Source organism: Typopeltis vanoorti, chromosome 12 (assembly GCF_054136105.1).
Source record: "Typopeltis vanoorti isolate ZY-2024b chromosome 12, IOZ_Tvanoo_1.0, whole genome shotgun sequence".
Lineage (NCBI taxonomy): Eukaryota > Metazoa > Arthropoda > Arachnida > Uropygi > Thelyphonidae > Typopeltis > Typopeltis vanoorti.
This window is the reverse complement of record NC_143560.1, coordinates 47,260,362-47,530,062: the sequence shown is the minus strand read 5'-3', so window position 1 is coordinate 47,530,062 and position 269,701 is coordinate 47,260,362. Positions and strand designations below refer to the sequence as shown.

Sequence of the window (269,701 nt, the reverse complement as noted above, 5' to 3'; positions counted from 1 at the left end):
GAATTCTGCTGTACGAATGCAATCAGATCGTCTGCTAGGGATCTTTCTTCTTGCTACATCCTCGTAGTCACCATTGCAAGTCTCTAGTTCATGCCTGATTGTTTTTACTGTATTCAGGGAGCATTGGGCAGCAGTCGTAATATCCTTATTTTGATGGCGGGCACGAATCATCATGATACAAGTTATTCTCTTCCATGATTCAGGTGGGTTCCAGCTATCCATCCTTTCTGACATCTTGTATATGAATGAAGAAGGGTCCAAACTTTTAAATGAAGAGAAGTGTGTGTTAATACATGTAACTTACGGAAAAATATAATTAATTATAAATATATGTCAAATTTATCCCGAACACCCTGTAAGTATAAAAATAAATCAGTTCAAATTTAAATAAATAAATTAATAAGTAAAAGTTTTTTTTTTTCTGGCTTTGGTTTTAGCAAATATATCTATAATATCATCATAATTGATCGAGTCCATTACATCTGATTCAATGCATAATAACGACGGATCACGTGTTTTTTTTTTTTTTTTTTTTTTTTTTTTTTTTTTTTTTTTTTTTTTTGTGCAAGTTGCTTCTTAAATAATTTTTTATTCATTTCAACACTGAAAATGAGCGTTCAGCACTTGCATTTGAAATAGGCATCGTCAAAAATATTTTTAAAATTGTTTCTACGTTCGGAAAAGAAGACCTAAACCCATCGTTTATAATTTTGTACATATTTTTAATTGAAGAATTTTCTTCCTTTATCATTATTAAAAATTGCTTGACTTCATCAGTAAATTTTTCTCGATCAATATCAGTCCCATAAATTTGTAAAATTTTATCAATACTAGTCTTGTACTTGTCTTGATCTATATCTTTCTTCAAAAATTGTCAAACATATCTAATATGTCGAAATAGCTTTTCGTTCTTTCATTAATTTCCAAAATTAGCTTTTCGCAAATGACATTAAAAGTGTTCACAGCGAAACTTTCTTTCCCATGTAATATAATCTCATTGTTAGATTGTGAAACTTCGTCACTCATTTTTTTCCGTTTTTTAACTCTTTCCTTTTCATCTTTAAATTTTGTCTCATCTGTTAATAAATTCGCTTCTTCATTTACAGCAGCAAAACTATTTCTTATATCTAAAATCAAACCAACTAAAGAGTGTAACAAATTATTAGCTAAAAACAAATCCATAGCGGGATCTTGTAGAGATTTACTAGTAGAATTTATTCGTTGTAAAATTGCTGTTTGTGGTTTGTCAAAATGTTCAGCCAATGATGAGTTCTAATTTAGAAATACGTTTTTCATGGGGAGAAATGGACAGTTCAAGTAATGCTTCTTTAATTTGTTTATATCCACGTTTCAAAGCCAATATAGCGTCAGCTCTTGCGGACCACCTCGTTTCACTTAGTCTTTTAACTGTTAAAGATTTTGTTTCTAAATGTTTAAGGAGTATACCGCCATCTTCTTGTTGAAGATAAGTAATTATATACATTTTGAATAAAACAAAAATATTTCACTGCTTCCGTAGAAGATTCCGCGGCATAGTTGTCAATTAAATTTATCATCATCATCATCAAATTCCTGCCATGTACCATCAAGGGGTGTACAGGATATGATAGTACTACATGAAAAAAATTACATCATTACTAATTTCCTATCTACAATTTTCCTCCAAATCAGTCTATTACTTGTCAAGACCGCAACATTATCAGATCTTATATTTCTATCGTCTAAGGCACTTTGAACCGTATCAATCCACCGATATCTTGGTCTTCCTCTGGGCCGTTTTGCTGCCAACTTGGCAGAGAACATTTGTTTTGCTAATCTCTCTTCGCCCTGTTTAAGTGACCATACCACCTGAGCTTAGCTCTGCTAACGCATTCCTGGATGTTGACAATTTGTGGGTTGCAGAAACTAGTTGATAGGCGGAAAAGGGGAGACATGATTGAGACATTCAAATTGCTAAAAGGATTCTATAGGATTAATTCAGATGATATTTTTGAGATCAGGACTGGTGGTGGGAGAACTAGGGGACACCCATGGAAGCTGGGCAAGAGCGTGGTTAGCAGGGGTGTTAGAGCTGGGTTCTTTACTTTTAGATGGAATAAGCTGCCAGAGTCTGTTGTGGGTGCTATGACAGTGAGCGAGTTCAAGGCAAGGTATGATAGATACTGTGAGAATGTTGAACAGCTGCGTGAACATGATGTTTAGGGCCTCCCTCGATGAGTCTAAGGACTCCTGGAGTAGCCCGTGGTAATAATAATAATAATAATAATAATAATGTCAAGTTCTTTCCTAATATCCTCGTTTTTAATATGATATTGCCATTGATGCCATCTGTTCACGCCTTTAATCTTTCTCAGGATTCTCATATCTGCTGTCTCTAGGCTTTGGTCAAGTGTTTTAATTCTGAACCAGCTCTCAGATCCATAAGTTAAAACTGGTTTGAACACTGTCTTGTATACAACTAATTTAGTGTTCCGACTAATTTCTCTCTTATTCCATATGAATTTATTCAATTGACTTGCTACCATACTGGCTTTGTCGATTCTGTTGTCTATTTCCATATTTAAGTTACCATCTTCACTAAAAATCGTGCCTAAGTAGCTGAAATGTTCCACAGGTTTTCCATTCACAACACAGTTGACATTTTCAATGATTCTGCCTATTTTCATTGTCTTTGTCTTTTTATTGCTGACCTTTATACCATATCTATTACAACAGCTGTTCAATTTAGTCAGAGAATCATGCAGACTTGTAGCGGATTTATTCAGAAGTATAACATCATCCGCATAAAGCAAACAACTGACATTAACATCTCCAATTTTGATATCATGTTTAATACCACTTTCCTTCATAATGTGATCCATATAGATAATGAATAACAGAGGGGATAATGAACATCCCTGTCTCACACCAGATTTAACATTAAACCATCTTCCTGTACTTCCTTTAATTCTAACTGCTGACTTACAACTCAAATAAAGACTAAGTATTGCTTGATATAATGCCCCATTGACATCATATAACTGTAGCGTATTGAATAGCTTCTCTCTTGGCACCTTGTCATATGCCTTTTCCAAATCGACAAAACTTAAATACAGTCTTTGTTATATTCCCATGCTTTCACGACTATTTGTCGTATAGTGAAGATCTGATCCTGACAGCCTCTATTTGGCCTGAATCCAGCTTGTTCTTCAACAAGCTTTTCTTCCACAATTCTTCTCAACCGTTTCTCAAGTAGATTTGCATAGATCTTGCCAAGAAAACACTTAGTAGGGAAATACCTCTGTAATTTTCACATTCAGTTTTATTTCCCTTTGTATGTATGGGTACTATGAGAGCTGTACTCCAATCATCGGGAATTCATCCCTCTGTCCAGGCTTTCTGAACTATGCAGTGCAGCCACTGTAAGACTCTTATATCACCAATCTTCACCATTTTTGGTCGAACATCATCTACCCCTGCTGCCTTGCCACATTTCAAGCCTTTGATGACTTTTTCTACTTCAAGTATGGATATGTGTTCCTGACTGCATGCCTGGTCAGTGTTTTTTACCACTGTGCTGTCATCACTGCTTGTTTCATTTAGCAGTTTTTCAAAGTAATTACTTCATACTTCAGGGATATCTTTTTCTCCCGTTTTCATGTCACCTTTATCATCTCTAACTCCTTTTACAGCACTCTTTCCTCTATTGCTAAGCTTCTTCAACAACCTCCAGAATATTTTGCCACCTTCTTGATATTTATTTTCTATATTCTTACCAAAGTCAACCCATGACATTTGTTTAGCTAGTTTTACACGGTGTTTAGCATTCTTGCATTTGTCTCTGTATTCTCTAAGAGCACAAGCTGACTTTTTTGACAGTAACTTTTGATATGCTTTCTTCTTTTCCTTCACTGGCTCTTTAACTTCCTGTGTCCACCAGGGAGTTCTGATTTTTTTATCCTTTCAGACAACCTCACCACATGCCTCTCTGGCAGAATCAATCAATGTTTTCTTCAAGGCTTGCCACTGAATCTCCAAGGTTTGATTCCTGTTCTCAAACTCTTTCATTTTCTTTTCAATAATCTTTGTGTATTTTACTCTACCGTTCACATCTGAGAGCTGCTCAACTTTTATTCGCTTTAAAACTTTCTTAAATGTTATTCTTTTCAATATGAAATTCAATTTTATCCTGCTCAAGACTAAATAGTGATCGCTTCCAATTTCAAATCCTCTGTACACTCTGGTGTCCTGCACCAGGGAGAAAACATCACTATCAATAATAGCATAGTCAATGGGACTTTAAGGAATGACTAAAGCACGGTATATAATGTGCAGAGGGACTACGTTTTTTCATTCTAGCTTGTAAACCTGTATAGACACCTTTCATATTGGTAGCGTTATCATAGCTTTGCCCTCTCCACATTTTTATATCCAAAGATAATTCTTCTAATTTTTTTTAATACTTCCTCTTCTAAATATAAGGAATTATGTTGTGTAATTCTGATGAGCCTGATAAATGTTTTTTCTCTAATGTCAGAATTTGCGGCAACATACCTAAATATCATAGCTAGTTGGTCAATATGGGCAATGTCTGGCGTTGATTCGAGTATTATTGCAAAATAAGCAGTTTTCTTAATTTCTGATATCAATATTTCTCTTGTTTTTTTAGCTATTAACGCTATGAATTCATCACAAGTATGGTAAGAAAGATAATTTGATCTGCCAGAACCACAGTTGACATGCATTTTCATGTGATGTTTTAAAAAATCATCAAATTCACTTAAATAATGAAAACACGATAAATAATTTCCGCAAGAATCAGAAAAAATATTTGTATTTCCTCTAAATGCTAGCCCTAGTTTAGTCAGTAACTTAATGGTAGCTATTATTCTTTTTAAAACCTCTCTCCAATAATTTTCTTCAGATTGTGTTTGTTTGATCAATTCGACTATTTACAGAACTTGATTTTCTTTTGCGATATGTGCACATCGCTCGTCTATTCTCAGTAGAATCCTCGTTATCACATAAGGTTCGTGTTATATTTCCCCGTCATTAAAACCCTTCATTAAGCTATTATTTGACTTAGAAAACAATTTACAAACAAAACAGTAAATTGCTTTGGTGGTTTCTGAAAACATTAGCTACTCTCGTTTCTCCTTTGTTCCATTCGCTATTTTATAGTAAAAATGTGATATATTTACATTTCTGACGTATATTCTATTGCATTCTGTGTATTCTTTTTTTAAATTTTCGATTTTACCAGCATTCTGGGGCACATTTATTAAAATATGCTCAATAAACTGTTCATCAATAGTAAGTGGCCACACTGCTATATCGGTAGGATAAGAGATAACTTGCTTGCTGGTAAGTACAGACTCCGATTGAAAGTTTTCTTCAGAATCCTCTTAATTTGTTTCATTTACTTCTTTCTCTCCTTCTATGTTTTCTAAATCATTTTGATGTCCTTCATTTTCACTTTCATCTCCTCCTGCTAATGATACCAATGTTTCGTTTTCATTCCTCAGTAACTTGCTCAAGTTTTATAACACAGTGACGGCTGAACTGGATAAGGGTAATTGGTTTACATTGATACTGGTGAACCTGGCTATGGCATTTGACCGAATACCACATGGAATTCTAATCCGTAAACCACAACATATGGGAATGGATATAGGGTTGGTGAGATGGATAGGTGGGTGGTTTATTCAGGATTAGAGTCCAAAAGACGGCCTGTGACTAGTGGTGTGCCGCAGGGTTCTGTTCTTGGACCACTGCTGTTTAATTTGTTCATTAACGATATAGGGAAGGATCTAAGAGGAACAGTTCATTTGTTCGCTGATGATGCAAAGTTGGGTAGGGCAATAGTAAATGCAGACGATGTCCAAATCTTGCAGGACGACTTGGATAGATTGGAGTTCTGGGCTAAGGAAAATGGATGTCAATTTAATGTGACAAAATGTACGGTTGTGCATTTTGGGGTGGAAAGATTAGCAGCAGTATACCACATTGGTGGAACTGTATTCCAGGAGATTGATGAAGCCAGGGACTTGGGAGTGTTGGTGGATAGGGAGATGAAGTTTAGGGGGAACATTGCAAAAGTGGCTAAATCAGCTCATCAACTCACTTGGTTGTTGAAAAATACCTTGACGAGCAGAGACAAGCAAGTTATTGTACCTCTGTACCGAGCCCTGATAAGACTTCATTCCGACTACTGTGCCCAAATTTGGTCACCTAGGTTTCTTCTTGATGGGGAGGAGGTGGAGAAGATCCAGAGGCGAGTGACTAAGATGATAGCAGGTCTATGGAATGAACCATATGAAAACAGGTTGAAGATATGTGGGTTGCAAAAATTAGTTGAGAGGCAGAAAAGGGGAGATATGATTGAGACATTCAAATTGCTAAAGGGTTTCTATAGGATTAATTCAGAGGATATTTTTGAAATCAGGACTGGTGGTGGGAGAACTAGGGGACACGTATGGAAGCTGGGCAAGAGTGTAGTTAGCAAGGGTGTTAGAGCTGGGGTCTTTACTTTTAGAGTGGTAAATGAGTGGAATAAGCTGCCAGAGTCTGTTGTGGGTGCTACGACGGTGAGTGAGTTCAAGGCAAGGTATGATAGATACTGCGAGAATGTCGTATAGTTATATGGACATGATGATTAGGGCCTCCCTCGATGAGTCTACGGACTCCCTGGAGTCACCCGTAATAATAATAATAATAATAATAATAATAATAATAATAATAATAATAATAATTCCGAGAACTGTGACGTACAACTTCAATTCTACGAAATTCTTCATTTTTGGAATGCAAGAAAGACAAAATTGCCCCCTTTTGACTATTTAGCTGTTTTTCATTTTATCTAAGTCATTTTCTTTTACTAGCTCCGGATTCAAATTTTTTTGGCATCATTATGTGAATTAATCTATGAAAAGCGAAATAAATATTTATTAAATCCAAAATAAACATATAAATAAAATAAACAATTACGTTAAAAGCTTAAAAAATACAAAAATAGAAACAGTAGTATCTTGGTTTTGTTAAAATAAAAGTGCCAGGAAAATAAGAATAATAATTAATTGAATAATATATTCTTACCGACTGCGACAACTATTTTAACCATATAATTAGGTATATACACTTGTATACAGTGTACTGCTTTACAAGTACTAATAACGGTAACTAAACTTTAGTTACCAAATAACGGTAACTAAACTATCAGTTTAATTACCGCGCAAGATGCAAGACGTTGCTGACTAAAAGGGTGAAGCAAAATGCTTTTATAATCCATGCTATCTGATAAGGATTGCTGTGTGAGGAAACATTTATGAGCTAAGTGCTCTGCCTGAGTGGGTGCGATTTAAAGATCTTCATTTGGAAGTAGGATGGCCTTGGGTCTCTTGTATTTTGAGAAGTCTGTTTCATCATAATTTGCTGTTTGTTGCACTAATTCATTTGGATGTGAAGAGGATGCTGAGAAGAACTTTACTGCTGAAGACTGCAGGAAAGAGTAGATGTAGGGGATATTTGTATCCCGGCGGAGTTGGACATTTCTGACATACCATGGTGCGTTTAGGATCACGCAGAGACATTTGTTTTGCACTCTCTGTAGTTTGAGGATATTTGTACTTGAGGTGTGGCTCCAGGCTGGGGACGCATAAGTAATAATGGGTCAAATCATCAACTGATAAAGGAGCAGTTTTATTTTGGTATCCAGCTTGCTATTCCTATTGATAAAGGGTAAAGCTGTGCAATGACTCTTGATGCTTTTGTACATGAGGCTTTTATATGTGAACTGAAGGCTAGTTTTCTGTCCAGCAGTACACCCAGATATTTGGCTTCTGCTTTCCATGGAATCTTGGTATTAAATAGGAAGATGTCTTCTTTGGGAGATATTGAGTTTTTAGTGAAGAGCATGGCGATACTCTTCTGAGGGTTTACTTGCAATCTCCATTCCGAGAACCAGTGCTCTAATCTCTGCAGGTTTTCTTGCAGTTTCTTGGTGACAAGGTGCGGTTTAAGAGATCTGGCTAGTATAGCTGTGTCGTCTGCGTATAGGGTAATGATAGATGACATTGGATTGTGCGGAATGTCCACCATGTAAATCGTGAAAAGTATCGGTGCCAGTAGGGACCCTTGAGGAACTCCTGCCAAGATGCGTCGCTGGGTAGATAATATATCATTTACTTTGACTTGCATTCGTCTGTCACTAAGAAATGACTTTATAATTTGGACTAGATCTAATGGAATGCCAGCTAAAATCAACTCGTATAGCAATCTAAAGTGCCGTAATTTGTCGAACGCCTTTTCTAAGTCAGGAAAAACTGCTCCGGTGTATTGGTGCCAATTGTAACTTGTGATAATAAATTCTATTAGTCTATGAATTTGTTGGGTGATACTGTGAAATTGGAAAAAACCAAACTGTTCTGAAGGAAGGATGTTTAATTTTTTTACTGAAAGTTGAATTCTGGAAAGGATAGCTTTTTCTGCTATTTGGCCCAAATTAGAATTCAGACTTATGGGACGATAACTTTGAGGCTGCTGAGGATCCTTGCCAGGCTTGTATATAGGAACTACGTCTGCCAACTTTCATGCACAGGGGAAGTACTTAAACCTGAACATAGCATTTATTATTGTTGTAAGATATACGATGGCCTTTCGGGGTAGCAGTTTAATAACTTTGTTGGAAATGCCGTCAGGCCCTGGAGCTTTTTTATTCTTTAAGTTCTTTATAATGTCATAAATTGCAGCTGGGGAAGTAGGTGTGAGTTGGCTGGTACAGGTATCAGGCCGTTTTAACACGTGTCTGACGTGGCGGTGGACTTTGTAAATATGATTGAAATTTAGATTATTGTATGAAGGGCGACACTATTTTTCTAAATTTTTAGCTATAGTTTCGGCTTTTTCTGCATCTGTGTAAACAATGTTCAGGTCAGATTTGAGAGGTGGAAGAGATTTGTTTTTGTTTTTGATGTTTCTCAGGAACTTCCAAACGGATTGATCACCAGGTGATATGGAGGCTAATTTGTCTTCCCATAGTTTGTTTCTATGGACTTTAAGTGCATCTCTCACTGCACTGTTCATTTTGTTGAGATATTTTTTGTCTTGGGGTGCTCTGGTGTTGTGGTATCTTTTTCTTGCTTTATTTTTTTCCCTGATTAAGTTCATTATGTCATCTGGTAGTCGTTTAGGCTTGAAAGCAATTGAATTTGAGGTGATAGATGCTATGGCTGTGTTGATTTGATCAGTAAGTTTATTGACTGCAGAATCAATTTCTTCCTTGGAATTAATATGAGGGATGAGATCAATGTAGTTTGGAAGCATTTTGGATAGTTTTCCCCAGGGAATGAAGGTGTGAGGCGAAGGGGAAAGTCCCTTCTGATAACCCAGTTGGAGCAGAATAGGATTGTGGTCTGATGATAATTCATTCAATGATTCCAGGGTGTACTGTAAGTTGACATTCTGAAGGACAGCTATATCCAAGACGTCGGACGAGCCAGTAGGACTGTGGTGAGTTGGCACTGAGGGGCCAGCCACAGTTGCGCAATTTGAGCTTGTGTAGTTAAAGAGGATGCGGCCATTCCTATTTATAGACCTACTGCTCCAGGCGTGATGTTTTGCGTTAAAATCTCCGGCAATAATAACCGGCAGTTTAACGCCGAGGATAGCATCCAGATCAGTGGTGAGCAATGTTTTTGATGGTGGGTTATAAACAGCATAGATTTTTATGTTTCCGACAGAGTTTGTGATGACATTGATACCTGTGACTTCGAGATTAGTGGTTGTAGGAATGGCTACAGCATGATTGTTGATGTGATTTTTGATGAGGATGGCTGTGCCACCACCTCTGTAATCCAGTCTGTCATTCCTGTAGAGTTGATATCCTTTGAATTTAGGATTGTCAGCAGGTCTAAGGTGAGTCTCATTAATTAATAATATATCCGGATTATATCTGTCATTGAATTCCTGCACTTTTAGTATTTTATTTTTAAGGCCGTTGGCATTCCATTAGATAATCATTAGATAATCTGGGGTAAATATTTTCCTAGGCATTGGAGAGTGCAGATAAAATGAACTGTGTTTGCTGCAAGAAACTTTTTGTAGTGATTATTGATGGATTTGCGTTACCGAAATCCTGTAACATATTTACAAGAGAAGAGGTGATGATGGCTGTTATATTTGAATGTGGATTTGGCATATTCTGGTCATGGATTGCTTTTTTGGAGCGGGCCACGTCAGCATATGTTCTTGTTTGGTGTTGAAGATTTATTTTCTTAGGGGGGCTCAGTTGATGGTGGGTGAACACCTGTCATCTTGTTCAAACTAATAGGAGCCTGATGAACTTGAGCTTCTGGGGCTCTCGTTTCTGATAGTGAAGTAGATTGACTGATTAACTCAGTTTGCCTGTTTTTTGGGTGGCAAATTCACCCTCTGTAATTTGCAGGATGGGGGGGCCACCACAATTAGCACACTTAGCCGGGGTGGTTTTTGGCTTGGAGCAGGTATGTGTGGGGTGGGTGTCACCACATTTTAAACATCTGTATTGAGCTTTGCACAACTTCTGGGCATGACCAAATTTTTGGCATCTATGGCACTGCCCAGAAAAGGGCCTCTTTCTAAGTGGCTCCGGTGAGACCTTAAACCCACAGATTGTCTTCAAGTTATAAATATCTTTATAGATATTGTGTATTTCCACCAATACCAGAGGCATAGGGGTCTTGTTAGATCTGTACATTCTACTGACCTTTATGGGAGGCAGATCTTGCATGTTGAGGTCAGCAGCTATTTCAGCTGTTTCAATTTCTTCAAATACTCCTCGGAGTACCATTTTAAAATTTTTCTCCGAGGTAAGTGTGAAGGTATGGTATTGTATACCTCGTATCCAACTCCTTGGTTAAATTTCTATAGTCAGTCACTGTAGTGGGCTGAATTTTGATGTCCTCCTCTGTGTTCGTGGCAGTGGAGTAATTTATCTGCAGGTTGGCCATGGTGGTTCTTAAGGCTGTCCATCTCTACTTTTCCCTAAGAATGACTGGAGGCACCTTTTCATTGGTGGAGGCAGAGGAATCTGTGTTGGGGGCATCTCCATCCATGCCATTTTCGTTTGCTGACTCCGAGGCGAGAATTTTGCGGTTTTTGCGCGCGTGCCTCTCTCCTTGATCTGAATGAGTAGAGTCAGAGATTACTAAATTTCATTTTTCCTCCATTTGAGGAGCGGAGCGTCTTCATTTTGATCTTCATCAGTCTCGGGTAAAGAGTCAAGATTTAGGAAGCCGGGCAATTCAAGATCGAACTTCTTAAGGAGTTTCTTTATGAAGCTGAAAGCCAGTCCTTTATCTAGAGAGTCAATAATGATATCAGGATCTATCATGTTTGATGGATCCTGATATGAAAAAGTTTTTTTGTAATCCCTGAAGATGTCTCTGTGACGGTTACGAAATATTGGAAGTATTAAAATTGGTTTTAATCCTTTCTCAGTGCAGATAATCTAATCTAGTTCATTTGAAGCATGGTCTAATACTGCATTGAATAATTTGAGCGAAGTAATGTCTCCTTACCACACTCCTTTATTTATTTTAAATAGACTGCTTTGATCAGATGAAAGGATTCCAGCAATTGATTTTTTTTATCAGCTCTTATGTAATTTTGTCTTACTCTGTGTTTCTTCATTACTATTAAGACTGCTTGCTATTCAAGAGAACTTAAAAGCTTTATTTTATAATTTATAAAACCTAAATACAACGGTTGATTGTATTTCTTTGAATTTTTCTTTCTTAGTTGAGTCGATGCTTGCAGATGGACAATTGTGCAAAATCCCATTATGAATGCAGTTTGTTGATTAGACAGAGTTGCATCTAATAATCTAGTGATTTAGTTTCTGGTTGTTATTGTTTTCATAAATAGTTTATAGGTGTGTGACAGCAGGCCTGCAATTCTCTTATTACCTGTTTTAAACAGACGTACCCAGAAAGTATTGTTCCAGTTGTTTGTTATTATTATTATTATTATTATTATTATTATTATTATTATTATTATTATTATTATTATTATTATTATTATTATTAAGAGACCTCCAGGGAGTCAGGGACTCATTGAGGGAGGCCACATACTACACACACCAACTATCATACTTGGTTTTGCATTCATTAACACGCAACATCCAATGGCAATCGATTCCAGTGGCACCACTCTATGAGAGAAAAATCTAGTCCTCACCCCCTTCTTAGTAACATTCATTCTCAGCTTTCAAGGATGCCTTCTAGTTCTTTCCCCGCCCTCCATAAAACGAAAAATTCCATCAACAGAAATCCTGTATGACCCTTTCAGAAGTTTGTAAGTCTTAATCATATCACCTCTCCCCCCTCTTTATCCTGCTAGTGTCTACAGTCTACAAATTCTCAGTCTCTCTTCGTAGTATTCCACAAGTCTGATATAATTTTTAATACTCTCTATTGCACTTTCTACACTCTATCAAAATCACAACAGAAACCATGAGACAAGATTTGCACATAATAGCCAAGTGAGGTCTAATTAAAGCCTTGAGATGTCTTTTTGCCTTAAAGAGGCAAAAGGACATCGTTATTTTTATATGTGAAAGTTCGTTTCAGCATTGCAGTTATCTTTTGAGTTGTATTTGCAGTCTTTGCTACATGGTCCCTGAACTTCAACTTCTTATCTATTAACACTCCAAGCCTAGCCTGATCAGTTTCTTCTAGCATAATCCCACCAAGGATTACGACATAGAATATGACATTGGATATCTAATCACGCCAAAGCGCATGACTTTACATTTACTTACATCCATTTTCCCATGGCAACAATTCCAGTCTAATCAAATCATTCTGCAAGTACTACATAGCAGCATTCCTGATTACTCTATTTATCTTTGCATCATCAACAAATAGCCAATGTCATTAATGTACGAATTGACAATTCCATTGTTTTGACTGTTTGAATTCTAATGTGTAATGGTGAATCCAAGTCTCATCCATAGTAATAAACTGATGCACGAAATCAGTTTTATTCTTGTTAAAACGCTCCAAGCACTGTTCAAAGATTTTCATGCGAGTACGTTTTGATTTGCTGTGAGCAAGTGCGGCACCCATCTAGAGCCAATCATTTTCATTTGCAATTCTTCATGCAAAATATTTCCTACACGTTCTTTTTAAATGCTTATAGTCTCAGCAATTCACGCACTTTAACTCGCTGGTCATCCAGTACCATTTCGTGCATTTGATCAATGATTTCTGGTGTTACACTTGTTTGGACGTCCTTCACGTGGATCATCTTCAAGGCTGGTACGGCCACGTTTAAACTCGGAAGCCCATTTCTTAATTGTCGAAAACGAAGGAGAAGAGTACCCATAAACGTTTATGAACTTCGAATGAATTTCTTGAAGAATTTTATAACCGCACGATACTCAATTTTATCCATTTCAAGGGATACAGACAACACTTTTGCTTCAGACAGCTGTATAAAACAAACCCTTTGATGGAATGACTTTCAATTTCACATGGATGCTTGACAGATGTACTAATGTTGAAAAAAAAAATCTTGTCGATAATGTTGCCATCTATAGTCGAGGCCAAGAACTTTTCGTATATTTCCCTTATTCTGTTTTTTTTTTTTTTACTATATACGTACTTTCATTTTTATTTGTTTCCATGTGCATTTATTTTATTTTATTTATTTATATTTGCTGCCACTCTATGATAGAGGCGAACTGAGAATGAGAGCAAAGCTAGCTAGTGAATTAATATCCAGGTTGTGCAAAAAAGAATGATGTAAAACTTGTGTATCTGTGGTGGTCTGTGTTTGATGGACGGAAAGATTTGTACAATGCTGATGGACTGCATTGAAATGGATTCAGAATTAGATGTCCAGAAAGAGCTTTATTCACTTAGAGTGGGAAGTGCAAAGTCAAGAAAACTAAATCAATGAGGGCGAATGCCGAAGGGACAAAAAATGTGGAATCTAGTCACTTAGACAATAAGACAATATCGAATGATGTGGTCAATTTAGAATGTAAAGCTAGTTGAAGGCCTAACAGAATGCTACAGTTCCTTTATACTTATGCTAGAAGCATCAGGAATAAGAGGGAAGTTTTTGGCATTGGTTAGTGCAACTTTGCAAAAACGTTGTAGGTGTTAGTGAGACTTGGCTAATAGCAGATGACATAGGTGCATGGATAGCATGTGATGGATTTAGTATTTTTAGAGAATATAGCATAGACAGAACACGGGGATGTACTGCTAATGATAACAGATGAATTTCAGCCACAAGATTAGGAGTCAGGCAGCTAGCCGTATTTTTGAGTCAGTGTAGGGCAGTGGCAACCCGTATATAAGCACTGCGACACTGCAGCAACCCCAAGGAAAAAATGAAAAATTTAAATTGTGTTTGTGTTTATAAATAATAACAATGCTTACAACATTATATAGAGGTAGTGATTATGGTTTTAAAAATGATGGAGGGAGTTTCTTAAGTATAAAGAGCTAATAAGCTTCATTTCGGCAATGAAAACATTACTTAAATTAAGGGGATATTAAATCCCGCATAGTTTTAAAACCGAATAAGAAACTCAAAGATCGGAAGTGATCCTAGTACGTAGTACTAGGATCACTTGCATTGGCTAACGCTAGTGTCGCCGATACTTTATAGTTTACTATATTCGGCAAGAAACTCTCTGATTCCGATCTTTGAGTTTCTTATTCGGTTTTAAAACTATGCGGGATTTAATATCCCCTTAATTTAAGTAATGGAGGGAGTGTTTGCTGTCGTTGTGATCGGACGTATTCCTTTAGACTCTGCCTAGTTGAATTTTATATGCGGTTTTTCGCGAGGCTCGCATTGCACTGGAACTAGCAGTTCGAGACCTACTACCTCCCCCTCTGTATGAAATATGCAGAGGTCTGATGGCCGGCAGGCCCCACCTGCAATGAGGACTAGTGGTGGATGAATGGTATTTTAGGGAGGTAGGTCTCTGCACTGTGTCCAAGTAATTCCCGAAACTCCTTTTTCCTTGTTTCTAGGATAGTCACCAATAACAAACTAACTTTTTACTGGTAGAAGCTTACTCTAAGCTGTCTACGGGATTAGCTAATGGACTCTCAAAGTCTACAGGATCACTCGCAAACTACTCGGCCTAAGAGAAAATAGCGTGCAACCGCTATTTTCTCTTAGGCCAAATTATGGACTCTCCATATGATGAGCTCGACTTCAAGCAATCTTCTATTGGCAATCTTCTAACATGTAGGAGGCCTGCTGCAAAGGAAATGACAAGGAAAAGGAAAGGTAGCAATCTACCAAATAGAAGAGGTTGAATCAGAGGACTACCAATCCCCTGATCCTCTTCCTAGCACCTCACAAGATTCCAGCAAAGAAAATACCACATCAGCTGATATTCACACACTAGAGGATAATGACGACTTTCAAGTAGTCAGTAGGAAGAAGTGAAAGAGTAATAGAAATGGATACAGTAACACAGCCTAAAGAGAGAATTCCACCAGTGATCATCAATCACTGAGTTGATGAAAAACAACAATATCAAATTCAATTTAGCAAAGAACACCGATGAAGGAGTCCGGATTCAGCCTGAAGGTGCATCGGACTACCGTCTGCTCACCAGACATTTAGATGAATTGAAAGTCCCATATCACACTTTTCAGCTTAAAAGCGAAAAAAAACTCAAGGTGGTCATCAGAGGTTTGATAGAAACCATACCATCTGAAGAAATAGCCAGTGATCTCAAATCGCAAGGATTAACACGAATAAAAAATATGCATGTACAGAGCGGATAAGCGGCCCGTGCCTCTGGTCTTGGTGGAGATCAGTAAAGACCACCGAGAGATTTATGATCTTAAGACTGTCTGTAACTTGGTTATCAGCACTGAACTCCTCAGAAGGAAGACATCCGCTGGACAATGCCACCGCTCTCAAAAGTATGGTCATGCACCAAAGCTTTGTAGGGCGGAATAGAAATGTGTCAAGTGCGGAAATAATCATCCCTCACATAGATGTGCAAAGTCAAGAACCACTCCTGCTTAGTGTGCCAATTGTGGCGGCCCACATCCAGCTAATTGCAAGGGCTGTTCACTCTACCCATTTAACCTGACAAGGACTAGGGAGGCAGTAGCCCCGTCCACTCAGAAGCGAGTCACATAACCTAAATCGGAAATTAAAGTGCGGGCTATTACACCTGATAAATCGTATGCCTCTGTAGTTTCCTCACGCAACAAATCGGCAGAAACCATACCAAGCAGCCAAAACTTTGCTGCGATGCTTGATGCCACTCTGGGAGAAATGCTATCAGCTTTTAGCAAATCAAATCCAAACCGGACTGACACCAACAGATTTCTTAAAAATACCCAAGTCATATTCTCATTGATTAGTGGATAATCCAGCCATAACAATAAATTCTATACAGGTCGCATTCTGGAATGCTAATGGACTCAGCAACAACATTCTAGAACATCAAGAATTTGCTACTCACTATAAAATTGATATCCTATTGGTTAACGAGACCCATCTGCTGTCTTGTGATTATCCCAAGCTAAGAAATTACTCTTTAATTAGAAATGATAGACTTAATGCCAGGGGTGGAGGTACTGCAATCTTTATCAAGAAAAACATCCATTACAATGAGATAAAAAAGATTCCTACAACTAATCTGGAAAAAACTGGCATAGAAATTTACACCATTAATGCAGGCATCTTAAAAATACATTCCGTTTATAACCCTCCAGGCAGAACTCTGCTATCCTATGATCTTTCTCAGCTGCTTGACACTATGGAAGCAACAATAGTAGCAGGAGATCTAAATTTAGAGCATCCCTTATGGAATAGCAGGTGTGCCAATTACAACGGAAAATCCTTCACAATTTTGCTAAGCTGAGAAATATTATCATCGCAGGTCCGATTGAACCAACACACGGAAGGCCCACTGTATTAGATATGGCCATATTCAAAAACACGTGTCATCAATTCCAGCTGCAAGTGGTCAATGACCTCAGTTCGGACCACAACCTAGTATTTCTAAAACTGGAAGAGGATCTGGAACTTATTCAGTCAGTCATTTACTAATTTCACAAAATTCAAGGCTACAATCAACACTATCATGGATTCAGTGTCGAATACCTCCTCCCGTGAAGAAATTGACGTGGCAGTCAACAACGGAAAGCAAAATTCAAACTGGCTTAACTGCAGATTCTTCTATTTCCACTCCAGATCAAGTAAACCTACTTCCAGAAGAAACCCTTGCTCTAATCAGAAACAAAAATAAAATCAGACGTCGCTTTCATAACACACTATCTCCTCAAGACTTCCAAGAACTGAACAGAGCATCAAACTTACTTCGCTATGCACTAAAAGATCACAGAAATCAACAGTGGGAAAGAAAACTTTGTTCTCTGAAAACTGAAGATAACTCCTTATGGAAATTGGCAAAAACTCTCAGTACAGACCGTTCCAATATCCAGTCCATTCACGGAGAAAGAGGAATAGTTTATAGAGACGATGAAAAGGCAGAAGCTCTCGCTGAAGCTTTTCAACTTCAGTGCAGTCCTAACTATGCGCATGCGGATTTGGTCTTCATAGAGAAAATTCACCGTCGATTCCGTACTGCGCTCCGGCAGCCTAGCAGCCGTGAAAATATCTGTCCCACCTCACTTAAAGAGGTCTACTCAATCATTAGGAAGCTTAACAACAAAAAAGTCCCGGACCCAGATGAAATTAACACCAAAACAATCAAGGTCCTTCCGCACAAAGCTGTCATGCATTTGGTAGCAATTATAAATGCAATACTCAGACTAAATTATTTTCCAACCAGATGGAAACAAGCAGATATAATCCTCATCCATAAGCTGGGAAAAGCGCCTCAGTTACCACAAAGTTACAGACCCATCAATCTCCTTTCATGGTTGGGAAAAATTGCAGAAAAAATCATCCTCAATCGACGTAAAGATGTGGTGAACAAAAACAACACAATACCGAAAGAGCAGTTTGGGTTTCAAACCGGGCACAGTACTACAAAACAAGTTCACAGACTGTTCGAATTCATCACTACTGGATTCAATTGGCGACAACATACAGGAGCTGTTTTTCTAGATTTAGCAAAAGTCTTTGATAAGGTTTGGCACAAAGGCCTCATCTATAAATTATTTATGGCCAACGTTCTGCTCTACCTTACCAAACTTATCGACTCCTTTCTAAAAAACCGGAAATTTCAGGTCAAGTTGAGAGGACTCAAATCCTCTTTGAAAAGAATCACTGCAGGTGTTCCTCAAGGCTCGTTGCTCTTTTCTTTTGGGATTCCCTCAATTTGAAGTTCTTTTTTTCTTTCTTTTTGTAGCATGTGCTCCATTTGACACTTGAGTGTGTTTACCTCTTTCCGCAATTCTTCGTTTTCACGCTTGAGTGTTTCTTGTGTTTCTATCGCTAGTGTCAATTTTATCTTTATTTCTCGCACGGTTCCTAACATTTCTTCAACCGTCATGTTATTGTATTGTACGTACTTTTTACACTCCTCGAATGTTTTGTTAATTTGTTCCATGTGTGTGTATTTAGCAAATCTTTAACCATAAGTTTGAAAGAGTCTAAGTTGTCTGTAATTTTAGAATCAGGAAGGGACTTACTTTGATGTGCGTCGTTTTTTTTTTCTTTGGTGTCTGTTCTTCATTTTCTCACGTAGACGTAGGCATTGTAGACAGTGCCATTTGGTCCGTTTTGCGGCTTCTTTTGCTTTCCACGTGCTTTCTGAGATCCCAGAACATAGAAAGTGTTGCCTTCGGTCACATCCTGAACAATGCGGCCCGTCCCCTTCGTCGCTTAATGGCTTATTGCACTTGTTACTGCTCATTGTGCTTGACCTTCGCTGTCTCAGTGACCTTTGGACTTTCTCCCCTTTAGCGACTTTTAAAATGGTGAGGTCCTATGATCTTTGTTGGTTGGTGACAGCAGTTCACGCTATGATTTTCAACTCACAAAATTTGGGTATTACTTAGCCTATTTTGATGATTTAAACGTCCCTGTCTTCATCATGACTAGTGGAATTAAATAGCAGCACTTTCAAATTAGAAACATGAATTAAAACCCTTTCACACCTACATAAACGGGAGCAGCGATATTCGTGCATGCATCGATCTGCCTACACAGCGCCCTCTCTGATAATAATAATAATAATAATAATAATAATAATAATAATAATAATAATAATAATAATAATAATAATAATAATAGACAAACTCGCTAGAAGAAACCATGCAATTTACAGTCATAATATACTGGCGTCAATGCCTTTGGTGCGTCTGTCATAATTCCAAAACAACCACAAACTTGAGTCTTTTCTCAATATATAATGTGGATGTTCTCGTGGTTACACAAACCATAACATATTGCAAATTTCCTTTTTCTGCAGGATGCTCTTCACCCAGCAATCTCCGTCGTGTTCTTTTGTGTTATAATGTTGCCAATTTAGATAACCTCTAGGATTTCCACTACTCTCTTTGGACTAATTACTGTTTTCACTCTTCTGATCCAAACACATGTTCCAACCGATAACTGAAATATTTCTTTCTCTCTGGAAAGAAGGCATTCATCTTCTTGTACACTGAAAACTCAACTCACTCAAATCTTGATTTTTTTTCATTAAGGATACCAATAAAGTCCAGGATCAAAATTTTACATATCTCAAGTGGATCGAGTTAAATAACATAGCTTCGCACTCAGGCTGTTCTGCAGTCCTCAATGTTTGTTAATAAGTCGCCCGACAAATCCAAATCTAACTTTCAGAGGAACAAACATAGAAACTTCTTTCCTTCTGCACACAGCTTTATTTCCCCATTTGCTACGATTATTCAGTATAATTTCTACTTTTTTATTCTTCTATTTCTTTCATATTCATATGATTCTATTGAAGCAAACCACGCTACTGGCCAAGACGTCTATAAACGTCAAGGTCATCATGGATGCGAAGTGCATATTAAAATTGTAATACTATTGATATTACAATGAAATATATGATGGATAAAAGCGTATGAGGATGCGTATTTTATCCATAATGGCCGGTTAGTGGTTAACCAAGATGTTGATCTCCTGACATCAGTCGCCTTCTTCTACAGATGACCAGTGAAAATAATTTCTCACTAAATAATCCCCTCCTCTGATCTTCCATTAGATCTGATCTTCCATGAAAGATATAAGCAATATCCGTAATATATATTGAATACCAATATGTCTTCTGGTGCAGATGTATGTCCCAAACTCTTTCAAAATTTACATTCTAGGATCACCATTCAGTATCATCGATAGAAACTCTCGTTCTCGTTAAGCATCTACCAGATAGTACAGAAACAAACCTATATTTATTCCGCCAAAATAAAAGGAGATAAAAGTCAGCCATTAAAGTGTATTCCATCGCCTTCATGCCATTTCTCTCAGAAACTATGGTGAAGGTAATTAACAAACTTCTTTAATACCTACCGTTTAATTAGCGATGGATTCAGCCAATCTCGCTCCACAACATATCGCTTGGTTAACATTATCTAGTTTGGGGCAAAAATCATAGAAAGGTTTGGAGGAACTTGTGTGGTCATTCTTGAATTTCCTGGGATTTTGATCGGTCAGAAATAGAACTCTCTTTATCACAATACCATCCTGTCTGTCTTCTTCTTTTTGCAACTGGGTTGCCACTATCCTCTTTTCAGAACCTTCTCTCCCAATGCCAGAGTACTCCAGAGTTCTATAATTTATCCAAGGCTTTTTATACATCTGAATGACATTGTCTCGGTGACTTTAAATCCTGTCCACGGTTCTTCTGATGGCAGTGCATTTTATTCTACATCTGCATTTAAAACCTCACAGTACTCAGTTGATCCAATTGCAACAACTCATAAACAAAGCAGCGTGCCCTAAATAAGTGGGATGAGGAAAACCTAGTAAAGCTCATTCCACAACATCCTGTCTTTCTCATAAGAGAGGTCTCACTTTACTTCCTTTTTAGTTTTGATAATATTCTTCACTCAATATGAAATTTCTATTTTTTGGTCTTACTTGCCACATCTGCCCTCTCCCAGGACAAATACAATATACCCATATCTTTCTCTTTCTCCCAAATATCCTCAATCTTCTCACTTGGCTAACATTCGTGGTATCAACGCCAATCTAAATGTTGTGCATCACAGTGGCGCACCCAGGATTTAATCTTGGGGTGGGGCAAGCACTCAGCATTTTAATCTTGCAAAGGGCCGAGCACACAAGATTTAATCTTTGGGGGAAGGGGGGAGCGAGTTAAGTAGACGATTTGAGAATCCACACTACACATTGCATACGACCTATGCCTGAGCATCTGCAGTGATCGCCAATACATGATACCTGTGATCTACTCTGAGACAGCTCGGGCAAACGCAGTTGCGCTCTGTCAGCGCTACTTCGTTCGCCTTGCGTCATGATTCCCGAGAGCTGTAGGGTATTTCCACCTTATGTAACCGCTAATTCATAAGTAGGATAGAAATAGAAGACACGACACAACATACATAAAAAAATTAATTTTAATTAGGAAAAGATTTTTGAAAAATTTTCCAGTGTTTTTTCCTTTTTCTTTTTTTAAGGAAAGGACCCCCCCCTGCACCCAGGGGGTGCGCCACTGGTGCATTATTACCTGCAGACGCTGAAACCTGATCTATTTTTGACTGAACCTCTAACCCTTGCCACAATAACCCATCTTAAATGCTCAAACTACACTCCACATGATTCCTTCCACCACAAGAGTGATACTTGTACTTTTGTGCGATCCCATATTCCTTGCTAGAGTATATCTAATCTTGAATCTTCCATTTTTTGACCTTCTGTGACTTAAGATTTCTCTACCTCATTCGTACCGTTCCACCGATTCTGATAATCACTTTAACTTCTTAACTATGAAGCTTAATTTCGTACAACCCAATTCTCCTAACAATAGGGCCATCTTCCTTGATGATGTTAATGTCCACAATTCTAGCTTGCTCTCCTTTTCGAATTTCATGACCAAGCTGGAAGAGAAACAGAAATATTTGCTGTAAGTAACGATTTAAAACAAATCTTTCATCTTCCAACCAGGATCTCTGACAGTCCTCTCCACACACCCAATACTCTAGATCTTTTCTTAGGTTCTCTTTCCACATACACTGCAGAGTTGACTTCTTTCGGTAATTCAGTTCATGATCTCATCCAACTTTCATCTTTTGCAGAACGTTTCTCTCAGCCATTCACAACTTCGTAAAGTGTGGCATTACAATCATGCCAAGTGGGATGATCTTTGTGACTTTTATAACTTCTTTGCATGGTCAGGCTACTATTGTTTCCCTTCTGCAGATCCAGATATCAAAATACTTGCAAATCATCACTAAAGAAAGATAAATCTGATTTTGATAGGGCTAAATATAAAAAACTCCCCACCTGTGGCAATGGAGACATGCTTTCTGATGCCCCTCAAAAGTCTTTGGTGTAACTTTGGTCCATCTGTGCTTCCCTTTATTTCTCCGACAAAAGGTAGCATTGTCATCACCCAAAGATAAGGCTGACATCCTGGCATCATTCCTCTCATCCAACTCCTACATAGATGAAAAAGGCAAATAACGTTATCTACCTGGAACATTGCATATTGTGTCTTCTGCCAAAAAGATAGAAGAATGTTGAGCAATCTAGACACAAAAAAGGGGCTTCCAGTCCTCATGGAATTCCACTAACTGTGCTCAAAAATGTGCTCCTGAGGTAACATCTCTTTCTTATCATCTCTACACTATATTATGCTCAGCTGACATCTGTCCTACAGCTTGGAGCAAGTCCACATACAATCACTTCCAAAAAAGATGATAATTGTCTACCATCCAACTATCGACCTATTACTCTTACCTCGGCGCTGTCCATCATCATCAACTTCTTCGATCAACTTCTTCAACGACTCTTTTGATTAATCATCTCCGATATCTGGAGAACTGACATCGATTCAACGGCCACCAATATGGACTTCGCCAATCCAAAGGGTCTCCTGCCCTCTGTCACCCGCCTCTGAACTCATGCCAAGGAAACGTTCAGAGAACCTGTGCTGTTGCATTTGATATTTCCAAGGCAAGAATAGGATTTGGCATCAAGGGAGTCTCAGTAAATTGCCATCTTATGGTCTATCTTCCTCTCTTTGCAACTGGATTGCCAGTTTTCTCTTTGTTGTTCACTACGTATAAGAGAGGAAGGTATTCACTCTTCCTATTTTCCTGTTAATGCAGGTGTTCCTCAGAGTTATTTCACTAATCCTCCTCCTCCTCCTCACATATATAAACGATCTGTTCACATTGTCCTCAAACCCTATTGACGGTTTTGCTAATGAGAGCACTCTCCAAGTACTCAAAGATCTCAGACTTCCAGATCAGCTATGATAAGCACTTTAAACGCTGATCTTTATACCATCCTGCAATCAGCAACAACAACAACGACAACGTGTTCGCACAATCCATTGCGGAGAAAATTCATCGCGGGAAATATTCCTCACAAGAAAATTCGAACTCCTATGGTCATGTCATTCGCATATATGTAAACAAAGAAATATTTTATGTATTATTTATTATTTCGATTATATTTAGCGTTCTGAAATTTTTTATTCCGTATAAAGTTACTAATATTCTTTCTTACTACAGGCTCTGTAGATGGAATATTAATTGTTACAAAACTGGGATAGGATGGTTAGGGAGAAAGGGCACCATATTTAAGAATACGTAGGGATAATTGTTATTTCCAACTACAATTCATAGGTAACTATTTACATATTCCTATTATTCCTATTAACGTTTCTAACTATTAATAGATAGAATAGTTATTAGGGAGAATAAAATATTTAAGAATATTTAGGAAGGAAGGGCACAAAATTTAAGAATATTTATTCTTCTAACTGTTCACTGTTTTTCCGTTCTGCGCATTTAGACATCCATCTAGGTGTGATATATTTTTTATCTGAACTAATTTAGAAGGTGACGTATTTCAGTTATTGAATACATGTGTATTTTGAAAATCTCTGTACTTTTCCTGCATACTGGTACGCTTGTATCGTTTGTAGAGTTAGTTTAAGATCATAGATGCACTTCTGAATAATTATATTAAAGAAAATGATAAATACATAATTTACATAAATGCTATCATCATTATGTAAATCAGCATAAGCTAAATTGCCATCTGCGGCTGCAATACTAGTCTTTACCTTTTCCTCCAATACTAGTATTTTATAACACCAAGAAATTGGTGTTATTATATATATATATATATATATTTATTTTTTTTTTTTTTTATTTTCTCCTGAAAGCTATTCAGGAATAGATTACGATAGTCCATAGAAGACTTTTTTTTTATTTTTAATATAATGAAATACAATGTCTTCAGATGTTTGTTTTCTTTTATTTGAATAAGGTAGGCTTTAAATAAAACTTAAAGTGGACTAACAAATAATAGTGAATAAAACTTAACAATTAGTGTAGATTGTAGTTTTTTCTATACAAGTTGTAATAAAACAGAAAATGGCATCATTAAAAATAAATAAACGAAACCGAAATGAACATAAATCATTCGGATCTTACTGCTAAATCCCTAAAGCAAATATTAAAAATAGTAAATGAAAACTCATCAGGCACAACATCAACGATTGTCGAAATAAAATTAAAAAAAAAAGAATTAAAAAGATAAAGAGAGTGATCATTGAAAAAATATTTTATTTTTACAAGCAGTCTCGACGTTTCTGAGAATATCATAAAATGTTAAAGTAAACTGCGTAGCTTGTCTGTTAGTTTTACTTGTTGGAACTTCGATACAAGATAAAATAAATGTACTTCCAGTATAAACTGAAAAATAACAAACATTTATCTGAATAAATAAATAGCGAAATTTTAGCTGATGTTTTTGAAAAAAAAAAACATATCTGAAGCGATGGTGTTCTGTAGTGCCTCTGAAATTTTGTTGATTATCACAGTAAGGAATCTTTTGTTAATTTTATCCATCGCAAAAATCAAGATGGCTTCGATTTTTGAAGCCATTAATTTAAGACGTACGTAATTTCACTTGTTTAGCAAATACACTTGAGTTGCGCCACCTTTGGTCGAGAAACCGCTTGCCTGCCCGTCTTGCCATCGACTCATCTGGAACATGGAAGATGTCCAGAGATATTGCCGATCAACTAGATAGATTAACGTTCCTGAGGTCGTTAATGGAGCGAGGTTCAGACGCGTTCAACATCATCATGATTGCACAATGCGAACCTTGTGATCAGGGACGTTGTCTTGTTGAAAGAGTCCAGATCCATCGCGTCACATTTTACCACGTAGGACAATACCTGGTCCAAAACAATCCTCAGGTAAGAATTAACGGTCTATATACTGCAAGTTCATTGGGATTGAGAGAATCCAGTGATGTCCATGAGAACAATCCCCCACAGAGAATGCCGCTCGTTTCCGATCAGCCCTACAGTTCAGTCGCAGAGTAGTCATAATGTTTTGGTTCATGAGTGCATATAAACTCAGAAAATAGACTTCACTTAAATATTCAAGAATTCAATGAAACTTAATTAACGCACAAGAAGAAAGTAAGCTATCGATAATGAATTATTATATTTAATATTAAAACTATTATCTTACATTTTCATCTTTTCATTTATAGAAAGCGATCCAGACTGTGCTTGATTTCTTTTCATTTATTATTTCAATTATATTGCAATCATTGCATTTTTTATTACTGCAGCATTTTATTATTATTATTATTATTAAAAAAGTATTATTATTATTATTCACATAATTGATACCCAGTCAAAACAAGATTTAAACAACATTATTTAAACAACAAATTGACTGATGATACAGAACAATTCAGATTCGCCTCAAGAATCTAAGAATAGTCTGTCAAGTAGCATCGTAAAATATGAACTGTTCCAAGTAATGCTGTTTTTTGTAGGTTATATGGGGGTCACTTCGTTGACACTTAATTGCTGTAAATATTTGGATTGCTTCTTTGAAATTGCGCCAAGTGCACCAATAACTATTGGGATAACTTTGGTGTGTTTAAGCCATGGCCGGCCAACTTCGATTGCCAGATCTCGATATTTAGTAATTTTTTCCAGTTCTTTGTTGTTAATGTTGTTATCACTGGGTACTGCGATATCGATAATCCAAACCTGTCGATGTTCAATAATTGTGATGTCAGGTCTATTGTGTTCCAAACGCCCGATCAGTTTGTATTCGAAAGTCCCAGAGAATTTTTGCTGTTTCGTTTTCCAATACAGTCTCTATTTTATGCTGCCGCCAGTTATCAGATGTAGGAAAGCCATATTTTTTGCATACATGCCAATGAATTATTTTAGCCACTTGATCATGGCGGATTTATAATCAGTTTGAGTTATCTTGCTGAGGTACTGATTAGATGTTCTGCAGTCCCATCTTTCTGATCGCATAATCTGCAGTTGCTGTTATTACTGATGTTCATAATTTTTGCTTTGATTGCATTAGTTTGTAATGCCTGTTCTTGAGCTGCTAGAATAAATCCTTCTGTTTCTTTTTTAATATATCCATATTATAGCCATTGCCATGTGTTGTTCACGTCAATTTTGTCCTCCTTATCTCTAAGAAATTGGCTATGCAAAGGCTTATTTTTCCCTCCCACATATCGGTTATTTTGCTGTTCCTTTTTCTAATTGGATTTGTTTCCTGTTGCTTTCAGAAGACCCTCTTGTGTAACTGCATGAACATTTTCTCAGAGCTATTGTCGATGTAACTTTTTAAGCTAATTTCTTCTTCTTTCAAAGTCTATCTCACTTACCCCGTCCACCTATTTTCCTTGGTAGGTACAACCGGTCAACATCACTTCATGGATGCAATGTATGATGCATAGTCATTAGTTTTCTAGTTTTGCGGTTTAGTTTGTCCAGGTCTTCTTTTGTCCAATTTATTATGCCAGCTGTGTATCGGATCACTGGTATAGCCCAAGAATTCATTGCTCTAATTGTGTTTAATCCATTTACTTTTGTTTTCAGAATATTTCTAACTTTCTTGATGTATTCTGCTGCTGCCTGTTGTTTAACTTTCGAGTGGAGAATATCGTTGGCTTCTAATATTCCTAGGTATTTATAGTGTTCGTGAGCTGAAAATGCTTTTATATATTTCTCTTGATCAAAATTAAAATTGCTAGTGTCAATAATAATAATAATATTTTTTATTGATCTCTAAAATATTTACATATATACAATTATCATCTTGAGTAACACTCAGTATATTATTTTACAAGGTTCAGCACTAAATGCTACAAATAATGAAATTTCAATAACAATGATGATAACATAGTTTTTTTTTTGCTATCTTTTAAAATAACAATCACAGTAATAACTTACAACTATACAAGTCAGAGTTACACAAGTTATATAATATTACGTGTAGTTTACTATATTTTTTCAAAGTTTGAGAAAGAGTGATTACACAACAGTATTTACACATATGCAATTAAAATATTATATTTCCTATTTCTCACAAATGTACAATTATTTACATTTTTTTTTAATAGTAAGAATAATTTATTACATTATTTTTTCATGTTACATAGTAATATTATGTTAATGATATTGTCACGTAATAATCACTATCTTCAGTATCTTCTTTATTGTTATGTAATTTACGGACTGTTTTGTTACATTTCTGCATTTGATTATAAGGATTACGTGTAGATAGATAAGGCAAGTTAATCCTGCCTACTTCGAAGCTTGGGTTAGCTTTTGTGAAGAGACTGGGATTTGGCCTTCACTACTTATGTTGTTGTTACTGTTTATGCATGGGCTGTAGGCATTGGATGTTGGTGATTTGTGATGTGTATATTAGTGTTAATGGTGTATTAACTTTGTTGGTATATTTTCCAGAGTTCGTTTTTTAATGTTCTGTAGTTATCTACGTGTTTTAAATTTCTTGGTAGGTTGTTGAGTTGCGTTGGTATTTGGTGTGATCTCACAGAAGAACCGTACGAGTTGTTGAAGGGTGTAGGGATGTAGAGGGTTGTTGTGGGTCGTGTTATACGATGTGTGTCTCCGTTGTTTCGATAGGTGATGTTGAAGTAATTCCTTGTTAATGTCATGTAGTGTTTCAGGTTTTTAATGCTCAGGATTCTATGTATCGCCATGTGGTGGTGGTTGTTGCGTGTAAGGTGTCCAAATTACTGTTGACACAATTTTCCTGTGTAATGTTTCTAATTTTGTTAGGTGGCTGTTTGATGTTTCTAAGTGTTTGCATAGACTGTTATACTGTATCTGAGTAGGGATTCGCAGATATGATATGGGAGTTTTTTTATGTTGGATGGAATAATGTCTTTTACTTGGAAGAGTTTTGCTGCGATGATCCGGAGTTTTGTGTGTAGGTATTCTATATGTTTTGTCCATTTAAGGTGGCAATCTATATAGACACCAAGATATTTTTCATGTGTTACAGATTTGATTTCGGGACATTTACAGGTATTTTTGTTGTTAATGCAGCCGTATGTGTGACAGTGTTTCGATAGTGGTGCGGTGCGCATGATTCTTGGGTTGTGTATTATCAACATCTGTGTTTTGGTGCCGTTCATTAGAATTGTGTATTGGTGGAAGTATGTTGTGATTTCATTTAGGTCTTGTTGTGCTTTGCACCGTGTTGATGTCTGTGGATTGCTAGTAGTGCGGTGTCATCTGCGTACTGAAATATTTGACTTCTTATGGATATGTTATGAACATTATTAAGGTATATGTTGAATAGTGTGGGTGATAATATAGCGCCTTGAGGAACACCGTGTTTTTTTTTTTTTTTTGCATATCCCGGCTGTGACATGTACCTATTTTTGTTACCTGTGTTCTGTTTGAGAGGTACTTCCTGAACCATGTATGCAGTGTTCCTCTTATACCTACTGATTATAGTTTGGTGAGTAGTATGTCATGTTCAAGTGTAAAGTGATGGTGCTTTTTGTTTTCTGAAAGCCGTACTGGTTTTGTGAGATGATGTTGTACTTCTGTAAATAGTTCTGTAGTCTGGTGTGCGTTATTATTTCCAGAATTTTTGAGATGACTGGTAGGGTAGCTATTGGTCTGTAGTTCTGAGTATCGTTTCTTTTACCATGTTTGTATATTGGAGTAATTATTGCAGTTTTTAGTTGTTGTGGAATAATGCCTGTGTCGAATATTATGTTCACAAGTCTCAACAGTATTGGATTTATTTGTTCAAAGTGTATTATAAGGTCTGTGAGTCTTATTTTGTCTCTTCCTGGAGTGGTCTTTGGTTTTAGTTGTAGGAGTGCTTCTTTCAGTTTCAGTTTTGTTACGCGTAGAAAATACACAGTTTGTTGTTGACTTTGTGTCGGTAGTTTCTTGTTGACCGTTGGTAGTTTGTCATTTTTGTGTTGTGTGATATTGTTTGTGAAGGCATGGTTGAATGAGTTTGCTAGTTCCTCTTGGTTTGTGTCCTGACCGAAACGTTTTGTAATAAAATCTTGTGGTGAAGTTTTCTTTTTTCGACTTACTAATTCGTTGAGTGTAGCCCATGTTTGCTTCATGTTATCGTTGTATTCCATGAATTTTTGCAAGTAGTAGTCTTTTTTCCCTACGAATTTTTGTTGTTAGTTGATTTCTTGTGTTTTTGTATAAGGTTTGTGTTACTGGGCGACTTTTTGAATTTTTTCCATAGATTTTCTTTTACAGTAATACTATTTAGTATGTTCGTCATTTATTCATGGATTGTTGTCTGTTTGTCGCCTCGTTTGTGTAGGCTTTGTTGCTTTTTTGTATATTTCTGTGAACTTTAGTTGTAAATTCTCGTATAATGTTACAGGTTCGTTTATTTTAAGTAAGCAATTCCAGTCTGTATTTTTTACTTGGTTATCGACAATGCTCTTTAGTATGATCGAGTTTTGTCGACTTTTGTGGTGGTGGGAAGGGGGGGGGGTAGGTAACGTAATAAAACGAAGTTGAGACAAAATAGTGATCGGCAATTTTGACATTAATTACCGATGATGTATATGTATGGATGGGAGCCCGTATATTGATATGATCAATGCATGATTGTGCTAGTGAGTTATTCAGTATTTCTTCTCTTGTTGGGGAGGGGGTTATGACAGGGTTTATATTGTACTGACTTAGTATATCAAGATATGCATTAGTGGTTGAAGAAGCGCGGTCAAAAGTATTTATGTTAATGTCTCCTATTAGGATGAGCCCATGTGTTGTACGGAGTTCGATGCCGCTTAGCCATGCTTCTAACTCATGCAGAGTTAGATGTGCTAGTAACATTATTATTATACGGGCACCTCCATGGAGTCCGAAGACTCATCGCGGGAGACCCAATTCATCCATTGGGTCTGTCGTACCTCTCCTTGAACCCATTAACAGGAAAAGCACTCACAACCGACTGGCAACCCATTCTACTCATTCACCACTCTCCAAGCAAAAAATCTAGTCCTGTTGACCATACCATTATTCAACGTCCAGGAATGACCGCTTGTAATGGCCCTTCTAACCAAGTGCTGAAATATATTCCCCTACATTAATCCTATAAAACTCTTTAAGCAACTTAAATGTTTCTATCATATCCCCTCTTTTTCCCTTATCAACCAGCTTCTGCAATCCACACGCCTTCAATCTTTTCTCATAGGGAACATTCCACAGGCCACTCTCCATCTTGGTCACTCGCCTCAATTTATATACAATTCACAATTATAGCGCTTAGATATGTGTTCTTTTATAAAGTTTAACTTCGTCAAATAGCATTACGATAACCAAGTTTCCTACAATGCACGATCAGCTTAACAGTATTCAGCACATTTATTTACGCGCTTATAGGTTGTATCTGAGCTTCTTTATAAGCTTTTTTTTTTAAATAAGCAAATAAACAAAGTAATCGATTTCCTTGATTTGTCTTTAATGTACTCAAGAAAAATACTGCGTTCATGAATTTTTAATTCAAAATCGATTTCGATCTTCATTGTTTGCATTCGGTAGTTTATATACCACTCTTTCCAACAGCTTTTCAAATCGAGTCATTCCTTGATATAATAATAATAAACAGAGCCTCCGTAGCCTAGTCGGTTCCGCCAATGCTCTTTGGTTGAAAAGTACCGGTTCGAATTTCGTCTGGGACGCGAGTCTTCAGAGTGTTTTTTTAACTAAAGCTGAGTTAGCTGGTCTCATACGGAGGCGGAGATTTTCTTCCTTGAAACTCAGGTTTCTCATTCCGTAAACCAGGCAAACCGCCCTGAGGAACACGCGCAGTTGACAGTCGCAGTACTCTATGCAAGTAGGACTAACTACCCTATCAAATCACTAATCTTAATTAGTCACCTGAAAAAGTAGTTAATTCTATCTGCGTATCAATGACCAGTCACTACCAAGCAACTTGGAAGTGATAGCCCATTGAGTCTAGCAAGCAAGGGAAAATGGAATGATAATAATAATAATAATAATAAATTTATCGATGTGTAAACAACAGTCGTTAATGTATCTTGCTGTTTTTTATGTGAATCCTACCCACACGAAAGGGGAAAAATTACCATTAGTGCTATAAGTCAGCTAGCGACTACATAATCGGAATCCTGTTCTGGCGATCGATCATGATACTTTGTCAAAACCACCACATTGTTTATCAGTCTCTGAGTGGGACTGAGCACTCTCAGCTTTAAGTTGGAGCGGAGATACTATCTGTTTGGCCAACAAAGCCGTTAGCAATAAATTAAAACTGTAATTATAATTTATTGATTGATTTGACTAAAGAAGACTATATTAAAATAATCATGTTGTGCAATAACATGCAAATAGTAATCCCAACAAATACTTAATCTATTGGGCCAGCTCTTTCGATCAGATAATCAATGCAGCAAATGAAGGGGAAATTAAGGACAGCTTTTTTTTTTTTTTTTTAAATGTAAGTATAATTAGGAGCGCGAATTTTTCTTAGCATGATGCAAAAAACGCAAGTGATAAATGCATGTGTCCAAGTCTATAAAAACTGAAATGAAAAAACGTATACAAACCGTATTCAAATGAGTTTAATGAGCCCAGTGATTTTTCTAAAGTAGGAAAGACGTGTGATGCATGGATAATGTAACAGACATGTATGATGCTATTTTGTTAATAAAAGGAACATCTACTCGATCTGCAGTTATTATTATTATTATTATTTGCGATTAGGAATTTTATTTCTATATTAAATAAATAAAAATAAATCTGCTAACACCTCTTTATTTTCTTATAGGCGGTGTCACGTAATAATAATAATAATAATAATAATAATAATATTTTTTTTATTGATCTTGGATGAGATGTAATTTCTCAGCTTTCGTCCTTGAAGCTTATTTGTTAAGCTTATCTGAGGATGACACCAGTTAGTTATTATTTATTGGTTTGTTTGCTGTGTTGGGAAGTAGGCTGATGTTTAATAGGTTCGATTAATAATAGGTTCCACTACAGCCGTTGATTGAGAAATTCGCGCACGCACTCGCACACAATAACTTGGAATGTCTTGATACATTGCTGAACTGGAAGCCTGAACGAATATATTGTATTTCATTAGGTTTGTATGGTATTCAGGGTGAGTGTTTTTTGTTCATAGTATGTCCTTAGGCTCTTTTCAGGCTATTGTAGTTTGTAAGGTTCTCGTATTCAAAAGGTAATTTGTTTATCTGGGATGTCTGGGATGTAGAAGTTTCGTGTGGCCTTTCCGTAGTGAATATTGTATTTATATGTGATATAATTAGTAGTCTGAGGTCTTGTTATACGGTATGTATTTCTGACTGTCCTGTAGTTGGCATCGAAATAATGTTTTAGCAAAGCTGAATAGTGACATAAATGTTTTGCTGTCAGTATTTTGTGTTCTGACATTGCAGTGTATATAAAGTCGATATTGTCTCTTTGTTTGCAAAAGATCAGTTTTATCATTTTTGTACTGTAACGAACATTAATCTATTTAGTTTGTAGCACAGAAAGCATACGTTGTTATAGCGTATCTTAGTATATTTTGGCATAGTGCTTTGTCTATTAGGGTTTTTAGGCGTGTGGGAACTATGTCTTTTAACCTGTAGAGTTTGCCACTTATTGTTTGGAGTTTTTTGTGTAGATAGTTTATGTGGCTATTCCAGTTCATATCTGCATCGAAGTAAATTCCAAGGTATCGTATTGTTTCAACCTGAGTGATTGTAGTGGTTTTACTGTTCTGTGTGTTTTTTATGTTGGAGAGTGGATGTTGGATAGTTATACAGGGTGGTTCAAAATTCCACGTACAAACTTTGAGGGGAGGTAGCGAATATCAAAATCAACCATATTCACATAGAAAAGCATGACCGGTAACACCACCCGAAAGTGATAGGTGGCGATGTTCGCCACCGCTACAGGGGAGCAGGTATTTTCGAAAATGTACGGCAATCAATGTGTCGTCGGTGTCAGGCATGCATCACTGCTAATGGTCGTAATTTTGACCACCTGATGTGAAACCATATTATGTCTCAAACTACTATTGAACTGTTCAGTTACGCCTAATAAAGTTTTTTTTTACACTACTTACTGCCTTGTGTTATTTCTGCATCTTTGTGTCCATGTTAGTACCTTCCTATGGCGTTTCCAGTTATGCTTTCCTTGTGAATATGGTTGATTTTGATGTTCTCTACCTCCCCTCAAAGTTTGTACGTGGAATTTTGAACCACCCTGTATATTTATATATTTGGATGGTTATATATCAACTGAACCTTTCACAGTCTCCGTTGGCCTCCGCCAAGAGTGTGTTCTGTCACCCCTCCTTTTCATAATATTTGTGGACTGGATTGATTAGGCACAGTCGAGGCAGTGATTGTGTCAGAATTGGAAGATGTAGCATTGGACGTCTGCTTTTTGCAGATGACCTAGTTCTGCTTAGCTCTTCCACAGATGACGTCCCGCGGATCCTGGATAAGTTTGTGGCTGTTTGTGCAGAAGCCGGAATGAAGATTAGTGTGGCCAAAACTAAAACATTTGTTTGTATTTTCAAAGCAACCATCCCAGTGCACTCTACATGTGAGTGGAGTCCCACTGAGGCAGGTGGAGAAGTTTAAATATCTTGGGTCCATATTCACGAGTGATGGAAAGTGGGACGTAGAGCTAGATACTCGGATTGGCTCAGCAAGCGTAATATTGCGGGAGCTTGGCTGTTCGGTAGTATTGCAGCGGGAGTTAAGCCAGAAGGCAAAGCTGGCTGTCTTCAATACAGTCTATGTCCCCATCCTTACCTATGGTCATGAGAGTTGGGTAATGACCAAAAGAATGGGGACAAGAATCCAAGCAGCTGAAATGAGGTTCCTTCGAGGGGTTGTAGGGCTGACAAAACTCGACAGAGGCAGAAGCTCTGCAATTCGGGAAATCCTCAATACTCGACCGTTGCTTCTCCGTGATGAGAGATCACAGTTACGTTGGTACGGGCACCTGGTCAGAATGCCACAACAAGGCTCCCCCAGCAGGCCCTCTTTGCCAAGCCAGAGGCTGGGAGGCCACGTGGAAGGCCAAGGACTCGCTGGATAGTTTATATCCAAAACCTTGGGTGGACACGTTTGGGAATCCCGCCAGAACACATGAGCTTGGTGGCGGAGGATCGTGACCATTGGAAGTTCCTCTTGCAACTGTTGCCCCCCACAACCCAATTAGGAAAGGTGGGCCTTGAAGATGAATGAAATGAATGAATGAATATATCAACTGGTCGAGTCAGTGAATTTATGAATATCATTAATTTTGTCTTATCTGAGTTTAGGTGTATGGAGTGTTTGGTGAGCCAGTCTATGAACACATTTATGTCATGTTGCATATTTGTTTGGGCTATGCTTGCGTTATTATGGACGGATATTATTGCTGTATCGTCTGCGTATTGGAAGAGCTTGCTTTGAGAGGTAGCTGATTAATATCGTGCATATAAATGTTGAATAGAGTTTGGGAGAGTATAGCTCCCCGTGACACTCCACAGATAACTGTAGCTCTCTACTTCGGTTTGATCCGATACGTGTGATATGCTTTGTATTTTGAAGGTAGTTTGTAAACCACCTGTGTAGAGGCCCGTCTATTCCAACATGCCTCAGCTTTTCTAACAAGGTTTGATGTGTGAGTGTATTAAATGCTTTAGTTAGATCAATAAAGAGTACCATGGCAATTTTGTTTTTATCTAAGGCGGTATTAATTACGTCCGAAAGTCTTCCAAGAGAAATATTGTTCCCTTATTTTTCTGAAAACCGTGTTGTGTTTTGGGGATAATATGAAAGTTCTCTGTATATGCTGTGAGTTTTTTAGTACGATCCGCTCCATAATTTGATTGATAATTGGTAATGTTACTATGGGTTTGTAATTGCTGATTAAATTTCTTTTTTTTTCGTGTTTGTATATGGGTGTGATTGTGGCAGTCTTTAGCATACTTGATATTTGTTCTCTTTTAAATATTTAAATATTTTATTTATTAAGTTTAGTAGGACAGGCCTAAACTAGTTGCGTGTTGCTTGATATCCTTAGGTCTCACACCATTAATTCCTGGGTCTTTGTTTGGTTTGATTTGATGTATTTCAGAGGTAATAATAATAATAGTTTTTTTTTTATAAACATTTTATTGTCTCAGTATAAATTACATACAATAATAATATTTACAATATTTACAATAAGGTTTATACAGAATTTTTGAATTTAGAATATAATAATAATAATAATTTTTTTTTTTTTTTTTATAAACGACTTATTTGTTTTTACAATGAAAATGATAAGGTTTACTATCACACAGAGTATCTGCACACACACAATGAAAAACATTATCTTTTCTGTACAGTACGAAATTTCGATATACAAAATGCAGAGTACATTTTATAAATATGAATATACATTTTTTTAAACTAGCTAAATATGGATTGGCACCAATGTGCACACAATTCACGATACAATGCAGTAATGCAGCATACACACACAATTCAATAATAATAATAATAATAATTTTTTTTTTTTTACATTTTATTGTCTCAGTATAAGTTACATACAATAATAATATTTACAGTATTTACAATAAGGATTATACAGAATTTTTTTTTTTTTATGTCTCAGATGAATTGCATACATAGTTGCTGTAGTAATTATATGTATATAATATTTATAACGCATTACAAGTGTGTATAACAGATACTTGCAAGTTAGTAATTTTCTTCCTCGAAGCTTAGCAGAGCTTATCTGAGGAGGATAATAGATGACAGAGGGTAGTGGTTTCATGGTTGTGTTCCTATAGTGGTCACAAGCCAGGTGTTGATTTTACTGTTTGTTGGTACGTGCTTGAAAGACTTCGACTGCTATTACAGTTTAACGTTTTTTTTTTTTTTTGTGCAAATAGGGTTGGATTTAGACATGGTGTGTTTGTTTCTTTGTGTTCTTGTAGTGGTAGTTTTTTGAGAGGGGAGATTGTCGTGGTTTGTGTGTGTGTGTATGTGTGGTGGGGGAGAGAGAAACAGGAATTGCTCTAATTTTCATTCTCGCTATAATATTTATATAGTGCCTGTTTCAGCTCTCTGTATGTTCCTAGGTTTCTGTTGTCGAACGGCAGTTTGTTTATCATGTCAGGTACGTAGAAGTTTCGGGTGGCTTTGCCGTAGTGATTGTTGTACTTATATGTTATGTAGTTTGTTGACTGTGGTCTTGTTATTTGATATGTTGTTCTGGTTACTCTATATGTTGGGCTGTAGTAGTGTTTTAACATGACTGTGTAGTGGCGTAAGTGTTTCACCTTAAATATTTTGTGTTTTGTCCATGCTACCTGCATAAGAGTGGGTTGTTCCCAGAATATCAGTTTTATCATTTTATCTTGCAACCATTGTAGCCTGTTAAGTCTGTAGTCTGCACAGAATGCGTATGATGTGATTGCATATCTTAAAATGTTTTCACATAATGCTTTATAGATTAGTATTTTTATGTGGGTTGGGGCAATGTCTTTTAATCTGTATAGTTTGCTTGCGATTATCCTAAGCTTGGTATGTAGGTAGTTTGTATGGCTATTCCAACTTTGATCTGCATCGAAGTGAAGTCCAAGGTAGCGTGTTGTTTTCACCTGTGTGATGGTTGTGATTTTAGGTTCTGCACTTTGTGTATAGGAGGATGAATGTTTGATAGTGAGATATTTAGTTTCTATGGGCAGGGTTTGGGGGTTTTTGAATATCATTTGCTTTGTTTTTCCAGGGTTTATATATATGCCGTTTTCGGTTAACCAGTTAGTGATTTGATTGATGTCGTGTTGCATATTTTTGTAAGCGATTTTTGCAGTGTTGTGAATGGATACTATGGCAGTGTCATCTGCATACTGGAAGATTTTACTTTTTAGGGGGAGTTGGCTTATGTCGTGTGTGTATATGTTAAATAGAATGGGAGATAGGACAGCTCCTTGCGGTACTCCACAGGTTACATGTACCTCTTTGCTGTGTGCTGATCCTATACGTGTGATGTGCTTTCTGTTTTTCGTGTATGCTTTAAACCACTGGAGTAGACGACCACCAATTCCGATATGGGTAAGTTTCGTTAACAAGGTTTTATGTGTTATTGTGTCAAATGCTTTTATTAGGTCAATGAATACCACTAATGTTATTCTGTTTTTATCCAATGCAGCGTTTATTAGATCTGTGAAATCTTCCAGGAGTGTTGCTGTTCCTTTATTTTTTTGAAAGCCATATTGTGTTTTGGGTATGATTTGAAATTTTTCAACGTATGTGGAGAGTTTCTGATGTACAATGCGCTCCATGATTTGGTTGATTACAGGCAGCGTGGCGATAGGTCTGTAATTACTTATTATGTTTCTTTTTCCCTGTTTGTGTATGGGTGTGATTAATGCAGTCTTCAGTGTTTCAGGTATGTGTCCCGTTTCGAAGATTTTATTTAACAGTTTTTGTATAACTGGAAGTAGGTCGGTTGAGTGTTTCTTGATGTCTTTTGGTCCTATAGTGGACCAAATTCCGTCTATCCCCGGTCCTTTGTTAGGATTAATTTGTTGAATTGCCAGTGATAGTTCTTCTTTTGTTACTGTGGGGAACCACATCGACTGGGTTGCTCGTGGACCTAGTGGAGAATGTTCGTATGTGTGAGGAAAGGTTGTTTCTTGTAGCTTTTTGACAGAGTTCACGAAGTGCTGATTAAAGTTGTTTGCCAACTGTTTAAGGGATTTGGTGTCGCAGGCAAAGCTGTGTTTTATTGTTTCTGTGGCAGTGGTTCTGTGTATATTGTCCAGCATTTCATTAATCAGGTGCCAGGTTTCCTTTATGTCATTCTGTGCTGTTGTTAATTTGTTGCTGTAATAGTTTCTTTTTGCCGTTCGAATCTGGGTTGTTAGGAGATTCCGTTTTCTTTTGTATTCAGCTTTTAAAGCGATATTGTTTGGTGACTTCTTAAGTTGTTTCCATAGGGCATCTTTTCTTTGTATGTCTGTTAATATGTTGTCTGTTATCCATGGATTTTGTTTCGTTTGGGGGCGTATTTTTATTTTTGTTAATGCTTTGTTGTATATTTTGTTAAATGCAAGTTTAAGATTATTATATACAGCTTCAGCAGAGTCTAAAGATGCTATCTGCATCCAGTCTGTTTTTCTGATTTCATCGTTCACTATTGCTTCGTTTACAATGCTATGATACTGTTTTGTAGTCTCAGTGATTTTTATGGGTTCTGGTTCAGTGTGTAACTGCAATGCTGTGAAATAATGGTCTGCTAGTTTGCATGTTATGACGGCTACTGTGTGCCTGTTTGGAGGGGCCCTTATATTTATATGATCAATGCAGGTTGAGGTTGTTGTGTTTCCGACTATCTCTTCTCGTGTATACGACTGTATGGATGGGGTTATGTTATATGCCGATAATAGGTCTAGGTATTGTTCTGTGTTGTTATTTATGTTCCTAATGTTTATATTAATGTCGCCTATTATTATCAAGTATTTTGAGGTGCCTACTTTCGTGGCTGAAAGCCATCTGTTTAGTTCTTCTAGGAATTTTGTGGTGCTTAAGTTGGGTGGTCTGTATATTGCGTTTAATGTCAGGAAGTTTTCTTGTTTGATGTTTTTAATTTCGATGCATATGTTTTCTGCGTATTCTAATTTATAGTTTATTTCTGTTACTTCTAGTTTATGTTTGGTAAATATTATTATACCACCGCCTCGTTTTGTTTGTCTGCAGTGTTTGTGTTGTTGGAAGTGTCGCATTTGGTAGGAGGATGCCTCTTCGTTTGTCGTAGATACTTCAGTGAGTATTAAAATGTCTATTTCGTCTATATCTTCCTTCAGATAAGCTTGCAGGGTCAGCCAGTATTTTTGAATGCTTCTGATGTTGATGTGGAGAATAGATAGTCCTTTTTTGGGGATTGTCAGTTGTTTCCATTCTTATATTGATTTCAGAATGTGGCAATTATCATGTTCCGGGGTGATTACGTCTGCTTGATGGTGTGCATTCATGTTGGTTGGGGTTCTGGTCCTTCTTTATGAGTTGTCAATATTCCTTTCAATGTGACAGCCTGTTGAGGTCATCTACGGATTTTATTTCGATTGGTTATGAGTCGTGTGTCTTTCTAAGGAATATTTTGCTGTCTCTTATCCATATAAACTGGTAATTGTTTTCTGTTTTTATTTTCCTTGCTTGGTAGAATATTTTCTGATAGTGTGGAGTAAGGTGTAAGGTATTCTGACAAGTATATTGGGGTGTTGTCGTGGTCTCCTTTCAGATCCTTTACTACTGGATTTTTAATCCTGCTAGCTTTTATAAGTGTAGTTTTTGTTAGGCTGTTGGTGAGTCTCACTACGACGGGAGAAGGACGGGTATTATTTTCTCTTTTCCTTTTTTGTGGTAACCGATGCACTGACTGGATGTCTCTTGGTTCAATGGGGGAGCCGATTTTTTGGCTTAGCTGTATTACAGTGTCTCTTAGAGGTTCCGTAGCTATTTCTGGGAGACCATTTATGAGGAGGTAATTTTTGTGCTGCTGTTGATTTGAGAGCTCGTACTGTTGCTTTAGAGAGTTTAGTTCTTGCCGTAGGTCCGTTGTCTCTTTAATTAAATTATGCTGTCTTTCAGTTAGCTCTTTGACGCAGTTTTTAATTTCTCTAACGGTCTGTAACATATCTTCTATCGAGTTATTATTAAATTTAATAAATGCCTCGTATTGGTTAAATTTTTCTGTAATTTGTGCGGTATGTTTTTTAAATAGTTCTCCAACAAAATCGATTAAACAGTCTTTTAGGTTTTGTAATCTATTTTCAAGTAATGCATTTAAAGATGGCTCACCTGGGTTTCCGTTGTTGTTTTCTTTGTTTTTAATTCCCTCTGTTGTTGATAGCTGTTTACTGCCTGCGGTTGTTTTCTGCGTTGGCTGTTTTCCGTCTGCGGTCGATGGCGACGTTCCTTTGTTATCTCTGCAATGGGGACACTTCCACTCGTCACGATTCTTGTTTGATTTTCGCTGCCAGGTAGTCTCGGACAATCCTGAACATACAAAATGCATGTTTCTTTGGCAGTTCCTACATGTTACATGGTTTTCTTCCCCCGTTAGGTCTTCTTGGCATTTGTAGCACTTCATACTTCTTGTTTGACGATCTTGCTGTATTTTCTAATATGGCGTGCTCCTTTGTTCTCTTCTCGCGTAGTTGACCAACGTATACTTCGAACTTTGAATACTTATATTTTACTTATTACTTAACAGATACTTACAGTTTTTACATCTATATGTTCGTCTTGAAGAACGGAGTTCAATGATGTACTTTAAATTTTAATTCACAAGAAAAGATCTACTTTGCAACTTAAAATATGGGAGCATCGAAATAGCGTGCTTGCGACTGCTAAAGCGCCCTCTAATAATAATAATAATAATAATAATAATAATAATAATAATAATAATAATAATAATAATAATAATAATAGGTAGTAAGAGAAGCGGTTTCAACGCTATCTAACTTTGGGAGACTGATGGAGCAGTTCAATTTCTACCGTTAGCCAATTAACGATAGCTGCCAAGACCATCACTAATTTTAAACGGCCACCCTTCACCGGATGCCGTTTAAAATTAGTGATAGTCTTGAGTGTCGCCATCTCCTGATCTGTAATCCTAACGCAAGGTTCTATGGTCGATTTTCTTGAGTCTAATCTGCAAATATACGCTTTCAGTATTGGTCTTACAATCTGGCAGCTACCTGAGAATTGGGCCTTGGAAGAACCAGGAAAAGATCTATTACAAGAATTTTAAAGCTCTTTCAAATTACATATTAATCATGCATAATATGAATAATTGACTAAAAATGTATATATATATATATACTGTATATATATATACATATACAATATAGGTACATATATTAGGTAACATATAAAAGATCTATTACAAGATCTAATATATAATATATATATATATATATATATATATATATATATATATATATATATATATATATATATATATATATATATATATATATATATATATATATATATATATATATATATATATATATATATATATATATATATATATATTTCTGCTTTTATAGAGGAAAAAATCTTATTACCTTCACTTGAGATCGACAAATTCATCTTCAGTTACAAAGTCATTAAAATGTGTTTTTGCATCCTAGACAGTTACTGATTTGTCCTATTTCTTCTCTAATTGATTACATTATTTAAAATTTGCACTCATAAATAATTTTATACCATAATATCACACACATATTTTGCAATAAATTATCTTACTTGCTTCATAAAAGAATAATGCAGCTTTATATTTAGTCTTCATTTATGCACTGCTTTTCCTCCTCCCTGCATGTTTCGGTTTTGTTACTATAACTTAATGATCAGATTATTTCCAAGTTTTCTATCATATTAGGATTAAAAATAGGCTAAACATTGATGATCTAATATATTGTTAGATGAGGTAGATAACATGCAAACAAGAACTTCTCTTGAGGTGAACCGCATAACAGAAAACTTATTTGTTGGATAGCGTATCCGATATTCCTCCAGTAAGTAGTGGTTCGAATTCCATGGTGAGAATGAACGTTCTTTAGGTGGTGGATGAATTTCTCCACCAGGTGTAAGACCATCTCACTGCTTTTTGGATGCCTTAAGTGGTTTGAAAAAGCACCATGTTTGGTCTATAGAGCAGGATTTCTGGATTAGGTAACATATATTGTTTGGAAAGAAGTCAACGGACACCATAGTGTCAGGAATAAACGGCCATGTCGCCCACCTTAATAAGATCTATATTAATAATCAAGTGAGCATTATGCACACACATACACACACGCGCGTGACACTTGTATTCAGTAACTTTAAGTGATTTTCTCTCAGCTTTTTTTCCATTTAGGAACTTTTTGAGTGTGTGTCTAACAGCAGTGTATAGTTAGTACACTATTTACGATGATGTCTATTTATTTAACATCGTATTAATTATTTAATAATTAGCGTTTGATGGCACTACAGCTGTAAGTCCCATACGGGTAGTATGGCACCCTCTTATAAAACCCGTTGGATATAATGTGTTTTTGTTTGTCAATTGTACGAATTCTTCCGACCCGTTTGTTTGGTTGCAGAACGAAAAACATGAGTTTCCAGGAGGAAATACTCTGCCGCCTCAGTATAAGACCGGCTAATTCACCTTCGATTAAAAAGCCTTACTAATAGTTTTTCACATCCTAGACGGGATTCGAACCCAGGGCTTTCATTGCATCGGCACTAAGGAAGTGACACGTGACACCTGACGAGCGAACTAAGAGGGATGTCATTGCAGATTTTGGCAGGTTCTTATTCTTGCTTTCTATTTTTAAAAGCGAAAAAATACTTTGGAGAAATAATCAAAATTAGGTAGCTTATCGGATACATAAGAGTACGTGACTATACATTGTAAGCTTCTAGCACAGTAGAAGGGTAAGCGATGAACGTTAAATATTTTAATGTTTTGAAAATAATGATTTACGGACCATCAGTGCATCATTGTTTTCAACACTTAAAAAAAAACATTTTTTTTTTTTTTTTTAAATTCAGATATTTAGCACGTCTTCTGTTTACACATCACATGTCATCAAGTTTGTTTTATCTTTTTCCCGTCCCAAGTGGCGGTTACTTTCTTTCGATTAGTGCTTGGAACTTAGCAGGAACTGGTGGATTTTCATTACCACAAATGATATTCAAATTCCCTCGTTGTCCCCGATAACAAGCAATGAAATGGTTTAAGCCATTCAACGTGATATTTTAGGGCAACTGAATTTTTCATCCTTCATTCTGTTATCAGAAAGGATTATAAAAAGGAAATGTTTTTATTTATTTAAGAATTAAAATAAAACTATTCAGATAAACAATGGTAGACCAGTTTTCAAACTAACGGTTGCATGCAAATTGACTTAAGTAAAAGTATTATTTCGAATAACAAATTTCTGGAGAAATTAGTAGAGGCGTGATTATTTTCAGTATTTCGCTAACTTTAAAATCCATTTTTTATGAAATCATGATCGAGAATTAATCAGTTTTTCCTTTTTTTCCCCCGAATATATCAACTTTAAACTTTTTCGTTTTATTGCTAATAAACATCAATTTTATCATTTGAACTTCACCGTTTGAATATAATCTTAAACTTAGCATCCACGATGTTAATTATAATTCCTGAAATATTCTTCCCCCAGAAACTGGACAAAAGTATTGCTGGTAAGAGAATGAGAAGACTAAATTTTGCATGGAGCGTATTTATAGGGCATGTTGTGATTTGCTTCTGGTTGGAATTACGACCAAAGCAACTATAAGGCTACGAGGCAAATGTGTATATCATGTTTGTTAAATGCGTTTGCTTTCCGGTTGGTTTGGCTTTCTTGCTCGATTTAAATGGTTCTATTTCCAGGAGGAAAATCAATGCCAGTTCCCTATGAGACAAGTTCCAAATATTTGGTTATTTAAGTGAGACCAACAATAACTAGTCTGATGTCGAAAAAGTCTGTGAATAATAATAATAATAATAATAATTTTATATAGTCACTAAAGTTTTAGTTCCTCGACATCAGACTATATAAAATAGAAAACGAGATCTTCTTGAGAGATACTTCGGAAAACTGAACATAAGCGAAGATTATAAAATTCCTAGAGTTGCATGCAATCCTTTCGGGAATATCCACAACGTATTGATTACAAAAAAAAGGAAGTGGGAAGTTTTATCATTTCTAATCCATCATTTACTGAAGAAATAGTCCGTTTAAGAAATATCAGCTTCGTATTTGGTTTCCTCCCTTATTTTTTATTTATTTATTTTTTTAACAAATATGAATATTTCGTGCACTGCATGTAAAGAGGTCCACTGACATCCCCAAGAGTAAGTAACCATGCAACGTGCCATGTAACAAGTCACGTGTTTATAACCGGTATGAATTAGAGGATGCTCTCATGTCAGTGCAGCTCTGTCTGGGTGAAGTGGCTGCGAGAAGGGAACTGACGGAGTTTGAAAGACGAACTTTGATAGGATGCCATGTTGCAGGCTTAATCTGTTCGAGAAATTGGGCCATCCAAGGTCATCACCAGTGATACCATACTGAGATGGAAGCACAGGGAGTCAACTACAAGTGCTACCCGTAGTGAACGCCTTACCATACTCAACGAAGGTGACCATAGGGTGCTACGAAGATCATCATCATGCGTGTTAAAGATTTAGGCCTAGCATGGCCTGTTCCGGCCTTAGAAGTCATCGTTGAATCGTTCTGCCATTCGTGGGCAATACATTGAACTGCGGAGTTCCGTGCATGAATTGGAACACGAATATTCAGAACCGAGACTCACAACATGGTTTCCATGGTAGCACCGCAATATGCAAGCCCCACAATACACGAACCAACAAACCAATGAGCGTCGCCTTCAATGGTGCAAAGAGCGTGTACAGTGAGACGTGGTATCTTGGAAAGCTATGTTGCGGAGTGACGAATCAAGCTAAACTCTCTGCCAGGCAGATAGATGGTGTCTGTGTGGGGAATGCTGGTGATCATCTCTTACCAGAGTGCGTAATCCCAACTATGAAATTCGGAGGTGCTCTGTGATAGTATGGTTTGTTTTTCCTTCTTTGGCCACGGATCTCTGTTTGTGGTGGCAAAAATTAAACTTCGAGAGGTATCTAAGCATTCCGGATAATGAAATGCTTCTTAATTTGTGGCATTTTACAGAATTAACCTTTGTCTCTTTCAGAAAAACAATGCACCGTGTCATAAGGCTACCGCTGTAACTGCGTGGTTTGTGGATATGAACATCGTCACACTTGATTGGCCTCCACAAAGCCCTGGTCTCAACCCGATTGAACATCTAATGGGATGAATTGCGGTTGAAGTCAAGAGACGTCTGCCTTTCAACACTCCAGGACCTCATTACATGCCAACAGGGAGAATGGCCCAGAAGATTCCCATTGATCGCTATCTTTTGCTATGGAAAATATATGCCCCGTAGGATTGCTGCAGTCATCTCGGCGAAAGGAGGTCCTACATCTTGTTAAGGTGAACGCCATGGCTGTTTGTTCCTCACACAATGGTGTTCGGCGACTTCTTTCCAAGCGGTATATTTGGGAATCTCATTAATGGTCATTTTAGTCTCCTAATCCACTTTGTTCGATCGAAACTCAGTCAGCGGTTTTTTGAGCCATCACTAATCCCAATTTTCGTAATAATTTGCTCATACTTTCTCTCTGATATCCCATGACAGTGAATGTCTAACATACAATCTCTTTTTTAAAACTAATTCAAAATTACTTTGCTACAGTCGGCCATATTCATTTGTTGTTCAGGCTTGACTCATTCAATATCTACGATATCCTTTTGTTGGTAAGATGTTTGGTTCGAATTCCTCGAAAAACCTTTATTAAAGGCATTTCACGTGAAGGTGAATTTTCCGATCTCATACCGAGGCGGACTTCTCCCAGAATCTTACGGTTTTCATTCCACAAAACAGGAAAACCAGATCTAAGAACATGCGCAATTAACAATCACACTACACTGGCTTCATAGCTTTAGCTGTCTCGGTCATAAATCGAAAGAAGCCTAGTCATTTGATATCTATGTATCGTTAAAAGTGAATGTATCTTTTAATCATTTTGACTATTTCTTTAGATAATAATCTGTTTTTAATATAACTTTCTTAAACATGCCTACCGTTTTCGACAATTTTATGGCTCATAACTGCAACTTTTGTTTTCAGAGGTAAAAATACAATGGAATTTTCTCTCGATGATCAACTTGCTCAAATGTTTATCTAACTACTAGAAGACAATAATTCTACAAAAGTTTCAATCATCTTCAGCAATCTAATTATGAATGTTAGTTGTGTTTTAAGCACTTTGGATCGCAACTTGGTGTTTTCTCCTGAGTACGCGCCAGAATAAAATCTTCATTTCATGTTTGGCATTATAGAAATACCAAATGGTATGGGATGGGATAATGACGAAATTATAGTAATAAGATGATTTTAATAACTTCTTTCTTAGATTCCTTAATGGCGCTTTTCACATCTACGAGAATCACATCAAAAGTTGCACATGTCGCACATGCGTGACCAATGGGATTATGTAATAATGTCTACCTTCATGAACTCGTAAATCAGACTCTGAGTATAACGTCTTCTGTACGTTTTTGTTTTTGGTGTTCGTGGTTTGAGAAATACGATTTGAAAATGGAGGAAGAATTTGATTCAAGTCAGATAGCGCTTCATTTTGGCAAATGCCTCCTCTCACCCCCCCACCCCCAGGGGCGGCTCGTTCATAGGCACTGCGGAACTGCAGCATCCCCAATTTGTCTCGATACAAAAATAGATTTATTAATTTATTTATATTTGCTTGTAATTAATTTTATCAACAATCCTATACAATTCTCTTATTTTGTATCAAAAATAATAAAAATCCATCTTGTAGGAGGGCGAAAGACGCTAGCACCACTGTGTTTACCACAGTGTCATATTGCTACGCTCGCAAGCATACGCACGTCATAGTGAGAGCGAGATATTTGGGTAATGCGGCACTGTCCGTTGCGCAGTTCCACTGTTGTTTATATGAAGTTTGCGCCAGTAGTAGAGTGTTCGTAGTGCTTATCGCGTTTACTCCGTCTCTTTAAATATTTGGAGATTACAATTAAAGGATTTAATTGTAATCTCGAAAAATTGTAAATCCATTCCTTTAATTACAATTAAAGGAATGGATTTTATTTTTAAGTAATTTTGAATTATACCAAACTATTCTTTTATCGATAATAAACGACATTTTTTCATGATGCCAACTATAGCACGTTCCTAAATAACAAGTGAGATCATGCACGCTCTATGCATGTATTGTACGCGCTCTGTTCTTTGTTTAATATAATTGGAATCGGTTGATTATAGTTTGTAACAGTGTTTTACTTTTTAGTGCCTTACATCAGTTATGTACCCTGAAGATGCCAACAGCCTTAGTTAGTGAAACTAGTTGGTATAACATAGTTGTTTATTATATGCACTTGATCAATATAATCCATTAAAAGTCATTCCAGCGCTTTTTGGTCAAGAAAATCAAACGTTATTTTAACATTTTTTCATATTTCAGATCCGTTCTCTAAGTTGAAAGAGCCACTCCATTGGAAGCGCTCGTTTTACTACCACTGACAATATTTTGGCTGAAGAGACTCCTGAAGAAACTTTCTTTGACGCGAATAAGCTTTGTTGTGAAAAATACATGATTTACTCAAAAGTTCAGTAGTATTAATAAAGCGAGATTATATTGAAGACAATCTGTAGAACTTTTGGAATGATCCGCGGACATACACCCCAAGGGTTTCTTAAAAATAACTGACTTTGAGCAAAATATAGTAACTGAAATTATGTTGGTTAAATTAATGATTCCTGTGTTATCTACTCTACTCTATTCTTTATATTATCACTCAGAGGTTCACTTTTTACTTACACGTTTCCTACTGATATCTAAATACCATTCTTCATCGGAATTGGCTTAAATAAATTCTCTGCGCCTAATGTTTTTCCTTCCCAGGTTCTTTTGGGAAACTTTTTTTCATATATCTTTCCTACAACATCGACCAAGAGATACTCAATTAACGGAAAATAATGCAAGCAGTTTTCATAATTTCCCAAATCTACGATACTATTTTGATATAAGATGAGAAACCTTTCGAAAAATATGGCGTATAAGATTCTCTTAAAAATGCTGACGCGCAGTTAAGAACGCTATTTTTCTAACACGGTTTGGACAACAGCAAAAATTCAATCATCTGCTTCGATGACTCAAACTACTCCATTCACGAGAGACAAATCTTGGAGTATATATACGTTTTCTGCAATTCTGCAAAGAAAAAATAGCATAGTTCAAAAAGGTTACGCTTGTCACGCTAATAATATTAACGTCAATATTTGTGTACGAATTTGCTTTTGTTTGGCTTTCTCATGTGTTTACATAAATTCGTTAATATATGACCCCCAGTTGATTGGCTAATTCGATAAGCTGAGGAAGACGCTGAAGAAGAAACGACAGTAATCCGTATTATTTGTGTTGGAACAGACAGCAGAGACGTGTAGTGTAGCACCATAACACTGGTGTGGATACTTTATTAAGTAACAGAAAATGGCACACGTCAAATCGTACATTGCCTCTACACAAGCTAGATCCTGACCTAGCTGAAGTAAGGGAAAATACCTGACCTGAGCAGTAGCTAACGCGGAAGCAGACAGTGAAGTACCATGGGCTGGTGCTGTTCTAACGAAGGGGGTCATCGACTCTCTGCAACTGAACAAAAAAGTTACTTTTGTAATTAATATGGCACCAAGTCAACAAGATGATTCCGGAAGGGGACGCTGTCCCATCCACGTTAGTGATTTCTTTAGGGGAGTCCCTCTTACTGGAATTCTTTCTTCAGGATTATCATTACTGCTTGATCCACTGTTGCTGACCACACGAACAACTGCAAAGTAAACAAAAATAAATGGTATATTCATTTTTTTTCCTTTGCAACGTGATTGCTCGCATTCTCCCTACAGCTAACACGCAAATAGCATTCGTTAGAACTTCAATTACGTTATGTATTACTTGCAATACGTTTATGTCACTAAAAATTAAATTTGTCCATAATAATAATTCGTTGATGCAGTGATTTTGTAGCTTCTGTTAGCCACGTTCACATGACCGAATGTAGGCCTGTGAATGTAAATTGTTCCTAGTTTACACATTAAGAGATAATAAATAGTAATAATAATATAGCTAGTCAGGCATTTCTAACAAGTCACAACAATATAAAGAGGAGATCGGTTTTCTCAAGCCTAGATTGCTGCAAACAAAGGAAGAGATCTTTGCTAGGAGAGAAGTAAACTACTGAAATTTCAGGCATTTTTATCTTTACTTTTCCACACTTTATGACATGAATTTGAGAGCAGAAGTGCCTAGGGAAATGAGCAAACATCGTATGTTTGAGGCCCAAATGAACACCTTGGTACACATCACTATACATACAACTGTGGATGGTTTAAGGTTTAAAAAACCACTGTATTAAATATTATTATTATTATTTGACACCTCCAGGGAGTCCAAAGTCTCATCGAGGGAGAGTGTACCAACAGCATCGAACGATTGGTCCCCTTCCAACTACTAACCGCGCTCAAACTTACTTAACTGAGCCATTATTAGCAGAGGCTCTACCAATCGACCAACCTTTGCCGGCAATCTTTATGAATGCCAGCTAGTTTAAGATAACTGGAACATAAGATCTAGAGTTGCACTCAATTTGTTGCATTCTATCTGAAACGATTCCTCTCTTTCGCGTGCGAGCGCGCGTGTGTCACTCGTCCATTTTTTTTTTTTTTTTTTTTTTTTTTTTTCATGGTTCTTCGCCATACGTCTTGACATTTCACAAGGTTCAAAAGAGTTTTTATCTGATTTTATATAAACTATCTTGATAAGAAATCGCGAATGCACGTGAGAACAACCTTTAAAAAAGACATTGGTCAAAGATATCGCATTTGACTATTAATGAGCCTTCTCCACCAGCACTCACAGCTAGAGTTAAACTAAATGTAAAACCAGTAGCTATCTAGTAGTCAGTTTTCGATAGATCTGGTAGATTCAATAGATTTTAATACGAAAGAATTTTTAAAAAAAAATCTTTTATTTAAATCTGCTTTCCCTTTCATTAAATAATACGACTCACAATAGACACATTAAAATAATAAATTCTTTACAAATTTACACATTTAAAAAAAAATAAAACGAACAATAGAACAGTTGCTTTCTTTCTTATTCTTTTTGTTTACTTGCGATAGAATTGTCGCGTGTGCAAGTGTTGTGCTCTGATGGTGCTGATTTGAAATTCAGCGAAATATAAGCAGTTAATTAAACATCTTTTGATTAAATTGTTTGGTGTTGTTAATAACGTTAAAAACGTAAGTCCCGGATTTCTTCAATCTGATATGACTAACTTTTCTTTAAATTATATAGCGCTAACCATGCTGTAAAATCAACGTGTACCTTTTGGCCTAATCAAAAAAGTTATAATTCCGAGAATGATAGTTTTATAAATACAATTGTGTATTCACATTTTAAAATATGAAATATAGGTCATATTTAAAATAAATATGACCTATCTTACCTCTTTTGGTTGGCCATATTTCTAGTAGATACTTGAACACTTCAATCGGTTTCCGTAATTCGGCAACAGGAGCTCCAGTTTCTGTATGGCACATAACAACTGGTCCAAAGCAGACAGCGAGGCTGTGGAAGGTCATTTTGTTCCGGTCGCTGTGACTAGTTATCAGCTTCAGATGTTCCATCAGAAACAAAACTGTAAACTAGAAGGGGTAAACTTAGCATTAGTCTCGATATTTGCTTTTAAGTTGTTAGGCAAATATTTGATCATTGGCAATTATTGGATATTTATTAAGCCTACTTACCATACTACTTAATCGCATTATACTTATAAATTTCATATTAATTGAATGAAAACTCATTATATTTATTTGGGATACCGAATTAGACGTAACGAGAATAAAAATCATCATCTATTGAATAAAGGATTACAGCGTATCGCCAAATCAGTAACAACTTACATAATAGTACTGTACTTATATATTTTCTATAAATGTTACGCAAGCGATTTTGATTCTGAAACACAGATAGGTGACGCCACTTGTTTTCTTTATTTTTAACATTGGTAAATTCTAATAGCAGTTAACAAATAAAAATACGCTCATTAAGTGTTATTATTATTATTATTATTATTATTATTATTATATAAGTACAACAATCACTACGGCAAAGTCACCCGAAACTTCTACGTACCTGACATGATAAACAAACTGCCGTTCGACAACAGAAACCTAGGAACATACAGAGAGCTGAAACAGGCACTACATAAATATTATAGCGAGAATGAAAATTAGAGCAATTCCTGTCTCTCTCTCCCCCACCACACACACACACACACACACACACACACACACACACACACACACACACACACACACACACACACACACACACACACACACACACACACACAAACCTATGACAATCCCCCCTCTCAAAAACTATCACTACAAGAACACAAAGAAACAAACACACCACGTCTAAATCCAACCCTATTTGCACAAAAAATAAAAAAAATAAATAAATAAATAAAAGTTAAACTGTAATAGCAGTCGAAGTCTTTCAAGCATGTACCAACAAACAGTAAAATCAACACCTGGCTTGTGACTAGTATAGGAACACAACCATGAAACCACCACCCTCTGTCATCTATTATCTTCCTCAGATAAGCTCTGCTAAGAGGAAGAAAATTACTAACTTGCAAGAATCTGTTATACACACTTGTAATGCGTTATAAATATTATATATATATAATTACTACAGCAACTATGTATGCAATTCATCTGAGACATTAAAAAAAAAAAAAAAAATTATTACTATTACACTCAAGATAACTATTGTATATATGTATGTGTAAATATTTTAGCAGTGAACAAAAATATTATTTATTTAAAAAAAATTATTATAATTTAAAAATATTAATAACTCGCCAGTATTTGTTATTCACAATTGTAATGTACTATAAATATTATGTATATACAGTATATATATATATACGTGTAAATAAAACTATTGTTGTATCTATGTATGTAATTTATCTGAGACAATAAAATGTTTAAAAAAAATTATTATTATTATTATTATTATTATTAAACAAGACCTCATGGAGTCAAAGACTCATCTGGGAGGTCCTTTTATCACACACACACATCTCATCATACGTGTCTTAAACACACTCAAACTCCTTGCAGACACCACACTCTCAGGCAAGGCATTCCAATCATTCACAACTCTGCACGAAAAAAACCTGCCTCTCACTCCCCTACTCACACTCTCTTTATACAGTTTCCAGGGATGACCTCTGGCTCTCCCCTGATCTCCCACTATTCTCTGTAGAACTTCTCCACCATTGATCTTATAGCAACCCCTTACCAACTTGTAGGTCTCTATCATATCTCCCCTCTTCCTTCTCTCCACCAGACTCTGCAAATTACATCTTCTCAATCTTTCCTCATACTCAACATTCCAGAGGTCAGAAACTACCTTATTAAGTCGCCTTTGGACCCATTCCAACATCGCTTCATTCTTCTGAAAACCAGGTGACCAAATCTGGGCACAATAGTCCATGTGTGGCCTAATCAAAGCCTTATACAATGGAACAAGAATCTCCCTACTTCTACACGTCAGTGTCCTCCGCATCATTCCCAGAAGTCTTTGTGTTGTCTTCACAATTTTGGTGATGTGTCCCCTAAATTTTAGATCCTTATCCACTATCACCCCCAGATCTCTTATTTCCTCTACCTCCAACAATATATTCTCACCAAGCATAAATTCTGCATCCCATCTTTGTTTTCCAAATTTTAAAACCTTACATTTTGCAACATTGAACTCACATCCCCATTTGCTTGCCCAATCACTCAATTTATTCAAGTCTTCTTGCAAGGCCACAACATCTTCACTACTATTTATGGTTCGTCCCAACTTTGCATCATCTGCAAACAAGTGAATATCTCCATCCAAATCTTCACCAATGTCATTAATATACAAGTTAAATAGTAATGGCCCTAAAACAGACCCCTGAGGCACTCCACTAGTGACTTTCCTTTTCCTGGATATCGCACCCCCATACACAACTTGTTGATACCTATCAGATAGCCAGTCTCCAATTCAATGCACTAATCTAATATCCAACCCCATCTGCTCTAGTTTGACCGTCAACTTATCATGAGGTACTCTATCAAAAGCTTTTGCGAAATCCAAGTATATTACTGTGTATCCTTCTCCTCTGTCCAAGGAAGCAGTCACTTTATTGTAATAAGTAAGTAGATTACTAAAACATGACCCCCTCCCTTTAGCAAATCCATGCTGTCCATCAAAGATTATACCACTGTTGTCAACCCAACTCTGGATCCTAGTTCTCACAAGCTTCTCCAACAACTTAACCACAACTCCTGACACAGAGATAGGCCTATAGTTTGATGCTTGAGTTCGATCACCTCCTTTATGAAGTGGCACAATCTTGCCCTCCTTCCACTCTTTAGGAACTTGACCAAGTGCAAGACTCGTATTAAAAAAATATGTCAAGGCAGGTGTCAACTCTCTAGCACACTCCTTCAGAATACGTGGTGATATATTATCAAGTCCCGCAGCCTTATTTATATCTAGTTTACTCAACTCCCCAAACACCTCTTGCTTACTTACAGTCAGTCTCTCCTCCCCATCATCAACTGCTCTCAATCTCTCCATGAAGTCACATTCACAAGATTGAAAGATCTTTATGAACTGCTCATTAAGTATCTCCACCACACATTCTGCAACAGCTGTCTTTATACCATTTCCTCCAATCAATGTCATCCTTCCATAATCATTCTTTCTTTTGCTGGCTACATAACGAAAGAACTCCCTAGGATTCTTTTTGGCTTCATTAGCTAACTGCTGTTCATACCTCTCTTTAGCTACTCTCACCAACCAAGTCACCCTCCTTGCCTGGTCTTTGTAGACCTCATGAAATTGGTTACTTCCACTTCTCTTATGCTGCCTTCACAATGCCCTTTTTCTCTGTATCGCATACTTAATCTCTTTATTCATTCATCTCACACCTACCTTATTTAACCTTCTCACCCACGGAATACATTTAGACATTGCATCTACTAAATAGTTTTTGAAAATCCCCCAAGCTGCATTGATCTCTTTTCCAGCTAACTCCTCATTCCATGCTACACCTGCAAGCTGTCTCCTGAGCTCTTCATAATCACCCCCCTTGTAGTTCCACATATACCCTTTTTTCACAGGGGTCCTTGCACTGCTGGCAACCACCCGGGTAATCACCTCATGGTCACTCTCACCAATTGGTGGATGATTTGACACCTCATTTATAATTACATCCTCTGATGAGATGACCAAATCCAAGACCCTTAATCCTCGATTAAGGGTCTTGGATTTCTTTCTAATTTTTTAAACCTTTAAAGCATTAAGGCAAAGTTAAAAATGGTTTAACTTTGCCTTAACGCCACGTTTCATCCCAAAAATTGACAATGGCTCAAACAGAAAAAGGAATAAGAAATTTACCGGGTAATACATCAGATCTCATCCGCATACAAACCACAGCATTACTATTGCAAAGTAAATTACCTCAAAGGAATCTTCCGTACACGGAATACACTTCCCTCAAAGAATTAAAATCAGACAAAAATATCGTTATAATTAAAGCAGATAAAGGAAATGCAACAGTAGTTTTGAATTCTGAAGATTATAATAATAAAACAAAAACTCTTCTTGAAGATTCTAATACCTATAAACCTTTAGACAGAGATCCCACTTGGTGCGCTCACAATAAAACCAATGATATAATCAAAAAGATACCTAATTGGACTGAAGAACTCAAAAGAACTCTACATTCAAAACACCCATTAGTTCCAAGAATTTATGGTGTACCAAAAATTCATAAGATAGGTATTCCCTTAAGACCAATAGTAGATGGTAGAGACTCTCTGACCTCTAATTTAGCAAAACATCTCACCAAAATGATTTTACCTCATATAGGAAAAACATCTTCTTTCATCAAGAACAGTACACATTTTATTGAAAAAGTAAAAGATATTTATATTGGACCTTCAGACATATTAGCAAGTTTGGATGTTATCAGCCTATTTACAAATGTTCCAAGAAACGAAACTGTGAATCTCCTAGAAGACCTTTTTCCTCCGGACATCGTAGATCTTTATAAACATTGTATAAATAATACTTTTTTCGTGTTTCAAGACAAATTTTGGGAACAAAAAGAAGGACTGGCTATGGGCTCTTCCCTCTCTCCGGCTTTAGCTAACCTATTTATGGAAAACTTTGAAAATAATGCTTTAAACAATTATCATCAAAAACCAAAAATATGGCTAAGCTATGTCGATGATCTATTCATCATATGTCCAGGAACAACAGATGAACTCATAGCTTTAAAAGATTACCTAAATAATTTGCATAATAATATAAAATTTACTTTAGAACAAGAAGAACTTAGAAAACTGCCTTTTCTAGACATTCTATTAGAAGTCAATGAAAAGGATAATAAACTTTCTTTCTCAATATATAGAAACCCCACCAACACAGGAAGATTTCTTAATGCGGCCTCACACCACCACCCTTCACAAAAAATAGGTATAATAAAAACCCTAAGGGACAGAGCGTATAACATTTCCAGCACAGAAAAACAGAGAAACGAAGAATTAGAATATCTAACACAGTTATCGCTTTTCATACAAAAAAAAGTGATTTTATTACAGTAAAAATGTGGATGTAAATTTCATGTTGTTTGGTATTTGAGGCTTTAAATTTAGAATTAAATTACTAACTATAAAATAAAATTTCTCATTTTTAAAAGGATAATTACGAATGTTGTACAAATGTACAACATTTGTAATTACATTAGTAGTACAAATGTTTTTTTTGGTGTTTCGTTGTTAGATTCTGATTCTCATTTAGTACTGCCTAATCCAAATCTAGTAATAATACCACATCTTTCAAAGGTTAGTTTCTCTAAGTACATTCAAAGGAGCTGTTGATTTAAAAGTAATAAACAAACCTTTGTCTAAAAAGAACCAAAAAGCGTAGTTACTTGTTGAGTTTTGTGAATTGTGATTTTGTCTTAAGCACAAAGTAATCTCTCTGAAATGTAGTTCATTGTATTTCACGTAAACTGAAATCCAGTTTCATTTATACGAAAATCTATTTATTTAGAAGCGAGTGCTAGTTTCATTTTGCTACGTAATATAGTCAATTAAATGCTGCCCTCAATGCATGCTTCGATGTTAAAAATGGTTAAAATAACGGGAAACGGGCGTTAACCGGATACATATGATGACTTCTTAAATTAAATCGCTTTTATGCGGTACAGATTCAAATAATGGGAAAGCAGAGTCCTCATTTGCAATCCCTGATTAGGATGGAACAGACATCCTAAGGAAGTTGTACCAATAACTGCAGGAAGAGATGGAAACAAACGGTCGTATTTCATGTTGCTTCTAAAACTTTACGAGGCATACGTCAGGACTCATTAATGAGGAGTTTTACGGTGCACGAGACTGTAGTAAGTGCTAGTCTGTGCTGAGATGAAATAAAAATGGGCACGGGAAGTAATTGTTAGTGAGATCATTGATCGCAAGGTATGCAAAGACCTGCTATTATAGCTCCAGGAAATAATGACTACTTTCCATAGCGTCTGTGCACAACGCGAAAAGAACCAACCATTTGCCTTAATTGCTAACCGTATTTATCGACTCGGTACCACTTTAAAAATTGCATCTGTTAAACACATAAGTATAGGGGATGTGGTGGCCAATGAAGTTGGTGGGTGGGTGGCATTAGAGGAAGAAATGAACGTATCCTGTACGCTTGACGTGCCAAGAATATTAACGCTAGCTGCTACACTGTCACCTGCTGAACTAGAAATTGATATCACTTTAATTAATATCGCTTCCCTTTTCAAGATTAAGGTAATAATGGAAACAAAATGTTCAATGTTTTCCAGACAAACTCTAAAGTAATATTCATACTTCGGTGGTTAGGGAAAATGGCTTCTTTCGCAATTTTCGTGAATTTTAATAACCGTTTAGCCAATGAACTCAGACTTGGTTCGGTCATTAGATAGACTCGGGATTATAATGGTGTATCATAATGCAGACTGTACAAACACATTTTTATCCAAAACATATTTAATGTCGTGATTACAAACAACAAGAAACAGTGTTGAATCCGAATCTGTCTTTATATATATATATAAATTTACATTCACCCATCTATAATAGCACAGACCGTAGCGACCGCCATTTGATTGGAAAAATGCGTTAAAATCTTCTCCCAGAAAGTTTGGATTTTATTTTTGCGATACAGACAAAGCTGAAGAATACCAGCAGTAACAGACATATTCAGGATTCGCCAAATACGGCCCACTCGCCACTGTATACAGCTACTACCCGTGGCGAGTAGCTGTATACCGGACAAAATACAATATTGTTTTTATTTAAAATACTTTTTTATAATTTTTTTTAACTTTAAAACCACAGATGTAGCACCACCGATCAGTTTATGGAACTACTATTGACTTACTGAAGTCAGAAGAACATATCAATAAATAAAAGGTGTTCTTGGGCGAGTACATGTTTTGTGTAGAGGGTGGAATTTTACGTAATTTGTCGACCCCTGGGCATACTGATTACTTAAATAAGACTAATTCCCCATTACCATTAAGACGCACACGCACACGCACACACACACACACACAAACACAAACACACACACACACACACACACAAATATTTCCATAGATATTTAATAATAATGTAATTAGTATGCATTACACTATTTTCAATATCGATTAAATCTTTTTTCTTGTTTTTAGCTCTTAAATATTTCGTGAAATGAGATCAATATTTTAATAAATCATTCCAAAATTTTGCAGCTGTCCTGCTATGATTAGACCCTACGTCAATTTTCATGTGATTGAGCATTATATCGCATACTTTAATAATTAATATTGCTCTACTTTTAATAACGTTACTCGTAAATAATTCAAGCACTTTTTGCAAACATAGAATGAAATGTTTAATTTTCAAAAACCTGCTAAAGTTTAATAATAAAAAGTGGTTGGATTTCTGCTGTCGTTAATCATTGCAATAATTACAAATAGCAATATATATATATTGCTATTTGTAATTATTGCAATGATTAACGACAATGATTAACTATATATATATATATATATATTTTGCAGTGTAAGAGTTCAAATTCAGAATAAGAAAACAGCAGCACTTTCAGCATTTAAAGATAGTTGAAATTACCACAGCATAATTAACAAATGGTTATTATTGGTGATTTTTGTTTATATATTACAGGGTGAATACGTGTATAAACACGTAGATGCTGTCAAAATCACAAGTTTTTTCGTGTTTATTGCAAACAAATGACCGTTATTTAATTCGAAAAGGTGTCAGTTCTCGAATATCCAAGGAATTTCTTTTCGTTTATTTTTTTTCCTTAGAAAAAAAAGAAGATTTTTGAGGTAAAATTTTATTATGAATAGCCTTACGACACCTACACAGATTCCTTGGACTCATTATGGGAGGCCAATCTTACAGGACGAAATCTGTCTGCTACACTACAATACACCACACTACACTATCTACTTTTTGTACTAACTATACCTTCTATACAGTATTTCTTTCTGGTAATTGAGTGGTGTGTGTTCTCTTGATTGTTTGCCTGTTCTGCGGGAGAGAGACCTCTGTATAAGATCAGCTAACTCACTTTCAACTGTAAAAATCCATATAAAGAGTCCTCGCATTACGACCAGTATTGAACCTGTTTTTTTTTGTTTTGTTTTGTTTGTGTTTTTTCCTGATCAAATAACACATGTCCGTGGTCCTTACAAATGCGTAGGTACGAGGTATTTAAAAAACTGCCGAAGATTAAATAAAATTCCCCAGTGGCGCAACTGGTTAGCGCGCGGTACTTATAAGACAGTACTTTGAGTAATGCCGAGGTTGTGAGTTCGAACCTCACCTGGGGAAGTAACATTTTTTATGGATTTGGTGTGCGGAGGCTGGAAAAAGTGTTGCTGAATAAAGTGTAAATGGATGTGCAGAACCAGGGAATCTAGAACTACCAAGCAGGGGGGGGGGGTGGATATGCAGACATCAGTGAGACAGTTGAGTGTAAGAATGCATATAATGTACCCGAGCCAGTACTAATGATAAGAAATCGGAATGGGATAGTTAGATAATGCATCAAGATAGGGGTGGGACAAAGGGACCTCTGCATTTCATGTAGACTAATGCCAGGACTATTAGGAACAACAAGGAAGAATTGTTGGCCTTGATTGGCTCTTCCTGGCTACAGGTTATTGGCATTAGTGAAACAAGGCTGACGGAAGATGATATAGTTAGTGGGATAGAATGTGTAGGTTATAGTGTGTTTAGGAGGGACAGAGAGAATAAAATGGGGGGAGGAGGGTTATTGATGATAGCTGATGAACTGCAGCCAAGGAGAATTGAAGTTTTATTGCAGGATAGTGAAAAGAGCTCATTTGAGGCTATTTGGTGTGAGATTGAAACTGGAAGAACAAAATAAACAGTTGGGTGCTGCTATAGGCCAGGTGATGGAATAGATGGTGGAGATAGTATGCATAAGCAAATAGAAGCAATGAGTAGAAGGAGGGTAATTATTACGGGGGATTTCAACTATGGTAACATTGATTGGAAGGAGGAGAGGACACATGTGAAGAAGGAACTGGATTTTATTCAATTAATAAGAGATAACTATCTGAGACAGCATGTAATTGAAAATACTAGGGGTTTGAGAGTGCTTGACCTGGTAATAGCATCTGAGAATTTGTAATGAATATGACTATTAGTTGCCACCTATTGGTGAGAGTGATCATAAGGTCTTGACCTGGGAGGCTAAAGGTGTGGAATTTTCGATTAAGACAGGGTATATGTGGAATTACCGTGTTGGCAAGTATGACCCTTAGGAGATTGCTTGGTTCAGTCCCATGGCATGTAAAACTGCAAGGGCTGGATGTCGATAGAGCATGGGAAGTGGTCAAGGAGCATTTACAGGGGCTGATTGTATACCTAGGGTCCGAATAGTAAACCAAGTAGGGGTTAAATGGATGAATAACACCATTAAGCTTGAGCTGCAAAAAAGAAACAACTGTGGAGGGAATTTAAAGAGAAAGGTGACCTGCAGGCACATGAACGTTATAAAGCGCAGGCCAGAGGGGTAACGAGTGTGGTAAAAAAAGCAAAAGCGGTTTATGAAAGGAAACTAGCTATGCAAGCTAAAGAGAATTACTGAGCGAGCACTTTGCAAGAGTATATCATCCAGGTGGTGACATTGAAAAAATGAAGGAACCATTAGTTTATACGGGAATTGTGATGAATGAAGTGGAGGTGAATAGTCTATTACAGAACCTTAATGTGAATACATTTGTGGGATTGGATGGTATACCTGCACGCGTCTTACGTGAAGCGGCTAAAGAATTATCAGTGCCCTTTACCATATTGTTTAATCTGAGTCTCGGGTCTGGTTTAGTCCCGAAGGTGTGGAAAGAGGGGAAAATAGTTTCACTGCATAAAGGAGGATCCAAGACTACGGTTGCAAATTACCGACCGATCAGCATATCAGGAGTCGTTGTCAAGGTCTTTGAGAAAGTAGTTCAAGAGAAAAATACAGGAATGGATTGATGAAAATGAGATACTGTACGGGGGACAGCATGGCTTTATGAAGGGTAGATCATGCTTCAATAACTTGCTCAAGTTTTATAACACAGCGACGGCTGAACTGGATAAGGGTAATGGGTTTACAGTGATACTGCTGGACCTGGCTAAGGCATTTGACAGGATACCACATGGAATTCTAATCCGTAAACTACAGCATATGGGAATGGATATAGGGTTGGTCAGATGGATAGGTGGGTGGTTGATAGAGAGATATCAAAGAGTAGTTTATTCAGGAGTAGAGTCCAAAAGACGGCCTGTGACTAGTGGTGTGCCGCAGGGTTCTGTTCTTGGACCACTGCTGTTTAATTTGTTCATTAACGATATAGGGAATGATCTAAGAGGAACAGTTCATTTGTTCGCTGATGATGCAAAGTTGGGTAGGGCGATAGTGAATGCAGAAGATGTCCAAATCTTGCAGGACGATTTGGATAGATTGGAATTCTGGGCTAAAGAGAATGGATGTCAATTTAATGTGACAAAATGTAAGGTTATGCATTTTGGGTGTAACTATACTCCAGGAGATTGATGAGGCCAGGAACTTCGGAGTGTTGGTGGATAGGGAGATCAAGTTTAGGGGGAACATTGCAAAAGTGGCTAAATCAGCTCATCAACTCACTTGGTTGTTGAAAAATACTTTGACGAGCAGAGACAAGCAAGTTACTTTAACCTCCGTACCGAGCCTTGATAAGACCTCATTCGATTACTGTGCTCAGATTTGGTCACCTAGGTTTCTTCTTGATGCGAAGTAGGTGGAGAGGATCCAGAGGCGAGTGACCAAGATGATAGCAGGTCTATGGAATGAACCTTATGAGAACAGGTTGAAGATTTGTGGGTTGCAGAAAGTAGTTGATAGGCGGAAAAGGGGAGATATGATTGAGACATTCAAATTGCTAAAGGGTTTCTATAGGATTAATTCAGAGGATATTTTTGAGATCAGGACTGGTGGTGGGAGAACTATGGGACACCTATGGAAGCTGGGCAAGAGTGTGGTTAGCAAGGGTGTTAGAGCTGGGGTCTTTACTTTTTAAGTGGTAAATGAGTGGAATAAGCTGCCAGAGTCTGTTGTGGGTGCTATGACAGTGAGTGAGTTCAAGGCAAGGTATGATAGATACTGCGAGAATGTCGTATAGTTGTGTGGACATGATGTTTAAGGCCTCCCTCGATGAGTCTAAGGACTCCGTGGAGTCGCCCGTAATAATAATAATAATAATAATAATAATAATAATAATAATAATAATAATAATAATCTTTCAAAGAGAAAAGAAACAATCATGTGTTCAATGAAAATGTTTCTTTTTCGACATTTATTATTGTTGTTGTTGTTTTCGTTAGGATTACTATTAGTTTTAATATTAATTATAATATTACATTGTCCTAATCATAATAATTTTAATAATATGTAACAAAATGCACTCTTGCATTTTGTTACAATATTATAACTAATATAGTTACAATATTATATTAGTTATAATATAATAGTTTAACTATATTATTTATTATTAAACCTCCGTATCTCAGTCCGTATAGACGAAGCCCTTTGGTCAGAAAGACCTAGGTTCGATTCCCGTTTGACGCCCTCACATCATAGATCATAAGGAGCAAACCGGCTCTGTGAACACACACGGATCTACAGTCATAAAAATATATTTACTTAATCCCTCATTAGGAGAGATCAACCCCCAAAGATACAGGAGGAAACCCCATACTAATAGTATTGTCATTCGTTTTATTTATATTCAATTAACAGAGTTCACAGTCAAAAAGAGAAACATGAAACAGCACAATGAAATTTTAACTGATAAATTAATCTAATTCAGACTTTATTCAAAGGCCTAGGAATCGACTAAATATTGTCATAAATTGTGAGATGTCACTAAAATGCCGTTTTCTGGAGTTGAGATGGAATTGCTGTTGTTTTCTTGCTCCAAAGGCGTTGAATTTCAATTTCCGGATCCTTATACTTGGCCAGATTTTCATGCACTTTTTATTCTATTCTACCATCGCCTGGTATTGCCGCATCAATAAACCACACGTATTTTTGTTATTATTGTTTTATTTTTTTACACCAGGTGGCAATTCAAATTGGTCTTTGTTAATGTGTGTTAGCATAAGAACGAAAACAAACAAACAAAAAAAACAGCTCTGTGAATAGGATAATAATAATAATAATAATAATAATAATAATAATAATAATAATAATAATAATAATAATTGTGCGTGTATGTGTGTGTGAATCCCACGAAAGATTCTACTAATACTAATTTACCTATAATAAATTAGTATTAGTACAGTTGGTGGGCTACAGTTAAATAATTCGAAAACTGCTCTGACTAAAAAAAATTGAGTTATAGTAGAACAAAAAAGTGTTTGTTGTGAACTTTTTCAAGCCACTTCAGGCCTTCTACGAGCAGACAGTGGTCTCACATCAGAAGATGAAATTCATCTACCACCTGAAGACATTCACAAACATCCATGACCTCCACGAATCTACAGCCTGCTGACTGGAACATATTGTATGCATATTCTCTTATAATACATAGAATTTGTAACGCTCTGTTTAGTTGCACGTGGGTGTGCTCAGAACAGACCATTTATAAAACTGTTTACCAAATTTCTACAAATACAAGCAGGAACCATTCCAAAATTGCAACATTCTGCTATTATTTCACCATTTCCCGCTATACGCTTCGAATAGGCGAGGCCTTACGGTATCGTTTATATTTAAATTCATAAATGTGTATTACGTGACGCCTAACCTGGTGTAAGATTTTGTTTTCTAATTTAGTGCTGTTTCCTCAAAAATTGCGCTGTTCATCCGAACGAGGACCTATGGTTTCTTTTGTCAGCGAATTCGCACATCAGTTGATGATACTTCTCCACAGTAATTTTTTTTTCCCCATTTCAAAATGCTAATTACAAAAGATAATTAAAACGACTGCTTATGACATATGTATTAAACTGATACGTCAGCTTAATGGTTTATCTTAGAATTAATTACGAAATTAGACTTATTATTGCAAAAATTATTATTATAAAAATCTCTGAAAATTTGTTAACGCCGAAGGATTATTTATGTATGAATTTTACTTTATAACTCATAATGCAACGTTTGAGGTAAGTTACGATTTACGTTCGCGAAAATTTTTGTGAAAATGAAATCGTAGAAAATGTGTCAACAAAAGGTAGAAATGCGACAGTCTTTCCAAAAGAATTGCCTACTTTGTGATAGTTCCCTACCACCTTTCTTCTCTGCCTACCCAAAAGAGATGTGTCAGCGAAATAAAATCTAAAGATGGTTGGAAGTCTTCTCTTTTTTCATATTCACTCAACACATTTTCTCTTTTCAATTCATCGCTCCACTCTGTGACAAATTTTTCAAAGCTGTCGCAGATCTTCGGGTTGTTTTCGGAACTTTGAACTGTTCGTCTTCTCTTAACGTGTATTTTCAGTTTAGGAAATAAGTTCGATGAAGCAAAAAAAAAAAAAAAAAATAGGGTGTGGGTAGAGGCGGTCCCACAACTTTAAATTTGATCTCTTTGATAGCTGTTAAAGAGAACGAAGTTCTAGAACAACCTCATCGCAGCCTTAACTTAGCTCCATCGGTGAGAAAATAGTTTTAATCAAGCTGAGGAAATTTGATACGAGGCTTTGGAAAAGTTATTACGCAGTCGAGAAAATGTATTTATAGTGACAGAGATTGTTTAAATAGTGTATGAAAATAAGTAGAGATGTAAAACTATCTTTTTGTTTTATTTCATTAAGACATTTTTTTGCGTACTCTGTTGTAATCGAGGCATTATTTTCGGAAAGTGTCCCTTTGTATTAAATTTTATCAAAATCGGTTTATCCATTCTTTAGCCTGTTTTATGTAGACGAATAGACAGATACAAAACGAATTTAATAGCTGACGCCTGAACAGTAGAACTGATTTTATCAGTTATAAGGTCCTATCACTTTTAGCTATATGATAACAGTAACACCCATTTAGAATTATTGACTTAATTTAGTCCTAATACTGGACTACAATACAGGTTATTTCATCAGAGAACTATTTTAGTGCATTGTCATTTCTATCTCTCTCCCTCAGATAGTCATTAAACCATCATTATTGTAATTGTAATTGCGAATTAAATGGCTTTTATAGCATGTAAAGAACTCGTCTTCGATCAGGTGATTAAGCCAGTTAAAACTTGCACAATGATCATTCAAAAAAGATGCATGCAATTTGTGAGAAGGCATTCTAGCTCTGGAAATATAGCGCTGCTATTGTGTGCTATCCCTCGTAATACAAATCACATTGACTAAGTTCAAAGACTTTCCCTCTAACATGGAAAACTCAACGATTGTGACATTTCATTTATGACCCAAACTAAAGGTGAGTTCATGACTGAGATGTGCAAGAATAATGAAAACTAATTCTTTTCCAGTGCACAAAAAAAAGTCAAAATAGGAAAGGACTTCAAGCTTATAACAACATGTTTAATTTATATATATATATATATATATTTATTTTATTTTATTTTTTTTTTTTTGAGCCTGTGTAGCTCAATAAATGTGGCGTTTGCCAACCACGGCGCTTGGCCGCACGAAGGAAGACTTGGTTTCGAGTCTAGTCTGCGACTAGAGGAAATTTTTCTAAGCCTTTTTTCGACCGGTTCCCGAGTTAGTCGATCTCTGGCACGGGTAAGCAGGTTTTTCCTCCCGGAAACTCGGGTTTTTCGTCCTGTAAACTCAAGAAAATCGACCGTAGAACCCACATTATTTCAGACATTAAATATATTGTGTTAGGGTTAGGGACCACGAGATGGCGGCACATTCGAGCCGTCTCTCTTCACTGAGTACCGCTTAATTAGTGATAGCTTTGGGCCATCCATCTCTGATTGGTACCAGTGGAGATTGAACTGCCCACTCAGTCTCCAAAAGTTAGATAGGGCTAAATGGCCTCGCCTACTCCCCGTATACGGGAATAAAAAGGCGTTAGCTGATTTTTTTTTTAATTTTTTTTTTTTTTGCTTTCCAGTTCAAACGAATCTTTTCGTTTGACTGAAAACAAACTGATGCGTTTCTTTAAATCACCAATTCACATTATATTTAAAGGAGTTTCGTATACTCACCCGATTAATCTTGGGGAGACATTCTAAAATGCTGAACATTAGTTTGGCGTTTCCCTCTGGATCGTCAGGTAAGCAAACGCTGAGCCCATCAACCAGCATATCGAATAACCCTTTTGTGAACAAAGGCTCTGGAAGTTCTCTGAGGTAGTCCTTCAGAACACCTGTCAGAAACATACCAAAATATAGTCAGAATGATCAAATTATTTAACTGGTCTATGATAATTAAACCATTTAAGCGTTTTGATTGATAAAACGGTGTTAAAATTGATAAAAAGCGAAGAAAATATAACCAAATTTGATTGAGTGTAGTTCAAGGTCCTAACAAGACTCTTTTAGGGCGGGCTGAATCTTTGATATTGGATCACTAATAGATGTCCTTCACATAACACGTCTCTTGATTATTTCCGACATGCTCGGCCAAAAATAAAAAAGTTTTTAGTTTTTCGTTGAAATATACAGCAAAAATTTATTCGAACACGAGACGTGCAATTTTTTCTCCCCCAATGAACACGTGTAATTGCGATCTTAACTAATAGTAGCTCGATCTGAATTTGGCATCATATTTAAAAGGTGTTGATTTATAACAGTTTAAACAATTTAAATAAGTTTTCTAAGTTTAATATTTCATTTTACACGAAAGGTGATTTTTATTGCATGGTATGAGTCCGCCATCCTTCTTATTGTGGAAGGAGGGGACTGAAATGGTTTGAACAAACTACATGTGTGGTTTCTAGAGCAGGGTTCCCAAATTATCGAACCTTAGCCCACCCACGGTACTGTGATATGCTATTGGTTTAAAACGTAACATGGATGAGATTGTCATAAAAAGATTGTCAATTCGTGTTGAAGGGAAGAAATGAATAAGGCGATGTATATATTCGTCACCAACATGCGAAATCACGTGCTTTATACGTAAAATTTTCCATCTATTATACAAGCAAAATAGTTACCACTTTAAAACCTACAATGTTCATAAAAGAAAAGCTAATTTTCCGATGTGTATTAATAAATAACTCATCCCACAAGATGTATTGATTACCCTATCATCGGAATGGATTCTCCTTCTTCGGCCATGCACAGAAGTGTCGAGTTGTCTCGCATCTGTGGTCGAACAGTAATTATCTTTTAAATTGAACTTTATGATTTCAGAATTATTATTACGTAACACCTTATAAGTGTGTAAGAACTCATCGCAGGAGGGCACGCCTCTTAACACAATCCAGCTTCTACAATACTCGGCACTCCATCAATACACATCGCTACTATACATCATCTACTCGCAGCGCCATCTCTCAAGATTGAAAAATCTGATTGTCTATGAAGACATACTCTACGAAGGCACCACTATAACAAGCATAGTAAATAGGTGATGTCAATACTTGGAGCCCTACTATTTCCAGTTTTATTGCTATCTCATATTTTAGAGAAGACGTTTATGCTTGATATTAATAATATCTTCGCAGCAATGAAAAAGATGGTGACAAGCAAATATGCAAACTATGCTATTTCAAGTGGAACAGATCCAATAACTTCATTTCGAATGTTTCATCAGATAGCAGGATGAAACCTCCAGCATAGCACGTAAAGATATGAAAAAAATGCGGATTTTAATAAAAGTTAAAGGGTTTTTTAATAAATGGAAAAGTCATACGCTTCCTGATAATGCTTCAAATAGATACGCATCTCTATGGGTCACTGCCGCTGCTTTCAATGAAATTCTACTACGATCGTATACAGGCACATTTTATTATGTTCGTTTCATTAATTTGTTTTATTATTTTGAGATCCGTCAATATAGTAAAAATGCAGCCACACTGAATATTTATTACTATTTTTGCGTAACACCTCCAAGGAATGCAAGGACTCATCGTGAGAGGGCACTACATCTCACAGTGTCCCTTACTTAATCCTCCATCTGCACGACAATGCTACCATCAACACACAGCGCCATCTACCGTCCACCACCACTAGTATATAGTGCTGTAAATTGTGTGTTCTCATGACCGATTTGCCTGTAAGACGAAACTTGGATAGTCGCAATCGTAATTATCACAAAAAACCCTCAAGAGAACCTCACTGATTTTTTCAAACCTTCTAAATCAAGTCTTACCATTTACGATTTATAAACATGTAATCATCGAAGAGGAAAAGATGAATACAGTTCAGATTTTGTCCAGATTTGATTTTTAGAGTGCTGAGACACATTTTTAGTAATTAAATTAGTTCTAAATTTATTTAATCAAAATATTTTATAAAAATGATAATATTTAATCCTCTGGTGCATTCCAATAGAACTGTTAGCTGGTGAAAGAAAAATCCTGGAAGACGTATTGAATCATGGATTGTAATAATTAATATTACTTATACTTTTAAACTTGATCAGACGATGAATTATGTGCAATGATTTGAATATAATTAATTATTATTACAGAATATCTCAAGTAATGGTTGGCTTTCAGGAAACTCATCATTCAGATACATGTAATAATTGGGCGCTTACGAATCTAAAGCATGTGTTGAATCAACGAAGTGAGAAATGTAGTGGTGAAAATTATTAGCAGTAAGTACGCTGTTTAAATACGTAAACACATAGCACTTTCGTCCTAACTGTCCGATTAAAGGTCCGATCATTAATCTTCGTTGAATATGTCGGCATTCTGGTGTAACAGTGCCAAATGTTTGTATTTGGAGTAAACAATATGGATAGTAGCACATGACCTAGTTATCCTAGCTGGAAACATTAAGCTAGATCAAAATGAGCGATTGGCTCAAGGATTGTGCGCAGTTTAGTTGGTCATTTCGAAACAATATATTTTTAACGTTCATTGACAGTTTAATCCATACAGGATTTATTCCTATTTTTAATGGTTGAAATAACAAATGCTTATTATTAGATATATTAAATAAATTATATTTAAATAGTTCAGCTAGTAAATTATTCATAAGAAACTAAATATTATAATTAGTCGATAGTCAAGTCAATCAATTTTTTTAATCCACAAAAATTGGTCTTCGGTTTATCCTCACAAAGCATTCGATAGTCTTCCCACCTATCGAATTTAAATTTAGATATTTCTATTTGGTAATATTAAGAAATACTAATACTGAAACGTTATACTTTTTAATAAGCGATGTATTTTTAAATAAGATTTACGAATGTAACATTTATGTTATTTAGATGTAATTTTCAGTGCAATTTATTGTTTCCAAGTTTCAAAATTTTATATCTAAAAGCATAGAAGATACTTAACTGCTCGATTTCAGACCTGAAGTTAAAATACGAGACTAAACAATGTCACGTGAGTTCAGAGAACGGGAAATTGACTCGCAAAAGTCGTGATGACTTCGTCGTAATTCAATATCAATAAATCTTTTCGATTGCAAAAGTTGAAAGACTTTAATCGCTGAATAACTACAGTTTCGCTAAAATATCTTTTAGTTAATTTCTACGAGGAAAGTAGTTTTTTTATGCTTTTCATCTGGTATCCAGTCCCCATACATAAAACATTCATGCTGTTTTACGTCAGATTTTGAACTAAATATAGATAGACTGAACGCTTTTTTTTTTCTCAGAATAAGTTGCACAAGGTCAGATGTAAAGTAGTACTAGTATTATAGCTACTGACTAAAAGATTGCTAGCTAAGTAATCCCGAAAATGAAGGCATTCTGTTGCAAATGTATCTTTTCGAGAGTCTAACTGGTAGCAGTTTCAGAAATGTCGTGCCTGTTCTGAAATCACGGAGAGTTCACGATATCTATTTTAGGAAGAAATGATAATAGATTTATGAATGATTTATACGCTTAATTCGGATTTCAGGCTTTTTATTATAAGGTAAAATGTGTTTACTCCCAAAGTTGCCTTCCTAGTCATTTCAGATTTATTTCCTTATATTTCATCAAAAATTAATTTTCCCCTTTACGCTTTCCCCGTTTTTTTCTAACTGTTAATAGGATGGAAAGGTTAGCGCGCGCACGCACACACACACACACACACACACACACACACACACACACACACACACACACACACACACACACACACACACACACACACACACACACACACACACACACACACACACACACACACACAAAAGCACTGATCGAATAAAAATGATGATTCATAGTTCGTTGTCGATTCATGGACTGGATTCGTAGATTTAGTTAGCTCGCTGTGAATTGTACTCAATAAATTTTTATAATTGCATATATTAACCGGCCAGTTGGTATGTTTTGTTTGAAGGATAAAAACTTCTCCGCCTCTACCCTGAGACCTGCTAACTCATCTTTGACCTCCGTTTGAAAATGGCGTCTCGCCCATGAGATTTGAATCCGGGTCTTTATATTCTTCGATATCTGTTTATTTTCATACTTAATAATTTGAAATGATCATTAAATAAAATATTTTTTCGCGAAACGTTTAAAATTTTATAAATAACTTTTGTAGTTTCATGGCATTGTATTCTAGTAGTAAGAATTAAATGATAGTTTATTTTATTTTATTTTGTTATTATTTTTTTCATTATAATGCAATACATTTTGCTTCCATGAACGTGATGTCGTGCCGAGAATCAGTCAAAATGATTGAATACCATCGAAAAGAAAAAACGGCTCCACATGAAGCGAGATCATTCACAATGTGTATGTACCCTATTTGAATTCAGAACCAATCTTTTTGTTGTCAAATTCCTAAACTTGACAATGTAGGCAGTTGCTATGCATATATACGTTCAACAAAACTTTTTTTAAAATTGCTGTATATATTTTTATCCTATAGCTTTTAATTCCGATTTAATATCAACTGAATCAGTGCTAGAATCTTTCACCTTTCTTGAATGCAAAAAAAAAACAAAAAAAAAACTGTTTTTTTTAAGTTAACTATCTCTTCTATATAATATCGCATCTTTCAGAGAGTAAGGTGAATGCTTCCCTAATTAATAGAGCTACTCACTGGAAACATACAAACACCGCTATAGAAACGGGGAAACTAAGAAAGCTTTAGTCGTAACCAATGATTGCTACTTTCTTACATGGCTGCTTCAACCTTTTATGTTCTCTATCACATTGAAGTAAGGAATGAAATTTTGTATAAGATAGAATTTTCTGTTCTCCAAATGATAAGCAATGGCTGCATTAAAGAGGTGTTTCAACATGTTCTCATTCTCACTCTAAAACACACACACACACACACACACACACACACACACACACACACACACACACACACACATTAAAATATTCTACCCACTCTTATGATTTTTAGCAGCCTCTTTTTTATAATTCCAAACATTCCAACCCACATTTGGATCCTGACCAAATTCTTAAGAAGACGATTATTTTCTTTAGATATAATTCACAAAAGAAATATGAAAATGGAAAAACCAGTCGCCCGATCGCACTTGGATAGTCCGACGAATATAAACAAAAAAGTAAGAGGTTTTTTTTTTTTTTTTTTTTTTTTTTTTCAACTTCGGTTGTATCTGAGTATTTTACAGCTTAAATCATGAAACCATTAGCATACAAAACACGTTTGCCCTACTTACCAACAAATTAAGCAGCTCGATGGCGAGGGGAAAAAAAGATCACATGAATGGAAATTTAAATGCATTTTTAGTTATGGATAAAAGTTAAAGAAAACAAGAAGTTAGAACGTTAGACAGTGAAGGCTTTTACAATTGAAAATATACACTTTTTCTTTTTATTTTTCTTAATAAATCTCCTTTAGTGCGTTGAGTGTTAATACTCGAAATTGTTTTCTGTCCGTTCTCTTCTCTTATTAATTTATTCTCTAAAAACTATTTCTCTTACACTTTACATTACTAATATGAAATGAAACAAATAACATGATTCATTTTAAGTTGCTTCTAACATTAGCAAAGAGACGGAACTCAAATTAACTCATAACGACGTATATATGAGGAACAATCTTTTATAATCTTTTCAGTATTTTAAGCGACCAGTGAAAGACTTTTGAAACTTTAAGGACAACTTTTTATTAGGGGAAAAAACAAAACAAAACAAAAAAAAACAGATATAATAATGCAGTTCAATATCCTACATAACACTTTATTAAAAAGAAATATTCACATGAAAATTAATAAAATTAGCTTTATAGCTAGGTTTCTAGCGAATTAAATAGCATGAAGAATTTTTTATTTATTTATTATTTTTTTAAGTCATTATAAAGGAAAATGTAAATGAAATAACCATTAATAGGCGATTACAGTTCTTCATTTGATCAAACAAAGGTTTTGTGTGACTGAATTTTCACGTAAATGCCTGATAAATTATGTAGTTTCTATAAACGTCCACAAATCATTTTCTTTTTTTTTTATTTTTATTTTAAACCATTAAACCAATCCTCGGATAGATTTACCATAAGTGCCACAATCACTATAAGATTTTAGGGATCGTTGTTTGTATTTCACCGTTTTTCAGTAAACTAGATTTAAGTTCGTTTCAAATATTACAATTCTAATTTATACGTGTTCGTTTTTTCTTAATTGCCTTCGTAGCCAAACCAGACATGCTGGCATAATTCCAAGCAACCCAACCAAACCTTTCCAACCGAAATGCAAACGTCAAGTCGTTTTTCCGAATGTGTTTTGAGGTTCCCTCTAAAAAAATCAACAACTCGAATTAGGAACAATAAATAAGTGATCTAGGTAACCAGTCAGATCACCTTTAGGACTACTTCCGGTTCGGACTATTATACCACTCGTATACAATGACTAACTAACCCTCCTGTATTACGTAATCCTGGCTGAGTTGAAATAAATTTATTTTCTAAAAATAATACCAAGTGCTGTAGCAAGCCGATTTGAATTTACAGCATATCATTGCTCCTAAAATTTAGAATAAAAACATTTCGATTTTTATTCTTTCTCATGGAACGGTCTCATGTTTTTGAATCCATTAATAACTGAAGAATATTACAAAAGTTATCTTTAACTTCTTACCTGAGGTTTCCTTGCAAGAAGATATCATCTGTCTTATGATTTTTACTGTCAATATACGAACTGCAGATAACTTTTGCGACATTTTTCAATATATCTTTCTTTCCCTTAGGTGGTAGTGTGCAAGATACCAGACCTGATATGAGATCTGAGGAAAAGTACTCCACCACAGCCATAAATTTAACATCACGAACATTGAACCGGAGATGCACACCAAGCCTTGAGGGTTTTACAGTCATCTCTGTTCACTTACACCGTATAATTATATAAATATCCAACCTTCTTGCTTAAGTTATTCATTGTCAAGATTGAAAGTAAGGGGAAAAAAAAGAAAAAGAATCTGGAAAAACAAATTTTTTGAAACTCTACAATAGTCAAAAAATATTCGGGAAAAAATGAATTTTAATAGGATCTAGTAATGACATATTTTAAAATTGATTAATTTTTTTTTAAATTCCGAGCAAAGTCTTCATTTTATTGTACCTACTTACGGATCAATTTTGATTGATAGTTACAACTTTGCTATTAGCTACTAAAGAGACATATTTCAATGACCCTTTCAATTTTCTAAAGCCAACTGAGTTTTTGCACATAACTCCCCTCTTAAAACTGTCAACGACTCTTATTGTGCTCGTTATATGTTCAGCTCCTGGCAGTGTTGACATTTTAGGTGTCCTTCAGGGGTGAAAGCGCAATTCTAATTAATCACAAGTGGAAGGCAGCAAAATGATCTTTCTCCAGGACGACATGTCTTGGAAACGAGGCCCAATCACTTTAAAAACAGTGACAAAACTAGAAACATTTGTTTAAAGCACGATGAAAACCGCATAAAAGTCTGAAAACATTCTTTAATAAACATTTAAAATACGTTCTACTATTTGGCTGACTACGCATAAAATTCGGATGGCATAAATTTAGAAAAACTATGAGATACTGCTACGACAATCTAAAGTAACAAAATGATGTGAATAAAATAATTAATTATGTACCAAATGTATATGAAATATATATTAACTTACTGACTACATGAGAGGTTGATTTACAGAATCTTCAAGAAGATAGCATGGACCAAACGCAGTACTTAATTTAGATTTTATGTTAGATGAGATAACCTTTTTAAATGAATCGTACCCATGGGTAGGCTAAGGATTTCATAATCTGGAATCCTGCTATAAATATCAAACATTGAACTATTTTTTTCAATCCATGTTAGGCTTCCAATATCAGACTGATGATTCCACCGCTTCGTTGACACCCATCTAAAGAAAATCTTACATTCAAGCAAGTAGCAATTGTAATTCCTGATTTTTATAATTTTTATATACTTATTTTTTCTTGGGTGGAAAACAAAATGTCCTTTGGAGCTTTCTGTTGTTATGCCTGTGTGATCATGTGGCAACGGTTTTGGTATCATAACGCTAGGCCACCATAAGAATAAACCTTGTAGGTTCGATTCTAATCCAGCGAGTCAACCATTGGCGCGCAGAATAGGATATTTTGCCTCCATCTCAGAAAAATCGACTATATGAATCACACTATTCAGACAATAATGCGAGTGTTAGGATTTAAGGCCACGAGATGGCGGCAATTTCCAAAAGTTCTTTAGAATTAAAAGAGTTCTGTTCCACTTGATGAATAAAACGAGATTTATTTTTAAATAGCTAATTTTGGCCTGAATCCTCACGGAATTGTCGTAATCAGTTTAGTCGTATGATTACGAAACGTTCCCCAAAATTAGTTCACTTTAGGTGAACAGATATCACTCAACCTGCTACATAACAGGCCTACAACTATTCTGTAAACTTGACATTAAGAAGTGCATTAGTGCATTTAGAAGAACATCCAATTCTTTTGGTTAATAAAAAAAGTAGAAATCCGCCTAGGACGCATGGAACCTTCATGAAGGGCTTTTCAGCTCAACTTACGCTAGCCAATCTCAGAGAAGTTGAAGTGTTTTTCCCTCTGTAAAACAGATAAACAGATCGAAGAACATTAGACAACTTAGAAAAGGTCAACTGTGCATATGAGATACTATGCAACTGTCACTGGAGACAATGATCAAAATCAAGCAGCTGTCATTTGTTCACCAATGAGCAACTAAACCAAAGTCGAAAAAGTCACTTTAAACGCATGTCATTGATTAATAGAAAACAGTTTCTAACTTACACGGACAAAAATAGAGGAAGTGCACTGTAAGCAGAACAGTGGTGGTCGTATATAATGGTCTTTCTTCGGGATGCCTAGCGCATTGGAGGCAAACGTCATTTTCACAGAGCTACAAAAGCACCAGATAAATTAAAGTATTGGATAGAAAATAAATTCCGCTGTTAATTAGCATGCAGGTTACTAATACTGTTGTTGTAGTAAACTTGTACGCAGTGCTATTCATTAAAACTGAATTAAGTTGTAGTAGACCTACAGTCCTTGAAATTTACATGAAAACAACGAGGTGAACATTACAGCACGTTAGAGCTATATGTTCATATTGATGTAGTCAATACTCATCTAGGGATGAGACCACTCCGTCAAGAGGTGACAACTGAGAAAAAAAAATCATTTGGTCGGATTATGATAATTAAAAGAATCGATCGACCATATTAAAAGGTAATAGTGCCACTTTGCGAAAATTAAAATTGAATTACAATTGCTGGTATATTAATTTTCTTGCTACCTTTATTCACATTAAATAGCAGTGTTGTAAATAAATATGTGAAAAAGAATATTCGGTGTGTTTTCGATTAAAAAGGGATATAGTACAACATGATGTAATTTCATGCGTCTAAAATGAATCCTCTACTGCACTTTAATTCCCTGAAAGAGAAAATGGTAATACTTTCTATCCCAACGTTTTGGCATGTCTGCGATCGACTGCACACAAACCCGGATTTATTATTTTTTTAAAAGGTGCCAATGCTTGATTAATTCAAAAACCACTTAGAAAAGTAAAAAGGCTTAGAAAAAATCTACCAGTCTGCCTTTCTTCTGTTCATCTAGCTTTCGACATAACTACCAGCAATAGTTTCTTATATATGTTTAATTTGGATGGCGTTAACGGTTTCCGCCAAAGATACAGAGTTTTATGCGAATTATTTAAACGAAACTGTAGTCTGAACAAATAGACGATGGCGTTAATGAATTGAGAAATTTCAACTTTCACGATAAGATTGACGTGCAGGATAGGATGCCGTAAAAAACTTTTTATACCTTTCTTAATACGATGTCGTTGCCTCAGTGGAAGTTTTTTTTTTTTTTTGAGTCACACACACAGACCAGAAACCAAGGAAATGTTTCTCTTCTATTTATTAATCCATCCAGCATATGGTGTGCTTTTAAATGGCCATGGCATCATTCAGAGCAATTTATATGACGGACACAGCGAGTTACCGTCATATGACTAGATATCTCCTACCTATTAATAAAAATGCTCTCGCATCAGATTGGTTCCCTTTTGTAAAAAAAAAATAAAGAATGGATGTCTGACTGATATCGAGCAATAGCATATGGAGAAGGCATTCATTATTGTTTAGTGAGTGTAGACTAAATAAAAAAGATAAAAATAGTAAGTTGATTTTATGAGAGTTATACTTCGTTGACTACTGTTGAATATTTTATTTTAACGATATCACGAATGGTTTGAAGGGGGATGCAAAGTTAGGAAAGAGAAAAAATGCGTCTGATATGTTATCGGGTTTGGATGATATGAACATATTAGTACTGCGGGGGGGGGGGTAAGACGAGAATGGAAGGCAGTTTAATTTTGGCATGTATAGTTTTGCGTTGTGGACGGAAAAGACTTCAGACTATGTATTATATTGGCGGCATTGCAATTGGTTGGTATTACTGGAGCCACTGTATTGTGTTTATTATGTTCCTTTGCCGGTTTTTCTGATTTATGAGATGCTCTTCAGGAGATCGAAGGCCTCCTCATTAGTCATAAATTAGAAATCTTGGTATGATGCCGGACGGGGAATTCAAGTGTTAGAATAAGGACAATGCATTGAATTGCTATGTTGAGAAGAACACTGCCGAGTAGGAACAAGGAAGTTGAGTGTTCCTTTTTAATCCTGTGTTCCTTTGTAATCGAGTCTAGTCACCTGGGTTTCAAGATGTACAAAATGAGAGACGGTGAACTAAGATAAAGGAATCTACAATCCCCGAAGTGAATAGGGAGTGTGGATTCCAGAATTTGAACAATAGGCAAAGAAAGATGGTTATAGAATTAGGAATAAAAGTTGATGTCGTGATTTTATAGAATAAATACTATTCTATAATGACGAGAAGTGAATGAGCGAGGGAAATATGTCTTCTGAGAAAGCGGGACTTCATGGAGGTACGAGCTTAACAATGTAAAAATAAAAAATTATTAAATCTTTTTCAAAAATCTACCTTTTTTTATTCCAAAAAAGATTTTTATTTTTCTCGTTTTATTCTTCTGCAAGAAATAAAAAGAAAACTCCTTTTTTACAAATCTGGTGCAACAATTTTTAATGAATGACCTTGCGTTCTGTTGTTTCCTTGTTACTGCGAAAATTGATCGCAACAAGGAACTGTCCACTTACCTAAATCCAAACAGATAATCTGCTCACAGAAAGTGAATATCTGTCTTCAAGGGCTAAACGTAATCCTTCCACTGCTTTATAGTTATAGTAAGAGAAAGTCGCAAACCAAATTTGGTAGACCTAAGGCTTATCACGAGCACTCCCCCCCCCCACCAAGTGAAGGTTCCCAGAGCTCGAATGGTCCTGTCAAAGAAATGTCTTGAAAGAGAACACCGTACTTCGAATTCGATGATTCTGACTCCTGTCGTTTAAGAGGAACTCTAGCTCAAACAAACAAAAAATCCCTCCAATATATATTTGATGTATACTTCAAAAGGCGAAGGGAATAAAAATATTTACATAAGCATTCATGCTTTTTAACCACCTACTAAATTACATTAAAACATACAGCGTTGACATGAAACAAAATGTTCTTCTTACTCAAAAGTCTTGAACACTTCTACTTTATTTCTTTTACTGAACGTCCCAAGGTTTCCCAACATTGCTTTAAGTCGATATTGTCGTTACGGTTCAGAGATGAGATACAATCAACAGCGTACCCGACAGTAAAATCAAAATCAGCACACGCTGGGATCATTTGAAGTATGAATGCATAATAGTACATGAACAGCGGGAAGTCGTGAAAGTATGTCTATTCAGAAGAAGACAAAAATACTCCAAAATTTATCTAACAAACCCGAACATCTTTCCAATCTAATTTCACTTTAATTGTTTAATAAAATAAAACATATTTAAAAAATATATATATTAGCATATTTCTGCAAGGAATGCTGTTAATTAAGAATTATTTATTATTCATTATCTATTTATTAATATATATTTTATATATTTATTAATATTTATTAATTATAAATATTTCTTCATATTTATACATTTATTATTCAGTTCTTTTTTTTTTAATTATTTTCCAGTATTTTTCTACTTTATAATGATGAAGATCGTATGCTAGTATTTGTATATCAGCATTATGATATATTTAGTTTAGAAATTAGCGTGCTCTCTTTTTATATAAAAATTCTGACTGCTTAAAATAAACAGCAAACATATTTGATTGTTTTTAAAAACTCCGAAGAATTTATTAGTTGTTAAGGAACCGCTTCATAGGTATGTACCCAAATCTTTGAATTTAAATTTGGTAAAGTTCAAAAACGGTAGTTTGGAAAAAACTAATGCTATCGAAACATAATGTTTCAAAGATTGAAATTTTTCGAAGGCAATAAAAACGTACGTATATTGAAGCACGTTATTTGGCAAGGTCCTTCTCAGCAGAAGTTAAATGGATGTTAATTTAATAGCCGCATAAACAAACCGACATATTACAATAGTTCTATTCATCATGACATTTCCATTATTATTCCAATTAACAGTTACGCTTTTCATTTGTAGTTTCAGTAGCTATAATCTAAATCTCTGAAAAGCATACTATTAAATTCACTCCCCGAAGTGGATTATTGCTTATTTGAAAAGTCAGTAAAGAAAAAATACCTAAATTTCAGATATAATGGAATTCCCTATTGATTTTGATTTAATTCCCAGAATTGTAATTAAATTTATGCAGATCATGCACTTAATTTGCATCAGGACTGTTCAGCTAGCAACTCACAAAGAACAAAATTTAGATACTGTACGTGTTTCTGCCCGCAAATGTTTTGCAGTTGATGTTGAGTTATCTGGTCTCATATGAAAGTGCAGTGTTTTTCTGCAAAACAGAGAAATCGACCGAAGCACACACGCAATTCTATCCTAACCGCCTTAGTTACTTCGGCTATAATTCAAACATCAGTACCAATGTCTATGCCTCTACCTGATGTTAATATGAATAAAGACCATCACGAACAGGGAACACTTTGCTGTTCATTGAATTTATTACTGAGGGCTTAGATATGCATGAAAATCAAAATTGACGCAAAAAAACTATGAATGTTGAAAGCTAACGAGAAACAATGTCTCTCTCTCTTTGAGTTGACTACAGCAATTTGTGTGCATATTGCAAAAATACTCCAAAGCACCTAAAGACTTATTTTTCTCATTCCTTGAATATATTTTTGATGTTGTGCTTGTGGAGAACGGTATTCATGTAAACACAATTTCATTTATCTATTTGTTTTGAGCTTGGGGGATATTATATAACAGTAACGCTTTTCAATATGTAATTTTATTATTCATTAATTCAACTCCCATTAATATTCAGATATTGAGAAGAAGAAAAGCATAATTTAAAAAAAAAAACTTTACATTTTCTGATGGGATATAACCTTAAAGATTTTCAGTTATTTTTATCACTGAATTTTCAGGGCATAGTAAAACTGAAACATCTGTCGATTCTTTCTTTTTTCTATAAATTGTGATCGAGCTCAGAGAGATCTTAAAGTAACTGAGAACTGTGAGGATTTTAATTAAAAAAAAATTTAAAAAAAAAAAATTCATCCAATTCACAATTCAAGCAATTTCGATTCACATCTACTAGTTTTGCTATTGGGTCCAGGAAACATTTTGGAATTTTTTGCTTTCTCTTTTACCTTCAGAACCAATTCAGTTTCGATTCCTCTTACGGGGTTCAGATACTCAGATCTGTTTTAAACGCTAGAAACAAAATTTAAATACATAAGTTTTAGATGTTGTTCCTTTGTATTGCTATTAATATGCTTTCCTCGTATTTTAATGAAAATACCGTCATTAACTGTAAGATTATGGAAGAATAGAAGAATAAAGTAAATTAAATTTATAATTTAATTATTTGAACTTCGAATTTAAATCGCTTAGTTGATAAAAGTTAATTAATAAAAAAATAAAAGGAAAGCGAATAAAAAAAAAACGGAATGAAAAGCAGAATTGAAAACCAGTCGCAATTGTAATTAAAACAGTAACACTCGCTGTAACGGACAAGTGCTCTAATTAATATGAAACGTTGTAATTCGTAAAGGTTAAAAGGCTAAACCATCTAGAGATCTCATGACGGTGTGTAGGTCCGTTTGCGAACAGGAAGTGAGCAGCTCTTTTCTCACGTCCTCCTCACACTTTAACATCTGATGGCGACAAACATTGGAACCGTTTCACAAACCGTCATGGGATCCCCAGATGGTTTAACCTTTTAACCTTTACAAATTACAACGCGTTTCGTATTAATTACGGCATTGTTGTCCGTTAAAGAGGGTGTTGCAATTTCAATTCCAATTTTAACTGCTCTTTTCGTTCTTTTCTCTTCTTTCGCTTCCCTTTTTTTTTTAATCAACTTTTTATCAACTATACAATTTCAATTGTAATTTAAGTTCAAATTAATATATATTAATAATATATATATATATATATATATATATATATATATATATATATATATATATATATATATATATATATATATATATATATATATATATATATATATATATATATATTGTTTTTAGTTGGATTTTGTTCTTGAAACTAACGTGTTGGACTCATACTATTTGTTGCTTGTGTTGTTTTCAACTGAATTTGACTGTTAACACGTTTAAATTATGAATTATTAAACAGACCTTTCTGTTCTGCTCAAAATACTGGAATTTAAAATATTACAAGAAGTTGGCTAACTCTAATGAAATGTGATGTAGCATTTTTTTATTCTTTGTGTTCAGTATCTTCAGTTATGGTGTGCATTTGTTTGCAGGATAGAAGCACAGCTTTGCTAGCTTCGTGAATTCTGCAGAGATTAAACATATCCACAAGAATGACTCTATAAATTATTGTTTGCCTTTAAAAGCTTTAAAGTGTTCTAATCCACAAATTGATTTTATTGTGAAGGAATACGACAACTCGAATCTAATCCGTGATAAAATAAATGATGTGCCATTTAAAAAATCTGCCGCATTTCTCGTGATCTTTTTTTTTCTTACAAAAGACCGACCGTTTACGAAGCATTACTTTTTTTAAAGGGTTTACGTGAATTGGGATGTTTGTTTATTTAACGAGAGGGAACACTCTTGAGTACTTTATCTTTGTTTTTCAGGCACTTCAAACCACCTTCATAAGGCGAGATTTTTTATATCTATACGCCCAATGGCGAGGGAGGGGGGGGTGTTAGCTTGTGGCTAATATAGTATGATGTAGTTTGCTAGAATTATTTTATTCTTTGTGTGTTTAGTATCTTCAGCTATGGTGTGCATTTGTTTGCAGGATAGACGCACACTTCGCTTTGCTGGCCTGGTTGGCCGAGTGGTTAGCGTATCCGCTTTCCAACCAACAGGCTGCAGGTTCTAAATCCAGTCTTGCGCATGAATGTTTGTGACTGTTTAGGTGGGAGACGAATGTCATCGCCCGATATTGAGACTTATTGGAGGCCTAAAGTGGCAAAAAAAAGTTGTAGCTGTGTAACTTGCACAAACAAATGGGGCTTCCTCTGGTTATGAGGTGATTCACTGTGATGTTTTAGAGCAGGGGTCTCCAAACTACGGCGTAGTTCGGAGACCCCTCAATAATCTGATCGCGATAATCATATCGCGGGTCAGATGCGGCCCGCGATATGATTTTATCCGGCCCGCCAATTGGACTAATTTTTCGATAATAATCCGCAAAAAAAAAAAAAAAAAAAAACACGGGGTGTTGATAGATTTCAAATGCATTAATTAAAATTGTGTTCAAAATATATTCCCAAAAAGTAACCGTAATCCAAGTTACGGTCTTTCTGACTGTAAAATGTCGGTTAAAATGGACTAACGAAGAAAAAAAACTTAAAAGAATTCAAAACGAAATAAAAAGTTACATCCGAAAAAAGTTTTTTATCAACAAAAAAAAAAATGTATGTCGCACGAAATAAGAACACGTAAAAACACGGTTGAAATGAACTAACGAGCAAAAAACGAAATAAAAACAAAATTTCCCGATCTGTATTCATTGACAAAAAACTCGAAGTTATACGAAATTAAAAAAAAAAGTTGCATGTAAATTGTCGGTGTATATTCGGTTGAAAAACTAAAGACTAGCAAAAATTTAAACAAATTGTTTCTCGAACGGAAAAAAATGAATTCGGCTATTTCAAAAAAAAAAAAAAAAAAGTATAAGTTCGCGCGTAGAAATTGTCGTGATAAGATTTTTTTGGTAATTTTTACAAAAAATTTTTTTGAAATAAATAAAAAAAATTATAATTATTTATAAATTTATTCTCTTTTATAGGGTTAACATGAATGGGAAAAAGAAAAGAAAAGTTGATCATGAATGTCGTGTGTTTAATGAAGAATGGGGCGTAAAATACTTCTTCATACAATCGAACTCAAAGGATAAAGCTGTATGTCTCATTTGTAAAGACACTGTGTTGAAAGAATACAATATACGCCGCCACTATGAAACAAATGGGAATGAAAAAGTATTAATTTCCAAGTAGCACTACACTGTGATTACATATCTTCTTGATAAACGCTGATAATTTTTTGCAAGTGATCGGTGCATTTTTGTTCCACAAAAATATTGCAACCAATCACGTTATTTGGTAAGCGTATCTGTCAACAGCTGTAGTTTTAACATCGGTCAGTTTAAGTTAACTAGCATCATCAAAGTAGATGGAGATCGTCACTGAATTTAAAGTGATCTATATCAACTACCGAATGGGAGAAAAACCTCCAAGAATTAGAACCAAGAACAATACGGAATTATTAAACTTTAGTGAACACGACAGAGCTAAACTTATGTTAACATAACTTTTGAAAAAGAACGGTATTGTAATACCTTTTCACAATATAAACAAAATTATGATAAAATGTAAATCATTCCCTTTAACTAGAAACTAAAACTTTCGTTTTATGCGCATGAGCTAATTTAATTTAATAAGTTTACTCATTAATTTAAACAAACGAAAGCGACCTTCCAAAACATTCGTGGACATTAAATGGCACCTGAATAACAACACCTAAAGTTGGCTACTTTCGATCGATGTACAGCTTTTACACCGTGAATATCAAAACTTCCGTTGAGGAAAAGTGACTTAATCAGCTGCAGTTACAAACCTGCGATATTGGATTACGGTTTCAGAAGGTTAGCAATTTTCCATTTAGGTAAATTACGATAGTTCTTTTCACTCGTGTTATGTTCTTCGAACCAAGGTTTCAGAAATTTTTCTTCCGGTGAATTCCTACGGAAACGGAGACGTATTAAAATATATGAATCATTTTCATGTTGCTAGTTTTGCATGGATAAATATTTGCAGCCTTAAAACAAACAGAAATCTTAATGAGTGAAATGCATACACTGTAATGTGGTGAATTATTTGTACGACACCTTCCTGGAATCAAAGAGAGAGGACATTTGCCAATAAACGTTGCCAATATTACACGTTAAACAATTTCCGAAAGAGAAAAGTTCCCATTATCATACAGACCCACAAGGTTCCACGCATTTATCATACAACAAACAAAGTTTAAGAGATGTTTTGCAGTTTTCAAAATACCTGCCTGGTTATTCTCGTAATGTGATCTTTGCAATACTTCATTTGCAGGAAAGCAAAGAATACATTACTCTTTTACCAAAGACTACATAATTCTAACAGAAATTATGCGCTGCATTTTCTAACCAAACTACCAAAGTGCTGTCTAAGCTTTATTTTCTTTATTGTTTTTTTTTCTTCAGCATTTCAGTTTTTGACCTCTAGGAAAGCTTCAAGCGAGAGACTGTATTAAAAACGGCAAAAGGAATGAACAAGTCTTATCGCCAGTTTTGTTTCGCATGTCAAAATGGAAATTTTCATTGCAGAACTCTTTGCATAGTTTTCCATTATAATAGAAAGCCAAGTATATGCATTTTTATCAGTTTTTAACGGTTTTATTTGTTATCTCTTTTCCAAAGACGTCTTTGAATGGGGGGAAGGGGGAATCACTAAAACTTTATGAGCCCATTAGTAATAATTTAGTACGAAAAATATACCGAATTTTTTATATAATCTAACTGTAAGCGTCATCCGCTGTATGAGGCTTTTACTTGATCATGCGTTCTTCCTAAACAGAATCGAGACCGCACAGTTTAGCAGTTTCTTCTTATCACAACTTAAATATATAAGGAGAGTGATCAAAACAGATTTTGTTTTTGTTTCGTGAAAAATAACTTTGTAATTTTCTGACTTTAAAAAGCACTGATGAAGCACCACTGATCCGTTTACAGAATTGCCATTGACTTATTGGGACATATTAAAAATGGCCTCGGGAGATCTTGGTGAGTACTTTTTTTTGAGTTGCGAGTAGGATTTTTGCACAATTTGTTCAGTCCTGTTTATGATTTATAACACGTAACCTTATCACCTAGATTTATCATAGTGTATCCGAATTCGGGTCATATCAAAAGGCCTACAAATTGACCAGATATCGTCATAATATGTGAGATGTTCCTGATTAGGCTATTTTCTGGAGTTAAGATGATCTTATATCCGTGAGGCTCGGCATTTCCAGATGTTTCATGAATTTTCTCGGTAATGCTCCTAGCACGTCAGTGACAATTGGAACCATTGCCGCTATTTTATTAAAAAATTGCGTTCAATTTCAAATCTCCAGATGTCTATACTCTGTCAACTTTTCACGAACTTTTGCCTCTACTCTACTCCCTACTGATGCTGCTATGTCAGTAACCACACGTCTTTTTTTCAACTACAGTGATGGTTGGCATATTGTGTTGCAGATGTGTACCTGTAAGAATTTTATTGTTATTATTATTATTATTCTGATTTCTTCAAGCGCGATAATCGCCGCTCTCAACTGAACCTTGAATCTGACACTGTTCAGAATTACAGATTCAAAATTCAGTCCACAAATAAGATGTAGCTCATTAGTATCTGATAATTTTACATTAATTTCAAGAATCCAACCTGAAGTTTACAGATGGAAATGGGATTATCATCCAAAAATATCCTAAACAAACTGCACGATTTACGCGACGGAAACTTTTCATTATGGGCGTGCTTGTGGGGGAAGTCTGGAAACGTTCTTTGCTTCCATAGCACCAAGTCACTCGACGAAAGATCATAAGAAAAGGTTCGATTCTGATGAAGTTTTTCTACGCCACTCTTTGATGGGTTTCTGAGTTGGTTAATCTTTGGCTCAGGCAAACAGGAATTTTTTTCTCATAAACTCATGTTTTTAGCATTGCAACTCGTAAAATAGATTGCAGAACTCACAGTTTCAGACAATAATACTCATATATACCCGTTTTAAGAATATGAAAATGACTTAAGTTGTCTGCCATATTCTCTCTCTCTCTCTCTCTGTCTTTCTCATAAAAACCACGGTTCATTGGTTCGTTGATATTTTGTACTTACTGTCGGTGAAGACTTGAAATCTGGCTGCTTATGTATTAAAATTTTATTTGGTTAGGGTTAAAGGAGAGTTCCACGCACTCCCATCCTATTAAACATTTAACTGAATTGGTTTAACTGAATTCCATCAATTTCATTGAATTGTTGTGTCGTGAATTTAAGTTTATGTTACGATGATGTTGATCTTAGATCTTAGATTCAGATAATGTAAATATTCTTAGTGCATACTGTTATATAACAGTGTGCACTATATATGAATAAAAAGTAAATGCGCCTGTAATAAAGAAAAAGTACGAAATCTGTAACCTATCCGGCTTCGAGAAGACGTTCCAAGAACTGCTCTAATATTGCAGTATGCGCGCGCGCTCACACACATACACGATTCCATCTTAGCATAGTAGTAATGTTTATTAAACTATCGGTACACTTACATTTTACAATAATTAAATTTTATTTTCTTAAACAAAATTTTTATTCACCAAATCGTCGCATCGTTCTAACTTCGTCACATTTTACGTAGTAGCAAACTCGCATACAGGGTCTAAAGTACAACCAGCACCACGACAGAGTTACAAGTATTTCTTAATCATTTTGTTGTTCAAGGCCGCATTTACCATTTACTTTGGGTTATTTTTTCATACGGAGAAGAAAAAAAAATAAGGCCTAAGTCAATGTGCCAGCACGAACCATGACGATATTACCTGCACCTAAAAAAGTACTCGCGTGCATTCATTACTGATGACAGTATTTCTAATAATAAAAAAGAAGGATAAAAATATAGATGGTGAAACATGATAGTAAATGTTCAAGTATTCTCCAGATACAACCAACAGCAAGAAGAGAAAGCACAATTTGAATAAACGAAGAAGAAAATAATCTATAAAGTAAGTGTAGCATTGTGAAACTTAGATCACGACTGACGAGACCTCAATAAAGGTCGAAACTGGTCTTGGTAGTGGCCCTTGCCTTTAATGCATAGCATCACACATCTCCGCAAGGGATGTGCTTTGCATTAGGGGGAACTACTAAGGAAAGTGATTAGTTCTTAATCCACCTTTACAACGAGTTGCTTCAGACTTGCAGTATGTGCAGGCGCAAACTTGACTTACTTTGTCTGTTTACTTACTTGGGAAAAAAGGATTAAAACCAAGTTTAAAAAATTACTTGGTATCTTAAACATATATATATATATATATATATACTTCGGTTATGTTCAACAACATTTTAAACAGGCTTAACCTACTAATGATATTATTATCAAATCAATACAAAATAATGTGTGGAGGTAAATCTCCTACTACTAAGAATGGCCGACAGTTATATGCTGGGTCGCTACTGAGGCCTTCACAACGAATCTAAAACTCGCTTCTAGCAAGAAAATCCAAAGAATTTTAACTGCCAAAAAAGAGTAATTGATTGTTTCAAGAATACTCGTTTCAGTATTTCAGTAAGGCCACTGGAACTATCCAAAATGAATTAGTGTTCAGTGAACGCCCTTGATTAATGATCTAATGATGTCAAATAGTAATTAACAGTAGGCCAATGGTGATTACGCTTTGCTAGAAAAAACCCCCATGAAACTGCGTGGAGAAAACATGTAAACAGTTATGTCAGCAGTAAGCTATAATTAAAGGTACAAACAGTAGTTGGAATCTTAATACTCCTAAGACAGTGTATATTCGAAATGCTAATTTTTCAAAGCCCCCTCCCCATAGGGTCTCCATCTTACAATGCATATTTATCGTGTCGATCTCTCAAATTTGCTGAAATTTGAGAGATCGACAATATATAATATTTCCTGGGCGGGAGACACATAAAAAATAAGATAATAAGTTTGGATATTGAATCCATTAAACTTAAAAATTTCATGCTTTTTTTTCCCCTAGAAATGTTACACTGACGATGGCTTTGCAGCCTTAGCTTCATTGGGCAATAATGCTAAACAGTCTCAACCAGATAAGTGCTACAAGCAAGTACAAGGATATTCCGACGGAAGATATCGTGAACAAAATATTTTCTAGGGAAACTATTACTGTTATCAAAGTTATGACCAAGCAGAATACTTCGTGAAATATCCCGACACCATCCAAGGGGAAAAAACATCACAATGATATTTGTTTTGCGACATAATTCTTTGAGAAGTGGCCCAGCCACATGTTCAAGGAAGTGTTGATGCATTTCTTCGGTATGGAAGATGTTTTACATCGGGAATTTCATTTTCAAGATAAACCATGAATTTCAGTGTATAGGACCCTGCTCCAACTTCTTGAAAATCCATTTAGTCAAAATCGGTACAGAAATGGTCCTTCAATGTTTGGTTTCTTCACGGCGACAATGCACAATGTGACGCAGTGTTTAGCGTTTAAGAATTCTTAACAACGATAACCATCCTAATGGTTCTTTTACTCTTTTTTCTTATTTACAGCAACTGCAGGCCATTTCTTAACATGTTTTTCAGAGATGAGTTTGTTAGGGAAGAAGCATCTTCAAACTATTTTGACTTTTTCTTTCAGATACTGATAAGCAGCAGTTTCAACGATCCATCATCCTTCTATTGTTCAGGATTTAATTTCCATATAAAAGTTTGTCCCGAAGTTATTTTTATTTTCAAATGCAGATCTTTATCACAAGTATACGTGTTATCATCTCCAATCCATCGCTCATATCTATTTTCAGAATTCCAAAACAGCATTTGCAGTTTCTCCATTAAATCAATTAGTTTGTGATTAACTGCATTTCCCAATTGCATTGCCGATATGTTTCGTTTTATAATTAGTAGCTTTTGTGAGGTAACAGACAAATGTCAGTAATAATTAATACATTCAAGTGCACTGTATGAGCCTTGATAATGGAGCAATTGAATAATTTCTTCGGTATGGACGAATCTGATCTCGTGTTACGTGAATTGTATCATCTATCCGCTGTATCTGAGTCTGTTATTTATTTTCGGTAATTGTTGAAAGAGCTGAAATCTGAGTTACTGCAAGATGAGATTCGGGATCTCCTTCACATTACAGAATTAAACTTCGACCCTTAGTAGAGTTTCGTTTGGGAAGAACCTCACTTGATTCTTAGAAGCGAGGTGCCAAAATATTTTCTTCTGAAGAGAGCACTGTAGCCTTCTCCTGATACCATTTCTTAATTTCCTCCATCTAAATTGTTTCAATCAAATGATTTTACATCAAAAAGTCGTTTTGAAAAAAGGCTCAAAATGAGAAATTGTAACTTTTATTCAACTTTTCTTCTACCATTTTTTAAATTCAAATGATGTTTAACTACAACATTATATTACACAGAAACCACCTTTCTGGCTTTATCTTTCAATTCTTCTGAGATCTCCGTAAATATTCTCCTACAATAGTAAGAACAAACGGCACTTGGGGCCTCCTCTGAGTTTTCTTCCAAACGAAATTCGAAGAATTATGATCGTTCTAAACACCAAAGAAGTTTTTTTCTCCTTATAGCATTTCTCCAACTCTTCCAAAAGCTCCGGAAGCTCCACTGGTTATTTAGTAGCTTGAAAATCAGCCCGCATTCGACTTACGTTTAAGAAATGAGGCAAATCTTTACAATTAAGCTGTCTTGTTGCTCTTATTTATCTTTCTAAACTAATGGAGAAATCCATTAATTAAAGTTAGCTTCTTCACTACTTAGTGCCCTATAAATGGATAAATGATCGCCTTGGATTACGCCATTATCGATTACAGGAGAAACCACACTTATGTCGCCTATTTTGGACAAATGCCATGAAAAAGTATAGAGAAATTCAATCGGTTGTTCTTGGTATCTTTAAGGCATTTAATTAGTTTTGGAGTAAAGGCATCTTCTGTAAGCTCACGTCTTGAAACATCTTCAGCTTACTAGAAAGGGATTTTGTCAGTTTTTCGTTTTTCGCTGGACAGATTTTTACTCTTTGTGGACGGATTCTTTCCCATTTTTTTTAATTTCCAAACTTCGTAAATAATGCTGGATTACCCAAAGTCTCCATTTGTTTTGCCTAAGACATTATATTCTACTATTTCGTATTATTTGAGAAATCTTTCGATGCACAAATGAAAACACTTCTCGAATATGTATCTGCATAACCTTAAATAAAATTCTACAGTGATTTTAAGAAACAAATCAGAATTTAAAAGCTGATTTAGTGGATTTGACAATAAGTATTCAAATTTCTGCCTTACGTGCAATCATGTGTACGACTAATCATAATGCTTGCTATTAAAATCACTTATAATTTATACATTTTGAATTCATATAATTCCCATTCACAGAATTCATAATATTGTTTTCAATTATATACACGCAAAAATAAGGTTTAGAAGTACGAACGACAGTAATTAAAATCACAAATTACAAATTTATATAATGAACTGAGCAGCATGTATATTGTATCTCGATCTTTCACAGTTTTTTTTTAAGAAAATGTGCTCCTGTAATTTTGACGTAGATACTCCAGTTCGCCCTGCGGATTTTTTCTCCGTATCACTTGATTATCAGTCCGTGCACACTTCACGCTCAATCACAAAAATACATAATGCTCCGATGAATACAACAAATATATAATAACAAAATGGCTTATTTCAGAGGCAGAGACTGGTTTCTTTCGACTTATGAAAGAAGCCAGTTACTTCTTTCGTAATTTTCGTAATTGCCTCAAGAAACAAAATTCCCAACATAATGAGAAGGAATGCATTTTGTAGAATAAAATTAACGCAGTCATTTGAATGGTCGCTTTGTAATGAAAAGTTATTTTTAAATCTATTAACGTTTCTCGGGAGATGTGCATTGAGGTTACCTCTGTTGTCTTCTTTATATGATTTTTTCTTATTTTCACCTGCAGTGAATTCCTGTGGAATAATTTCTTCGTCATTTGCTCCTCCGAAATCACAATTTTACAATTACAGACTGAGATCTGAAGTACAAGCTAAGACCAAATTTCGTTGGCATTATTTTGAGTCAAGTCTAGACGTATTTCTGATAGCTACATCAACATGTCCGCAAGGCATTCACTTTGTTTATTTGTGGGATAAGACCTTATTATTTATTCTTTGGAATGTTGATAAATTTGAAAGGTGATTTTCTCTCAACATCCAATAAGGAATTCCACCCTTTAGAGCATTTTATTACATTTTTAAAAGAACTATCTTTCAAATTATCAAACATTTTAATTGTGCCACAAAACTGGTTTCTACTGGAATATGTTGTAATCTGATCATTAGCAACATAAGACTACAATTACGACTGTTAGATTTTTTTGGCTTATTTACGTAACAGACGCAGCCTTTCTTCTATATTCGTTATCATTTTAGCTACGGTTGTTTGCGAAAGGCAGTCAAGAAATGAAGACAATTCTTCTTTTTTGTCACATATTTTATTTCTATTTGTACTTGACGATGTTCTTTCTTTCTTTTATAGATGAACTTAGCGGAAAATAACATTTAACTATTCTTTCTTTCTTTAGTGCTCGGCCTAAAATTCGTTTACTAATCTCGTCGTGGTAATCGAAATTGTAAAAAAAGAAGAAAATATAAGTAACCAAACAGAATATTCTACAATACCAGCAATAATCCTATGCTTACAGTTGTTCGGACTGGTGTCATCTTTCCAAGTGAGCCTCCAAAATATAATGAAGTCTAGAGGATGATGAACCCTCACGCGCAGATGGCATTCTTCCTGGAAACGCGAAATTTTCATCCCACAAGACAGATAAGCCGGTCAGAGAAAGCATACATGGAAGACATAACAGACAGGATTTAAAGGATTTAAACACCCTATTATAGCTTAATTAGGTTTTTACGAAACGAAGCTGTTCGTTTCGCAAAAACGAAACGGGGGGGGGGAAGCAATGGTGAACTACCCTATAAAAATCTCACCAGGAATACTTTGTGGGCAATGCCTACGAAGTCACTTACGGTCGGAAACGACTGAAAGGGAAAATCAGATCATATATATGTATACATATATTATTTTTCTGCTACTTTATCAGCTAAATAACCAATAAAGTTCTTTATTTATAATAGTAGTTTACTCTTATTTACACTACAGTACTTTATATACAATTTTCTCCACATACAAGGCAAACTGCTATATGTGGGAAAAATAAATATAGTTATATGTCCTGAAACATTAATTGTTGAAAAATCCGAAATGGGCTCGCTAATTATGTGGCAGAGTTGTCTTGGTAAACTGGGTTATTTTAATGTCAGTAAGTGTTGCATTCTAAATGGCGCGCCAACAAAGCAAGGCCTTCAAGACCTTGATTTGATGAGGCACTATTTATACCAATTAGGAACTGTAATAATAAATTACAGTTACATTCTTCTACTCCTTTTCAGAACCTGAAAAGGAGTAGAAGAATGCCTACAAGTGATTATTTGAAAATTTTAGGGATTTGCAATGTTTTTAGAAACGTTGAATCCAAAGGAGAAACTGTATAGTGAATAGAAAATATGACTAGAACTAAACTGAAGATCTGGGAAAGTAACTCCTCGTATACATATAAATTATGGTAACTGTTAGAGGATAACAGTGTCGTAAACTGGGTAGTATTTTATTGTTGAAGTTGGAATGTATTGTCTTTGACATATTCTATGTTTCCTTCTTCAGGAATTCGAGAGAAAAAAAATAACATCGAACATTATTATTCAACTCTACACCATTCTATCCAACGACGCTAACCTAAATCTGCAACTACTGCCTTATTGCAGCAGAACACTCAATTGAACAATTCATTTCCTGTTATCCCCTGATAACACTCAAATTACTTCTGTCAGCAAGTTGCTTTGAAGTCACTCGTAATGGTACACTGGAATTTCTATCTTGAAAGAGATAATGTGTTCTGATTTGGTATGTATACAAGGAATTTCAAGAAGTACAATAGTAGTTATTCCTTAGTAGGAAACGATAGAATGAATGAGTTTATTTCTCCTGTGGCTTCTTTTTTATCATGTGTAGGTCATTCCATGAAGGTTTATCGTGAACAAGATTTCAAAAGACAATTTATAGGAAAACCAGTCCATCCAGAATTTCAAACGAAAAGTAATAAAAAAATAATAAATAAATAAATACAAGAAAATACAACTCTACTTGAAGAAAATTCAACGTAATCATGTCAATTGTTTTCAATGCTTAAAATAATAATTAAACTGAAAGCCGTATTAAAAAAAGGCTTAAATACCATTTTCAAATATTGAAAATACCTGAAGTTATCCGAATAAGATGTTATTTGGAATTCAACCCTTTCGAGAGGTAAAAAGGAGTTTGGTATTATTTATAGAAAATATTTATTTTTTTCTGTATTTCCTTTTAGCTTGTAACTCTTGAGGTGGATAATAACAGAAAACGCTACACTGAATACACCTTTAATATGAATCCAACAGTTATGAAAGAGCCTCGAGCCTTGCTCAAATATAAACTAAATATTTCTATCCACATCGCCCTGCATTTCTTTCATTACAGTAACTTTATCCTCATATAATAAATAAGTGCCTAATAAAAAAAACTCCATGCAACTGATCTGTTTTACGGCAAACTGTCATCAGTTGTTAAAAATTAACTTTTCGATAAGTTGCTGAGTATTAATCTACTTATATTGTAGTAGGAACGTGGCGTGAACTCTCAGAAGAGAAGAATAGAACACATCTTCAGTTGTGGCTGTACAGACAAGCATTACTTCGTCGTACATCTAACATAAACCTTGCTTCGCACAGCCATCTAAGCACAGTAATCTAGTTTATAGTTTCTTGACCCATTTCTGAATTCTATAGAGAAAACATTCGCATCGATTCTGTTCTAGTCGACGTCGATATTAGAGATCTGAAAGATTAGTTCGCGTGTTACATAACATAAAATATCAGCGATGAGGAAAATATTGTAAACCAAAAAGGCGAAAGAAGTGAAATAGACGAGTGTGTTGCTCTGTCAGCCGGAGAAGCATTCACCAAATGCAAGCCACGGTTCAATGATCCACAACTTCGAGTTGGTGAACATCTTGGCAAACGTTCTGTTTAACTTATGCCGTCATAAACACTGAAGTCTGAGTGAAACACACGATCCAGTTTCGAGAAATGTCTGCGTTGTGCTTCCGTACTTACTGACAAGACAAGTTACAGCAATAGAATGCTGCTGTAGGTCGATATTTGAAGTATAAATTGTTAGAAGTCCTTCTGTGAAATTAGTTGTGTGTAGGTGTAGAAAGGAGAGGAAAGGGGGCGGGTGTATTGATGAAAGCGAACAGATATGAGTGGAGGGGAAATAGGTCACAAGTCAGCAGTAAAATATTAAGACACAAAAAAGAAAAGGCAACTCCTTTCATCTTAACCAAGAAAATACGAAATGTCCTTTTTCATTTTTTTTGTCAGTAACAGAAACGTAGGAAACAGAACACTCTTCAAGTATAACAAAACCAATCAGGCCATCCCCCAAGTTATACATAGAACTTTATGATTACTGATATTGGCAACAGCTCTTCAGATGCATTAAGTAATATGTAGCTCGGAAATAGAATATCTGTTGTTCTTGATTACCTACTTATTTCACTATCATGAGCTGTTCGAACGCTGTCTTATTTCCTTGGATTGCGAAGTATCATGCGAAGTTCAAATAACCTTTCAGTTCCATATTTTTACCAAAGAATGACTAAGCGTAGGATGGAAAATCAATAAGCCACCTAGCGAATTTTTAAGCAACAAAAGTCTGTAAAACTGCGCACGTAATGTGTATCTGTCAAGATAGTGTTTGAAAGTTTGCCTAAGCTATAATCCATCGTTTTTTAATGTGAAAACGCCTTTAGAATATCAATTATACCAACTTGTTTCTACCAAAGACTTCTTTTTTGCTATTCGTTTAGTTATTTCATTTATATTTATCATGGCAGAATGTTTGACCGAGTGCGATAAAAATAAAAGTTAGGAACATGAACGGACTTTAAAAAGTTATGACGCTTGCTTAACACTTGAAACAAATCCATTAAGTACGATATTGCGTTCATATGATGAGATGATTTATAATTTAAGCATTGTGTAATGATTTTTTCCCAGTTCCAGATCATCAAACAGTTCGTTCTTACTGTCTAGGCACGTTTTGTTTGATTTATGATTTTGTAGCAATAGTCTAGGGCGGCGATTTTCAACCGGTGTGCCGCGAGGTTTGTGAAAACAAATTAATTGAAAGAAATAATGTCGTAATTTGCGCATTTATTTATTAGTGTCTGGTCTTCCATCCGCGCCTGAAACTCCCTTATATTTTACGAAACTTACGGTTGGTGAATCGGTTTAAAATTGTGTGTTAATTAGCTTTAATCTTTTGATAAGTGTGCTCACAAATAACTTAATTTAATTCTCTTATTTTTAAGGTAACTGGTAAGAGTTCCTTTAATTTTCCCCCCATTCAGTTAATTATTCAATAGTATTCCTTTAACATGGATATTATATATTCATTTGAAAAAAAAAATCAATAAAAAGTTTTTAAAATAATTTTGAGTATTGTTTTTCTTACTCAAAATGTCAAAAACATAGTTTACATTTTTTTGGAGCAAAAAGGATAAGTAATTATTATTAATATCTTGTCTGTGTCAATCAATCAAAATTATGCATATTTTTTGCCAGATCGTCAAAAAAATTAAAAGAATATATTTTTAGTGTGCCGCAAAATTTTAATAATTAGCCTAGGTGTGCCATATTATGAAAAAGGTTGAAAATCACTGGTCTAGGAGATTATCCGAAAGTAATCCCCTATTACTTTATTATATAAAGATTATCCGCTACACCTACTCGGACCGACTTAGTGATTCCGCTTGGATGGACGGGAGAGGAAGTTTGTTATTTGATTCTTAATGAAGTAGGAAACGCCAGTTTTGCTATGCTGTTTCACTCGTAGTGTAGTATAGTATAGAGGAAGACGTATGTTCGTATCCAGAAAGAAATATCTGTCAAATCGTTCATGGACACAAGGAATCTTTATAATGGCTTTTGAACGGAAGGTGAAAACTGGTCTCATACGAAGTGGAAGGGTTCAGGAGACGCGGGATTTTCGTCACGCGAAAAAGGCAACCTGCTGAAGAGCATCTTTAATTAATAGGCACAATACACTGGCTAAAACCAATGTATAATGTCTCTTCAATAATTAACTAAGTCATTTAGTTGCCTCACTTGTGATTCCAACCAGTGCAATTCATTCTTAAATCTTTCCCTATGTCAGTGATATACAAATCAAAGAGTAGTGGCCCTGGTACCGAACCCTGAGGTACTCCAGTAGTTACCATCATTTTCCTAGATTCTAGTCGACCATATACTACTGTCTGGTGTCTATCTGTCAGCCGATTCCTATCCATGCTACTAGCTTCATATCCATTCCCATTTGCTCCAACTTTTGTAATAGTTTTCCAAGTGATATTCTCTCAAATGCCTTTGCAAACTCCAGCAATATCATGGTGTAGCCATTTCCTTTATCAATTCTGATATTATAAAATCGATGTTAAAATCAAAAATCTATTGCACTAAAATTAAATATTGCCTTAAAATAAATCATATTATAAATAGCAACCAAATCGCAAGTTGCAGGTTTTGAATCTTCCGAAAAGATCAGAAGTGATCATAAATTCATGAATTCATGTCATGATACCGTTGTTGTTGGACCCCACTGTTGCTATGATTTTGGATGAAGATTAAAAAATGACACCGAGAGAAGTCGTTGCTGAAGCCGGTCCATCCAGAATTATCATTTAATCGTCCTGGACATTTTGGAGGCAGATATGCTCATTTTCTCGTCACCATGGCGACTCTAAGCAGCACAACAGATAGCTACCCATACAACAGATAGGTTGATCAAAAACAATTGAGAAATCCTCCTACCATATGCTTATAGTAAAGACAAGTTCTCAATTTTGATATGTTTCGAACCGTAAGAATATCATCTGAGCAATTCCGGTTTCATCTGTTAAACTACTTTTTTTTTTTACATTTAATTCCTTAGCTTTGATTTGTCTACATGTTTTCAAATGTAAAATTTGCTTAATGTTACTTGGAATTAGATGAGAATCAGCTTTGGTATGGATATTTAAAGGCATGTACAAAAATATGAAATCTCGAGACGTATCTTGTCTGGAAGAAAGAAACCTTCGACTCACGTTAGTGACCCTGGTCTGCTATACTTCCGATACGCAGCACGCTGCCACTGTGCAATAGTTGTAACATTCTTTGAAGTAGTACAGATCACATTTGCCGTATTCTGCTCGTAGTAATAAAATTACTTTTTCGTGCTATCTCGTAGGACTTTTCAGTAAGCAGGGTAATTAAAAAGAGGACGAAATGTCTTTTATAGGGGCCACTCCTTGAACGTAATTAGCAGATAACATCATAGAAATACATGTCTAGGAAACTTGATATTTTTCTATTAATATTATGATAGTCCAAGAATAGGCACACGAAGCAGATCGTGTTATTCCGTAACTTAAAGCCGACATGCTTCGAATTATATTGGACTCCAGTCACATTATCAATTCCCATACACCTTTGTTGCTTTTTTTTTGTCTTAGGAATATCTTAATTGACACATACGCAAGGATCCAAATTGCAGTTGCAGTTGACTTCTTAACAAATACTGTATACGTTCTTTTTACTCAGATGAACAATTGTAAAAACACTCGAATCATTTGGATAAGAACGCAGATAGTACGTTTAATTGTGTAACACTTGAAAAACGAATTAACACGAAGCGAACGCTTATATATGTGTGTGTGTGTGTGTGTGTGTGTGAGAGAGAGAGAGAGAGAGAGAGAGAGAGAGAGGAGGGGAATAATTGGCAGAAAACACCATGATGTAACTAAAATATCTCAATAAATAATAATATTAGTAAGTTTTACAAAATATGTTCTCCCATTCCAACCAGGGGCATTTCTGAAGGGTGTATATGGTTGTCTTGCGTTTATATTTGAGTGTGTACTCAAAGTTGCCTCTGTATTCAATAAACGGTAACTCAGTGGATAATAATGTCTTTTGATTGGAAAGACAAGATTCTTCCCATCTAGGAGCGAAGAACCTTTATAAGGGTTTTTATCACGTGAAGGTGAGTAAGCGTATGTCATACAGGGATGGCTCGGATTTCCCTCCCGAAACTGGGGTTGTTCATTCCTCCCCACCCAATAAATAAATAGGCTAACCGGCCAGGAAAACGCACCCAGTTAACAGACATAATGCACCGTCTCATACTCAGTTGCCTCTGCCGTAATTCAGCTTACAGCTTGAAATTTCTTTACTGAGTACATGGCGAGGTATTATTATGTTGGGAAAATAAATAAAAAAACCCGATCTTGTTGCAGTATCAGTTCTGAAAGTAATTCGGTCCGTTCTTATAGCTCCCTACAGAAAAGAGATTTGTCAATAAAAGGGCACCCTCGGGATGTGCCCTTTTGTTTAGAAGATAAGCAATAGAGATAGGTCCGGGCCATAGGGAAGATGTTCCACAATTTCAAATCGAATCCTTGCGATTAATGTTGAAACTACTGTATGGTTTCCTGTTGTCATGTTGCAAAAGAAAGGCTGTTCCTTGGAATGAACACGATTCATTCAACTTTCTCAGGATCTTTACATTGTTTTGAGAATTTCTTTTAGTCCCTTTCATCACACAGTTGGTGAATGACAAATTTTTTTCTTTTTTTTTTTTTTGGATCCTTGTTATGTCAGGATAGCAATTCCACAATTTGAATTTTCATTTCAAAATCATAATAACAGACCACTATTCCTCTTTGTCACGAATTTTTGAAGAAAAACATTGCCCCCCCCCCTTCTGTAACGTTGAGCATTTCGGAGACAAACCTTCAGTAATTAAACACGTCATTTAAGTCGCTCACAAGTAAACCGACTTTGAACCCAACACGAGCATACTTAATAAAGTATGCTCGTGTAATAAAGTCATACTTAATAAAGTATGACTTATTTTTCGATTTTCTCCGATTGTTCTTCGTTCTTAACAACAGTACTCGCACCTACAGTTGTTTCACCATTAAAAAAAAAAAAAGTCGTAACGGCGGTTAGTTTGTACAACAATCGCATTTTGTGCATCAAAAATTCGATTGCTTTGAGTGCAGCTTTACACCCTTCAACAAAGAAAGGAGTAAAAGTTTTCAACGTGTTTAATGTCATTGGTGTTGCATCATAATCAGTTGCACTTCTCGCTTCAATAAAGTTGGTAAGGAAGGCGTTGCTCAACAACATTATTAGATCTCGCATTACCAGCGTTCATTTATGGAGAACTTTCATAAATTACGAAACTCCAAGTGAAAACTGATAGCTTTATTGATATTTGGAACAGGATTAATGCTCATTTCTTGTGCATTAAGTCACGTGCTACTATACTTTTCATTTTCTACAGCAAGTGGCGTATAATAGAACGAAAATAGCAGCTTAGTTCCAGGCGATAGTTCATTTAATTAAAAATGAACCCATTTCGCACAAAATTATTACTTAAAAGATTTGCTTATCTTTTCTTTTTTTTCGCTTCTCTCTCTCTTATTCATGAAAATTACCGCATACGAGATATGGGAAAACAAGACTCGCCTGTAGAGTTATTGTGATTATTTTTTCAAGCTTAAAAAGGAAGACAACATCACTAAAGCGTCAAAATGATTTTTACTTAAGCTGTAAACGAATCAAATTAGCCAAAATTTCTTGCACCATCACATCTGGTTTCTTGAGTGCTGCTCTATGTGTGAATGGTGACGATATTGTAACAATATATTACGCATGCGTAAATAAGAACATGGCGTCACGCTCTTTGTGATCTCAAAATATCTGCTGACATCTGGTGATCAGAAAATATTTTGTGATTTTTAGCAATAAAACTTGTTGAAACATCGCTAGTCGACTCGTTCGTTAAAAGACAATTCTTTAAACACGAGTGTGTTCTGAAAGGTTATCGACCTAACAATGAAAAAACTAATACATAATTTCAAAAAAAAAATTTTTTTTCAACATAATCTCCATTAAGACTAATACATTTCGTCCAGCGATGCTCCAGCGCCATTATCCCGTGCCTATAATATTTCTCGGTAAGATCTGCAAAATACCCCTCTATCAGTTGCAATCATCTCTTGATTCAAAGAAAAACACTGACCAGCGAAGAAAAGTTTTAGTTTTGGGAAGAGATAGAAGTCAGAGAGGGCCAAATCTGGGGAATAGGGTGGATGTTCCAACAATTTATAGTGCAGATCCTGTAATTTTCCCATTGTCAAAACACCTTTGTGGGCAGGTGCATTGTCCTGACGAAAGATTTTTTTCTTCTGCAAACCAGGGCTTTTCTCACGAATGTTTTCGTCTAGTCATGTTAAAAGATTGGAATAATATTCCCCGATTATTGTTTTATCCTTTTCAAGATAATTAATAAACAAAATGCCTTTAACATCCCAAAACACCGCCATGACCTTTTTGCTGATGGAACCGACTTTGTCTTCTTTGGCACTGAATAACCGGCTTCTGTCCACTGTTTCGACTGCTGTTTGGATTCTGGTGTGTAATGGTGAATCCAGGTCTCAACCATAGTAATAAATCGACGCATGAAATCAGTTTTATCCTTGTTAAAACGCTGCAAGCACTGTTCAGAGATTTTCATGAGAGTGCATTTTTGATCTATTGTGAGCAAGCGCGGCGCCCATCTTGCGCAAAGCTTTTTCATTTGCAATTCTTCATCCAAAATATATCCTACACGTTCTTTTGAAATGCCCATAGTCTCAGCAATTTCGCGCACATTGACTCGCCGGTCATCCAATACCATATCGTGCACTTGATCAATGATTTCTGGTGTTGTTACACTTTTTGGACGTCCTTCACGTGGATCATCTTCAAGGCTAGTACGGCCGCTTTAAACTCGGCAGCCCATTTCTTAATTGTCGAAAATGAAGGAGAAGAGTGCCCATAAACTTTTATGAACTTGGAAGGAATTTCTTTTGGCTTTACACCTTCTTTTACAAAGAATTTTATAACCGCATGATACTTAATGCTATCCATTACAAGGGGACAACACTTTTGCTTCAGACTTTTAGTTTTTTTCTAAGTTGATACGTCTGTCATAGACTTATGACAGATGTACCAACTTAGAAAAAAAATCTTGCCGATAGTGTTGCCACCTGTGGTCGAGACCAAGAACTTTTCAGACCGCCCTCGTAGTAATAATAATTCATTTAAAAATAATCATAAATAGCCTAGAACCTATACTAAAACTGGACGATAAATACGATCAACGTTAATCAATGTCCATATAATCATTAATAACGTTGATATTAAGAAATCACGTGATATAAATATAAATCACGTTTTAATTGAAAAACAGCTTTGCCCAAAGCTTGCTACTGACCACATAATACATCACTTCGCGTTGACAGCTTCTACAACGTTTTTTTTTTTTTTCTGCACGACCCTTCTTTTTACCACGGATAAATCCTGGGTAGAAACTTCTTACCTTGCAAAAACTGCCATTTTGTAAGCTAAAGCTACGCTTGTAAGTTTCTCTTGGTCAAATGGCAATTGTAGGAAAAAGATCTTAAAAATAAAATACTTTCGTCTCATCTCTAAGCCTTGAGGAGGAATGGCTAAGAGCGATGATAATGTTATGGGAGTATTTGTTTCGATGAATTATGAATCAGAAAATGGACGAAACACACAAAGAACTTTACGTGGATAACTACTTATGTTCCTTCTAACTGGATATTTAAATTAATATTTCTTTGCGCCCTACAGAAATTCTGAAATAGCCTGGACTGAGTCAACACTTCCAAACTATTCGCTCTTCACAATCTTCAGTAGTTGTCGAAGTGATTTTCCTCATTGCTACAGAAAATACTAAAGGACTGCATTCACTAGATGTGACCCACTTTTCTACTCGGTTTCTCCTACTTGAAGAGCAACTCTCTTCGAAATATTTGCTATTCTTGTGTCGCTACGAGAAGAAATACAATTAATCCAACAAAATATCTTTTGAGTTTCACATATACCAACCATGGTTGTTCCTCTTAGTTTTATAAAACAGAAATTGACAAAAGAACGTTGAGGTTACGACCTCCTTAATTTTTTACGACAAACAAAGTAAGTTACTTCAATACTAAGCATGGCATTCGTGCTGAACATTTTTTTTTTTTGGGAGGGGGGAGATTGATACACTTACCAAAGCTTTAAGAAAGGAATAGCACTAAAGTGCGCCATTCCGGAAGTTACTTACTCGTAATGACGTTGATGTCTGGTACGTGATCGGCCGAGAGGTCAACCATGTGAGCACTTCTTTCGAAGGCTTCCCTTAGTGTTTTCTTCCTGACGGCAGATCCACAGAGTCGGTAAATGCCAACAATAGCAAGTCCTCGTCTCTCCACTTCTTCAGCACATCTTTTGATGATTAAAGGCAAACTAAATCCCGAATTTTCCCTCAACACCACAGTCTCTAAGTCAACCCCAAAGAGACCGACATTGCCCGGTGCAGGAAGACGTTGAAACGTCTGTCTGGGGTCTTTGTAGCGTATTTTCAAATAAAGAGTCCCACGAGGCTCGAGTTTCAGGGCCAGACTGTGAGAGGGAGACTCGCGGAGCACAGTTAGAAGATGCACAGTTCCCTTATAGCAGAGTTTATGTCGGAGCTGCGGGTCCCAACTGTATAGGAGGAAAGCCACTTCCGTGTTGTCGACCAGATCGAGTTCGAACACTTCGTCCCAGTCGAAACTATGTTCGCCTGTTCGGACCACCGTTCGGGCTTTATGAACACGATCACACTCAATTACACAATAAATATCACGGAAATGGTCGCTGTGACTTGTTGATCGCAATCCCCTTCCCGCTAACAGATGAACCCAAAGAAGGCCACTGAATCCATCCCCTTGTAGTACCGTCTCCGAATCTTTCTCTGGTCTGTATTTAAGAAACTCTCTGGGATTAAGAGTGAGAAGTTGGAGACGCTCCTCTGAAGGCTTTACTGGGGTGGGATTGGGGATTTGCCGTAAATATTCTAACACGTAAGGATTGGAGAGGATAGAAGGTTGGCTTACGGCTTCCCCTGGCCCTCTTGTTAAAACTTTTCTGGGATAGAAAGTTGAGCTGGGAAGTCCCCTTTGTTCCTCCTAGAAAACAAAACAAAACTTTAAATTGCAAGCAACAGTAATACGGTGAAAAATAATTATTGTGGAAGATCAAATACCGGCATGCACCTACAATGTGGGACACATTAACAAAGGCGAACATTTATACTTTTTTTTTTTTTGAAAATATACTTTAATAGATTTATCATGATCATATTATGAAATATAATCCAGACAATATCGGCGGAATAGTATTGCTTGTTTGCTCACTAAGACAAGTGTGGTATCGTGCTTCTATGTTACCATAGCAACAGTAAACGGGAAGGAAGTGGGTTCACTTCCTTCCTGCCTCAAAAATTAGTGATTTCAGTCTTAAGTATTTTGACATGACTATTTCCTTCAAAATAGGCGATAGCCAATGAAATATTCGTAAGATTTTGGTTGCCATTGTCGACGTACTTGCATATTAATGAGCTAACTCGCACTGAAAGTCTAGTATAAACTCAGTTGAAAACGATAAGCCTTTTAAATAAGAATATGTTTTGAAAACATCAGATATTAACATAAATGAAAATTGATGAGCTCTATACTGAAAAACAGTAATTCACAGAAGTATCCATCATTTTGAATTCTGTTATTAGAATCCAAACTCCATCGTCACGGAGAAATATTATTTCTAAAAATGATTCTAGTTATGAAAGATTTTAGTAAGAAATTTCAGCGTGTGCACTTTAAACTAATATTCGAAATAATTTTGCAAAATCATTAATATTTTATTTGCTATACTTTCAACGCTTTAACCCTGAAATGAATTCAACATTGGTAGGCTATTTTCAACTGAATGAACTCTATGCCTGAAAAATAAATACGGATTCAAATCTGACAAATCTGGAAGTTAATATTTAGCCGCTCGTATGCCGAAACTATTAGCTATTTGGTGGAAATTAGTTTAAACACAATTATTTTTATTGTTGTGTTTAAAATTTTTGTTCGCAAGAACATAAGTTTCTTAATATTATTTTTAGTGAGCAATGTGGTATTCAAGTTATATATATTGTGTATGTTCAAATATTCAGCGGTTTCTTTTTTTTCACATACAGAAGAACGTAATTGAGGAATTCAATACATTTACTCACTTGATGACCTTAGCTGCCTCGATGCTTTAATTTTAAATGGCTAATTAAAACCATTTTCTTGTGTGTGGAATTCAACGTGAGATAAATAGAAGACCTTTTTTTTTTAACTTCTAGCTTCTCTCAAATACCACAGAGCTCAAGGTTCTATTCTTTCACATACTCAGTTCTTCTTGCTGTATAGAAATGTCATCTAAAAGTCAACTTCAAGGTCAATAGAAAGTTAACGTTCCCTATTTCTCTGAGAAAATCATCCAGGCTACTCATTGTTACATTGGATATTACTTACCTCTCTCTCTATCTTATGAAGAACAGATTTTTGTTAATGACTTCTCCAGGTTACTTCTGGGCCTAAACATATCATCTCTGGTTACCTCCTATTTCTTTTCTTTTCATCCATTTACTGCTTACAAATCTCTGAGATCCATCTTATTTAAAATGCCGTTCCCAGGCAGACAGCGTTTAATCCTTCTTAAAAATCGTTTATTGTTCAGAATAAAGCAGGTAAGTTGATTAATAACTTTTACTCTATTCCCTGTAGACACACACTCAATTCCTGCTGCAATTAGGCTGTCGATGTTTTTTTCTTTAGACGCTTCCATGGACATTGTTCACATGAAATGATGTCTAAAATTTAATTTCTTCCCTCTGAAATTTAAAACAGGAGCCTTAAGAAGCCAACTAATCCCAAACTCAAAAAATTAACTGTCGTTTTTCTTCTTAGTTAATCCTCCCACTTCTCATATTTAGAAACCCTTCTTCTGTCTTTGCCTAAAAAAGTATAACCCGCATACATTAAAACGTCAGTCATTAATTTTTTGTTCTGCAAACAGGGCAGACTGGCCAAAACAAAACACGCGATTTACACACAGAAATACTAGACATATGACCACCGACGTGATCCTAAAAATTACTGTTCCAAAAGCCAAGGATACCTGGAAGATCGTGGGTCTTAAAGGCCTGTATATACTATCGGTCATTATTATTATTATATGCGTGAAATGAACTACTGCGTAATATACAACAATATTGAAACTGCAGGTATTGCACTGAGGTTTGGTAAGGTGGGAAGGAGTTACCAAGACTAGTCGCACAACTCGATTTTTTTTTTGTATTTATAATGTGTAATATAATGTGTAATCATAATTAGGTTTTGTACCCAAATATTTACTATATTCATGTGGGAAATTATCTTTTTTGGCTATATATTATTAATGTTTTGAAATTAAAAAAAAACTGAAAACAAAAAATAATAGATGTATTTATATTTATTTTTGATAAACCACTATAGCTTGGTCAGTAGCGATGATGCCTTTTGGTCAAGGAGGCTGGTAAGATTCCCGTTGCAATGAGAGAAGGAACTTCTGTATTCGACAAAAAGTGAATCACCTGTCTCTATACTCACGTAGCTCTGTTTTACCTCTTGAAATACGGTGTGCTTCGCTGTACAACAAATAAACGGGCCAGAAAACGCATGCAATTTTCAGACAAAGTGCACATACTTTTTTCTAGCTAAATTACACTTGCGAGGACAAAGATATTAGGAGGGTCACAGGTCTCGAAGGACAGAAAAAGAAGAATATTTATTATTTTATAACGAATCATTTTAATAAAAACATCAAAACTACACTAGTGTCCAAAAGTTAAGGACGAACTACCTTTTTTTACCTGTAGATGAAGAAATGTTCACGAATAGCCAAATGTGGAGATAAATTTATTGCCGACATACTAATAAATTTATTACATAAAACATTTGTTATAATTTTCTGACAAATTAAATTCCAATACGTTTTTGGCAAAAGTTACAAATTTCCTAAGGAAGTAGTTAAGGAATTAATGTACTTCGTTTATAGAAAACTATGCGGAGAGACATTTCAGTATGGAATATGTCCGCCTCAAACTGCGACGCAGCGCTCACAACATTGTACCATGCTTAGCACCTAGTGATGCAGGAGTTCTTGAGGCAAACTGGCCCACTCCTTCAGAGCAAGAATAATGCCTTCTTTGTTTTCCGGAGGGGAATTTCGAACAGCAGTGCCTCTCCCTATTGAGTCCCAGACATGTTCTGTGTGGTTGAAATCTGTGGAGTGTGCTGGTCACTCGACTCGATTAATATCCTTGATCTCCCAAAGTATCTCCTCTACTCGTGTACAATGTTGCGTGGTAATGTCATCCATAAAAATGAATTTTCTTCGCTTAAAGCATCACGGAACAACCGATCATGACGTTGAAGAACTTCATTGTAATATCGTTCACCAGTCATAGCCCCTTTCTCCAACACTTGTAGCTCGATGCTTCATTAAGCATAATGCCTCCCCACAACTATGACTCCAGCACCGCCTATCCCTTTCAAGAACATTCTATCGATGGTAAGTAGTACCACTTTCGCGCCAGACCTATTGTCGTCTAGAATCGGAGTAAAAACGAAAACGGTTTTCATCTGTAAAGATTACATCTGCCCATTCTGTTTTTTTTTTCCTTCCAATTTTTCCACGATGAGCTGTGGATTACGAAATACAGGCCTTCGGGCGTATAGGCCTATTTGTTGCAGACGTCTTGCCAAAGTTTGTCGAGATATCTGCGAACCTGTGCTTCAATGGAGCCGACTTGCCATAGTGCCTCGATTACGTTTTGCTGTTAATACCAAAAATCTGTCTTCATGCTTCGTGCTAGAGCGAGGACGATCAGTAATCTGCGGCCTTCTTCAAGGTTTCCAATAATTCTTTCCCGCTTGAAATCATCTTGATGATATCTTTGAGACATTACAAGACATCCAAGTTTGCAACTTTATTCCTTCATGAAAAGCACTTCTTTCAAATACATTTAGCTTAGCGTAGCCATTTGTTTTCCATCTACCACGTGATCCCTTTGTGCGCGATTCGAAAATTCGAATGCGTACCCACTTGCTACTCGAAATCATCAGTCATACAAATTGCCACAAGCTGATTCGTCTGAGTTTGCATTGTAATCTCGAAAATGATGTTCGTCCTTAGGCTTTGGACACCAGTGTAAAATCGAAGTTATTAATAGATTACCTTCATAGATAATTAACAGATGACCTGTAATGGAATAATAAACAGATGTTCGCTTTCTGTTTTTTTTTTTTTTTTGATAATGGTATTTTTATTGGAGCCGCTCCACCAAACTGTCTAGGCTCAGCTCTTCCTCCACTTTCCTCTAAATATGCAAACACATGAGCAGCTGCCATCGATATCCATATATAGTTCGACTTAGAGACACTCAACTAACTTCTAATTCCACATGCACTATTACGTTATAGATTTTGCAAACTCTCGTGTTTGGAGTTCATATAAATAAATTTAATGATGTTTGTTTTTCACTCAGAGCTCACTTTTAATCTTCATAAGTTGACATATTTCTATAAAATAGCGGAAAAGGATTTCTCATCCCTCAAAACAGGTAAACTGATCCAAAGAACATACGCATTAAAAGTAATACATTCACTTTATATCGACAATAATTATAAACAATCCAATTCAACCCATGTAATGGTGGAGTATGCAGGCAACTTTTTACCATACTCCTTTTTTTGATAATTTAATTCACCTTAGAAGTCTCTCGCTCTTGAATGAGCTTATTATTAAATAAATTATATTTTTGGACAAATATTATTAATGTAATGACAGGTACTATATTTCTAATGTGGTTTATTGTTCGTCTCTTTCGTTTCTTTTGTTTTTGGTGTACCAGATGAAGTCCGCGAGAATAGGACATTGGCTAATGTCCCTAGCAATATAAGTAAAGAACAGGTTGACTGCATGCACAGGTTAGCGAGTACAGCCAAATGGTGAACTATTAGTGCTCATTCCTCAATGATGTGAAATTAATAAGGGTACATTAAAAAAAAAGGAATTGACTGTATTATAATTCCTTGTCTCTTCATTATTCCACCGTATTGTGTACACAACCCTGAGAAAAACTGTCCTTAAGCGAAGACGCTTCTCCTGTTCTGAGTTCTTGCCATTCATGTTGTTCTTATCATTTTTCTTACTTCGTCTGTTTAGCCTTTCTGAGCTTTTCCTCTTGAATTTTTCTCTTAGTCCCTCTTGGCGTATAATGATGATGATATCATCAATATAAATTGGATTACTTGGTCCTTTATGCTAACAGTAAATGTATATGTGCGAATATTTTCTCGTATTCCGCAACAAACTGAAGCATTCGTAATCAGCTCGCACTTGAGGAATGATGAAGAGTAGATACATTGACGAAGATGAAGTTTACAGTAATATACTGCCTTCGAAATCAGGGAGCACGCCTATTTTCAGCACTTAAATCACCGCTAGTTCAGGTCAATTAGGAGAGGCGGGGGAAAAAAAGATCACGGTTAGTGGCTTGGTGAATCTGAGCGCAGCATAAATGAAAATGATACAAGAGGGGGAAGATAGGGTAACAATATAACTAAAATGATGGTCGAGTTATACAAGAATGGAGCCAAACGGACGAAATTACTACCGCCAACGAAATTTTGAAAAAACAATGAATGTTCGTGGCGAAAGAAAGGCGTCTTGTACTGGCTAATCGTCTTGTACTGTCGATTAGCCAGTGCAAGACGCCAGTACAAGGCGTCTTGCACTGGCTAATCGACCAGTAACATTACCCAATGACGTCACATTAGAAGTTCAGCTATGGGATGTACGAGAAAGTGCTGTGAGGCATAAAGATCTCTCTCCCACACATTCTGTGATAGCGACGCGCAGACCTCATGACTACAAATCCGCACTGATGTCATTAAATATCCTGTGGAAGTAATGTACGGCGGGTAGAGACAGGCTGTTATCTGTGATAAAGACAATCCAATCCAATATTAGTCAGCTGGTCGTAATTCAATGGATGTCTACACAGAATAAAATGGTACAATTTATATATATATATTTTTTAAACTCAGTTAGTGATCTATGTTACATTTTATCTGAAAAATGTTATCGGACATGTTTTTTTTTATTTGCATTGTCAGTTATTCTATAATGCAAACTCGTAGAATACGCATCTCATGGAGAATTTGGTACGATCCTCGTCGCGACGGGAGGAATCTTGATCTGGACGATTTCAATCGAAGGTGAGTTAGCCGATCTCATACGGAGGTAGTAGGGTTTTCCCTCCCGGAAACTTGGGTTTTTCATCCCGCATACAGACAAATCGGCCCTTCAGAACACACGCAATTTACAGACAAATAATACTAGTTGTTGTGGTAGTGGAGGTGGGCGGTAGATGGCGTTGATGGAGATGATTCGTAGTAGAGGTTCGGTGTAGTGGTTGAGACAATTGTAGGTGTCCTCCCGCGATGAGTCTTCGGATTCCTTGGAGGTGTCAGGAATAATAATAATAATAATAATAATTCCCTTCTAAACAAACATCCAGTATCAGTCCAAATTGACGTTATACTATAATTTAGATTCTTAGTCCATTTGTCACAGATACAGCCCCGAACAATTTCGATCCTCTGCAGATATCTGCAGAGGATATCGAAGTCGTGTTTAAAATATTTTTCTACTAAATAAAAAATAAAATCCACACTAAATTATTAATAGATGATATCGAATTTTTCTTTAACGCCTTAAAGCATATTATCGAAGTAAACAGCACCATCTAGTATACTTGAAACAGCTGCATGCAGTATTTAAAATGTTTAGGAACATTTATTTGCATTAAATGAAATCGCGTATTTAATAAAAATTATTTGCTATTTCAAACATTTGTTAATTTTTGTGACTTCAATAGAGGGAAAATATTTCATTGGAGAACGTGTAAATTAAGATTCTTATGCTTTAGAATGGGTAAATACGTGTAAAAACTGATTTATAAGCATTTGATTTCTGGTATTTTAATGTGCTATATAATTAATCAGACACCATTACTAAATTATATTTATCGCTTCCCATAAAAAGAATTTGTGAATAAACTTAGTCTAATGTAATGTTAATTATGCAGCACGATGAGTTTCTTAAATAGCAACTCTTAATGGTGTATATAATCCTGATTAGGAAAAATCTATCTGAAAATCTTTTCCCCTTTTAGATATAATAGTTCTTTGTGACTGCTTGCAGAAAACGTCCTCACTTCTACATTCTTTCTTGAACTATTCAATTTAGAACTCCTGCAAAGGAAAAATAAAAGAAAACACTTGGCCAGTGTCCCCAAATTTTTTCAGTTTTGTTTTTAAAACAGTAAGATGATCGCATTTTTTAAAACTCCTCTGCGATCGGTAGACGTATGGTCATAAATATTAGTCCTAAAGCGAAACGGGTCTAAATTAAGATTTTTGTTTTGTGGATAAATAATGTTGAATAAACCGAACTAATTCTTTTCTAATAAGACATTTGGATGACAATGAAACTATGCTTAATGATATTTACCAACACAAATTTAGTATCGATTAACAGATACATCAGTTAACCATACTTTGTTTTGCCAAGAAAAAACCACTTAAATATGATTTATTAGGTTGTAACTAAGAGTATGAGGCCAGTATATTAGTATATCAATGGGGTGGGTTTTTGTGGCCTGTTTGATTATTTTGGGGAATGAAAAAGTTATTATAAAATTATTGAAATTTTGTAGCTAAGAATGCGTACATAATTTAGTAAAATAAAATTTAGGACTACATATGTTCCTAATGGATTATATAGAGATTACGTTTATACCTTAGTTGTTTTTGTTCCAGAGAGAACAGACTTGTTCTCGTATTCTCAAGTCGCCCACCCACAATATTAAAAGTTCGATAGGTTTACAAAGTTTCATGGGTGGAAAATTGAAATGATAAAAAATATATCTCATCTTGACTATGGTGAGAGTGAATCAATTTCACTCAGATTATACATAACGTAAATTCTACTTTTTCTTCACCATCTCCAGCGTAAGCGGCTTCTCCATAGCACTTCGAATTGTTTCCAGGCTTCGTAAATTGAACAGTCTCGATAACGACCATTTCTATATCACTTTTGATGAGAATACCTTAAGTTTTCTCTCTCTCATATTTTAAAATAGTTTCCACTAATTATTGATTAATCGAAATTAATTAGAATATATTTATTAATTCTACAAATTTCTTTCAGTCGAATCCTTGGATGTGGGACTCTAATGAATATATCAAATCTATAACAAAACATTTTATGCATTAATTTGATGTGTTTAAATCTATTTCGACTAACGTCCACATGCAGCAATCAGTCCAATGGATATCCATGATCAAAACTATCAGTTAGCTTTATGAATAAGATGACAATCAAAAGAATTAGATGGATTTACACAATAATAGCTGATGATGCTACATTTTTATTCACTAGTGTACATGAAATGTATTTTTTTAATTATGATTCGTATAGGCTTAAATCAATAATTTAAGGTTATTCTAGTTTAGATAACATTTTGCAGTTCTAAACAAGCTACAATATGCACAACAGCAGAAACATATCTTTGGATAATAACGACATAGCTCCTTGGCAAAACATAACCAGATTTTCGGCTAATAATGGCATGTTCGTTAGACAACACACCAAATTTTAAGCATAACTAAAGAAGTAATACCTAACATGTAAGTGACTACATAATACGGTGCTGGTAATTTGCATTTATAATTTTAAGCAACAAACTTCTAAAGCTGCCTATGAAAAAAACTACCAGAATTGTAAGATTTCTCAGTTTTGTCTAATCTTGCTTAAGTGCAGATATGCCAGAAATTCACTGGAATAATTCTTTATAATTTTAAGCGCCAAGCCAAATGCGAAAAGCACAACTGGAAGGAAAAATAAAAGAGAACTGTCTAGACTAAGCAAAAAAAACTTACATCAGACCTTCTTTGTGAAGTTTTAATTCAGAATGTTCTGAGTGGTTTTATTTGTTTTGTGTGTAACTTCTATTGCAAACATAAAAACCATTGAATCTAATGTCTAGCGCAAAATTTCATTTATTTAATTTTGTAGATATTTATATGCAGTCTTCTATGCAATGAATACTAAATTAGCTCAGGGGATGGTGCTGGTCATGGCTGCCGAAACAAAACCGGCTCATTGTGTTGTTAAAGGAGATAAACCGCCAAGCCACTGGCTAGACCGATTCGAGTTTTCTTCCTTTAATTCAGAATCAGTAATAGGAAGCGCAGCCAATCAATTAGGCTAGTCTACGCTTTGTATAGAGGCCCAAAGCAAGCTGGGCGTGTTCACTTTCGCTAAGAATGGATAATACATCTTGATGCGTGGTGCAAGCAAATAACTTGTAAGGTACACGCTCCAGTGAAGAAATAATTCCAATGGTTAAAAAAAAAAGCAGATTATTCACCATTACTCAATAATCAATAGCGTATTATTATTATTATTATTATTATTATTAAATATTTCGATAATTAGAATTAACCAGATTGGATGAAATGAGCTCATAACTTCCAGCAAAAACAAATGTTCCAATAATAAATGAGCAGTTTATTTTTACTGAAATTTATGGAGTTTAGTTTTAATGAAATCATTATTCGTTAGAACAGTTTAATGCCTAAAACTGCAATATGAAAAGAATTGGACGCAAAGCATAAACTATTTTAAATTAACTTTTATTTGTGTATTCATTCTTACTGTTATTGTTATCTTCCTGGAATTCTTTGTTGGTTTTCTCTTTTTTTCGAAATCTAGAAGCTACTTGGTGGTATCGACGTCGGTCCTGGCTGAGCTGGAACCGTGGTAGAATTTGGTGTAGAATTTGGTAGAATTCCGTTAAATGGAGTTGTAGATGTAATATTTTTCTTATTATTGCTAAGATTCGAAATACTTGACTTAACTCTCGAAAATTAAAATGCTGATAAAACCGCTGGTCAGGCAACTACAGTCTAGGTGTATGCCAACTTCTGTGAAGCCAGCCGGTTTACAATAATCATGTCATTATCAATGGTAGATCTCATATTAGCAATCTAAATATTCTCTCTCCTCGGACAACAAAAGTAAACCATGAAAGCACTTGGAGTGAACCAACGAAGGCAAGAGTGGAAGTGGCATGTGCATCCCTCAGAGGAAAAGTCACTCTTCTGTGGCACATGAATCTGGTTTACTACTTTACTAAATGGAGGCTTGAAGCCAACAAAAACCATTGTTAGACTTCAGAGCAAAGTATTGTCAAATCATTCATATCGCTTCAAGCAAACGGTATGAATGATGTTTTTCAATTTACGTCACATAACATGGAGAGATCCTTTGCACATCGAGGGGCGGCTTTAAAATGGTTGTTCAGTGAAATATTATCCAGTTAGCATACTGGACTGGAATCGAATTTAATTTAGGAGGTTTCCAGATCAGGTAGTAAATAATATGGCTGCCACTGTTCTGCCAAGTGTGCATGGAAAGCGTCCGATAGTGGAATGTGCAGAGCATACTGTGGAAGAGTTGATTAAAATTCTCTATGCGTTTGGATTATCAAAGAGTACATTGTTTATACAGTCTATTTTTCTCCGAATTTTAACTTTTAGCAACAATTAGGAAGAATCAAACAAACCTATCTATGTAGATTACATAAAGTAAACTTTCATTCTTCCTAAATATACAGCAGCATAATTCTATTCAACGATTTTAATTTCCTATCTGTCAAGCCGTACATACCTTTCTTAACAAAAACTGAACTGTCAGCCAGCTACATCAGTTGCTACTCATCTTAACTTTATCGTCTCCAAAATGTCATTATTCATATCTTTTCATTAATATTCCATACCGGAAACTTCCCGACTTAAAATATCCTTTTCTTTATCTTTTTTTTTTTTTTTGGACAAAATCGCTTTGTCTTTATCTATTGAATGATTTCTTTTTCTCTATCGCGCTTCTAAATTTCACTTGTCATCCTGAATTTTAAAAACATTTTCTTTCATAAAATATTTATTTTCCCATACAGTTTTTCTAATTCACGTTGGCAAGCAGGTGGAGAGAAGAGATGCATGGATTGCATCTCTACTCTCCAACTCTAGGCATAAGTTCGATTCCCACCGATGGATGTTCCGGAATGTTTTTAAGTAGTAGATGATTTTATCCTAGTATGAGCCATCATCCTGTTTATTGGAGGCCATAAAATGGCTTGAAAAAGTTTCGTGTTTGGTCTCCAGAACAGACATCCTACATGGCTTTACCCCTCGCAATCCAATGATATCGATCTACTATGAATAGGGCGAGACTGACAAAAAAGTATCCTATCTCTTTTTTAAACCATGATCTTCTTCTCCCATGGAACAACATGCGTAGAGTCACTCTCTACACGTGTTGTCTGGCACGGAGATCATTCCAGTTGACATAAAAAATACCGACTGGAATCACCTTCATTCCTTCTTTGAATTATGAGTTTAAGAGGTCTCATTCAAACATCAAACATTTGCAACTTAAAGAACTGTTAGAGGCATGAAAACATTTATTCTCCATTCCAATTTAAATTTCCTTACATAAGTCTTGTTTCTCCCTAGAAAGTACACTTGTTTGGTCAGGAGTCACTGCCTTTTCATCAAAGTCTGTTTTCCTTTCTTGTCTGTATCAAAACTCGAAATAGCTCGAAGAAAATTATCAACATATCCAAACTAATTTTGAAAGTTTCAAAAAGGCAGGAAATTTTGCATTTTCTTTGTCAAGCACTGCTTCCAAATCTTTGGCAACCATGTGGTTTTCTCTTGCATGATCGCCTACAGTAAAATAATATTTGGCAACTTTTCTCACATTCTTGCACTGATGAGCACCGTAAATGTCTTTCTAGCATTCCACTACAACATCAATGTCTACTGCTGTCTACTACTTTTTCGTCTTCAGAAAGAGATAAGAATCTTGTTCCAGCCCGGATACCAATGGTCTTCAGGTCCTGTTAGCATAATCCTTATATTTATAAGGATTATCAATCTTTATTATCAAATTACCTTCTGCTCACGTTTCATTTCTTTCTTTCTGGAGTATTAGAGAAATCTCTTAACATTCGACTTCTATACTACCTAGAAACCTCTCAGCTAATCTTCTTGCTTATGAAGTCTCCGTAAAGTAGCCTCTAGGACGAGGTACCTCTAACCTCCCGTTCAAACTACATAATTTCAAATACCTTCTGAGACGTGAGGTGCTATTATCGAGGCCTTTCAAGTCGAGGTGAGTTATCTGGTCTCAAATGAAGGTGGAGGGGTACTTTTTACCAGAAACTGGCATTTTGCTTCTTGCAAAACAAACAAACTGACCCGAGGCAAAACACAAATAGCGGAACTAATACCGTCCGCATAACTTTAGTTGTTTAGGCTGTAATTCTAACGGACATCCCAATACCTCTTTGCCAGTCAATTACATTTTGACAAAAACCATAAAAAAGTTTGAGGAAACTCAAATGGTTGTCAAGCAGGCATGGCATCCTCATGCGATGATCGTATATGGATTAGAGTAGCCTCCTTCCAAGAAGCTGACCAGGATTCGGTTCTTAGCCATCGCAGAAATGTTTTTGTCAGCGACCAAATCGCTTTGACAGCACCGGTTCTCGTCTGTTCATTGAAGTTAAGCAAATCTAATAAGTACTGTTATTAATTGGAAGGATTTCTATCTGGGAACTTTGAATGCTGCTGACATGACAATTTCTCTATTCATATGGTATTGATGTACTATAGGTTGATCAACCAACCTCTCGTGTATGAGCTCGATATAAAAAAAAATTAAACTCTATCTCATGGTTTATCCTCTGACAACTTGGTCACAAGATCTCTTTCTCTCTAGTCGCATGTCATGTTTGATGGTAAGAGAATTTTTACTTCCCACCCCCTCAATGTCGCAGCTAATGATGGAATACCATAGGGTTCCGTTCTTTTTCCTGCTCTCTACGTTTTACACATCAGTAACCTCCAGCTGTCTGTGAATGCAATCCAGTCTCCACGATGAGAGTAAAATACCCCTTTTCCTATTCTTCACATCGGACAGACCTTGCATTACAGAAACCAATTTTTAAATGTCTACTCTGCATCTGTAAATTCTATCCTAGCATTCCTCAAAAACTAACCATATTCCTTCCAGTCTTATTATTGCCGATACTAAAATTACTTGATAAGACGAAATTTTTCTTCTTGGGATAAATCTAACCTCTAATCTTTTTTTGCATATCTATATCACAAATATCACATCCTCAGCATCCGAAAAAAAAATATTAAGTTTACCTCTTTTATTCTGGGCATTTATTTTACTCTGAATAACTAAATGACCAATCCGTCTGACTATTGCGACCCGGATTGCAACCTCCTATCCGAATTGAATCAGAGAAGACACATCTTCCCCCACCTATCAAGTGATAGCCTGTATTTTGTAGCGAATAGTGAAGTGAATTAGTTCTTAGACCTTTTTAATCGAATTTCTTTCCTTCTTTATTTTTTACTATGTATTTTATCGTATCTGAATTGTCTGCACAATGCTGTCCTTCTATAATTTGACATCTTGGAACTTGACTGATACAGAGATCAACAATGCGATTATACCCGAAAATCGTCCATCTAATGAAAGTCCCAATTAATAAAGAAAGTGCACGCATTAATTTTCTACTAACCTGTCTCTACTAACCTGTTTCGTCTTACCTGTCTCAGTCTATCCAGGAGACTCTCTACACTGTGAGCGCTGCGAGGAATTTGTGCTGGTGCGCCTTGACCACGTCTTACCCTGTCGTATATTGCCGAGGTAGAGGGCGCTCGAGTCAACCACTGACTATATTCTGCAGATGTAAAGATAGGTGAAGTCAAACGACGAGCTATAAAAGACAGGAATCAGTAAACTGTATGAGAAGCCATGATTAAGTAGATACAGTATTTATGCAGAGGCGGATTGGGCAATCAAAGAATCCTGGCAAATAGAAATCGTCCCATAGACGTTGAAATTGTCTTATATTAGACTGAAATATATGCTAGAACGAGCTTATCTGTCATTTGCCAGGATACTTTTATGGCCAGTCAACCTTCTGATATGGTAGATCAAAGAAAAATTGTTAGAATCAATATGTAAAGTAGTCAGTCGCATGGCTAAATTAAAATTAAAATGAGAGAAGTCGTTTTAAAAAACAAGTATGGAATCGTTGTCTCTTGTAGACTTGACAGAGTGAAACAATTATTGGAATCAGAGGTCATTTTTGATAATTTCCTTAGATAAGACTGAAAGCTTGGAGAAGACTGATTTCTGGAACGCACCTCCGTAGAACAATGAAACTTTTGTTCTTCGGTTGGAAAAGACCCAAATTCGATTCTCCTCGTGACGAGAGGAATCTTTACATGGGTTTTTCTTTCAACTTAAGGTGAGTTGGAGGACCTCATATGGAGGTAGCAGGAGTATCCCGGAAACTCGGTTTTTAATTCACCATACAGGCAAATCGGCCTTAAGAACACACGCAGTTTACAGACAAAACATATCAGTGGTGGTAGTGGGCAGTAGATGGCGTTGTATGTAGATGATGATGATAGTAACGGTTCTGTGTAGTTGGTGGACGGAGAGCTCTCCCTCAATGAGTCCATGAGGTGTAACGTAATAATAATAATAAAGATGTTAAATTACAAAAGGTGCTTAACTCTTTGCAGAATCAGATTTTCTATAAGATTAGCATAGCGATTAAAAGTGTAGTGTGTTATTAAAGCATTCTTCTCGGGGCCCCTACTAAAACCACTTTTAAATTGGTGTTGTCTTGATCTGCAGGATAATGATCTGATTTTCCCTTTCAGTCGTTTCTGACCCTAGGTGACTTTCACTTTATAGGCATTGCCCACAAAGTATTCCTGGTGAGATTTTTACAGGGTAATTCACCATTGATTTCCCCAACCCCTCCGCAAAGTTTATCCCAGCTTGGGACCGGCATATGGCTGGGACGTATTCATGACTGTAATCCATGTGTGTTCACGGGACCGGTTTTCCTGTTCTGGAGAACGAAAAACCCGAGTTTTTGGGTGAAAAAACGCTCTACCTCCGTATGAGACCGGCGAACTCACCTTTAGTCGAAAGAGACCAGATAAAGGTTCCTCACGTCACAGACGTGATTCGAACCCAGGTCTTTCCGATCAAAGGGCTTCGTCTATATTAACTGAGCTACGAAGGCTTGCAGGATAATATGTGAATTTCATTTTATTTCATGATGCTGCATTTTCTCCTGAATTGCAAAAGAAGCGCAACATAATGGAACAGATCTGGTTGGAAAGAAATTCATCATCAACAGAACGAGTTACCCACATGAACAATAAGATTAAAAAACAAACAAACAATTGGACACCATTATTGGATTTGTCTTCACTCTGATCCACTGAACTATTAACTTTTAATGGGTAGCTTTCATCGATTTCCCATATTTTCGAAAATCTCTACAAAAAGGGAGAACTTGTAAGGACAGATTCGTTGGCCATCGTCTTGTCCACTTTCCAAGGACAAACAGAAAAGCACTTTTAGTGGTAAGAAACTGGAACGTGCTTTTGAGGTACGATTCTCAACAACACGTAACACCTATTTAGGGCAGAGTTCCATCTCTCCATTTCATATGTACATTACAGCATTAATCTGGCTGAATGAATTTTGATAAACTTTAATGCATGGATTTTTATTAAACCTCCATACACAAAATCATTGTGAAAACTTGATGTTTTTTTCCTAAAGCTATCTAATAATTTTAATTTTAATTTATATTAGACACATTTTAATACCAAATTATAGAAAATAATACGAAATTATATTCTGTAGTGCTTTAACATAACTCAACATAATATCGACATAACTTGAGATAATATCCAGTGTACAGTTACTATGATGCTGAGTGATAAATTCATTTGCACTGTTTTTCTACTGAGCTCAAAATCAGATTAATGTAGAACTTCATAAATGTTATAGCAGGCTATAAACTAACGGAATGTGGGTGATAGCATTAGTAGAGCTCCCAACGTGCTATGCTTGTTTACATGTTTATTCCGTCCTGTTGAGACAATGTAGACCTTGCTTAGGCTTTGAAACGTTTACTGAATGCATTGTTTCTCAGTTTCTTTTGAATGATTGCCATACCATCCTATTCCGATTGGATAGAAGACATTGTTCGTCTGTCAAACTTGGAATATAAGCGGATTAGGCTTAATTCATCTCTATCTACTGTGCATTATGACAGAAGATCATAATTTAGTTTTATAAAACAATTCGAACAATAATAAAAAACAAACAAACAAGCAGTTTCATTATCAGTTAAAGAATATTTTAAAACATGATCTCTACACGCAATTAGTTGTGAAAAAAATACGCAAACTCAAGTATTGCCACGAAATAGTGTTTATAGATTTATCTTAGCAACTGGCTATAATTGGGCGCATTATTACACAGGTATACTATCTTCAAAAAGCGAGTTAATCTCGGGTAAGTTTAGTGCGCTGAGTTCGTTGAACAGTTATTGGTTGCTACTGAAATTAACATTCATTCACGTTAATTGATGAAATAATTATCAAAAAATATATCGCTTGTTACGCAAAGTTTTAGATCGTTGCTCTGCATAACCAAAATACGCTGCCACTTGTAAACTATTAGCACTGTTGCCGCTAGCTTAATTCACTTGTGTGTATAGCGAATGGCTACTTTCCATAATTCTTTTGCAGCGTTACTTGTTTTCTTTTTTTTTTTCAAAGTCAAGCGAGCGAAGGAATTTACTTAGTTAGCAGCTGTATTTTAAAAAATAGCGTGCGGTTTGATCCGTCGGCAAATTTGTTCAAAATTAAATTTTTCTAAAAATTGCACATTAAAAAGGGTTTTTGCATAATATTTTCTTTACTAGCGTTTTTTTTTTTTTCATTTTTTCAACAACTGTTCAGAATCGAGTTTTCTAAGGTTGGTAATAAATGGCATTTTAAAAAATATATTTTTTTACTAGTTTCTAGTTCATTCTAACTTCTTTTCCATTGGTTAAACGAAAATTCCCGACCACAATTCTGAAGTGCTTTCAATGCTGTTTTTAGAGTAAAAAAATGCACGATGTGAGTAGATTACCAAGCACTTACAGAAAATTTTCTAATTTTCTTGATAAGCATTTAAGATAAACTTGATAAGCATTTCGACTAATTTCGAAAGATCTTATAAATGCAAATTTAATGTGAATTGCTTGCATACGACATTTGTCCGAATTTAAGAAACGGTTCCAGCTGTTTTTTTTTTTTTAATCAAAGAGCTAAAACGAAAAAAACATTACCTCACCATATATTAGACATTTAATTTTTCCCAATTATGGTTCTACAATCGTCTGGGTGGTTTCTAATTATCAACTAGCAAGAAACCAACATGTCTAAATAGACACATTAGCAAAAATATTTTTTTAAAAAAAAGCTTGAATTTATAGTTTAAGGAATTCTAAATAACTTCTAAATATTGCTTCCAAGAGATTCATGTGAAAGTAAAGAAAACATTAAAACTTTGACAACTGATAGTGCTCAAGTTCATCTAAGATAGAAATGGTTTTTCACTGTAATTTTTTAATTTGTGATTTTAATATTTATCGCTTTGAAACCGAAAATCTTTTAAGCTTTTAGAAGTTGTACGCCTTTAAGCAAAAGTGTTCAGCTTTTAAAAGTCAATAACTGACGTTTTACTCGTCTTTAATTGCCTTAACACTTTTCGCGTAAGACATTTGCACGACATTCAAATAAGCAAACTTCTTGTGATTCTTCTTTGGTGTTTCCATTTTTTTTTTTTAATACTTGCGGTTTGATGCTATTTCTGACTATTCGTGTTGAAGGATATAATACTACGTGATATTAGTCGGTTAGAGAAATGTCATCATACCGGAACTTTAAAGACACAGCAAGTGAAATTAAGAAGTGTCGATCTACAGATCAAGAAGATTCAGATTTTGACATTTCCTTCTCTAAAAATTTCCGATTATCGGCATCCACTGACTATAGTCTGAAGCCCGTAGTACTAACAAGAAATGAACTATTACATTTATAACATGCACCATCTAACTGAAAGTATGCTCGATATGAATGCCACATGTAGAATACTCTCAAAACAGTAGTAATGTGGATTACTTGAAATGAATGGCATGATAATAAGATAGCAAGGTCACCATCCCTCATGCAACAACATCCAATCATAGCACTGCATTTTAAGTGAATGTAGCGTGTTTTAAACTGAACCAAATTTAGAAATATGCAGTGGACTTTGTTACACGATATTATCCATATTCTGATTCATATTATACTTGAAGAGAAGACCAAAATTCTTCTCTTCCTGCTCTGGAATGTTCTTTTATTCCATGCACTGTACGGTAGAATCACCTTATCGTCCTATTTGTGACAAAGATGAACGACATTAACAAAAGATGGCAAAATTCTCTTATTGGACTTTTCACATATTACAACAGAATCAGAACTGTTCCTATAATGTACGAATATAAGTATCAGCCACAGATTCGTATCTTTTTTAAAAAAAAATATGCATTTTTTTTCGAATTTCATATTAACCAAAGTTTAAAATATTAAATAATGCTTGATAAAAAAAGTAAAAGATTTAAACAAACGTTTACATTTTTTTTTTGTATCTCATCCATGTAGGAGATTGCCCGGAGATTTATATTTCATGCGTGTCATTTGATATCTCGAATTATAATTTACGTTTTCTGCGTTGTATTATCAAACAGAGGATCAGTTTCTCGTCTTGCTTTCTGGAATCCCCCCATTGGTTGATTTAGGTGTACGTGTACATATTTCTACACAATAATGCACGCACTTCCTATCCAGCGCCAAGTGCACTATCAAAATAATGACAATCAAGGCTAGATAAGATCTTTAATTTCCACTAATCACAACCGGAGACAATGATATGTAAGATATAATCTTGCAATGGGCACTGGGAATTAGGATGTCAAAAGACAGCTGAAATGTAGAAAGAGCGATAGCTGCTCCAAAATAGATTGCAGAAGTGGAGAAGCGAAATCCTTCATATTTAATGTCGAATATATTAGCCCATTACATGTCATCAGCATTAAGCCTATCTTATAGACGAAAGACATTATTTCTCCAAATAGTAATTAAGATTATTACTGAAGAAAGAGATAGACAAAATTCACAGTTCCTAGCAGCTTCAGAAGATACTTGCGTTATTGCTCAATAAATATGTGTGCACTCCAAGCAACAATAGTTCAAATTATAACGAGAACTAATATATGTATACATATGAAAATAGATTAGGTAAGATCCCGTATCAACACAATAGATTAGGTATTTGCCGACTAGTTTAATCCTTTATCTTTCAAATGATTTTATGACAAATATATATCTCAAAGCGGTGATTTCGTCAGTTGAAAAGCTTTATAATTCTGTAGCCATCAATTGATTATAACGTAAAATCACGCTGACAGTAAGTTTTCTTGTCAACTTTACATGTGATGAGACGTTTCTCTTTCCCTTTTCATTATTTCCACTCAACGTTACTTCAGTTTTATCTGAACACAACAGTGAAGTAACTGCAAGATGTATGCCGTTAGAGTTTCGCACTGCTGGATGATTGGTGTGTGCGTATGTGCATGCGTGTGTTAATGTATCATTCGGAAAATTTATTTCAGAATCTCGTCGCATCTTAACTTCTCCTTGCATATTAGTCTCAGTCATCTGTCACGGCCAAAGTAACGTGACTTCATAGAAACGTAATTAATACTATGATAGAATCGATTAATGCAGTTCTGCATGGTTTCCCGTATCATGTGTGTGTATTCCTGGATCGTTGTCTTTGAAAGATCCCTTGTTTCCCCTAGACGAAATCGGTTAAATCACTTTTAGTTGAAAAAAAAAAAAAAAACTTATAAAGGTTTCTTCCGAATTAGACTGGATTCGAATTTAGGATTACTCAACTAATATACATCAACGTAACCGACGGGAGGTACAGAGGTTTATACGTTTAAACATAAATAACCACATTTTGAAAGAAAAAAAAAACGCAAAAGAATACGAATCTAGAAATTTGAGTCACCTTGGAAACAAGATTTGCGTTGGTGCGCACTACGCTGAAGTAGTGATTATTATTGCCTTTACACAAAAATAAAATATAGCCTTCATAGTAACTACGGGAAGTGACAAGTGCCTTCTCTGTTTAATGTTTTCCCCTTGATCAAGCACTTTTTATCGTCTTGTTTTTTTCTCAAACGGAGGAAAACACTTCGCAGTTGTTATCTATACAAAAGATTTAAAATATAGTAGGCTAATATATTCGGATAATCTACAAATCTTGAATAATGCTGGTAAAATGAATTTCTAATCAAAAAAAGCTACCGAATGCTAAAAGCTAATCAATGAATTCTAAAGACAGGACGATCAAATGGAATAAAGTTGCATTTAACCTAATACGTTTATGAGAAATACGATGCATTTAAATGTAATTTACTTACACGCGTTGTTATTCATACAATGAACCGGCACAATGCATCGATGACGTGTAATTGGAATTTCTTGGATTATGAATATGGTGTTGTAAGCATACTTCAAGAAAACTTCTATGAAGCAATTTGCGAAAAGAAGAAACAAAGAGATTGGGGGGGGGGCATTAAAACGCCTAAAGAACTAATTTTGGAGAATGAATAAATATGAGAGAAGGAGAGAGAGAGCAGTACAGAGGAAAAAGGAAATCAATCAAATTGACAAAAAAAAAGAAAAATAATCATAATAACATTGGAAAAAATACAAGGATGGCGATAGAACTACACTATTAAGATTGTGTCTCGGGATGATGATGTAAAATGAAAAAGAGAAAGAAAAAGAAAGAGAGAGAGAGAGAGAGTAGTGAACGTTAATTAACTTTCTTGAATATTTGAGTGTAAGAGCGGTCAACAATTTGACGTTTATTTGTCGTTAACGTTATTAGAAATTTAAGTACAGGCAGTACGATTTCCTAGAGAAGCTCAAAATTATTTCCAAGAATTCGTAGTTTTATAAAATGCAGCAACTGCATCGAACTGGTGAGAAACAAACAAATAGTCTTCTACCAGAAGTCGTTCAAGGCCTTCTGATTTTTATTTTGCATCTAACCTACTTTCTCGCGGCGCCTGAACTGGGTGGCCAATGCAAGAAAAAAAAATAATAAATAAATAAAAGAAGAATAGCTTAGCCCATAAAATGCATTAAGAATTTTTCTGCATTCATAAAAACAGGATTTCTCACATTTTTCAACGTAATAAAAAACAATGAATTTTTTTTCATTTTGAATGATGGCTGGCTTAATATAAATCATAATAAGTTTATCAATAGCTGTCATATATGATTATAAATATGTATTTAATGCTTTGAATTCTTATGATAATTTCACAATCCATATTGTTCGGTTATTTCGGTGTAAATATAGATCACTTTTAGATTCAAATAAACATGTGGTTTTAATACTTTATATTTCTTGAATTATAGATTAAATATAACGGAATTTTGCATTACGATAATATCGTGATAATACTTCGTTCAGAGTTTTCAAATCAGCAGCAAATGGTTTGTTTCTGTGATCACTATGAAAACGCATCGGGAATCATTTCAGATCAGATATGAAATCCCCTCTTAGACGAACAGGGACTTAAATAAACGGTAAGATAGCAACGATATATGCTTTGAATGCGAAATTTCAATACATTATCCTTAAAAACAGCCTTTTATACTAAATCAAGTGATACAGATAATCATCCATTGAGAGATCATAGATGTGAATTACATCACAAAGTTCCATGTTTGGTCTCAACATGGAGAGCAGGATTTTCCTGATTTTCCTACTGCTAAGCTTAATCATGATACTAAGTACATTATTAAATTTTATAAAATGAAAGTAATCGGTAACATCATAAAATGGTGCGTCTTGTCTAGTAACTTCATTCCTGGTTACAGCAATTGATCTGCAGTTATTTCGGATCATTTGGCCCACAGTTTACTACTAAAATATTCCGATTTAATCCAAATTCAAATTCCATTTGGCCAACAACTGAGTCAACATTATTTTTGTAACGTTTCGAAACGTAAGGCTAAATTTTTTTGTAAGGCTAAAAATAATTTTGTAATTTTTTTAATTACAAAATTATTTTCCTAATTTTGTAATTAAAAAAAAAAATCTGATTTATATCAAATTGCGATTGCTGAACTAGTTATAGTACAGATCCCAAAATTATATTTCCATAAAATCCGTTTAGCCAGAATGGAATTATGTGCCTACAGATACACAAAACGAATCTAAAAAAAAAAAAAAAAAACCCGCACTCTGTTAACATGCATCTATTAAAATTGATGGAATGTATTCATTCTATAGTATTAGTACGATCCAGAAACGGCTTTCTTTTTATTATTGTTTCCGACCATTTCCATACGATTTTTTAATCCATTGCGTTTGTGTTTTATTAAATTTGCCACACTTGATGTTCTTATGTTATGTTCACATTCAAAAACTTAATTATTCCGAAGTCATCTATTTTTGTTTTTTTTTCCTTTTTAAAAAAGAATTACAGGACAAAGACATATTTCGTGTTAATAAAAATTAACTTGCTGAATAAAATAAATATTTAAAATATTATATTTAAAATAAATTATAAATATTATAAAAATTATAAATAAATATTTAAAATATTATTTTAACCTTATGATATTAATACGTGATACACAACAGTAATCTCAATAATAATATTATTAAGTTAAAACATTCATAATGCCGCAAATTTGTATTAGAATGATTTCCTCACGTATACCTTGCCATTTTTGGGGCTCGATTAACTCAAGGCGTTTTATTCAGCTATGCAACTTTTGTGTATTAAATTCAAAATGATTTTTATTCATTTATGGAGCAAAATTAAACTAATCTTACCATACGGATTAGATGTGCATCTTTATTTAGTAATTTTCTGAAATCTCTTAAGATGGTAGATGTCGAAGAAAATACAACAAGAGCTGGAAGTATTCTCTAGATGGGAAACCATTAGTTTTGTCCTCGTTTTACATTTGACAAATTTCACTCTCAAATGCTTCCAAGCATTCTCTTTCGAGCGAGAGCCGTAAGTTATGAATGCCTGTCGTGTGAGAAATATATCTTAGAAAGGCCATCTAGTAAAGCATCCTTGACTTTTATCTATTGAGCACTGCGTCCTTTTGCAGTTCAATAAGTTTCTACTGTAAATGTGGAGCTTGTTCTACATAAATATCAAATAGAAAATGGAGGATTTTAAAGGGAATTTCTTTCTGAACATCATGAAATTAATCGTTGAGATGAGGTCGTTTAAATGTTTCGACTCTCAAAATAAACTAAACTGCCAGAGTAGTTTAAAAACGATGAGACGATCAGAATTAAAACTGGATGGATGGGTATTCGTAGTTTTGTTTTTCTAATTCTGTTCTTGCTTTCAGATAAATTTGCAAATTTATATGAAGTCTAATCTTTTCGAATTTTTAGAACTAACTTCGAATTTTTTTTTCCTCAAAACAGACAAAACTCGCCAGAGAACATATGCACTGACAAACACAGCAGATCCTATCATTAAATTATTTTATAAAACTCAAGTTTAACTAAAAAAAATTAACAATTTTTTTCCCTATTAAACAGGTTCGGATCGCTTCTTTTTCTTGCTTCATGTTTGACACATCTCGAAACCAAACTTTATTTTATCAGAATTGTGTCTACACGTACCATCTAATGTCTGAATATAAATTGAAAATATTTATTGTATGAGTTTTTCAAATTTTGCTGAAGAATATGAAGGGCTTCTCTTAGAACACGATGTTGAAAACGACAAAAGATATTTGCCTTGTAGTAAATGATGTTTTTTTTTTCCTAGCGTGCTATTTCTAAACACACAATGAAGGAATGGAAGAGTGGAAGAGTAAAAAAGAAGCCGAAGGAGGCGAAAAAATATCCCTCATAACTCTACCACAAACAGTTATAAGAGCAAAAACTCTCATACGAGGAATATGCTATGAACATGTTAACACAAGGCATTCTAAATGCCAAAAATATGTTACTCGTGTCCTTTAGAGGTGTGGTGTGTGTTCGGTAAGCAATTCATATTTCTTTTAGTGGCGTAAAAATTTCATTTGTCCTAACAGAAGCGCATCTATAAATTTATGGATGATTCCTTTAGATAAGCCATTTATGTTTTCCTTTTTCATTCTTTTCAAAAGCGTTTCATTTTCCAGAATGGCCACATAGTTTAGAATTTGGAGCACATCGCTTTAATTTTCACAAGTTAAATCTCCGCTATTTTAATTCACTTCTTTTCGTACTGGAAAGAAAGAACGATAGAAATACCGAGCAACGTTTACTACCTTTTGGCTATTCCTAAATACTACTCTTTTGAAGCTCAAGTTTCCGTTTACAATGTTTGGAACGCGAATAACCCGGCTGTGGAGTGTCAGGAAAAAGCCATTTCATCAGTGCAGAGGTCTTCAGCAAAAATTCGGAGCGACAAGGTTGCAGGTACTTGAGATTAACTATCGTGCATGCTAACATTCCAAACATTCATTGCTTTTGAAGAACTAATGCTAATTTCTCTGGCGATGATTTTTGTTAAATGTTCGTATGACGCATCAAATAGTCTAAATGTTTATAATTAAAGTTATTCAGATTTTAGACTTAACGTTCTTGGTATGTGAGGGATATTTACAGATTGGTTTAAGAATTTTTTTTTCCTGTTAAGATTACCTCGACAGTGACATTAATTACAAATTAAATACCGTGTAGTTTCTAAAATTTTCGGATGTTTATATTCGAGCAAATTCATCGTTTGAATTTGCATATGTTTAAAATGGTAAAGAGAGCTTGACCGAGTTGGTTCGCTTCACCGTTTAAAACGAATCGAACCAAAAGGTTTATTTAGATATTGAAGAAAATCATTAATATCTAAATAAAGTATGGTTTATTGAGATTATCGTGTCATATGGGTTTGACGATTTTCATATGTACAAACTGATTTAATACGTCGGATCTCCACATAGATTATGGATTGCTTGAGTGAGTGTACAAAAAATAAAAAATCTTCACAAAGATCAAACAGGTTGTCCGCATATGTGTGTTGGAAGAGAGGGATACTTTCAGAGAAATGGTAATTTTCTTTTCCAGAACTACAGTCTCATTCTGCATCAAATATCTGATGCAGATATTTGATGTTCTTTCAGAGAGAGCAATACCGCCCGTGGGACAAAATATGCATTTTGGGTTCCAAATACTTTACCAGAGAGCTATAGCATTCTCTTTTCCAACACAAGATCTTCTAATGCGTGATGTAAGAAGGAGGAGGGCTTGAGTGATTCAGTCTTGCACACAGAGTTCAATGTGCATTCTTTCACAAGATGCTTACGAGAATCATACCATCTGATTCGACAGTTCTTTACATAGATCGTGAACTTTCTTCCGAAGTCAAAATTTCAAATGGTAGATCCTGATCACTTCTTTTAATACAATTACTAGGTAACATAGTTGCTTTCTGTACTTTTAAATCAACGCATGAAAGGAATAATGAAAATTTCTATATCATAGGGTATTATGAAATACTTAACGCTATATTTCGAATTTACAGAGATATTCCTGAGATGGCATAATAATAATAATACAACGAATCACCGGCCTACTGTAGTAAGAATGACCTCACCAAAGCTTTATGCGTTATATAATTTATGACTATGTCTCAGCTCTCTCTCTCTCTCGAACCGGATTACTAAAATGCATCTTCATTTTCAGTTAGAACAGTGAAACATAGAAAATAGGGCATAATAGGGTGGAGCCTTACCATGTAATTACGAACATATATAGCGGAGAACTTAGTTTATGACACCTTGAATTACAAAGTCGATACAAAGGAGCAAAACCTTAGCAACTAAGTTCCCTATTTATTATTCACCCCCGCCCCCTAGTTAAAATGACACCAATTCACTTTCGTAGGAACATAGTTAAGAATTCTGCATTCTGGTATTTTATAGGAATATTCTCAAAGCAAAGGAATACACACCATGTGGGTATGTACTGGTTAATGCACATTTTGACAACATTTGCGTGCCGTAATATACCACAAGAGACTAGCTTTTCTGTCAACAATTCTAATAGTCGTTTAGCCAATCGCGTGTCTTCTGGGATGTTAACCTACTGCTTAAGATGCTGATCAGTCACAAAGGACTGGAAAGGGACTCACTCGGTGATTATTTGTTTGCTCTAAAACTAGCTTCGTATGAGTCCCTTGATGCGCGATTGCCGGCCAGTTTCAATGATTAACGGAAGTGGGAAAGAGGTTGAGTATAAAATGCATTTAGCTTGGATTTCGTGTTGGTTCAGTTATTCACTTAATCGGATTTAGATTTTTTTTTATCAGAATAAGCGCTTTCCCACTCACACTAATCCATTAAAATAGTTTTATTCCAGTCTTGAAGTACATTTTATTATGATTCGCTTTTTCTCGCTGTCTAAGCGGTTATAAATTACTAACAATTTTAAAGTTCTGTAACATGATTACTACATTATTAAAATATTAGTGTTAAAATCACATTTTTTTTACCGAACAAGAACAAAAACAAAAACGCTAATGACCAAATTGGTAGACACTAACAAAACTATTCTATTAATTTCAATTTCGACTAAAGGATCAGAGAATGCAGTTGAATTAAATCAGAGCTGGATGTAATTGTAGCAATAACTGACAATGGTATAGAATCGAACACTGTATAGGATAAGCAATTCAAATTTGCTGATTAAAAAAAATAATAAATCTCCAAAGTTTCTTAAACTCTTAGTCAAAAAACAGATTCTTCTCCCTCCGACCATCAACTCTTAATCAGTGCCAGCCACAAAGTTGACGGAACTGTAGTAAAACACTTAGCACGAGGTCTCTTGAGAGAAGGGTAGTTGAATAATCAATGTTATATTTTGAGTAATTATCTCGATGAGAGTGCGAAGCTTGTTAAGGAGCAAAATATGGGCGTAGGCCAAGATCACTCATGCATTAGGCTGCACACGCACTCTCTACGCTTAAGATGCCAATTCACGGAAATGGGTGCTTTAACACAAGATAATCGGATTGGGTACGATGCAATGCACAGGTCTTTCAACTTTTGGAAACGATTCTCATTTAAAAAAAATCCTGTTTCGTTCTTCGCTAAAGTGAATAAGGGATTTAAGTGCACCTTGAAAATTCTTCGTCTTATGAATATCTAAAGCAGAAATCTAATTTATTAGAAATAATTTCTGCCACACTTACACGAATGTATTTACACCGAGTAGCGAATTATGTTATGCAGCATAACCATGATGAATATGTACATGTTTAGCGTTACGTTTGAATAGTTAATAAAGATTACCATAGTCTTGATTACCATAGCAATCTTCATGATTGCTTTATGAGAATAATAGCGTTTTCGTGTCGAAAACAAGTTTGTAATAATTCATCTTTTAACGGCGGTTCATCCTTAAACTTACCGAACTAACTTTACTTCGTTTTAATTTTAATTTCATTTTGTTTATGGCTATTATTTCGAACTACTTCACTTTCTATGTATTTTAAGGATCTTAGAAATATTCAAACTGTGATTGACATTGTTAAGTTTCTTCTTTCTTTCTTACCTTTTACTCATTCACGGTATTAGTCTTCTATCATAAAACGTGCTTGAACGGTAAAGGGAAAAATCAGTTGGCTTCCGGCAGAACAACAATTGGATGGTTTGAACATTTCAGTATATAAAAATGAAAGATGTATCCTTCATGTATTTTTCGTACATTCTTCCACCAGATGGCGACACCGAACTGGCTGTAACAACATTCCAAGCATGGCATCTTTTATACTCATGTTCATTTAAGACGAACAATGAGGTATTAAGCGATCTCTGTAGTTCCAGAATACCATCTCAAATGACCACTGTTGCAGGAACGATATGCTTGTCACGCCGAACGATAAATTGGTGGTGCCAGCACTTCCAGCAATCTTCTGCAGCGGTAGATGACACACAGAACGTTTTTGAACATCTCTTTACATTCTATACGTTTTTGAACATCTCTTTACATTCTAAAAATGGCAAGTAGTAAAAACTAGTAGAAAGATAAGGTAAATGTCGTTACACGTTTCGAGGTTATGAAGGAAAGCAGTTTATGGATTCTGCTCTCATTGTATATTCTGACAAGTTCATATAGAACCACATATCAATTTTTAAAAAATGGCAAAGATTTTTCAATTTATCCTCTTAAGGCTGTAAATGAATTTCATTTGGAGGCCAGAAGTAGCATTCCAAAATTTCCATTTTGGTTTCTATAGTAGGGTTGCTCGATTACCTGACCCTTAGCTAGCTCACTGTACTAATGATGAATAGGATTATAAACTTTCGTGGATGGAATTCAAATATGAGTCTTCATATTATATTACAAGAACATATACAGGGTGTTCGGGATAAATTTGACATATTTATAATTAATTATATTTTTCCGTAAGTTACATGTATTAACACACACTTCTCTTCATTTAAAAGTTTGGACCCTTCTTCGTTCATATACAAGATGTCAGAAAGGATGGATAGCTGGAACCCACCTGAATCATGGAAGAGAATAACTTGTATCATGATGATTCGTGCCCGCCATCAAAATAAGGATATTACGACTGCTGCCCAATGCTCCCTGAATACAGTAAAAACAATCAGGCATGAACTAGAGACTTGCAATGGTGACTACGAGGATGTAGCAAGAAGAAAGATCCCTAGCAGACGATCTGATTGCGTTCGTACAGCAGAATTCCTCGCAAATCTGCAGGAACAGGTGTTGAAGAACCCTGGCATTGGAATTCGGGCTTTGTTCGTGGAGTTGCTAACTGTAGTCAAGCCCTGGATAACAAGGGTAGCCAATGGTAGGCCGTATGTATGGCAGCAGGATTCGGCCCCTTGCCACACCTCTGGGAAAAGTCAAAAATGGTTGTCTGAAAATTTCTACGACTTCACCAGTCCAAATGTTTGGCCTCCAAACTCCCCAGACCTTAACCCCATGGATTATTTTGTATGGGGCGCAGTTGAAAAAGACACCAATCGCACTTCCAGTAATACAAAAGCCCAGTTAATGGATAAAATTAAAACAGTTTTTGCGGCCCTTCCCAGGGAGACTGTAGCATCAGCTTGTTCGAGGTTCCGAAGCAGAATTGAAGCTGTGATCGATGCTAATGGTGGTTATTTTGAGTAAATCTTGTTGATAGTATTGTAATTAACTCTGCCTGTAATGTTTTTTTGTCAATTCATTAAATTTAATAGATACAAAGAAGATTTTCTTTTTCCTTACGAAACTGTCAAATTTATCCCGAACACCCTGTAAATGTTTGGGACAGGGATTAGAAAACAAATCGCAGAAAGAGGTTTTAATTTTTAAAAAAAACCTTCTTTTTGCGATTTGTTTTCCAATCTTTGTCTCAAATATGGCGTCCTTCGCCTCTCATTATTTAACATATATTAAATTCAGTATATAAATATAAACAACTAAAACTCCCCAAGATACTTCTAGAAAATTGAATCCGTTCATTCTACCGAAACATGCCTATGATGCAAAATCTAAGAGTGCCATTAAAGAGGTCTAGAGAATATGCAGGACACTTTTGGAACAGCGATCATCAAATAAGAACAAAAAAGATACTTCACCAGTTTGAATATAATGGCTGGATGCTTCTTGCTGGCCCAGGTTATGTCTCACTAATTTCATATGAAAATTATCATAACTGCGCAAAGAATAAAAGAAATGACTCAGAGTAATGTAATGTTTGTATCTGATGGACACGTGGATATGATGTATACCAAGGGATTCCAACGAAGACTGTTTGGTGTGCACTGAACATTGTTGAGAGCAGATTATATGGCTGAAGCTATTTTAACGAGATGAGTTTCATTTATTGTGTGGTATGTGGAACATCAAAAATCAGACGACTATCATGACATTATAGAGAGGTCTGTTTCATTTGACTTTCAGAAGAGATGTCAGTCCCGGAATTTCTTAACAAAAATAAGCTTTGGTCTATCATGTATTTGCTGGAGAGCCTGTGTAGTTCAGTAGAAATGGCGTTTGCACTCTACAGCGCTTGACTGCAGAAGAAAGGATTTGGTGGTTCAAATCTAGTCGCCGACCACAGGAAATTTTTCTAAGCCTTTTTACGGCCGGTTCCTGAGTTGGTCGATCTCTGGCACGGGCTAGCGGGTTTTTTCTCCCGAAACTCGGATTTTTCATCCCGTAAACACAAGAAAATCGATCGTAGAACCCACACTATTTTCAGACATTAAAAATATTGTGCTAGGTTAGAGACCACGAGATGGCGGCACTAGCTTGCCGTCTTCTTCACTGCGTACCGATGAATCAGTGATAGCCTTGGGCCAGCTATCTCTCTGATTGGCTACCAGTGGAGATTGAACTGCCCACTCAGTCTCCAAAAGTTAGATAGGGTAAACGGCCCCGTCTACTCCATACACGGGAACAACATAGGCGTTAGTTGATTTCTTTTTAATGTATTTGCTGTCCCAAACAATAATTAACATGAATTTAGTAAGTGTTAAACCTTCAGAACCGAGGCTCAGAATATGGCTTTATGGCAGGACTGCAATATGCAAGCCCCACATTACCTATATCAACATGCATTCTTCAGTAGTACAAACGGCTTGTACAGTGTGATGTGGAACTTGGAAAGCTGTTTTATGGAGCGACTAATCACGGTACACTCTCTACCGAGCAAATGGACGGGTGTGGTGGATGCCCGGTGATTGTCTCTTACCAGAGTCTGTAACTCCAACTATGACATTTGGAGGTGGTGGTGTGATGGTACGGTCCTGTTTTTCCTGGTTGGACCTCTGTTTGTGGTGCCGTACACACTGAATTCCGAGAGGTATCTGGACAATGCAATGCTTCCTACTTTGCTACGTTTCTAAACTAACCATTGTCTCTTTCAGCAAAACTATGCACCATATCATAAGGCTATTGCTGTAATTGCGTGATTTGTGGACATGAACATCACCATATTTGACTGGCATCCACAGAGCCCTAATATTAACCTTATTGAACATCCGTGGGATGAACTGAAGCATTGGGGAAGGTCGAGGGACGTCCGTCCCACAAACAGTCCAGGACCTCATTACACGTTTACAGGAAGGATGGCCCAAAATTCCCATTGATCGCTATCGTGCGCTTGTGGAAAGTATGCACCATGGGATTACAGTCATCAATCATCGCAGCTAAAGGAAGTCCGACATCTTATTAAGGTGGACGCCATGACTGTTTGTCTCTCTCATTATGGAGTCCGTTAATTTCTTTCCAAGAAGTGTATAAATGATCGACAGAGCTTTTATACATCGCTGTTTTGTTCTTTTCTTATGGGACAAATACTGTGACTCCATTGTCAATATACTTCTAACCATTACAACAAACCTCTTGACTGTTTTCACATACCTTGCAATATGTTCTCTGAACTTCAACTTCTTTCTTGACCATCGTCACTCTCACAGATGCTAATGTGCTTCATTTCTCGCAACAAACTCAAAAACGTAGATAAGGGAACTTCTAATTTTTGGCATAATAATGTTAATAAATAAAATATATGCATTTAATAGCATCGGCCTGGTAATCCCTGCTCCTCTCTTTACACGTCACTATATAAATCCTCCTGTACTGTTATTGCATCAGCGTCATTCTTTATTATCCTTAGTTCTGCAATGGGTTGCAAAAATTATACAGAGTATTTATAATCTTTGCTTTATCATCTTCGGCTCAAATAGTTTCAGGGCCACAAGAAATTTGGCTCCATAGAAATCTAATTAATGCCGTGAGAGGTGAGTGGGTAGGGGATCAATGACATGTACACATTCTGCTGTGCGGGTTAATTGTATGTACTCTGTGAATAATTTGTTTGTTAGGGAGATGAAAAACCTTAGTTTCTGGAAGAAAAATTCTGCCATCTTCATGTGAAACCAGTTAATTCTTCATCGGTAACTTTTTAACTGAAAATGATTTAGCTTCGAATCCTAACGGGATTCTAACCCAGGTCTAGCTAACCAAAGAGCATCGTCAATACTGACTACCCGAGTACAGTAATCCCTCGATTAGTGCGTTTTCGATTAGTGCGTCACTTTTTTTCGATACCCAAATTAGATTAGTGCGCCCATATACATCTTAAAAATAAATGTTACAGATTTTAAAAATTTTCTAACTATACATTTTTGTGGTTAACTATTGTTTTAAAAAATCACTCACCAGAATGAAATAAAACTAAATTTTTAATGGCATACTACACTACTTCCATGTACACTATGTTCCAAATTTTTACCGCCAAATACAACTTCTCTCATACAACCTATGGACCAGGGGATTATCGCAACCTTTAAGGCATACTACCTGAGAAGAACATTTAAACAGGCAATAGAAGCAACATCTGGCGAGAATTATATGACATTAGTAGAATTCTGGAAGAAATTTAATGTTAAATCTGCTATTGAAAATATTCATCAATATTGGAATGAAATTACTGCTAGCAATATGCGAGCCGTTTGGAAGCACATTCTTCCACATTGTGCAAAAGATTTTGGAAGCTTTCCAAATGAAATGGATAATGTTGTTGAGGAAATTGCCAACATCGGGTATGAACTGGGTTTTGATAAGATTGAAAATGATAACGTCCAAGAGTTAATTAAATCTCATTCTAAAGAATTGAGTGATTCCGATCTGCTAAATTTAGATGCACACAGCGGGAAGATCCCGACGAATATGAAGAAAATTTAACCACTGATAGTCAGCCAAAAGAGGTTTCAGAGAAACAATTTGAAAATAAATTTCGTACAATCAAAGTTTTTAAGCAGCAATGCTTAGAGGCTGACCCTGATGAAGAGAGCAGTACAATTTGCAGAAGAGTAGAAGAGACAATAGGGCCATAACGTCGGTTGTATGAAAAAAAGAAACAAAATGCCCGCCAAACTACCTTAGCTCAATTCTTTGTTAAGAAGTAGAATAATAAATTTATATTCTGAATATGTTTTATTGTCTTTCAGCTTCATGGTTTTCCTTTAACTAGCCCTGAGACATACCTTAATTCTTTTATTAAAAAAATTAACGTTCTGAAAAGAAATTTGAGGAATAAATTATACTTTTTCCCATAGGTTATTATATTCGATTAGTGCGTTTTCGATTAATGCGCCTGTTTTAAGGAACGCATTAGGCGCACTAACGAGGGATTGCTGTGTTTCACAAAGTGCACTAAATCATTGGTCCACCTATGGAAATAATTTTGGAAGAGCGTATTTTGGCTCATTTCTCCAGAAAAGTTGGTATCGTCTTCAATCGATATTCTCACAAACTTTATACTACCCAGATCAGAACCTTCCGCTTTGGTCAGTTTCTTTCCATTCCCAATTCTTCAATCTATCTCCTGAGCTATTGCTGTATGACGTGAAGTATTATCACATAGCGATACTCAACCGGAGAGTCGAAGCATTATCGTGGTTCAATGAACCATGATAATACTTCACGGAATCGCCACAGAATAGGCAACTTCGAATTTCTTCATTTCAGAAACCAGAACAAAGAGATTCAGTCCAATCCAGGAGAAGAATTCCCCACCATAAAACCGTACTTACGAGTGTGGTCTGAAAAGTTCTCGGCCTAACAATGAAAAAACGAATTTAGAATTTCAAAATTATTTTTATTTTTCAACATTAGTCTTAATCTCCCTTAAGACTAATGCATTTATTCCAGCGCCATTATCCCGTCCATGTAGTGGTTCTCAGTAAGATCTGCAAAATACCCCTCAACAGCTGCAATCACCTCTTGATTCGAAGAAAAACGCTGACCAGCGAGGAAGAGTTTTTAGTTCTGGGAGGAGATACAAGTCACAGGGAGCCAAATCTGGGGAACAGGTTGATGTTCTAACAATTCATAGTGCAGATCCCTTAATTTTCCCATTGCCAACACCTTTGTGGGCAGGTGCATTGTCCTGATGAAAGATGATTTTTTTCTTCTGCAAACTGGGTCTTTTCTTAAGCATTTTTTCGTCTAGTCTGGTTAAAAGATCGGAATAATATTCCATGGTTATTGTTTCACCCTTTTCAAGATAATTAATAAACAAAAATGCCTTTAGCATCCCAAAACATTGATGCCGTGACCTTTCTTGCTGATGGAACCGACTTTGTCTTCTTTGGCGCTGAATAACCGGCTTCTATCCACTGTTTTGACTGCTGTTTGGATTCTGGTGTGTAATGGTGAATCCAAGTCTCATCCATAGTAATAAATCGACGCACAAAATTAGTTTTATTCTTGTAAAAATGCTCCAAGCACTGTTCAGAGATTTTCATGCGAGTGCGTTTTTGATCTGCTGTCAGCAAATGCAGCACCCCCATCTTGCGCAAATCTTTTTCATTTGCAATTCTTCTTGCAAAATATATCCTACACGTCCTTTTGAAATGCTCATAGTCTCAGCAATTTCACGCACTTTGACTCGCCCGTTATCCAATACCATATCGTGCACTTGATCAATGATTTCTGGTGTTGTTACACTTTTTGGATGTCCTTCACGTGGATCATCTTCAAAGCTGGTACGGACACGTTTAAACTCAGCAGCCCATTACTTGATAGAAGGACTTGCAATTTCACATGGATGCTTATGACTGATGTACCAACTTAGAAAAAGAAATCTCTTGCCGATAGTGTTGCCATCTATGGTCGAGAACGTTTCAGACCACCCTCGTAATACATGAAATGATGCATTCCAGCCAATAACGTGCTCCTGATGGCAGTCATATTCAAACACGCCCATTTGACCTGAAGAGTGTCAGTATATCGCGCGGTATATACGTCAATTTTGCAATAGTATACTCCAATCTGATAGGTTGAACCAGAACATTATTTTATGTTTGGCCTGTATACAGCCTCACTCTCTTGGAAATCACTTATACGAAATTCAATGCTTAATGACACAAACCTGTGGCAGTACACTTGTATAGTTATTGACATTTACTAAGAGCAATTTAATGAAGATAGATGACGCAGCTTAAAAGTACATAATTCATTTCATCCTTTAGATGACTCTGCTTAACTCCTATATCAGTAAATTCAACTTAACTTCTTCACTCAATTATTATCAAACGTCAGCAACATTACTAATCAGCCAAACCTTCTTTGATGGTTTGCAGAAATCCATTACACTTTCTGAACATTGTTCCGGAGTCCTCCCATTCTTGAATACATTCATCGTGCTCTATACCCTGTTTCCAAAAGTATTGTGACACTGCCTGAAACAGATATAACTGAACGATATTCAAGCATGTTTTCAAACATGTGTGAATTTCTTTATGTAGATCTACAGGCCAACACACACACACACACACACACACACACACACACACACACACACACACACACACACACACACACACACACACACACACACACACATTCTATGAAGACATTGCATTGATTCAAGAGGCCGTATCAGAAGCTGAACTGTGAGAGATTTCAGGAATTTCTTTCACTCATTATTCTAATTTGGTTGAAGAGTCTGGCCACAGTCCATTCAAGTAATGCTGATGGAAAAAGGTATTTTTCATGGTAAACTTAAGTATCGTACTGAGGTATATCATATTGTGACATTCTGGACCAGCTCTATCTGCGATGATGTAATCCTATTGCGAAGGGCTTTACAAATTTCATCATGACGTGCCCTTCCAAAATCCAGATGTGTAAGGATTTACAAAGACTTTTTGATGAGATCTTAGTGTCGATAAAGCGAACAACTGGAAACTGACTTCAATTTAAATGAATCTTTGTGGGATAAGGTGCAACCTTGAGTCAAGGGAAAAAAATGTGAGAAAAGAATCTTCACTGGCCTCAGTTATGTGTGCGGGATGTTTATTTAAAAAATCCAACTACTGTTCATATACGGTAGTTGAAATGTTAGAAAATATTTTTTTGTTGTGATTTCAAAATTCGATGCCAATGTAACAGCAGACCTTAGTCAAAATGGAGATGCTTTTCCTTATAATTTTTCACTTTCACATATTTTCACTTAATATAATCTAATGACGAATTTTTTGAAAATGCCAGCATAACGTCATTAATCTTATTAGCTTGTCACGTACACTACTCGTCTTCAGATTTTATTATTTTAAATTTTAGTTGTTAACCTTTATTTTGCTGCACTGTACTGAATTCTGGTTATTTCATGGTTCTATGCAAATTTATCGGTTCTTGGCTTTCCACGTTATTTTCAATCTTATACTATTTTCTGCGGTGTTCATTGCTCATAAAAAATAATCTAAATATTCTTGAGGTAACTAAATTTGAAGTACTAGAAATCATCTTTTCCTTCAAGAATATTCAGGCATGTTTGTTTGGTCTGTATTCTTTCTAAAATAAAATTTAATCAATAATCTTAAACATTTGATCACTTGTCTTATGGGTTGTTTACAAAGGGGAATCTTCTTTTTCACTAAGATTTGTTGTTTCCTTACGTACTGAGACAACTTAATTACTCCAAGCAGTACAGTACAAATTGTGTAAACATACCATATTATTTTACCAGCAGATAGCGCAGTTGGAAGGATGATAGGATAGGCACCATTTATCTGGAAAGCTGTGATACGTGTTCGTCATGACTAGAGGAATCTTTGTATGCGTATGTAATTGAAGGTGAAGTAACGGATCTCATACAAAAATAACTGGGTTTCCCTCTAAGAAACTCAGGTCTTTCTTCCCCAAACAGAAAAATCAGCCAGAGAAGAGACAATTAACGGACAATACTACTACTACTACTGGGCATAATGTGGATGGTGGATTAAGTGGTGTTGACTTCGATCGCGTCATGTAAGGTGGTTTTCCGCAATGGGTCTTCGGATTACATGACGGAGTCATGTCCGTCTTCACCAACCGCAACTACCTTCATCATCTACCGCCGACCACCACCACTAGTATTTTCACAGACATCCATGCCCACGGCGGGATTCGAACCCGCAGACTTTTGGCTGGAAAACGTATACGCTAACCACTCGGCCAACCAGGCCAATAATAATACTAATAATATACTTATTTAGAATAATAGAATTCGAGATAACTTTATAAACGTGAAATAACTGAGTACGGTATATAAATTGTGTACACGTAAGTTTTCAGTATTGCTGAAGGTTCAGGTGTTTTTATTTTGTCCGGAAAATTCCCTAATTTGGTCTGGTCTGGTTCCAGGTTTGTCATATTATGAGAGTCTGCACATCAAGGAACTGAAAGAAATATTCACTAGCATTAACTTTTATAGATATACAAAAATATCGCCATAAAATAATCCACGGAAATTTGAACGGAGTAATAATAAATAAACAAATATAGTGTAATAAACTGAGAATAAACAAAACACTTCGGGTTTTAATCTAAGGGCTTCCATGGAAAATTGACTAATCATTAACTGAATGCTTTGTAAAATTAAAGGAAGGATGTGGGATAAGGAAGGAAATTTTAAAAAAATGATGAATTAAAAGAATTCCATTAACAAGACTCTGAAAAATATAAAGCAATCAGAGGGCCATTGTTGAATCGTGAGCATCTCTAATAGAGTTTATAAGAATGCCTAATACAATTGGACAGCGGTCAGACAAAACAAAGCAAATGCCAGACAGTAATTACACTAGCTAATGATCCGCAATCTACAAATATTACAAAAATCAGAAGATACTCCTTCTCTTTTCGAAAATGGAACAAGTTACTAAGAAGAGGTAAAAGAAAGCATAATACAAGAGACAGAAAAATAAAAAGTGTTTTTTTTGTGAGGCATACAACTATTATTTAACCAAATACGGCTTGTGAATTTTCTATAATGCCCACGTAACAGAAATAAGAAAATGGAAATAAAAACTAGAAATTCCTATATTCAAACTTTTAACGGTATTTTTATTTATGTCATATATATACAATTTTATATTAATTACACACACCGAACAGAATATTAAACCTATAACATATTAGTGTGCTGCATATGGACAAATCGTTAAGAAAAATCTATTAGTGTACATATTCCTTTTTCTAAGCAGCATGAAGAATTTTAGAGAGAGTAGGGGATTGGACATATTTGGGATTCATATAGATTTAGTAGCTGGATTGGTGAGTAGCACAGCATAGCGGAAAAGGATATCATGTTTTTGGAGACTAAGCAATTTATGCATGTGATGTGTCTATGATACGAAAGGCTAGAGGTGTAAGTCAGCCCTAGAGAGAAGTGAAATGAGATCTTTCTTATGAGAAATAAGACAAGACTGTGTTTTGGCATCATCGAAGTTGATAGGACTGTCATTATTTCACTAAAGAATAGCAAGGAGGATTCGCTAAGCATTCGTTATAGAAGAGATGTTGAAGCTTAGAAAGTTTGGGCACCGTAAGATGCGTGGATTCATCTTAGACGTGTACCAAAAATGATAAGAGTGGAAAGGAAGAAATCAGAAATTTTAAACAATTGAAATACCTTTCAAGGTACTCAGTAGTGTAATAAAAAATACTTTAAAGGCAGTTCAGTATACCATTATATGTGACTTGTATGAACTTATATGTTATGTATGAATACATGGGATAATGGAGTTGGAGGAAGGAAGTGTTTATACATAAGATCTTACGGACAACAATGACAAAGCACCAAATAGAAACAGGAAAATTCAAAACATACCGAAATAGGAGGAAAGCCGTGTTCGGTATTAAGGAATAATGAATTAAAATCATAAAAATATGCATTTCCCATCTAACTGATCCTTTTTTTGATCTCCTCAAACAGGCCTCGGCGCTATGACTTAACTGATGAGATTATGACCTCAGTAGGCCTGGACGGGAAGCACACGATTTAAAATCATAGCATACATAGAAGCTTTTTTGGTTATTTCTCTTTATTTTTATATAAAATTCTTCTAATGCAACGATATACAACCTGCCCCCAGTTATACTATGTCACACCTTTTTGGCGAAACTTGGGATTAATATGGTCTGCTCAATAAACAGCAGTAGAATTCTATTCATACTGACTTTATTTGTCGCATCATTCTTCCTGATTTCTCTACAAACAGGTTGTTTTATTTTAACTTTGGAATCAAAATGGATTCACAAATATTAGAAGATTCTAAATGTTGCATATACGAGGTTATATTTTTCAATAAACTGTCCAGGAAAAGCTTCGGCAGATGAGTTGCGAGGTGGTGGAACACGCTCCGCACAGTCTCTTCCTGAGCAACTTCCTTATCTGTTTTCTCGGAAACAGGGATTATTGACTGGAAATACCGCCCTCTCAAATGATAGAGTTTAAGTCGTATGTTGAAGTGAAGAAGGCGGTGACCGCCTTCTTCACTCCAACACTGACAAGACACTCGAAGCTTGATAAATCCATTTTTTTAATGCGAATCCCACCTAGGACAGGTTGCGTAGAATGCACGTTTCAATGCTTACAGTGATTTTCCGTGGCTCAACTTAATATTTCGTTTTCTGCAATCGTTATTGGATGAGCTTTTATTTAACCATTTATATTCTGCGATAATAAAACATATACTGGTATTTGAGAAGTAACAGTAAAAAATATTATTCATCTAAACTAAACGTGTATTTCAATCTCAATTCAATATTTTAAATCGTTTAAAGTGTTCATATGTCTTTAAAAGTTCCATATGGTACTTCTAGAGCAGGGATTTCCAATCTCAACGAAGTGATCGAAGGGATATTTTTTTAAACTCACAGGATGGAAGCTAATTAAGACAGAAACTGATCGTCGATGTTTAAAACTAGTTGCACTAGTTTCAGTGACTGACAGAGCTTGTCACTCACTGAAACACCATAGAAAACACAGAAAAACACACGAGAAATATACTTAACAGGTTTCCCTCGTTGATGCCGGGAATTCAATTACGGATCGCAAGACAGTCCGTCCAACTGGAATGGAATCTAGCAGATAATAAGGCGCCTTGTACTTTCGAATTGTAAATTTAAGTGGATTAGAAATCACTTATTCAATTAAAACTTTATTCGCATAAATTAAATCTAATTAAATTAATGCTAAAATCGTAGAAAATAGAGTATGATCAAGAAAGCAGAAACAATGTCTCCAGTTCTGGAAAAAAAGGGGTATAGAATATAAGACGCCTCTTTTCCAAAATAACTGACACTCGATCACTAATCTGGTTTGATATACGAGCACTCTAATGGCAGTCAGTCCAAGTGGCTCCACGGGAACCATATGTTATTTTGAGTGAACGCTAGCTCCTTTTCTCATGTTAAAGTCTCCTTAAACCACTCGGCAATATATATGCTAATGTACAGGCGTCCTTGTGCATTGAGACATTCTATAATTGAACAAAATCACTGTTTTCTTTTGTAGTCTCAGATTTTTATTTTCAATCTATAATGAATAGTAGACAAACAATGAAAAAAATATTTTATTGACAACGTGTCACGTTTAAATTTATTGTTAACATTTTGTAATGATGGCCATTTGTCATTCTAGCTGAGTTGCGGTTTATTTATCACATGGCTAGCAGAACTCGACATTCTACTGAATAGTTGAAGTTCTGTATATACGGATAGAATTGCAAACAACCTTGTGAAAAGAAAACGCAGCCTGCATATTTTGGAATATTAACTTCAAGGAATTGTACAAAGTGTTGTTTTACTTCTTTTCTTAATTCCAAAATACAAATTCGCAAGTAAGATTTAATTTTTCTAATTATCCTAAACGTAAGTATGTAGGTTAATAAACGAAGATAATAATTGGAGAAAAACATAAATAAAAAATGGAGGCAAAAAATAAAACGAGCCACTTAGCAGTAATTCTCCTAGATGAACTTAACCACTACAGCTAGAGCAGCAAGCCCGGTTGAGAATTCCCAACCGCTCATATATGGCTCAACATAAATAAATAAAAGTAGTCATTGATTTATTTTGTCGAATTTCTAAATGAAATCTTTCTTATCATAAACATTAAACTCAATTTTTTAATTAAATATAAACACTGTCGGATAGTAACTATACTCCTACAGAGGACAAAGATAGATGGAATAAAACAGGTTCGGTGTGTTTTCAGTTACACAGTAAATTAGCGCTGGGCAGCTGCTTCTCTTGTATTAACAGATGCGATAAAAAGTGGAGGAATGATGGTTGCCAGTTGAGCGGAGCAATGACCATTGAGGTAGCTGTAGAATATGCACATAGATCTTGATGCCTGGGATGGCTGCACACTGCATGATTTATGAAAATGAGTACGCGGAGTGGAGAGTACTATCGACTGCAAAGCTGTGGATAGGATTAGTGTTGGCCGAGAGTAGGTCGTTTATGACCATGAGTAAGAGGACAGGTGATAAGACTGAGCCCTGAGGAAGGCGTAGATGTAGTGAAGCTCGAAGAAGGAAAGCCATCAACCATGATACGCTGTGAACGCTCAGAGAGGAAGTTGGTAACTCAGTTACAGAGGACAACAGGTAGACCAAAGGATGGCAGTTTGTTCAGTAGGCATCGATGCCAGACACGATCAAAAGCTCTGGAAATGTTAAGAGCGACAGCACTAATTTCTCAGAATGTTTCCATGGCATGTGTCCAGTGGTGGGTGATGTAAGCTACGAGGCCAGCTGTAGATTTTGAATGGTGAAATCCATATTGGTGGTCACTGATTAACTGGTGGACCTCTGGATCGTGGAGAAGTTGGCTATTGATGACTTTCTCCATTATTTTGAGAGGACTTAGGTGATAGAAATTGTCCGATAGTTTGATGGTTGATTTCTATCTCCTGTTTTTTAGATTGGGTTGGATATGTGATTGCTTTCCAGACGTTGGGATAAGCACTAGCTATGTATAATAGATTGTAGAGACGATACAGGACGGTGTTAGCTCTGGAACATAATGTTTGAGAACAAATAGATGTCATCAGGAACAAAAGCCTTTTTTAGTGTCCGAGTTATTTAGCAAATTTCTGATGTTTTTATCAAAAAACTACAGGAGGCATATGGTGCTTAGATTCCAGTGTTATAGGTTATTCCCCTTGATCATCAATGCAGGCGTTCGAGGAAAATAACGATAACAGGAGATTAGAATACAATGTTCATGAATACAGTATATGTGCATATGAAGAGTAAGACCGTGTGGAAGGCGTATATGTGCAGCATGAAACCCATCAATTCACAACTCCGAACAGAAAGGTATCAGAAAAGAGTTACTTTTTTTGTTTTCATTTTTTAAATGGAAAACTCAAATAATCAGCGTTATCAACATCTCCCGTGTCAAGGTATCAGGTTAAGTATCGGTTGAAAAATAATGAAAGTACTGCCTCCAAATGCCTACAACAGAAATTATTGACAGGCAATTCAAACTATAATTCGGATGGTTTCGTTCCTAAGAGAGGCATTGACGGCCTGGTTGGCCAAGTGGATAGCATACCTGCTCTCTCACCAACAGGCAGTGGATTCGAATGGAAGTTTTTGATTGACTTACTAATTCTATATGGAAAGAATATCTGGAACCATATCACTTCTTTCTGTAGCAGAGACTTCGCTACCAAAATCACTATCACTCCTGTAATCTATGAGGTACAGGAGTGACCATACGTTCAACAAGAGAGATCAAGTGTGAAAAAGTGACGAAGTGAGGCATGAATGGCTAACAGAAAAAATGTTGTGAAGCAAAACTCTTTCTATAAATAATCCCATTCAAATATGTAATAGCGAAAGTTACTGGAGCATTAATTCCTTCTGTATATTAATAGATATCTTTTCTCTTGTAATTCTCTCATATAATGCTAGGTTTCTTCAAATCGCCCATGCTACATTCCAAATACTACAAATGGTCTTCGATTGTTTGAGAGAATCGGTTCTATGTTTGGATGATATTTCTTACCGTGAAGGACCACATGAATAAGATCGTGAAATATTGAAATAAAGTAACCGGATATCCTGAATATCACAATAGCCGTCTTAATACTTTAAGATAGTCCACAATAGATAGATAACTTACTTTTGGTGTTGGTGGTGCAGGCTAAATATTACAGCTTTGTGGTGGAAGAAAAGGGATATATTTCGGGAAAGGTGATAGGGTTCTTTGGAGAAAAAAGGGAAAGAAAAGGATTTTGAAGAGGGGAAGTAGGCTTATGGAATGAGAGTGGAGAGTAGTAGTTGAATAAAAGTGTACTATATAAATCTAGCCCATTACAAGTATCTATAGTAGTAATAACATTTCTATGACGTATATGTTTGTATTTTTCTGACATCACTGATCACCGATTGATTCGTGAAAAAACGTCTTGCTACTAACAGTGAGAAAGCGGTTGAGCCAAACCTAAGAATATTGTTTATCTATTTCGAAAGTTCATTTCAGAATTATAAGATTAGCTGGTTACTTCCACGAGCCGAGCTTCTAACTTCAGGAGAGACATTACGCGTGTCAAGTCTCTAGGCGTCATATCTCAAGCTTCAAACGAACCGATTTAATTTATGTCTATAGGAAGAAATCATGAACATGCCGGTTCTGTTCTAATGTAAATCCAAAAACAGAAAAAAATAGAATAAAAGAATATTTTTCTCTGTAAAGCTCCGCACTTTCCCCATAGTGCTGTCATCTAGTTCCTAACAAAACTTATCTTTCGAAAGCTGAAAAAAAAGCAAGCTCTTTTATTTGTTGAGCACATGCTTAAAAAACATTAGTCTAATATTACAGTTCGCTAATCACATTGTAATTCCACTAAGAATAAATTGGTGCTCGCTGAAGTTCCTCCACTTAGTAATACATTTCAGTTTTCGTAGCTTCCATACTTTCTGATACCGCCATAGACAACAGAACAATACAATCATATCGCCTATAAAGGAATAAAAAATCCTGAAACTTTTCTCGCTTTAGTGCAATCATATTTTTCACCTTTGCTGGTATTCCAGCAAAGATGTCCAATAATGTATGAACAGTGTTTAAAGCGGGAAATTTAGTGTATGCCTGATGTTTCTATCAAGCTAGTTATTATTAATTATTATTATTATTTGACACCTCCAGGGAGTCCAAAGACTCGTCGAGGGAGAGTGTACCAACAGCATCGAACGATTGGTCTCCTTCCAACTACTAACCGCGCTCAAACTTAACTGAGCCATTAGTAGCAGAGGCTCTACCAATCGACCAACCTTTGCCGGCAAAATCCTTCAGAATGTTTCATAATATGCTCAAAATAAGCTTCAGACATTTTAGGAACTACACGCTGTAAGTTTTATAATTTTAAAAATATTTGTGCTCGCCTAAGTATTTCGCATTATAACTTAAAACTAGACAAACGCACGTTTTAACTTATACAAGTGCAGACAGTATCTAAAACTGCATTTTAAAGGATGAAATCATGAACTTTAACCAATGAATAAATAAAATAAACCTCTTGAATAGTTCTCAATATATAAAGGTGTCGCGATCTTCAACAACTATTCGGCTTCAAGAATAATGGTAGCTATCACACACACACGAAATTCATGTTAATGAATTTTGTGCGCTACATCACGACTGACTTGTAAAAAAAATAAATAATAAATAATAATAAAAAAAAAAGATACATCTTAAGAAGTTGCAGAAGACATAATTTCTTGAAGAACGTGTTCCGATCGGTTGTTGGAAAGAACTAAATGGCAACTTTACTGTTGAGTTTTCCGGCCTAAATTTTCACCTCCAACTTGTTTACAAGCAATTCTTTAATGCGCATGTGCAGAGCATTAAATCGAATAATACTTTAAAAAAACTTACCTCTCTCTTTTCTTGCTGTTCTGGCCTCCGGCAGTTCTGGAGCCGAGACGGCACCGTCGCTATCTTCCTGCGAGTCATGAGGAAGCAATGTTTTTTCAAGACGAACCGGTTGTGCGAATCGGCGGAAGTCTATCTCCGACATCCTGACTCTTGGGAGCGAGTTGCTACGCACCTGCGTATATCCCCGTGGTAGCACGGGGCGTCCAATCCCCCGTTGACGAGACAGCATGGCGCTCTTTGTCGTCTCTGATTGCACTTCAGTGTCCGAGGCACTTTCAATCACTGCTCTGCGACGTGGCAGACCGACCGTGTACGATATGTCATCGTACCTTCTGGCTCTTCCTCGTCGTTGCATAGTGACCGAGAGTCCCGATCCTGACCTCCGCAACGGTCTTCCCAACGAATAATACCTATCGTACGCATCTGACCCAAGAGTCGAGATTCTCTGTTCGCTCTCCGTACGAAGCAATCTCGGAGAACGTCCCAGAGCTATTCTGGGATCCTCGATGAGTCGCTGTCGATCGAGTAGCACTCGGTCTGCATGCACCTTCGAATATTGACTAGGAAGCGGGAAGAGCAGCCTGTGGCCATCAGGAGGAGGTTCAGGATAGAAGGAATGCACTTGCTCTGCCAAGGTCTCCAGTGTCTTGGGATACTTTTGTTGCGCAATGGGCTGACGAGTCATCACTGGAGGTACGCGGGATCCGTCCCACATACGATCAATGGCTCGAGCCTCTTCTAAGGCTTTAATTTCTCGAACGTTGGCAACCTGCGGAGCATAAAAGTAATCTTTGACTTCCACCGGACGTGCGACCATAGCAGGCGGGATATTCATTAAACCTTTCGTCCGTGAGTGAATCAACCAGTCGGTGTCGTTATTTCCGTTGTACTCTTCTCCCGGTTCGTCTACGAACTCTTTCTTTAACACCACCACGGGAGGTCGACTCTCTTCGATACTAGGTCTGGAAACGAAGGCCGTGGTGGTCCTGCCACAAATCTGTGACCGTATGGTCAGCACCAAACGTCGAGGTATCGACATAATAATCACAACATCGTCGAGGCTGACATTACGCACATCGACGAGGTTCACTGCCAAAATTTCGTCCTCGACTTTCAACAATCCGCTACTGTAAACTGCGCTTTCCAATGCTATTCGCGAGATAAAGACGCCTTCGCTTGAGAGCACCCCTCCACCCTCCCGTATGTACAGTCCCAAAGTCTGTCCGGGTCGTTTAATGATCTCTACAAACTGCACGACATGGCTGCTGTCTGCCAAACGGAGATATTTCCGACATGCTTCAGCCCCCGCTCGCCCTAGTGTCGCGGGATCAAGAAGACGAATAATCATCTCTCCTCGTTTTTCCACTGCCTCCGCCGCCTGTGGATCAAAGTCCTTTTCCACTGCCTCGATTTGACGGAAGATTTCCGTAGATATACCGCTGACTTTCCTGAAATCGCTCTGCACCACCATTTCTGGAATCCTACCGTGAGGCATTCTGAGTCGAGAAGGTGCGACTCGATGACTGACTTCTTCCGACACCTGGGCTTCGGCTTCCCGAGTTTCCTGTGGGAGAAAGAAGCAACAGTTGTATTAACAAGCATGTCTGGAGCAAGTTGCACAATCTGTTGATTCAGATAAACAAAATTTCATTAATCATTGGAAAGCAAGTTTCGAAAATCACTATGGTCGACGAAAAGTTATATTCTTACATTGACTTCACACAACTCCACTCTAAACAAGTTTTGTTTAGGGATAACAACTCATGCGTTATCCCCGAACAGTTCTTGTTGAACATGCGAACGACTTCGGATAATAAAATAATAAACCGAAGATTAATTTTTTACACTGGATCCTTTATCGAAGAGGGACATTGCTCTTTATTCAAAAATTAAAAAAAAGGGGGATGAGTTATTAAAATAATATTCCGAATTCTAAATATTATTTTATAAATAAAATAGAATATATAGAAATACGTATAAAAAGTGCGTACAGAATATCCTTGAGCACTAACAGCTGGCTGTATATATATATATATATATATATATATATATATATATATATATATATATATATATATATTTTTTTTTTTTAAATTAATTTTCGATGAAAGATCTCTCATTTGTGAGACAAGCATAATAGTTTATATGGCTAAACGGAAAGAAACACAAAAACAAGCTACCATTTGTTTTTTTTATCTTATATTTAGAATTTTCTGAAACCTTCAGATTGCTCCTAATATTAAATAGCCAACAGAAAATAGCAAGGCATTTATGGTAATAGAGTTTCTCTTGTAATCCAACCCTTACGATAAAAATCTTACTAATTAGTTTGTTTATAATAAAAAGAGTATTAATTTGACATACCTTGGTAGGTATCTTTTGAACGTAGAGATAACATTCTGCTTAGTATACAAAACTCGATGGATTTAGCCGAAATAGTATGAGATTTACAAAAAAAATGTTGAAGGTGAAGAACCAATAAACAAGCATAGGAATATGTATCAAATAGCAGAATAAAGTACGTTAATAACGAAGAAAATCAACCCAAACACTGTGTATTTTTAAAGGTTAAGAATTCAGAATTGAAGAACTAAAAACCTGTAATATACACGCCAAGAACATGAAGGACTGTCTGCTGGCCATTTCGTTGGATTCATCAGATTTTAGAACAGAGAAAACAAACTATGAGCTTACTGCATGGCTCTGGTTCGAGAGTAAGGCAGGATAATTTATTCTGTTTAATTGCCACGAGGAAGAGATTAGATAGTGTCTTTTCGTGCTGCCTACGTGTTGGTTAGTTCTTATCGCTAGATTCACAGGAACGTAATTTGGTTTCATTTTCTAGGAAATCAATGATGGCGACTTTTTTTTTTTTTTTTGATAGTTTTGTATAGGAATGTTGAAATTTCGGTAATGTTCAGTGAAATGTGCTTTAAAGAACAAAATAGTGGATCCAATGTAGAACGAAATGCATCCTGATTTAATAACATCATGCCATAGTAATATCTCGGTCTGGAATATTGCAGTTTAATGTTAATTTAGTAAGCTTGGTAATTTGTTACTAGTAGTGAAGATAATTTTATAATTAGAATATTTGAAGATGTATTTGATGACTTTTGTAGGTTTAGGATATACATGGAAATTTTAAGACTGTATAAGGTTTAGATGTGTTGCTTTGAGAAAAAGGCACGCGATTTCAGGCTGTGCGAATGGTACGAGCTAATAGTTATTGGGATTATTGCCAAGAACGAATGATATCTTTCAAGTGTGTGATTTCCCAGTTTAACGCAGTGATTGTAGATGCGTATTATATTTGTATTTGTAATATTTTTATACGGTGATAGGAAGAGAAATGCAAGAAATTGTTAATGTTTGTGGGTTATTGGTATACTTTCATACTGATATGATGATCTGATCTAGTTAGGGTCAAATTTAAGAAGTTTATATATTTATCTTATCTGCATTCGATACAGAATTGTAATTTGTGGCTGCAAAAATGAGCGAAATAGTTTTGATGATGGTATCTCTTACGACCTAACGTGGTAAGAGATACCATTGAGGTGGAAGGGGATACAAATTGTGACTGCATATGTGCGAGAAAAAGTTTGGCAAGTTAATCTCATCTATTAATCTAATATGATTATCTCATCTATCTTTCATTTCGATTCCGCATAGTTAGCAACACGTTGAGGATTTGATTCCTACTGTGTAACAGATATCTGTAATTTTAGATGGCAAATAATTTTCATCGCATAGTATGAGGCCATACCATACTTATTGACATTTTGTATCCCTGCAGAGGGTTCGTTCACTGTGTAATCCCTAACACGCTCGTATTGCTAATGTCAATGCATTAACGACTTCCTTTGGTTTCGACTGTTAAAAAAGCACATTCCTTCATTTTCTCTAATATAAAAGAGATTGGGGAAAGAAAAAGATTTAAACCTCCCTATTCGTTTTTAAGAAGGGTTTGTCCAAAGATCAAATCTCCAAACTGGTGGATGATCACGAGTATTTTGGCGAATTTCTTCATTTTAATAGTTTGCGGTATGTAAACTAGATTCCAAACTTAGGAAAATCAAGTCCTGACGAATCCCTTAGGAAAACTGCATACACTAAAGTCCACCCAGCGGAATTCATCAGTGATTTGGTAGGATTTTTTCATATCAAACCATTTAATTATGTGTCGCTTCAGCAGGTTCACTACTTATTCCCTTCCCCAAATACGAACCATCTGCTATTCCTAACAGCATTTCTTATACAGAGCCGTAATTAACAGTACAGAAATATAATTCTGACCTGTGCAATAATATTTTTTTCATGTGCAATCATATTATACTTAAGTCCAAAGAAGCTACATGAAAACCACCACAGGTTCAAGTTGAAGTATGAAGTTATTACAAACGGAATATTTATGTTATGCGTCCGTTGATTGGTATTTAACCAACGACCTAATAATAGTGGATAAGTAAAAAAAAAAAAAAAAAAAAAAAAATCTACAACTTTGTAGTTTTTAAAAGTCCAAGAAAAGAAAAGAATTAAACTTATTCTGCAACGATTTATTATTTCAAAGAGGAGCTTAAGAATGATTACACACTATTAATCTTATGTAACACGATCGTTAATATTAAATTTCGATATACTTCTCATGATGGATGTTAGAGCCGAGCTACTAAGTTTTTGTTATCTGGCTCGTCCTACGAAAAAAGATATCACCACGCTGGTGTTCATCAGAGGAATTTGCGGAAATATATATATAAATGAAAAACACAATGAGAATGTTGATAATCTACCCGACAATAAATGGTTGAGCAAACTTTAGCCATAGCAGTAGTTTATATGAGTGATTATTTTTATGGCATTGTTGGAGTGTTAACGTCAGATGAAATATATATTTTCCACAACACAAAAATGAGCATCAAACCACCAGTCCCTTAGAAATGAAACATTTTTCTAACTCAGTAGTTAGAAAAATGTTGATCAAGTCTAGGAGTTTCAAAAAATAAAAATAAAAAGGATAATTAGGATCAGTGAAACTTTAATTGGAAATTTATCGTTATTATATTTGCATCGTGATAATAGTACTTTTCAACACTGGCTTAAGACTTTTAGACATATCTTAAGACAGTTTTTTTATACAAAATATAATTGCACTTCACGAACTTGATATAAATTATAATAGTTAGTTTAAGACTATCCTGAGTTAATACCTTTAAGCAAATTGTCTAAATTGACTAATCTGACTAAATTGTCTAAATTAACATCTGTCTTTCGTATGACGAAAGACAGATGTTAATGAGAATGCGTTCAGAAAATTGTAGCAACACACCAGTAATACTGGAAGCTTTAATATTGATAGCAAAAATATAACCAACAAGTGAGGAAAAATTGAATGGGAACGATCATAAAAAAAGTACATTTCAAAATGGTATTCTTTTACATTGACGTCATCATTATCACAATAATTGACGCTGCAGCTATCTTAACATTTGTACTGTAGGCACAATTTTATTTCACTAATTTCGCCACCAAATGTAACAGACAATTTTTAATTGAGTCAGTAAAAATATCAGAACGAAATTAAATTAAACCATATTGATTATAATCATTAGGGTTGCATTTGAAATTCCAAATTTTATTAAATTTCATTCAATCAAAATAAAATTTAGAGCTAATAAGCTTCATTTCGGCAATGAAAACATTACTAACATTAAGGGGATATTAAATCCCACATAGTTTTAAAACCGAATAAGAAACTCAAAGATAGGAATCAGAGAGTTTCTTGCCGAATATAGTAAACTATATAAAGTATAAAGTATCGGCGAACACTAGCGTTAGCAAATGCAAATGATCCTAGTACGTAGTACAATCTCGGGCAACTCGTTGCAAAGGTGAGTAAAGTTCAGATCGCTATTCTTAGGTATTTTATCCATAATGTAAAAACACATTTCCTAGGAAAAGTATGCTGTTATTACATTATGGAGGGAGGTCACCACCCAGACCGGTTTCAGCCTTATTTGAGGCCTCATCAGTGAGTGGCTAGACCTAATACTGAAGTGTATAGCGAAAAGAACTTATATACTCTGCGAACGAGTTTTCCAAGTAGGTGCAACCATTAAGTTACTTAAGTATAAAGAGCTAATAAGCTTCATTTCGGCAATGAAAACATTACTAAAATTAAGGGGATATTAAATCCCACATAGTTTTAAAACCGAATAAGAAACTCAAAGATAGGAATCAGAGAGTTTCTTGCCGAATATAGTAAACTATAAAGTATCGGCAAACACTAGCGTTAGCAAATGCAAGTGATCCTAGTACGTAGTACAATCTCGGGCAACTCGTTGCAAAGGTGAGTAAAGTTCAGATCGCCATTCTTAGGTATAATTTTAGTAATGTTTTCATTGCCGAAATGAAGCTTATTAGCTCTTTATACTTAAGTAACTTAATGGTTGCACCTACTTGGAAAACTCGTTCGCAGAGTATATAAGTTCTTTTCGCTATACACTTCAGTATTAGGTCTAGCCACTCACTGATGAGGCCTCAAATAAGGCTGAAACCGGTCTGGGTGGTGACCTCCCTCCATAATGTAATAACAGCATACTTTTCCTAGGAAATGTGTTTTTACATTATGGATAAAACCTAAGAATAGCGATCTGAACTTTACTCACCTTTGCAACGAGTTGCCCGAGATTGTACTACGTACTAGGATCACTTGCATTTGCTAACGCTAGTGTTCGCCGATACTTTATAGTTTACTATATTCGGCAAGAAACTCTCTGATTCCTATCTTTGAGTTTCTTATTCGGTTTTAAAACTATGTGGGATTTAATATCCCCTTAATTTTAGTAAAATTTAGAATATAGAATATTTTTTAATCAAAAAGGAACACCAGTTGAGAAGGACTTAGCAGAAAAATCCCATCAGAAGGGTCATACCACGTGATAAATAGGAATTTTTTTAAGATAGAAGGAAATAAGTAGAAAAATAAAGTTGTCGGTTTACTGCTCACTTTATATCCAGAACTAACCTACAGCTGTGGGTCATGGCCATTAGCGACAAAACAATTCAACCAACTGCAAACCACCAAAATGAGATTTCTTAGGAAAACAGAATACAAAACCAGAAGAAACAAGATAAGAAACGAAACAATAAGAACAAGCTTAGGAGTAAAACCCACTAAAAACAATTATCCAAGAAACACAACTCAGATGGTTTGGACATGTTCAGAGAATGAAAAATAAGAGATATCCAAAGAAAGCAAGACTAGGGAAAAGACTCAGAGGAAAACCTTATAATGTGAGGGAGAAGAACTTCAAAACACGCTGAAATAGGAGTATGAAGGAATGATGTCGATGTAGTAGCAAAAAAAAAAAAAAAAAACCACTGTTCTTTGTGTAAGGAATAAAAGATGATTTTTTTTTTTACCGATCAGGACTGTCTAATAGTAGCAGAAATTGCGAACTGAAACGTTCTTAATTATTATTTTGGAATAATATATATATATATATATATATATATATAATCCTTTCAAATTGGTGAGAGCCAATACATAAATCTTGAACACAGAACTGGTTTGACAACAGAAATTGTACTCCGCCGTAACGTGAGTATTAGGCTTAACGTCCTTTTAAAAAATTACACTTCAACATGCAGCCAGTTTATGAACCTCATGATACATTCTAACCGTGGGCGTTAAAAATCTTCTTTGTACTTTTAATAATGCCGATAGTGTTGCCATCTATGGTCGAGGACGAGAACTTTTCAGACCACCCATGTATATGTATACATATTCGTAATTGGGTAATTTTAACATATTTTATCCCTTTGTGGTGCGATTTAAATAAACAATTAGAATGGCTTAACATATTTTTGTGAACATTCCAAATAATATATCTGAGTAGCAATCCATCCAATCATAGTCCCGAAATAACTCTGCACAGGCGGACGAAGAGACCAATATTTTCAGAGGTGCTTATTCGTTTTGTGAAAACGCAACAAAGGAGACAGTAATTTTATTTTTCATGCTTTTGTCATACATTTGCATGTATTTATGTATTTCTCTTTTTTTTTACAATTATTTTTCTTATTTCTCCTATGTAATAAATCTTTTTATTTAAAACATTTATTAAAAGTTAACTTATAAATTCCAAATAAGAATTTATTTTAAAAAATTACAAAGCAGTTCATAAAATAAATAATATATTCTCTACTGAATCCAAAAGAGAATAAAAAGAACTTTCTAATCTTGACTTTAGGAAATTGGGAGGCAGCCGGTTTATCCTTAGCTATCATCACTACTTATTTCATGACTGTGGGGTCAGAGTACCCTTTCTCCATCTTGTATTTCTATATCCTTGAATCTGAAAATAATGTGAGTTCTGTAGTGGATTTTTCTGAGTTGAGGGGTTAAAAACATGAGTTTTCCGAAGGGCAGCTCTACTTATCTAAAGATCAAATAACTCGGGAATCAGATGAAACAAGCCTAGGAAAAGTTCTTATATAAGGATTTTTCTAGACATTGTTTTCCAGTGGTTAGCATATCCGCTCTCCAGCCAAAAGGCCTGAGGATTCGAATCCCACCATGGGCATCCATGTTTGTGATTGTCTGTGAAAATACTAATGGGGTTGCGCAGTAGATGGCGTTGGTGTAGATGATGCGGTTTTCGCTGTAGTTTGTGGGTTTAGTGGTGGGGACAGAGAGCTGTAAAGTAGGTACCCTCCCTCGATGAGTCTTTAGACTCCCTGGAGGTGTCACGTAATAATAATAATATCAATAATAGAAAAGTTAACACTAAATGATTGAAAAGTAAATACGAATTCTCAATAGAAATAAATGAGAAATAAAAATTAGATAGCAGACTAAATTTTCTTTAGAAGATGAATTGTCAGATAAAAATGCAAGCATTTAGAAATCCAAGCAACCATTGACTTTTTCCCCCGTATAAATAGATTTATAGAATCTTTCCCTTCCTTTACCACACAATACTAATGTCGCTCAAAAACTGCGTGGTGGCCGGCGATATCAGAACTTTTGTGAGAAAGGGTTAATGTGGAACTATAAGGCGGATAATTGTGGTAAACTCAGGACGCGTCTTACAATCAGTGCTGCTTGGTTTCTACTCCGGAATTAATTGGCAGAGGCAATGACTGTGTGTATTCCAAAGGTCAGGAGATTAAATATGGTAGGTGTAAAATGGATGATTGAAGAGGAGAATCGTGCAATCTGGAAGAAAAAGGCATTGTGTAGGTGGCACAAGATGAGTAGAGATAATCAGTTACATGAGGAGTACAAAGAGCAAGCAAGGAAGGTGACGCACTTTAAGTGGTGGCTGGTGGCTTGAAATTGGGGGTGCTGCAACCTTCGAAATATACATACACACTGTAAGTACAGTGTACACGTGTTTGAATAAAATATCAAAATTATGGTAAAAATTAAAAAAAAATTAAACATGAAAAAATATTGTTTATTATCGATAAAATCATACAGTTTGGTATAATTCAAAATTACTTAAAAATAAAATCTATTATCATAACCCCAATAATGTACCAAAATAAAAACAATAACAAATGGTATGTCTTTAATTGTAATGTCCAAAGATTTAAAGAGACGGAGAAAACACGATAAGCACTACGAGCACTCTACTGGCACAAGCTGCATATAAACAACAGTGCCGCATTACGCTAAGAGCTCGCAGCTCACTATGACGTGCATATGCATATGCTTGTGCGTGGTAATATAACACTGTGGTAAACACAGTGCTGCTAGCGTCCTTCGCCCTCCTAAGTGCTACAAGATGGATTTATATTCTTTTTTATACAAAAAAAGAGAATTGTATAGGATTGTTGATGATAAAATTAAATATTACAAGCAAATATAAATAAATTAATAAATATATTTATATATCTTGAAAAATTGGGGAGGTGCTTCAGTTACGCAGTGCCTATGAACGAGCAGCTCCTGCTCACTTGGTAAGGGTAGCAAAAGTGTAGTGTGAGCAGCAGTTAGCAAATGAGGCTAAAAGAAATCCTAGGGAGGTTTTTTTTTTCAATATCTTGCTAGTAGAAGGAAGAGTGATAATAGGAGAATGATAAACACTGAGGAGAATACAGTAGAGATGTTTAATGAGCAGTTCACTGAGAAGTGTTTTTTCATCCTGCAAAAACCTTAATATATTATCATATTCTGCTCATTAAAGAGTAAGAAGACTGATCAAGAACTCTTCCGTTTATCATCTTTATGACCACCACTATTAGCCACACAGAGGCTGTTTCTGTAGTGCCTTCAGAATAGCATTTGTATGATGAACAGTCATTGCATGATAAATAACATACTAATAGGCCTGGTGTTGGGCTTGCTAAAGAAAGATCGGGTTTTGCAGTCTGCTTACTTATTATAGCAAGGTGACGAATACATTGGACAAGGAGATGCATATGCAGTAGCATATTTGATTTTGCAAAGGCTTTCGATAGACTGTTACATGCAAAGCTTGTTAAATTGGAACAGATGGGGGTTAGATAGCAGATTAGTGCTATCTAACCCCATTTGGATTGGAAATTGGCTGCCTGACAGGTATCATCAAGTTGTGTATGGGGCGTATATCCCAGAAGAGGAAAGTCACTAGCGGTGTACCCCAAGGGTCTGTTCTGGGGCCAATTTTGTTGTTTACTTTGTATGTAAATGACATTGGAAAGGGCTTAAATGGTGATGATACGAAGTTGGGGAACATTATCAGAGGCAAAGTAGATTTTGTAACTTTGCATAAAGACCAAAATAGATTGTATGAATGGGCGAGTATGTGGGAATGTTCAATTTAATTTAACATGATAGGTAAAGTTTTATAATTTGGGAAGCAAAGATGGGATGCAGAGTCTGGGATTGGTGGGGATATTTTAGAGGAGGTGGAGGAGAATCAAGATCTGGGGATGATGATGGATAGGGACTTGAAAGTTCGTGGATATTTTGCTAAAATTGTGAGGGTAACACAGTGGATTATGGGAATGATACAGAGAACACTGACGTGTAGAAGTAAGAATGTGTTTGATTCCATTGTACAAGACTTTGATCAGGCCGCATATAAATTACCGTGCACAGACTTGGTCGCTTGGTTTTCAAAAGGATGATGAGATGTTGGAGAGGGTTCAGAGACGATTGATTAAGTTGGTGTCTGGTCTCTGGAATGTGGCATATGAGGACTGCCAGATTGAGAGAATGCAAATTACACAGCCTCGTGAATAGAGGGACGAGGGGAGACATGATCGAGACGTATAAGTTGGTAAGGGGTAATTGCCAGATTAACGTGGATGAGATTTTTCATAGAATATCTGTAAACAGGGGAAGAACGAGAGGCCATCCCTAGAAGGTGTATAGGGTGGGTGGGAGCAAGAGGGTGAAGAAGAGACTTTTTGGATGAAGAGTTCATTCATTCATTCATTTCGTATGGTGATTCAACGGACGTGAGCTCCTTTTAAGGGAAGATACGGCATACCCTCCCCCCCTCTATTTTTATCCAGGCTCGGGACCGGCACAGCTGACAATTCAGATCTATGGCTGGAGGGATTGTCTTAAGTATTCCTGACTGTATCCGTGTGTGTTCACGGAGACGGTTTGCCTGTTTGCGGGATAAAAAACCCAAGATAAACTGGGGGAAAACCCCGCTATCCACGCCCAAAACCGGCTAACTTGGCTATGGCTGAGGAAGATCCTTAAGCTCCTCACGTCGTTGACGGGAATCGAACCTAGGACACTTCTTCCCCAGGCATATGGTTGTGAAACGCATAGCCACTAGGCTAACCACGCGGACATGGAGAGTGGAATGCATTGCCTGAGAGTGTGGGGAATGCAGGGACAGTGAATGCATTTAAGCTGAGGTACGATGAGCTGTGCATGCATGCGAGAGTGGGACCTCCCACGATGAGTCTCTTGACTTCATGGAAGTCTGTTAATAATAATAATAATAAATTACATAACAAACAAATAACCGCTCACCAGTCACTAACACTGAATGATATTATGCTTACTGGACTTACAAAATAAAATGAAATATTACTTTATTTAATCATAATATTATTAATCATTGCTATCATTCTTATTATTGAAATAATAACGTATTTCACAAATAATTTTACAGTGATATTATTTTTTATAATATAGCAATAGCTACAACTTCAGTGTGTACCTAGCGCTCTAAAATATTGTCGTTTTTCTTTCTTTAGTGTACAATCCGTATATGTGTGTGTGTGGATTAAGTTGAGTCGAAGAGAATATGTTTTAAAATAGTGACAAAGATTTGCACACTAAGGTGAGTGCAAGTTGCCTCTTTCGTTTCTGGCGACGAGAGCAATCAAACGTTATCAAGTGGTAAACAGAAGCACAATCTACCGTTTCCATGGAAACGGGACAGCATAATGTCACATACATCTTACTTAACTGGCGAACAAATGAAACTTATTATAGAGAAAAATACACTGAAATAAGAATAATACTTTATAATAATCATTTATTTTAATATATCTAATTTATGATATACCTTAATTTGTCCGTGAAACATCTAAATCCTCCTGTGAGTACATACAGTGTAAATATCGTATTACTTCTTTCTGTAGCTTACATTTTTTCCCTTTATGAGCAACTGTTCTCTCTTTAACAGTTCTTGGAATTGTATGCATGGAAATTCTTTTTAAGTTGCTGGGATTGATTTCAGTAAAATTACCACCCATATCCGTGGTTTTTAAGCAGTGCAGGAGAGGCAAAATACAGTATGTTCTACGTGTTTCCTATATTTAATGATTTTCTCAAGTATTTAACCGCATGCCAGTGTTTATTTTTGTTGGTTATTTTATTATTATCATTATGTAAGGTGCCTCCATGGAGTCAAAAGACTTATCGTGGGAGACCCAACATTGACATACTAAGCGTTATTCACAAAATACCTGTCATACTTCCCCTTAAACTCCTTCACAGATGAAGCATTTTGCATCATCAGCAAACAAGTGGATATCTCCTTTCAAACTATTCCCAATCTCATTGATGTACAAATTAAATAACAGAGGACCAAAAACTGAGCCCTGAGGCACACCACTAGTCACCTGCCTTCTACTGGACTCCGTTCCACATTAACCACTCTTTGATATCTATCCATTAGACACCCTCTAATCCAAATCACTAGTCTCGGATCCATACTCATTTGCTCCAATTTATGCAACAGAGTTCCATGCGGAATCATGTCAAATGCCTTTGCAAAGTCCAACAGGATCACTGAAAAAGGATTTCCTTTTTCCAACTGTATTGTTACTTCATTACAGAAAGTGAGCATATTGCTAAGGCAAGATCTACCCTTCACAAAACCATGTTGCCCCTTATAAAGTATCATATTGCTGTCCACCCAGTCCTGAATTCTAATTTTTATCAATTTCTCCAGAACCTTAACCTCCACTCCCGATATACTGATTGGTCTATAATTTGCTACCTCAGTCCTGAAGCCCCCTTATGTAGTGGAATAATTTCCCCCTCTTTCCACTCAATTGGGCCTTTACCAGAACTGAGGCTTAAATTAAACAGCCAAGTTAGAGGAAGTGCTAATTCTCTTGCGCTATTTTAAATAGAATACATTTGTAATGTCTTTATTAGACATACTATTCAATTTTTTTTCTTTGGAATCAGAATATATCAGTTTGGACTAAAATATCTACCACTTAATATCCAATCTTTAGTGTCGATCAAATAGCAATCTCAAAGGATTACTTAAAAATTCATAGCAAATTACACTCTAGTCAAGAATGTCAAGAGTGATATGAAATTCTCATTAAAGAAAGATTTGTTTTATTAAAAAGAGGTGGGAGGTTCATTCGTAGACTTGTTGGTTATTACTTCCAAGGGTGAATTGTGTGGGAGACTTCTTTATACGCGAAGCACTTGAATTTCCTCCTTGCTCTATATTGTAATACATCGTTCCTCTTCCAAATCAGCCGTTACATAAAGGACAAAAAAAGTATGAACTATAAGATGGTTACTCTTCTCATCATCTCAGAGCGCAAGGTAAATTAGAAGAGTACTTATTTCGCCTACCACTATCGCTTACTTTAGCTACTGTCGAAAAGTTTCTATCATACTGTGATCGATGCATGCCCATTTACTTAATCGAACTTAGAACTTTGTGCTTTATGACCATCTTGATAAAGTTTCTTAATAAGCCCATGTATACAACGATGATCATACATTGACAGACTCCAAAGAGAGGCAATTTTAGATGTCAGTTAGATGAACAATACTTGTGGACGCATCTGTAGAGCTTAGACGGCCTATTAGTATGTTATTTATCATGTAATGACTGTTCATCATACAAGTGCTATTTTGAAGGCACTACAGAAACAGCATCTGTGTGGCTAATGGTGTCCGTCATACAAGATGATAAACAGGTGGGTTCTTGATCAGGCTTCTTGCTCTTTAATGAACAGAATATGATAATATATTAGGATTTTTACGGGATGGAAAACACTCCTCAACAGCATAGCAGACTTTGGATTTCTAAAGAGTGAACAGTTTTCAAACAAGAATTAAACCTGAATGACGAGAATGAACCCAGTTTTTTTTTGAATGCTGAGGAAACCAACTGGTTTGATACTTTATGACATAAAAAGCTCAAGCTGTCTTGATTTCAAAATATCCTAAGGATTGTTAAGTTATTCGGGTGATAAAGAATTCCTTTTTCTTTTATCAAGAGAAGGTATAGAATTGGCGACGGCCTCGCTCCCATATATATAATTTACATTTCATAACATGCTGGTTTTGCCTATCCAGCTGTCTATTCCAAATCAGACTTTCACAGTTTGAGAGTGAGTTTGCCTACCCATGGAACCCTACAGCAGAACCCTACACGAAACCACAAATGGTAGCGCATCAAGTCATATCATTGCTATGGAATGAGAAAGCAGTCCAAGTGCGCACCGCATTGTATGTTTTATTTAGTTATGTTTAACTTGATCACGTCATCATACAGGCCATCCCATCTTCCACTGTGGATTACATCCGATTGCCTGGGATGGCTCGGTAACGGCTGTTTAACTAATATATTATACTTCGCGGTGCTTCATCCTAATCGATCTGTAAACTTCTGTCTATTAATTGAAATGTAAACTGACATTAGGAAACAAATAAACACAAGTTACGTACATAAAATAATATTTTTATTTATTCATAGGATTTTACCGAACTATCACCTGCTGCACAGTACAATCCCACACATCGGAAGATTACTGCACATATGGAATGATGAATTTTAGCAGAACAACAGTCTAATGATAACTAAAGTATTAACAAAGTTCAGAAAAGGGTATACATAAAAATCAAGCAAAAAAAAAACAAGAACAGAAAACAAACTATTAGTGTGCTATCTATCTCTCCCTTCCATCTGCTTCAGATGGGTTGGATCTCCTCCAAATGAGGAGTCACGGCGAAATAATGCAGCCGGCACGCCACTCCTCTGCTGCAACCCTATTGGAGATATTCATGACTGTATTCCGTGTGTGTGTTCACGGGGCCGGTTTGCCTGCTTGCAGGATGATAAAACCCAGTTAAACTGGGGGGGAAAACCCTACTGCCCGCGCCCAAAACCGGCTACCTTGGCTATGGCTGAGGACGATCCTTGAGCTTCTCACGTCTCCGACGGGAATCGAACCTAGGACACTCCTTCCCCAGGCATATGGTTGCGAAGCGCACAGCCACTAGGCTAACCGCGCAGACTACTCGTGTGCAGTATGGTTTAATTAATACTTTCATCAGCTCATGGATAAATATAGAGTTGTTCTAACCTTCAGCAACTGAATGTAGAGTAATTCTGTCGAATAAGTTCCTTCAAGTAACATTTTCTGTCCAAAAGTTGTCTTCTGTTTTAGGTTCCACAAAGGATAAGCATCTTCTAATGATATTCCCTTGTCAGAATCCTTGGAACCTGTGGTTTTTTCTTACTTTGGACACTCTGGAAGATCTAAGCCAGTTAAAAGCGAAGATCGTAAGCAATACATCAATTATCATAAACCTAATACTTGCTGAGCATGCTATCAACTCCTTACAGGACTAGCTGGTTAAAGATTAAAATTTTTACTTTTGAATGATTGCGTAAAGAAAGATACGCAGAATTAGTATGTCGTCCTAAAGTGAAAAAGATCGGATAGACTTTATTTATCACTATGTGGAAAACAGTACTGCTTAACACGACCCACAAATTTTTTCTCTTTCCTCCTTTCTTTATTTTTGTATTTTTTATGTATGCCTTTTAATGAAACTCGTAAAGACTTCAGTTATAATTAGAATACACTATTACAATTGATAAGCCCATAGTGGCATTTGCTTTTGCTACTGAAATTGTTTCCTATACGTTGAGCGAAAATTTTAGCATTCTAAACTGACTTTCAACGTTGTTAACTTTAATTCATATAAATTACGTAATATATAAATATAAAGAGCTATTTAAAAACTACACTTTTTTTTTCTGTAAATTTTATTCCTAAAACTACTCCAACATCTTTCATAAATGCAAGATAATAGCTGAGTACAAATCGATTTTGAACATTGATAGCATAATGCTGTAGACGGCTTTTGACACGCAAAAGACAAATAATGTCCTATTCGATATATATAATAACGTATCTCTTGCTAAAGGAAACGCAAAAAAAAAAAAAAAACTGTACTGCAACCAGTAAAAGAAGAAATTTCTTGACAGGAAAATTATTACGTGATCAATATTAGTCAACAGAGCACAAAATAACTCGCGACCCTAGGCGCGAAATTGGCTAAGCACGCTACTGTTTCTAGGTCTTCTTGTTCTTTTTTTTTTCTCCTTTTTTTTCTTCTTCGTTTTCTAGTAAAGCTGTGTTAATGTCTCAAAAGGGTAGAAAATTTCTTACAGAAACATGAATTTCTCCCTCCCCAAAGACACATATAAACGGCTTAGAACACATAACTTAACAAACGTCTTAGCAACCCCTTCGTCCTCAATCCATCTGGTCATTTTGGTTCTGAATGGCTTAACTAGTTTGACCGTGCAGCTATTGAAGAGACTTAGTCCTGCTATAAATAACGGCTGTTCTGTTAGTAGATTTCGAAACATGGTGGTCTATTTTCCAGCTCATTATTGTACTTTCAAGTTTTAGTACGGTGACAGCAGCTGATGTTGTTGTTTGGATTACGCCCAAAGCGACTAAGAGCTATGAGACTAGTGAGTTTAAAGGGAGCAAGCGCTTTTTACGACTTCAGAAAGTTTCGGCACTGTGCGAATATTTCGAATATATGGCCTTGGCAGCACAGAATTAACCGTTATGCAGCGCAGGTGCAGGAAGTCTAGTAGAAAACAGGAATCTACAGATCGTAGGATTTGGCAAAAGTCACGTATCATACAAATTGATATTTCTAAATATAGTTTTCGTTAATTGTTACTGTTTAATTTCTACTAGGATATAATGTTAGATGCGATTGCAATAAGAAACCGACTGGAAGAAATCCAAGTGTTTCGCGAACGAATTGTGTCCTAAAGTAAAATTTAAAAATTTTAATTAGTAAAAGTTAATTGATTTCTCGAATACAATTAATTGGCGCAGCAAACAATAACCTAGAATAGATTCTTAAATGAAGCATGACTGGAACAAAACCAGCGAAATCGAAGAATTAAAAAATAAATGAAATAATTGTCAATTTGTTTAGATGAAACGCGTACAATTTTGTACTGAAATGTTAGTTAAGCACGTGTTGCTTTTAAGGAAAAAAAAAAATACATTGGATTTTCTTTCGTACAATGTTTCACGATTTTGATATTTCCCTTTAACATTTAAAAGAAGTGAAATATTTATTTTTCTAAGATTTCCTTCGAAATTTATGATTGGATAGAACCTTAAATGTGCTTTGCGTGACGCCTGCACAGACCTTTTAATCTTGCTCTGCTTGCCAACGATGTTTTAGATCGGAAATATGAAAGGGAAGAACGCGAAAGGGGTCTCTATTAGAGGAAAGAGTTTATTCCAAATTTCAGGTCCTTCTGTATCACAAAAAAAAAAAAAAAAGCATAAACAGAGAAATAGAAAACAAGAGGGTAGTAACGAAAAAAAAAACTTCGAATTTATATATTTATTATTTTTTTTTATTATTGATGGTGGTAATGCGGAATTCAGCTTTGGAATGACAAGATGAGAACTTCGAGTATCCATTATTGTTCTAAATTCATAACTATATTCAAGGAATCACATTCGAACTTAACGTTTGAGCTGTCAATGTATTTCCAAATGTTACATATTATAAGCTATTTATGTCGTGGCTTTCATTGCTTAGGAAGATTCGTGTGTTTCGCTTTATTGCATACACGATTTTTCAGCGATGTTATTATTGGAGTATAGTTCTTCACATTACCGTCCGAGGGCGTCATGTAGTGTCACTATTCAACAAAGCGCAATAGTTTCTGGACTAATAAGATATTTTCGTTCTGTTGTTTCTCTGTTACACTGAATATTTGTCAGTATTCTTTAGTTTGGTTAGATTTAGATGTACAAACAATTTTTATGTGAAGGCTTTAAAAATACATATCAGCTTCGTTTGTCCTTCCGCCAAATTTTATTCAAATTTGGTGTTTGCAATTTTCAAATTAATTTTGGCATTTGACACAATTAAACTGTATGTTAATCGGGACAATAAATAAAACATGTACAATACGTGCATTGGCTAAAAACCTCTCCAGGTTCAAGTTTGCGATTATGAATAATGCCAATCACAAAAGCATCACTTTTATGACAATTTCGTCATTTTCGTTCTTCTTTATGATGCGTTGTGCTGTGTTGAGAGGAAAAACCAATTGAGGAGAATGTATGAATTACATTTCTTCGATCAAGAACAATAGCAATTCATACATTCGATGTATTTCAGTCATTTATAGAACAAACTTCCAAGAACACCTCCACAACAAAAATCTACATGAGAGAGAAAGAGAGAGAGCGGTCCATGATAAGAATAACATGGTTTCCAGTGCCGTAACAGTACCGGAAAGACAGTCTCCATTTGCTACCTGCTGGGTGCTAATGGAATGCAAAACACTTCATTAAAATTCAAAAAACTAAAAACGCCGGAGAATAAAATAACCATGTCAACAAGTACTGGAACACACTTGACCGCCATGGGATATTGGTCCTGTCACTAAACCTAATTTGTGCAATGATAGGCAGTTATTATATCTCCATATTCTTATACGTTTGCCAAGGTGTGCGTTCTTGCAAATATGGTTTTCCAATTTTACAGAAATGTAAACTAGAGTTTTGCTTTTACGTTTGCTTTTGAATTAAGTTCCCAGGTTAGTTTAACAAAAGGGTTCCATTCATTTGGATCAAGCTGTTTTTTGACAAACAAGACATATATTGCTTCAGGCCTGGAACAGAAAGATGAACGTAAATTTTATCTGCAAACTTACTCAATTGGGCACGAAGCAATTAATCATTGTCGGAGATGAGATTTTAACTCTGAGGAGCGTAGACTGGAAGGTGAAAACAGTGGTGCGAAAGAAAGAGAACAGTTTATTATTATTAATTATATTCGAGATTCTGTGTTAAGAAAGAGGATCCAAGGATCATGAGTTTGCCGATGACATCGTAGGTTGCGACTGTGATGAGGCAATCGCTCTACATTCCACTTGGGAAGCACCCAAACAGTCCTGACGTGGGAGGTGGGTGGTCAGGTCGGTGTTTCAGTTAGGAAAGAAAACGCGCGCGCACACACATTGAAAAGAGAATGTCCATTTCCCTAGGGTGGGCGTTAAATGGATGACTGATATCATTATTAAAGAAGAGGTGCATATAAGGTTATGTGGAAGGAATATAAATAGAACAATAAGAAAGAGTTGTCCGAGCTAGATGTGTGACAAGAATGGTAAGCAAGGCAAGTTGTATAATGAAAGTAGGGTAGAGTAGCACTGCAGATCAAAGGCAATCCTTAAAGGTTCTTTTTATGCACCAAGTACAAGAAACAAATTTCTTGGAAAGATAATTTTGGGTTATGGCAATTGTTAAAGGCGATTGCAATAGAAGTAGTGAAATTATTGAACAGCTACATCATCAGCGTACGTTATCCGGGTGAGCTTATACGATCTTCTCCGTACGAATGGGCTGCCCTACTTTCGCAGATTGACTGCAAACACTTTCTCGCAGACGATATGTTGCAGTTTTGTATGTTTTCTATAGGTATTTCATTGTCTTTGTTCTGGTGAACTGGCTACTGTCATTCCTTCAGGCATACAAAAACGTTAGCAGCTTCCGGTCAACATCCATTCACAGTCCAATGTTAAATCTACTAAACTCATTCCTCCTCTGGAACAGCCTTCTACATATGGTAATAACTAAAGACTACAACATCCACCTGTTAGCAAAATCAGTAGACTTCTTCTCTCTGTTTAATCTCTTGTCCACTAATATTCTGTATGTAATGCATGCTATCGTGTGTAAGATGAACATACATACATACATACAAGAAAAAAATTATATAATGGAGAAAACCAATTAGGAAATGAAGGTAGTATAGCAGGATCTTAATGCAAATATATAAATGGGATACGATGAATCAGAAATCTCTTAAAATGACGTATAAGGACATGGCAATATTTTAACCTCTGAAGAAAGCCTTTTAGACTTTGCTAGAGACAATGACGCAACGGTAGGAACGGGAACAGCGTAACATCGGTCTGTTGCACAAGGGAAAAAAAAAAGGGGGGGGGAATGGAAGCCTCGAATTATTGACCAGATAGCATTTCTGGAAAGGTTTTAGAGAATTCGATTAAGGCCAGATTCAGGATTCAGTAGAATATCGATAGAGAAATTTACAGGATATAAAATTCTCTATCGATATTTGGAATCTTGATACACATATTCATCGAGATATTATCACAGCTAATACCTTACAACAGTGAGTGAGAAAGTATTGACAGTGTTTCATTTAATTCTTTTCCCGAGTGTTCCCTTTGCTGAATGACGAAGGAAAAACACGAAGATTATTATTTTTTAGATTTCATCTGATTAAACTAACTAATTTCTCATAGTAATATGATCTAAATAATCAAACAAGTGAAATATTTTTTTAAAAAAAGCAATCATAATAATTTCAGTAACTGGAATATATATATATATATATATATAGGCGTATTTAAGTGCTAATCTTTCAAAAAAATATGATAATTTACACAAGATATTTCCATATGTGAATAATCAATAATACCAGTAATGATATTGAACTGAAAAATTATTATCATTATGATTAATGGAACATCTCTACGTCTCCCCAGAACTTATCGTGTGATTCGATCAATCTCATACAATGTCTGTTCCTATTTCTCTTTAAAGGCAACGCATTCCACTCACTTACTGTGAGAAAAAAAAAAAAAAAATCTGCTCTCTAGATAGCTTCCCAGGATGACCCAGTTATTTCTCCTGAATCTGTACTATGAAATCTCTCTCTCTCTCTCTCTCTCTGTGTATGTGTGCGTATGTGTGTTATTTTCTATTTTCAGTATAATCTGTTCTCATATTCAACATTCCATAAGCCTGTTGTCATCTCAGTTGAGCAGCTTCTGTACACTTTTCTCCACTCTTTTCCCATCTCCCTGAAATCGAGGTAACCACACCCCTACGCTAATCCCAATGCGCATTAACTGAGACCTCGTAGAGGAACGCCAGTTTCATTATACCAGTATCCTTATCAGCACAGAAATTGATCTTCATGTTGTATTCGCCGTCTCCACAGGCGAAATTCAATTTCATGTCCATTCGCACACAAAAGAAATTGCCCTCTTGATTCAAAATAAAACTTGACACTCGGACAGTGCCGGCCCGTACATAAGCACTGCAATACTGCAGCACCCCCCAAGAAAAAAATGAAAAAATTAAATTTTGTTTGTGTTAATAATAATAACAATAATAAATAATAATAATAATAAATAATAATAACAATGCTTACAACATTATATAAATGCAGTACAACATGTTAAAGGTTACAGCTTATGTTTTGACATTGATTGAATAGTTAATAATTGGAATTGTTCGATTAACGCTTTAGATTACGAAACAAATGCACTGCGATTTAACGCCGATATTCGTTTGCTCTTGTCATTGCACGTTACGTCATTCCCAACTGTAACTGCTCAAACGGCAGCGTATTTTTAGTATGCTTACGCGCCTTATTTCTGTGAGATACGAAACGTTATATAATGTGCGTGGTGAACTATTTTTTGTAAATCTTATTTTATTTTGTTAAAATAACATATAATTATTTATTTATTATAGATACAAGGCTGAATTATGACGAGTGTCACTGTTGAAAATATGAAAAGAATTATATTTTTTCAATTATCGTTACACGAAACAAATGCACTGCGATCTGACGCCGATATTCGTTTGCGCTTGTCATTGCTATTGATACGAAACTTTTATTATTGGTGTTTGTTCGTGGTGAGGATAAAATATTTTTAATAAAGCAATTTTTAATATGTACATTTATTTATTAATAAATTCGTTACTGATTAGGAAAAAAAAGTTTTTTTTTTTTTTTTTTTTTTTTTTTTGTGTATGCAGCAGCCCCACTTAAAATTTTCACCGGCCGCCACTGCACTCGGAAGAATTAAAGATCCATTCTGATTTACCTACACTAGTCTATTCAAACCTCTCCTGAATAGACTATAAGAACAGTATAGGCTGTCTCCGAGAAATGAAAGGTAGAAACTGAGATGCAAATATGCGGTTTCAAGTTGGATAAAACGATAGTGGGGCAACTGCTACTGCTCCTGCTGTCCACTAGTATTTTACAGACCAATTTGCTTTAATATGCGGAATGGAAAGTAGAGGAATGAGAAAATAGAAATAAGGCAGAAACATGCGTGTCTGTGGAAGAGGATCATTGATTAGCTGAAACGTCACGTTCTGGAGAGCATCGAGTATTTTTGGGAAGGTTTTTCATGTCCCAATCCAAACACGAGAATATCATACTATTCTCATGTTATTAATGAATTATGAATCATTATTATTAACTTAGTTTATTATTAGTAATGTATAATATGCTTGTGCGGATTTAGGATTTGAACAGCATTAACAGTTGAATATAGAAATGTAACATCTTGATCCGGAAAAAAATACCATTTTCAGAGGCTGCAGAAGAGTTACTGATATGATGTTCATGTTAGGAAACGTAACAGGTATAAGTTAGTCTAAGAAAGAGAAATCTGATGTATGGAGATCTAGGTATTACCAAAAGCAAGGCAAGGGAAGTGAAAATATTTTTTACGAGAAATGGGGGGGGGCGGATTTTTTTTTGCAGAATTGAAGGTGACTAGGTTATCTTGACTCGTATTGAAAATGGAATGGTGATTAGTGCTGACGGCGCTGGTCGAGATCCTGAAAAGCAAAATATTTGTTTCCATCGAATGCATAGGAAGTATGGAGTATATTATTATCAGAAAAACTATGGATAGGATTATTGGTAAGAAAAGGCTAAATAAAACAGATCCTGGGGGCACTCTTGCATTATTAAAGCACTCTGAAGAGAGGGGGATAGTTCACCATGACACACACACACACACACAGTGATCGACCAGAGAGTAAATTGAATACCCAATTATAGAGGGTGAAAGGAAGACCAAGCGATTGCAATTTCTTGAGCGAGCTTCGATATAAATATGATTAAATGCTCCGAAAATATCACGAGCAAGAGGATTTCGCCAAATTTTGCCATAGCAACTGTCAAGAGGTGACGAAGGTACACAGGAGAACTATCGTGCATCTAGATCGACAGATCCATTCTCGTCATCATCGATAAACTATTCGGCCTTCAGATGATGAAAAAGGTGATTGTTAACGACATTCTCCATTATTTTAGAATGATTGAAGTGACAAAAAATAAGCCGATATTTTGATGGAAGATTGCTATCTATTTTTTTCCAAAATTGTCTGAATATAATCTCACTTCCAAGCTGTGGGGTAAATGGCGGCCGAATATAAAAAAAAAAGTTAGAGACGACACAAGGTGGATTATAGTGTAGGATTAACATTTACGTTCAAACACAGAGAGGGATACTATCAGGAATAGAAGGCATGTAGTGCATTGTTCTGCATAAGAAAATGATTTTGCTTAGATCATCTATGATGCTGTGAGGTCAGCTCTACAAGGAAAAACAAAAGAGTAGAAGTTGCTCTCAGTGGTCTTTGCAAGGGATCAAAGGCATACTGCGAGTTTTACTTTTGATGGAGTTTAAGAGATTTTTTATTTTTTTTAATCGGAGTGACACTATGATTAATTATTTTCCTTTCCATGGTTGAGTTTAGTAAACAGTTGAATAGAGTTAGATTCTTGGACATATCTCCCATATAAAGAGCATTCAGTTTCGTTGCCATAATGGACTTGACAGTGTCCCAACACACACACACACGCCAGTACTTGGCCTTCCTCCAGACGCCTAGTAGATCGAAAAACTGCGATGTGTTCCTATTAGGTGTTTGGCCGCATGCACAATCTGGCCGCGGGCTATGGAAACCGCTTTACTTCTGAACTTTCGAATGGAAGAGATTCTTGATCGCCATATGTGTATCACGTATATCACTCACACTTCATGTGTGTGTGTGAGAGAGAGAGAGAGGAACAGATCTGTTATTCAGTGTAGAATGCGAGAAAATTATTAAGAGAATACTAGGCCGAGTAACTTTGTTTCACAGAAACTTACAACTTACTATTTTCAACTCTACCTGTTTTCTGTGTTTAAAAACTCAAGTTTTACGGAGGAATAACTCTGTCGCCTCCACATTGTCCCGTAAAATATCCTTATATCATATATAAAATCGTAACGTCTTTGTCTTTTAATGTCAAGTACACAGTTTCAGAGACTAAGAATATTAACGTGTTCATACACGTTAAATGTCAGTTTTAAAGATTGTGTATGAATGTGTATCAATGTCTATGTGTATTAGTCACAAAACCAAAGCTTCCCTCCCTTAAGATCGCTACCTAATTTATGGATTAGCCCACCCGCGTTTATTATTTTTATAATCGGCTAACTTATTCCTCACTATTGATATCATCAACTTATCTTATGTTATGATATCTTATCTCAGTTTATCTTATCATAAACACACACCCAATATTTATTTTACGAAATGAAGAAAAATTTTGAATATGTAGTTAAAAAAGAAAAAAAAACACAAGAAAAATTGAAAACAAAATTACAAAGTATACATTCGTATACGGAGGATATGGAAAAAGCGAAAATATTACACAAAAGTCAAGAGCGAATGCATTTAACAGAAACATCGAAGCAACCTCATTATCCTAATGGATAAAGGCCTAGCATTGATAAGCTATTTTTGATAAGCAAACCATTTAGTACATAACCATATTGATCGTGATGAAATATAATAGAAAATTTCGCAAATATGTTGGTCGATTGGTAGAGCCTCTGCTACTAATTGCTTAAGCAAGTTTGAGCGCGGTTTGTAGTTGGACGGAGCTCCGTTCGATGCTGCTGGCACACTCTCCCTCGATGAGTCTTTGGACTCCCTGGAGGTGTCAAATAATAATAATAATAATAATAATTTGATGACTTGGACGTATAACCACAGTCGATATATTTAAGCACGGCACAATTACCGTGTTTAGCTTCTATTATTGCTGCTGAAACATAACAACAGCGCCTAATGTACAACGTATAATATTAAGAAATTTTAACGAACAGCTTAAGTATATATTAAGCGTTTCTCGGTTTATAAATTGTATGTTTAGGTGAAAATTGCCAAACATTACAAGAAATATAACCACCAATTCCAGAAAAAATGGAATATTTATTGAAAAATAAATAAATAATAATAATAATTCTCAGTTTTTCTGCTAATAGCATTTGACCAATGACGTTATGCAACGGACAGCATGTTTGCTTGCGTCTACATCCTATTTTTGAGATTTGAAAATCTGTAAGTGAAGTCAAATTGATTTTGCACCTACCTGGGCCTCCGGAATTCGGCATCGACTTTACGAACAAACAGAATTGCTTAGTACTGGCATCCGAACATGCACGTGCTTTAGGCTGTTATGGGAAGTGTGCTTTCAGTAAAGAATTGAGGAAATGCTGTAAATGCAATTCTGCAGCACATTTGTTGTAAAATGTTAGGTGAGAGTAAAGTTGATACTATTTTCTGCATTTTTTTGTGTTCTATGCAAATAAAATCACTGCCCTATCGTTACGCTACCTTATAGTTTGATTTCAGGTAAGCTTTATGTTATTTTTATTACCACATTCCGAATTAAAATACATTTAATGTTTATCGAATTATAAATTGAAATGCTTATAATCACCAGAACAGCTGCACACATCGACAAACGACGAATTAGCAAATACCGGAAAAAGCGCCCTCCTACGAGTAAAATAAAAAGTTTACTGAAAACAAATTAAAACTTTATTTTCTGCCTTCAATGAAATATGTATTTTAATGAAACTGAAAGTGCATTGAGTTCAAAAGTTCAGGGAAATAGAAATCACCTTTTTTCTTTAGTCGCTGGATTTTATTGAATTTTAAAAAAAAGTTTATAGACGATTTCAATTTCGTCTATCTTTTGCTTCATATTTTACATAAGTGGAGCATCAATGATTAGAGAAGATATTTGCAATCACAGTAGAATTTCGGGTCAGTCTTCGATCTTTTGCCGTGCTCATCAAGAAGTGGCATACAGGTTCAGCAAGAAAGCAATCTTTACACGAGTACAGATATGAATTTTAAAAACATATTACATCATTTTTTAATACTTATCCTCTATAAAAGTCCTGTAAATTTCAGATCCGCATATATGCCAGAAATATTTAGAACATTCGGGTATTTTGGAAATGTATATTTTTGTATACATTTCCAAAAGTGCCATCACTCTCTCAATTGTGCAGCATAGACGATGGGTACAAAAAAATAAACATTTCTGTTATATTAGTATCAGATGTGATTTTCATCTTCGGTGTGAGGCCACCGTCATGCAAAATGGATGTCGAAAACGGCTTGAATAAGAATAGTGTTTAGTTTCTAGATTAGTGTACTGGGTTATCTCACCCAAAGGCCACTCGTGGCACTTATGTACGATAAGTTTCCAGCCTTTTGTGGGTAGGATTCACCTTTACAATATGTAGAACTACTGCTTTATTGTGCTTAATTATGGAAAAGTGGACAATTTCCATGTTTCAAGGGTATTTGTCAATTAAAAGACAAATTTGACAATCCACACATTCTTATATACTACTAAGTTGTCTGTCATAAATTTGAAGAATTCCTGAAACTGACGAGTTCAAAAACTAGTTGGTAATTGCCTATGCGGCCTCCTTCCATCTGTCGTGGCCTGGGCTAAACTGCGGTCTTATTCACAGCAACTGTCCGGTTATGCTTCCTTAAAATTGCCGGCCTGGTTCGCATTATGGATAGTGCATCAGTTTTCCATTCTATAGACTGGAGATTTATAAGTGGTAGATGATTTTAAGACCACCGCCCTGCTTACTTAGATCCCTAACATGGCCTAAAAAAAGTGCCATGTTTGATCACTAGAGTAAGGCTCCTAGATAATATAAGCTTTGCCAATTCTCCATATCAATGTGCTATGGATTTCTAACTTGTCTTGATGGATTAACAAATAGGGTATAATTTAAGAATGTAATATAATCTAATCGCTTTAAATCATCATCGTAACATTCTAGAATATTATGCTGAAATAAGTTATTGCAGACAAATCGGCCTTGAGAACACACGCAACTTACAGACACAAAAAATTATCATCACCAACACCATCTACTAGTGGTGGGCAGTAGATGGTGTTGGTGATGATAGTAGTGGCGGTTCGCTGCAGCTGATGAATGATGAATTGAGTGGAGGAGACGGAGAGTTGTAGAGTAGGTGCTCTCCCTCGATGTCTTTGGACTCCTTGGAGGTGTGTTTTATAATTCCTATACACAAGTATAGGAATTATTAAAAAAAAGAAAAAATAGACGAAATAATAAAATTATAGTTTATTAAAACAGTTTGTAAGCCCAAGAGTGTAATTTGCTTAAATTCTGGTTTCCGTCCTATCAATTCCCACTTCGAAATTATTAGAAAAGTCACAGTTTGTTTTTAATTATAAATTTATCTCTGTTGGACAACATGAACAACTGTGTATGTGGCTGTGGAAATGAACAACTGTGTATGTGGCCTGATTGGCTGAATGGTTATCGTGTTCGCCTTCCAACCAACAAGTTGTGAATTCGGATGCTGATGTGCATATGGGTGTTTTGTTAATATCTTTAAGTGGAAGATAAATTTCATCATTCTCTGAGAGACCATCATCACCACCACTACCACCTGCTCATTTGAAGGCTTGTAGTGGAGTAAAAATGTTTCATGTTGGGTCTCAAGAAGAAAGTTCCCGTATGATCTAACTCTTAGTCCGATCGCAATGTTAACGTATTCACAGGTTTATAACCTTTGATGAGTGAGATTCAGGTTAAAAAAAAAAGATAAAAATATAAATAACATAAGTATTCGGATTAGTCTTGAGAAGAATTACAACTCAAAATGCATGGTTTGAGCCATGAAAAGAATCAAGCTGAAGAGTGGTTCTTTTCAAAGGAAAAACAAAAACTTATGGAAAGAAAGCAAAAACGCAGTTTTTGTAATATAACTACGCGAATATTATAAAGCAGCAACATAAAAACAGACACTGAGTGGCTGGGGCTAACTTCATGAATGAACACCATAAAATGCCAAAGGAAGTAAATCAGCTGACTAATAAAAATGAATAAACATATATGTTACCTTTTTACGTCCGCAACAGAGCATCGTTGAGGTCAATATGTGCTTCACCTTGTTTCGCAGTCGCGGAGGATGGGCGAGCGAGGTCATGTGTGCTGCGTTAGGTCGCCTTTTTACATCCAATAGAGAACCTAAAAGACAAAGAATAAGAATTAAGTTAACAACCAAAATTTGTTATTTAATTGAGAGAAAGATAGGGATCCAATTCTTTATTCAACTCCTATTGTAGGAGTCAAATATCTGCGTATTTATGAAAGTTAATGGCTTCCCATTAAATTTCATAAAGTTAATAGCCAATGAGAATCTTTGACTAATTTGCTTTCACTTAACGTTTCGCTTTATATAAGTAAGCAAGTCATGATAGCTAATTGCATGCCTGCGTCATATTCCTGTTCGCACTCTGAATACGACTTGTACTTTTGACGTATCTTCTGATATTAACTGATTTTAGCTGAGTGGAAAGCAATTTGGATTTTACTGTGGCTACGCTGAAAGAGATGGGAATAAATCATCAAATTCCATCACGGTAAGAAATTTTTCTTTGTTATTAGTGACGTTGCCAGCTTCTATAACATAAACGGATTCAAGGATGCCCTCATAAAGAAGTTGAAGTGTCAAGTTTCTTCATGTCAACTCCATCCCAGAAACCATGTTGAAACTTATAGCACCATAGTAGCGTGGATTGTCCAAGAGTTTAATAATCCGGAAGCTCTGGCGTGGAAAACAAACATGTGGTTAACGTACGATAACAAGGAAAGGAAGATAATGAAATAGCCCTTGCAGTAAAATCTATTTGCCAGTAAACGGTGAGAGACGTGGTTGACTGGAATCAGCAACTTGATTGTCGTCTGTACGTTTGGATACAAAATGATTTAGTCACTAAAGAAATGAATTAATAAGTCTGGCTTGCCAACAAAATAAGGAAGTAACTTGAGCAGGTGGGTAATATGCATGTTAACTTTTCCGTGCATTTACCAAATGTAAATTATTATTAATTTTTGGAAAGATATTTCTTTGGATGACAATTATTTCATACATTTCTTTGAGATACAACAGAAGTACACTGGTTAGTTTATCTGCATATCCGATCCTTAATATGCAAACTCCAAAATGTACACTTCTAAGAAAAAAAAAAATTAAAAGCAATTCTAGAAGTTGTGAATCCGTGTGATAAACTGCCTATCGTACCATTTTCATTCCCAGTGCTGCCGCGTTTTGAAAATGACCAATGTGGATTCTTTATTCGCGTTAATCCTATGCAGGTTTAGCTCGTGAATCGAAGAGGGCCTTGGTGGAGGATATTGTGAAATATCCTGATAACCCTTCAGTTACATAGATTTGGGATACAGTCCCATACAGGAGAACCATTTTGCGAAACCAATGGGAAGCTATTGGTTATAATGTATTTTTCTGTCTGTCAATTGCATGTATTCTAGTTTGCTTGTTTTGTAGGATGAAAATAACCTCCATGTGAGAAAGGCTAACTCACCATTTGACTGAAAATTATTTCTCACTTCATAGACGGGATTCGAACCCGGGCCTTTCCGATCAAAGGGCTCATCTATACCAAATGAGTTACGAAGACTCACTCAACTGCTCAAAGTAGTCGTTGGATACTAGCGGAAATTTATCTATAGAAAATTTTAAAATATATAAATGGTTGCATAGATGGGAAACCCATCCAACTTTAATTGCAGTTATAAACCATTCAAAATTTACCGCTATGACATTTACGGAAGGAATTGCCTAAGACCTTTTTTTATATCAATGACTAAATGAACTAATATAGATTAACAAGTGAACTAAATGAAATTGCAATTTAAAGAAAGGAACGAAAAGGCCTGTACAGCTTATTCAGTATGGACAATACCCTTTGGTTGGAAAGACCTCGGTACGAATCCCGTTTACCACGCGAATAACTTTTATCGGGTTTTTCAACGGAAAATGAATTTGCCGGTCTCATACTAAGGCTACACAGTTTTTCCTCCTGAAATTTGACTTTTTAGTTCACAAACCGGCCAGAAAAACACACAAATTACAGACATGGCAGATAGAATTAAATTAACTCTCTTATCATGAACTAATCAGGTTAAAAATAAAAGAAGCTACTTGGCTGTGACAGGCCATTGAGCTTAATACCAAAAAGGAAGATGGGATGAGGTGAACTAAATGAACTATTTCGGTGAAAACTCTTATGACAAGCGAACGAAATCCAAAAATGAAAGACACCTCCAAAATCTGATCTTTCTTTTTCTAAACAAAATCATTCATAACTGGCGTTAAAAAAACGAATTACCTTAATTGAATTATGAACAATACTTCAGAAATTACGTTGTGAGCTAGTTAGTTATTCAAAATGACGTCACTTGTCCGGGATTGACGTCATTTCTGAAGCATTTCTGACCACTTGACGTCACTTGTCCGGGATTGACTATACGGCGTCAAAATGATGCCGTATGGTCAATCCCAGGCCTCATTGGGTTTTGGAAGTGAAGCCTTCTGCTACAAGAGACCGCAGATACCCTTTCCACAAAGAGTTAGTAGGACCATAGTCGAAACCGCAGCCTCTTGTCATGAGAGTAGATATACTAACCACACGGCTAACAAAAACCTGCCCATTGTGAACTAGCAAGGAAATTTCTCCACATCGGATCCTACCAACAGAGCGATATGCCCATCCTATTTAATAGAAAATAAAATTAACAAGGCGCAGAAACACTTTCACTGACACAAGCTGCTCTTTACACCAACCAAATATTTTCTATAAAAAAATAATTCACACACACACACACACACACACACACACACACACACACACACACACACACACACACACACTTGTGTTCATTTGGCAAGTGGTCAAATTAGGTCAGTCCAGGTTAATCGAAAAATATTAACTAAAATAACAGAAAACTAGGTGCATACATTACGGAAAAAATTGCATTTTGCTAAATATTATTTTCTTCTAGCCTGTATATATACCAAGCAAAGGCAGGTAGGTAATATTTAACGGATACTATATCATACACGTATGTCAAAAATACTCTCTCAATGCATGAATGTTTTATGAAGTAATTTGGTCAACATTTACAATACGCTGTAGGCGATCGCGGTAACTGTCGCCAGCTTTCATGAAGGAGTGTTGTTAATGTCCGACTGCTATCCATACAACATGCTTTGCGAGGTTAATTGATTTATATTGCTTTACAGTTAATTCATAAAGGAATGGAAACAGTCTGAAAACGTTTCAGACATGCCTACCGTGGTAGCGATGTTGTGAACTGGAACTGAGACATGTTTTGAATGTGTTTAGTTTTTGCCCAGGTTTTCGGTATTTCGCGGATAACAGACGTGGTAAAAAAAAAAAAAAAAAAAAAAAAAAACCCGATGGTGACAAGTTGAAGCGATCGGTTCAACACAACCGATTTATTGGTTGCCTAACAACCACCAAATGACGTTAGAAAAAAAACTCCCAGTGCTTCATTATGACCGTTTACGGTGAGGCTAGAAACAGATAGATAACAGGACAAATTTAATAGCAAAAGTATCCGGTCAGTAATGAAAGACGTGACGTACAACCGCCGAGGTTCCATCGTAGCTTGTGAGACTTGCGGCAATGATCGCATAGAAAACGTCATTATCCTTGTCCACTTCCGTAGGGCTAGCGCTCGTACGCTTTGGCTGCAACATTTCGAAAGCAGACGCCAGTGGAGACAAGTCGTACTGGTGGGAAGTGGGGAGGGGGAAAGGAGAATGGGGTTCAAAGATAAAGATGACTGCCAGCCATCCGCCGGGAGATATGTGGTTATAAAACAGCTGGCGACAACCGTCGCAAGCAGAAAACAGGAAAAAAAAAATTCTGTTTTCTACTAAGACTAGTTGTAATATAACCAGACGTAACTGAGACACCTATCTGGTAGTTATTTTATTGCCACTAAATATTTGTTGCCACTGATTTAGTCTGTGGAGATCATTACATGACGATAGAGGAAACAGGAATAGTAATAAATGATAATTAAAATTATGAAAATAAATTTACACATAATCGGATGTATAGTTTTATATACAGTGACTGAGAGTTTATACATAAAACTGAACTTATCAGCTAAATTAAATACATCGACAGATTTATTTAGAAAGAAAGAAAGATGAAATTTCTCTAGACAGTTTTTGATTTTCTGTTGATTTCCTCAACCCATAGGGCTGAGGAAATAACTAGTGAAAAAGACAGAATGAACCAGAAAATAATCCCGAAACGAACTCTACAGAACAATTTTTTTAATTTGAATCCCCCACCCCCCGTTAAAATGAAATTTTCACTAACTCAAACACAATGTATTACTCAATACCGAAATATGCTGATTTAAACATATTCCCCCCCCCCTTATAACAAGAAACATGCCCAAATTCTTGAATTGACAAATCGTGTTATTTTTTTTAATTCTTTTTTACAAGTATGTTATTTTTAATTTTAAGTTGTATCAATTGAATAATTTAACTAATTATTAAATAATATCATTGTTAGTTTATTAAAAAAATAAATTAAATTAGACTAAATAAATGTATAATATGTAATGATACAAATTTATTTAGTTGTTTTTTTAAATAAAATTATTATTAAATAAATTAAACATACCAGAAAGATGAAATGGGGAAATGTCGTTGGAGAAGACAATATTTGAATCGAAAAGATGAGATATAGAAATAGAAAAATGTGATGTGGCTGCGTAACTGCATAAAATGAAAGAAAAAAAAAATGCATATTTTGTCCCTGGTTTTCCCCTTTCAGTCGTTTCCGACCGTAGGTGACTCTGTAGGCACTGCCCACAAAGTACTCCTGGTGAGATTTTTACAGGATAGTTAACCATTACTGCCCCCCCCCCCCCAATTTTATCCGGGCTCGGGACAGGCATATGGCTGGGACGTATTCATATGTGTTCACGGGGACAGTTTGCATGTTCTGGGGGACGAAAACCCCGAGTTTCGGGGTGAAAAATACCCCTTATGAGACCGGCTAACTCACCTTTCGTCGAAAGAGACCAGATAAAGATTCCTCATGTCTCTGACGGGAATCGAACCCAGGTCTTTCCGACTAAAGGGCTTCATCTACACTGACTGAGCTAAGCTCTTATTTTGTCCCCTCCTTCAAAAAAAAAAAAAAAAAAAGAAAAGAAAAAAAAAAGCAAGCGACGAATTTAATATAATTCCATCTTTCGTTTGCTATAATTCAAACCACAGAAATCCCATTTGACATCGGCAACTGGATGTCCGCTCGACCCCACTTGCTGTCAGAATTTCGTAATCTTAGTCGTACATAATTCTCAAGTGCTTACGTAATTAATTATAGATAAATTAACTCGTCTAATGCTACTATAGATGAAATGATATTTGATATTTTCAGCACACATTGAATTCTTAAAAATATTATACATGCATTAGCGGATTGATTTGAATATCTAAATATTTTAATATGTTTAATTAACTTCTTCAGCAATGCATTGGGATTCTTAATCTGCTCCTTAGGCGATTTATATATTCATAATTAACTCTTTTGAAAAAAAAGGAAATATTTGTTTCACTCCATATGTCAAAATGCTGCACTTCGTTTTTACAAAATATTTTAATATTCTAGTTAGTCTTTGAAAAGCTTTAATTAACACCAGCTTGAAAGCAATCTTTAGCATAAATAAACAAACGAAATATAACTTAATATTCCTATCTTTACATCTTGAATGTTTCTAATGAATCGTATTATATTAGAGCTATGCAATTATTACTGATATTAATAATTCATTTTCGCACATTTAGTTACATTTCGTTTCTATTCATTTTATCATCTGCTATTCAGCAGCATAAAGCTGATAATTTGTGAAAGCGATGTAAAGCAGCTGCAATGAGATGCAGACGAGCTCCAACTACATGGCGCGTGAGCCCAGACACGAACAACAAACAAAAGAGCAGACGTCTGTAAACTATGTCTAATGCACAGACAAAATGGCTATGTGGTGACAGCGATCGAAGATGAAAGGCTCCAGTTTCCGAATAGAACTTTTTCCCGAAAATTAAATAAATAATAGAAGTTAGGATTCACTTTTCATTGGGAAAACAAGTGAACTGGATTTCTATATAACAAAATGATTATTTGCAAACAATATTCAGATAGCCTATCTCCAGAATTTTAATCTTGTTAATTTCGGAGAGTTTTGTGAAAATATAATGAAATAAAAAAAAAAAAAAAAGATAAATGGCACATGCCGGATTTTTATGAAGTATGAGATGCAGCCATAGAAGTTTAGGATGATTCTGCTCAAATGAGAAACATGTTCACTTAAGTAATTATCTCAATCCTCTTATAGCCTCACTCCCCTTTCTTTTATGCAGCCAGCCTGTTTTTGCTTTCTTTCTTTTTATATAGATCCTTCCATTGACAACTTTCAACTGAAATGTCGTCCACAATCCCTAGAAATATCTGAAAATACGAACATCTATTCACCATTCATATACTTTCCAATTTCAAACACAATGAACTTTGCGTCTTCCTCTTTCATTTTCTCCTTATCCCTTTGTCTTAATGGCATTCTTTTTAATTATTCGTTTAGCATTGTAACGTTAATGAATAATAAATTATTGACATTTGAATTAAATAATCCCCAGTTAAATGTCACGTTTTGAAGCAAACTCACAATTCGATCATTAAAATTTTATACTGTAGAAGAAACACAATGGCATTCTAAGATTCTAGCAAGAACCCTAGCTGTGTCATAACCCCTTCTCTCCCTCCTTGCATGCATGCGCAGTACTTCATTGAGAATATCATAATACTGTCAGCGGGCATATTGTGAACATGAAATCAAAATAATTTTCTATATAAATTTTCAGGACATTTATTCGTAAGTTTAATTTTTGTAATATACGTATTGTCAAAATATGAAAACGGTCAAGAAAAAAGTTAATTTCGTGTTTGTTTCTTATCATCTTATACATCCTGAAACAGTTTCATAGAAGTGATCTTATCCAAGTGCAGCCATGTCAAATTCGCAACAATTTATACCAAAATACAGTAAAACACATAACAAGGTTTCTGTCATATTCCCTGTTAACGTTTACCAATGTATTGTTATTGAAGAACTGATTTCTAAGAAAAAAAGTTAAATAAATAGAAAATAAGAGACAGTATTCGGTTGATTGGAAGGGACATGTATTTGCCCAACATGAGAGAGGTTTGTAATAACTATTTTGTGCTCTGGGCACAAAAAAAAATTTAATTCTGGCGCAGTTACGAAAATGTGTTACTAGTCTATTAATCTACACACCCAGAAACACTCCACTTATAACCTGCTCTAGTTGTTAAAATTCTTTAGGGAGTAATTTTCATCAGTCCGCTGGACCACACGGTTTCACTTAGAGGACCAAATGTAGTGTGCGCAGCTCCTGTGTAGGTCCTGCTAACCAAATACTCATTTTTACGATAAACGTGTAAGAAATATTATTTTATCATATTTTATAGTAAAATAGTTTTGTATAATACAGCATATAATTCAGGATTGGTTGCATCATAGTTTAGATTTAGTTTTCCAATTTTTTAAGTCAAAATCCAAATCGATAAGAAAAGTCAGCCTATTTATAATCTGATGCTACTGCACGTGTTATGAAATTTGGGAGGAATGTACTCCTCGAATCAACCCTATTATTATTATTATTATTATTATTATTATTATTATTATTATTATTATTATTATTATTGTGCTTCCACCAGAAGACTTATCGCCATCCAAGGTAGCAACAGCATAATCTCTATCCAAATTCAAATTAACTAAAACCAAAATGTGTTCAAAGTCGATTTCATGTTTCTGAGTGAAAAACTTGAATACCAAAAGGAAACCAATCCCACAGCCAAAATCTGAGATCGACTAACTCACTTCTAAAATAAATGAACAGCAGGTGAACCATACACTGAATAATCACCATCGTGGCCAAACTGATACGCGTACCACGAATTTGACCACCAGCGATACGAAATTTACTTATTACTGTGGAAATTTATTCAGCTTATCATTTTCGTCTCCCAACTTTGTAATCTTTTTAATCTCAGCGTACATAAGCATTATACTTAAATTTTAATTATATTTCAGCCATAACAACAACAACAACAACCATCTGTCTTAAAATGACATAAATTCACAGAATCCATAACTCGTTGATGAAGGCAATTCCACATATAAAATTAACTTCATATATTTTTGTTCTAACGCAATTCTTCAGAACTCTTTATTATGTTCTGTGACAGAGTCTGGTCAAGCTCAATAAATTTCAATTAAATCTCCTCGGCGTCTCCTGTCAGATGAATTCTTCAGAAGTTATCTGTCAAGAATTTATCTTGCACCGAACTCAACAATTGACTATTCTATCCGACTTTACATCATTAACAAAGAAAGAAATGTTACTGTTAATATTTAAACGTAGATCATTTATGAATAAGTTAAACAGCAAAGGTCCCAAAACCGAATTCTGTGGTATCCCACACCTAACAAAGTGACGGTTTGAAAACTCTTCTCCAAACACCACTTTCTATAGTCTATCAGTCAACTAATTTCCCACTCATCTCACTTAGATGATAATCAATACCTATTTGGTCCATTTTAACCAGTGGGCTTTATCGAAGGCTTTTCTAAATTCCAAATAAATCACATCTTAGCTATTACACTGGTTTATTTCCCTCGCGACTTCAAAATGTAATTAGACTTGCATGATTACTTTTGGTACACTCACCGATCTGCACTTAACAAAACCAAGCTGTATTCTATCCATCAAGCGATCCCTGTGAAGAATATCCTGGATACAACTAGTAATTAATTTGTCCATTACTTTGCCAATAACGATAAGAAGACACTGGTCCCTAATTATCCACTTTATGTGATGGTCCATCCTCATGAACTGGAATAACCCTTACAAACTCCCATCAGAAGTAACTATTCCAATTCTTAGTGACTCATTGAGGATTATCAAAAGTGGATTAATTAATCCTGATATACATCTGTTACTACCAAGGGAGAGATATTATCCCTACCTCCGACCTTAATTAAATGCCAAGTGATTTAAGGTAAAAATATTTCCTCCTCCTCCTCTTCTTCTTTTATGTTATTTCGTAAATCTTGTTCTTCAAGTTGTAATTTAGCCCATTCCCATAATATGTTTGCAAAATATTTTTTAAAATTCTTCTGGAACCAGGTAGATCATTTTCAAAATTGATCTACATGAACTGGTAATGCTGAATTCATTTCCATTATCCCTTTTTGGACCATCTATAAAAGCTTTTGGGGTTAATCTTAGCATTCCTAGCCAGCTAATTCAATATGAGCTCATAAATTGCGAAAACTACCTAAAACTTTAAAAATTTTCTAAGCGATTTGATGATCTAAAAATTCGACATTATATATATTAACACGAGCCTCCGTAGCTCAGTCAGCATAGACGAAGCCCTTTGATCGGAAATACCTGGGCTCGATTCCCGTCCGTGACGTAAGGAACCTTTATCTTGTCTTTTTCGACGAAAGGTGAGTTAGTAGGCCTCATAAGAAGGTAGGGTTTTTTTCCCCCCGAAAACTCGGCCTTTTTGATGAGACAAACCAGCCGGAAGAAATCATGCAGTGCGTAAAAGAGAACAGAATAAAATAAATCAAACAAAAACCCAGTGAACGAATCGGCAATTTTATGCTGTCATTAGAAATATTATCATTTGTAATTCCAGCATGAAGCCTTTCTTTAAACGGTCTAAACATTAATGTATTTTACAATTGTAATACACCAAAAGTAAATGCAATTTCAAATAATTTGAAAAGAATCATAGAACTTTTCATGTTCTATAATTCTTTTCAAATTATAGAACTATAAAAGAAGCTGCAAAGTCAAGTAGTGTTTCATTGGAAAGAATAGAAATTCTTATTATACGACCGAAAAAAAGTCTAGTATATTTCGTTACACGCTTACAATTGTCTTCAGGATCTCTTAAGATGAAAACATCTTTTAAAGCAGATTATCAAAGCAATGAATTCCTGTTACATTATGTATTATTTATAAATATTATATAAATTTGGCGAATGAATTGCAGTGAAAAAATAAAATTAAAAATAGACTGTTTCAAATAATAGCACGAGTGTTATAATTTGGGATGGTGGCAATTGTCTGCACGAATCTCACCCGATACCTCTAAAATCATCGATAGCCATGGGTGGATTCCGTTCCACCCATGGCTATCGATGATTTTAGAGGTATCGATGACAAATAATGGCTAAAAGAGCTCCGCCTACTTCTTTTGGAAATAAAAAAGCATTAGCGGATTTACCATTGAAGATATGAAAAGTGATATTTAGAAAGTCTAGTTTACGCAGCAAAACATAATTCATTCTCGTACTTTCACGTTTTTATCAATTTCCTGGTCATTTACATGGTAATTAATAGATTCATGAATGCATAGATTAGAAATTATTAGTTAGTATCGATAATAATTATGTGCATGCTTAATTTAAAACATACGAAATTCAAAGATTGCATGAGTGTGGTGTTGAAAAAGCATTAAAATGTGCCTTGATATATGGAAATATGTTGACCGAGTGTTTAGCATACTCGCTCTCCCCTTAAGAGGGTGCGGGTTTGAATCCCACCTTGGGCTTAGAGGTGTGTGATTGTCTTTAGGTGAGAGATGATTTCATCGCCTGGTGTGGGTCCATTGCCCGCTTATGGGAGGTCTGAAGTTGATTAAAAAAGTTAGCTCTCCAGGACATGGTTTCCAGATTTCGCAAAATGGACAAATAAATAATATACGATAAATAAAGCCAGGGTACTAATATACAGGTTTACACCGTTTTGGTGGACGGGAGCCACCTAAATAAAAACAAATCTTAATTTTTCAATTTTTCATGAGATATTTTCCATGTAATACACTTCAAGTTTTATAATACGTCATGGCAAGGTTTTTAACCTGTCTTTGTAAAAATACGATTACATTCAAGCTATGCAAAATATATTTATATATTGACACAATATTTGATGCACATTACAAATAGCTATAAAGGAGGATTGGTTTTTGTCTTCTCAGAACAAAATTGTGTCTCAGTTCGTTTTGGAATTCAGATACTTCTACTTGAAGATAATATTATGTGAATTGAGATAAACGTCGAGTCGGATCTATCTTAGCGTTATCTCTTTAGGATGCTGTTTACAAAGTAGATTTCAATTTGCACATTAGATGTTTTTGATCCGTTTTCATAAAATCATGGACATCCTCTGTTCAAGTCAACAAATAATGGCAAAAATAAAATGAATAAATTAGGTTTTTCTTCTAGACAAATAAATGAATATGCATTCATTTATTTGTCTAGCGAAAAACGAACCAAAACCTACTGAAGAACACAGTTTTTTCTTAAAAAGGAACGAATAATACTAAAAAGCCTGGAATAGCAATGCAGAATTAACATGCTGCACGACATCGAACTCAGAAAATGAATGCTGGATAATACCAAAACTATCGAACATAGAATTCACGTGTAGAAGTTCATTCTGCACGTGAATTCTATGTTCAATGGTTAGACGGAATGTATTCTTTATTACCTGAATTCCAGTGTAATTAAGAAACTGAGAAGATGAGAAGTATTATCACAAGTCGTTATCATATTTAAAAATGGCGTTATAACGACAATCGTGTTCTTGTTAATGGTTGGGTGTGATATGATCAGCAACCTTCAGAATGGAATCAGGTGGAAAATGCAAACGAAAGAGAAAAATGCTAAACCCATTTAATATTTATGAATATCATTCAAATGGCAGGTTTTCTCTTCTTCACTAATCCAAGATTTATGCTGAATACGATAACTGGTTTTCATCTACGATGTTTTTAGTAGATCAGGAGTTTTTAGTGATCTAGGCATATGTGCGTGGTTACCACTTTTATTAATAAAATTAAACTGTTACAGATTCAGGAAGGATCACATTTCTTGAAATTTTAGAATTTAATTAAATAACACTTATACGCTTACTTTTTAAGTTTATGCTTCTACCCCATCATTAGATTGGTAGCTATGAGGGCTAGTGTATTATTAATATAAATTGCGCCTGTTCTTCTGACCGGTTTGTGTGTTTTGTGGATCAAAAAACCCTTCACCATCGTATGAGGGCCAGCTAACTCACCATTAGATGTAAAAAAAAAATAAAAATTGCAAAAGTTCTTCTTTTTCAAGACGAAATCCGAACCAAGTTTTCTAATCGAAGGGTATCGTTGAAATCTAATTAGAAATCGTCTTTTAATTGTCTTGTCTCAACACCATGACAGGAACGGCTCGGAGTTTAAAGATGCAAATACGAATTATTGTCCACATTTGAAACTATGACGGTGCTGCTTCTCTTCCCTTTTCCCCCTTTCTTTTCATTCCTTACTCTGAAAAATGTACACCCTCCCCGCAGTCGAACATAAAGAATACTTAGTAACAAACGGTTTTGTTGTAATGGTTCGAAGAAAATTACGCAGATGAATAGGCTTAGTCGATCTTATCGTAACGGTAAACTGTCTCAATCTTCTTCTTCACTGTGCTCAACATAATTAGAGTATTTGTCTGAATATAATAAAAGAAAAAACTGTATTCGATGAACCAGGAATAAATTATAAGTGTACAGTGAAAATAAAGTAATCGTAAGTGCGACATACTTACTATTACTTCCAAAAATAATTTAAATGTTTAGTATTAGCTTGCTAATACTAAATATTGACAAAGCAAAAAATTGGCTTCTGTCCAAATAGAATCAAATCAATAAAACTTAAGAGGAGAACAACACGCCAATGAAAAGAACAACGAAATAGATCGGAAAAACCAGAAAATTGAGATTTCAAATGCCAAAGCAAATATTACTTTTTTTTTACTTTTTTTACGTTGCTCATTATTAATTTTTCATTATAGAATAATTGCAAAAATGTTTTAATTTAATTGTAATAATTGTTTTTAATTTAATTGTAATAATTGTTTAATTTAATTGTAATAATTATTTTTGATTTAATAGTAATAATTGTTTTTAATTTAATTATATTCCATTCATGAGAATTTAATGTTTTATATTGGAATATTTCGCTATAACCTGTTAAATTAAGAAACAGCAGAAAGTACAAGTTTGAAAAACTGATACGGTCGGAAATGCGTTTCCTGCGATATTATTTAGAACGTATAGGGAAAACAACTAGAAAACATAAGCATTATATATTTAGGAATAATATGCAAAAATAGAAGAAATGAGTAACTTTAAAATAATAAATCCATCCCCTCCTTTTTCGAGTATTAAAAATCACCACATAAAAACACCCTGTTGTTTTTTTTTAAAAAAAACAAACAAACTTTAAAGCGCCCTCTATATTCAAATAATCGAAAACTACAATCAACCATTTTTTTTTTTTACAAGAGCAGAAAATGTCTGCTCTTATGGCGACATATACGAAGTGGGATAGGATATAGATATAATTTAAAAAAATAAACAATTAAAAATAGAATAATATGTATTAATTTCAGAACAAGAACAAAATAAATCAAACAAACAATTTTCTAAATAAATACAGAATGACACAAAACTCATTGTGAATGAAATCGGAAAAGGAAATAAGGCAGAAGCACGAGGAATATAGTGTGCGTGCGTATATGTCAGGTCTGTGACTTGCCTCACTTACACGTTCAAACGCCTACCATCGATCTGCCGAGCAGACAGCAACCCACACACACACACACACATACACACAAAATAATCGATGACCAGTCAATGACAGAGTTCTGCGGAGTAAAGCTACATTGGGATTTTCCACGTAAAAGTAGTACTGAATTATGTGAGTATATTCCTCGTATCCAGACATAGAAATCGAAAACCCACTTCTAAACACGGTTATACCAACGTTAACATTGGTTAAAAAAGTACTCAAGAGTTTAGAATTTTATAAAATATTTCTTTAAAAATATATCTTCGAGATATTTATGAAAAATACGAAGTGGTTTGAATGGAACTTTAATAATTATACAATAGCAAGGATTATGCGAATAGGAAAATTATCCTGGGCGCAGATAAGAGAAGTTGCCCTTGCGTTGTGTTAAGTTTGTCTGTGTAAGTAGTGTTTCAGTGTGAATATGGGACCTGGGTGGATGCAGTGACGAGAACTTCTCTCGGTATCAAACTTTCTGGCATCGCACTGCATAGAGGACATGAATGATAAATTCGGCTGCCACATTACTCCATATTAGTGGCAAGCAGCCAAATAGAATTCGCATCATCTAGTGTTGTTGTCCTCGTAATGAAAACTCGTGTTTTCTACACGTAGTTTTACCCATGACTACTAACTTCAGAATTTTGTGACATCCAAGAAGCAGATCTTTCCAGAAGATACTAAGAGAAACTCGTGTCCACTGGTGAATTACTGTCCCATAACTCCCTCTTACGCACTTTACCAAGTGATTTTGTTCTCCGATGAACTGTTATTATAAACTAAACTTTGCCATATAATTGGCTTGTTATTGTCAAAGTGTTGATAATAATTCATCAATATTGTCTCTTGTATTCACTTGAGAATGTTTGTTTTTTTGTAAAGCAATAATAATTATTCAATCAGTAATCATTTTCAAGTTTAATGATTCAAATTTATAACCACGTTTATCAAAAATATCGTTCGTTTAATTTATATTCTTAGATGACTTTATTTCGTTGTAATCAAATTCCTAATTCGAAGATCCCTGCCATTATGTTTTGTAGGTAGTGTAATATACAACATAATTAATTGGATTGCTAAAATCTGGTTAACGAAATATTAATAATGAAATTAATATTTTATATATTTTATTGTTATTTATATTATTTATTGATCGTTTGCAGTTTCTCATAGAAAAAAAACGTTATTTACTATTTATTTATCCTTTCCACCTAAGTGTCTACATGCTATATGTCTAGTAAAGAATATTTTTTTCCAAGAAATATTTGAAAAACTAACTAACTACCAACTTACGATTTTCACAGTTGAGAAATGTATCTATAACAGTGCCTAAGTTCGCGACTTATTTATGGCTCTCATCACAGGATACAAGTCGCCTAGCAAAATTATAGTAGTTATCAACACACATTCTGGAAATGGGCTTCAAGAATAAAGAAACATGTTTTTCATAATACTAATATTTAGCAGCAGTTCGCATATTTTTCAAAGGAATGAAATCTTAAATGACGTTTGATGTTGATTCTTATCTTTCATTCACCAGTGTAATTTTTATATATATATTGTATATATAGCCAAATAGCATTGTTTTTACCTAAATTGTATTTCTGAAAAAAAAAAAAAAGAATTATAAAAGAAAAAAAAATATTTTAAAGTTTATTCACATCGTGTCAAATCTTGTTCATCCAATTAAATCTGTCCAGAATCATATAACAAATCATTATACGTAAGATAACACAGGTCGCTATTCTTGGTCTCTAGTGCTATGAAACCAGCTTCCGCCTAGCGCCTCATTACCATAGCAACGGCCAGCACAGTATAATGACAGTATCCCCCCCCCCTTCCTATTCTCCAGGTCGGTGGCAAAAGGAATATGCTGTGTCGCTGTGGTTTTATGCACATAAGAACACATTAGATGCCCGATTTCTAAAGTTTATAATTTCCTGTTTTTGAAGATTGGTTTATTATCACCCAACACCCGTATCTTTAAATTACTTTCACCTGATTAATTCATAAATTATGAAATTGTATGATAATTTGAAATTTTAACTTAGAAACCGAAAATTTAGCAACCATTATCTTTATTTATTTTATATGAATTTATTTCTATCATATACAGGTCTCAATTGGTTCTCTCTACTCTGATGTGTTCACGTTCTAATATACGGGAAAAGATTTACTCTCACATACCATTGACTGTTATTTTCGTCATTGAAATATTACGATGAAAGAAATTTTTGATATTCCAATCTTTCGTTGTCTTCAGAAGTTTTTCCGATTTTCACCCAAAAAAATAAACAAAAAAAAGCAAAACTGCTCTCCATTTCTCCCAGAGAATTGTTCTCCATAATTAAAGTCTCTTAGTTACAATCAGATTGTTGCTAGAAGCTGCAACGATGTGTAGAGATAAGTAATCTACCCACATGATCTGCAGGTCAAAGCACTTAAACGAGTTAATTGGACGAGAACCGATGCCCCACACGTGAGTAACGGAGGCGGCCCATCAATCAGATTATCATTCGGAGTACTTGCCTTACTTCGTGTTCCACTTGGAATGTTTCAAAAGTTCGAGTCTCGATGCACAATAACACCTCGACACGTCTTGGCATTCGTAGATCTCTTTGATGCCGGTAATTTGGTAACACTTTACAGTGAATTACGGCTATTTCGCTGATGTACGACTTTTTCATACTTCATTTCAACTCGTGATTTAGCTTGGTATGTATCTTGTCGTCACTTAAAAGTATATCAAGAGTACTTTTTGTACCGCTCCAATACATTCGTAAATTTTACTATTTTCTCTGCGATTAAGGATACAATTCAACTTAAAGCAACCATTTCTCCTGAAATTGTTTTTTCACGATTCCTCACAAAAGCCAGTTAAAATTCTGTTAAGATATTTTTCAGTTTTAATTAATGCTGTTTACAAATATATGCCATAGTTAAGCACTTCATCCCTACGTTAATTTATTCTCATAATAAAATAATGATAATGAAGTTCGGTTTATGTTTACTAATTAAGAAGTATAAATATTCAGGAAGTGTATTTCAGCTCTATGTTTTTATATATTATAAGCTGGCTGTGATTTTATAGTAATGTTCAAGTGAAATCACTTTGCCTGTTATCCTTATTCTTCAACTGTGTTATTCCGTAAATAGGTAGCTCAACCAATGAATGTATTATAAGAGTGACTGACTCCTGGATGTTCAGGCTGCAAAAAAGTGCAGCTTCGTTTGAAAGTCGACAAGGATCACAAACTGGTGGTCTTAGAGGAAGACTACCTTCCACCACACTTCCCGGCTAGCAGTGATTTTTGGCGACATTGCTTTAGGCTTCACTTTATGCTTCGGAAAACGTAAAGTGAAGCTCAGATGAGAAACAAAACAAAACAAATAACGTCATACGGTGATTTCAAAACGCCCATAATTCAGAATTGTAAATATTACTTACCGCAAAGTACTGCACAGCACTTCAATTCCATATATTAACAGTGGACAATTTTAAGGTTTGTTGCATTGGAGTGCCGAGGTGGCTTTATCTGCATATCTCTCACTGCTTTAACGGTTAAAGCTAGAATACCTGGGAGAATGTTTATACGTTTCATGTAGGTGTAATTAAGAAAAATTCTTTTTAGCGTGGGTAAGTAATAGTTACCATTTACAACGCTGAGATAGCTGATGAATCAAACTCCCTCAGTGCCGCTTAATTAGTGATGACTGAGAATGTATTTCTTTTGTGTAGGCGTAAGTAAAGCAAAAGTATTATTCTATGAAATAGGTAACGGATAACCGCCTACGCGAAATACACGGTATTCTTTAATACATCGTTAAATACAAAGGCAAGAATTGTCCATTTTTTGTAGGTTTACACTCGCTCCGTTGTTGGTTGTAATTACTTTAGTTTATATCTTGCTTAAATACTAAATATTCTCAATATTCTCTTAATCTTTATGGGATTAAATAGAAAAGGTACATGCTTTTATGTATTACGTAGAAAGGAATATTCGTACCTTGTTTTATTCTAAAATAAATATTTTTAATTAAATAAAAAAACCTCTTCTAGACTAATTTTGAAAGCCTACTATTTGCATCATCATTAGGGGATACATCAAACTGTAAGTTAGATATATCCCCTATCATATGGTGTCCAATTCCTCCCACAAATATCTGCCATCAGCTGGTCCAATTGTACCTTCTTTATTTCAAGAGATCCTCGCACGTTCGTGATTGTGACCGTATCATTGAATCTAAGTCCTTCTCCCAGAAATGCATCAAAGCACTGATCATTGCACGAATAATAATAAATAAATAAAAGAACTGATATTGGTTACCAAATATTGGAAGCATCAACTCCAATTAACACACTTTTGACTATCGTGCTTTCCAACTGGGCCAACTCCTTACAGTTTGATGTGTTTTTTGGGCTGCTGCCAGATTGAGACGCTTTCATTCAACAAAAACCAAAACAGTGCGCACTACGCAGACCTGTCATTAAACATTAATGTTTGTGGACTACATGAGATATTTGCTTATGCAATGTATTGAGTAAACACATATACTAAAATTCTGTTCTCCATAGTGGAACCGGAATCCAGACATTTATATTTTTGCTGTGGTGACAACTTCTTTGAAGCCCCCCCTTTCTACACAGATACGTGTAACAAGTGCTGGTTTGGGACTCCGCAATGGTTGTAACTTTTATACTTTCACTCTGTGTGTGTGTGTGACAGAGAGAGAGAGAGAGAGATTCTATACAGTGATGTTGGAGGACCTCCGAAATCCAAGAATTCTCAGTTCTGTTTTGTGATATTCAACCTCCTAACTGGCTCTTCTTGGCATTTCGGGTACAGATGAACAATATAGACTGCTGTACGTCTCTCTATGGAATTATAAAAGCCTATACTTGCATATGTATGAAATGATTATTCTCGGTGTCCACCGCTTATAGAAACATTATGTGGGTGTTGACAGGAGGTAAATATGTTATCCTAGCTACAGAGATAAAGAAAGTGAAATATATTTTCCTCACTCTTTATTTCAATTAATCTCTTTATCGCAATCAAGATTTTCTTGCGAAAAAAATAATTTCTTTGAAATTTTTTCTCGTATTATTGTTTTGCTTTCTTTCATTTTTATCTCTTTCGCCCTCTTCTATCCTACGTATTCTCTAGTTTATTTTTCGCTCTGTTATTTCTTTTCTTTTAATATCGCCTTTCACTGTCTTTCATTCTCGATATTTCTATTCGCTCACCCACTATCTTCTGTCTCGCTTCCCCAATTTTTTTTTATATATGTTTTGCAGAAAACTGCAGTTCGTAGAACGTTATTGTTTTTATAATATTCCGAAAAGTAAGAGTCAACATTCTTTTCGATATTAAGGTTCGATGAACTTTGCTTTTTCTATCCCAAAAAATAGGTCACTCAGTCAGGAATGTTGCAAGGACGCCGGTCCTTCTGAAATCTTATCGCGATAAAGCGCTTTTCTTTATTATAAAACTTTGTTTACAGATACGGTGCACAGATAAATGCGTACACTTGCTTCATAAAAAATTGTCATCATTCTCACTAAAGAAAACATCAATCGCATATCAAGAAAAAAACATTTCAGAATGTAATGATTTACACCGTGATTTTAGTAAAGTATTTTTGCTGAAAATTTGGAGTGGACGAATAAAGAGAAAAATGAAAATAAGAAAAATAAAAATTCCATGCGGCGGTTAAAGAAAAACCTGTTAAAGTATATTCATTAGCATCTTATTTTCTGCATTGAAAACATAAAAAAATATTAACAAAATACTAACCAATAAAAGACTAGAATCAGCAGCATCTCATAAAATACGCTACACCATATTTATCTTCGAAGCATGTGATGGTTCTGATACCAATTATAAAAGCTAACGATTTATGAGGGGAAACCTGACACACTGAGAGCTAATATACTAGCAAGTTTACTTGCAATTGCTGATAGAAATATTTTCAAATTAAATCTGAGTAAATGGTTTGCTTTCAAGTAATGTTTTTCATGTCTTTTTACCAAATGAAGAAATTAGCGGCGAAATATTTTTAAGCTATCAATCATTATAAACAGCCATGCAGGAAATTCGGTGATATTTTAAATGCGATCAACAACCGTAAATAAGATTCTTTAAAATAAAAAAAATTCCATTGACAATTAATTATTTTTCAGAAACAATATATCTAAAATAATCCATTAATTATTTTTTAAAGAAAATAAAGAATTGCATAATAATCACGAATCTTAGCTACAGACATCAGTGGCATTTTATTTCACAAATGCTTTTAATAATTCTATTTACAAAATAGTACATTAAAAGTAGCTTTTTAGTTTACATTTCTTTGCAGATGATACAGTTGGACATAAAATTTGTTGCACGCTCATTACTTATCTTTTAATATTTCTTAAACGTTTTATGATCAAGAATTTAACATTAAGACAAGATATAAAAAAGACAGATTTGTTTATACATAAATAAAAAAAACGAATCCGTCAAAATATCTTTGAATTAGCTCAATAGAAATTCATAATAAACGAATAAAGATTATAGGAACTATAAATTAATGGTTTTCATGTCCATTTGCTTTCTCTTTGGGATTTACAAAACAATAAAGTACATTTTAGAAATGCATTGCAATTAAAAGCCTGGAATAAGTCCTTGTAAACTAAAAATTTTTATTATATTATTTTTTTCATGCAAATTTAAGAAGATTAGTTTTAAATCGCTTTTTTCTTTCATATTGATAACAATTGAATCATCTCGTTAACTGTGATATAGCTATGTCCACTTAATGTTAGATGGAATCTAATTTTCGAAGTGCAATCTTAATAAATACTACTTCCCGATTCTTTAACTTAACTTTGGAAATAAGCAGAGTTCAAGATCCCTGCTGTGTCATGTGCAAAGATGGCAGACAGAAAATGGCAATAAATCACTACTTTTAGTTAGGCGTGTCTTCTTAAAACTGTTCTCTCTCACACTCACACATCAGCACTACCATTATATTAATGTTATTCCTCAGTATTAAACTTCTTTATTTACTTCCCCTATTCGGAAAAACCTTCTCTGAAACTCCCCCTCATATTTCTATTCACTCCTCCCCTTCATGGAACAAATAAATAAGTGTTTGACTTCTTCGATATACTAGGCCTAAACAGTAAGCTACATTATCGATAGTGCAAGCTGATTTGACCTACCTCCGGAAGAAATCTTTACAGTATGCAACCACCAGCAAGGAACCTCTCCTTTCTCTTGGAATGGAGAGCAAGGCGAAGCTTAGATGCAAAGCTTCCGATGAACAGCCAGTCGTACAACTCCCCCGATTCCTTACATGCAACAATCTGCATATCTTAAGTGATAATATTAGGTCATGGATAGCGGTAGCTACTCTAGCTTCACTAACGGAAGGGGGATTAGCCTGCAACTGAGTGGGTGAGGAAACCTGGCTTGATGCATCTCTAATTTTGCAAAAACTGGAAATTGTAACTAAATTTACCTAATAGGGCAGCAAGGGAGCTAATATACAGTAGCAGACAGAAAAGGAGGCAGAATACTAACTACTTCACTCCTAAGCCATATCTTCTTCGCGGAGAACAGAACCATTACGTCATATGCGCAGTAGCTAGATATGCTATGTCACCTTGTAGCGTTTTAATTGGCTGCAGCGTTTCCCGCCAAAAGAATGAGCCAAGTGCCTGATTGGTGGCCCTGTTAGATAGCTCCGTGCATCTCATCTACCGTACACTGACTTAGAATGGAGGTCACGTGTTGGCCAGTGTTACGACAACTCTATCATCGTGGGGTCAAAGAATTTCCCATTACTCATTTATAGCAATTCATATATTAATAAATGTTTTGTTATTAAAGAGAATATTTCGAATGGATTTAACCCATAATAGGATTTAAACGTTTAATTCGCTACAGTTATATCATATCTTTGAGATTCCTGTCTGTGATCGATTAAGTTTCTATAAATAATATATCCCTTGACAGTTCAACCGTATCGGGAATTTTAACGGTACTCCATCATTTTGGAGCGCCTGTAAAAGTACTTTCACTGCATGACTTCTTTGTAATGCATAATAGTTGCAACTGTTTGTAATTGTAAGGGGAAATAAACTATTAAAATAATAGAAAACACTATCTCTCTCTATAATAATAATAATAATAATAATAATAATAATAATATATATATATATATATTATTATTATTATTATTATTTTTTACTTTAATAGTTTTTCCCCCTTTCAATTGCAACTATTATGCATTACAAAGAAGCCATGCAGTGAAAGTACTTTTACAGGCGCTCCAAAAATGATGGAGTGACGTTAAAACATAATTTAATTATTTTAAAAAAAGTAAAACGAAAAAGAAAAGAAAGAAAATGTGAGAGGGTAATGCATAATACAATAGACAAAAAAAAAAGGAATATCTAAAGGGGTAGAACCCTCTAGATATTCTAATTTTCATTGTAATTTCAATGTAATTTTTTTTTTTCAGAAAAATTCTAGGGAAAACGCACAATTTAACTTAAATGATGAATTTAAAATGAAATCATTTTACGTAAAACATTAAGATAAAATTACAAAGCAAATGCATTTTACGAAATGAGAATTTATGCTAGTGTTTGAACTTTGCAGTGGAAGACGATGAACTTTCCGATCCCAGGCAAAGATAAATGATTAGCAATCTAAAAATAGAAATTACTTGCAATGTGAGTTTGCAAGCGTACCTGCGCTGACCAGACCAGTATCACTATTCCAGACTGGATGCTATCAAGGAGCATACATTGAGCACCAAGTACGAAGACGCAATAATGCAAAGAAGTCAGAGAGAGAGAGAGAGAGAGAGAGAAAGAGAATCAAAGACCTAATAATCGATCATGGGCAAAACAGCGAAAGACTGTGATCCTACCTTGAGGCTTAATTATCATTTAAATACATTAATATCAAAACGGAAAGAACGGGAAAGTTCATTTTATGTGTTAGGTGATTATATTCGGAATTATTTCTAACAGATTAGAAATACATAACGTGCAAAACGATTTTTTTTATAAAAATAAACTAATTAGCTTTTGACATTTTAACCATGGATGCTAACGTACATGCGAAATTTTCCTTATTGTCAAGTCTTTTAGAAACGATCCGTTTTAAAAAAAAATTGTTTGTAGAAAATTTATTCAAAAATTTTACTAATTTTTATTTCTCTTAAATCTTCCTTCGAATTGCTAGAATAAAATTGATTTTATGGAATTTTTGATAAAAATACATGCATTAGCCTTATTTCGATGGTGTCAAAATTAAATAATTGTTTGTATGAGAGGGATAATGTCTCATATCGAAGAACCGTTTCTGATTCTAAGATTTACGTGCAATCAGACAAGTCAAAAAATGTAGCTTTTTGGACCTCCTTTCAACTTGAACTTGTCTGTTGAAGGTTACGTTGATCTCACGTTTTCGACCTGATTCCTAAAGGTTCGCTAAATAATCATACCGCACGCAACTCTCATTCACAGGAACGCGATTATCGTGATAATGCCAATTTTTTTTTTAAAATATAATAACGAGATGTGATTTGAATAATAATAATCTATTTTTTCCAGATCTTGAAATACATCCGTTATTTATTTTTCAGCAAAATTATAATATTTCATCATATAAATGATTTAGTATTTCACGTTTATCGATACGCTATTTGTACTTTAATATTTCAACTTGTTTTCTGACTCTTTTTTATTGTGAATCCCACCCATGGCATTTGGAAAGCTATAATTCATTAGTACTGTAGGTGGAGTGTAAGAGTTAAATAATTCGAAAATCCTACTCTAGAGACCAAATATCTAATTTTTAAAGCCACTCCTGACCTCCGGTAAGCACAGTAATAGTCTCACTGCAGTGAAACTCGGAAACATCCATATCCAAAAATGGATTTCGAATCTACGGCTTATGAGTTGGAGAGCGAAAACTATCCACTCAGCCAATTAGGCACGCTTCTGTTTTAATTCCGTCTTCTCTCCTTATGTATATGAAGATCTAAGCTGATCTGGTCTGATCTGATATGTTTTACGCTTACGGAGACACCCACCCATTCACCATACAGGCTTGAGAAACCACATCCAATGGAATTGGATGATTTATTCTTATTCCTGTAGTATCGTATGTTTGTATTCGTGTGCATTTTTGGCAGGTTTGCTTGTTTTGAGGATTAAAAACCCTTTTTCTAGGAGAAAAATCATCTATCTGCGTACGAGACCGGTTAACCCTCCTTAAATTGAAAAGCCTTGATAAAAGTTCTTCGCATCTTCGAACCAAGTCGTTCCAATTAAAGAGCGTTGTCGAAACCAATTGAACTATTGAGGCTCTGATATATATAAAAGTGCTTTTTTTTTTCCTTTTTAAAAAGACATTTTACGCAATTGCTGAGTTTTCCTAATTATGCGTTATCAAACACTGCATTGCCGAACTTTATAACAACTAAATTTCATTTTGTAGAAACAAATTTATAATACATTTCTGTCTCTGCATGAAAACCGGAAGAGACATTTCTGTTTATAAAGATCTTTGGAAAGCTAAGTAATAAAATTTTAGTGAGTATTTTAAAAGACAGAAGAGAAAACTCCGAATGAACCTCGTAATTCAATTAGATGCGAAATATTGGTGCATTTGAATCACCGATTAAATCCACTGAGGGATTGGCCAATTAATTATTTAATTAATTATTAATCATTATTAATTATAAAAATTAATTATAGGAAATCTTTAGAAATGCAAACCGATAAGTAGGGATTTTTTTCAATCTCAATACATTTTAAAACTATTTCTTTTGAATATAATAATATCTCAATAACAAAACTCTGCATGCGTTCTCCATTTTTACAATTATCAGTAAACGAAATAATTTTTGCAAGACGAATGCAAAATTAATAAATACACCAAAATTTTCCATTACTAAATTTGCATGATTGTGCTCATTTAAATCACCCTGGAAGTATTCTTTGACCCCGAACATTTCTGCATATTTCAATTTCTGTGGAAATTCTATTCTTAGTGCATCTTTTAAATGCAACTAACCATTACGATAATCGGAAACAAATTTTTATGATAAAAAAAGAATTCTTACCCGAACTCCCTGGCATAAATAGATCTTCGCGTTTCATTTAGACACAGTTCTAGGGGCCGAGCACTACATTGAGTCCTCTGAACGCCATAAACATGGGTTCGACGAGCGATCGATCTAGCGAGCATTGAGGAGGTTGAACCCACTCTTCTCGGCAGGGGTGAACTGATGTTGCACGGAATACTCTCTTTCTCTCGCTCTTTCTCAATCTCCCTAGAGAGTGGGTGGGTGGGAAGGCGGATGAATAGGAAATGAAATATTATATTCATATTTTACATTTTTTTTTTCTACAAGAAAGGTGGCTTTTTTTTCTTAACGTAAAGTTCACATCATACAATCTAAGATGAGTTTTTACGAAACACAATCAACGGTCGTTGTCCTGCGTTCATCGTACTTCCACTGCTGGATATTTCATATTAGCCGGCATCAAATACAAAACTTTCTGTTTCTTTATATGGTAAAAACAAATCAATTATTACTATTAAAATAGCTTTAGAAACTCAAAGGGTAGTGCATATCCTTGTTTATAGATGTATAATAATATAGCTTCCAACAGGATTCTCATTTAAAGTGCAAATATTGACAAGGAAAAACTTTTTTTTTATTTCGTCATCGCTGTGGAAAAAATTTAGAGTAATTATAAAAGTCCTTTGATGTATTTAAAAATAATGAAACGATAAAAATCATCATTACTTTCCCTTTTTTAAAGTTAAGTTATTATAACTGTAATAGTTGTAACTGATAAACTATGCTTATATAGAATAATACGCAATACGTATCACATTTCTGTGGCTGATTTTTTTCATTTTTCTAGTCAATTTTCGGTATTAGAATTCACGTACTCTTTCTTAATCATTAAGATGCGATGGCATAACACTCTAATAAAATTTTTCGTTGGTTTTCTTTTCAGTGTTTATAATTTTTGGATACTTCATAAGTTTTGGACATACTTCATGAATACACTAATTTCATTCTATTTTCATTAGAGGTAGGAATACAAGAATCATTTAAAAATTTTAATTATTCTTCAACGTTGATCTGAAAAATCAAATTACTTCAAGCCAAAAAAAGGCAAATATAAGAGACTTCTTGTAGTCAATAAACGTTTATAATATTTTTAAAGTATTTTCCGTGACAAACTCTTACATACCGAAAGCCTTCAGTCTGATTCTAAATATTCAGTTTAGCGAACCAAACAATTATTCGGTGTAATAAATATTCGGCATGATTTCTAAGAAATTATTTTCTTTAACAAAACTTTGTCTGTGAATAGCAATTCAGCTTTTTAAAATGTTTTTATATCCAAACAAATTTCGCTTTGGATATTTTGAAATCGATCATGCATTTTGTTAATGTAAAAATAGACATAAAATTAATAAAAATGAAAATATATATATAGTTTTTACAAAATGTATACAGGAGCACAATAAAAATCAAAGTCTGGCACTCACAACACTTCTGTTATCGCGCTAGCTGTTCCCCTAAAGAACAGCTTGGCCGGAAGCATTAAAAAGTACTAAATACGGTTCACATTCGGAAACGGGTACAAGCTCATATGCCGTCGATGAGGTTACCAGCCACACCACTTTTACATCTGGAAGGATTATTTCAATAACTTCATTGAAACTATTGTTTCAATAACTTTATTAGGGTATCCATTTCTGTTTTGTTAGTTAATAAATATATATTTTTTATCCATTTTGAATAAAAAATCAATGTGTAATGTCAACCTCACTCACAAGAAACAGATTGCTAAACCTAAGTGCCGTGTGTGAGCAAGTCGTTAAGCTGAAAGATAAAACGAACTTAATGATGTGTTTCTTAAACAGCTTGAGGTTGTAATGTTTTTTTTTTTGGGGGGGGGGAGACAGTGTGACAAAGAAGTGGATAAATAAAAGATTATACATCCTTTCATTATACAATTTATAATTGTATAATGAAAGGATGTTGACATCCGTTCATGTTTTTATAGACTTCAGGAAAATTGGAAGAATGATGGCAGCCAGTTCTATGGAGTAATGCCTATGAAAAGACCCATGGAAAAGCATAAATCAGCAACATCCATAAGATTAGTCTCTCTCTCTCTATATATATATATACATATATATATATATATATATATATATATATATATATATATATATATATATATATATATATATATATATATAGAGAGAGAGAGAGAGAGAGAGAGAGAGAGAGAGTTTTGGGGAAAGTTTTTGCTTTATCCGGCGAAATGTTTGAACAGTATTCTAAGGCTTGGTGGATTTGAAATTTACATACTGTTGATAACTGTAGAGATGACCAACAGCTTTAAACATTAAAAGACACGTTTTTAAAAAATATGAAGTTCACAAAGAGAAATTCGTCTTGCTTATAGATCTGTGTATTATTAAAGGTATAGAGAAGTGAAATGATATCTACCTAACGATAAATCAGACAGGACTGCATTTTTTGAAATATATACACAAAGTTGGCCCTACTGGTAAATGACAAATAGATCACTGCTTAAGTTTAATTATAGAATATACTGAATCGTCGCAAATTTGTCAAAATGAAGAAGAGGAATGGAACCCAATTCCAACAGAAAAACTCCGAAAACAAACTCTCTGGATATGCCAACCACGATCACATGAGTTTCTTCAAAGCTTTCCATGGCTTGCGCCCAAAGGTGAGTGATGACACAATGATCTGATATGGATCGATAGTGTTTGTTGCAATCCATATTGCTAGTTACTAATTAATTGGTTGGCCACCAGGTGGGGAAGAATTTGGCTTTTGATGACTTTCTCCATTATTATTTTCGGTAAAAATGAGATGAAAGCAGTGGGTCGATAAAATAAAAAAATTAGTTAAAATAAATGATTTTTACTGAAAATATAAATTTCCCCAATATTAATTTTAATTTTAATTAATTAAATAAAATATTAATATTGAATTGAGAATATTAATTTTGTTCCTTACAGCTTTGGTCTAGTTCTTAAGTGTGTCTGGGTGGACTAATTTTGATGAAATTTGGGATATGAATGTTTGTTAAAATTTGCAGGACGAAATCATATACTTCAGTATTGTATCAAATATATCGTGTACACTAAAGTGTAAACGAAATTATTCAATTCATGAATGAAAGGACTTCATTCAGGATGGATCGTAAGTCCTGGTTCTGATGCCTAATAAATGTTCCTATGATTACGATATTAATAACAATCACTGTTGTTACATTTTTAAATCTGATCATTTATTTAAGATGGCATTTAATTATTACATATCTTAGGCACAGTGCGTCTGGTTATTAGGATTACGTGAGATGTCTTTGATCCAAGGACACGCATGTTTTAGTGTTCCTCTTGATTCACTGCTTTTCTAAGCAATTAGTATTTAGAACAGTTAGAAAATCAAGCTTCAGGTTTTTTGTTTGTTTTGTTTTAATTAAGACTTCTATTTAATAAAAAAATCAAGAAAAACGATGACGAAATGTGGAAAGTGTCTCTCATATGGGCCTCTGATCATTTCTATACTTTATTCTTCAGCACTGTAGTTTTGAAATTTTACCTAGTAAATGGTGATCGTATTTTTATTATAAATCAGTTATGTAAAATTTTGAAAAAAAAAAAAAAAAGAAGTCACAATAGAAAACAATGATGTGAAATTGCGAGAAAATATGGAGTTTTACACAATATATTAAAAATCTGTATGATTTTTAACTACGATTTTGAAAGTACTGTATTAATTGTTTATAAAACTTTTCTCGGACACCAGTACAAAATAGTTTTAGTGATAGTCTACTACGATTGCGAGACTGAAGTCCACTTGAAAGATTTCATTTCATATATCTGGAGCAATTCTAAAAAGAATTCTTTTTACAATTGGTCCAGATGTTCTAAAAAGAATTGTATGCATGAGATGTGTTTATGTCTTGAAAACATCTCGCATATAAAAACTATGAGCTAAGTACTGAGAAAGTGATAGTTCAGAAATTTCAGAAACGGTTGCAGTGTGCATTGTACAGAGAATGCAACTGGAACCATTAAACTACTCAATAGTCAATTACGTTTGATAATTGCATGATTTACTTTCTCGTCGGTTAAGAATCTGAGTTAAGCATCCGTGGCCTATATGGTATGAATCCCTTTGGGTTGGAAATATTAGGCTTCGAATCCCGTCTAGGACGCTTTTGAAGGTGAGTTAACCCGGTCTCGTACAGGAGTCAGAGTTTTCTCCTTCCTAAAATTCGTTTCTTTTCTGTTCTATTTATCTTTTAATCTCACAAAACAGACAAGCAAGCTAGAGAATGCGCTTAAATGATACACATAACAGGTTGCAGATTAATGCGTTATCATGAAACCAAATTTGGTCTAATACAATTTCAAAAATTGAAGATGACCTACACCAGAAGGATACAGACTGAAGTGTCTCCAACCTAAAGACAACCTAAGGACATGAGGCACTACTTTAGTAGTGTCTCATGTCCTGCTCTCTAGGAGGACGCGGCATTGTCTTTAGGTTGGAAACAACGAAGAATACGTTGAGCATGATAGGACTTTAAGGTGTCTGCAGCATTTTGCTTTCATTCTCCAGTAAAAATGTCATTCATTTCAGTCCGATTGTGCTGAAATTATCAAGGACTTTAAACAATGTTAAAAAAAAACCATCACATTCCAAGTTCGTTTGGCCAATGCAACATGTAGAAGCGTATTGTCTTAGTTACATCGTCGATAAATTACAGTCATGTTGCCGCTTCGGATTTTCAACCGAACTCCTACTTTATGTCATGGAGAAGAAAAATATGACTTTTTTTTTCGACCGTTTTTAAGTGCATTTTATGAAATGTGTGCAAAATATTTTTTTTTGGATATTTATGAAAAATTCTTAAGTGCTTATTAGATTCGTTTTTTCCATCCGATGCAAGTTGTTAAGGAACTCTGGCTGAACAGATTTTATTCAAATTTGTTATTCGTAATCCTTGTAAAAACATGCCGAGTCATCTGTCGAACCGTTTTCAGGACACAAGAGAACAAGAGTATAGAAATTTTAAACAGGAATAATTCCGTTCTGGTTAAATCTAATTTCATATAATATGGGATTTATGATGTGAACCTGAACTGTCAGTGTGGTGGGTTTAAATTTTAATGAGATTATTTTTAGTTACGAAATTTGGCAACAATGGCGTGATTGAATTTAATGATTTTTTATTTAAATGTAAATCCCACCCATGAAAAAAATCTACATCGGTAGTATACTTAATACTGTGGGTAGTCTAAGGATTTGATAATATGGAAACCTCGCTCTAGAGATCAAACATGAAACGTTTAGAGTCACTTCAGACCTCCAGTAAGCAATGTAATGGTCTCACAATGGGAGACGAAATTCATCAACCAACCAAAGGTAATCATAAATATCAAGATACATGGTGGGATATAATTCTACGACCTACTAATATCAGAGCAGAGGTGCTGTCCGCTGAGCTAACCAGGCTGTCATATTTAGGATATCCATTACAATTATTCAGGTCAATTCAGTTTTGGTATCAGAGAATGTCAAACTACATTTAGTTCTACGAACTTTTCACATTCTATCTTTCTCTCTGTAGCCTCAAAAGTTGCGCGCACTGTTCACAACCTACTTTAATCCACCAATTTTCGGACCGACTTCTAATATACTAACAATTTATAATGTAGTAATGTTACACTAACAGCAGGACGGAAATGTTTGTTCATTTCCCTCCTGCTGCTGCTGCCTTTGGCATGGACCACTACCATCACTTTTCCATATCAGCGAGAAATTTATTTTAAAAATATTCTTTTGTCTATCCAGCTCTGTTCAACCCGGGAGAGATACCAAGGTTGAAGTAATGCAGAAGTCATATATATCTGATATACAAGTAGACAAAAGATGCTAATACACCCAAGGTAAAAAACTTTCTACATCTTTCTCTCATCCAGAGATTTTTATCAAGAAGGTCAAGCACCTTTTGTCTACTTGTATATGAAATATATATGACTTCTGCATTACCTTGGTATCTCTCCTGGATCTGGCTCCCACTGAAGAGACCTCAATAAAGATCGAAACGGGTCTGGGTAGTGGCCCTTCCTATTATGCATTGCATTATACACGCCCGAAAGGGGACGTACTTTGCATTCTGGGATATATACTAAGGCAAGTGCTATGAAATATACAAGTAGTTCAGACGTGAATATATTTCACGCGCAAAACTTTGTTTTGCTTACTTGGGAAAAGGATTAAAACGAAGTATAAAATTTCTTGGTATCTTTAATGTATTTTACACCCAAGATAAAAAAATTTTACATACGCATATATTATTATTATTATTATTTGTGACACCGCCAAGGAGTCCGAAGACTCATCACGGGAGGACTACTATACAACACTTCACCTCTACTACCAATCACCTACATCAACGCCATCTGAATGACTTGAACCGAGGTTAAAATAAAAAAAACTTTATTTGCACGACTAGTTTCGTCTAAAACTAGACTTATTTAGGTGCACTCTACTATGTTGGTCATTCAAACTTTACACGAAAACTTCTCTTGGATATCGTCAAAGGCCTCCTCAGCATGGAATCTACATGAAACTACAACAATTATATCCTACTGTAAGCTATTTCTTGCTTTAAATCTGTTACTTTCTCTCTCCCTCTCAAAGCACAGAAGAAGAAAAAAGTAATACATGTCTGTGTTGTTTGTTTGTTCATTGTGGCATTTATACTCTATTGAAAAGATTGAAAATAATGACTGAAAAGATTGAAAATGATTGAAAATAATGACTGATATATATATATATATATATATATATATATATATATATATATATATATATATATATATATATATATATATATATATATATATATATATATATACATACAAACTTTATTTGTACGATATGTCTCTTAGTTTTGTTTTTTAAAATACCGGTTTCTTTCCAGTTATGATGGTATTTGCTATCCTGCTATTTAATAATACTGGTGGCCTAAACGAATCTGATAATAGTTTTTGGTGCGACTGTGTATTATCGAAATGATATAGAGAGCTGATATCAATTTTGTGTTTTGCAATTGAGAGGAATGAAAGAGGAGGGGAACGGGAGGGAATTTTATTGATTTATGGAAGAAAGCAAACAGTTTTTTATCTCCTTACATTCAGATTTTGATAACACGTGAGGCTTGCGAGATTCACTGCAAAGAATATGATATATGAAATTTAATATCAAAAACAAATAAATTTAACTCCTTAATATTGGATAAAGTAATAAGACAGTTGTCCGCGCGGTTAGCCGAGTGGTTACGCGCTCCGCAACCATATGCCTGGGAAAGGAATGTCCTGAATTCGATTCTCGTCGCTGACGTGAGGAGCTTAGGATTTTTCTCAGACAGCCAAGTTAGCCGGACGTGGACTGCAGGTTTTTCCTCCCGCAAAGCAGGCAAACCGGTCTTAAGAACATAACGCCTCGCTGACAATTACACATGTTTGAGCGTGGGGGTAACGACCCCACCTCGTTGTGAGTTTTGAAACCCAAAAATGGGAGGCCAAGGCTGTAGTGCCAAAAGAAGAAGAAGAAGACAGTTAAGAAAAGACAAAGATCTAGATAATGCTTATTCTACCTGTTTGAAAATCTGCAGTTCAGTCGGTATAGAAAAAGCCCTTTGGTGAAAGATCTAAGTTTGAATCCATCTAGGAAGCGAGGAACCGTTATCAGCATTTTCCAACCGAAGATGAGTTGATCGATCTCATACAATGATGGAAGGGATTTTCCTTCCAAAAACTAGAGTTTTTCGACCATTTATAAACAAAAATACATTATAATTAATAGTTATATATTGGTTTCATAAGATACCGAATGCTCGTGTTGACATCCCAGCCTTCGTATCATCATACGCTAAATAAATAAAATAATGCCTGTTTGACCTGAGAGTAGAAAAAAGCAAAACAAAGCAAAAAAGGCAATTTGTCTTCACTGAAGATTTTAGTACTTCCGTTAAGCAACGGTTCAAGTGAAGGTGAGTGAGTTAGCCTGGCATATGCTCTGCTGGAAGAATTTTTCCTTCCGAAAAACTTGTTTTTTTTTTGTTTTTTTTTATTCGGCAAAAATAGTTGAACATATGCAATGAACGGACATAATACACTGGCCTCATAGCCCTTAGCTGCTTTAGATATAACTCAAAACAGCTACAGTACAACATCAGCTCCAGCTGGATGGATTTTATTCAAATTTAGTATTTGGTATCTTTATTAAATTTATAGAATCGCCCCAATTTTAGTTTAAATCGGCCATTTTTAGTGAAAAAAAATAAACAAAGGGATTCAAAATGACAAAAAATAATCTCAGCTTCCTCTAGTATTTAATGAAATTGGGTATATCTTTTGCACAGGCAAGTTAAAACATCGAGTTTCTCCCAGAAACTCGATGTTTTAACGCATCAGACTGGAAAAATCTGTCATAAACACACTTTTGTTTTTTCTTTCAGGTAGTAATATCCATTACGATTTAGAAATATGAAATAGCGGAAGTTGCTCCCCCCCTCCCAACTACACACACGCTCTCCCCCCTCCCCGGAAGTCATGAAATCGTCAGTAGCCCTGACTCACCTACCAGAGAACAGTGATTTCAAGGAACAGAGATCAGCTACCTAGAGATTTCCAAAAGAGGTTCTACCTAATAATGCCTTTGGTGAAAGACAGAGCATTTATTTTTATGGAGAGTCTTTTTTTTTTTCTTACGATTTCCATGGTTATATTTTCAATACATTCACTATATTAAATCGTTTGTCTTTCCTATCTATTTCCTTTATTTATTATTCATAGCGTAATTCTGGAAGCCTTTCATTTCATTATTATTCCAATCTTGAAATTCAGTGACATTTAAAAATACATAGCAATAACATCACGTGTCTTGAGTAAAGCATACTAAATTATTACGCTTCAATGCCGTAAGCAACGTAATTTAATGCACATATAGCTTCACAAGAGAAAGAAAAGACAAAAAGGAGAACTGTTGGAATGAACCTTTTTTTTTTTTTTGCATAACATTTCTCAGCTGGCTACTTTAAGTAGGGGGGGGGGGGTGTTTGGAGAGCACGATAACATTAGCAGAATACCGAAGAAGGTTCTGTAAAAGGTAATGCTGGGAAATATTTAAATCATTTCAAGCAAGTCTAGTTTAGATTCTTTTCTCTGATGTAGCCTGAATTATTTATATAAATTCTTTGACTGGAGTAGTATTTTAAATATCACTAGAGCAACACTAATAGCGATACCATTGAAATACTTTGGATTATCATTTTAATAAAATAGGTCGATCGAATTTGGCATTTATCAAATGTGAGGAGTTGAACAGGAGATAGTGTTCTGAACGTAAAAGAATACCAAGAATTGTCATTGTCATAAAATAAAATAATTAATGAACTAATCATAGAATACCACACGACATATTGGCACTGAATTTTTGATTGTATGTGAAATAAGAATTAATGGAATCGGTGATTGCCATTGACTGCAAAATTCCAGCGGTTGGGAATGATCCTTAATTCGAGGCGTTGAACATTCAGCACATGAAACGTCAAATGTATGCTGCGAGACATAACAGTAAATTACACTGGTTGGTTTGAGTAAACGATTTTTAACTTGAAGGTTGTGAGCTATACACACGATATACGGATGCGTTGCACGATATATTAAGGACAGAAATGGAATTTTTGAGAACTTCTTGTAAAGATACACTGCAAATTACTAAATAAGCACTTTGCCATATTATTTTATGTTTTTCTTATCCAAAACTTCATAACCATTTCTTTCTAATTCAAATAACAATAAATCCATGACTAAGTAGAACTAAGTCGACACACCTTGCGTGTATATATGCGCGCGTTGACGCGCAGGGAAAATCAAAATATTTTAAAATCTTAAAAAAAAAAAAAAAATGTTTAAAAATATCAAAAATGCTGAATACGCCAAATCGAATTAGTGATTTATCGTGTAATTTAAAAATATATTAGAAATTATTATTTTAATCACTGAATTTTGAAAAATAATGAATTTGCATAATATTTTTCTCTTTTATTGTGAACGCATGTCACGCATTTTATATATTGTGTGGGTGCATTGATTTTTATGTATTAGTATATTGTCATTGACAAACGCAGAAATCTAAAAGGTGTCGATCACCAAAATAAATAAATATAAAAGGCAAAGTCCTAAAATAAATAGTCGGCGACTTTTTGTTCTTTGTGGGGAAAAAAAAAAAAGCGTCTGCAAAAGTATGCATTTGTTTGCGAACAAGAAGTCGAATTTAAGAATTTTTATTTTAAAATTTTGCTGCTTTGACTTTTTTTACTAGTAATAATTTTGGATCGTTTTAGGATTTAGAGAAGTGGATGCAACACCTCAAAGAATCTTCCCTGAGAATACGCGTCTGATAGAAAAATAGTTGTTTTGATGAGATGCATATTTGGAATATTCTAATAAAATGTAATAAATATTTGTGATTTTTTTGAAGAAAATGTATGTATAAAAATAAGCTTTCTCATTTCAAATTGTAATTTCAGTTACATTTACGATATACAACCGCCAATGTTTGCAACTTCGAATATTTGCATGTGTACCTTGCGTGGTAAGATAGTCAGAGAATCGCAGGGCTGTCGTCAATCGCGGTTACCCCTAGTAACGTATATCACGTGACTCAGACTGATGCGTCTCGCTTTTGGTGGAGCGCAAGAAGGAAGGAGTTACTGCCGATACCTATTTTTAAATAATTCCTTATATTAATTGATGTCCATATATCCCAACTAAAACATAGTTCAACAAGATAACTGCAGTTGGTACAGTCAGGTTTTATTAGTGAATTGTGTCGTTCCTTGAAGCTGTTTGAAAAATCTATTTAAGGAATATCTGCGCCCTTGTAAGTTGTTTCTACATATTTAAAAAAATCTAAATTATTGAAGATGAAAATGTTTATAGGAGTTGTCAATAATATCACTTTCTTCGTACTAGGACATATGGAGATAAAGTTCTGGAACATTTTCTGCATGGTGCTTTGTATATTCAGTATATTATGTTTTACTTAATTGCTAGTTACTCCTTAAAAATGACTGAGGATAAATTTATACCGTTCCGCAAAAGAACAATGACGGTATATCTTGAAAAACAAAAATATATCTTTTGCTAATATATATTGATTGTAAACAGTTGCTCTACGGCGGTGGGGTATTTATACGAGTTAGAAACACAGCTTTTTTTTTGGTTACATCTCGATTTTTTGGAATTTATCTCCGTGCGAAATTTCTTTTCTCTTGAATTCAGAACTGTTTAGTGACACATTGCACTGGTACAGTTTTCTATCATATGATACTGTGTGCTTGTGGGGGGGGAGTATTTTATGCACATGTATCATATTATGTCTTTCAGGAATGAATGCAGTGGCGTAATTACCATAGAGAGAAATCCGTAATGCAGCAAGTGTCATATAGAATCTAATGAAAGCTAGTTGATGCGTACAGTGGATGGAATTGTCTATTACTGAGTGAATGGAGTTCTATAATATATCCATATGAGCACCACCAATCTATTTACATGTGAAACGAACGTATAAAAGTATATCTTATATTGAAGAGCGCTATAGATATAACTTTGGATAAGACAGTTCAATTTAACACTTTCTGTCTTTTAGGATTACTATTTGGTATTCTAAAAAAAGGGGGGGGGAAACCATCATTTTTACAGCTGTTTCCTGATACTCAAGAGTCAATAGCAGGTATGACAACCATCCTCCTTTAACCATAAAACATAGACAGCAAACTTCAGTCTGCAGAGTTTTTTTTTTAATGTAAATTCCACTTGTCATACAACTTAACATATATTTTAGTACCATGGGGGAACTAAGTGTTAAATAATCAGGTTTCCCTGCTTCTCAAGCCGCTTCAGGCCTCCTACTAAGGAAGGTGTTGGTAAGGTGGTACAACACCGGGCAACTCATTGCAAAGGTGGAGCAAGCTAACATCACTCCTATCTCAGTATCTCCCATAATGCAAAACACATCTCCTTGAAGATACGTATAATGTTATGCATTAAGGGAAGGGCCACTACCCAGACTAGTTTCGACCTTTATTGAGGTCTCTTAGTGGGAGCCAGGCTCAAGTGGAGATACCAGGCAGAAGCATTAGCAAGGTCATCTTTACCTATAGGAGTTGCCAAACGGTGTGCCACCACCGTTGTACCACCTTACCCTAGTCCTGAAGATACTTTCAGGCGCAAACTTTGTTTGCTCACACTTGGATAAAGGATTAAACTAAATTTATTATAGTCTAACCAAGTGAAAAATAAACTTTCAACATCCTGCTCCTGTTCTACAGCAGAGTGGGAAATCTGAAGCACATCCTAATTAAAGTGTATTGTTAATATTAATTCCCTTCAGGAAGATTTGAATGAACTTGTTAGCTTGGAGAGATGAGCGGGTTGTAATTTTACTGTTACTAAGTGCACTTTGAAGTAACTATACTGGTGAAACAGTGCTGCAAGAAATGAATGAGATTCAGGATCTTTTGGATGACGATCAAAAACAGACTGAAATTCAGTGGGCACATTACATTGTTGCTATAAGAAGTATGCATTGACAAGTAAAGATAAGAGGTAGTTGTGTCACCGTATAAGACATTGGTCAGACCACACGTAGATTACAACACTGATAGTTTGTTTCCTAGTTTTCATTGTGGTGTAGGGACACTGGATAGCATCCAGAGATGAACGATTAAGAAAATAACAGGACTCTAGAATGTCTGTTATACAGAGAAGTTGAAGGAATACAAAATTAATCTACTTCTTAATTTACTTATAGCACCTAAGATTTCTCTCACTATTTTTATTATTAATACTACATCAACCTCCATGATGAATCTGCTGACTTCAGGATAAAAGGTGGGAGAAAAAAACAAAATCTTGTTTTTTTCTCCCACCTTTTATACTGTAATGTTCTTAATGTCCTCAGTGCTCATCTGGTAAAATTTGCTCATTAAATTAAAGGTCCATCATATTGCCTCTTTTCCTCCTACCCATCAAGTAAAGCATTGTACCATAAAAAAGTGATCAAAAGGAAAATATCACAAAAGACAAACTTATGTCAGCAGAACTTAAGGAAAAGATAATATAAATATGAAATTATTCAAAATTGAGGCCAGAATATTAAAAACATGAAACTGTTTTACATGGTGTGGAACATTAGTAAAACACTAATCTCATGACATTAGAAAAAATGAAATAAAGACAACTGCAGCAACTAAAAGGAAATAATTCTGTTAAATGCATGCAGGCATATTAAAAGAAAAGCTAGCAGATTTTTTTTTATTTTAAAATTAATTATTGAAAATAGAAGATTTCAAAAAGAAACATGCTATATTATAAATTGATTTATTTATGCTTTTAATGTGGTTAAGAGAAAAATTATTTGGAATGCTTGATTTAAATATACCATATGAACTTGTGTCAGAAATATATACAGAAATATCAAGGGATATACTGCAAGGCATTATGACTTTGTTATTGCCACTTTTTTTTATATTTTTAACTGAAATGATAGTACCAATCTAGAAACAATAGCAACCCATGAACTCATTTGGAATGTAAGTAAACCAACAAAGATTGGAAGGATGAAAGGATACATGAAGTGAATGGAATTTATGCATCCACTGAGAGACAATTCCTAAAAAAAAAAAAAGAGAGAGAGTTAAAAATAAGGAAGGGGTATATGGAACTACAGAGACTAACATCCTTCTCTTGCATAAGAAACTGTGAGGGAAGGTGTTTGCAGTGCACAAGAAAAGGGCAAGGAATCTTTTGAGAGAAGAGTATCAAACTGCATATCCAGAGTCAAGAGAATAAATGAGTTTATAGTTAAATAGATGAGTAGCATCATTAAGCATGAGCTGAAGAGAGAAAAAAAAAACAGGGAGAAAAGAGAGAGAGAGAATGTTGTGGAAGGAATATAAATTTAATTAAGGAAGTGCAAGAAGACTGACCAGCATAATATGGAAGACAAAATCAGATAATGAGAAGTTGAGAGCCAAAGGAAGTCCGAAAGAGTTATTTTGGTATGATACAAGTAAAAGAAAGAATGATTATAGAATAACTTAATGAATGCAGATTGGTAGGGAAGCGACAGAAGCAGAACAAATAGTTCAATTGATGACCACTCATTCTGTGAAGGGGTATTATCTATGAGAATAATGCACTGACATATTTGCATTGACAGTATTGGCAAAGTTGGTTAAAGGAAAAATTCAGAAATAGGCTACTTAGAAATATGATACTCTGGGGGGGGGGAAATAGAGTGAGCTCTCGTAATTATACAGTTATACATAGTTATACAGTATATCAATTTAGCAAGAGGAATGATGCATATGAATTGAAGCTCTCATCACTTTACCTTGCATATCTTTCTGTGGACTGTGGTAGCTTTATTTGTTTTAGTTATTCCACTTCAGACATTGTTGCTCAATGGAATTAGTTACCAACAGTTTTAAATTTTCTTGGCTTGAGTCACACCTAATGCAACAAATATTATTATCTTCAAGAAGATTCACAAGACTCATCATGAGAGGTCAACACACAGCTAAGCTTATCATACTCCTTAACCTCATTCACCCTCTCAGGCAATGCATTTCATGCTCTTACCACTCTCCATGCAAAAACTTACTTCTTACCTTTTTACTCACTACTTCCTTTTGTAACTTCTAGGGATGATCCCTTATCCTTGTTCTTTCCCCTCGTTCTACCATATGAAAAATCTCCTCAGCGTTAATATGATAATAACCTTTCAACAGCTTAAATGTCTCAATCATATCCTCCTCTTTGCCTTCTATCCACCAAACTCTGCAGTCTGTGTGCCCTCAGTTTATCATCATAATCAAGATTGTATAGTCCAGATATCATTTTTGTTATCTCTCTCCAAGGTTACTTCATCCCCTATCAATCCTGGTAACTGGATCTGAGCAGAAATACAGATGTGGTCTGATCAGAGCTTTATAGAATGGGACCATCACACTTTTATGGTCTTGGTCTCTCATGGTCAGTTTCCTCCTCAATATTGCAGCAGTTCTCTGAGATATCTTCACAACCTTTGTAATATGTCCTCTGAATGTCAAATTTCTATCCGCAATCACCCCCAGGATCGCCTGCTTCCTCCACTTTTTCCAGTATAACTCTAACAAGTAAGCATGAAGCATCCTATCTGTGGATACTAGATTTCAAAATCTTACATTTAGTTGCATTCTAAATTCCCCATTCATTTGCCCATCTTTCCAACTGATTTGAATCCTCTTGAAGAGCCAAAACATCAGCGCTATTACTAATAACCCACCCAAGCTTCACATCATCTGCAAACTAAGCATCTCCCTATAGTCCTATGACAATATCATTGACATAAAGATTGAATGGTAATGGTCCTAATACTGAACCCTATGGAACTCTGCTTGTAGCCTTCCTGCTCCCTGATACTGCTCTCTCATATACAACTCACTGATATCTACAAGGGTGGTCTGAAAAGTTCTCAGCCTCAACCATAGATGATAACATTATCGGCAAGATTTTTTTTCGAAGTTGGTACATCTATCGTAAGCATCCACGCGCAGTTATAAAATTCTTTGTAAGAAGGTTTAATGCCAAAAGAAATTCATTCGAAGTTCATAAAAGTTTATGGGCACTCTTCTCCTTAGTTTTCGACAATTAAGAAATGGGTTGCCAAGTTTGAATGTGGCCATGCCAGCCTTGAAGATGATTCATGTGAAGGACGTCTAAAAAGTGTAACAACACCAGAAATCATTGATCAAGTGCACGATATGGTATTGGATGACTGGTGAGTCAAAGTTCATTAAATTGCTGAGACTATAGGCATTTCAAAAGAACATATATATTTTGAATGAAGGATATATTTTGCATGAAAATTTGCAAATGAAAAAGATTTGTGCAAGATGGGTGCCGTGCTTGCTCACAGCAGATCAAAAATGCCCTCGCATGAAAATCTCTGAACAGTGCTTGGAGCATTTTAACAAGAATAGAACTGATTTCGTGCATCGATTTATTACTATGAGACTTGGATTCACCATTACACACCAGAATCCAAACAACAATCAAAGCAGTGGACAGAAGCCGGTTCTTCAGCATCGAAGAAGACAAAGTCGGATCCATCAGCAGGAAAGATCATGGCATCAGTGTTTTGGGATGCTAAAGGCATTGTTTATTAATTATCTTGAAAAGGGTAAAACAATAACCAGGGAATATTATTCCAATCTTTTAACCAGACCAGAGGAAAAAATTCGTGAGAAAAGATTCGGTTTGCAGAAGAAAAAAATCATATTTCATCAGGCTCACAAAGGTGTTTTGGCAATGGGAAAATTAAGGGATCTGCATTATGAATTGTTGGAACATCCACCCTGTTCCCCAGATTTGGCTCGCTCTGACTTCTATCTCTTCCCCAAACTAAAACTCTTCCTCGATGGTCAGCGTTTTTTTTTTAATCAAGAAGTGATTGCAGCTTAGAGGGTTATTTTGCAGATCTTACTGAGAACCAGTTACTGGATAATGGCTCTGGAGCATCACCGGAATAAATGTATTAGTCTTCACGGAAATTATGTTGAAGAATAAAAATAATTTTGAAATTATAAATTCATTTTTTTATTGTTAGGCCGAGAACTTCATATGAGAAAGCAACGCCAATCCAATCCACTAACTGGATATAAAACCCCGTACACATTGCCACTTAAAAACCAATTTGTCATATGGCACCCTGTCAAATACCTTTTTTAAAAAATCCAAAAAAAATGACAGTGTATGCCTTACCATCGTCCATTACTCTTGTTACTGTATTATAAAATAAAACCAAAAAACTAAAATAACAGCATCCTTTAACAAATCCATGCTGGCCTGCATAAATAATATTGCCCTCATCTTCCAAATTTTTTATACAGGTTCTTACCAATTTCTCCAGTTACCAATCTTAACCATTGCAGTAGCAATACAAACATGCCTGTAGTTTAACACCTTCAGTCTATCACCATCCATATGCAATGGCCATTCATATCATACCCTCCTTCCACTTTACAGGAACCTGTATCATTAAAAGACTTTCATTAAAGCCAAGTTAATGTCATGGTCATTTCCATAGAACATTCCCTTAAAATGTGGTGAAATTCCATCTAGTCTTCATGCCTTACTGACAATTAGCATAAACAGTATTTGGAATACATCCTCTGCATAAACTTCCCCATTTTTTATCCATCTAGGAATAAAGACTTCTGAGCCAGGATGGAACTCTCTAATAAAGTGATAATTAAATAACTTAACTATGTCATCTACATTGGTCACCAGAGTCCCATCTCCATCCAGCAAGGTAATCCATCTGCTATCATTTTCCTCCTCTTTGCCACATAGCCAAAAAAAAACCCTTGAGATTCTCCTCTTGGATTGCAGTGCTAGTATCCTCTCATATTCTGATTTTTTTTCTCCTTACAGGATGATCACATTTTTTGTCGGCAAATAATATTGGAGTGAAGGGGGGGGGGGAATTGAAACAACTGGACCCTGTGAAATTTATAGGGTCCTGTATGTTTCAATTTTCTTTAAGTAAGGAAGGACTAGTGGTTGAATGAAGAGAAGGTAAATTGAGAAATTAAGTATAGTTAATAAGGCAGTAAGAAGACTGATGTATTACTATATGTTCCAGTGGATTAATGGACCTGACACGTTTAACAAGAGTCTTACAATAGGGCACACTAGACACAAAGGAGTAGAATTATTCCACTTCATGGGAAGGGAGGGATAAGACTAAACTTTGCATTTATAAGCCAGTCTAAGAGAAATTTGTAAAGAGTGTAGTCAGACAAACCAGTGTTTCTAAATACAAGACTTCAAAGTTTTATTAATTTCAGCTACCGTGTTTATTAGTTGGTATGTGTTATTAATTAATCTGGCTGCCATACCCTTTCATTTCTGTATTACTCATGAATAATACATTACTGCATTATTCATCATTTACTATTAACTGACTGTAAAATTGCATGATTCATTATCTACAACCTAATCTTTTTAATGGCAGGTTTGTCATGATGCTTAATCCTTGCACACTATCATGTTGAAATAGAAAGTTAGAAAATAATAGAAAGAAAACTAGTTCTTTTTTATAGTGTAAAAGAAATTATATTAATTTTCATCATTATGATACAAGAAACATAAACTATAAGTTGGCTCGTGAATCATATCCATGATGGCACTTTTTTGTGTATATTTAAGAACAGTTGATTTCCTTATGTAAAGAAAGGCTTAGGTATTGTTCATTATACATAATAAAGCTTAACAATATAACTAACACCAAGAGGAAAAAAATACATTTATTAAACTCCCTAATATTTTGCTGGTTTTTTACCCAGCATCATCAGAGTACAATGATAAATGTGACAGGCACACAGCACTAAACAAATTACACAGCCCTTGAAACTGAGCTTAGAGACCTTTGCAACACTTTTTTAGCCAATGGCTATAGCCCATAAAAAAATAGATATTACATGCATCCCCCAATCCTTCCTACACCCAACACAGGATAACAGCAAAACCATTCCATGTGTTAAGGTACATCAGAAAAAATAGCTATTCTTTGCAAATATGATCTCCGTATCACTCTCAAACCTTTCATTCAACTAGCAACTTTTATATGTTCTCCTAAAGATTGACATTCTTTTGAACATCTGGGGGTGCATAAAGTTCCTTGTTTCTGCAAATTAGTCAGACAGATTGGTAGATCAGCTAACATACACCTTGATGAACATAAAAATTACATCTGAGATCATCTGTATGGCAAGTCGGGATTGGCAGACCATGCTCTGGATACTCCTTCACATAGGATCAGATGGAGAAAATTATCTTTATTACACAGAAGTCTAACAGGTATGAGAGGTTATTTTTAGAATGAGCCTCAGCTACGAAGCACTCTCCCAACCTTAACAAGTATGGTTGCATTAATTTACCAAAGATCTGGAAGACTATCATTTTAAGACCTAATAGCCGGACTTCTCTGAATTAACTTTGTAGTTATCTGACCCATACAAGGTGCCATGTAAAGACATTAAGTGTTACAATTTAAATTGTTTCTACAATTATTCGATTTAGTGCTGTGTGCCCATCACAGTTATCATTATGCTCTGATGACACTGGGTAGAAAACCAGCGAAATATTAGTGAGTTTAATAAATATATTTTTTCCTCTTAGTGTTAGTTATACCATTATGCTTTATTATGGATAGCTGATTTCCTTAACAGTTGCTCTTAGTATTCACTGTGGTTGGAAATATATCTCCTATACCGAATTTTATTATTCTTTAGATATTGTTTCTTTCTTTGAAAATTTAATCACTTACTGAAAAGGCTGTGGTAAACAAACAGATGTATATTTAGTTTTCGTGCAGATCATGTGGTTGCTTACATGATGCTGCATACTGTGCAAGTTGTGCATGCTCATTTGGACATTACATTAGTTAGATAGCCTTTAATGTGGTACTCATTGTTTGATAGAAGTAGTCTGTAGTCTGTTATCAAGATTCAATGTTAGTGAACCAAAGCCTTCTTTGTTATACTGAGAAGATAATTTAGTGTTTTTCACATTCATGCAGTACTTTAACAATAGTCAAACTTTTCAGAGCACCATTTGTTTTCTGAGGGTCCTGATTCTTAATATAATATAATCCTTGTGTTTGCTGGACTTAATGGCCATTCTATTCATCTAGTCTAAGTGCAGGTGATCCTATAAACTCCTGGATGGGATAAAAAAATAAAAGTCTTACTGGTTTCTTTGACTACTGTGGTTTTTATTTTCCAACAGCACTTCAAATATTAATATGATTATTGTATTTCTATCGAATTTGGTGTCAAGTGTTTTGTACTTCTTAGAATAAAGCATAGATCAAATACCTGGTTAATTTCTTAATGAAATCAGTGAGAACCTTGTTATCAGGATTAGGTAAGTCCTGGCCAGCATGTTTAATGCATTCACATCAATTGTGTCTCATACATATTGACATTTGGGACAACATGCACAAGAAACCACCCTGCATAAACATGTTAATGATGAATGGGCTATTCATGCAAGACAACCCTTGATAAAAAAGCAACAAGACATTACTTTTCATAAGGTATAATAGTTAAAAAAAAAATGAAATTTGCAATGGTTTGCAATACAAATTTAATTAATCATGAAAATTATAAGCAAACAACTTGGCTTCTAACACTTATTATTATTTTTTTCTAGGAGCATGGCACATAGCTGTATCCCATTGAATTCTGAAATCAACAGAGCTTATTTACAAGAACATTACTTGTTAATTTATCTTGAGGATGCTGTCTCTCAGCTTCTAGCCCTTAGACAAGAAAACAGCAAGATAAAACCTGTCAGGTTTTTTCGAGAATATTTCTGGAGTGTTCAGAAAGGGAGTCATATTCTATTTCGAGAGTATTCTTTCATTAGTGCTACACCTTACAACTGTGCTTGTGTGGTAAAAGCAATTTTTCACACGTACAAAGTTCTTATTTGTAATGCAGAGAAACTATGTGCTCGTGATTACCATTCTCTCCTACAGCTCTTGTGGCCAGACTTTCCTTTTCACTTTGTTGAAAATACTTTCACTAGTGCACGTCCTGATGAAGAACTCCCAAATATTCACTTAACTTTCAATGAATTTATTTCAGCTTTCAGGCAAAAATTTTGCATTGGTGAATTCACTAGTGAAGCAAAGCAAGTTTATGAACATCTTCTGCATTATGAAGATGAATTATCAAAACAAAACTATGGAAAATACAGTAAAGTTGACAGTGCAGAATCTAAGCAGGCAAGTTTCGTAGATAGTTATGACCTTGTTACTTCAGAGAAAAATGGTGAAAATTTAGGACAATTATCAACCTCATGGCCATCAACAAGTAACTTAAAGCATTCTCCTGACCTTCATAAAATTATGTGTTTAAAACGTTATAATTCTCTCACACCAGATGATGAATCAAACCAAACCTTTAGTACTCATGGAAGTACTAAGACAGGATTCACAAGGCAAGATACCGCTCCATCTCCACAGTCCACTCACTGTCTTAGGCAGTTCTCTCATAGTCTACACAACTTACCACCAGAAGACTCAGAAAGGCAAGAAACTCAAACAACATTGAGGAAATTAAGGTCGAAATCAACTATAAATATTCAGAGAAACTTATCGCTTCCAAAATAATTTTTATTTGATTATTTCATTTGAATAGCATTGAGTAATAAAAGTACAAGCACAAAAATACTATTTTTGTGTGTACTTGTGCATATGCAAAGGAAATTTAAAAGTTCATAGACTACTTAAGCTTAGATTTTCAAATATTAATAGGACTTACTTAAGTACTTAAGACACAGCTAGAGCTGCATATGAAGATTGACATGAGTCATCTGTCTGTACTGAAATGCTATACATTCAGTATAAACTTATCAACATTTGAAAATGTCTCATAAAATAGATTTAAACATAATTTGTTGAATAAGCCTAGAATTTTCTCAGTAAAAGTGAGCTATTCCTATTTATATGATTGCTTTTATTATTGATTATCTGAAATAAGTGGCAGCTGGTGTTATCATTTATTCTGTATCTATTCAAAACACAATACTAAATATATTTCCATAAAAATTAAAACTTGTGTTTTCATTTCACTATGAGACAAACAAACAAAAGAATAAATTTAAGCAATATCAAGTAAGCAGGTATGGATTTTTGATTCACTTAAAATTGGAGTATTTATTGAATCATATGAAAATTTTACTTTTGGTGATTTTAATTTACAGATATTGAACAGTCAAGTACTTTTTGGCTTCTTTATAGTTATCCATTATTAGAACACCAAATAAAGAAATTAAATAGCAGGTCTTATCAGACAATCTTCTGAAAAGCTTGTTTGACATGTCAAGTCTTATTATTTTTCTTCAAAAAAAAATAATAAAAAAATAAAAATATTGCTTGCTGCTATCAACAAGTGTGCTGTTTAGCTAATTTGAACACACTAGTCTGAATATATTTTTTGTTGATTCATGATATTGCAAATACCACATCGCATCATTTTAATTACTTCATGCATTTTCTGCAGGAACCAATATTTTAATATTTACAAGTTGAAGATGATTTTCACTTAATTCTGAATAAAATGTTACTTTACACAGTTTATTAAATGATTACTGGTGTAAACAATTTGGGTAATTACTTGCCTATAATTTTTTTTCATTTCCCTAAAAATAATATTAATTAATGTGACATACTATATAGTAACCCATCAGTTTATGTCTTTACATTCCTTTTTCTTACTTTTCATGATCATGCTTGGAGGGTGTTTGGTTATAGCAGCATGCAGAAGGCTATCAAGACCACAGATGAAAAGGAAACTGGGCATTCCCTATGTAAATCAACTTCAACTTGTAAATATTAAAATATGTAGGGAATTCCCAGCATCACCAACTATGAAGTATACCATCAGAAATAAGTGATACTGTGGTTCATAAAAAAACTTCCATAATTTTTTTAAACCACAAATTCAGAAGAGAAAAATAAAGGACAAAAAATTCACTCAAAACTTCAACAAAGTTCTGTCCTATAAAAAAAATTAAAATTTAAGTTAAAGTTAAAATTTATAATGAATACTCTTTGTGATTTGCTCTTACTCAAAATTTCCTTGTCATATATTGGTTGCTTTCATTTGTTGCCTTTAACCAATAACCAATTTGACTTCTTTAATTATTTATTTCTGAATATTGATTTTCAATAGTCCCATGATGAGTCTTTGACTCCATGGAGGGCAGATGTTAATAATTACCAAAACTATCATCTGTAATAAGTTTTTTTTTTTTTCTTGGTTAGAAAGTAAATTATGCTAGACAAATTATATTCTTGTGTTAATCCTTTACCCAATTGCAAGCAAATCAAGTTTATACATGAAATACCTTCATGTCTAGGCCACATGCTTATGGAGGCAAATGACTTCATATCAAATTGTCCTAATGTCCCATAATACACAGTACACTTCCTTCAGGACATGAATACTGATAGGTATTATGGAAAGAGACACTACCCATACTGGCTTCCGTTATTAAATTTTCACTCAGCAGGAGTTAGGTTTGTGGAGATCCTGAAAGCAAAATCACAAAGCCATACTTTTTATATGCAAATAGCAAAATGGTGTATTGTTATATTATTAAAATACTCTGAATTAAAGAAAGTTGTAGAAGTGTTTTTAGCTTGATTACAAAGTAAATTATACTAGACAAGAAAGTAAATTATACTAGACAAGAAATTGTATTATTGCTTATGCTTAATCTCTTCATTCATCCATTTCACACCTACCTTATTTAACCTTCTGACCCTTGGAATACATTTAGACATTGCTTCTACTAGACAGTTCTTGAATATCCCCCAAACTTCATTGATCTTATTTCCAGCCAACTCCTCATTCCATGATACACCTGCAAACTGTTTCCTGAGCCCTTCATAATCACCAGCATAAGCTATTTCACCCAACTAAGCTATTTCTATATATAGGCAGATGGCTTCACATCAGATTGCCCTGGTATCCCACAATAGATAGCACATTTCCTTTGAGATGTGTACATTGCAATTCATTATGAAAAAAGTCACTACTGAAACTAGTTTTGACCTTTACAGGGGTCTCAATGGAAGCCAAATCATAGAGATCCTGAGAGTTCAATCAATGCAGAAGTTATATTTCCCATTTAAGTAGCAAAATAGTATATCACCATGCTATTCAAATACTCTGAAGTAGAGATAGTTGCAGAAAGTTTTTTCACTTGGTTACAATGATTCTGCTTCTGGCACAAACTTGGTTTGGATAAAGGATTATGCGATACAGAAAAAAAAAGGCATTATGAAGGCAGCATAAAAGAAGTAGTCATAATCAATTCCATGAGGATTACAAAGACCAGGCAAAGAGGGTGACTTAGTTGGTAAGTGTAGCAAAAGTGAATTATGAAGCCAAAAAGAATCCTAAGGTGTTCTTTCGATATGTAGTCAGCAAAAAAATAATGATTATGGAAGAATGACATTGATTGGAGAAAATGCTATAAGGACAACTGCTATAGAAGATACTTAATGAGCAGTTCATAAAGGTCTTTCATTCTTTTGAATGTGACATCATAGAGAGATTGAGAGCAGTTGATGATAGGGAGGAGAGACTGACTGTAAATGAGCAAAAGGTGTACGGGGAATTGAACAAACTTTATGTTTATAAGACTGTGGGACTTATCACCACATATTCTGAAGGAATATGCCAAGGAGATGACATCTGTCTTGACATATTTTTTTAATATGAGTCTTGCACTTGGTCAAGTTCCAAAGGAGGGCAAGATTGTGCTGCTCATAAGGGAGGTGATAGGCCTATCTGTGTGTCAGGTATTGTGGCTAAGTTGTTGGAGAAGCTGGTGAGAACTAGGATCCAGAATTGGGTTGATAACAATGGTATTATATTTGATGGACGTAATAAATTTAGTTTAATCCTTTATCCAAGTGTGAGCAAACAAAGTTTGCACCGGAAAGTATCTTCAGGACTGGGGTAAGGTAGTACAACACCGGGCAACTCGTTGCAAAGGTGGAGCAAGCTAACATCACTCCTATCTCAGTATCTCCCAAAATGCAAAACACATCTCTTTGCAGATATGTATAATGTTATGCATTAAGGGAAGGGCCTAGACTAGTTTCAACTTTTATTGAGGTCTCTTCAGTGGGAGCCAGGCCCAAGTGGAGATACCAGGCAGAAGCAATGGCAAGGGCAACTCCTATAGGTAGAGATGACCTTGCTATTGCTTCTGCCTGGTATCTCCACGTCTGGGCCTGGCTCCCACTGAAGAGACCGCAATAAAGGTCGAAACTAGTCTGGGCCCTTCCCTTAATGCATAACATTATACATATCTGCAAGGAGATGTGTTTTGCGTTTTGGGAGATACTGAGATAGGAGTGATTGTTAGCTTGCTCCACCTTTGCAACGAGTTGCCCAGTGTTGTTACTACCTTACCCCAGTCCTGAAGATACTTTCGGGTGCAAACTTTGTTTGCTCACACTTGGATAAAGGATTAAACTAAATTTATTATAGTCTAACCAAGTGAAAAATAAACTTTCAACATTTGATAGACAGCATGGATTTGCTAAAAGGAGGTCATGTTTTAGTAATCTACTTACTTATTACAATAAGGTACCTGCTTCCTTGGACAGATACACGGCAGTATACTTAGATTTTGCAAAGGCTTTTGATAAATTACCACATAATAAGTTGATAGTCAAACTGGAGCGGATGGAGTTGGATATTAGATTAGTGCATTGGATCGGAGACTATCTGTCTGATAGGTACAGCACATTGTGTATGTGGAGAGCAATATCCAAGAAGAGGAAAGTCACTAGTGGTGTGCCTCAGGGATCTGTTTTAGGGCCATTGCTGTTTAATCTGTATGTTAATGATATTGGCAAAGATTTGGATGGGGATATTCAGTTGTTTGAGATGTTGCAAAATTGGGACAAACTATGAAGAGTAGAAAAGATATTGTGGCCTTACAAGAAGACGAATAAATTGAGTGAATGGGCACGAAAATGGGGATTGAAGTTCAATGTTGCGAAATGTAAGGTTTTAAAATTTTTGAAACAAAGATGGGATGTAGAATTTATGCTTGGTGGGGATATATTGTTGAAGGTGGAGGAAATAAGAGATCTTGGGATGATAGTGGATAAGGATCTGAAATTTAGGGGACACATTGCCAGAATTGTAAGGACACCACAAAGAATTCTGGGAATGATGCGGAGGACACTGACTTGTAGACGTAAGGAGATTCTTGTTCCATTGTATAAAGTTTTGATTAGGCCACACATAGACTACTGTGCATAGATTTGGTCACCTGGTGTTCAAAAGGATGAAGAGATGTTGGAAAGGGTTCAGGGGTGACTTACTAAGGTAGTTTCTGATCTCTGAAATGTTGAATATGAGGAAAGGTTGAGAAGATGCCATTTACAGAGTCTGGTGGGAGGAAGAGGGTGATATGATAGAGATCCACAAGTTAGTAAGGGGGGGTTGTTATAGGATCAATGTTGTAGAGGTTTTACAGAAAATGGTGGAAGATCAGGAGAGAACCAGAGGTCATTCTCTGGAAGCTGTATAAGGAGGGTGTGAGTAGGGGAGTGAGAAGCAGGTTTTTTTGCATGCAGAGTTGTGAATGATTGGAATTCCTTGCCTGAGAGTGTGGTACTGCAGAGAATTCGGGTGTGTTTAAGGCATGGTATGATGAGCTGTGTGTATGACAAAAGGACCTCCTGGATGAGTATTTCACTTCATGGGGTCTTGGGATAATAATAATGAAACAGGGCATGGAGATTGGATCAAGTTTCTCTATCATTATTGGGATATATCCAGAGCATTGTGTGCTTCTACATGCAGTGCATAAATGAACATTTTCTCACTAACCTGAAATCCTATCCTATTTATAGTTTTGCAGGTGATAGCACACTCCATTTCTCTTCTTCATTCAACACAGACCCTGCAGTGCTCAAATGATTCAAGCATGAAGTTCTTCTATCACTAATATCTTAAACACTGATTTCTTTACCATTTTCCATGATGATAAAGATAATCTAGTGGAGAATCATTTTCCACTAGATGAACTGCAATCCTATCTTTTTTCTCATAAGAAAGTTCTCATTGGACATATACAAGATGTTCTTACATTTGCATGATACAATCAAAACTTTCTGGAAAATGCTTGATGCTATCCAGAAGAGGGCAGTCTGCTTAATAGATGATCCCTTTCTCACACACAGACTATCTCCATTCACTTTCTTCATAGATGCTCTGTTTCTGCATTACCTTTTCTATAGGTATTTTCATGAATGTCACTTCTTTGAGCTTGTACCAACTATTTCTCCACTTTTCTCTATATGCAAAAATACAACCAGTTTCTATAAATTAAAGATGCCAAGGAATTATATTCTTGGTTTAATCCTTTATCCAAGTGTATGCAAACAATGTTTGCATGTGAAGTATCTTCATGACTGGGCTGATTGTATATAGAGGCTCATGACTTCACATCAATTGCCTTAGTATCCCATAATACAAAAGCACACACCCTTTCAGATGTGTATAATATATGCGTTATGAGAAAGGCCACTACACAGACTGCTTTCAACCTTTATTCAGGTCTCACCAGTGGTAGCCAGATCCAGAAGAGATATCAAGGTTGAAGTAATATAGCTAAGTCATATATTTACTATATACAAGTAGTGAAAAGGTGTATCACCTTATAATTAAATTACAATTTGTATATAAGAAATATACAGTGTCTGTATTAAGGATAAAGATTAAGAAAGTTCAATTTATAGTATAACCAAGTGAAAAAAAATGGTTGGTCGATTGGTAGAGCCTCTGCTACTAATGACTCGCAAAAAGTTAAGCTAGTTTGAATGTGGTTAGTAGTTGGAAGGGAATAATCGTTCGATGCTGCTGGCACACTCTCCCTCGATGAGTCCTTGGACTCCCTGAAGGTGTCACATAATAATAATAATCTCTAATCCAGAAAATTTTAATAATAAGTGTGACACCACCTTTTGACTAGCTGTATATGGGAAATATATGACTCCTGCATTACTTCAACCTTGGTATCTCTCCTGGGTCTGACTCCACTGATAATGTTTATCTATGGATTTGCTTCCTTCCTTGGGAATAGAGAGGCTCTGCTCATTGGTGGGTTTTTGCCTGTTACTGAATGGAGCCACCATTGAGTTTCCTGTCCTGGAGTGATTCAGCTCAGAAGTCATACGTAGTGATCCTTTAGGATCTCACTCAGAGTTTTTAGTGAGGTATCCCCACACTTTAACATACTTCAATCAAGGTCGAAACCAGTCTGGATAGTGGCCTTTCCCATAATGCATAGTATTGTACACATCTGAAAGGATGTATGTGTGTTTTGCATTATGGGATACTAAGGCAACTGACATGAAGTCATTAGCTTCTATTTACAAATAGCCCAGTTGTGAAGGTACTTCACATGCAAGCACTGTTTGTTTACACTTGGATGAGGGATTAAATCAAGAATATAATTTGTTGGTATCTTTAATTTATAGTATAACCGAATGAAAAACTTCCAACACTCTGCTTCTGGTCAACATCCATACACACATTACAACTCTGAAAAACTCATCCTCTGGCCTTTGGAACAGCCTTCCTCATACTATTTTTCCCAGTGAGTGACTACAATGACCTCCTTCACTTCAAGAAATACATCAAAAAATATGAGAATTCTAAGAAAACTTAGGGAAGTGAATAGATGGGCATGGATCAATGGTAAATTTGTATTACAAATGAATATACGCTATCTGATCAAAAGTATCCGGACACCTACTCAAAACTGCAATCAGACTTTCCCTGTGACACTCTTTCCAGTAGTGAACATTAATACTGGGTGGGTCCACCCTTTGCTTCTATGACAGCTCTAATTCTGCCAGGGAGACTTTTTACCAGGTGTTGGAACATCTCTGGAGGAATAACAACTCATTCTTCCTGAAGAGCTGTAGCCAGAGCAGTTCGTGAGGTGGATCGTTGGGGGTCTGGAGCAAAGTCGGCATTCCAATTCATCCCAAAGTTCTATGGGATTTAGGTTAGGGCTCTGGGCCAGCCAGTCCATTTCTGGAACATTATTGTCCATAAACCATTCCCTCACAGACTCTGCTTTATGGCAGGTAGCATTGTCATGCTGATACAGACATCATGAATTGATCTTCTACCATAGACAGTATGCAACGGGTCAAAATGTTCTTGAACCCTTCTGCATTTAGATTTCTGTGTAGTGTTACGAGAAGGCCAAGTCCATTCCATGAACCCCCCACCCACCCACACATACTGTAACACCACCTTCTCTAAATTTCACTGTTGGCACTATATATGCTTGCAGGAATCATTCTCCAGGCATTCACCACACCCAGACCTTCCCATCGGACTGCCACATGGTAAAGTGTGATTTATCACTCCAAATCACACATTTCCAGTTGTCCACTGTCTAATGGCATCGCTCTTTACACTACTGCAGGCAGTGTTTGACATTCACAGGAGAAATGCTTGGTTTATAGACAGCTGCTCGACCATGGAACCCCATTCCTCTTAGCTGTCAGTACACAGTCATGGACAGTTAGTAGCGCTGCAGAACTCCCAGGTGATTGTTTCACTCGATGTCTGGCAATTTCCATGAACCACCTTTTTCAATGTTCGACAGTCCCTGTCTATCATTAAACATAGCCTACCTGACTGTGGTTTTGTTCTGGTTGTGCCTTCACATTTCCACTTCACAATCACATCACCAACTGTTGACTTGGGCAACTTGAGGAGGATTGAAATGTTTCTGACAGGTTTCTTACTGACGTGGCAACCAATAACTAGACCAAGTTCGAGGTCACTGAGTTCCCTTGACCTACCCATTCTGCTTGTACTTTTTATCACTGAACAACACACAGCTCCGTACCTCCTTTTATACTGGTAAGTGAGGTCGTAGTGACATCTAGACGTCAGTTTACGAATTACAGAGGGTGTCCAGATAATTTTGATCAGACAGTGAATAAAGAAGCAGCATTATTTGCATTCAGGAATTTGTGAATAGAGCTATTCTCAAGTGGTGTGGTCACTTAAACAGAATGGAAGAGGAAAGATTGGTATCAAGACAGGGGGAAAACTCAGATGGATCGATGCATTTGGAAGTGCTTTAGAACACTGAAATATCGAGAGCTGACAAATTGGAGTCCTGACAGATAACAGACTAATTTGGAGGAAAATTATTGCTAGAAAGTTAGTAATAATGTAAGCTTTTCATGTAGCATTATCATAATATCCAGTGTATACACTTTGAGATACATATCAGGAATTTGATGATGACAGCTTTGTCCAGCTATCAAACCCCATAAATCTCATCTGGCTCAATGTGAAATTGACAACACTAGTCATGTGATCCAGTAGGATAATACCAAATTTTTTTTGCATAACCATACCTTTAAATTTGAATGCTTATTTGAATTAATAAGTACAGTTGAAGTGATGAAATCTTACTAAACATAAATTGTAATGACTGCCTTTCTATTCCAAAATAAATAGCTTTTCTTTTCGTTTTATTTATTATATATATATATATATATTATTTTTGTTTTATTGTATATGTATATATAAAATAAATGTGGCATAATGAATACTTGGCTGAAAGACATATTTTTTAAAAATATTTAATGACTGTAAGCTGAGAAATAAAAAATAAAATACTGTTTTTATTCAGCACGACTAGTGTCGTCTTTAAGAAGACTTCTTCAGGTGCACAAAAAAGACAACCAACCAACAAGAACTGTAAAGGAATAAAGTCTAAACAACAAAGCATTAGTGTGAAAAAAGCTAAACATTAAAGCGTTATTGTCTAAATATGTAAAGCTGTTCTCTGTATAACTTCATTGTTGGGCATGTGCATGCATTCAGTACATCTTAACAACAACCTTAGTTATAATCTCTCAGACTCTCATTGTGCTGCCATCCAACTTTGGCATTCACGAGATCTTGAATGCATGCGCACGTCCAACAATGAAGTTATACAGAGAACAGCTTTAAATATTCAGATGATAATGCTTTAATGTTTAGCTTTTTTCACACTAATGCAGGTTATTGATTGTTTCTCTTTTTATTGTGCACCTGAAGAAGTCTTCTTAAAGACGAAACTAGTCATGCTGAATAAAAACAGTATTTTATTTTTTATCTCTCAGCTTCCAGTCATGAAATATTTAAAAAAAAAAATTATATATATATATCCATATGCCCCATTAGCCTAATGGCTGTGCACTTCATAACCATATCCCTGGGGAAGGAGTCTCCTAGGTTCGATTCTCGTTGGAGACATGAGGAGCTGACGGTTCTTCCTCAGCCATAGCCAAGTTAGCTGGTCTTGGGTGTGGACAGTAGGTTTTTTCCCCAGTTTATCCTGGGGTTTTTCATCCCACAAACAGGCAAACTGGACCCATGACCACACAGGATACAGTTATAGGATATAGTACAGCAAGGAAGGCAACGGGAAACACCTTGCTCATAGTCACTTCTCTAGTATGGTAGCATAGCTGCCCCTAACCATCCCTATGGATGAAAGGAAACTAATCATCATCATATATATCTATATATCCAACAGTGTCTATGACTACATACTGGCTATGACTGCATGATTAGAAAATTTCTATTTTGATACATGCATTTTTCTCTTTTTGTATTCATTCTATTATTTAACTCATACTGATGATGGTTTATAATAAGTAAAATGAAATGTTTGTGATATTTCATTGTAATCATTGTGACATACGTGTTTTGTATAAATATGGAAGTCTCACAGGTGTCTGTATACAAGATGATGATTCTAGGTATCGATTGAAGAGTGGCAATATCCCAGAAATTATAAGCCAATATTATAAGCTGTTTGGAGTACTGTAGTCAAGTGTTTCAACAGTGGAAGGATACTGAGAAGAGAACTAGTTTCAAGGAAAATGGCGAGTGCCCATGCTTTACTGATGCTAATGGTGAACTCAAGCTCCTAACTTATGCTTACTTGCAGACAAAAGACTAAAATGGCTGACTGTGGAATGTAACCTGAGAGATGAATGGCAGTATATCCAAGACTAATCAAACATAATATCATCCTCCATATGGGCCTCTGAAGTAGATGCCCAGTCAAGGGACACAAGACGTCACTGGACCATTGAAGACTGGAAAAAAAGTTGCTTTTGCAAATGAATCTCATTTCCACAAATGCTCTGTGAATGATAGGTAGAGAATTAGGTGAAACCTGGAAAGAGGAATCACCCTGATATGTCATGGTCCAACAGAAATAGGCATAGGTATCAGCATTATGATCTGGTGATGTTTTTTTGGGAATCTTTGGAAATACAGTCTGTAGATATCAGGAGGTTCCTTTGGATGCCCATAGACTATAGTATGAATGCTATAAAGTACCTATTCATTGTAGCTAATCAGGTACCCCCCCCCTCCCACTTCATGTTGGAAGTCTTCCCAGATGGCATAGGTGTATTCTAGCAGGATCTGTGCTACATTGCTGGTATCATTCGAGGGGTTTGCTGAACATGATAGTGGATGAATAGAACATCTATGGGATTATATGGATATGAAAGAAAGAATGAAAGTTGACAAAGTGAGAAGAGAAATAGCATGCTTATACTATTTGTTCTTGAGTCACTTGAACTTTTGTGTAACTGAGGGATGAATGGTTGAAAGGGATGAAACTCATGCAAAAAACATGAGTTTAAGTGACTTGAGAAACATTTAGCATACAGCACAGCAGGGAGAAGAATGAAAGAAAAAGGGAACGGGAAGAGTATTATGAAAGAGTAGGAAACTAAGAGTTAGGAGAAAGGACATGGCAATTTTATGATAAGAGATGTGCTTGATGAGATGAATATGACAAAAGCATGTTTTCTAAGTGCAAAAATAAAAGATGTGAATGAATTTGTTGGTATGCAGAGAAGAAAAAGAGTTGGATGCTTTAGCAGCCATAAATGATTTGAAAAGCTAGTAATATGCAATGAGAGAAGATATGAAAGTATTACTCAAGAAGCAATAGGACTAAATTGAGAAGGACCATGATTCCAATGAATCAATGAGAAGATTATGTAAGAGGAATGGTGTATAGTTTATAGATATAAGGAGTGAACTGATGGACAGAAGGGCTTATATATGCCTGACAGATTGCATTTGCAAAAGGACTTGTAGATGCCTGACAGATGGCATTTGAATGGTGGAGTTAGATGTTTGGAGAGAATGTTGTTCATTGAGTAGTTCGAGGTGCAAAATCAGGGGAATTATAGGTGTTGGAGTCAGTCAAGCATCTGTTTAACCACACTTAAAGTAAATGAATGAGAGTATAGAAATTATCATGTAATGCTGAGTACAGTTCCCGAGATTTTGGATCTGAGTGAATTGGTAAATACATTCTGCAGTGGTAACTATGGGCCCAAGGATATTTTGAAATGCATGTACATGAATGCTAGAAACATCAGAAATAAAAGGGAGGAGTTTTTGGCATTGATCAACTTGACTTGGCCAAAAATGATCAACATTACATTATGACCTGGTTGACAGAAGATGGTGTACAGATAAGATGCCAGGATATTGTATTATCAGGGAGGACAGAAAGAATAAGGCAGGGAGATAAGTGTTATTGATGATAGCTGAAGAACTAAACCAACAAAAATAAAGTTAAGGAGGATATTAGGACTGAGGAAGATGGTTCATTTGAGGCTATGGCTATCTGATGCAAGATAGGGGACAAACATGATAAAATATAATGTTGGTTGATACTATAGACTAGATGGTGCACAAAAGATGTGGATGCCATGCAGCAGCAGATTATCATAATGAGTGACTTCAGTTATGGGGACATAGGTTGGAGGGAGGAAAGGACACATGACAAAAGGAAATGAAATGTATACAGTTCCTTTATACAGATAATTACCATTACCTGAAACAATGTGTGATGGAGGAGACCAGGGATTAGAGAGGACTAGATCTGGTAATATTATCAGAAGATATGTCCATAACCAAAGTAGCCACTCCATCTATGATCAGGGAATGTGACTATACAGTCTGTTCTGAAAAGTTGCTAAACATGTGGAATTCTCAGTCAAGAAAGAATATATGCAGAACTACAAGCCTGTGATTATGACAAATTTAGGAGGTAGCTTTTTATATTTAGGAGTAGTGCTTTTGCATAACAAGATACAAGGGGAAAATGACAGCAGTGATTGGGAAATGCTCAAGAATTGTTTAAGTCTTATTGCTTATCCACTGTCTGGAGGATAACCCAAGTGGAAGTTAAATGGATGGGAGCAACATAAAACAGAGGCTGAAAAAAAAAAAAAAAACATTGTGGAGGAAAATTAAAGAAAAAGGTGATCAGCATGTCCATGAGAAGTACAATATACAGGCAAGAAGGGTGATCAGCATGCAAGGAGGACTAAATCAGATTATGAGAGAAAATTAGCTAAGTAGGTGAAAGGAAATCCTAAAGAGTTTTTTGCTATGTAGTGAATAAGAGGAAGAATAACTTTAATCAGTGTCAATGGTAGGAAAGTGACAGAAGAAATAATTGCATTACTGAGTGATTATTTTATAAGGGTGTATCATCCAGGTGGAGATATTGTAGATGCTAGCGTGAGCAAGACTGATTTGAGAATTGAGCTAGACAAATTGTAAATACAGTAGTGGGTTTGAATGGCATGTCAGCCCATGTGTTATGAGTGTGTACAAGAGAACTAGTACTGCCTCTGACCAACCTGTTTAATCTAAGGCTTAGCTCTGGCACAGTTCCAAGGGAGTGAAAAGAAGGTAAGATAGTTCCATTACATAAGGAGGCTGCAAGACATAAGTGGTAAATTAAGACCAGTTAGCACTCCAGGAGTAATGGTTAAGATATTGAAAAAAGTTGGTGAAAGGTAGAATTCAAGAATGGGTCAATAGGATTATGCTCTATGTTGAGGCTCTGTGCATATCTTTGTAAAAGGTAGGTTCTGCCTTAGTAATTTACTCACATATTGTAATAGATAAAGTGGCAGCTAAATTGGCTAGGAACATGTGGCTTTACCATGCATTGTATAATGAAACCTGTGGAGCATTCGTGACTAAAACACACACGTAACCACAGTAATAAGATTTTTTAATAAGTAAATATTTTGTCCTAAGTATCATAGGACATCTTCAGTACAGTTAATTCAAACAATACTAGGAATTACATACAGTTAGGGCACATGCTTACAATGGAATCCCTCTATGCGTGCAGTAGTGTGTTATAGAAATAAATTAAAATATATCTGAAAAAAAAAAACTTATTCCTTCATGGGGAAATGACAGCGCAGAAGACAAACTTACTAGGCAAAGTACAATTGAAACAGGGTAAGCTATGTGCCAGAATCTCTTTTTTAAAAAGGTGCAGATGTGATAAGCTCATTTCCATGTTCGTTAAACTAAAGGAAGTTATCAAATCACCAGGTGTACATAAAATTTATCAGAAAGCAAGCCATTCCTTACTACTTAATCAGCTATGAGTTTCTAAACATAAACTGGCAACAAATATTTTAGAAATCGCAGAATTATCTAGCACATTAAATCAAGAATTGCTACTATTGATTATTAATGTCTCAAAAAAATGCAGGAATCAAAGCATTTGAAAAAAAAAAACTAATACTAATCTACATAAAAAATACCTTACCTTGTTAAATCAATCCAAGAAAAATACCAACAAATTACTGATCAAAAAATGGGTTGTCAACTTATCTAGTCGTCCATTAACAGAAGATGAATTGAATGTTCTAGCAGTCATAAGGTTGCCATTTCACCTAAACGCATTCCATATTTAGATTTTATACACAACATTGAAAGAAACATCGGCCATCTGCCCAATATTGAAGCCAGTAGACTGTGTTTTGAAATTATAAAAATAGTATATGATACCAAAAACCTTCTGACTTTAATATCCTTCCATCAGAATTGAAAGCTCTTACTTCCTTAAAATGTAATAAAAACATAATTATCACCAGAGCCGACAAGGGAAATACCACTGTTGTCCTAGATACTAATACTTATGACCGAAAAATGAATGTACTACTCCGAGATCATAATACATACGCCCAACCTGATTATGATACTACAAAAAGATAGCTCAAGAGACTGACCAAGCTACTAGACCATTTTCTTAGATCAAGAAACAATAAAAAAAACACAGGACATACCATGCTAGACCTCCTAGAATATACGGTCTACCTCAACTCCACAAGAATAACGTTCCACTCAGACCTGTCGTGGATTCTATTGGCAGCCTAACTTACAAATTATCAAGATATTTATCTAACCTTCTCCGTCCTCTCATAGTGGCCTATGAGAGAATGGAGAAGGTTAGATACTTTTTTAATTGATCATGGCATCATCAATTAAAAATTCCACAGAGTTTCATACAAAAATAAAAGACATTCAACTGTTGGAAACTGACATGCTAATTAGCTTCGACATTGTCTCCCTCTTCACTAACATGCCCCATAAGGAAATGATAGACTTACTAACTCAGAAATTCCCATCCGACATTGTTGAATTATTCAAATTTGTTATTACATCTGGATACTTCACCTGGAAAGAGAAAATTTACAAGCTAGAAAAAGGAACAGCAATGGGGTCTCCCTTATCACCAAACCTAGCCAACCTCTTTCAGAACACCTGGAAAAAAAAATTTCACATTTAATCCTAAACCAAAAATCTGGCTATGATACGTTGATGACGTCTTTGCTGTCTGGGGGTCATTCTGAACAAGAACTACACTTGTTCCTAGATGAAATCAACCTTCTTCATCCGCGCATCAAATTCATGCTCGAAAAAGAATCTCCACAGGGTATCTCCTTCCTGGATGTACAAATCCAAAGGAAAGAAGATGGTTCCATCTCTGTCAATCGAAAGCCAACGTTTTCAGGACGCTACATTCACAAATCCTCTGCTCACTATCCATCCCAGAAATTTGGCATCATTAAGTCATTAGTAACCAGAGCACACGGATTCTGCTCCTCTGAAGGTTCTTTAAACCAAGAATTGGAAATAATCAAAAATACCGTCATACAAAATGGATACAATCCAAAAACAACGCAAAAAAACATCAGTCACTTCCCCGCACATCAACCTAGACAAGAACAAACCCGTAGAATTCCCATACCATATGTCAAAGGCATCTCTGAACGTCTTTCAAAAATCTTGAAAAAATATAAACTGGCTGCTACCTGCAAACCATTCAACCAAATCCACAACTGGGTACCTTCTCCCAAAGACAAACTTTCAAGTCTTATGCTGCCTGGGGTGTACGAGGTCCCATACTCCTGTAAATTGTCCTACTATGGACAGACAGGCAGATTCATCAACAAACACATTTCTGAACCTCAAGACCATATCCATCTCATCAAACCACAGAAATCTGGCCTTGCACAACACAGAAACAACACAGAATTGAAAACCCAAATCATAGGATCCATTGGAAAAAAAACAAACTTCTACATAGATCTTCATATAAACATGAACGTTTATATAAAGAAAGTGCTGAAGCCCTATGCCCATACTCCTGTAAATTGTCCTACTATGGACAGACAGGCAGATTCATCAACAAACACATTTCTGAACATCAAGACCATATCCATCTCATCAAATCACAGAAATCGGGCCTTGCACAACACAGAATTGAAAACCCAAATCATAGGATCCATTGGAAAAAAAACAAACTTCTACATAGATCTTCATATAAACATGAACGTTTATATAAAGAAAGTGCTGAAGCCCTATGCCACAGACCTAATTTGAACCGTTATGACGTTCTTACTATCCCTAAAGTCTGGGAAATTGTCATCCTAAATTGTGTAACATAATTTTATATGTTATCTCATTTTAATGTAATCATGTTTTTTTTTCTTGTTTTTTTTTTCCCAAGATATATTTTAATTTATTTCTATAACATGCTACTGCACGCATAGAGGAATTCCATTATAAGCATGCACCCTAACTGTATGTAATTCCTAGTATTGTTTGAATTAACTGTACTGAAGATGTCCTATAATACTTAGGACGAAATATTTACTTATTAAAAAATCTTATTACTGTGGTTATGTGTGTATGTTTAGTCATGGCTTTACCATGATACTGTTTTTTGCAAAGTCATTTGATGAAATATTGCATGGAAAACTAGGACATAAGTTGGTGCAGGTTGGAATAGATATGAAGCTGGTGGTATGGATGGGGGGGGCTGACAGAAGCCAGAGAGTAGTATATGGTGGAGTGGAATCCAGGACAATGAGATGACTAGTGTAATGCTTCAAAGCTTTGTACTAGGATCACTGCTGTTTAAAATGCATATTAAAGATATAAGGAACAATTTAAGAAAGAGTATTCAGTTATTTCTGATGATGTAAAACATTTACTTCATAATAAAATTATCTAAATGGGCAAAGGATGATATGTTAGTTTAATGTGATAAACTGTAAGGTTATGTATACACTTTGTAATGACAAGATTGCATACTCTTTATTATATTAATGGCATTGATTAGAGGAAACTGATGACACTAGAAGTTTGGAACCAAGATGGTTACAGATCTGTGGAATGTTCCCTATGAGGGCAGAGTGAAGGTGTTTGGGTTGCAAAGTTTTGTTAACAAGTGGAAAAAAGAGGGGGAAATATGATAGAAACTTAGTTGTTAAAATAGTTGTATGTGATTGATAGAAAATAAATGTTTAATACATGATGAGTAGGGCAAGAACTGGGGTCACTCCTGAAGTTGTGTAAGAGTGTGGTTAGCATGGGTGTATGTGTGTGTGTGTAGGCAGATACTTTGCTTGAAGAATGGTGAATGACTTGAATGGATTATCAGAGGTAGTTGTGAGTGCCCTGACACTGAATGGATTTAAGGAGAGGTATGATATGTGTTGTGTGAATAATTGTTACTGTAGGTTTCCCACAGTGAGTGTTCCGACTTCATGGAGATACCTGCAGAAAAATTTTTGTTGATTTGAGAGATCTGGCCTTTGAACTCTCCACTCCAAATGCTCACAGATCTGTGGAAATTAATCTGGATGATGCACACCACATCCCCTGCAACATGTAGAGTTCATGCCATGCTGTGCAGTGGCAGTTCTAGCTAAGATTATGAGGACAGAGTTCATAATATTTGACTGGAGCATGCATGAACACTTACATTTATTGCTAAATGTTTTTTTTTTTTTTTTATTTTGCAAAATACTTTAATTCTCTTTGAATTAGAACACAAGTTGGCATATTACAAATAAATAGTAATTATATGTTAGTAATTAAAGTCATGGCTATTTTTGGTATGAAAAGCAGAATAAATCACAAGCATATATAACAATGAAGAGCAATGCAGATATGAAATGAATTGAAGTAGATTAGAGCAAAGTGGCTTGGTTTTTGCTCTTCTTGAAGTGCTTAAAGACATTAAAAACTAGCATTTAGTGTTAGGTAGTACCACTTCCCACAGTAGAGATAACTAGAGGGCGATGTAGTAATGCACAACTGCTTTCTTTATACAGTCTTTCCATAAGAAACCTGTCTTGTGAAGGACTCTTCTTCCATAAAAATCTTATGCATGGATGTGACAGCATGTTCCATGAGTTTGAACTGTTCCAGTTCATCATATATGATGTAATTTTTATGTTGCACTTGATTAAAATCTGAAGATCTTTTGAATTGGCAACAAACATTAGGGTCAATGGAAGAAACTTATCCTTTGCTGAACACACTGAGAAAAGCCCCTACAGACACACACACACATTAAAGTTTTCAGGTGACAGGGTCCTCTCCAATTCAGCCACTGTAGCCATTCCTTAAATTTAAAGTATCTCTGAATGCATTACAAAATACTTAGATCTTTAATGAATTATCAATAAAAGATAAGCTTCTTTCATTAACATCTCTTAGTATATAGATCTGGGAAAGCTCTGAAGTATTAGTACATCATGGTAATCTAAATGGATCTGATGGAATGTGGTGATCCCCATTGTGGAAAGTGGTGTTGCTCATCAATGCGAATTTTGTTTTTACCCTTTTATTGCATCTTGCTAGAACTTCAGTTATAATTAAACCATGTAACTCTATTTCATATCTGCATTGTTAATCCTCTGTTATTATTATTATTATTATTATTATTTCGTAACACCTCCAAGGAGTCCAAAGACTCATCGAGGGAGGGCACCTACTCTACACCTCTCCATCTCCACCACTCAATTCACCTACAGCGAACCACATCATCTACACCAACACCATCTACTGCCCACCACCACTAGTATTTCTACAGAAAATCACAAACATCCATGCCCACATTGGGATTCGAACCCACAGCCTTTTGCTGAAGAGTGGATATGCTAACCACTCGGCCAACCAGGCTGGCTGGTGCATTTGTTCTGTTTATCAAACTGAGATGCCTGTGATAAATGGAGCAATTTTTTTTTTATAAATACAAAGTACTTATGTAAATAATCTGCATTTGTAATTCATTTATAAATTTTAACCTAGACAGGATGCAGCCAAAGGAGTCCAAAATAGCTGCATACTGAGAGTCCAGAATGTCATGAAGAAAACATTGCTTTTAACTGTTAAAAAGGTCAAGACTGCTAACATCATTTGTGAAAAGGTCTGGATGCCAAACTCAGAGGCAAAATGTGTGATATCATCTGTGTTACTGTGGGAAATACAACAAATGTTACCTATATTTAATATGAACAGAACACTAGAACAGCTCATCATAGTACTGACATCTGTAAAGAACTTGGAAAAATTCTCAAGATGAACATTTCATTTAATGAATTATTAGCCATGATGAAGAGTGTGTCCAGTTCAATTCAAACATGCAATCAATGGATTAATCCAGATGAAATAGCACTTATGATCCCAATAAGAGGTTGCATTGGGTGTGTTGTGTGGTTGGTAGAATTTTGAGGTGTTATAAACCATTTACTGTTGATCTCTTTCTCAACAAATAAAGAGTGCATGTAAGTCTGTGAGAATTTATTCAGCACTTGTTAAACACTAGTGCTGCTCCAGCAAAAGCAACACCAGATTGCACACCTCAGGAAGAGTTTAGTTGCAAGAAAAATAAATGAGCTGGTGAGGGAGAAACTGTAGCTTACATCATGATCTGGTGCAGTCTCTAATCATTTGATATGATTTGATTGATAGCCTATCTTTTTTGCTTTGCCAATGTTGAGAAGACAGGGTTTTTATCTTCAAGGAACAGGCCTAATATTAGTGATCAAAATTAAACTACTTATGAAGAGATGGATTAAGACCATCAAACATAATGGTTTATATGGAACATTAACAAAAGGCAGATAAACAGAATTTTCAAAGTTCCTGTCTTTTATACTACCATGGCATTGCCAAAAGTTATTTTATTTCGTGTGTTGTGATCATATTTGAAATTTAGTTTGCAAATGTAAACAATGTTTGCTGCTTAGTATATAAAACAAATGGATATTTATCCATTAGCAGCTGATGGCAACATCTACCCCTGCAAAATATAACAAACAGAATACTGATGCTGAAAGTTTTTTCACTTGGTTATACTATAAATTAAAGATGCCAAGAAATTATATTATTGGTTACATCCCCTATCCAAGTGTATGCTTACACTTGTTTAGAGGTTTTACAGATAGCAAGGCTGATTACATCATGTGGCAAATGTCAAACACCACCAAAGCAGTTATCCTGATAATGCAAATGCACAACTGTGATTCATCATAAATAATGCATGTATATCCAATTTTAGTATTTGTTGGCTCAACTGGATAAGTCTAAGAAATGACTGCTAGATAGCTTTTCATCCCTATAAACCAAACTCCAATAGCAACCACAGATCTTTAAAAAAACAATAACACCATCTTCCTCAACCCAGTGTTAAAACAGCACAGAAATGTTAAGCTTCTTCAATTAAAACTAAGTCTACCATATATCCTTGTTCTCTGAATTTACATAGTAGCCTGCTGTTGAATGACTACATGTTGAATGACTACTTTTTTGTTGTAATTTTATAAGCACAATCATCATCATCATCATCATTGAGACAAGTATCTCATTAGTACTGAATGTTTGACACACATATTCATTTCTCATGTTCATTTTATTTGTAATCTGAATTTTCTTTTAAACTAGAAATTTCTTTTAAATAGGAACATTACAGATTTGTAAAAACTGCTGGCCTCTCAATGGATTACATAATTCTCCATTTGTACATAAGGTTTATGTTGTTTGACATATTTTCTAGTTGCTGTTTAATTTCAGAATCATTTTGGATGAATAGTGTATGGGACTTATTACCAGAACTGTAAATGGTTTAGTAACATTTGTGTTTTTAATGTGTATACCAGCCTGGTTTGCTGAGTTGTTAGCATATTCACTCTCCAGCGAAAAGCTATGGGTTTGAATCCCACTGTGGGCATGGATGTTCGTGATTGTATGTGAAAATGCTAGTGGTGGTGGTGGTGGGTGGTAGATGGTGTAGATGATGATGGTAGTTGCGGTTCATTGTAGTTTGTGGATTGAGTGGAGGAGACAGACTGTAGAGTAGGTGCCCTCCTTCGATGAGTCTTTGGACTCCCTGGAGGTGTCATGTAATAATAATAATAATAATATACTGAATGGCTCAAATGTTCTTGGCTCTTAAGAACTTAAGAATACAATGGCTTCAATGAGACATATTTTACCATGTTGAAACCATGGTAAAACATGTAAACAAGAAACCATCTGTGTGTGTGTATGTGTGTGTATATGATCCACACACGAAAGGTCACTAGACCTATAACACATTAGTGCCATGTGTAGGCAAGAAGAAGAAGAGAAGAAAGGAGGTGTCTGTTCACATTTTGCTTGAACAGCTGAAGATTGTAATCTTTGGGGAAGGCAGAGTGGGTGGGGAGGCTATTTCAAAGTGTTTCAGAGTGCACAAATTTCTAAAGGGGATGTAAATCCAAAGGTCACAAAGCATTAATGCGAGGGGAGCGGTTTGCTCCAGGCAATCGTGTACCGATGGTGCTCGAGAAGGGTAGCGGAGAAAGGTGGACGCTGTGACGTTGACCCACGTGATAGCGCTAGGTGGACATTGCAGAGTGCGAAAATCGCAGGAAACCAAGGCAAATTAAAAGGGTCAAGAAACCCCACATGAGGATTTTTGTTCCTGATCTCCTAGTGTTGGTCTCTTGATGTCGTGAACTGGAGAAGGGTGGCAGTGCCTCCACTCCAGAGGTTTTGATCGAGGCATCAGTGGAAACTCGAGGTCCGTGGATCGAGTATAGGCCTAGCCGTCCCCAGAAGGAAAGGTTACACCCTCATTATGCAGAGATCGTAAAAGTTCACTGATAGCATGGAGAACCATGTGTGTATGTGCTTAAAGCCAGAGAGGAACCTATGGAAAATTCGATCAAGGAGAAACAAATTCCTGAAGATCAATTGATGTGATGAACGTTCAAGATAGATAAGTAGAATTTATTAATTTTGTTATTATTAATGTAATTATCAACAATTAATTTTGTTAGCTATGGATGAAAGGATTTGTGTTGCATTGTGATTCAGAGAAAAGAACATTAATAGTATTATAAAGAACTGAAGTGTAGTGATCTTGAGATAAATACCGGAAATTTTCTGTCTCCTTACGGAATTGAATTATAATATGTGTTTAAAGAGTGTTATGACAAAATTCAGAGTAAAGAGTGATATTAATAACAAATTATAAAAGACATTGATGCTATCTAGAGTGGTTTGGTTGTGACTGGATTGGAAAAATTATTGCTGTGAATATCATACCTAGTTAGAGTGCTTGTTTGTTGATAAGATTGATATTGCTAATATAAAAATAATCAGTTTGAGTATCTGTATGTTGTTAGAGTGTTTTAATGTTAACCTAATTGTCAGGAACTCTCTTAGAATGAGAACTAAACTAACATATACTGTATATATATAATTATAGTGTTCAATAAACCTTGCTTTTGAATCCAATTAAGACTATCTGTAATTTGGAATCCGATGCACCTCTTATAAAACTTAATACGAACCTAGGCGGGAAATTAGAAAGAAGAGATTTTGGCCACGTCTGCAAGGTCAAGGTATCACTTAAGTACAATCTAGAGATTGCCTCTTGATTGATATAGTTTATTTAATCTAAAAGCCCTAAGTGGTGCAGCAATAAAAAATAAATTTCTTAATGCTTTAGGAGAGGTTGATCTCAGACACTCTGATACTCTGGTATTGGCTCGACCCTGAGGCAATTCCATTGTTATTCAGAGGTACCACGTGATACCTGAGAAAGTCTTACAAGTATTTGTAAGATAGACTAAAAGGTACATATATTAGAAGGAAGTCGACACAACATAAATGGCGCAGTCAGCCGACAGGATGGGGTTTGTATAACTAAAATAAGAACTATATACAAATCACAGTAAGCTGGTTTTGGTTTCCAAGCAGAAATTCTTAACAAAAGCAAAGGTTAATTAATATTTGTGTTAACTTATAGGCAAGCATAATGAACCCTACCAGTAGTTCCGAAATGAATGATAGCGAATTTTTTAGCTGTATCAACCCACAGCAAGTGTTTCCTCAATTCTCAGGGCAGGAAACAGATGATGTTATAATATACTTTTGCTATAAAGAGGAATTAAGAAAGGCCAGGGCATGGTCTGAATTGCAATTACTAGTCCTAATTCAAAATAATTTAGAGGGGAACACTAAGGATTTCTTGTACTCCCCCCCCCCCTAGAAAAGCTACTGATTATAAAAAGTTTAAGGAAATACTGACCGACAAATTTTCTCAGAAAAAGGGGAGTCCCCAGTCTCTGAAGGAACTATACGGTTGCATACAAGGGGACAATGAAGAAGTAACTAGTTTCTTCAACAGAGTACTGTCCATCTTAAATTCTATGAGAGGATCGAACCCAGAGGAGAGTGCCCATCTAAAGTGGCTGGCCTTTCAGCAATTCAAGATGGGATTAAGAGACAACTTGAAAGGGGTGATATTTAAGAAAGGAGCCAAAGAAATTGATGGGTGTTTTAAACTAGAATGGGAAAGAAGAAAAGAGGAAATGACCCAAGCCTCTCGATTGAGATCTGTGTTGGAAAGGGAGTCAGGTACACAAAATCCCATACCCATAGATCACGAACAGCCGATCAATTCCATTAAGAGCTCACCTCCCATACCAAACATGAAGAGAAAGGAACCCAAAGTAGCAAAAGGTTATAGGATGCAAACGGTCTCCTTAGCAGAGGCTGGAAGGAGACTGCCATTGTCCCTAGTAGAGGGTAATGTTGAAGGGGTCCCTTGCAAGTTTCTGCTCAACACAGGAGCGCACATATCTGTAATTCCTATGAAACTGATTAGGGCCCTCAGGACTACTACACCTGACATCTTCACAGACTTATGTAACCCAATAAGAATCGTGGGGATAGCAAGGGTGGAACTTTCATCAGCACTGAAGGCCAAGGTGACCTTACCATGCTTTCCGGTTAACACAATGCATAATATGTTTGTTCTCCCTGAATTGGCAGACACTGGTGATCAGGTCATACTGGGCCTTGATTTTCTGGAAAGAAACAAGTTCGTGTGTGACTTTGAGAATAGAACACTGTCCCTATGTGGTGTGAGATACAAGATTGCGGAGCTGGGATCACCAGTGAGCTAAATGAAACCATAGAAATTGGAGTGTGGAATTGTAAGGAGGACACTAACCAATGGAGAGAAAAACTAACCCAGAATGCCACCAAACATATTAAATCAAATCAGGAAAGAAAACACATTGAGAATTTCTTTGAAACCCTATTCCACCATTTCCCTAGAGTGTTCACTGAAGAAATCAGCTCACTCTCCTGCACCAACAAGGTCCAACACTCTGTTCAGGTCACTTCGGACACACCTATATACATGAAGCAATACCAAACTCCACTTAAGCACATAGATGAACTTAAGAGATTACTGGCCGAGTATGAAAAAGCAGGCATCATAGAGAGGTCTAATTCAAGGTGGAATAGTCCATTCATTTTGGTTGCAAAGCCAAATGGTGGTTTGAGATTTGTCCTTGATCTGAGAGAGGTGAATAAGGTCACCAGGCCTATAGACTTTCCCATGTGTAGGACAGAGGACTTGCTGATTGGTCTGGGGGGGGGGGCAAATTCTTCTCCAAGCTTGATTTAAACTCTGGTTACTTTCAGATTCCACTGAGGAAGGAGGACAGAAAGTACTTTGCCTTTACCACAAGGTGGCAAAAGTACCAGATGTGCTGACTCCCTCAGGGAGCCAGGAACTCAGCAATGAGTTTCCAGTGTTTAATGAATTCAGTTCTATCTGAAATGCTTAAAGAGGGAGTGATCTGCTTCCAGAACAATCTCCTGGTCTATTTGTCCTGCATTAGGGAACACTGTAGGCTGTTGACAAAGGTGATGGAAAGATTAGACAAAGCTCAACTCTCCCTGAAATATTCAAAATGTCAGTTCTTTCTCAGGGAGGTAGAGTACTTGGGCCATGTGGTAAGTGAGAGTGAAATCAATCCCACTGAGACAAATATAACAGCCATCTTGAATGCGAAGGCTCCCACTACCATCTGACAGGTCAGGAGATACTTGGGTATGGTAAATTTCTATCGGAAATTTATACCTGAGTGCTCAAGCCTGATGGGGCCAATAGTTAAATTAACCAAGAAAGGAAGACAGTTTGAATGGGGAAAAGAACAGCAACGAGCACATCGCCTTAGCCTTGACCCAATTGCCTGTATTGACCTATCCTAGATTAGGCCATGTGTTTTACATCTCGGCAGATGCCTCTAAGGACACAGCTGCTTCAGTCATGGAGCAGAAGGAGGGAGAGGGATTCAGGCCTATAGCATTCCTCAGCCGCAAGCTCTCCTCCTCTGAGATTAATTACTCAGTAATCGAAAAGGAGGCACTTGCCATCATCTATGCTCTAAGAAAGTTTAAATACATGTTGTTGTTGTTGGGTCAACGTATCATCTTACGCTCTGATCACAAGCCTCTGTCCTTCATATCTTCGATGAAGGATAAAAATCAGAGAATTATCCAGTGGGCACTAGAGATCCAAGAATTTAATGTAGAGGTAGAATTCATCCCAGGCTCTACTAACGTTGTCACGGACTATTTGTTGAGGTCACCCACTTCAACACTTGGGGACAATTCTAACTCTGAAAGCAAGGAAATTTTCCTCTTGTCCATGGCAGATAAACCAACCAAAAGGGGGATCATGGCCCTAGAGCATCAGATCTGGGACAAGTACCACATCATAGAGGAACAGAAGAGAGACCCAGTGTGGGGAAGAATATATGAAATGATCCAAAAAGGGAAGGAGTCCCCAGATTACAGTTCCATCCAGCACACCCTACACCTTGATCAAGATCGGCTCTTACTCTCCAGACAGAATCCCACAGGAAGGTGGAGAGACAAATTTGTGATTCCCTGGATCCTTTACACCTTTCACAACTCCGACCTGGCAGGTAACCAAGGAGCACGTAGAACCTGGAACCGGGTGCAAAATAAATACATTTGGAAAGAAATGAGGGGTGACAACATTGAGGCTTACATATCCTCCTGTCACCTACGCCAAAAGAAGGCCAATATTCCGGGTAAAGCCCCCTTCAAATAACCCTGGTTCCTTCTTGCCCATTCCAGGCTGTGGCCATGGATATTGTGGGGCCTCTCCCTGTCACCAGGAAAGGAAACAGATTCATACTGGTGATTGTGGATATGTTCTCCCGATATCCAGAGGCTGCAACAATAAAGGATCAAACAGCCCAGATGGTGGCCAACAAGTTTTTCTTGAGGGTGGTATGTGTGAACGGCTAAATAGAACCTTAAAACTCACCTTATCAAAATTAGCCGATGATCACATCTCGAATTGGGATGTCTTCCTAGAGCACACTCTGTTCACATGCAGGACCACCTTGCATACTGCCATAAAAGAAGCCCCTACTGTCGTACTTTATGGGTTTGAACCTGCATTCCCCAGTGACTTCAGAAATAACCATGTGGACTCTGGATTTTCTGACATAGACACCTACCTAAAAGATCTAATAAGTAACAATAAGATAGCATATGAAATGGTAGCCAGGTCCAGTGAGTCATGTTCCCAATGGGCTAGGAATTATGCGAACAGGCTAAGAAAATATAAGAACTTGAATCCTGGCAATCTCGTCTTGCTAGAGCGAGGCTCTGTTAACAAGAAAGGAGGTAAATTTAGAAGGAGTGCTACCGGGCCATTCGTGATTCAAGAGAAGTGCTTGGATAGTGCACTCAGACTGACTAAAGCTATATAGAACTCGGTCAGAAAGACTGGTTTGTCAAGGAGACTCCCTGGAGAATGTGTATGAGGAGAAGAAAAGCAACCTTCAAAGAAAAATGAAACCCAGTGAGAGGCCCAGAGCAGACAGGAGTAAGGATGAGTACAGTAGGGATGAAGAAAATCCCGCTGGAAGCAACGACCTACACAAATATTATAAAAACAGAGAGTACAACAGGAAGAGGGCATGGGTGAAAGAACCTCATCCGAAGTAAGAAAGGCAGTCTGTAATGCCGGAAATGAAAGGGAAGCATCGAAGCAGACTAGGTAAAACCTCAGACCCCAGCGAAATGGTAAGGTGGACCACAAAACAAGTTTACCCTTTGCAGGACGAGACTCGGAAGGAGGGAATTCTGGAAAGGGAGGCCTAAGATCGAATGAACCTTAATATGTTGTACCAAGGATGAATGGGGGTGGAATTAGGACAAATAATAAAAAGGAGTCAGGAGAAAGGGATCACCATCATAACAAGGTGCTGGGTAGGACCAAATATGTAAAGTACACCAGGCAGTTTTTAGCAGCCTCAAACAAACACTGCAATTTAAAAATGAAAGCCTTTCACAATATGAAAAAGGGGAAAGGAACAAGGAGCCATTACATGAGACCCCCCCCTGCTTAGAACAGAAAGGAGGAACACTTGAAAAGGAAAATTTTAGGAAAATTTTAATTGGAAGGGGGGGGGGACCTATGTTAAATTGTGATAGATTGTGATTTTAGGAACTCCAATCTTATCACAGTTTAAAATGCATAACCCAATGAAAAGGAAATTAAATACATGTGTTTGTCTCTAGGTATTATAATACAGCTTTGTAAATATGTTAAATGTTTCAAACTTAGGGAAAAAGTAGTTATCTAGTATTTCAACAAAAGACCACTCACTAGTTTGTGTAAATAAGAGTGGAAATGTAAATATTTAATATTTGTTAGAGCCATAAGTAATAGGAGTTGTTGAATGACTTGCACAAATTTCTAAAGGGGATGTAAATCCAAAGGTCATGAAGCAGTAATGCGAGGGGAGCGGTTTGCTCCAGGCAATCGTGTACCGACGACGCTCGAGAAGGGTAGTGGAGAAAGGTGGATGCTGTGACGTCGACCCACGTGAAAGCGCTAGGTGGACATCGCAAGAGTGCGAGAATCTCTGGAAACCAAGGTGAATTAAAAGGGTCAAGAAACCCCACATGAGGCTTTTTGTTCCTGACTTCGTTCCTTTTTTTGCTCAATCAAAACCTCCGGAGTTCCCACTCCGGGGGTTTTGATCGAGGCATCAGTGGAAACTCGAGATCAGTGGATCGAGTATAAGCCTAGCCGTCCCCAGAAGGAAAGGTTACGCCCTCATTATGCAGAGATCGTAAAAGTTCACTGATAGCACGGAGAACCATGTGTGTGTGCTTAAAGCCAGAGAGGAACCTATGGAAAATTCGATCAAGGAGAAACAGATTCCTGAAGATCAATTGATGTGATGAACGTTCAAGATAGATAAGTAGAATTTATTAATTTTGTTAGCTATGGATGAAAGGATTTGTGCCGCATTGTGATTCAGAGGAAAGAACATTAATAATATTATAAAGAATTAAAGTGTAGTGATCTTGAGATAAATACCGGAAATTTTCTGTCTCCTTACGGAATTGAATTATAATATGTGTTTAAAGAGTGTTATGACAAAATTCAGAGTAAAGAGTGATATTAATAACAAATTGTAAAAGACATTGATGCTATCTAGAGTGGTTTGGTTGTGACTGGATTGGAAAAATTATTGATTTTGATTATTGAATTGAAGATCAATTGATGTGATGAACGTTCAAGATAGATAAGTAGAATTTATTAATTTTGTTAGCTATGGATGAAAGGATTTGTGCCACGTTGTGATTCAGAGGAAAGAACATTAATAGTATTAATGTTCTTTATTTTTATATACTTTTATATACTTTATTGTTTTATTTAGTAAATCAACGTCAGGAAATAGCTTCTGTCCTCCTGCAGAATCCTAGAAGATGCCAGAATATAGCATATTACTAGCTGAAATAAATGACTGGGCCTATGTTTGTAAATTAAACTTCTGAGGCAGCGAAAGGTGAATAATTGAGGATTGATTGAGTATACTGAGTAAATCATCAGCGTTATCTTTTAAAGCAGTGTTGTGGAAGTAAATCCATAACTGCTGCATAATCTATTTGTCATTTATTATTTATTTTTTTATGTGACTCCCACTTATGAAAGGTTATAAACTTATAATACATTAGTACCATTAAGTGGGCTATAATATTTTTCCTAATTTTATTAAATTTCATATATATATTTTTGTATTTTTATTTATTTTTTACATAGTCCAGAAAACCTGCCCTAGAGACCAAACATGAATCTTTTTCAAGCCACTTAGGCCTTGAGTAAGCAGGATGGTAGTCTCACACCAGGCAGTGAAATTCATCTCCCACCTAAATCAGCATAAGCCTGCATTAATGGAATAAAGAAATCTCAAGAAATTGGTCAGAAGATCATTGTTCAGTAGAAGGACAGGTTGCTAGTTGATATGCTTTCCTTGGCCCATCAGTCTCAGAATTATTTTGAAATTTTGTTCTAGCCATACACAAAAATGTGATATAAATAAATTTTTAATGTAGGACATAAACCTATTGAAAGTGTAATTAACCAGCAATCAGTGTGTGTGTATTTCAGTCTTATATGGATTGCTATCCCTTACCAATCAGATTCAGCCAGTTACTATCACAAGTATTGTGTATTGTTATCTTCAAGATAACAAAATAAATAAACAAATAACAAACAAAATAATTTACACAAAATGTCTGTTTTCCCAAGAACCAGATATAAAATTAGTAATGCAGAGAATTTACAGACAAGCTTTCATTAAGTTTTAAGGAGTTACCAGTCAATAATTAAATATTCAAACATTCTTTGAAAATTCTAAGTAATTCACTAATCTACTCATAAGAAAATTTATTGCAAATAGTTTGCATAATCTTTTATATATTTTAATTAGCACATCTAAAATTTAACTCTTACTTTTTTTTTGTTAGAAACATCAATGGAAAAGAAGTGGAGCTGGCAGAGAAATACTATATCAATGTAATTAGCATTACTAAGAAAAAAAAGAAGACAAAAAAAAAAGGTGAGACTCTTCTAAATAATGACTATAAGAATTTATATTCTGCCAACACAGGTCATTGAAAGGAATAAGTAGCTACAATATTCACCACTAAATATGAAAGTAAACTTGTCAGTTCTCAGGAAATTTCAAGTAGAGTGATATGAGCAAACTTTAAAATGGACAGTTAGACAATGAGACTTATTTGTGTGAGTGGTCCCACAAGTTTCTAGTAAGGAAGAAGTAATGAAATGTTTTCAGTCATTAGAGAGGATAGCTGAGGAACAAGGAAATGCTGATTCTTATTATGCAGATTATGCAGAGACATAAATAGTAGAGTAAGAAATGAATTTCAGACATATATTTTGGGAAAATTTGGAGAAAAGAACAAAGCTAATAGCAATGTGTTAACTACTTGCTAGATTTCTGCTCTGGACATTGATTAGTCATTAACACTCCATTTAACATGAAGATGTGCATAAATTCCTATATAAAAATATATGGAATATATAGGAAAAAAATATATAAAATCAATAAAAATGGAAAAAAAATCCCATGGTAAGAATATAAAGTACTACAGATTTATAAAAACCTTTCATGGGTGGGATCCACATAAAAAAGTTAATTAAATTAAATTAAAATAGACTTTCTGTAATGGAAAAAACTTAAAAGATCCACCAAGAAGTCAATACATCATACAGTCCCCAAAAAAAGTAAGTAGTTATTTTCTGTTTCCATAGTAAATTTAATCTGCTGATAGATAGAACTGATTGTGTGTGTGAAGGAAAATTTAAAGACCATCTTTAGAGCTAGGCCATGTATAGCAAAGACATTGCCAATGAAACAGCACCAAATATGAAGTTGTGGAAACCTTGCAGTAAATAGTTAATCTTCAGAATTGAATTTTGTCTCATCCCATTTTCCCTTATGCATTAGATGCAGTCAGTGGCCACAGCCAAGTAACTTGGCTTATTTTAAAACCTATGTAATTGGCATTCCTATCTGCATGATGTATTATGGCTATCAATGTGTGCATTCTAACTGGTTTGCCTGTTTTGCAGGATGAAAAACCAGAGTTTCTGGGAAGGAAGCCCTGCCACCTCCATATGAGACCGACTAACTCACCGTCAGTTGAAAAACCCTGATAAAAAATCCTTTGCATCCTAGACAGGATTTGAATCCAGGTCTTTTCAACTAAAGAGTATTATCAAAACTGATTTTGTTATGGAGACTCTCTGGAAAAATTTATTATTATTATGTGATGCCTCCAAGGACTTGGCGAGGGAGGGCACTATACTCTACTCTGCTACACACATCTAATTGTCTCCTCTACTACTTAATTCTCCTACTACATGCAACTACCACCACCAACAATATTTTTTGTCTGTAAATTGCACATGTTCTGAAGACCAATTTATAAATTCAACAATATTAGGAGAAAATTTCCGTCTTAACGGTTTGAGCATCTTATAAAGGTGTGTTAGTGAACAAATAGGTAACATTAAAGGTTACCATTATGACATCCCACATTAGTTTTATATTTTTAATTTTAGAAATAAAATCAAACTATTTTTAATATAACAGCAATGTGTTACACCAACTGAACATATATGTTGATAGGTATTCAGAGATTTTATATGTTGGAATATATATATTGATTCGTAAAATCTTCTTTACTACATCGTTAATAATGATATCTTGCATTTTAGAAGTAGTTATCTGTAATTTGAACATATAATGATGAACATTTAACTTTTTTTTGTTCTTACAATGTTAATTACACACACATCAGAGATCATTGTACATTTTCACATAATTATTTAAATGACTTGATTCTCATATTCATTAAACATTTATATCTTGCTACTGTGTCTGTTCTACCATTCTAGTGTTATCCAAGAAAAATATTAGCTGTAAAGTTTAATACATTTTGAGATGTTTAAAAAGCAGAACTGTTTTTTATCCATTTTATTCATTAAAATATTTTTTATGTAACTCCTACCTGTGAAAAGTTGTAAATCTATAGCATATTAGTACCATGGGTGTGTTTAAATTTATTTTTTCTATATTTTTATGTAATTCAGGTCTCCAATAAGCAGGGCAGTGGTCTCATACCAGGCAATGAAATTCATCTTCCACCTAAAGACATTCACAAATGTCCACAGTGGGATTTGAACTAGCTGCCTGTTGGTTGAGGATTGAGTATGCTAACCACCCAGTCAACCAGGCTAGCAATGTGCAGGCTCAAAATGCATAAAAATCTTCTTTACTACATCATTGCTAATAATGATATCTTCAGAACTGTTTAGGATAATAAAAGAATATCCAGAAGAATGCAAAATAGGAAGTGATCACTATTTAGTTTTAAGCAGTACTTGTATGTATATTCAAATATACAAATATTATTGGAAAGAAACTGAAGGTAACTGAAACCAAGAAACAAACCTTTAAAGACCCATCATCATCACTTTCCTGATATGTATCCCAAAGGGATGTTCAAGTTACTATGACAGCACTACATGATTAAGTTTACACTATTATTAATCTCCTACCAGCAGTTTTCTTCCAAATCAATCTGTTACTTGTGAGCATACCAATATTGTCATATCTAACATTTTGTGTTTCTAAGGCACTTCTGACCGAATCAATCCACCTAGATCTTCCACTGGGTCTCTTTCCTGCCATCTTGGCATCAAACACCTGTTTTGCTAATCTTTCTTCACCCCATTCTATTTAAGTGGCCATACCACCTTAGATTAGTTCTGCTGACACATTCTTGAATGCTAATAATGTCAAGTTCCTTATTTAATATCTTCATTTTTAATATGATTCTGCCATTGATGCCATCAATTCACTCCCCTAATATTTTTCCAAGAACTCTCATATCTGTGGTCCTAGTCTTTTATTGAGTGCTTTATTTCTAACCCAACTCTCAGATCCATAACATAAAACTGGTTTTAACATTGTCTTGTATACTGCTAGTTGGGGGTTTTGGCTAATTTCTTTCTTATTCTGTTGTCTATTTCCAGATTTAACCTGCCATCTTCACTAAAAACTGTGCCTAATGGCTGAAATATTTTACTTGTTCTATAGGATCTCCATTCAGAATGCAGCTGAAGTTTTCTATGATCCTGCCTTTTTTTCATAGTTTTGGTCTTTTTATTGCTGATTTTCATGCCAACTGTTACAGCTGTTATTCAAATTAGTTAGCGAATCCTGGAGACTTGCACTTGATATGTTTATGAGTACATCATCTGCATATAGCAAAGAACTAAGTTTCATATCTCCAATTCTAATATAAGACTTGATGCCATTTTCTTTCATAATGTGATCCATATAGATGATGAATATGAGTGGAGATAATGGGCATCCCTGTTTTACATCAAACCATCTTCCTGTATTTCCTTCAATTCCTGCTGACTGACAACTTAAAAATTATTATTGGTAATCTTTTCACCTCAAAATGCATAATCTTAGACTTTGCCACATTAAAGTGACATCAATTCTCCTTTGGCCAGTTTGCCAATCTATCCAAATCATCTCTATTAACTACTTCTCTACTCAACTTTGAATCATTGGCAAATAACTGAACAGTTCCTCTCAGATCCTTTCCAATATCATTAATTCATGTATAATTTTTTTCGTGTAGTGCATAAAGGCTAAAAGCCTCAACTTGAGGCTTTTAGCTTTTATGTTGAGTGGATATCAGCATATTTATGCTGATATCCACTCAACATATTTACATGCAAGATATATGGAAAACTTATAAACAAATTGGCTACTGGCTATGCTTAACTATACATATATGTAAATGAGTGATTTAAATTATCAGATTTGTGATCAAGAAGGGAAAAGTCATTCACTGAATCCCAGAATCACTTCCAATTACCAACACCTTTCTAACATGTTTCAAAACAGAATGGTTTTTTCATCAGGTGGCAAGTTAAAGGAAAGCTCAGTGATCTGAATAATCTTGGAAAAGGGAAAAAAAAATTAATATATAAGGATTAAGAAGAGCCTACATAGCTTATTTGCAAGGATACCCTTTGGTTGGAAACACATAGGATTTGAATTTTGCCTAGGATGTGAAGAACTTTTATCAGGGCTTTTTGATTGAAGGTGAATTAACTGGTACCATACAGTGGTAGCATGGTTATTCTCCCAGCAACTCACATTTTACATCCTGCAAACTGGCAAACCAGTCAGAAGAACATGCAACTGACAGCCATAATATACTATGCAAAAACGATTAACCACTTTATCAGGGCATTAATTAGGTTTCAGAGAATCCAAGATTTGGCCATAACAGGCCATTAAGCCTAACATGCAAGGGGGAAATGGGATAAGGACTAAAAGCTTCAAGATATTAGAAAAAAGATATCTTTACTGGCCAAGTAAGGAAGATAAAACTGCATACAATCTGATTATATATGAAGCAAAAAAATTTTTTGTTCAATCCTTATAAAACTAACAAATCTGAATTATGGAAATTTAGAATATTGGCATATATATGTATGTTTGTGACTATGACAATTCCTGTTTATCCAATGTGAAGATCCTCTTACAACTATACATTTATTTTCAATTTTTCCTTGACTAGATAACTGTGGAAAATCTTTTCTCCAATTTACAAATTTCAGAGAAGCAAAGTTGGAATATAACCATGGTCCACTTTCAGAGGTAGCATGAGCATCTAAAATGACAAGAAACAGTTTGTTAAAATTTTAAGTAATCAAAATTATGTTTCTGATAATTATTCTAAATTCTCTTGTTATTAGACAACCACAGAATAAAAAGACTTTACAGCTATCATTTTCTTAAAACTCATTCACTCTGCAAATTTTTGTGGAATATGTTTCACCTTGTAATTTTCTCTCTCTCACCAAGTAAAATGTTCACTTTTTACTTCCTTGTTCACCACTTCTTTATAAAATGCCTATAACTTCTTTAACAATCGTAAAATTGACTTGGAAAATGAAAAGACATGCAGGAATATCAAAGAGACGGGAACATATGTGGAATTATAAAGCAGGTGATTATAATAGTCTTAGACGTCAACTTCAGGAAGTTTCATGGAGGGAGGAATTGGAAGGCTGGGATATCATTAGTGCTTGGAAAATTGTGAAGGAATATTGGTTAGCAGCAATGGTAAGCTGTATTCCACGAGTGAAGAAGAGAACACAATTTGGAGTAAAGTGGATGACAAACAATATTAAACAGGAGCTACATGCGAAAAAGAGGCTATGGAAGAGATATAAGGAGACAGGTGAAGAGAAGATGCATGAAGAATATAAGACACAGGCCAGAAGAGTGACTAGTATGGTAAGGAAGGCGAAACTGGAATATGAGAAAAGATTGGCCCTTAGATCCAAGGAAAATCCTAGGGGAATTTTTAGCTATGTGGCCAGTAGGATTTGAAATGACTGTGGAAGAATGACATTGTGGGATAAAAATGGGAATAGAGTGACTGATGCAGAGGACATAGTGGAATTGTTCAATGAACACTTTATTGGAGTATTTCATCCTGGAGGAGTCAATTTGAATACTAGAGGGATAGAGCAAGTTCAAGGTTTAGAGGTGCAGCAGGAGAGTGTGTTCCACATACTGAGTACTCTGGATGGTAGAAAAGCTGTGGGACTGGATGGTATTTCATCATGAGTTTTCAGAGAATGTGCTAAGAAACAGACAGTGCCCTTGACCTGGCTTTTCAATGAAAGTCTGGCTGTGGGAAAGGTGCCCATGGAATGGAAGGAAGGCAAGATAGAAGGCATAAGGGCAGTAGCAGACTGGAAGTGTCTAATTATAGGCCAGTTTGTGTGTCATCAGTAGTTAGTAAGATCTTGAAGAAAGTAGTGAGGGACTATATACAGCATTGGGCAGATGAAGTAATGTTATCTGTGAGAGTAAACATGGATTTGTGAAGGGGCGCTCTTGTTTTAGCAATATGCTAGCCTTTTATGATAAAGTTACAAGAGCATTAGATGAGGGAAAGGCATATACTGCCATTTTCCTAGACTTAGCAAAGGCATTTGACAGGGTGCCACATGATAAGCTGATATTCAAGTTGCAGCACATGGGTTTAGATGTCAGATTGGTCAACTGGATTCAGGATTGGCTGTTCGATAAGTATGGGAGTTGTGTATGGTGGAGCAATATCAAAGAGGCAGAAGGTTACAAGTGGGGTTCCACAGGGCTCAGCACTGGGACCTATATTGTTTAACCTTTATATCAATGACATTGTCCGTGGATTGCAAGGGGGTATTCGGTTGTTTGCGGATGATGCGAAGCTGGGAAGGGTCATTAGTAATAGTACAGATGTGGTAGCCCTGCAAGAAGATTTGAAGTAAGCTAGATAGATGGGCAAATGAATGGGGGGTATCAGTTTAATGCAGCAAAATGTAAGATCTTGAGGCTTGGGATGCTGCATACTCTATGGGAGGAGTTAAACTGGAGGAAGTAGGAGAGACAAGAGATCTGGGTTTGATGATTGATAGAAACCTGAAATTTAGGGGACATATTGCAAAGGTGGTGAAGGTAACACAGAGGATTGCTGCAATAATGAGAAGGACACTGACCTGCAGAGATAAAATTTCTCATTCCGTTGTATAAGACTCTGATCAGACCACACTTAGACTATTGTTCTCAGATCTGGTCCCCAGGATTTGAAGGGGATAAATTAAACTGTGAAAAGGGTACAAAGGCAGATAACAAAGATGGTGTCGGGACTGTACAATGTTAGTTATGAGGATCGGTTGAGGGAGTGTGAACTGCAGAGTTTGGTGGATAGAAGAAGGAGGGAGTGATATGATTGAGACTTTTAAACTGTTGAGAGGTGGTTACAGGATTGATGCTGGGGAATTCTTTCACTTGGTTGAACAGCGGGAAGGAGTCATGACAAGAGGCCACCCTGGAAGTTACGAAAGGAAACTGTGAGAAAGATTGTGAGGAGTGGTTTCTTTGCATGGAGGGTGGTTGAACCATGAAATGAATTGCCTGATGTAGTGGTGAGAGCTAGAACGGTCAATGCATTTAAGGAGTGGTATGATAGACTTTGTGTTTCCTAAGAGGGACCTCCCTCGATGAGTCTTGATAGACTTGTGTTTCTTAGAAAGGACCTCCCACGATGAGTCTTTTGACTCCATCGAGGCTTGGATAATAATAATAATAAAATAGCCAAAGATAGTCACTCCTTTCCCCAGCCTCTTTTTGCTGTTTGTCAAGTTAGTAAAACCTCCAAAATCAATCATAATCTCTATGTATCCTCCTGTCTTCCATGCTGTGTAAATTAAACTTTATCAATCGATGCTCATGGTTCAGAGTAGTAATTACAGAACAGTTATATTACCATAGCAGTATGTCTCTGAATCCTCTGAGTCTCTTCATTATAAGAAAACTACATGATCAAATACAAGTAGTCCAGATGGACTGAGCAAGCTTTATATAATGGGAAAAATAGTCTCGTCTCTAAATGTCCGTCTATTAATAACACTCCATATATCATCAGAATTCTTACTGCTGCTTCCTGAATTTCACTACTACTAAATTCTGTTTCTCCTTTAGCCTCTTGAAACATGAGTTGATCATGTTTCAAGCATCCTTTCTCCAACATAAGTTGATCATGTTTGTAACATTTCTTTCTCCGCGTTCTAAAGTATAACACTTTTCACTTAGTAATACAAAGTTATCATTCCACTCATTTGCCTTTCTGGTTTGTTTATATCATTCTATAGGGGGGGGGGGCATAACAGCATTGTGATTCCTTATACTATAATTTCATCTAGCTCGGTTTCATCTGTAAATAGCTAGCTGGCTCCTTTTAAACTACTTAGATCATCATAAAACGTACAAGGTAAACGGCAGCAATAAAAGATCAAAACCTGGTATTGAGCTGATTGCTTTTCGAAAATGCTGTCTCCTTTCCATATACACAGATAATCCCCTTGCCAACCAATAGCCTGTTATGCCTTATATTGCTTATTTTGGGTTACAAATTGAATTGCGGTAACTTCTAGTTGAGGGGTAAGGAAATAAATGCTGCTTGGGAACTGACAAAGAAATATATAAAAGCATCAATATGTGAATGTATTCCAAAGGCCAAAAGGCTGAATAAAGTAGGTGTAATGAATGAATGAGGAGTTTAAGCATGAAATCTAGAAGAAGAAGGTACTTTGGAGCAGTACAAGAGGAATAATGGTAATAATCAGTTACATCAAGAGTATAAAGAACAAGCCAGGAGAGTGACTCAGTTGGTAAGGAAAACAAAAGTTCAGTATGAGCAGAAATTGGCAAATCAGGCAAAGAAAAACCTTGCAGAGTTTTTTTTTTTTTATATATATGTGGCAAGTAGAAGGAAGAATGATCATGTTAAGATGATGTTAATGGATGAAAATGGTAGAATGGTAACTGCTGCAGAAGATATTGTTTTTTTGATATTCAGTGATCAATTTATAAGGTGTTTCATCCTGATCAGGGTGGAATCATGAGGAACTTTGTGTAGAGGACATAAGAGAGGATGGCTTGATTGTGGCTGAGCAGGAGGAATTTGAGGAAATAAATAACCTTGATGTCAATAAGGCGATAGAATTTGATGACATATCACCACACATCTTAAGGTAATGTTACACTGTTCCATGTAACATTTAATGTTCCATTCTTACATGCTCTTTATATCCAAACAAGTCAGTTGTCCCAACCACCACCACCAACAACTTACTTGTTTCTACTTCTCTTATCTAACGCATCAATTATTCTGCTAATTTTCCCTCCTGGTAAATACACCTTATGGAACCTCTCATTTAACATACCTCTAATAATGGAATCTCCATACATCACTATTCTCAAGTCATTGGTGACTTCTTTTACTTTGTTTTCTTTCATTCTAACCTTTTATACTTATCCATTCTTATCCACCACAACTTCTCATCTCACTATGCATATTTTTCATTTCACTTCTCATTCTGATCAACTCATGTTTCAAGTTTTGCATCCTGACAATTACACTATCTGTCAATTATTTTTCTTTAATTTCTCCATTCCAATGTTCCTTTGCTTTCACAGTGTCACTCACTTTCGTTTCTTCAGCTATACTTTCTTTCGCTTCCATAGTTCCACTCACTTCCATTCCATGATTTATACAATCATTCACTCCTGCAATTATGCACTCTTTCATTCCTTGTAAGCCAGTTTTACATTTACTGATAACTCATAGTTCAACAGAATATCACACTTTCGATATATCTCTACCCTATCTTGTCTCTTGTTCAGTCTCTCCACAAGTACACTCTTCGTATTTCACCACATGGACATGTTGCATTCACAACAACGTACCATCCTCGAAAAGTCCCTACTGCTAATGACATTCAATTTTCGCCCTGCCTGATTTCCCAATCTCATTTATACTGCCATTTTATTGTCGTTCACTGCAAGCTTCAAAAATAGCAAAAATAAAAGCCTATTACAAACACACAATTCTCCACAATCACTCAGTTATGCTAAGCTATGAAAAATAAAACTACTGAACTACACCAAAACAAATCTAAATTGCTACTTTACTACATTTTACTACAGAAATAAAAACTTATCTTTTCAGCAGCAACTTTTGCCAGCCTAGCACCCTCCAAGTGACCCTCCTCCTTCAGGACACTGTACCCCCATGTACAACTTTCTGATGCCTATCTGACAGCCAGTCACCGATTCAACTGACTAGTCTGTTATCCAATTCCATTTCTTTCATTTTATTTAAAAGCTTGTCATGTGGCAGTCTATCAAAAGCTTTTGCAACATCAAGTATACCAATGTATATGCATTTCTCTTGTCTAAGATATTTGTCACCTTGTTATAGTACGTAAGTTTGCGCAGTTATCCTAGTGGCTATGCGCTTCGTAACGATATGCCTTGGAAAGGAGTGTCCTGGGTTCGATTCCCATCACCATCGTGAGTTTAAGGATCTTTCTCAGACATAGCCAAGTTAGCCGGTCTTGGGTGTGGACAGCAGGGTTTTTTCTAACACGTAGAAGGGAGAAGAAGAAGTTATAGTACATAAGTAAGTTAGTAAAACATGATCTTCCTTTAACAGACCCATGCTGAGAATCACAGAGAATACTGCTGTTATCAACTCATTTCTGTATCCCACTTCTCACCAGTCTCTCTAGTACCTTAACCAGAACTCCAGATGTAGAGATTGGCCTATAATTTATAGCCACACCTTTATTACCATCTTTATGCAGTGGAACAGTTTTGGCTTCTTTCCACTCTCTTGGAACCTGTGATTGTGAGTGGAGTTTTGCACTTCCCTCTAGTTGGTGAGAGTGATCACCTGGGTTGTGACTAGCCATATGAAAACTTCTATGAGGAAAGGATATATGTGGAATTACAAGGTTGGTGATTATGAAAAGCTTAGGAGGCAGCTTGGAGCTATCGCATGGAATGAGGTGTTAAGTTGGCAGGAGATCATGCTTTATGGATTACATGTGAAATTTTTGCTACTGTTGTACAGCATGCTACCAGCCTTAATGCTAAATTAACATTGTGAGCTATTAAATGCTAATTTTGTACAAAAATATCAAACACGTGCAATTTTTCAGACATACACATATCAGACTAAAACTTGAAGATGATGGTCAGCATGGATTTGTTAGGTAAAGCTCATGTTTCAGCAAACTGCTTATGTATTACAAGGTGACAAATTCACTTGATAAAGGAGATGCATATACAGTGGTGTACTTGGATTTTTCAAAAGCCTTTGATAGACTGCCACATTACAAGATAGTAGCTAAATTGAAACAGATGGGATTAGATGAGGCTGATTGGCTGTTAGACAGGTACCAGCAGCAGCAGCTTGTGTATGGAGGAGTGGTATCCCAAAAGAGGAAGGTCATTAGTAAAGTGCCACAGGGATCCACAGTTTTGGGACCATTATTGTTTAACTTGTATATATTATAGCACTATTGTTTAATCTTAATAACATTGGGACCAGCTTAACTGGAGATGTGTAGCTGTTTGCCAATGATTAAAAGTTGGGAAGAGCTATGAGAAGTAGAGCAGATGATGTAGCCTTGTAGGAGAATTTGAATAGACTGTGATTGGACAAATGAGTGCAAATATCAGTTTAGTATTGCAAATTGCAAGATCTTGAAATTTAGTAGGCAAAGTTTGGATGCAGAGTATACAATTAATGGAGAAATTTTGAAGGAAGTATAAGAAATGAAAGATCACAGAGTGATAGTGGACAGAGACTTGAAGTTTAGGTCACATTGCTAAAATTGTAAGAACATCTCAACAGATTATGACAGTAATGAGGTGGATATCGACATGCTGAACCAAAGGTTATGGTTCCCTTGCATAAGGTTTTGATAAGGCCACATTTGGACTACTGTGCACAGATTTGGTTGACTGATTTTCAGGAGGACGAAGTTGTATTGGAGAGGGTCGTGAGAAGGTTTTCGAAGGTTAGTGTCAGGTCTATGGAATGTCAGATATGAGGAGAGATCGAGGGAATGCAATTTGCAGAGCTTTACAAATAGAAGAAGAGGGATATGATAGAGACATATAAGTTGCTGAGGGGTTGTTACAAGATTAATGCGAAGAAGATATTTCATAGAGTAGAGGGAGACAAGGGTAGAACTAGAGGCCATCCCTGGAAGCTATATAAAAAGGATATGAGAAGGGGAATGTATGGAGAGTGACTGGTGAGTGGAATTCATTGCTTTTAAATGTGGTGAGTGCAGAACCCATGAACAGGTTTAAGGCACAGTTTGATCATCTTTTTACATGAGAGATTGTGGACCTCCTGTGATGAGCCCTTTAACACCATGAAAGTCAGATGTTAATCATAACAATAATGATGATGATGAGTTTCTATCAACAAAAGTGGATGTAGTTTAGCAGAACTGAAGATGGAAATGCTGTTGAGGTTGAAACTAAGATCATGTATATTTATGAAGTGAATATAGAAGGATCCAGAATGTTTGCAGTTAATTACATAGGCTATGCATGATCCCTAAGCAGTAGTTACACCTGGTTTCCACAATGGCTATCGGTAGTGTCTGATTTCATCAATAACATTTCCTTTTGTACTCAATATGCCATTCTTCATCACCGTTTTGATATTTTTCATCCAAGTTTGATATCCTTAACACTGGGCAAAGATAGGTTCAGCTAGATTTATATGCTTGAATGGGGTTGCTGTGGTGATTGTTTTGAGTTATGGACAAAGTAACTAAAAATACGAAGCCAGTATATTACTGTTAATATTATTACCCCATTTGTACTCAATATGCCATTCTTCATCACCATTTTGATATTTTTCATCTAAGTTTGACATCCTTACTATCACTTGGGCAAAGATAGGTTCAGCTGGATTTATATGCTTGCATGGGGTTGCTGTGGTGATTGTTTTGAGTTATGGCCAAAGTAACTAAAAATACGAAGCCAGTATATTACTGTTAATATTATTACTTCATGGAGGTGCCCATAATAATATTATGGGCACCTCCATGGAGTCTGAAGATTCATTGCAGGAGACCTAAACTATACACGCAATCTATCATACATCTCCTTGAACCCATTAAACAGATAAAGCACTCACAACTGACTCTGACAATCCGTTCCCAACTCTCTAAGCAAAAAAATCTAGTCCTCACACCCTTACTAATCCCACCTTTATTCAACTTCCAGGAATGACCCCTTGTTCTGGCCCTTCTAACCAAGTGCTGAAATATATTCTCCCCTACATCAATCCTATAAAACTCTTTAAGCAACTTAAATGTTTCTATCATATCCCCCTCTTTTTCTCCTATCAACCAACTTCTGCAATCCACACACCCTCAATCTATCCTCACAGGGAGCATTCCTTTTGGCTGCAATTCGTCTGCTGTCATCAGTAGTACCCCTCCCCCCATCCTATCTTCTCTATCTTCCCTAAAAATACTAAACCCTTCACATTCTATCCCTGTAATGACATCATCTACTGTTAGCTAAGTATAACTAATGCCTATAACTTTTGGCAAGGTTGCAGTAACCTATGCCAAAACTCCTCCCTCTTGTTTCTGATAACTCTGGCATTAGTATGTAGAAACTGCAGCATCCCTTTATGCTCCCACCTGCCTTTTCTTCCTGAATTGACTAACCTATTCAATATTTTTGCTTGAGAGACTAGATTCTGTACTTGGTGATTCTCACTATCCTCATGGGTGCCTTCATACAAATTCACATGCTTTCACCCTAATTGCTAAGTTTGCCTGAATTTGCATTTCAGCATGCTCAGTGAACAAAGCTCTCTCCAGACATCTAACAACTAAACCATTGAGATGCAGTCCTTCAGCATTATACAAATCATTCTTTCCATCAAACACAGAACTCAGATCCACAAATCCTACATCACTCCTTCACAACCTATGTGTTCAACCATTAGTTATCAATGCTCTCCTCCTCAGTTCCCCTCTATCATAGTATGGCAGGAGACTTACAGTCTTCACCTTCTCGCTCTTCACTTTTGCCTCTTCTAACAACTCCTTTACAACTTTCCTCATAGAATACTTCTTGCCTCTCAAATCATTTGTGCCAAACAAGGCAATCAGTTCCTTTGCCTTACCTGTGTCAGACTAATGTGTTGATTTTCCTAGGATGAAAAACCCACGTTTCCAAGAGAGGAGAAAACCATACCACCTGCATATGCTTGATTCTGGGGGAATTACCTTCAAATGTATTGTTTATAGCTATTATTAATTCTGATCAATTCATTGGTGAAAGTTGCTTGTGACATCAAGTGCAGGTTGTTCATTCTACCTCTGTTAGTGAGCCTAAAGCAGCGACAACTAAAAAATTTTCTAGGGGTCAAAGTTTCATTTTGCAGCTAATTTACAAATGTCTTCCTTTTACCGTTTCATCTGTTTCTGTGCGCAAGTTAAGTATGAATATTGTTATTTTTTGTCTCAACTGAATGTGTAGTAGCCATATTTGAACTCCTGACAATATGAAGTTGAATAGCTTGCTGGTATTTACAGCAGCAAGGTGTGCAGAATAGTGTTTTTCATGAAGGCACTATTTACAGATCCACCTGGGCTGGCTTTCTATAACTAGTTTTGTGAGAATATTCTATCAAGCATCAGCTGGTTCCAGACTAGACTTTTTTCGCACAAGGTTTAGGAACTGCTTTACTGAAGGCAGAAGAAAGGCTGGTTCAGGTCAGTAAGTAGATTTTATATGCAGCTTTGTCATCTTTAATAAGCAACCATGCATCCATTGAGAACAGAAATCACACATTAAACTCCTTCTAGGTTCATTGATATTTGGTCTGCAGCTATATCATTGCTTGGTTTGTCTGTATTAGTTGAATGGCTTTGTTGCCACCATCCATCTTTGCTTCAAGCAGTCTACAAGTTTATATGCAGATTCATCAGTCCACAAGATATGCATCCACTAATAATAGAAATCATAAATAAAATTCTTTCTGGATTCACTGATCTGACAGTCTGCAGCTACAATACTTCAAAATTTGTTTGATTTTTCTGTGTTAGTCAAATGCACTCCACTAGCAGGACCTGTTGCAATTTGTTTTCACCACCTTTGCTCTGCACCAAAGACATAAATTATATATTTATATATAATTTATATAAATAATAGAAATCATAAATAAAATTCTTTCTGGATTCACTGATCTGACAGTCTGCAGCTACAATACTTCAAAATTTGTTTGATTTTTCTGTATTAGTCAAATGCACTCCACTAGCAGGACCTGTTGTTGCAATTCAGGACTGGAGTGACTCGTGGAAAAGGTGGACTAACCTCTTGTCACTTGCCTTTAGTATCCCATAATGCAAAGCACATCCCCTTGCAGACATGTATAATGTTATGCATTAAGGGAAGGATCACTATCCAGACCCAGAGGTGATACCAAGGTGGAAGCAATGAAGAAGTCATATTTCCATATACCAGTTGCCAAAAGGTGTCACACCTTATTATTAAATTACTCTGGATTTAGAGAAAGATGTTGGAAGTTTTTTCACTTGGTTAGACTATAGATTATATATTTAGTTTAATCCTTTATCCAAGTGTAAGCAAACAAAATTTGCACCTGAAGTATCTTCAGGATTTGGGCAACTCGTGGCAACGGTGGACTAACTTCTCATCACTTGCCTTTAGTATCCCATAATGCAAAGCACATCTCCTTGTGGACATGTATAATGCTATGCATTATGGGATACTAAAGGAAAGTGATGAGAAGTTAGTCCACCTTTGCCACGAGTTTCCCCCATCATGAAGATACTTCAGGCACAAACTTTGTTTGCTTATGCTTAGATAAAGGATTAAACCAAATATATAATTTAAAGTCTAACCAAGTGAAAAAACTTCCGACAGCGCCAAAGACATGTTTGAGTCGAGTCAAGTCATGTGTAGGTGCTACTTATTCATGGTCAATATTAAGACTATGACAACTTTGGATAAACATTCGAAACAGATTTTATTATTATTATTATTATCCAGGCCTCCATGGAGTCAAAAGACTCATCGTGGGAGGTCCTTCCTAAGAAACACGAAGTCTATCAAGACTCATCGAGGGGAGGTTCCCCCCCCCCTAAGAAACACAGTCTATCATACCACTCCGTAAACTCATTGACTGTTCTCACTCTCACCACTCCATCAGACAATGCATTCCACGTTTCCAGCACCCTCCATGCAAAGAAACCACTCCTCACCCTCTTGCTCACGGTTTTCTTTCGTAACTTCCAGGGATGGCCTCTTGTCATCACTCCTTCCTGTTATTCAACCAAGCGAAAGAACTCCCCAGTGTCAACCCTGTAACCACCTTTCAAAATTTTAAAAGTCTCAATCATATTACCTCTCCTTCTTCTATCCACCAAACTCTGCAGTCCACATTCCCTCAGCTGATCTTCATAACTAACATTGTACAGTCCTGAAACCATCTTTGTTATCCGCCTTTGTACCCTTTCCACGGTTAATTTATCCCCTTCAAATTCTAGAGAACAAATCTGAGAACAATAGTCTAAGTGTGGTCTGATCAGAGTCTTATAAAACAGAATGATAACCATTTTATCTCTACAGGTCACTGTCCTTCTCATTATTGCAGCAATCCTCTGTGTTACCTTCACCACCTTTGCAATATGTCCCCTAAATTTCAGGTTTCTATCAATCATCAACCCCAGATCTCTTGTCTCCCCTACTTTCTCCAGTAGGGGAGACAAGAGATCGATGTTTCCCAAACCTCAAGACCTTACATTTTGCTGCATTAAACTGACATCCCCATTCATTTTCCCATCTATCTAGCTTATTCAAATCCTCTTGCAGGGCTACTATATCTGCACTATTACTAATAATCCTTCCCAGCTTCACATCATCCGCAAACAACTGAATATCCCCTTGCAATCCACTGAATGTTACTGATATAAAGGTTAAACAATATAGGTCCCAGTACACTTCAACTTCTCAGAATCTATTGCTGTAATATCATTTGGTGTGGAATTTTGATGGGAATAAGGATAAAATGAGAGCTATGCATTATGGGATACTAAAGGCAAGTGATGAGAAGTTAGTCCACCTTTGTCACGAGTTCAGAGCAACATATTCCAAAGTGATCCTTCATGCTTTATGGAAATGCACATGTACACAGCCTGGTCAAAATGCTATCACTACCACTATTATTTCTCAATCAGCCAATCCACCCTGCCAGTCACGTGTGATACTGGAGGTGTGGGATGCACTGTGTTTTTGAAGTTTCTGATTGACATGGTTAAGAGATGATCTGATGATCTTCAAAAGAGAATGTTTGTGGGATATCATTGAAGGAAAGCAGTAGCCATGAAAGTGCCAATATTGTAGGGTAATGTAGTTAAGGTGTTCCAAGAATAGAGGATCCCAAGCAGAACATCAGTTGCTGAGCCAATGGTGGGCACCCATGATTCAATGCTTTTGGTGAATGTGGGTTAATGTGTCATGCCGTGCTTGCCAGTATCATTTACAAGTGGTTTGCTGATCATGACAGTGACTTCCATGTGTTACCATGACCATTAAATTTGCTGCATTTGAATCTCGTATAACAGTGGTGTTCAACCTTTTTTATTACGCAAAAGTAGTAAAGAAAGTAGATCGCCGAATAAAAAGTTAATCGGCGATCTACTCTCTTATATATAAGTTATTCGGCGATCTACTCTCTTATATAGATCACGTTCCCCCAACCTGATATCTGATTACGCACAAATAAACAACTAAAAATAAACAACTAAAAACTTTATTTGTGTATTTAAAAATTTATTTATCATTTTTAATTATTTTAATACAACAAACATTTTAATACAACAAAAAAAAACAAATATATTGGAATAAAATATTTATTTCTCTATTTTGGAAAACCAAAGTTAGAAAAAACAACAGATTGAGTACAAATTCACAAGTTACAGGAA

The 269,701-nt window shown here is 35.6% G+C and overlaps 2 protein-coding genes and 1 non-coding gene across 3 annotated transcripts in view; 1 reads left to right on the top strand and 2 right to left on the bottom strand.

The window, feature by feature from the left end:
• Positions 1-48,777: 48,777 nt before the first annotated feature.
• On the bottom strand, positions 48,778-184,982 carry LOC150100757 (rho GTPase-activating protein 100F-like). Its single transcript, XM_090401884.1, has 10 exons — positions 184,952-184,982; positions 176,348-176,475; positions 147,533-149,096; positions 116,431-116,600; positions 107,830-107,836; positions 103,926-103,993; positions 101,895-102,780; positions 65,907-66,067; positions 50,589-50,787; positions 48,778-48,911 (listed from the first exon to the last, which is right to left on the bottom strand). Exons 1-10 carry the CDS (start codon positions 184,980-184,982, stop codon positions 48,778-48,780), a joined length of 3,348 nt encoding a protein of 1,115 aa, XP_090258010.1.
• TRNAI-UAU (transfer RNA isoleucine (anticodon UAU)) lies at positions 58,992-59,082 on the top strand. Its single transcript is given in 2 exon segments — positions 58,992-59,029; positions 59,047-59,082. It is a non-coding gene; the product is annotated as a tRNA-Ile (tRNA).
• Positions 184,983-256,563: 71,581 nt separating the features above from the next.
• The window catches only part of LOC150100756 (FRAS1-related extracellular matrix protein 1-like), a 114,690-nt gene continuing 101,552 nt past the window's right edge, over positions 256,564-269,701 (bottom strand). The window contains exon 8 of the mRNA XM_090402001.1: positions 256,564-256,977. Within this exon, the coding sequence (XP_090258127.1) occupies positions 256,766-256,977 (212 nt within the window). The 3' untranslated portion in view covers positions 256,564-256,765. The remainder of the gene's footprint in view (positions 256,978-269,701) is intronic.

Excerpts from the sequence above, each read along its gene's own strand:
- LOC150100757 (XM_090401884.1), bottom strand. The coding sequence starts at position 184,982 with ATGGACCAAATAGGTATTGATTATCATCTAA. Across the intron at positions 149,097-176,347 it reads TCTGTTGCGGACGTAAAAAG|GAAACTCGGGAAGCCGAAGC; the intron begins GTAACATATATG and ends TTTCTCCCACAG. Across the intron at positions 48,912-50,588 it reads AATATGGCCAACCAAAAGAG|TTGTTCGTGTGGTCAGCAAC; the intron begins GTAAGATAGGTC and ends TTTACTTTGCAG.